The sequence below is a fragment of the Gopherus flavomarginatus genome, chromosome 1 (assembly GCF_025201925.1).
Source record: "Gopherus flavomarginatus isolate rGopFla2 chromosome 1, rGopFla2.mat.asm, whole genome shotgun sequence".
Classification (NCBI taxonomy): Eukaryota; Metazoa; Chordata; order Testudines; family Testudinidae; genus Gopherus; species Gopherus flavomarginatus.
The window spans coordinates 246,045,376-246,333,733 of record NC_066617.1 but is presented as its reverse complement, the minus strand read 5'-3'; the positions used below and the strand labels follow the sequence as shown (position 1 = coordinate 246,333,733).

General features: G+C 42.9%; 5 protein-coding genes across 21 annotated transcripts; 3 read left to right on the top strand and 2 right to left on the bottom strand.

Moving 5' to 3' along the window:
- Positions 1-23,524: 23,524 nt before the first annotated feature.
- NIPA1 (NIPA magnesium transporter 1) lies at positions 23,525-48,117 on the top strand. The gene is made up of 5 exons (XM_050919676.1): positions 23,525-23,753; positions 32,033-32,080; positions 39,632-39,722; positions 42,819-42,979; positions 44,906-48,117. The coding sequence occupies exons 1-5, from the start codon at positions 23,591-23,593 to the stop codon at positions 45,415-45,417; spliced, it is 975 nt and encodes a 324-aa protein (XP_050775633.1). The 5' UTR covers positions 23,525-23,590; the 3' UTR covers positions 45,418-48,117.
- An 11,695-nt stretch (positions 48,118-59,812) lies between these two features.
- NIPA2 (NIPA magnesium transporter 2) lies at positions 59,813-76,409 on the top strand. 3 transcript variants are annotated; one of them, XM_050919518.1, is made up of 6 exons: positions 59,813-59,947; positions 71,018-71,219; positions 71,813-71,869; positions 73,325-73,415; positions 74,262-74,422; positions 75,446-76,409. In XM_050919518.1, the coding sequence occupies exons 2-6, from the start codon at positions 71,039-71,041 to the stop codon at positions 76,081-76,083; spliced, it is 1,128 nt and encodes a 375-aa protein (XP_050775475.1). In that variant the 5' UTR covers positions 59,813-59,947; positions 71,018-71,038; the 3' UTR covers positions 76,084-76,409. The 3 variants fall into 3 exon arrangements, with proteins under 3 accessions (XP_050775475.1, XP_050775484.1, XP_050775492.1); XM_050919527.1 differs by lacking the exon at positions 59,813-59,947 and adding an exon at positions 60,148-60,218; XM_050919535.1 differs by lacking the exon at positions 59,813-59,947 and adding an exon at positions 66,666-66,754.
- Positions 76,410-81,624: 5,215 nt separating this feature from the next.
- CYFIP1 (cytoplasmic FMR1 interacting protein 1) lies at positions 81,625-225,563 on the bottom strand. 9 transcript variants are annotated; one of them, XM_050919307.1, is made up of 32 exons: positions 225,363-225,560; positions 196,799-196,893; positions 187,388-187,509; positions 186,059-186,148; positions 184,865-184,942; positions 183,582-183,683; positions 180,980-181,161; positions 179,455-179,551; positions 178,620-178,748; positions 176,561-176,665; positions 176,154-176,245; positions 175,381-175,498; positions 174,658-174,780; positions 170,606-170,731; positions 170,334-170,500; positions 168,818-168,965; positions 166,662-166,815; positions 165,346-165,502; positions 160,372-160,468; positions 159,898-159,974; positions 157,589-157,697; positions 150,431-150,550; positions 146,172-146,371; positions 134,182-134,269; positions 116,859-117,002; positions 108,141-108,231; positions 101,153-101,283; positions 95,069-95,141; positions 93,681-93,775; positions 91,792-92,030; positions 90,776-90,923; positions 81,625-82,276 (listed from the first exon to the last, which is right to left on the bottom strand). In XM_050919307.1, the coding sequence occupies exons 3-32, from the start codon at positions 187,502-187,504 to the stop codon at positions 82,112-82,114; spliced, it is 3,762 nt and encodes a 1,253-aa protein (XP_050775264.1). In that variant the 5' UTR covers positions 187,505-187,509; positions 196,799-196,893; positions 225,363-225,560; the 3' UTR covers positions 81,625-82,111. The 9 variants fall into 9 exon arrangements, 8 of the variants coding, with proteins under 8 accessions (XP_050775264.1, XP_050775254.1, XP_050775274.1 ...); XM_050919297.1 differs by having other exon boundaries at positions 187,388-187,511; positions 196,803-196,893; XM_050919317.1 differs by having other exon boundaries at positions 187,388-187,511; positions 196,803-196,893; positions 225,367-225,560.
- LOC127032393 (fibronectin type III domain-containing protein 9-like) lies at positions 125,270-127,571 on the top strand. The gene has a single exon (XM_050919650.1). The coding sequence runs from the start codon at positions 125,378-125,380 to the stop codon at positions 126,038-126,040; it is 663 nt and encodes a 220-aa protein (XP_050775607.1). The 5' UTR covers positions 125,270-125,377; the 3' UTR covers positions 126,041-127,571.
- Positions 225,564-238,767: 13,204 nt separating the features above from the next.
- TUBGCP5 (tubulin gamma complex associated protein 5) lies at positions 238,768-288,069 on the bottom strand. 7 transcript variants are annotated; one of them, XM_050919364.1, is made up of 23 exons: positions 287,741-288,065; positions 284,919-284,972; positions 284,726-284,834; positions 282,742-282,838; positions 280,466-280,545; positions 280,082-280,220; positions 278,909-279,026; positions 277,668-277,757; positions 274,370-274,463; positions 273,778-274,024; positions 273,400-273,611; positions 272,762-272,877; positions 269,759-270,027; positions 268,301-268,499; positions 264,686-264,874; positions 262,185-262,367; positions 261,103-261,187; positions 260,873-260,993; positions 258,949-259,127; positions 257,494-257,619; positions 243,271-243,359; positions 241,226-241,326; positions 238,768-239,677 (listed from the first exon to the last, which is right to left on the bottom strand). In XM_050919364.1, exons 1-23 carry the CDS (start codon positions 287,899-287,901, stop codon positions 239,631-239,633), a joined length of 3,105 nt encoding a protein of 1,034 aa, XP_050775321.1. In that variant the 5' UTR covers positions 287,902-288,065; the 3' UTR covers positions 238,768-239,630. The 7 variants fall into 7 exon arrangements, 5 of the variants coding, with proteins under 5 accessions (XP_050775321.1, XP_050775365.1, XP_050775337.1 ...); XM_050919408.1 differs by lacking the exon at positions 287,741-288,065 and adding an exon at positions 285,875-286,043; XR_007768727.1 differs by lacking the exon at positions 243,271-243,359 and having other exon boundaries at positions 287,741-288,069.
- Between the last annotated feature and the right edge of the window lie 289 nt (positions 288,070-288,358).

Below are 288,358 nucleotides of genomic sequence, written 5' to 3'. Positions count from 1 at the left end.
TAATGGCATAGAATACACTTATAAAGTTTCTGGATGATACCAAGCTGGGAGGGGTTGCAAGTGCTTTGGATGATAGGATTTAAATCAAAATAATCTGGACAACTGGAGAAATCGTCTGAAGTAAATAGAATTAAATTCAATAAGGACAAATGCAAAATTTTCACTTGGGAAGACACAATCAGTTGCACACGTGCAAAATGGGAAACAGCTGCCTAGGAAGGAGTACTGAGGAAAGGGATTGGGGGGTCATAGTGGATCACAAGCTAAATATGAGTCAACAGGGAAATTCTGTTGCAAAAATAGCAAACATCATTCTCGAATGTATTAGCAGGAATGTTGTAAGCAAGACACAACAAGTAATTCTACTGCTCTACACTGGTAAGGTCTCACCTAGAGTATTGTGTCCAGTTCTGAGTGCCACATTTCCAGAAAGATGTGGACAAACTGGAGAAAGTCCAGAGAAAAGCAACAAAAAAGGTCTAGAAAACATGACCTATGAGGGAAGATTGAAAAAATTGGGTTTGATCTTCTGGAGAAGAGACAACTGAGGGGAGGGGCATGATAACCATTTTCAAGTACATAAAAGGTTACAAGTAGGAGGGTGTAAAATTGTTCCCCTTAAATTAAAATTGTCCCCCTCCCCTTGGGGGGAGGGATAGCTCAGTGGTTTGAGGTAAACCCAGGATTATGAGTTCAATTCTTGAGGGAGCCATTTAAGGATCTGGGGCAAAATCAGTATTTGGTCCAGCTAGTGAAGGCAGGGGACTGGACTGGACCTGATGACCTTTCAAGGTCCCTTCCAGTTCTATGAGATAGGTATATCTCCATATATTTTTATATTTTATTTTAACCTTTGAGGATAGGACAAGAAGCAATGAGATTAAATTGCAGCAAGGGAGGTTTAGGTTGGACATTAGGAAGAACTTCCTAACTATCAGGGTGATTAGGCACTAGAATAAATTGCCTAGGGAGGTTGTGGAATCTCCATCATTGGAGATTTTTAAGAGCAGGTTAGACAAACACCTGTCAGGGATGGTCTAGATAATACTTAGTCCTTCCAGGAATGCAGGGGACTGGACTAGATGACCTCTCGAAGTCTCTTCCGGTCCTATGATTCCATTACGAAGAGACAGATAATAGTAGAGGTGGATTCGATAATAAAAATAGAGATAGTTGGGTTTGTGATGACCAAGAAAACCACATGGTGAATTGCCTGCCTGGTGCGAAGGTTGCAGACCTCTCAAGATATCTAGATAGACTTATGCACAGTGCTGGGGAGGAGCTGATAGTTATGGTAGATGTGGATACAAATGACTTAGGGAAAGTTAGGAGACTAAATGAAGGCCAAATTTAGGCTGCTAGGTAAGAGATTAAAGTCCAGGAACTCTATGTGGGCATTCTATGAAATGCTTCCAGTTCCAGTTCTAAGCACAGAGCCAGTTAGACAGGCAGAATTGCAGGGTCTTAATGTATGGCTGAGATGATGGTGTTCAGAGAAGGAATTTAGGAATGGGGGAGCCTTTTGGGAAAGGAGGAGCCTACACAGGAAGGATAGTCTCCACCTAAACCAAAATGGAACCAGACTGCTGGCATGTAATATTAAAAAGGTTGTAAATGAGTTTTTAAATTCAGGGCTATGGGAAAGCCGACAAGTGCAGAGGAGCACATGGTTCGGACAGAGACATCTCTTAGGGGAGGCTCTATTAATGGGGATTCTATATATCCTAATAAAGAGGAGAGGATAGAAATTGATAAAGTACAGGTAGAAAAGGAAGAGAAACAGTCGAACAAGAGTCCCATTCAACCATATCACATGAAGGCAGACAACTAAAGGCAGTGTAGGAAGCAGTATCTGACAAATGGTGTGTTGAAAGTGCATCTCTTCGAGCTCTCATTGTCCAAGGGGAACTGTCAGAAATCCTGCCAATGCAGGTAATTTGCTGAAGAATTTGGCTTCTGCCATCACTGACAGTAGTTCACTTCTTGTTGACAAGTGGGCATGTTCTCTTTATGATTTTGTTCAGCTCCATTGGGTCCATACAGAGCCTTAGTCCCCCTCCTTTTTTCTATACAATTACTAAGGAGTGAACCCAATCTGTTAATTCTTCTGTTCTACAAATGATACCATTTGCAGTCATGTTTTGCAACTCTTCTTCTAGCCTCTTTCTTAAGGCTTGTGGAACTTTTTGTGGTTCCACATCTTCTCTTAAGCTTATCTTGTATGTTATTGGCAGGCAACCATTTTCTGTGAATATATCTTCATAAGATGCTAATTAATATTTTCATGTGTGGTTCTCTGTCTTTCTGTCTCACTATGACATACATCCTCTTAATGAGACCAAGCACTTTACAGACGTGGAGGCACAAAACTGATTGCTTCCCTCTGTGTACCACCACAAACGAATGTTATTGTTTTCCCTTTGTATTTAAGTGTGCGCGCGTACTTTCCGAACTCAGGAATTATTCCTGCATTGTAGTCTTTCACAGACACTTCTGACTCTTCCACTTTTATGTGTTCCTTACTTCTCTCTATTTCAGTTTCTGTTATTACATTTACCGGTGGCCCAGTGTCTCTCATGTATGTCATATATGTGCACACTTTCATTAGCTGATCTTTTGAGACTTTCAGCTTCCTCCATTATTGTGCTTAAGAACAGCTCTTCCTCTTCACTTGAGGTTCCCTTTCTGCACGTAATCCATCTACTCTTCTGCTTTCTCTGCACATTTTAGCATAATAATTGGGTTTGTTACAGTTTCTACATATTTGCCTGAATGCTAGGCATTTCCTATACTCATTCTGGTTGCCACATCACTGGCATTGTTTCCTGCTTTCCATGTTTGTGTCTTTAGCCAATTTAATTTCTGTGAACTTTTCTTCTGATGGTTTAGCTTTAGTATTCACAGTCATGAGCCCTGTGCCTTTCTCTAGACTTTTTATTTGTGTTTGTTTGTCCTGCTGCTTGGCATATACATATTGTCCTTTATATTGCCAGATCCATCTCCGTTAGTAATTACACACAGACCTTTTTTTATACCCCAGGACAATCTGGTCTTTAATGAGAGAGTCTAAATATTCCATATTCCCAGGAATGACTTTTTAGTTTTAAGTCTGTGCTTAACTCCTCTACTGTTTCCCCTTCATTCTGTGTTCTAACCCTGAACATATCTTTCAAAAATAACACATTTTCTAAGGATGTAATAATCCCTAAATATTTTCATTATTTCTGTAATGCTTTCCTCTCTTTCCCTATCTGTATGGAATGCATTGCAGATATCCAGTGCATCTGTGCCTGCCACTGTTGAGAGCAGAACAATCTTTTCCTCAGCCTCCAGTTTGTTTGTCCCTGTGGCTTTCATATACAGCTTGAAATGCTGTCTGAACCATTTCCAGGCATGTTCAGCATTTCCTCTGATTTTCAGGGTGGTGGGGGAAGTTACTTAGAGTGGCACAGATTCTGTAGCAGGCATTTCACTGTTTTTCTTACTAAGTCTTCCTATTAGCAAGGCCTAAAAATAATAAATATATTTAATAAGTGTTATCCTCAAGAAAATCTCTCTTGTACCCTTGGCTCATGGATTTAGACTCACTGGGCCAAATTCTATTCTCAATTACACCAATGAATAATCAGACTCACTACACTGACTTCAATAGAATCAGAATTTGGCCCATTAGCTTCATACTGTGGTACTGGTGTCTCAGAGGGCTAACATTGCATGCTTCTTTTCCTGCTTGGTTTGTAAAATGCCTCTGTGTGACTGCTTAATCAGAACTTCATTGGCCACTTGCATGAAACCTCCACATTCTAAACCAGGGATCAGCAACCTTTGGCATGCGGCCAGTCAGGGAAATCTGCTGGCAGGCCAGGATGGTTTGTTTACCCGCAGCGTCCGCAGGTTCGGCCAATCACAGATCCAACTGGCCGTGGTTTGCCATTCCAGGCCAATGGGGGCTGCGGGAAGTGGCGGCCAGAACATAGAATCATAGAATATCAGGATTGGAAGGGACCTCAGGAGATCATTTATTCCAACTCCCTGCTCAAAGCAGGACCATCCCCAAATCCCTAGATGGCCCCCTCAAGGACTGAGCTCACAACCCTGGGTTTAGCAAGCCAATGCTCAAACCACTGAGCTATCCCTCAGCCTGCACCACTTCCCGCAGCCCCCATTGACCTGGAATGGTGAACCACGGCCAGTGGGAGCTGCGATCAGCCAAACCTGCGGATGTTGCAGGTAAACAAACCGTCCCAGCCCACCAGTAGATTTCCCTGATGGGCCGTGTGCCAACGGTTGCCAATCCCTGTTCTAAACAGACTTGTACTGTAGCCAGTAAAATCCTTTGTACTCTAAAAGATTAAAACCTCTCTTTTTTTATGCGACAAATCTTTCTCGAAGAAAATTGACATCCTGCTATCTGCTAGGTCACTAGATGGGAACTTTCACTTGCATTGCTGCTGCTGTTAGTACTTCTGTGTTGGAGCAGCTCCTGAGAGCGCTTGCTGGATATCAACACTTTATGCCATTAATGCGTTCTTCTCCCTTCTCGGAAGAAACCTCATCACCTGTTTCATCATGTGAGAAAATCTCATCACCAATACTTTCGTGGATGCAGTAATAATAGACATTGCAATAGAACAATTACATTTGGTGCATTATAGAAGATTCTCTCTGGGGTGGAAATAGATGTTCCTGCAATAGCTTTGCTTTCTAAAGATTAGTCACTTTCAAAATACAATCTCTTCTGGAATCTCTTGAGAATATAAAATAAGAGAATCTACAAGTTATGCTTTGGATGCTTTTTCTAACCAAGAAAAATATATACAAATAAATCTGACAACATCCCTTTAGCTATGGGTATCTTGGCATAGTGTTATTCATAATGTAATCTATGTTTTCATATAAAACTGAATTAATAGATCATTAAGGTTGCAGAATCAAGCACTCAAAAGTTAGGAAATGCCAGAATTCACTGTGCAATTTAATTTTACCCTTCTTCTGCATTCATATTATTAGATAGTCTTTGAATACAGGATCACATGCTATTTTTTTCCTCAGGGGGGAGTCTTGAGATTGGGGCCCGGGAACAAGGGCTAAAGAGACTGAGACAGAGTTGCTGATGTCTCTCAGGTGGGTGAGGTGGGAATGGTGACCTTTGAAAGGGATTCAAGAATGTTGTAACCTTGTTTTATTTTGGGAATTTGCTATGGACCGTGGGCCTTTATATTAATAAAAGGGTTTGAACTTTCCACCAAGAGAGACACTATCCCTTTGTATGGATGGATGAAAGGGAAACCGAGGTAGGTGTGTTGTAGCCTGTCACAGGAGGGCTCCCAGGAAGGGGCTGCTTTACACAATTATTCAGACTGGCATTGACAAGAGAAATGAAATAATATAGAATATATATTTAATTGCAATCCCCACAGACTAAACAGTCACAGATTAAATTTATTTAGTAATATACAGTAGACGATCTGTACCAGATTACTGAACTAACACAAATACTGTTTCACCATATATACCTGTTCATTTATTTTGACAATGTTAGCACAATTGCCAACCTTCTGAAATGTCAGGAGTTAAAATTAATTTGCATTGCCTAAGAGTTTTCGGCAGGCAACCTTTTAGCAAAAATGTGTCTTGTAGAACTAAGAGCGTATTATCCTATTATAACAAACGATAATTACAGGGAAACAGAGGTAAATGTTTTAGTCTGGATTAGGTTTAGGCTAAGATATGTATATGAGCCTGAACAAGGACTAGAGTTTGATTTCAGATTCATTGATATTGAAAAGTCTCTTCCTTTCAAGACTTAGGCCCCAGATGCTGGAAAATAGGGTGGTGACTCAGCTGGTCTTGTCATTGGTGCTGGAACTAAGGGTTCTGAGGGTGCTGTCACACCTTCTGGCTTGAAATGGTTTCCATTATATACAGGCGTTACAATTTGGTTCAGTGGCTCTCAACACCCACACTATACACATTGTTCTAGCACCCCGGGTCCATGATCTGTTAGAAGGCTTGCTCCCTTGTTAAGAATGGCTGTTCTCACATTATATCTGAACTATAACTGGAAAAGAGATCTCCAAATCCTGAACTAAAATTGTAGGGCAGGTTTGGATTTGTGGATTCAAATTCCACCCCTTTCTGCCTGAAATTTTAAGATGTTTGGATTTGAGATTCTAGTTTTGGTTCATCTCCAGGAGGAAGGCTAGAAAATTACAAATTTTCAATTTAATTTAATTCTTGGCAAAAGTGCTGAAGGGTCACGTGGTCCTGTTTACAATTCTTTAATTGTTCTAGTCCAAACTGTTATGAAACAGGCTATTTGGACAAGACAAAGGAGGGTGGCATAGAGCATGTCAGTAATTCGAGAATCAATAAAAAAAGATTAGCAAGAACATATAGTTTTAATTCATCAAAACAACAGCAGTAAGCAAATGTAAACAGTCAGAAAAATGTAAGCAAATCATTAAAGACTCAGAAAAGTGTTCTGGTTTTGTTTTTTTTCAAAGGAAATGAAGAACAAGAATAAAGAAGCCTACGCAATTCTGGAACACCAGCACCGAGAGAGAGACTATAACAACAGCCAAGTAGGCAACAAATAACAATCAGCATTCAAAATGACAGTTTTTCCAACTCTGACAATTGTATTGCAAGTGACACAATTTTGGCTCCTGCTGCATACAGTACTGGGATGACAAGAATTATCATGCAATTTTGGGATGCAAAATACAAGTACATGAGCCCCCCCCAATACACTCTTATATAGAGCAAGTTGCACCATTCTGCAAGTCTAGAGACATCAGTTCTAGTCCAGCTCTTCCACTGGCTATTGTTAATCCTTCTATATGCTTAAACCTGATTATTAAATAAGGATTAATACACCATATTTAGGGGTTAACTGTAATTCACCCATTTCACAGTTAAGGTAACAGTGATTGTACAAAGTCATGTAAGGCAGAGCTGGAAACAAAATCCAGGTTTCTAACATAACAGAGCCAACTCTCATCCACTTTGCCACAAACTAGGTGATCCAGTAATCCATCATGTGACTCCATGCCACCCTCTAGCAGCTAGACCACATATAGAGGTTTATTATTCTGCTTATATTTCCTTATCTGGTACTTTAGTTCAATGGTATCAACTATCAGAGGGGTAGCCGTGTTAGTCTGGATCTGTAAAAACAGCAAAGAATCCTGTGGCACCTTATAGACTAACAGACGTTTTGGAGCATGAGCTTTCGTGGGTGAATACCCTCTTCGTCAGATGCATGTAGTGGAAATTTCCAGGGGCAGGTATATACATGCAGGCAAGCTAGAGATAATGAGGTAGTTCAATCAGGGAGGATGAGGCCCTGTTCTAGCTGTTGAGGTGTGAAAACCAAGGGAGGAGAAACTGGTTTTGTAATTGGCAAGCCATTCACAGTCTTTGTTTAATCCTGAGCTGATGGTGTCAAATTTGCAGATGAACTGAAGCTCAGCAGTTTCTCTCTGAAGTCTGGTCCTGAAGTTTTTTGGCTGCACCATCAGGGATCTACAACCCATCCTGGACAATGATCCCACACTTTCACAGGCCTTGGGTGGCAGGCCAGTCCTCGCCCACAGGCAACCTGCCAACCTGAAACATATTCTCACCAGTAACTGCACACCGCACCATAGTAACTCTAGCTCAGGAACCAATCCATGCAACAAACCTCCATGCCAACTCTGCCCACATATCTACACCAGCGACACCATCACAGGACCTAACCAGATCAGCCACACCATCACCGGTTCATTCACCTGCACGTCCACCAATGTAATATATGCCAGCAATGCCCCTCTGCTATGTACATCGGCTAAACTGGACAGTCTCTATGGAAAAGGATAAATGGACACAAATCAGATATTAGGAATGGCAATATACAAAAACCTGCAGGAGAACACTTCAACCTCCCTGGCCACACTATAGCAGACCTTAAGGTGGCCATCCTGCAGCAAAAAAACTTCAGGACCAGACTTCAAAGAGAAACTGCTGAGCTTCAGTTCATCTGCAAATTTGACACCATCAGGTCAGGATTAAACAAAGACTGTGAATGGCTTGCCAATTACAAAACCAGTTTCTCCTCCCTTGGTTTTCACACTTCAACTGCTAGAACAGGGCCTTATCCTCCCTGATTGAACTACCTCATTATCTCTAGCTTGCCTGCATGTATATACCTGCCCCTGGAAATTTCCACTACATGCATCTGACGCAGTGGGTATTCACCCACGAAAGCTCGTGCTCCAAAACATCTGTTAGTCTATAAGGTGCCACAGGATTCTTTGCTAGTTCAATGGTAGAAATTCATGCTTTTACATCCAGAGGTCTAGTCCCCACAGATGACATTATTCAAAAAAAAAGCCAATTTATCTTAAACCTACAAAACAGGAGTTTTACAAACCAGGTGTGTTGGTTTAGGTTCTATTTGTGTCATCTGGCCATTGCTATAGTGGTATGGTCAGGGAAGAAGGAGTGAAGAGACTTAACGACACCAGAGAACCATCAACACGCATCCATAATTAAGGACAGGCAGACTGATGACCCTAAGTGGAGGCTGGCACCCCTAAAGACAGGACAATTGATTACATCAAAACCAGGAAAGAACGACCCTCTCGGAGGTGTTTTGGAATGTTGACATCAAAAGATAAGACCAATTAAAGAGTAACTGGTCACAAACTAACATAGCAAAATCAGCAAAAAAACTAACTTTGGGTTCGTTCTCCCACAACTCCGGAAGCATCGGATCACGACCGACAGAGCCCGGCTCCCCTCTGTGACCAATCTGGCTGGCTACTAGGTAGGGGTGTTTGTGTGTGAGAATGGGGATTTTATGTAAACAGGCACAAAAAAAACTGGTTTCCATCTACCTAAAATATCATTAAACAGACAAAGAATATATATAATAAAAATGGTTCAAATATACACATTATAAATTAGTACTAAGCATACTTAACTAAATACAACTCTAAATAAAGAAATGGATTTCTCTCTCTGTATGCATAGGCTATTTATTATCTGATAAGTTATTATTTCTTATTCGTTTTAGGTCAAGGTTCCCCTTTCCTCAAATCACTCACTGGGTACTGTCTAAGACCCATGTCAGTTTTTGAGCCTCAAGCACATCTTGTGACTTTCTGAAGAGATGTACTTGACTCCAGTGGTGCACATTAGACCAGAACATGTCTGAAGGACCTTTGGTTCCATGGTTCCAGATCTTCAGGCCAATATAAATCAATGACCGGAGATGACTGGAACTGATGCTCAGGAACAAACAAAAAGAGGTGCCCAGAAACACACCATCAAACATGGACTGACTTGATGACACAGCTTTAAACTGATGTCTGTCTGTCTATCTGTCAGTCCTGCTCAACTTCTCGCCACTCAATCCTGGTTTCTCACCGTACTGGTTTCCAGGCTGCCTCCTCCCCTCACCCTGTTTCTCTGTTTAGTAACAGACCCTCTGTTTCTTTCCATCTCTCTCCCCATCTCCCACAACCTGCTTCTGTCCCACAGCCATCCCCCTCTTCTTCTCCAGCTGTCATTTCCCCTCCCTCTCAAGGGAAGGGCCTCATCCTTGCTTTAGAACAATGACAGCAAATTCACCCTGAACACTCCCTAAATCAAATATCCCTGTACAGAGTTGAGTCTCTTTATCATATTTATATAACCCACTGGCAATGACTGTGTTATAGAGCTCTGTATAGGCTTATCCCAGAGGTGGGCAAACTATGGCCCTCGTGCCACATCCGGCCCATGGGACCGTCCTACCCAGCCCCCGAGCTCCTGCCCCTGGAGGCTAGCCCCCAGCTCTTCCTCCGCTGTCCTTCCTCCCCCGCAGCCTCAGTTCGCTCGCTCCACCTCCAGTGCAATGCTCTGGGCAGTGGAGCTGTGAGCTCCTGGGGCAGCGCAGCTGCAGACCCCAGCCTGACCCAGTGCTCTGTGCTGCGTGGCGGCAGCGGCAGCCACTGGTGCTCCAGGCAGCGCGGTAAGGGGACAGGGAGTGGATAGAGGGCAGGGGAGTTCATGGTCAGGGAGTAGGGGTGTGGATAGGGGTCGGGGTGGTCAGGGGAGGAACAGGGGGTTGATTGGGGACAGGTGTCCAGGGGGGCAGTCAGGAAGGAGGGGGTTTGGATGGGGCGGCAGGCGGCAATCAGGGGCAGCGGTTCCGGGGGCAGTCAGGGGATAGGGAAAAGGGGTGCTTGGATGAAGCAGGGGTCCAGGGGGGCAGTCAAGAAGGAAAGGAGGTTGGATGGGGCTGTGAGGGTCCAGGGGCTGTCAGGGGACGGGGGGGTGTGTGGATGAGGAAGGGGTCTCAGATGGGCCATCAGGGAACAGGGGGTTGAATGGGGCAGAAGTCCTTGGGTGGGAGACAGACCTCCTCCCCTAACCGGCCCTCTCTACAATTTACGAAACCCGATGCGGCTCTCAGGCCAAAAAGTTTGCCCACCCCTGTTCTAATCCACATAATGGGCAGTGGGTATAATAGGTCAGGGGAGGCTAAGCCTCCGGCAGGAGGCCGGCATGCCGCCTTCGGCCTGCCGCTGCTAAAAGTGCACTGAAACCGTGGCCTCACCCACGCTCCACCCTGTGGCCCTGCCCACACTCTGCCCCATGGCCCTGCCCATGTTCCACCCCAGGGCCATGGCTGCACTGCTCCTCTTCCTGCCCCTGCTCACCTCTTCCCCCCAAGACCTCACCCTTGCTTCCCCTCTTCCCATCCCAGCTCCTCCCCTTCCCTCAAGCTCCCCCACCAACTGCAGTGTTCTACTGGGAACCACAGTGGAAAAACAGCAGCACGTCAGGCCATTGCTCTCAGGAGCCAGTGCCCCTTGTTTGGCAGCTCATCTGGCATGGCTGTACTGCCCCCAGCACCACCCACTGAGGCCAGCACCAGGCTCACCAGCAGCTGTCCCTGGTCACACTGGTGTGTGCAAATGGCTTGCATGCTCCTGGACAGAAGACACATCACTGCAAGGACAGGACTCCTGTCCGAGAGTGTGCAAGCTACTTGCACACACTAGCGCAATCAGGGACAGTGTCTGGTGTCCACCCCAGTGGCTGAGGCTGGGGGCAGTACAGTCACACCAGAGGAGCAGCCCATGCGGGGCACTGGATCCTGGGAGTGGTAGCACCACATGCTCCTCCTTTTGCTACTGTGGTTCCCAATAGAGCCCTGCAGTTCCCTGGATATTCAAAAATATCTGCATGTGTGGATATAAATTTTGTATCTGTGCAGGGCTCTAGCGAAGAGGTGCAAGCAGGACAGGGGGAGGAGGGTTTGGGAGAGGGAGTGGAACGGGAGCAAGGGCCTGGGGCAGATTAGCAGTGGAGTATGGGCAGGGCCTCAGGGAGAGGTGACTGAGCAGGGGCGGGCTTTGGGGAGGAACAGGGGGTGTGGTCCCCCCACTTCTAGGGTGCTTCCAGGGCTCATGCCACACCTCCCCAAATGTGGGAGTCATGCGCCACCCATGTCTATATTGACAATAATAGGTTTTCCCTCTTCTTGGGTATTGAGGAAGTGCAAGAGGTCTGTACTTTGGCTCTGCCAAATGCTGATGATGACCTATGTGAGTGGGGAAAAATAAATGTGAAAGTTAGTGTAAGAACCGTGGAGTAATTATTGGAATGATTTTATCCTGCAACTCTTACTGGTGGCCACTCTGACAATTTTTCCTAAAATACTTTGGGGAAAACAAATAAATATGCACATATACATGTGCAAATCATTGTAATTTATTTATGTAGGTGGGGGGTTGTTGTTTTTTTGCTGACTCAATAATAAAAATAATGTAAAGTTGTCTCTATGCTTTACTGTACCTAAACAGAATAGAAACATAAGTAAGTGTGTCTTTTTTTTCTTGTTTCTTTTGCTTTTTTTGGTTGCTTTTTTTAGAGGACTTACTAGCTACTAAGTCTGCTGTGAAAAGTGATACTAATATGTAAACAAATATCACTTTTCACAGACTTACGCAGCCCCAGCAAGCCTGAGGACAAATTAACTCCTGAATTGGGAGATGAGTATGGAGGTAGTGGGGACCAGGGGGTGATGTGGCACTGGGAGTGATGGGATACTGGGAGAGGTAGTGGGGGCCAGCAGTGATGGGCGGGGGGGGGAGCGGTGAGCTCAGGGCCAGAGCCTGCCACCTCATGGCTGGGGAATGGAACCTGCCATCCGCCACCCCAGGGCTGAAGCCCGACCTCTTTGCCCCAGGGAAGGTGGGGAATTCACTGTCTGCCTGTTCCTCCAGCTTGTATGCCTCTGGATGAGGGGTGTGGGGGGAGGGGCAGGGCCCAACCATTGCTGACAACCATGAAGATGGGGTCACTGCTTCTCCAGCTCCCCCCCCCCCCGCTCCAATCATCTCCCAGGAGGCTGTGGCTGCAAGAAAAGCTCCTGGTGGCTGCATGTGGCCACAGTGCCCAGTTGAGAAACACTGGATTCTATGCCAATATATCCCAGATATGATGATATTGCTTTATTGCTCTTCTGATATGTTTCTGTGAGTTTGTGTCGTCTTTTGATCAATGTCTTGCAAGCCAGTTTTTCTACGTATGGTACTGGTTTGAAAGAATGAATAGAAGGTCCAAGCAAGCTAATGAATATCAACAGTGCAAGCCAAAGTATTTTGGTACTTTTGCATGGGGGGGAGAAGGGGGAGATACTGTTCATTGTGCTGGACCCTCTTTCTGTGTCAGCTGCCATGGGATTCGCTACAACAGCAAAGACCAGAGGTTTGAGATTCCCCCTGAACATCTTTGTCTTTACTGTTGATATAATCACAAAAGTGTTCTTTAACTGGTTCTAAACTCAGATGTAACTTTTCACATGCTGTTATTTCTTCAACTTTCTCTCCTCTCATACCAAGGACTCTCTGTATCTAGTGGTCACTTACACAGATCTAAGAGCATTGAAGTTGGCAACATTCTGTTGATTATGCTTGCCAAGAAGGATAGAGCAATTCCAGGCAACAGTGGTAAACAACAGAGATAAGGTTGTCGGCTAAGCTTTGGAGACACTGTTGCTGATTGATTGCTGATTGTTTGTTTATGGGTCGATGCACTATTCAACAGTGATACTGACTTGAAAACCTGATCAGCAACAGCTTGCTGTGTTTCTGATATATGTGGGGAGCATCTTGTTTCATCTTCTTAATTGCCCAAACCATCTTATTGAGGTCACCTTAGCTCAAGCATATCAGATGATCATTTTTTAAGGTGTTCTTACACTTTAGTTACCTCCTCTAGTGTATCCATCAAAAGTCCAAATCTGGGGTTCGGCATTGTAGGACTGATCTTCAGATGCAAATGTGAAATGCCTGTGAACAGCTACATAATTTTTCCACATAGCTGATACTGCTTTAAAACTAGTAACCCATCAACATACCAAAAGAATTTTTTGGATCATGTTACATTGTACACCAGGTTTTAAGGCACAAGCAAGTTTCAGCTTGTTTTGGGGAAATCAGATATAAACTGAATGTACTTTATCCATGAAAACTTTGAAGTGATTTTTTTTCCAACTTCCTCAGTGGTGGTATCCCCAACATTAAGTTTAATTCTGTGAAATACACAATGCCCTTTGGTAAGATCAGTGTCGTATTTGGTTAAACTAGTCAGCACTCCACTTTTTATCTTCACCATAATGCTAACATAGTCACTGAATACACCAATAAAGTTCTTAATCAAATATTCATTGCAGAATGCATGTTTTGCTAAACAAGCTTTGACCTCAACAATCATCCCTGCATCACTTCCTTCTAATTAAATTACGTCAAGAAAAAACTGAACTACATATATAGACAATCAACCCTGATTTCAAAGCTACTATTGTTGATTTGTCTATGAATACAGATATTTTGGCTACTGAAGCAATAATTTCATCACAAATTTTTTTTCTTGTTTCCTGTCAAATAAGGTCTGTGATTTCATAGGCTGACTCAGCATGCAAAATAACACCTATATCTAAAATGTTGCTTCACTGAAAATCAGTCAAATTGTCATTTTTTTCCACAAAATGTAAACACTAGTTGTAAATTCGCACAGATGTCTTCTTGGTTTGGCAACAGCATTCTCCAGAACGTTTTTCTGAGTATCATCTACAAACAAAGCAGTTACAAAGTGTATCGCAATTGTCATATATTCAAATATTTTCTTCCTCAGTGAGGAGTGCTGTAATTTTTTTTGTGGCACCATAAAATCCAACACTATCTGTGCTCCACTACTCTGATGTCTCTGATACTCCTTGTCTTGTGCTTGCTCCTAAGGGTTTAACTTCTTGGCAATGCAGTTTCCCAGTAGAAAGAAGCAGCCACAGATTAACCTTTGCAGAGTAAGTGGCCTGCTTTTTGTTCCAGCAAGAGGGAAATTCTGCTTTTTGTAGTCATAAGAGTTCATATGGAGATAAATATAAATCCATTCCACATTTCCTTCTTCTGTTGATTTATTGGAATGCAAACAAGAGGCAGGGTTGGAAGTTGGTGAAGATGGTGAGGCCATGGCCAAAGCTGCAGGTGTTGAGTCAGAGATGACGTTGCAGATAGTATTTCTGGTGATGCCAAACAAAATGGGGATGATGTCACCACTGAAGCTTCCAAGCCGAGCAAGAATTCACATTATTTTTTGTTCAAAATCTGGTGATTAGACAAATTGAATAAGTAATATGGCTCTCAACTCTGGAACCACTTTCAAAATGAACGAGGAGTACTTGTGGCACCTTAGAAACTAATAACTTTATTTGGGCATAAGCTTTCGTGGGCTAAAGCCCACTTCATCAGATGCATGCAGTGGAAAATACAGTAGGAAGATATATATATACACAGAGAACATGAAAAAATGAGTGTTGCCATACCAGCTCTAACGAGATTAATCAAAATGTTCTCCCTTTTGACTCCCCAGGACTTTCCCTCTTGCCTCCAACTCTTCCCTATCCACCCCTTGTTAACACTTATTTCTGAACTTCTAGTAGAGGTCTATACACCTTTCATTTTAATCCAACAAACTGTTTATGAGAATAAGCTGTTAAGAGGAAAATTTACACTAAATAAAAAATGACCAAAATCAAAAGATGGTTTCTACCACCTAAAAATATCAAACTTAGCTTTGAAGGTCGCTTTCCAGTTTCTTGTAAGTGACAGACAAAATATGACAAAATCCCTGTGTGTTTTTTATCATTCATAATGTCTCCTTTGCCCACAGAAACAAAACATTGATGGCTCATGCATGCTGTTTCTGATTAAAGGAGGTAGGCTGATTGTGTGCTGGAAGGAGGTGGGTAGAATGTGTGTGAGTTGTGAATGCATGTGTAAATGGGGGTTGTAAATGGATGGCAGTGTGATTGGGGAGGTGTGGCAGGTAGGGTAAACTGGAGATATGGTGAAGTGAGAATGTTTGTAGTGGATGGGCATCACTCTGGTGAGGGGGTACAGTGGGTGTATGTTTGATGGAGAGGGTATTGGGGGGAGTCTCTTATGGAGATGTATGACACACGGGGGTGCCAGCCATCCAGACCAGTGAGAGGCTGTGTCACCCCTGCCCTGAAACCTTGGGTGCCTTACAATTCCTTTTTGCAGTAGCTTCCAAACAGCCTTCCAGCATGCAAGCCATACCCTGACTGTCTGTATGTAACTACAGCCTGACAGCCATACTTGGGTTACACTCTGGTTTTTACTAGCCTTGGTTATACTGCAGGGTATCCCCAAAACATTCCAAGTCCCAGATTTTCCGCCAGAAATGTATGTCTTGTGCTGTCCAGCTCTTTCCTGGACAGTCCCAAATATATTGTTAGTTATTCCTTTAAGGGACTAATATTCAGCAGCTTATTACCTTAAATAGAATTTTCTGGATACTTAACTTAAACACACTGGATTAGATAAAACAATAACACAAGTTTATTAACGACAAAGAGAGATTTTAAATGAACACACTCAGTGAGGCATAAGAGTCAGAAATGGTTACAAGAAAAATAAAGATGAGGTGCTTTCTAGTGCCTAACTTAAACTATTTAGATTTAAAGCAAAGTTTCTAACCACATGCTTCCAACAGTATTACTGACCAAATTCTTTAGGTCAGCACTCCTCCCCTAGAGTCCAGTGGCTGCTTCTTTTGCCTTCTCAAGTGCAAAGAGTGAGATGAACAGGGAGAGAGAGGAAGGGTCTCTTAGGGGTGCTTGCTCCTCCTTTTTATAGTTTCAGTCCCCCTCTTGAAAAACATTTCCATCTGAGAACCAGGAGACAAAGAAACTGTGTGGAAGGATGTTCCCTGATGGTTCTTTTTTCACATACAGGTTTCCTTTTGTTTCCTCCCTTCCCCCTTTCTGCTTGATGACTCTGTTTGCTTAAATTCAAATTAAGGCAAACACACCCTTCTTTGTTCTGGACAGGTCTGTTTGACTAGCTTGGTGCTATGTGAGGCTGAACATGTATTTTTAACATCATACAGGGGGAGATTTATAATTTATGCCATAATGCTGCTACACACACATTACTGATCAGCAAGTTATGAGTTTTCAAATGACACCTCACAAGGCATACTGTAGCGCGCCTTCGGCCGCGGTTTGTCCCTCAGCAGGGCTGTGGGGTATCCCACCGCCTCGCTACCAATAGTCTTAAACCCGGCCCTAGGACAGGGCAGGGCAACAAACACTGAGTCCAAATGCTCAGGCCCTCAGCCAGGGAGGGCAGCAATAGTCCCAAGCCCAGCCTTAGGTCAGGGCGGGGCAACAAACACTGCGTCAATATGCTCAGGCCCCCAGGCAGGGCTGAGCAGCAATAGTCTTAAGCCCAGCCCTAGGTTAGGGTGAGGCAACAAACACTGAGTCAGTATGCTCAGGCCCTCAGGCAGGGTTGAGCAGCAATAGTAGGTTTCAGCCTCCTCAGGCCAGGGCAAGGGGGAGTCTGCCACCCCTGGAGGGGTGGCAGGGGGGACGCAGGCCCTCCCACTCCATTGCGTCCCAGACCAGGGCCCTAGCAGCGGCAGAAACTCACTGCTGTCAGTGGGGATCCTGGCCACAACACACTGACATTGGCTCTGGCAGTGCTGCAGCCAGACTGGGGTCGGCTGCCCCTGGGCCACTGGGCCACTCTCCCCCTCGTCGGGTACCTGAGCCGTCGTGGCATCACCAGCGGTCTCAACTACCATCGGCTCCTCTGGGTAAGTGTTTGAGGGTGGGCTCAGCGGCTCCTCGGGGTAGCTGGTGAGAGGCAGTCTCGGCCAGTCCTCCTTGGGGTAGCGGGCGCGGGGCAGGCTCGGCGGGCCAGGTGTTAACTCCACCTGGCAGCGGCCACAGGTGTCTGGTCCCAGCGGTGGCTGGGCTCCTACTGAGCTCTGCAGGTCAGCTTTTATACTTCCGGGTCTGTGCCGTGACCTCTGAGGGGGTGGGCGCAGGACCCAGCAGTGCTGCCCACAGCGGGGTTGGGGGACGTTTGTCCCTCAGCGGGGCTGTGGGGTATCCCACCGCCTCACTACACATACCTTGTACAAAGATTATTACAATAGTGTGTAGGGTGTTGTGATGGGGTGTACCAGCCCTGCACTGGTTCAGTAGGGGTTAATCACACTCTGTGGGCCTAAGAGGCCATGCTCCCTCCTCTCTGCTGGACATGCTTCAGCTGGAACCCATATATAAAAGGGAGCAACTCACTTCAGTTGAGGTTGACTGCTGAATGGAATGGAGGTGTGCTGCTGGTTTCTGCAGTGGGACTGCTGACACTCTAGGACACAGAGGCCAGCCAAACTCATAGGTGCTGACTCTGTGGGTGCTCTGGGACTGGAGCACACATGGGGAAAAATTAGTGGGTGCTTTGCACCCAGTGGTAGCCAAGCTCCCCATACCCCCTGCCCCACCTCACCTCTTCTCCTCCCCACTCAGCATGCTGCTTCCCCACTCCTCTTCCTACCTCCCAGTACTTCCTGCCACTAAACAGCTATTAGGTGGCACTTATCACTTTCCAGAAGGGAGTGGGGAGGAGTGGGGACCTGGTGTGCTCAGGAGAGGAGGTGGAGTAGAGGTGGGGCAGGACTGGGGACTTAGGAGAAGTGGATGGAAGGGACGGGAGATCTGTGGGGTAGGGGTTAGGAGTTACGAGTGGCCCACAGGTTGTCTACTTATGGCACATAATGGGATGTGTAATTGTCTGAGGAGGGAGTGTGGTGGATGGCTGGCTGAGAAAGGAAGGAATTATGATAGGGGAGCTGCCTGGAGCGAAGGGGATTGAAATGATGGTTTGCTTCTGAGAAGGGCTTGAACTGACAGGTCATCATCAATTTTAAATCATTGACCAGCTCCCACGGATGTGTCAGCCATGCATACTGCAAGGCTGGTGCGCCATCTCTTCTCACCATGTACACCTCTTCTGCTTCTGGGCCCACTCTGGAAGGAAAGATTGGCAGCTTGGTCATTGGGCTACCAAGCCACCATCTCTCCTTCCAAAGTAGGTGTCTCACTGGCCCATGCCCCCTGACCCAGCAGGACCCCTGAGAGTCCAAACCCAGCTTCCCACTCCAGAAGGAGAGATGGTGGCTTGTTAAGTCAGGACCCATCTCTCCTTCTGGAGCAGGGAGCTGGTCCGTGGGGCTCCCCTGGCTCGAGGTGTACTCCTGGAAGGAATGATGGTGGTTCGGTGAGCAGAAGTACCAGAATACTGTTACAGCTCCCCCCAAAAAGTCCCAGAACACCATTCTGGAGTGTTCTGGCACCACTCATGGACTGTAAACGTATCTTTCTAGAAAGCAAGCCTGATTCTCAACAGTGTAATATTAGTACTTATGTGGACTGGATGCTTCAGGGTGTTGTGAATGAGAGCACATGCTTTTCACCTATAGGATACCAGTCTGAATCCTGCCCAGTTCCACAGGAATTAAAGCTGGTTCTCATCTAATGGAAATTGGGTGTGTCCAAGTTCTAGCTCCTGTGTCACAAATTCCCCACTATGCTTTGCAATCGACAATAAACTCTTCAGGGCAGGGGCTGTCTCTTACTGTGTATGTAGAATGACTAGCCCAATGGAGACCTAATCTCAGTTGGGTCCTGTGAAATACCAGAGTACAATCCAGATTAATGAGCAGCTGTTTCACCCCTGCTCAGTAGCCTGGGGTGCCTTACTATTACTTGGTTCAGTGGTCCCCAACCTTTTTTGTCTGGCAGGTGCCACACGAAGGACCGTGGCGGCGGTCGAGCATTCGACGAAATGCCACTGAAATTCGGCGGCATTTCTGCGGCAATGTCTCTGGATGACGTCGCTTGTCGGCGGCAAACAGCATCATCCAGAGGTGTCGCTGCCGAAATGCAGCCAAATTTCGGCGGCATTTCAGTGGATGCTTGACCGCCAGCCAGGACGCGGGCACATTTAGAAGCCCCTGCGGGCGCCATGGCACCTGCAGGCACTGCATTGGGGATCCCTTCTTTGGTTGAAGCAGGTCCCACCTGACCACTCACAAACAGCATTCCAGCATACAAGTGTCTGTCAGTAACTGCAGCCTGCCAGTCACAGCTGGATTACATTCTGCCTCTCACCAGCCTTGGTTATACTGCAGAGTGACCCCCAACGCACACCCAGTCTTAGATTTCCCCCCAGAAATGTATGTCCAGTACTGCCCAGCCCTCTCCTGGACAGTACAGATTATATAAAGTCCATTATTTCTTTAATGGAAAAGATATGCAGACAACTTGTCACACCAAATGGAGTTTCCCTGACACTTCAGTTTAAACACACTGGATTAAACAACTTAATTATTTATAAAGAGATTGTCATAAACAGATGGTTAAGGGTTAATGCCTCTTTTACCTGTAAAGGGTTAAGAAGTTCACCTAGCCTAGCTAACACTTGACCAGAGGAACCAATGGGGGGAACAAGATGTTTCAAAAGGAAGGAGGGAAGTTTTTCCTTTGTTTAGAGTTTCAGTTTCAGCTGGAGTGAACAAGATCAAGGAACCAGCCTCTTATCAGAGTAGTAAGTTTTAGAAAGGAATAAATAGGTTTATGTTTATTTCTTTGTAACCTGTCTTATGCAATTAGAGGTAGAATCAAATTGGGTATTTTGTGTAACTAAATTTGTGCCCAGGGGAACATCCTCTGTGTTTTGAATCTGTTGTCTGTGAGAGTAGCTGGTATGCTAATCTCTCCAAGAGGGTTTTCTTTTACCTTTCTTTTCTTTAATTAAAAGCCTTTTTCTTAATACCTGATTGATTTTTCCTTGGTTTTAGATCCAAGGGGATTGGATCTGGACTCACCAGGGATTGGTGGGAGAAAGGAGGGGGGATGGTTAATTTCTCCTTGTTTTAAGATCTAAGGGATTGGATCTGGACTCACCAGGGAATTGGTGGAGTGTCTCAAGGCTACCCAGGGAGGGGAAGGTTTTGGGGGGAAAGGGAGTGATCCAGACACTGAAAATTCTGGATGGTGGCAGTGATACCAGATCTAAGCTAGTAATTAAGCATAGAAGTGTCCATGTAGGTCCCCACATCTGTACCCTAAAGTTCAGAGTGGGGAAGGAACCTTGACAGAGATAGATTTTGAGTACAAGTAATGAGGCATAAAAGTCAGAAATGATTACAAGAAAAATAAGATAAAACGCAACTGGAGCCTAATTTAACAAAGTGTTAAATTCAAAGCAAAGTTTTCTCACCACATGCGTTCAGCAGTCTTACTGACCAAACTTCTTAGGTCCAGTCCAATGGCTACTTCTTTTGTCCCTTCAGGTGCAGCGAATTGATGGACAGAGAGGAGGGGGGGGTGCCTTGGAGTGTTTGTTCCTTGTTTTTTTATTGTTTCAGTTCCACTCTTGAAAAAACATTTCCAGATGGTTATCAGGAGACCAAAGGTCTATGTGGAAAGATGTACTCTATTGCTTTTTTCTCACCTTTTTCAGATTCCTTTGTTTCCCTTCCTGCTTAATGATTCTGTTTATTGCTTAAATGCAAATTAAAAAGAGCACACATTTCTTTGTTTGAGACAGACCTGTTACCCAACCTCAGTTTGGAACAATAACACCATGCAGTGGAATCTTGTAACTTCACATACAATGTTGCCACACATTTTATCAGGATCATACAGATCATCAAATTATGAGTTTTCAAATGATATCTTAGAAGGCATATTTTGTACAATGATTATTTCAACAGTAGGGTGTGAGTACAGGGGTACATTCTGGCACAGGTCCTCTAGTGAGAGCTCCTGGGGTGTCAGCCAAAATCACCTTACTTTCTACGAAATTGAATGACACTGTCATTATAAAGAACATATTGGGGTCGGCAGAGAGAATTAAGAAAAAGCAGATGATAGGTCAAAACATATTATTTAATGTCATGATTTTGGGGACCAATCTCATGGTTGCAGTGGCCTGACTCATAATTTTCAAACTTGTGGAGTTGGTAAGACTGAAATTAGGCACAGAAAGTCCAAAAGAAAAGTTAAAATAGCAAATTATTATTTCTGTGATTTATAGAGAATGAGTCTCATAAAGAAGGAAGCTTTACGAAGCTTTCTTAAAGTTCTATTTCTAGACAGGCTGAAATAATTGTTATAGCATAGTGAAATATAGCTATTATGTATTAAATCTTATCTGAGAAGAAACTGTCTTGAGACAAAAAGGATTTTAAAATACTTCTAGCAATTTGTGTTTGGTTCTGTCAGATGCAGCTTTCTTTTGAGGTACTTGTTTGTCTGTTAGTATGTCCAGTCCTCTTGTGAAGTAAATGTAATAGTTGGTTCTTTATGAACTGTAGCCCAGGTGTGAGAAACACAAAACCTGACCTAGGAAATGGAGTAGCCAAAACAAGACCAGACCTGAGGAAGAAACCTGAGGATTCAGTCCATTATCACTCACAATATTGGGTCTACCTGGAATACTATGACCAGAAAATTCCAATTAAAGCCAAGGAATGTTAATTAGACATTTGATACATTGCACAAAATAAAGCCAAATTTAATCTGACAGTCTCAGTCATGTTACTAAAATATATCTGTAATGTTGAAATCCACGGCACACAAAAGGGGCATTTATTTACATGAAATTTGATCAAGACTGATGAATAACATATAAGCCATAGTGTAGTAAACATCCTGACTACTAAGAAAAATTTAACCTTGAAGTCTAGCCGTTTCATTCAACTTTTATACAGCTTTGCATTTTGTGACGTGATTTCTTGCAGTGTGACAATCTCTTTTAAAATAAATGTCATATTCATTGAAAAAATACTGTTGGTTTATTAAAATGTACAGAGTGCTATTATATGAATGATGAAACATAAAACATCAGACAACTGCACTGAAACAAAGGCATAGTATACACTGAACAGTAACCCCAGCTAAGCAATCGGTGGCCAACAACTGTTGTAACTGCCAGTGAGTTGACCTCTAAAGGTGATTTCTATGATTCTTTACCAGGGTCAGATGAGATGGTGTCAGAAGTTACTATTATTTGTATTACTGTAATACCTTCCAATAAAAGGAAATGCCAGACTTGAGCCTGCCACAAGATTGTCAATTTGGTAAAGCCAGGGATAGGCGTGAACAGAAGGAGTACTTCAACAATATTACAGGGAGTTATTTTCTATATAGATTCCCTTCCTTTCAAAAAGCTGCAGCACACTGAAATAAGCAAATGACTCTGCACCGCTTACATTAGAAAGGACCTGGGTGGAAGTGAGGAAGAGGGTTTATTAGAGTGGCACAACATAATTCTGAGATTCCCACTGCATAAATCAGGCTTCTCAGGTGCATCAATGTGTTGTGAAACTACCTCAAAATTACACTGTGCAAACAAAACTTTAACATCCTTAATTCTAGTCAAGCATTTTATGCCAATCCTCTGGGAAGGAGGAGAGGGACACAGCTGCCTTTTTTTAAGGAGGGAGAAGTGTTCAGGTGCTAAGGTGATTAGCACCAGCATAAGATGATAGATGCAGATTCAACTTGCTGACAATATTATGTCATTAACAGTGTTGTCACAGCCCTGATGGTCCCAGGATATGAGAGACACACGGTGGTTGAGGTAAGAGCTTATGTTGGACCAACTTGAGGCGGTGAGAGAGAAATGTTGGAGCGACACAGATCTCTTCTTTCAGACCTGAAAAGCTCCACGGAGCTCCAAAGCTGGTCTCTGGCACCAACAGAAGTGGGTCCAATACACCTAATTACCAGCCCACCCACCTTGTCTGCCTTCCTCAACCCTATGTCATGAGGGTTAGCGGCTGCATGACGTCGTGCCGCATTCCAGTGCTGTGTGACGCCATGACATGACAATAGGATGCAACCATGATGTCATAATGCTACTCCGCCGTGAGGCCGCGGCGCAATGCGGCGCCAGGGTACCAGAGCTTGTTCGAGCAGGACTTGCGGCGGCCAAGCAAAGCTGCTACCGGCGGGCGGGGGACATCTCGCCGCCGCGGGCAGGGTAGATGGCGTAAGGCGCTGCCGCTACTGCGGCGGCTCGGCTGCCAGAGGCTGCTGAGCTCCGCCCCCGGCAGCGGCGGCCGGGGGTGGGGCCTGTGCGGCTCGGGGCGGGTCCCGCAGAGTGGCGGCTGGCGCGGCCGGTTCCGGGCTGGCTGCAGGGGCGCCAGTACTGCGGTGCTGCCGGGCATGAGGATGCCGGTGGGTGCAGCTGCGGGGGAAGAAGGGGCCGCGCAGAGTCCTGGCCCCGCCGCCGTCTCCTTGGGCTTGAGCGTGGCCGTGGTCTCCAGCCTGGTGAACGGTTCCACCTTCGTGCTGCAGAAGAAAGGGATCGTGCGGGCGAGAGGACGAGGTACCGGGGCTGCGGCGCCGCCCGGCTCCCCCCTTGGCCTCTTCCCCCGCCCCGGGGAAAAGCCAGCCCCAGTCTTAACGCTTTGCAATCCCCCCCCCCCCCCGGCGCCCTGCCGCGACCCCCACCCCGAATGCCTCCTTCACAGCCCGGGGTGAGGATCAGCCCCTGCCCGGCTGGTGGCCACCCCATTGCAAATGGGGTGGCTCTAGCACACACCACCCACCCGTGGCGTACACGGTAGCCCTTGCAGCCTCATGCATTTCCCCTTTCTAGAGCGTCTCCCGCCGCCAGAGGCAGCCTTTGCTCCCTCAGAGGGAGGGGTCCTTTTCTGCTCCTTCCCTCTAGATAACCTATCGGGGGAGGCCCTCAGCCCCTTCGAATAGCTTGGGGGGCGGGCTGAGGTGCTCAGCGCATGGGGTCGGGGGGAAGGATGCTCTGTCTAATGCTGCCGCACTGCTTCAGAGAGGAGAGCAAGACAGTTTCAACCCGTGTGGCTACTGCAGAACAGGTCTGGCCTCACTGTTACTTAAACTCTTCACCAGGGTCCTTGCACTTCATGTTCTTTCCTTTCAACCTTCCCTGTCCGTTTCCCTTGTCTCTGCACTCCTCTTAAGCTGATTGCTCCAGTGAATTAATAAGAAACTTAATGTGTGTGTGTGTGTGTGTGTGTGTGTGTATATATATATTAGTTGGAGTGCAGGTCCTATGATCTGAGTTATTGCTGGCTGAAAAGGCCGAATAGATCTGCTGAGTACCTTGGCTGTACTATACCTACAGAACGATAGTAAAATCATGGCAATGGTGTGGGAGAGAAAGAGAAGTTTGGGTTCTTTTCTAGTCTGCCAAAACCAAATCTGTGAATTCTAGTTAGGTTCTGTTGGTACATGCAGTGTAGCTGTAGTCACCTTGGTCTTTGGATATTACAGAAACACGGTGGGTACTACAGAAACACGGTGGGTGAAGTAATATCTTTTATTGGACCAACTTCTACAACTTTTTGAGCCCCCTATAAAGCTCTTCTTCAGGTCTGGAAAGGTACTCCTGTGGCTAAATGCAAGTGGAACAGATTGTTTAGCGTAAGTAGTTAGTACCCCTTTTAAGGGAGAGTGGCCCATTAACACCTCTGCAGTCATAAAACAAAAAGAGAGGGTGAGTGGGTTACAGACTTCTGTAACAAGCCATAAATCCAGTGTCTCTATTCAGTCTGTAATTTTGAGTGTCTAGAAGAGTTTTGAATTTAAGCTCCTACGCTCATCTTTTGAATGTGCTGTATAGGTTTCCTTTGATGATGAAGACTGATAGGTCAGACAGAGTGATTGCTTTGTGCAGTTATGAACTCCACTGCTGTAATGAACACCCCCCTCCGCACAACACACCTTTCAAGAACCATGGATTTTCTGTATGTCTGTCACAACATGGTATACTCATCCTGTGCACTAAATTCCCCAATAACAACTATGTTAGTGAAACCAGACTATGCTCTCAAATGAACTTACACAGGAAAACAATAAAAGACAAAAACACCCTATGACCTTAAGATGAACACTTTTCACAAAGCAATGGCTCTGTATCGGTCCTCACAGACACTATGTACCTTGAATGGTCCCTTAGAACAGTGGTTTTCAAACTTTTTTTTTTCTGGCAATCCAGTTGAAGAAAATTGTTGATGCCCGTGACCCAACGGAGCTGGGGATGAGGGGTTTGGGGTGTGGGAGGGGCTCAGGGCTGGGGCAGAGGGTTGGAGTGCAGGCATGAGGGCTGGGGGGGGCAGGGAATGAGGGGTTTGGGGGCAGGAGGGGGCTTCAGGTTTGAGGAGGGCTCAATGCTGGGGATGGAGGTTAAGGTGCAGGGGGGTCAGGGCTATGGGCTGGGGGTGCAGGCTCTGGGGTGGGGCCAAGGATGAAGGGTTTGGGGTACAGGAGTGCAGGGCTCAGTTTGGGGGGGCTTGAGGCAGGGGGTGCAGGATCTGGGGTGTGGCCAGGGATGAGGGGTTTGGGGTGCAAGAGAGGGCTCAGTTGCGGGGGCTCAGGGCTGGGGCAGGGTGTACAGGAGGGGTCTGGGCTGGGGGTGCAGGATCTGGGGTGGGGCCAGGGATGAGGGGTTAGGGGTTCAGGATGGGGCTCCTAGTTTGGGCTCAGAGCTGGGGCAGGGAATTGGGGAACAGGGTTGGGGTGCAGGCTTACCTCGGACGGCTCCTGGTCAGCGGCGCAGTGGGAGTGCTAAGGCAGGCTTCCTGCCTGTCCTGGCACCGTGGACCACGTGGTGCAGCCAGCAGCAAGTCTGGCTCCTAGGTGGAGGTGTGCAAGCAGCTCTGCATGGCTCTTGCCCACAGGCACCGCCTCCCCTCAACTTCCATTGGCTAATGGTACTCGGGGCAGGGGCGGCACGCAGAGCCCCATGCCCCTCCCCTGCCTAGGAGCCAGACCTGCTGCTGGCCACTTCCGGGGCGGTGTTAGAACAGGTAGAGACTAATCTGCCGTAGCCAGGCAGCACTGCCAACGAGACTTCTAATGGCCCAGTCAGCTGTGCGGACCAGAGCCATCGCGACTCAGTGTCTTACATTCGTTACTGGGTTGAGACCTGCAGTTTGAAAACCACTGCTTAGCACATATTCTAATTACTCATGCTAAACAGTCCATTCCACCATATTTAGCTGCGATGCTCTGGGAGTACATTTCCCAGACCTGAAGAAGAGCTCTGTGTAGCTTGAAAGCTTGTCTGTTTCACCAACAGAAGTTGTACTGTAATGTGTTTTATTGGACCCTCGCCCACCTTCTGACTCTAGATAGGGGAAGAACTATAAACCCTCAGCCTTTTACTGAAAGTAATTAGGGAATCCATTCCTCTCTGTCATGACTTTAACTTTCCCCTGAACGTTAAATTACTGAGATTTTTCATCTCATATCAGCTTTCAAAGCAGAAAGAACCAGCAAGGGCTTTCATGCTCTTCCTTTAGGAGCAATTAGGGTGGATGGAGAAGGTACTCTACATGGAAAAAATCCATGCTCTAATATTAGGGAACTGACATCTTTGATTTGGATATCCAGTTATGGAAATTTATTCAGTCCTGCTGCCTGAGCAAACTTAAAATGCAGCACATGAAACTTCTCTGATTATGGATAGTCAAATGAGTTGGTTTCAATGTTCACCCATAAAGTTAAAATATTTTGATATCAGAAGTCAATGGTTGGAGTGAATAGCAAGAAATACACCTCTACCTTGATATAATGCCACCCGATAGAACACGAATTTGGATATAACACGGTAAAGCAGTGCTCCAGGTGTGGGGGCTGTGCACTCCGGTGGATCAAAGCAAGTTCAATATAACACAGTTTCACCTATAACGTGGCAGATTTTTTGGCTCCCAAGGATAGCGTTATATTGAGGTAGAGGTGTAATAATAACAAAACCCAGATATGAAGTCAAACTGAAACAGTCAAGGTGAGTTAAGCATAGTCATCAATGTACTTCTAAGTCTATGGATCAGTTGCTCACTTCATGAAATACTGCAGCACCACTGATGATCTTTGATTTAAAAACAAATATTTGTCTTGTAATATTTCATGTACATTTGATAACAGGGCTTTGTAGCGGAGCCCGGAGCTGGAGCGCGGAGCAGCTCCGGAGCAGTGGACCTGCAGGTTTTTGCCTGGAGCTGGAGTGGAACTGGAGCACAGCTCCAAAGCCCTGTTTGTTGCTGGCTAGAGAAAGATGTAAAAACTCTTTCCAAAGAGTTGTACCAATGAATCTCCATTTTGTTCTTTCATAGATTCCAGGACCAGAAGGGACCATGTGATCATCTAGTCTGACCTTCTGTGTAACACAGGCCATAGAATGTCCCTAAAATAATTCCTACAGCAGATCTCTTAAATCAAGATGGGATGTTTTCTAAAAATTGTCAGGGAGGGAGAATCCACCAGGACCCTAGATGGTTAATAACTCTCACCATTAAAAATTTGTTATATTTTCAGTCTTAATTTGTCTAGCTTCAACTTCCAGCTAACTTTCTTATTTGCACCCCCTCTTTGTTCTGGTTCTCTCATAAGCGCACACTGCCAGTTATGCGGAATTATGTGATTATCTTGTCTTGTGGAGAAATGCCCACCAAGTATTATAAAACCACCAGACTTTTTTTTCTTTATTATATAACTGTAAGCCTTAATGTGAAGTTGGGCTCCTAAGGGAAAAATGTAGAGCAATAGCTCATTGTGCTGCCCAGTTAAATGTTTCTGACAAATCAACATGATTATTACAAATTCACAATTTGTCAGTTTTTTGTGTATTCTGAAGTCACAGTTTTCTAAAGCATGAAATTATTTCCTAACAGAATTTTTATGCTTTGAATGTGTCTGTAAGAAATAGCAACATTTGTCTGTCCACGCCCCCAGATCCTTGCTTTGGAATGATTATAAGAGGAAACTCATAGACTGTGTGTTGCACTGTAATCAATTACATGTTGCTTGTAGCAGACATTCTGTTTGTATTTATATATATGTGTATATAAATAAATAAATAAATAAATAGGGAACTCTTATGGAATATCTATTCAAATTACCAGAACATGTTAGATATGACCTCCAGAATTTTTTTTTATATTACTGGTCTAGGACCAGCTCACATTTCAAGATCAGGCTGTGTCTGATATGTTTGTGATGGACTCATTCAAGCGTAACAAGCAACTTGCAACTGCATTACTACTAGCCGACAGCACGATCTAACAAGTTTATTTTGCCTTTTCCACAACTGCAGCATTGTGTGACATTTTAAGGCCCTGAACACACTGCTGCTTTTACTCCTGAGGACATTCTGTGCCAAAAAATGAAAAATACTGCACCTAATATTTTACAATTCTGCAAGTTTTATTTGTCAATAAATAAATGCAGAGGCTCCAGCATGGCAGTTGGGAGCACAGGCCACTGGCTATATGAAGGTGTAGATCACACTACAGCTTCCCCAACCCCGGGACATGGACTCAGTGGTGAGGCTACACCCAACCCTGACATAGCACAAGGCCTGGGCGTGCCCCAGAAACACCCTGGGGTCCTGCCCCTCTGCGGTAGGCACACCAGGTGTGGGGCTGGCAGGCTCAACCAGGCAGGATCCAAGTGTGGAGTGGCTCAGTGAGGGGGAGAGGATTCTGTGTGGGACAGTTTGAGTGCAGGCAACTCAGTGGGGGTCTAGGTGTGGGGGAATCTGGATGCACAGAGGCTCATTGGGGGGTTCCAGGTGCAGGGGCAATTGGATTCTGCAGGGGCTTCCAGGTGAAAGTGATTGGGGCTCAGTGGAGAGGCCTGGGTGTGTGTCTCAACAGGGGCATCTCAGTGCTGGAGGAGTAGGACATGGTGGGGTGGGGGTCTGGGTGCAGCTAATTGGGTCAGTGGTGTGGGAGTCTGGATGTGGGGGCTCAGGCTTGTCAGGGAGTGCAGGGAGCTCTGGTGGGGTGGTCTGGATGCAGAGGTGGGGGTCTGAGTGCAGGGGGCTCCAGATGCAAGGGATGAGATTCAGTGGGGTGGGGTTCAGGTATGGAGGGCTAGTGGGGTTCTGGGCATACAGGGTGAGGCTTGGCAGGGGTGTCTGGGTATGGGAGGTCCGGATGAATGGGGGTTGGGCAGATGCGGGAGCAGCTCCCTGTACAGTGACCCCTCCCACTGTAGCTGAGGAGCAATGAGGGCAGGTAGCAGGGGAGGATGCTGAGCTTCCTGCAGCTGGGGTAGGTTTCTGGGGCTGGGTCTGACACGGTCCCAGCCGCTCCCTACAGGGGAAGTGGAAGTCCTGCCCTCTCCTGCTTCTAGCCCAGCTGGGGCTAGCAGCTGATCCCGGCTCAGGGTAGGAGCCATTGACTGGTGTGTCCCCAGCCCTGCTGTGATTTACCTTTCTGCCAGGTGTTCGTGGTGCCTGAAAAAATGTACCTGCACTGCTAGGGAGTGATGTGTTACTGCTCTTGCAGCTTTCCTTTGCTTCTCTGTCAGAAAGTCATTTTTCTGTGGGGAAGTAAAGAAATCTGTGGGGGACATGAATTCTACACATGCGCAGTGGTGCAGAATTCCCCCAGGAATATGCTTTGTAAACACAAGTTTTATTTTTTGTTTGATTGTGTTTTATTTTTGTTTTTTTTCATTCACAAGTGATATTTACACAACAAACATTTTGGGAGTAATCTGGTTACAACATTGTCGTTCTCCACACAAGTAAATCAAATTTCCATTTTGCTGTGTAGCTGGAACCTAACCATATTTAAAGAATTATGCTAAAGTCGTGAACTCTCAAATTCACATAATGTAACTTTTTTTCAGTATTGGTAGTTGAATGTCAAATATATAAAATAACATTGTCACAACATATATTGAAAAGTTACTTGTATCTTCACTGTTTTTTTTTCTTGGCAAAATTTGAGTGCCAACCTACTGAGGACAGCATTTCCTAATTTCTGTATACAAGAGGGAGCTACAAAAGCCCAGCAAAATTAAGTAGCAAAAATATGAAGTGTGGAATCCTAAAAGATTGGAGGCCAGTGTTTTCTCCATTTTAATATATTGGGCCAGTATAGCTTGAATGTGGACCTCAGAACTAACGTAGGGCATGATTCAAAGCTCATTGAAGTCAGAAGGTGTCTTTCCACTGATTTCAGTAGGCTTTACATTAAGTCCATAATTGACAGCATGGTACTTGCCTCTTTGAGTTTTTGCTTCACTAGTAAACTGAATCAGTGAGATACTATCAAACTGTGCTTGGAGAGGAACAGCAGTAGGAGGACACATGTTTTGAGAAGTTAATTTACTAGTGTTGATATTTTGTGTAATTTGTACAACTACTGAGACATTTTTATTTTATATGCAGTAACAGAAATGTAAAACATTTGATAAATTAGACACCCACTCAAAAGCTGATCCTAGTGCTTCCTGTCATATTTTTTTCTCCCATTTCAATTCTGATGTGGTTTTAGCAGCCATCATTTTAGGAGCCCCTAGAGTTAAAGGTTATTGCTTTATGCCATTTGGGATTCTGAACTTTCAGCTGATGAGTACAACATTGCTAGAAATCGAACCAATTTGTAAAAGAGCATCTGCTAAAGTAAGAGCAGAACTAAAGTGTGGGCATATGGGCAGGAAATAATAACCAGAATAATGTGATGTTAATATCTGACACCTTGCAGACTACCCCAGATAAACACAAATGTTATGCTCCTTGAGAGTTTTCCTGGTGGTCTAGCCTTGATGGTCTGCAAGATATTAGACCTTAAAATATTTAGTAGTATTTAGACAGGCATTAATTTATTTTAACATGGTTTTCTATTTTTTTTTTGCTCTGGTCCAGGACTTATTGTAACTCATAAAGGACCTTGGACTCTTATAACTTTTTTTTTAATATTGATTTTCTTTAGGATTCTCCAATAGGAGAATAAAACTCATGATTTGTAAAGTGTGTCCTGAAAAATCATACCTTTCTTTTAGTCAAGTTTTAAGAATATCACAGCTCTCTAGTAAATTCCACGTTAAAAGTCTAAGGTAAAATAGTAGATGAAAAATCCATAACAATTGTCTGATGATATAATGAAAATATACAGTCTCAAGATTGGTAGGCAGGCAGTTAAGGAACAGTCTGGAGTTTTCATCCATGTCTTTTGAAATGTAACATGTTCAAATCCCAGAGAAGGCCTAGATCACGTAGCCACAGGAGACTAAGAGCTTGCCAAATGTCCACACCCAAACATCTTCTCTCACAGATTTCTCTGTAAGTATCTTAAATTTGTCCCAGTGAAATTGGCTTGTAGAAATTATTCTTTGCCTCTTAGGCCAGATTTTCTGAAAGATAACCCTATCTCCTGGTAATGGCATGTATGGTGAATAGAATCTTCAGAAACATTTGTGGATATTTCAAGGCTTCCTTTAATATAAGATGAAGATATTTCATAAGCACCTGAAACTGAATTTCTAATGATCAGATGTTCAAGAATGCATACCAGGATTAGTTAGGCCAGATTCATAGACTGTCAGGGTTGGACGGGACCTCAGGAGGTCATCCAGTCCAACCCCCTGCTCAAAGCAGGACCAATCCCCAGACAGATTTGTGCCCCAGATCCCTAAATGGCCCTCTCAAGGATTAAATTCACAACCCTGGGTTTATCAGGTCAATGCTCAAACCATTGAGCTACCATCATAGTTTTTGTCTAATGTCCTTACAACTGTGTGGAAATAATTTATTAGCCTAGCTTTAATGTTGCTCTTTTATATTTTTTCCAGTAGCACTCATCCACTCTCTTCCCATGTTGCCTCTTCTAGGTACTTCATATTTAACAGATATAGTATGGTGGTCTGGTACTATTGCAAGTAAGTATCTAATGTTGTAAGATAATGTAAAGAATGGAATAGCATAGATGATTGGATTTTAAATAGCCTATCATGTATTGTAGTGTTGATTTTAGCACATCTCATTAGCCTTCAGAGTTGTCTTTCTACCAAAATGTAAGAAACCTTTGATATGGAAATTATTAGCACTCACACAATAACTCTGCCTGTGATGCACCTGTGAATTGTGATAGTAAGGTCAATTTTTTTTAAAGGCAGTTTAATAAGAAATTGTAATTCCATACCATGAGGCTTGCTTATTATATGTTGTTTTTTAGATCAGAAAACACTTAGCCAACTTTCACCTTTAGTATTTTGTCATTTCTAGCTATAGTAAATTTTTGTCACTCTACTGCAAAAAGTAGCCTGCTGAATCCTTGGGCAGTGCTGGGTATGAGATGAATACAGATCTTACTCGCACAAATAGTCTCATTGATTACACTGAATGGATTGCTGATGTGGAGTCCAAGAAAAGATACAGAGTAGCTAGCATTTTCAATTCTCAGTTCAGTTAGTGGGAAAGATGGCGTCCTACCTTTGTACTCTAATCTAATCTGTTGGATAATTAGTATTGCTATGATACTGGTTCCTTCGGTGTATGTAAATCGCAAATAGTCATTAGACTTTCAGTTGTGTTCCTTGCACAATTCAAGTGGTGCAAAGGAAATGGAAACCACCAGGTTCCTCGATGAGAATTCTCTTCATGTGGGAAAGTCTTCTGCAGCAAGTATAAAGCCAGCAGAGTGCTCCTCTGTCTCCCGAGTACCCCCCATGCTTCTTGAACCTGGGTTGGGATGGAATTTGGGAGTCTGTAATCCGCTCCCTGACAGCCCTGCTACTCTGCTCAGACCACTGGAAGCTGGGTGCAGTAGCAGTTCTGTTCTATAGTGTTCAAAATGAGCCTATCTCCTCATTTGTTTTGAGACCTCTGTTTTGAATATCTGGACAGAAGGAGTGAGAAAAAGAGAGAGGGTTTTTTCAATGAGTCAGCATAACCCTGAGTAAGCCAACTGACTGAGTTTTGTGAAGCCAAAATTGCTCAAGAGAATGGTGTGTTGGCTACTATCCATCAGCTAACATGTCAAAACTAAGCATCTAGCAGCTTATAAAAGCACCATGGAAAGAGTTAACTAGAATGGTGGCTCTCAACCTTTCCAGACTACTGTTCCCTTTTCAGCAGTCTGATTTTTCTTGTGTACCTCAAAGTTTCACCTCACTTAAACGACTTGCTTACAGAATCAGACATAAAAATACAAAAGTGTCACAGCACACTATTACTGAAAAATTGCTTATGTTCTCATTTTCACCAGATAATTATAAAATAAACCAATTGGAATCTAAATATTGTGCTTGCGTTTCAATGTATAGTATATAGAACAGTATAAACAAGTCATTATCTGTATGAAATTTTAGTTTGTACAGATTTTGCTAGTGCTTTTTATGTAGCCTGTTGTAAAACTAGGCAAATATGTCTGAGTTTATGTACACCCTGGAAAACCTCTAAGTACTCCCAGGGGTATGTGTACCCCTGGCTGAGAATCACTGAACTAGAATGCTGTGGATTCAGAATTTCAATCCAGTCACAAACAGCAAGAGCCAGGTAGAGAATTGTGGAACCCAAGGAAGGGTGGATTCTTTGGAATCTAGTAAATATCCACAGTGCCTTGTGGAAACTACAGCTGCCATTTCAGTGCAAATATCTAAACCCAGAAAAACACCACCGGTGAGTTTTTTGGTGGTGGAACCTACAGGGTTACTGCAGACTTCAAAGAAGAAGAGCTCAAATACTACTGAGATGGATCCATATAAATAGAAGAACGGATAGTTCTGTAGTGCAAGGCTCTTAACAGCAGGCAAGTGGTAACAGCTATAAAAAGATGCCTTTGAGTGTGTTCAATAAATGGCATCTGCCACTGAGAGTTTTCCAAGAAAACCTGGTTTTCCAAGATAACACTCAAAGCGTTGCACACATTCCCAGTGTTTGCAATGTGAACGTTTCAGAGTGCTTTCCCCAGTAAAAGAAACCTTATTAAAAATAGCCTTGATGAGACTTCTGTATGTGTTCTGCCAGAAGATGGTCCACCATTCTAAACATGATGCTGCTGTTTCCAAAGTAAGAAGCATACTACAAGCAGATTGGCTGTAGTGGGACATAGGGCTTGTCTTCAGGATGGGGGTATGTCAACTTATGTTACGCTATTCCAGCTACGTGAATAACATAGTTGGAGTTGACATAGCTGCAGTGTCTTCGCTGCGCTGCGTCAATGGGAGATGCTCTCCAGTTGACTTACTTTACTCTTCTTGGAGAAGTGGAGTACTGGGGTCGACTGGAGATGACTCTGCAGTTGATTTAATGGGCCTTCACTAGTCCTGCTAAATTGACCCCTTCTGCATTGATTGCAGCACTGTAGTGAAGCCCGGCCCACAGTCACAAAGTGCCGCTCCTTGAATCAGATGTAGAAAATTAGCTGACTCATCATTTTCTGCTCAGAGGAAGCAAAGGCGTTGGCTCAGGCATACTGAAACACGGCCAAGATTATTACTGATTTTCTTGGGCTGTTTGAGGAGTTAATTCAACATAGATTATAAACTCTTCGGGGCAGAGACCATCTCTTTGTTCTGTATTTGTACAGTGACTAACAGTGGTTTCCAGCTCCATGACTAGGACTCACTACAATACAAATACTGAAGAATACTAACTTGAGTAGCATTTCAGAGATACTTATGTATTTGTCTTTGTACAGCTACTAGGGCTCTGGCAGTCCACCTCAACCATAAAGTCAGGGGATCTGAGCCATGAAAAAGCAAATTTTAATTTGAGCAACTGAGCAGTGGGGAGTCCAAAGGAGAATATTGTGTACCCAGCATACTCTCTCTAGTTCAAGGTCTTTCCCTTCAACTCTGAATATCTCCAAGCCAGAGCTGCCATATGTGCTTGCTTAAAAAACATGCACACAAACGAGAGAGCTCAATAAAGAGCAGATCTTAGTGGGACTATAATCCAGTCCTAGGTAAAGACAGCATGCAAAGATCATGACTGAGGCCACGTCCAGACTAGGAATTAAAATCGATTTTAGATACGCAACTTCAGCTACGAGAATAACGTAGCTGAAGTCGAATTTCTAAAATCGAGGTACTCACCAGTCTGGACGGCGCGGCATCGATGTCCGCGGCTCTCCGCGTCGATTCCGGAACTCCGTTCGGGTTGATGGAGTTCCGGAATCGATGTAAGCGCGCTCGGGGATCGATACACCGCGTCCAGACTAGACGCGATATATCGATCCCCGAGCAATCGATTTTAACCCGCCGATGCCGCGGGTTAGTCTGGACGAGGGCTGACTCTTGGGTTTTACAGATGTGGGCTGACTGACTGCTGGCTACCTCACTAGATTCAGTATTACATGCACAGGAAACACCAGTGAACTGAGTCAGCATAATGCCACCATACTCCATATCTTGTACATTTGTTTTCTTTCTTCAGTGTTCCTTATGAGGTACCTCAGCTTTACTGAGCTGTGAACTTATTTGGTGAATGAATAAATGTTTGTATAGTGCTTTGCAGATGTAAAACATTAGTTAAGTATAAAGAAGTAGTATAATGAGGATGGTATTTGACAGTAGAGTGCAGAAAGGCTTGGTTTCTTGAAATGATTTGATTTTAAGTGCTAGTAATGGCCACAACTTGAAATTCCATTTTTTTCTACTATATTGTACTGCACATTCAGTCTCAAAGATTTTGTTTATTATTATTGATAATAACTAATATGAAAGCTGGCTTATTGTAAGGTGGGCTGGCATTTCTAAACTAGCCAATATTTTTAGAACGCAGCACAGTTATTTTATGTAGTTATGTGGTCAATTTGGAATTCCGTTTTTTAATATCAGACTGTCAGGTGCAGATTCTCAGCTAGTGTAAATTTTCATAGCTCCATGGTGTGTTACGCTGGTTGAGGATCTGCCCCCTGAATATTGTATAGTGCACAGATTGTCACATGTCCTGTTATCTGTGTGTTAATTTAGTATCCACCAGCTTTTAACAAAGTATTTAATATTTGAATATTCTTCTCTCTCTGTACCCACTCAGTGGTTTCCTCACATCCCTCGGTGAGAGTGAGGGCTGTTGTGGGGCACTATAGCTAGCTATATGGGATTCCAAATATCTCCTGCTTTAGAACAGGGATGGGCAAACTATGGCCTGTGGGCTGGATCCGACCCCTCAGGGCTTTGGATCTGTCCAACGGTGCCGCTGGGACCATGTCCCTGCGGCCTCCAGGCAGGGGGGCAGAGGGCTCTGTGCGTTGCCTTCAGGCACCGCCCCCTGCAGCTCCCATTGGCCGGGAACAGGGAACCGCAGCCAATGGGAGCTTCGGGGGAGGTACCTGAAGGTGCGGCAAGGGCAGCACATGCAGAACCCTCTGCCTCCCCTTTCCTCAGGAGCCACAGCACTTCCAAGAGCGGCGTGGGGCCGGGGACAGGGCAGGTGTGCAGGAAGCCTGCACTGGCCATGGTGCGCACTGCTAACACCCCGGAGCTTCTTTAGGTAAGCGGTGCTGGGCCAGAGCCAGAAACCCTCCTGCACCCTGCCTCAACTCCCTGCCCTGAGCCCCCTGGCTGCACCTTGCAGCCCTCCTGCACCCCAGCTCCCTGCCCTGAGCCCCCTCATACACCCTGTACCTCACTCTGCCCTAATCCCTTGCCCTGAGCCCTTCCTGCACACCGCACCCCCTCCCACACCCAGCACTCCCTCACGCACTCCAACCCCCTGCCCTGGCCTTGCATACAATTTCCCCACCCAGATGTGGCCCTCGGCCCAAAAAGTTTGCCCACCCCTGCTCTAGAATCTAGATCAGGGGTCATCAACCTCAGCACGTGACCCATCAGGATAATCATCTGGTGGGGCCATGAGACATTTTGTTTACGTTGACAGTCCGCAGGCATGCCCCCCCCCCCCCGACAGCTCCTAGTAGTTGTGGTTCACTGTTCCCGGCCAACGAGAGCTGTGGGAAGCAGCAGGCCGCAGGGATGTGCTGGTAGCCACTTCCCACAGCTTCCATTGGCTGGGAACAGCAAACTGTGGCCACTGGGAGCTGTGGGCAACTGTGCCTGCAGATGGTCAACATAAACCAAATGTCTTTTGTTTATTATTATTGATAATAACTAATATGAAAGCTGGCTTACTGTAAGGTGGGCTGGCATTTCTAAAACTAGCCAATATTTTTAGAACGCAGCACAGTTATTTTATGTAGTTATGTGGTCAGTTTGGAAACTAGCTATGGGAGTAAAGGGAAACAAGAAGACTTTTTATCAATACATTATAAGCAAGAGGAAGACTAAGGACAGGGTAGGCCCACTGCTTTGTGAGGAGGGAGAAACAGTAACAGGAAACTTGGAAATGGCAGAGATGCTTAATGACTTTTTTGTTTCGGTCTTCACTGAGAAGTCTGAAGGAATGTCTGACATAGTGAATGCTTATGGGAAGGGGGTAGGTTTAGAAGATAAAATAAAAAAAGAGCAAGTTAAAAATCACTTAGAAAAGTTAGATGCCTGCAAGTCACCAGGGCCTGATGAAATGCATCCTAGAATACTCAAGGAGTTAAAGAGGTATCTGAGCCTCTAGCTATTATCTTCGGAAAGTCATGGGAGATGGGAGAGATTCCAGAAGACTGGAAAAGGGCAAATATAGTGCCCATCTATAAAAAGGGAAATAAAAACAACCCAGGAAAGTACAGACCAGTTAGTTTAACTTCTGTGCCAGGGAAGATAATGGAGCAAGTAATTAAAGAAATCATTTGCAAACACTTGGAAGGTGATAGGGAATAGCCAGCATGGATTTGTAAAGAACAAATTGTGTCAAACCAATCTGATAGCTTTTTGATAGGATAACGAGTCATGTGGATAAGGGAGAAGCGGTGGATGCGGTATACCTAGACTTTAGTAAGGCATTTGATACGATCTCGCATGATATCCTTATTGATAAACTAGGCAAATACAATTTAGATGGGGCTACTATAAGGTGGGTGCATAACTGGCTGGATAACCATACTCAGAGAAAGTAGTTGTTAATGGCTCCCAATCCTGCTGGAAAGGTATAACAAGTTGGGTTCCGCAGGGGTCTGTTTTGGGACTGGCTCTGTTCAATATCTTCATCAACGACTTAGATGTTGGCGTAGAAAGTACGCTTATTAAGTTTGCGGACGATACCAAACTGGGAGGGATTGCAACTGCTTTGGAGGACAGGGTCAAAATTCAAAATGATCTGGACAAATTGGAGAAATGGTCTGAGGTAAACTGGATGAAGTTCAATAAAGACAAATGCAAAGTGCTCTACTTAGGAAGGAACAATCAGTTTCACACGTACAGAATGGGAAGAGACTGTCTAGGAAGGGGTATGGCAGAAAGAGATCTAGAGGTCATAGTGGACTACAAGCTAAATATGAGTCAACAGTGTGATACTGTTGCAAAAAAAGCAAACATGATTCTGGGATGCATTAACAGGTGTGTTGTAAACAAGACACGAGAAGTCATTCTTCCGCTCTACTCTGTGCTGGTTAGGCCTCAACTGGAGTATTGTGTCCAGTTCTGGGCACCGCATTTCAAGAAAGATGTGGAGAAATTGGAGAGGGTCCAGAGAAGAGCAACAAGAATGATTAAAGGTCTTGAGAACATGACCTATGAAGGAAGGCTGAAAGAATTGGGTTTATTTAGTTTGGAAAAGAGAAGACTGAGAGGGGACATGATAGCAGTTTTCAGGTATCTAAAAGGGTGTCATCAGGAGGAGGGAGAAAACTTGTTCACCTTAGCCTCTAATGATAGAACAAGAAGCAATGGGCTTAAACTGCAGCAAGGGAGATTTAGGTTGGATATTAGGAAAAAGTTCCTAACTGTCAAGGTAGTTAAACACTAGAATAAATTGCCTAGGGAGGTTGTGGAATCTCCATCTCTGGAGATATTTAAGAGTAGGTTAGATAAATGTCTATCAGGGATGGTCTAGACAGTATTTGGTCCTGCCATGAGGGCAGGGGACTGGACTTGATGACCTCTCGAGGTCCCTTCCAGTCCTAGAGTCTATGAGTCTGAGTCTGAGTCTCATGACCCGCCAGTGGATTACCCTGATCGGCCGTGTGCCAAAGGTTGCTGACTCCTAATATAGAACATGGAATGCCTAAATTCAGACCTCCCTACATCAGGAAATTTGAGTGCAACCCATGACAGGGTTTCAAATTCTCAGTCTCTTGACTCTCTCCCCTATTTAATTATGAAAATTTTTTGAAGAGAACATTAATAAGCAGAATTATTGATGATGCTCTCTTGGTGCCTTCTCTTTTGCAAACAGAAAGCCTTTATTTAAAAAAAAATAAAAAATCAGCTGGAAAATTTAGTTTTTGTATAACTGAAAAGTTATGGGCAGAACTAAACAGTTCAGTAATGTTCATCTTCCAGTCAGGTCAGTAGTTATGAGCCAGCATTGAGTAGCTTTTCTTTATTCCTATTTACTAAGGGGTTTAAAAAACTCTTCTGTGGTTCTCTTAACAGTGGCACTTGGTCAAATTGGGAATTTCTTGGCCTACACTGCAGTTCCAACTGTGTTAGTGACTCCTCTAGGAGCTCTTGGCGTTCCATTTGGGTAAGAATTGTATTTATTTATTTATTTGAATGCTGCATTACTTACTAGCAAAATGTAGATTCTAAATAAAATCAGTGACCATTTGTGTTCCATCAGGAAAACATAATGCTTGTGGACATTAGTTTCCCTTCTCACATTTTAATGAAGTGTAATAAACATAGTTGATGGATTCTTTGCCCAGAAAGATGAATAGTGTTTAAATGTCAGCTATTATCAACAACTTAAACAGATTATCAAAATTGCACCACATGTCCCATTCAACATATTCATAAATGATCTAGAAAAAGGGGTAAACAGTGAGGTGGCAAAATTTGCAGATGATACAAAGCTATTCAAGAGAGTTAACTCCCAGGCAGATTGCGAAGAGCTACAAAAGGATCTCTCAGAACTGGGTGACTGGGCAACAAAATGGCAGATGAAATTCTATGTTGATAAATGCAAAGTAATGGACATTGGAAAACATAATCCCAACTATACATATAAAATGATGGGGTCTAAATTAGCTATAACCACTCAAGAAAGAGATCTTGGAGCCATTGTGTATAGTTCTCTGAAAACATCAACTCAATATGCAGTGGACGTCAAAAAAGTGAACAGAATGTTGGGAATTATCAAGAAAGGGATAGATAATAAGGCAGAAAATATCATGTTGCCTCTCTATAAATCAATGGTGCTCCCACATCTTGAAAACTGCATGCAGATGTGGTCACCCCATCTCACAAAAAATATATTGAACTTGGAAAAGGTTCAAAAAAGGGCAAAAAAAATGATTAGGCTATGGAATGACTGCCATAGGAGGAGAGATTAATAAGACTGGGACTTTTTAGCTTGGAAAAGAGATGACTAAGGGGAGATATGATTGCGGTCTACAAAATCATGACTCCTGTGGAGAAAGTAAATAAGGAAGTGTTATTTACTCCTTCTCATAATAAGAACAAATAAAATGAATAGGCAGTAGGTTTAAAACAAACAAAAGGTAGTATTTTTTCACACAATGCACAACCTGTGGAACTCTTTGCCAGAGGATGTTGTAAACGCCAAGACTATAACAAGTTCAAAAAAGAACTAGATAAATTGAGGGAGGATAGGTCCATCAAGGGCTATTAGCCATGGTGGGCAGGGATGGTATCCCTAGCCTCTGTTTGCCAGGAGCTGGGGATGGATCACTTGATTACCTGTTCTGTTCATTCCCTCTGGGGGACCTGGCATTGGCCACTGTTGGAAGACAGGATACTGGGCTAGATGGACCTTTGGTCTGACCCAGTATGGCAGTTCTTATGTTTCTACACGCTTAATCTCTTATCATTCATAGATCCCTTTCCTTTTTGCTGCTGCTTGGATTTCCTCTATTTTTGTTTATTTCATATTCTTTCTCTCCTTTACTGCCCCCACCTCAAATACACATTGTATTGCATCCTGTTGAATTTGGTCCGATTTTCTAAACAAAGATTTTTCCCTTGCCACGCCTTTCATTAGCATCAGTGCATGTGTGTGTGGAGAAAGATTCATAAAATTAATATAATATGCAGCTAAATATTTTGAGAGTATCCAGTGTGTAACTGTTAAACCACCATAAAAGAATAATAGTATTTAAAAATAAACAAAACTGTGCACTCCCTGGAGTTTTTCCCACCAGGTGGTGTTAATTGGTGTATTATTCAAAAGGCACTGTGTTTGTCACAGAAGTCACAGATTCTGTGACTTTCCAGGACCTCTGTGACTTCTGCAGCAGCTGGCCTGGGAGCAGTCACATCAGCTGCTGCTGGAGCTGTCTAAGACCCTGCTGCTCCCCAGCAGCAGGAGTTTGAGTTTGGGCGGGGGCTCAGAGCTGGGGATTGGGGTCTGGGGTGGTGCTTACCTGGGGGGAGAGGTGGCTCCCCGGAACGGTGACAGGCACTCCCGTCCCTCAGCTCCTAGCTTCACATGATGCCTCCACCCGCATGCATTGCCCTCGCAGCTCCTATTGGCTGCAGTTCCCAGCCAATGGGAGCTGCAGAACTGGGCCTTGAGGCAGAGCAGAGGCAGCATGTGAAGCTAGGAGCTGGAGGTTGCTGCTTCCCAGGAACCAGGTAGGGAAGCTGCCCCCGCCCCACCCAAGTGCCGATGGTGCGCAACACCCTTTCCCCCTCCAAGCATCCAAACCATGCATAGCTCTGCCCACCCCCCACCCCCCCGCAGTACCTGCAGTTACACCTCCAGGCTGCACACATCTCTTCTCCCCCCCCGCAGCTACCACGGCACCACACTCCTCCCCTCCGCCCTCCCGGGCCACACACATCCTGTCCCCCTGAGCACCCACGGCATTCCTTGGGCCACCCTACTCAGCCCTGCCTGCCCCCAAGTTTTAGTCATTTAGTCAGGGGTATATAGTAAAAGTCATGGATAGGTCACGGGACGTGAATTTTTGTTTACTGCCCATGACGTGTCCATGAGTTTTACTAGAAATACCTGTGACTAAAACCTAGCCTTAATTATGCATCTGAACTGCATTGATCATCTACTTCAAGCTGCAAAATGTTTGGGGTTGGTATCATGTCTTCCTTTGCCTTGAACAGTTATGATCACACGGAGTTAAACAAGCAGTATATTTTGTATGTTTGGGCCATTTACTTGGGGGTGTGCTGCCGGGGTAGCTGGGTGGGGGAGAAGAGACATGTACAGCCTGGAGATGTAGCTGCGGGTACTGCACGGGGGCACAGGTGTGCATGGCTTGGATGCTTGATGGGGGAGGAGTGTTTGAATCCAGCCTGTGGTGTTAGTGACCAAAAATCATTGCTACCTCTTTACTGCTTGTGGCCCATGTGAAATGGATTGGTAATCTCCCACCAGATTGCACTGGATAGGTGTCTGCCTCACAGTTGGCCTGGCCCCCTTGTACCCTCAGCTAAGAGGGGGAGGGTTCAGTGGACATAAAGACTGAATTTATTTTCTACTTTCCTCCCCTGTCTTGGGACAGGTCTGAAGCGTATAAATGGGCTACATGAAGACTATTTTTGGAATAAACGAAGGGCTGGCAAGTAATACCCTAGCTGAGAGATATGTATTAAGAGAATGAATAATTTAAATTAATTTTAATTTTCTTCCACTTTATGAAAGGTCCATTTTAGCTTCTTACTTACTGAAAGAAAAACTCAACATTCTCGGCAAGTTGGGATGTCTGCTGAGCTGTGCTGGGTCTGTTGTTCTCATAATCCATTCCCCAAAATCTGAGACTGTAACGACTCAGGCTGAGCTTGAAGAGAAGCTCACAAATCCAGGTACTTCATTCTCTTACAAAATTATGGTAGCACTGTCCAGGAACACCTATTTGAAGGGAACAGTTGTTTCCTCAAAGCAGCAATATTAGTGGTATTAAGGCTTCTGCATTCCTAGGCAAATATGGTATAAAGGAGACAAACCACCATGGTTTCCTTACATGAAAACCATCTCTTCAGTGTACTAGAATTCCCTGAGTGTGCCAACAACATAATGGATAAAGGAGAAATTATAGATATGATTTTTTTGAAAAGGGCCTGAGTGAATTAGGCTCCTAACTCCCTTTGATTTAGGCACTTCTGAAAATTACCTTTTGACAGCCTCTCTCATGAAGCTGTTTATTAAAAAAAACTAAATAGACATGGATTAAGTGGTAAACTGTCCTGAGTTAGAAACTGGCCAGCAGACAAATTCAAAGGCTCTGATCTTGGGTTGTCTGAGCTTGTAGTTTCCTGCTTTTCGTGCTGTCCAGGAGCCAGCCACTTATTGGCATAAGTTAGTCTGCTCTAATGTATTTAACTACCTTTGGCCACAAAGGACCATTCTATAAACTGGGGCTAAATGGAATATAGAGACATGCTGGTTATGCCCCCCTATGCCAAGGGGTTGAGAACACAGGGAGCGGTGGTATAGGAGCTACAGTAGTTTCTGCACCACCTAAGGATTCTCTCATGCAGGCGGAATCCTCTATTAACTGGTTAAAGTGATGTTGCAGTTGCTTAGTGTCACCAAGGAGGTGCAGAGTAGCCATAACAAGGACTAGGATCTGATCTAAAGAAGAAATAAAGCCTCAGTTTTCAAGTTTGCAACTTTGCAAAAGTGTGTTTTTTTTTCTTTTTTTTTCTTTTTTTTTAGTGCTTTGAAATAATTCTCCATTTTAGTTTTTCCTTACAATGAAAATCATTGCATTTTTGCATGGTAAATCAAGAACTGCAAATAAATTTTTTTTTTTTTTAAAGTGAAGAAACCAACTTGGCTGTAAGTTAGACTTGTAACCTGTTTCCTAGAAAGATGAAGAGGTGTTTTATGTAGTTTCCTCTTAAGGAAAGAATCAAAACTGTAATTCCAGGAGCTCACTTTAAGGGGTTCTAAACAAAAATTGAATCTTTGTGGGTAAAATCCTTGCACTTCTTCTTGCCCAACAGCTTTAAGATCTAATAGGATCTATTTGATGGTGCGCATATACATTACTTTTGTATCAAGTGGATGTTTGCTTTTGCACACTGGAGGCATATATGAATGCGCAAATAAAATACGTTGTGAAGTTCCTTTTCTTTACTGCTATTCACTGGACTGACTTGCTTGTAAACCCTTCCTTACCTGCTAGTTGTTTGGCATATTCTCTGTGCTTCATAGATGCTAAACTGGGAATTATTTAACATTTTCAGTTTCACTAAAACTCAAACCTAAAGTGTACCTAAAATTGTTAGTAAAGGAAATATTTTTGTGCCTTTAATAGTCCTACCAGACCAGAATTAACTAATTAAGTGTGTCCTATTCATCCCATTGACTTTAATGGGACTTAAGTATGTGCTTAGGTACTTCGTGGAATTCAGGTCAGAGTTATGAATGTGGTTATATCGCAACCATTCTTCATAGGGGACTTTAATAGGAATATAATGTCAGCTTTTAAAAAAACCTTTAAATCGAGTTACAGTGTGAAACAGTTGGTATTCACACATTATTTTTGATTTGCACAAAGAGGGTAAAAACAGCAACTGTCATTGTTGTACATTGATTTAACCAATTTCAAAAGCTTTTGTTCTTTAGTTGATAGGAAATCCTCAGCTTTGTGTACATATCCTTATATGTTACTATGTTTAGGGGTTCATGACTGAGCCTTTAAATATCTCTAATAAATTACCTGGGGCAAAAGTTTCTACCTTGCCATTAACAAGCCATTGCCTTGTTTTCTTTGTTTTTTTCAGTGTTTGTGGGCTACCTCTGCATAGTGCTTCTCATGCTTCTCCTGCTTATCTTCTGGATAGCACCAGCTCATGGACCCACTAATATTATGGTTTACATCAGTATTTGCTCACTGTTGGGCAGTTTCACTGTGCCCAGCACAAAAGGCATTGGGCTGGCTGCTCAAGATATCTTCCACAATAATCCATCAAGTCAAAGAGCCTTGTACCTCTGTTTGGTTCTTCTAGCAGTGTTAGGATGTAGCATCATCATTCAGTTCAAGTATATCAATAAGGCACTGGAATGTTTTGACTCATCTGTGTTTGGTGCCATCTACTACGTCGTGTTCACCACTTTAGTCCTGCTGGCCTCAGCCATCCTTTTTAGGGAGTGGAGTAATGTGGGTGTGGTAGATTTCTTGGGGATGGCTTGTGGATTCATCACTGTATCTATTGGAATTGTTCTTATACAAGTCTTCAAGGAATTCAACTTCAATATTGGGGATTTGAATAAACCTAATGTGAAGACAGATTAAAAACATATTTGAGGGGAACTGGATGGCTCAGGGAATGATACAGAGCCTTCCATTTCTAGGTCACTGATTCCAATATGACTGAGAGTGGTAGATGGTACCCTCAGAGAGTGGCTGCTTGCGTGAAATGATTTGGTGGCCTTCATCCAGTTTTAATGGACAGTTGCCCACATACCCAAAATCACCATAATAAGTTGCCATTAACTGGTATCATTGCTGACTGTCTCAACAGAAAGGCTAAGGAATGAATCAGCATAGAAACTGATGTATCTCCTTGCCCCTAAAAGTGGTCCATCCAGAAAAGGTTTGATGACATTCTGGCAGGCCAGTGTAGGAAATCTTTACAGTAGACTGCTTATGATGTACTTGTTCTGTGGACAGAGAACATCGGTTTCCAATGCACTCAGTCTGGCACCTTTCATGAATAGTTTATGCCCTAAAAAAAAAAATTGTAAGCAAATGGAACAATTCTATTAATTTCCTTAAAACAGCAATATGTTCACAGTCCAGGCTGTGAATTGTGAAACAAATGTTGATTTGAATTGTGGTCTACAGATTTGTCCTTTGTACAGTAACTGCCTCCGCAATTTGGACTGACACAGGTGAATGTACTGGAGGGTTCTAAATTAAGTCATTGGTATAGAGTAGTGCATCTAACCCTTAAAATCTTTCACTACGTACTTACCAACTGAAACTAGCTCACAGATCCAGCTGGAACTAGCATCCAGATTACAGGTATACATTTTATTCATAACTCTTTTTTAAGTGCATTAAGACATACAGCATTAATCCAAGAGCTTTTCACGGTTAATGGACAGGAAGAGCGTGAAGGACGTGGAAGTGATGCACAGTCTTGCTGTATATATGGTGGGTTATCCAGTGCCTTTGTAATCTAAAAATATCATTTAATTTGAATGTTTGTTTCTGAGAGCTTGTAACAGGTTAGAAAAATCCAGTTTTGTTGTCTGTAATATTTGACTGTACTCAAATTATAAGCATGTAAAGGAGACTGAACGGTCAAAATGTTTTTGGAAAGCTTTACAAGCCTGAAGTCAATGCTGAGATGCTTTGGTGGCTTCTGCAAACATCTATGATCATAATGAGAAGTAACTGGTAAGAGGTCTACTTACAACAATCCAGTATATGTAGAATCCAGTTATGCAACAGAATATAGGAATTTATTTAATAAAGTAGCTAATTGACAAAATTGTTCTTCAGAACAGGATAATGAGTAAATGGACTTATATGTCACTAGATTGCCGATTATGAAATCAGGCTATGAACTGGCACTGGTATGAGCAAAAAGTTTATGAGATGCACAGGTGTGAGATTTCTTGATTAACTCAGGAGGATGGGTAAGATTATGGTCTTTAGAAAGGTGGAGTTGAGTAACCCCAGTATACATGCATTCAGATCCAGTATTTCACAGTGTGTTGTAGTTCAGCAGCAGTATTTTAAAGAATTGTACAAGTGGCTCAAGCCATGGTACGAATGATTCTGAACTGATTGGTTTCGATTACCTGGATTACAGTACATTAATGTGTCAAAGAATATGAGAAATTACTGGTATTCACTAATATTTAGAAGGCTGGATTGATCTTGTCTTTGGAGTGAAAATAATTTTCATGGTATAATGTAATCAGTGATCATTATAAACAGAATGTCATTGGAAGAGTGTACCAAAGGCTTGAAAATAAGTGAGAGAAATTCTTTTGTTTTAAGTTTGGAGATAAAAGTAGATTTGCATAGCATATGACTACGGAACACCTGGCAGTCCAGAATGTCTCATGAGGCAAAACAGGGGATCATCAGACACCATTTGAGAAGGTTACAAATGTCAGTCTATAACAAGAGGTCAAGAACAGTATCATGTAGTTAAGTTTATGGGCTAGCTGTAGGTAATGCAAACCTTGGTTATTTAGAGGTGTTGCTAACTCTCAATAATTGGTGTTGTGTTTTAAAACCCCAGCTCACTGAAGTCATGTGACTACTTGAGACTCTCAGCTTTTGATTTAAAAGGAAAGTAAGTTGCTACCCCTCATAGTTACAGAGAAAATCGTGAAAATGCAACCTCAGGGAACACTAAAGGCTCAAAAACCGGAAGGCAAATAAAAAGAACCTCAAATATATTATTTTTAAGCCAGTGTCATGTTTTTTGGAGGCCTGACATGATTTTTGAACATACAGGGTTGACAACTAGGGTGGCCAGATGTCCCAATTTTATAGGGACAGTCCTGATTTTTGGGTCTTTTTCTTATATAGACTCCTATTACCCGCACCCCCTCTCCCAGTTTTTCACATTTGCTGTCCGGTCACTCTATTGACAACATTGGGGTTATCAAATCAAAGTATTTTATTTGATATATGGAGGAAAGAACAGACAGAATTTTATATCCAAAAATCTCAGCTGTTGTGATTTAGACCTGATAAATGATGGAAAGATATCTTATGATATTAGGCCAGGAAAAGAGAAAAAAGAACTAGCAAACAGGAAATTTTTGTGCATTTTAAAAACACTTTATGGGGTTATGTCACTTTTTCTAGGTAGGATTTTTCTAGATGAGGGAATCAGGTGTTGAATTTTAAATAAGATTTGACTGAGTTCTCTTTTTTACATTGTATTGATTGGAAGAAGGTATCTTGGTTACTCTAAAGCAATATTTCTCAAACTGGGGTCGCCGCTTGTGTAGAGAAAGCCCCGGCAGGCTGGGCCAGTTTGTTTACCTGCCCCGTCCACAGGTCTGGTCGATCACGGCTCCCACTGGCTACAGTTCGCCGCTGCAGGCCAATGGGGGCTGCTAGAAGAAGCAGCCACTAAGTCCCTCGGCCCACGCCGCTTCCAGCAGCTCCCATTGGCCTGGAGCAGCAAACTGCAGCAAGCGGGAGCCGCGATTGGCCGGACCTGCGGACGGGGCAGGTAAACAAACTGGCCTGGCCCATTTCCCTACACAAGCAGCGACCCCAGTTTGAGAAACACTGCTCTAAAGGGTGACTTTGTAAACGGTAGTAGTGTCCTTTTGTCTGTTTGAAAACTGAATCCTAAGTAAATAAAAATAAACAAGTAAGCTTGTAATTCACTTCTTAAAATGATAGCTGTTCTCTGAAGCAGACAAGCCATCTTTTCAAAGTATAAATTCAGGGTTTAAGGGTTGCACATTGGTTTGTTATATTAGCCATTAATCTCTGCAGACTCCTCCAAATTCTTTCTCAGTTCAAAGTGAACATGACTGTCATATCTCATCCTAGTCCTTACTTGGCCAAGTATGTTTGCTTATTTAAGTTTTTATTGATTAACAAGTCCCTATCCTTGTATGTTAGGTGCTTATGCAAATTTTAAAATTATACAATCCCAAACCAACAAGATTACCCTGTCCCGAAGCAATCTCTTTCCACATTTCAAAACCAAGTTATGATAAGCAGTCTTTATGCAGGGGAAGACTGAAATAGCAGATGTATTCTTTGGTCTTCCTCTCATCCTTGGAGCTGATACATTTCTGCAGGAATTCTCCTCTTCTCTCCAGCTCCTCCTCATCCATCGTCTGAACCTCTTGAAACAGAGATGCCAAAAGCCAGCACATATGGAGAAAAGCTTTTCAAGTGGCCTTGCACGTCATGTATACCTACAGCCTTTTACATCATGAATGATAAATAATGAAAAAAATTATTTTTGTTACTCTTTGTTCAGAAAATAGCAGTGTTTTTTTATTTCCTGTCTCTAACTGGATCTGTCTCAATTCTAACTTTAAAAGTGTATTGACATTGTGTGTATTGTCACTGTTGATGTGATTCTTTCTCCCCTTCCCCTCATCCCAGACCTCTTATCTTTTGTAGGTCTTTTCATGTTGCTTCTCTGGTTTAAAAAAAATTGCACTGTTGAAGTGAACTGTCAACTCTTCTCTCTTCCTCCCGCAGGCAGGGGAGCACCTTTGAATAATACTTCTGAGTTCCATCGTCTCAGGAAGAAAATAATTGTCTCCTGAGCTTTGGTCTTCCGCCCACTGGGTCCACCCTTTTCACGTTGCTTCATAAATTATTTATATCAATAGCCAAAAGCCAGCTTACTTACATTCTGATTCCAAAGCAGAAATGACAGAGGCTATACATAAAAAGTGTCGTAAAGTGGACTGATTATATTGATGGGATGCATTAAAATATATTTATTCCCACGGTGAAAGGAGTTTAATAGTTTCTGTGGCTTCTGTTAAATTTATCAGACATATGTACATATACAATGCTCTTAATCTGTTGAAGTAGATAGATTTTGAGAACTATTAGCCATTCAAAATATGGAGGATTGACATGTGTAGGCACCATTATCATTAGTAGGTGTTATCCATAAATCCCCCAAACATCCAACAGAAGAATAGAACCGTTTTTGATACAACCAAAAAATGTTTTTTCTTAAATCCCAAATATCTGTGTATAAAAAGCAAAATGTCTAAAGAAGATAGCTGTTCTACTAATTATCCAGGATACTGTATGTGTAAATAAAGCCTATTAATTAGTCACCTGAAACTAATATGAATAAGAATGTCATATACATCTTGACAAGTGATGCTTCCTAATAATAATTTGGGTTTATACTGACTGTATAGGTATTTTTCTGAAGTAACTAGCACTGACAGTGAAAGCACTGGATTTTGTTTGTTAAAATAATGGAAGCTGGAAGCTTTACTTTTCCTTTTTATTTTAAAATAAAGAGGCTTTTTTATTACAAGAATGATTTAAAGAAAATAAATACAGGGACCTCAAACTGCAATGCACTGAAAGTAGAAATGTACCACTCTCACCTTCTTACTTAAACATAGGACATTGTAATACTTCCTATACTGTCCTGAGAGAGTGTAATCTACAGAACTGCTGAAGTTTATTATTGAAACAAATTTATATCTAGTTATACTTAACTTCTTGCCTTCAAGGAGATTAGTCTTTGTAATTAACTCTTTTGGGCCAGGGAATATGGGGTTTAAGTGCTACAGAACATGTTAGTGCGTGTAGCATTTGCACTAATAATGTTAGGAGCTCCAGAACTCTTAGTGCCAAAGTATTTCATACAGCAGTGTTGATATTGAAAGATTGCAAAGAGTGAAAATTAGGAAATGGAAAGTCCAGAATACTTTTCAAAGTTGGGGAAATGTTTTTAAAGAATTAAGGTTTTTTTTATTTTTTCTGTTCAGATGGTTTGCACTTTGCAGGGGAAAAAATGTTATACAGAAGGGATAATCTTGAGCTATTTTTTAAATGAGGGAAACTTTTTTTTTGTTTTTTGTTTTTCTTTGTGTGTGTTTAATTTTCATGGAATGTGGAAAATAGGGATGGGAACAAATATACATTGTCAGAGGTTTGGTTACTTAAATACTACTGCAATATAGTTACTACAGGTGAAATGAAAATGGACTATTTTAGCTTCCAAATAACGTGTATATAGATTTGTTAATGGCTTACAAGTTTAGCTTATTATCTTTGCTTTTTAAAAATAGATATAGGCATGTTGTATTTACCTTGTGTAAATTATAAAAGGCTATTTATTAAGGTTTCTGATAACTAACCTATTTATTAATCTGTAATATTTTAAAATAAATGACTTATTTCTAGCTCAGTGCTTGTTTGTGACTTTTTCCTGCTCTGCTTTTTATCATAAAGAAAATATTCTGTGTTTCACACAGGTTTAGCCACCACAGGACCTAGTCCTGATGCATGTACCAAAATTATTTCGTTTGCTCATCCGCAGAACTTGGAGTCCTGCCTTGAATAGTGGTAGATGTGCTGTTCCCATGTACATATATAGAAGAAGAGTCATGCGAATGATGACTGAATTAAGCACACAGTGACAACAAGGGGTCAAAGCTTTATATGTTAATACCACTGCAGTTTGTTTACAGATGAACTGAGCATTTTTCTTAAGCTATAAATACCTGTCAGAGCTTGAAGTCCTTTGCAAACTCTGTATCTCAAATGTCATTACTTACTCTGTCCATACATTTCTATATTTTGGGTAGTTGTTTAGCAGATGTGATGGGGCAAAGCCAGTAAAGTATTGAGGAACACGTATGTTAGCTCCAGGCTAAACAAATCCCTAGGACCATGTTAACCAAATTGCAGTTGCTCCAGGTTAATCAAGGCACCTGGGGCCAATTAAGATCTTTCTAGAAGGCAGTGGAGATAGCTACATTGATTGGAACAGCTGCAGCAAATCAAGGCAGGCTAATCAGGGCACCTGGGTTTAAAAAGGAGCTCACTCTAGTCAGGCAGGGAGGAGCCAGAGGAGAGGAAGCAAGAGGCACAAGGAGCTGAGACGGAGAGGGTGTGCTACTGGAGGATTGAGGAATTATCAGACAATCAAGCATTATCAGACACCAGGAGGAAGGTCCTGTGGTGAGGATAAAGAAGGTGTTTGGAGGAGGCCATGGGGAAGTAGCTGAGGAAGTTGTAGCTGTCATGCAGCTGTTACAGGAGGCACTATAGACAGCTGCAATCCACAGGGCCCTGGACTAGAACCCGGAGTAGAGGGTGAGCCTGGGTTCCCCCCAAACCTCGCAACTCCTGATCTGACATAGGAGTTGACCCAGACTGTGGGTTCCACCAGAGGGGCAGATCACTGAGGTGAGCAAATCTGCCAATAAGTGCAGGACCCACCAAGGTAGAGGAGGAACTTTGTCACACAGAGTACACCTCTAACCCCATTGCTAAATGAGTCTCAACAAGTGAGAGTAGAAACCACTTGGAAAATTATGCAGGTTGCCCATCAAATTCTGCCTTCAGTTGGACCCAGTGCTATAGTGAAATTGGCAACATTTTGAGAGAAGCCATTATGCTATCATGTCTAACAGTGTAGGCTAACAGTGTGAATATTAAGAATGTCTTTCTGACTGCAGGATTTATGAGCAGGAATGATTAATGTTGTGTTAGCTTCTTTACCTGTGTTGAAGGGGTTATGCCATTGCTTCTGCAAATTGGAGTTGGATTAATTTTAAAAAGGAAAAAGGTGTCTGTCAAAGATATGTTGTGGGTTGTGAATTACAATTAGCGTCAATACACCCAGGCTCTATTTTATATTCAAAGGTAGCAGTGATAATTCAAATGTGATCAGATGTAAAGTCTAAACAATTATACAGGCTGACACTTCTCTTCCCACATGCAAGGTCACTGAACCTTTTGAATAGGAAGTAAGATGCAGGATATGTACTTTAGGGATGTTGATATTAGGAAAATTTAGACCTGAAGCAGCTCCACCAGTAGTGGAAGCTTTAATGTAGAAAGGAGAACACGTATTTTATGTAGCACTGTGTTAAAACCAGCTGTGTCCTGTCTACATTACAGCTTTGCTTTCATGATTGCTAAGACTAGCTGAGTTGCACTGGAGGCAAATTACCTCAGTTTTTAGACAAGTTCCTAGGACTTCTATCTACAAGGTTTAGAGGGGGACAGAGTTAACAAGCCCAAAAAATTGACAGTCAACTCCTCTTACCAAAAACAGTCCAAAATGAGAGCTACAACAATTTTAAAGTGGAGTTCCTGCTCTGGGTGAGAGAATGGTATTTGTCGGTGCTAATATCTTTCACTTTCTGCTTGAGAATTTTAAGGCTGTCAACCTTAACAATGTCCCTTTAACTCTTAGCTGAATGGCAACATTATGATAAAATGTCCATATTGACATGAATAAAGTAGGATGTGAGTGTTAGCAAGAAGTTGAAAGAATATAGAGACAGCAAGATAATTTACTTTCTGTTCTGTTGATATTAGTGAAGATAATCAGGAATTTGGTAACATCAAATAACCTGGGTAAGACAGGTTATTATTGTCTTAGTGAACTCAGAAATCCAGATTCTTTGCTGTGCTCCGTTTACTAAGTGCAGGAGAGGGAGGCTCCCTGATTCCAGGTTCCATTTTTTTTTTGCCAGCTAGAGCCCTTACTGAATTTAGAATATTTTAGATTGTTTTAAAACTGTTTCAGCTGGTAAGTCACCCAAGAGACTATGCACCACCTGAGGATATCTGCCCTCTCCTCACCACAGTACAATCCCTTTCCCAGGTTCTCTCTGAGTGGGAAGTATGACTTAATGAAACAGCTTATACGACTGTGTGAATGGGACTCTCAGCTTAAGGAGAGTACCCAGCTGCACAGATGTGAGCTGCTTCTACCTCTTTTGCACTGCCTGAACTGTGCAAAGGGACCAAAATAGGCCAGAGAATCGAACCTCAGAATTCATAAGGATTTTGGCCCCAGTCCTGTAAAGGAGTTGGCCCCTGCAGACCTTCAATGTGAAATTCAATGAGACACTTGAATCACTTTGCTGACTGGGTCTAAATGAGAAGTTACACTGCAAAAATGGATTAGATAAGATGGGTCACCATCATCCTAACATTTGGGATTCACTCCATGTGGCAGCTAGTATTTCTGAAACGTGGTTGAAATGTTATGTAACTAAATCGGTTATGAATTATTCAGAGATACTTTGAACACTTCATGTAACAGAGCAAAGTCTTGGGCTTTGAGATAATGATTCATGATGAAACGTGGGCTAGGCTAAACTTTCATGTGTTTGTCTGAAAAAAGGTTAAATTTTTTTTGGACAGAGGCAGCAATCAAGATTACATGAACAAAAGGAGCAGCTAAAAACTCACGAAGTTCCTTGAAGAAATTACAATACTTGAAGTAATCTATTTAATATTTTACATGTATTTACTCATTGTTCCCTTTAATAATGTTCGTAGAGGTTTCTTAAAAGGCTTTTTTTGGCGGGGGGGGGCTTGTATTTTTGTGGAGTGTGAGGAAAAGGTTGCTATAATGGGCACCTCTAGAGCTGAAATCTAGTGCTAAGTACACTATATGCATTTAATCAATCAGTCTTAAATTATACCGATTTTACTATCGTATTAAACTATATTTAATTTTTAAAATATATAATATATTCAGTATTTCCAAAGGGCATGATAATGAACAGGAATCGCAAACCTTTGCTCAAATAATAGTAAGTTTTTTAAATCATACATTTTTGAGGCTGGGGATGCAACTTCTGGTTTTGTACTTATTTCCCCATGTCTATCTAGTTTCTCTGCTGAACTGATTGAGGGTCAAAGAAAGATGTGCCCAAGATTAGACTAGCTCAATCAGTTTTAGGCTCCAGCATGCTCCAAATTTCTTTCTTTAACACTTAAAACTGTGAGCTTTCTCAGATGTTATGCATTTATACACATCATTCATATTGCACCATTTTGCACAGTATATTTTTGTTTAATCTATTTTAGCATTGGATGCAAGACTATTGAGGTATGAAAGTACTCCTTTAAAACAAAGTTGCACAAAATTCAGGCCTCTACATATTTACTTACTTGGGCGATAGTTCTTACAAGCACGTACATTTAATGTTATGATTTTTACATCAGTTTTAATCTTGTATCCACAAGATAAAATGCAATCGAGAGTAAAATAGGCCTAGAATTTAAAAACACCCCTTGATCCTCAGTATGCTATAGAGACTGTCTGGTACAGGGAGGGGCCATTTTTGTCTAGTAATGTTAAGATCGAATTAAATGAGCAGTCACTTGGTGAGGAAATACAGTGAGTTGCCTAAGAGAGATTCTCTGTTGTTTGAAAAATAAAAAAGCAAGCCAGATGCCACCATTCTTGAAGAGCAACAAGGAGCCAAGTTGACCTATGAGAGAGGTTGGAAAGACAAGACTGGCAGCAAGGCACAGAGGCTAAACAGAATCTACCCCCATCTGAAAAGGTAACAATCATGCACCCTGTTTTCTCCAATATGCACACTGTCCCCTTAAATTGCAGGACAGCCTCTGAATGTGTAAGTTTTAGAGCATCTCAGGAGGAATATTGTAGTCTTGTCCAAAAAAAACCAAAACACCCCTGGGTCCTAAGACTGAGCTGTTTAAAGTTGGGTATATCACTCTTGTGTCAGGTTGAGAAATCAGCTTAACTAGTCAGAGTATAAAATATACTCGAGACTTTAATCAAAAATAGTACTTGTAGTGTGTACGGGAAAATATATTTTGACCACAGGAAAGTATAAAGTAATAAGGAAAAAAGTGGGAAAAGGGAAGATAAGTTACAGAAAATATTTAACCTCCTATCTATTATTTGAAAAGTAAAATACTATGGGATAAATTGCATTGTCCAACACATTTTTTCCCTTAAAGTTTGAAAATCTTTCTTTGTTGTTTGTCAGATTTTTATGTTAAATTTTAAGAAAAGGGAGGCTGGGGCTGACATGAATAACTACTTTGGGACTGTGCCTGGACGGGAGAGGGTTTTGGGATAAATAGTTTGCCTGTCTGCCTGTTTTAAACAAACAAAAACAAAGGTTGGCTCGGGAAAGTGGGTGTGAGCTGGTCAGGAAAGGAACAGGTAGCTTCAATACAATAACTGGCCTCCCCACCTTGTGCTCCTTTCTGTCCAGTTCATGATAGCACTAACTGGTTCTTGGAGGAGGTGAGGTCATGCCCCAGCTCTGGTTCCTGGCACAGACTGGAGATCTAGCTCAGCTGGTGGCAGGAGATCAGGACCAGGCCCTCCCTTGCAGCTGGAGGTGACAAGGTGAGGGAGTCAGGAAGGGTGACCAGACAGCAAGTTGTGGAAAAATCGGGAGGAGGTGGGAGGTAATAGGAGCCTATATAAGAAAGACCCAAAAATCAGGACTGTGCCTATAAAATCAGGACATCCGGTCACCCTAGAGGCAGGTAGTATTGTTTATCATCCCCACAGCAGTCGGGAACAGAGACAAGGTTGCACAGAGCAATTCTTCCACTAGGGTGACCAGATGTCCTGATTTTATAGGGACAGTCCTGATTTTTGGGTCTTTTTCTTATATAGGCTCCTATTACACCCTACCCCCGTCCTGATTTTTCACACTAGCTGTCTGGTCACCCTATCTTCCATCCCTGGTGTGGCTGGAAAGTGCGTCTGGCTCTCACCTGCCGCAGTGGGTCCCCTAAGCTCTATTCCCTTCCCAACCTCGTCTCTCCCGCCTCGCAGCCTGGGCCCCACACAGGGTTAACCCTGGTCTCCCAGCCTGCAGACGGGCTTGGCCTCAGACAGTGCTTCTATATCGTGATGCCAACTTTTCCCAACCTAGCGCTAAAAATTTCCCAAATCTGGTGAAAGATTCCCAGATAGTTTTTTATATTTCAGAATCTCAGAGGAAGGTACTGTGTTTGTAATAACTATATATTATATCAAAATTATTCTTATTCATTCAAGATATTTCACATTATTTTTCTACGTATAGACTTTTTCAATTTTAAACTTGTTACTTATACAGTAAATAAAATATTTAACACGAGGAGTTGGACTGAAATGACAGGACAGTGTTTTACACAAATTTCACTATTTTAAAAACATAAGTATTAATAAGTACAGCATGTGCCCTGCAGTGTACTGTACAAAGTTACTTTGAAAAAATAAAAAAAGGTAAAAAAGCAAACAAAGAACAAATAACACTTTTCATATAATTTTCCTTAATCTCTGAGTTTTATCCATTTTCTAACTCATGGTCTGAGTCGTCACTAGAAACATCATTACCATCAATATTTTTACTAGTTTTATCACTCATTTTTACTGTGCATATTTTTACAATGTACATACAAGTGCTTAATAGTAACTACAAATTTGTAACATTTCTCTTGCTTTGCTTTCAAAGTTGACCTTGTAACTACACTAGAATTGAGTGTTTTGGTTGTCATACAGTTTCTTTTTATGGTTTTTAGGTCAGTTACCATGGAGAAAATTCTTTCACAAGCTGCATTTGAATGTGGTAATGTGAAAACATTTTTAGCCAGTTCAGATATATTTGCAAACATGAATTGACCTGAATAATCTAAATTCATTAACTTTGAATTTTTCTACAAGTTCCTCAGTCTCAGTTTGCACCAAAACATTGCTAATTATAGCAGTACATTTATCCTTCTTTAATGTTACAGCCTCAGCAATTTTGGAATCAGGGAAACATTTTTTAACTACTTCAGTTAAGTGTTCTACAGATTGAATACTGACATGTTCAGCAAAGTGACAAACCATTCTAATCTCTGCATTTTTAACTTGCTCTTCAAATGTTTGTGCTTTTGTAATTTTACAATCTTTATTAAACATATCAATTTTCTTTGTATTAGATACTGTCTCAAACTTTTGTTTTTGTTTTTTACCATTTGCATGCTTATCTAAGTCGCTAGTACCTTCCTGGATTTTTACATCACAACATTTGCAATAAGCTAAACAATTGTTTTCTACTTTCTGCAGCTAGTTTTTGTATTTACCTTCTTGAAGCCATGAGTCTTGAAAGGCTTTTTTGAAAGTAGATGGCTTCTCTTTTGGTGGAAGTTGTCATAAACAGATAGTTAATGGTTAATGTCTCTTTTACTTGTAAAGGGTTAACAAACAGGGACCCAAACACCTGACCAGAGGACCAATCAAGAAACAAGATACTTTCAAATCTAGGTGGAGGGAAGCCTTTGTTTGTGGGTTTTGGGTTTGTGCGTTGTTCTCTCTGGGTCCTGGACTGGACTAGAGGTGCAACCAGGTTTCTGCCAATCTCCCTGCTACAGTCTCTTATCTATTCAGAATAGTGAGTAAGAACAAAGGCGGTTATAGTCTTTTAACTTGTTTTTCTTTATTTGCAGATGTGTACTTGCTGGAAGTAGCTTAAATTGTGTTTCTGCTGGAGAAAGCTTCTTTCTATTGTCTATAAGCTAAAAACCCTGTATATTTACCATCTTGATTAGAGACAATTTTTATGTTTTTTCCTTCTTTATTAAAGTTTTCCTCCTTTTTTTTTTTAGAATCTAATTGATTTTTTGGTTATCTTTTGTAAGACTCCAGGGAAGGGAGTCTGCACTCACCAGGGAATTGGTGGGAGAAAGGAAAGGGAGGAGGGAAGAAAAACCTGCTCTCTGTGTTTATCTCTGTATCTCTCTCCAGGGAAGAAGGGAGGGGGAAGGTAACATTCCTCTCGGGGGGGGGGGTCTCCTAGTGTACCCAGGGCGGGAAAGAGCTGGGAGGAAGAAAGAAGGGGGAAGGGAAATGGTTTATTCCCCTTTGTGGTGAGACTCAAGGAATTTGGGTCTTGGGGGGGGTCCCCAGGGAAGGGTTTGGGGGGACCAGAGGGTAATCAGGCCCTGGAATTCCTGATTGGTGGCAGCGCTACAGAATCTAAGCTGGTAATTAAGTTTAGAGGACTTTAGGCTAGTACCCATAACCTGGACGCTAAAGTCCAGAGTTGGGAATTATACTATGACAGAAATACACCCTGAATCTTCAATACTGTCAGGGGTCTATCCCATTGGTTTCCTTTCAGTGTGGATGGATCTCTATCTACTCCTGCAGTCCTCTTCTCACCAGCCTTAGCAGTCTCTTTATTCATTTTTTATGTTAGATAAAAAATGTGAAGAGATTTCTGAAATAATGGAATGTGATAATTAGTATAATGTATATTTCAGTTTATATTTAAATCAAAGAAGGGAACATATTATATATTACTTAACACAGTAGGTGAAGATATTCAATATTTGCCTGAAGGAAGGTGCTGTTACAAGTTGATAAACAGCCAAATCCTCTGGTCCACATTCCCTGTGCATTTGCAAGCATGAAATACAAAATTTTAGAGATTGAATGACAGATCAAGAAACTAATCATAATCAGTAAGAATTGAAATATATTTAATTATTGGAAGAAAGCTTACCTAGAAGATAAATTTGATAACCATCTCCTCACTACCTGCCAGCCAGCTGTTGCTCAGATTGGTTTGTTGTGAGTGCATGTGCGTACTTGGAACTACTGTCTTTTTTTTTTTCTTTTCACAGACCATTACAGCTGGAACAGACCTCAGGAGGTCACCTAGTCCAACCCCCTGCTCAAAGCAGGACCAATTCCCAGACAGATTTTTTTACCCCCGTTCTCTCAGTGCCCCCCTCAACCTCACAACCCTGAGTTTAGCAGGCCAATGCTCAAACCACTGAGCTATCCCTATGTTGAAGCTCTATCAATAGGAGAACAGCACAGCCCAAAACCACGTGACAAATACTCACCAATTGAAGAAGCATTTTGCTAGCAATTTAAGAGAAGTGCAAATATTTCACTTGTTATGAAAAGTTCCCAGGATGTTTGAGCTTTGGAAAGTCTTTTACTTTTTATGAAATTTTCCCAGGATTATTTAGGTTTTGAATGAAAATTCCCACTTTGAAACATTTTACTCAAAAATTCCCAGATTTTGAAAATTTCCCAGCACTGGCCCCAGACGAGGCCGGGGGGCTGCTGCAGGGGGCGCGCGGCCACAGCCCCCGCCCCCCGTTCACGGAGTGGTCACGTGGGCGGGGCTCCTAGGGAGGGGCCGCTGCTGCCTCGTCCCCGTGCTGGCCCCGCCCCTTCCGCCGGCTGTGACGGCCAGCGAGGGCTGGAAGCGCAAGTAGCGATTGGGCGCCGGGTTCTCCATGGCGGCGGAGAGGGCAGGGACCAGCCCCACCTTCCCTCCTCCCGCGCCGGGCCAAGGCCGCCCCTCGGCGGGGATGTGAGGAGCCGCCGCCGCAGGTCAGGGGCACTCGCGGCCGGGGTGGGGGCCGCGCCCTTCTCTCAGCGCCTGGGCGGGGCCGCGGGCAGTTAATGTCCTCGGCTGGGAACGAGGCTGGTCCCCGAACCCGCGCCGCACATCGGTTATTATCGGAGGAGGCGGGGCGGGGGCACGCGCCGAGTGGCGCAGGGAGCCCCGGCCTGGGGCCTCCCACACCAACCCCCCCCCCCCCGTTCCCTCCTCGCTCGCGCGCTCACGGCTGGTACCGAGCGACCCGGAGCCGCTGTTCAGGTGACACGCGGGGGAGGCGCCGCTCCGCGGGTTTCCCCCCGCCCCCTTGCTGGGCCCCCCCCCCCGCGGCGGCGAGCGCGCTAATGCAGTCGGGCTGCTGGCGCGTAACCGGCCCAGCCGAGAGCCCCTTCTCCGGCCGGGCCCTGGCGAGAGCGCCCGTGGTCACCGCAACCCGCCCGCAGCGGCGCTGGTGCCGCGGAGCCCAGGGCGGCAGCTGTGGGACCCTTGTGGGCGACAAGCCGCCAGCGCAGGGGAGGTCACCAGGGGGGCTCGTCTGTGCCGCCGCCGGCCGCGCTGGTTCCCGTCGGCCCGAAATTGTGGCGCTGGAGGTGGTTCTCGGGGAGCGCCGGCAGCGGCCCTTGCTGCTCTGTCCGGCGGCTGGTGGTGGCAGCAGCCGAATTAGCACGTTCCGGGCCGGTCGTTCTGCCCGAGCCCTTTTCTCGCCACTTCGGGAAGCAGTTTCCTAAACTTCAGTGTGCGCTGAATCCTCAATGTTTACTGCCGGATTGCGCTTTGTAGTGCTGCAGCTCCTGCTTCCATTTACTCTTCTCCCTGTCCGTGTGACCCCATTGCTCCCCAGACATTATCCTAAAACCTTTTCCAGGTCCGTTTATACCTGTGGGTCTCAAATTTTTGTACTGGGGACCCCTTTCACATAGCAAGCCTCTGAGTGCAACCCTCCCTTGTATATTAAAAACACTTTTTTTAATGTGTTTAACACCATTATAAATGCTGGATGCAAAATGGGGTTTGTGGTGGATGGAGGCTGACAGCTCGTGACCCCCCCCCAATGTAATAACTTCACTACTCCCTGAGGGGTGCAGCTCCCCAGTTTGAGAACTCTTGGTTTATACTTCCTCATTTCCCCTCTTTATCTAAAACCATTTATCGAAATGTTTTAGCTGTGCATAAAGGCCTTACATTGTGCGTGTTAACTCACCCAAGTTAAGAACACACCTTTTATTCCTAGGGACAGTGCAGCCAGTGTGCTAGGCACTACACAAATATATAGGCAGATGTGAGACCTGCCCTGACTAACTTAATTTTATAGGATCTGAGTTACTGCAGAAAATTCTTTTCTGAGTGCTGGCTGGTGAGTCTTGCCCACATGCTCAGGGTTTAGCTGATAGCCATATTTGGGGTCGGGAAGGAATTTTCCTCCAGGGCAGATTGGCAGAGGCCCTGGAGGTTTTTTGCCTTCCCCTGCAGCGTGGGGCATGGGTTTCTTGCTGGTGGATTCTCTGCAGCTTGAGGTCTTCAAACCACAATTTGAAGACTTCAGTAACTCAGACATAGGTTAGGGGTTTGTTATAGAACTGGATGGGTAGGGTTCTGTGGCCTGCTTTGTGCAGGGGGTCGGGCTAAATGATCACATTGGTCCCTTCTGACCCTAGAATCTATGAATCTATAGTATACCGGTATTCCTATACTGTAAAGTTCTCCAGTGTAGATGTGGCTTCAAAAGTAGTAATATTTGACAGTTTAATAGCTTCTTTGTATGCTAGAGCTATATCACAACTCTTATAATTTAGTATTTTCAGCATAGATTATTTTAGAATAAAGGAGACCCTGTCTAATAATTAATGTGGCTTTGTTTACATTCAGTGGCAAAACTGGGTAAGTTGGAACAATTCATTCTGCTCACAAATGAAGAGTACAGTCATCTCCATAAGCAATGTTCCATTTGCAAACAGGTTATAAAACTTTTCATTTTGGCTAAGTAAGGATCCTCTTGGTATTGACTTACAACTGCCTAATTTTAAATGTAAAAAAGACTAGCTCTCTAATGTGCTTCATGAAATACCACCTTTATTTAGTGTTGAATGTGTAGAAAGTTTTAGTCACAATTGATTTTTAGCTGGTATTTCTATATTTAAAACAGTACAGCATTGCTGCTGCGGTGCTTCACCTTAGGCATTGCCTCTGATGATGGGAGGACTTCTGCCGTTGGCATAAGTAATCCACCTCCCCAACAGGTGGTAGCTAGGTCGACGGAAGAATTCTTCTGTCAGTCTAGGACTGCCTGCACTTAACGTCGGCTTAACTACATCTCTGAGGAGTGTGGATTTTTTACACCCCTGAGAACTAAAGCTAGGCTGATGTAACTTTTCAGTGTAGACCAGCCCCTTCATCTCTTTCTGAACAGGTAAGCTTTTACCAGGTAAGGCCACTTCCTCTTCTCATTGCTTAACAAAGGAAACTTTTATGGTGATATCTGTAGGTAAACGTGCACAAGGTGAAAGGTTACATTGTTTTTTATTGTTTCCACCTTCTTTGCATATATTTCAAGTGCTACGCTGTGCACATCGTTCTCACGAACTTATGTATTTTAATCAATATTGTCTCCACTTAACAATCAGTATCGTTATCACAAACTTATGTATTTTAATCAATATTGTTTAGTTTGAAAATAACTTTTTTTGCTATTTGGATGCTTGCTGCTATGGCCTAATGGAGTGGGAATGTGAAATTGAACCATTACTGTAAATGTTACTTAGTCACTTTGCTCATGTTGAAACAGGAAAGTGAAATTGGAATTTGGAAATATTACTTTGCTACTCTGTAGGCATGTTGAGAACAACTTGGAAGGCAAAGAACTTCCTCACGGTGTACGTTGTCAGGTGTGGCCTATTCCTGTATTAGATTTTGAAGACAAATGAGTTTCCTGTCAAGTGGCTGATTGGTGCTCTTTCCTACTTCACAGAAGTTTTCCACAACATTGTTTTCCCTCTGTCCCCTTGCTCCCAAAAGCAATATCTTATTGTCTTGCCTGTCAAGGCTCTTATTTTTATGAGGGAGAGCATAGCTCCATTCTTTAAATTGATGTGATTAGTTGCCTTCTGAAAGCTGTTTCTTTGACATCAGTTGACTAGGACAGACTATGAGTAGATGCCTCCTAAAGGGCAGTATACTGTTATGTGTGGGTGGCTGTGGTTCCAAGCTCTTTATTCTACAAAAGTAAACTGATCCCTGAGTCACAACTTTGAGTTCAGTGGCAAGCTGATTTTCCACAGTTGAGCAACGGCCAACTTTGTGAGAGTGAGTTAATTTCATGTTGAATTGGGCCATACACTTAGTAAGAGAACACTTAGCAAATTTACAGCATTTGTGACCAAAACAATAGTAGGGGCAAAAGACTTTCCTGGCTTTAAGACAAAGCTTTAAGACAAAGCTTGATAAGTATATGGAGGGGATGTTATGATAGGATCGTTAATTTGGGCAATTGATCTTGAATTACCACCAGACAGGTCTGCTCAATGGTCTGCGGCGAGATGTTGCATGCGATGGGTACTGAGTTGCTGCGGAGAATTCCTTCTTGGGTGCTAGCTGGTGACTCTTGCCCACATGCTCAGGGTTTAGCTGATCGCCATATTTGGGGTCGGGAAGGAATTTTCCTCCAGGGCGGATTGGCAGGTGCCCTGGAGGTTTTTCGCCTTCCCCTGCAGCGTGGGGCACGGGTCGCTTGCTGGTGGTGTCTCTGCAGCTTGAGGTCTTCAAACCATTTTTGAGGATTTCAATAACTCGGTCCTGGGATAGGGGTTGTTATAAAATTGGATGGGTGGGGTTCTGTGGCCTGCCTTGTGCAGGAGGTCAGACTAGATGATCAGATTGGTCCCTTCTGACCTATGAGTCTATGAGAATATCTTCTCCATTACAGTACAAGTCACTGGGAGAAGACAGCTTTGTCCATGCCCCTTTAACCAAGGCTGAGGGAGGTGTAGTTTCCAGAAGCTCTTTACTCTTCTCCTTTGAGGTTATGGGGATCTGTTTTTTCTGGGGATGCTGCATGAAATTACCCATAAACAGTAATCTTAGTAAAACCAAGATTTATTAAAAACAGAATGAAAATGAAGTTGAAACAAAAATATTGGTTTGCTTAATGTATCTAGACTCTCATTTTGAATAAGCTAAACTATTTGTAGTTATAGAGGAAAAAGGAAAAGTGAATAGCTTACATCCCTTGAAAGCAGTCCCCTCTTTCTGACTGCTCAACCTGCCAGCATCGTATTGCAGTCTACAGGGCAACTTCTCCTTTGTCCACCTAGACATATTTATTAAATCCCCTCCCCAACTTTCCCAGTTTTTTTTTTTTAAGACAAATATACAAAGAGGATTTGGCAACTTCTGGGAGATGGTCCATTGGAAAAGAAAAACCCTTCATGATGGTCAGAGTTCTTCAGAGATTTAACTGCCTAGCTCAGATATTGCCTTTCTTATCTTATGTCTTCACTGCAGAGTTAATTAAAGTTACCTACAGTCAGGTACTTCTCACAAGTTAGCCTAGCTCAAGTGAGAACCAGTCACAGTGTGAAATAACACTCCAGCTTCTGTGTCCACAGTGATGCTGCACTCACTCGTATGCAGCTAACACTGTTGGGGTATATCCCATAATTCTTTGCACTGGAATAAGCTGAACTGCTCTATGAATATTTTCCCAGTGGACTGTGGGAAAACCTGTCTGTCCTTTCTCGGCCTGTGGTGGTGGACAATTGGGGAAGGCACTGGAGGACTGTCGCCACTCAAGTGGCGTTCACTTGCATCCACAGTACAGAGTGGTCTTTTTTAGCAAAACTCAGCAGCTGCTAACTCAAGTTTTAACCTTTAAAACATGATGGGCCAGAAAACTGGAGAGAAAAGGACTGTCACACTTGCGGTTAAGGTGGTGCACAGGACTTGAGTTGTAACTCAAGTTAACTTTGCAGTGAAGACAAGCCAACATACCAGGCCTCTTGCTTAAACCTCTAAGTGTTTTTTCCCCCATTTCCATAAACTATAAACCATGGACAGAGGACTGCCATGCGAGTGTTTTAAAAACAGCCTTAGTATTACAAAATAACATTTAAAATGTATTGCACAATGTAATTTAGTCACATAGGTCACATCAGTTAATAGACAAACTAAAAGGAAGGTTACTCCAGGAATAAATATTTGTCACAAATTATTATTTGTATTACAGTTCTCAATACGCTTATCATGGTCAGGGTCCCCATTGTTCAGGGCACTGTACAGATATACAGTAAAAGACAGTCACTACCTTGAAAATTCTGTAATTGTAATCTGCAATTTGTATCTCAGCTCCACAGAACTGTCACAAAATATTACTATCCCATTCACAGAAAGTACTGGCCATCACCTACATGGTGATGAAAAATCTAAAGGGATTTTGCCTTGTTTCTTTTCCAAACTAAGCTTTTCTTCAAATCTGCTAGCAATTAGAGTTTGACCAGAAATTACAGATACCACTGTAAAATTGGAATTAGCCTTAGACAAACTGTGAAGGTTTCATAGTAAGAGCTAGAAATGGGTCGTGAAAATGTTCAAAAGAAAACAGGAACTGAGCGTTGTTTGCTAACCATTTATGCAATCTTGAATTGAGAGAGAAAATCTAAAGTGGATCATTATTCTTATTGATGGAATTTGAAAGAAACAGTGGACTCAAGCTGAACTTGCCCTAGGGTATTGCTAGTCTAAATTCAGAGAATTGCCTACTATATGCAACTCAGTGCCAGTGAGTCATAACATCAGTTTTCAAGTGGTACATGATGCAGTATCATGATCAGATATCTTTTTTTCCCTCTCCCAGAGCAGAGAAATCTTAGAGCCTGACTTCTCCTATCTCCTCATCTCCTTGTCTCCTAAAAAAGAAGGGGTGGAGAAAATGAGTTTGGCATAGTCTGTATTTAAAAGCTTTGCTGCTGTAGCTGTACTAGCAAAACCCTACTAGGTCAGGTCTACACTACAGACCTATATCGGCATAACTCTGTCACTCGGGTGTGAAAAATCCACACCCGTGAGCAACGTAGTTATACCCACCTAATCCCATGTGAAGACAGTGCTATGAGGAGGAGAGTTTCTCCTGCCAACATAGCTACCACTTCTCGAGGAGGTGGATTAACTGTGCCAAAGGGAAAGCGCTCTCCTATTGGCTTAGAGCATCTTCATTAAAGCGCTACAGCGGCACAGTGTTTAAAGTGTAAACTTGCCCCTAGTATCAATTAAGCTTATACTGGCAAAAAAGTGCCTTTGCTGATATAGTTTATATACCATTTGACCAATAGCTAAGCTAGCAAAAGCTCTTTTACGCCAGTATAACTTAATCTGTGCAAGGAGGGTTTTCCTGGCATAAAATACCATAAAAAATCACACCCCTACCTGATGTTGCTATGCTGGCAAGTTTCTAATGTAGTCCTGACCTTTGCTTTTAAGGGGTATATGATATGGATTGTTCTGACCTTATTCCTCACTTCCTCTCAGCTGATATTGAGGAGTGGGAGACAGCCATTTAGGATTATCTTTCTTCACTACATGAAATGAGCCTTTCTTCTGCAAGGGACTGAGTCTCATTTTGCTATTAAAGACTTGTACTGTCCTTTGTTTACAGCATCAAGGATTTGCATAAATGCTAGTCTTTAAAGTTATTCATTTTGATATTTATTTATAAAAGATGGAAGAACACATATTCATTTAGAAGAAAGTCAAAACCGATTCTGAGCTCTGTCAAGAGTATGACAAAGGCTCTGTTATGCTATAAACAGGTAAGTCAACAACTCAATAAACAAGCAATACCCCTAGTACAAGTCACTGGGATTGGGTTTCTCATTATAAAATCTATTTTTGTATGCAGTAAAACTATTTTTTTCCAAGGAAAGTGTTTATTTCTTTTGTATTTTGTAAACTGCTCACCTGACATTATTCTGAGCAATGCCAGTACCATGTGTGTGTTTTGTGAATGGAACAGTTACTCCTGCCGTTTTCCCAACCCAACAGCTGTTTGATCAGGAAAGAGCTGTGTTGAAAGTTCTTGTATGCTGGTATTTGCTGAAGCACTATTGCATGTTAAGAAACAGAGTGGCGCTTGAACTATGCGGGTGCATCCATGAAGATTAGACAGTGCACTAGGTTATTTCCAATAAAAATTTTTTTTTGCATCAGAATGGACTTGAAGCAAATAAACTCACTTTTCAGTTGCTCTGTTAATCAATTTTTAGATTGAACCATATAAGATAACCTACTCTAGTTAAAATTATTTGAATAACTTTTATCTTTCCTTGGTCTGTTCTATCAAAAATTAAGCCTTCCACAACTAAGCACTTGATTGAGGAGTCAAAAATATTTGTGTTCTGATTATGTTTGGAGGGTTGGGGCTATAGCTTTGTTTAAAATCTATAATTTGTGAATTGTTTTACCAGAGACACATGAGATGAATGACATAGTCAAGTTTTAGGGAGCGTAGTCATTACTCATACTCACTGTCACAGTTCAGAGTGACTGCATCTGTATTTCCCCCTTTAGTGGTCCGGCAGGGCACCCACTCTCACCTTGCAGCTCCCCTGCTGTTGCATTTCTGGTGGAGACCCTATTTCTCTCTTCTGATCAGAGTATTTTTAGGTACAGTTCCCTGCCTTCACTGTGCTGTTCCCACCATAGACAGATTGCACAATGACACCTGCTTGCTTTCTCTTCAGAGATGGTTACCAGGTATAATTACTACAGTTATAAGATACCACCCAGCACTTCCTGTGCAACCCTATTTTATTCTTAAGGTAAAAGGCATTACAGAGAAAACATACTAAAACAATAAAAGAACCTACGTGTGCAAATAAGCTTACCAAAGAATCCCCCAACACTAGCATGAGCTCTGGCAAGAGCAGCCCTTCAGTACCTCATCCACAGGGTTTCCTTTGTGGTGACAAGTTTATCATAGCTTCAGCTCAGAACAAACACACAATCCTATGGGGCCACTCCTTCTAATCTTTCACTAAGGTTTGAGGCCCTCCGTGAACCCTGGGTCCTATCTGTTTGTTGGATCAGGAAGAAGGCCCCAAGCCAGTTTAAAAACGGGCTATTTATCCAAAACCTCTTTCTTTGTTGTTCCCTGGAAAATCCAGTTTGAAGGGGTATGTGAACTTCTTGGGGGAGTCGTTTCAAAGGGCTTATAAAGGAGGAAGTATATGAGCATCCTCCTCCCTGCTGAAAAGGTACATACGGTGCCCAAATAACACACACACAATTGCACTTTTTATACAATGTGCCCCAAAAGGTATTTACACTAATTCAGTAAGGTTTAACTGTATGAAATTAAGTTTATTTTGGGTATAGTAGGATAACATGAGCTCTGTCAGTTTGTCACATCCACTTTGTAGAGATTGCTGAATTGGAAACCACCTGCTGCTCAGTATGAATGTGTCAGATTTCTAAAATGGAAAACATTGACCAAACATAATTATCCCAACAGGAAATGGAAGGGACCCTGCTTTCAGAAGTATTACCCCAACCTTCTCTCAAAAGTTGTCAGTAGGTAGACAAGGATAGGAATATTAGCTCGGTGGGGGTGATATTTTTTGTGTGGGGAGGGGGTTAGGGTAGGGATGGAGGATTGGGGTGCTATGCCAGGCTAAACTGCTGATTTCTTTTACAGTTTTGCATTAATGGGCTAGACAGTCTAGCAAAGTCAGAGAGGTCTTGTGTGGGAATTTCCCATTCTTTTTTAATGAGTAGAAACACTGAAAATCAATCATTACTGTGTATTTTCTTGCATGCTTTCCCTGCAGAGATTGAATGTCTCTTGTGACTGACTGACTGACTTCCCATCCTGGCCTACCACAGAGCTGCACTTCATCATACTCCCTGACTGAGTCCTATTTTCCCTTCATTCCACTTTTCCATGCACAAACTGCATTGCCCCCATGTTTCACTGTCCTACACAGCTCTGCTTCTGTCAGCCCCTTCCCCACTCATTGTTCCATCTCAGAACATTCTCTGACCATGCCCACCTACTGCCCTACCATATTCAACCTTGAAACACTGATATATATCAATGTTTAAAAACCTAATAGAATAGAGGAGTCAAGGGAGCATAGCAGAGGAGGGAGAACCATAGTCTTGCTTACTCATTCATATCGCTCCTTATATCCTTTAAGGTGTGTCAGGTGAATCAAGGGGGCAGTCAGGAGTGTGGGGTGATAGTATTTTAATGGGGGGTCTAGGGCTGTCCATATAACCTGCTGTGGATAAGAGCTTGGTGTGAGTGCCAAGACACTAGTGGATCAGGGGCTCCTCACAGCATGGTGTCCTCAGCCAAGGAAACAGTGTTGGGGCCTTGATGCGCCAGTGCCTTAGCCCCCTCAGACTGCCTGCAATATTTGAGAAATAGCAGTAGGTAGTGGTATGGGTTTACAGTGTTTGCACAGACTCTGAATTCATCTTGGCAATAAACATTGAAGTAGAAATATTTTATTACTGTCCTTTAGATCATATATATATGCTAAATTGACTTGCACTATATGCTAGTTTCTTTTATACCTGGAACATGTATTACGTAGGTGAACCAGTAATATTATGAAAATTTCATATATTCCTGTAAGTTTCAACACATTTTTGTTGACCTCTTCCCTCTGCAGTTCCAGTATATAGAAACTTGATGCTGTTTTTATCCAGAGTTGGGTTTTTTTGTGGCAATATATCAGGGTAGTGTTCTCTACTGGTCAGCTGTTTAAAAAAAATTCTATGCAACTTAAAAGTGGAAATGAGAGAAATGTTCATTCCCTTTCATATTTGACAGAAATTAGTAAACCACCTTGAAATATAATTAAGCAGAACATTTCAGTGTTTTAAGACAGCTTATGCGCATATCTTAAAAATCCAAAATCTGATGTCTCAGAAAGAAACTGTAATATCTTTATTGCACCATGTATCAGAAAAATAGTATAATTTAGAGCAAATAGACAGTTGTCATATCATGCCAGAAACAGGAGATCATTACTGAAGATTTTGACTCCTGTTCTAAAAGTTCTTTTTTAACACTTTCCCCAGGCCCTTGCTGCAGTTCTCCACATAACTAGGCTTGAGACTCTAATAGTCTGAGTGAAGGCTTTTCCATAGTAAATTCTTCCATCGCCATTATAGATAAGCATCAGGGATGCTTTGTTAAACTTGTACTGAGAAAAACAACCCTGCAAAATCTATTGGTAAACAGAGGATTGCTGGTTGTTATTGCAGTTCCTTAAAGGCACTATTTTTATTCATCCTGAAAAAGGGTCTGTGCTAACTGAACTACCATGATTTGAACAGTTCTTTGTAACCTTTTTCTTCCATTGTTCCCATAATCTTATGTGGCTGTTGGGATGGCGTGGCTGTTTTAACTCAAACCTGGATTGTAAATTAATTTTAACATAAATAGCAATACTTTGTGTGTGTTTTATGGAGTGGAACTACACCTCTACCTCGATATAACGTGACCCAATATAACACATGTTCGGATATAACGCGGTAAAGCAGTGCTCCAGGGGGGTGGGGCTGCGCACTCCAGCGGATCAAAGCAAGTTCAATATAACGTGGTTTCACCAATAACGCAGTAAGATTTTTTGGCTCCTGAGGACAGCGTTATATTGGGGTAGAGGTGTGTATGTGAATATGAAGAAAAAACACACACACTATATGTTTGAAAATACGTGGCTCTGCTTATGTTTGTCTTCAAGCGTCATTTCTTGTTGCTGCTTGTACTGTGAACTCTCATCTGGAGTGCTAGATGCTCTTCTGCACTTCTTCAAAATCTTTAATCCGTTATCTGTCCTGTTTCACCCCTGCCTCAAGTATGCACCTTCATCCAGTGTATTTTCTGATTTTTTTATTTGCCTTTAGAGTTCAGGTTCTTTGGAGCAGGCCCAGCCACACTGCCATTTTTGTTGGCTGCAAACAGTTTTTTTCCATAAGAAAGTAGACGTGATTTATTTGTATGAAAGCCTGTTGTGATAATATGCGTTTGTTCAGGTTTCAGCATTGCATCACACTATCTCCAGTGACCGCAGCTCTTCTGTTCCATGATCGATGTGGTGGTTTTGAACACTTCAGTAGTTTACGAAATGACCCAGAGTGGAGGAAAATATGATTTCTATATTGGTCTCGTGTTGGCTATGAGCTCCAGCATTTTCATTGGAGGGAGTTTCATCCTAAAAAAGAAGGGTCTCCTCCGACTGGCCAGGAAGGGCTCCATGAGAGCAGGTATGCTATGCACTTGAGAACTTTTGCCTGATTTTAATTTTATTTGAATGCTTAGTGAATGGCTACTGAATTTTCACTCTGATTTTTTTTGAGTATTGATTTACTTTGTTTCCTTGTTGAGAGATGAAACTATGGATATCCTCCTAATTTACTGTATAAAAGGAAGAACGTGTGTAGTCAACTGGGATTACAAACTGTGGAACTATTTAGGTCAACTGTAAGAATAGGGACTCTGTTAAATCCCCTTTTATTTAATTTTGTTTAACATTGTTATGAGTCTAGAACATTACCTCAGAATAGGCAAATATCATGCGATCTGTAATGCCATTTCTTGTCCCAAAGAAATATATATACGCTGCTAATCTTTAAAGCAAATTGCACAGGAATATCCGCACATTTTAAGAAGTTGAAAATATTTTGACTTTAGCCTCTGATTATGCATCAAATTCTGCAGGTGTTTGTTTAATGAGTGGTTGCATATATGATTATAACATGGGTTGAAAATAATTCTTTTTGGACTATAACTCTCAATCATAGTGATTGATGCTTGCCCCTATGTGTTGCTGATTAATTGCTCGTTCTTCCAATTCCAGGTCAAGGTGGTCATGCATATCTTAAAGAGTGGCTGTGGTGGGCTGGACTTCTGTCAAGTAAGTGCACCTCTACCTCACTATAACGCAACCTGATATAACACGAATTCGGGTATAACTTGGTAAAGCAGTGCTCGGGAGGAGGGGGGGCTGCGCACTCAGATGGATCAAAGCAAGTTTGATATAACGTGGTTTCATTTATAACATGGTAAGATTTTTCGGCTCCTGAGGACAGCGTGCGTTATGTTGAGGTAGAGGTGTATCAAAAAGAATAACCAGTGTTAAGATTTTAAATATCAAAATGTTCAAAAAAAATTGTTGAATACACAATAACCAAAGCTAGAAATGGTGCATACCTCTGTACACTGAGATAAAAATCCATATTTAAAAAATAAATTGTATTAGTAGTAATATCTTTGTAATTAAAATCAAATTAAAAAGAACATTCTTGAGTGTAAAAGGATATATCTCCAGTGGATGTTTTCAATAGTTTTTCTTGATCAGCAGAGAATTTCACCCCTTTTTAATTTTTGCCATTTATTTATTTTACTTTTTCATTTCACTAAGCTTGGGCAGTTTAAACTAGACCAGTGGTTCTTAAACTTGTTTGATCTGGCTCCCCTTTCTATGTGTGTTCCCTGGGACATATACCACCACCCAGCTCTGAATGCAGAGCGGAGAGTAGCAGCTGCTGGCCAGGTGCCCAGCTCTGAACGCAACATTGCACCCCCAGCAGCACAGACAGAAGTAAGGGTGGCTATGTGAAAAGTGATATTTGTCTATCACTTTTCACAGCAGACCTAGCACTCCATTGTCACCCTTACTTCTGCATTGCAGCAACTCAGGGCTGACGGCTGGAGCCCTGCTGCCTCCAGGTGAGGGATTGTATGCGCGCGCGCGGGGGTGGAGAGGCATGAGCCTGGGCTGCTTCCCTGTGAGGGACTGGGGTTGGGGGGGGGAACAGCCCCAAACCCTAGGTGGTGGAGTTTTGGCTGTCTCCTTTATCCCTGCCTCCTGGGTGTACGTGGCCCTTCTGCAGGAGCCCAGCCAATACAAAATACAAAACCATTCATTGAAAAAAGTTACTTTTAAAATATTTTGAAACCTTCTCTCTCTCCTTCTCTTTGGTTTTGTTTTATCTTTTTACATGTCTCCTACACTTTGGACTTAAATAGTGTGACTATGCGCATTTAGCTTGACTCATTGTAGTTTATGTACTGCTTCATAGAAGATACAATTGCAGATTATTTTGCTTATGTGAGAATTAAATGACCTGAGTTAGTAGGATGGGGAAATGCAGAGGCTGTTGCATAAAAATAGGTTAGCCTAAATTAGAGGTGAGATGTAGTTTTGTTTTATGGAATATCTATCTGCTAGCTTTGAGTTCTGCTGATATTAAACTGCCATGTCAGCTGAACATATTAGTTGAATTTCTTCTCTGTGGGAACACTTGTTCAGTTTCAGAGGTTTCTCTTACATGTGTTAAGACTTCCTCATTCTTTTTTTATTCTGCAGTGGGAGCTGGTGAAGTAGCTAACTTTGCTGCTTATGCATTTGCACCAGCTACATTAGTGACTCCATTGGGAGCTCTCAGTGTTCTTGTAAGGTAAGAACTGTTTAGAAAGAAGCACTATTTCAGAGAGGTAGAAGCAAAGTATGTATTTAGAAATATCTTTCTGCTTAACTCTGACTAAACTTTGTACTCATAAAAATGGAAGGAGTAGCACTGACTTAACCCAGGCATAAGATGAGTTGGCGCTCTACAAGCTTCCGTGCACAGCTCTAGCAGTGTACCTTTACCTTGACTTGCAACATCCTGCTATTCCTGTCTTCTGCATTTCTTGAGGGTGGAAGCCAGTTATGATGTGCACAAACAAAAGGAAGAAAAGACTAATAAATTAATTTTTATTCCTGACCAAAGTCAGGATCTTATTCGTCTTTGGAGAGTCAAGGATTTTGCACCAGTACTCCACATTGTCTTGGAGAGGGATTTCATAGAGAGGATGATGGATAACATTCTCCCTCACAATTTTGAGGAGGCAGCATAATTTAGAACAACTTCTGGGCCTCCAGACATTTACAGATAGTCTAGTGCATAGCACACATGTTAATATAGACAATTGTAATTATGCTTAGTGGATTTAGTCTAATAGAAATGTATGGACATGAGTAATGTTGCAGATGACTAGAGGTGGTGCACTATATTAGATATAGAAACAAGGGAGCAGTAGAGCTTTTATCTGCATAGTGAGGCAGTATGTACTTGATTCTGTATTCAGATTGTTTTCCCTCTTTGTTTATTTGGAGCCTTAACTTAGAATAACAATTAACAGCTCTTAATTACTTAAACTTCAGAAAACACTTTTCTCTAAGACACTAATGTTTTTTGATGTCTGCTGTGGGCAAATTAATCTCCTGATTCCTAATCTGTCAATGTATTTTTTCCTTTCAGTGCCATTCTTTCATCTTATTTTTTAAATGAAAAACTTAATCTGCATGGAAAAATTGGATGTTTGTTAAGTATACTGGGGTCAACTGTGATGGTCATTCATGCTCCACAAGAAGAGGAGGTAGAAACTTTGAATGAAATGTCCCACAAGCTAGGAGATCCAGGTGAGAGAAAATGTCAAGTTCATCTGTAAGTAGCAGGGTAGCTAATGAAGGAAGATAAGTATGTTTATCCTACTTTGCTAGAAGGACTGTGGTTCATTTATAGTTGCAACTGTTGCAAATTTCTAGTACCAAAAAGTTAGACCACCTCTCTTTTTTCTACATCTGTAAATAAAATGAGTTTGAATTCTACAATAGACTTAGCGGAAGCTTTGAAGGATACCAGTGAATTTATTTTGTACAGAATGCCAGGATTAAACTGAGGTCAGTTTTTGTCCAAGTAAAAGCATGTTCTGAAAGAATAATAAATTAGCAGTTTAATATGTTAACCTAAGAAGCAGACAGCTATTTTCCCCTTGTTACATTTTCTGCAAAGAAATGTCATCTGTAAGTCAATTTTGAGCTGATATTAAATAATGAAGCATAGACTGTGGGGAAAATGTACAATATCAAAGGTTTCCATTAGGACTAGTAGCTAAAATTTAGGTCAGAGAGTCATCTTTGTTTCACATTATATTATAATAAAAATAAGACCTGCTTCTTATATAACAGTTGATATCTGTAGATATCAAAGCACTTTACAAGGAAGGTAAAGCTCCATTTTACAGATGAAACTGAGGAGTGAAATGACTTATTCGAGGGCATTATGAGCATGTCCGATTGGTGACTTAAAATTCCTGTTGCTGAGTGAAGCACCCAAATCAAAACAAATCACAGACAGCATTTAGATACATGCATACACCTGATGGTCTCACTGTACCCCTGGTTCTGTGCTTTTGTAATAAGCCAAGGATTGCAGTAAAAGGGGAGGGGCCTGGGGTCATAAGAGTTGTTGTAGCCTCCATTTTGAATGACTGGTAGAAGAAAAATCATCATTTGAACATGTAATTAATAAAATGAAGGGGAGCAAAAAGCCTCTCAACCTTGACTTGTGGCCCTTAAAATATGCACTGTGTTTCTTGGTACCTAACTGGATGCTCTTGTGTACTGTATATAAATAAGTGATTTTTTTTCCCCCTACTGCAGGTTTTGTGGTTTTTGCAACACTTGTCGTCATTGTGTCCTTAATACTGATATTTGTGGTAGGACCTCGCCATGGACAGACCAACATTCTTGTGTACATAACAATCTGCTCTGTAATTGGAGCATTGTCAGTCTCCTGTGTGAAAGGCTTGGGCATCACTATCAAAGAACTTATTGCAGGAAAACCTGTGCTAAAACATCCTTTGTCCTGGATTCTGCTGCTAAGTCTTATCGTCTGTGTGAGCACACAGATCAACTATTTAAACAGAGCTCTGGATATATTCAACACTTCCATAGTGACTCCAATATATTATGTATTCTTTACAACATCTGTTTTAACTTGTTCTGCTATTCTTTTCAAGGAGTGGCAACATATGTCTGCTGCTGACATTATTGGCACCTTCAGTGGTTTTCTCACAATCATTGTGGGGATCTTTTTATTGCATGCCTTTAAAGATGTAAATTTCACTCTAGCAAATCTGCCTGTCTCCTTGCGGAAAGATGACAGAGCAGTCAATGGCACTCTGCCAACCACATATGAATGCTTTAATCATGATGAAGAAAGCTCAACCTGCGTAGGTGAAATACAATCCAGTGAGAATGTCCCGTCTAGGAGAAATGGAAGTCTGGCAGCATTCTGAAAATGTGTTAAGAACAATTCTGTAACTTTTTTTTGCTGTAAAATGTTTGAGTTTCGAAGCAGATGATGTACTTGAACAATATGTAAAGACAATCATAAATTTTTAGGTTTGATTAGTTTGGACCAAGAATAGTGATGGAGTTTTAATTTGCCTTATTTTTACTTTAAAAAGACACACTGCAGTGACCTCAGTACATGGTTTGGTTTTGTTGCTCTTAAGTTATCTGTGTAAACTTGTAAATATTTTTAATTTGAATTTTCCATTTTAAAGACTTATTGCACTAATAACAATTTTAACTATATTAAAAATAAATTGCTTTAATTTTGCATTGGTGGTAAGCACATTGACATGAACCTGAATCATTTGCATAATGAATATTCACCATGTCTGTTTCAGCATATGGAAGAGTAAGACTATTAATCTGGAAAACACTGAAAGGTGTAGGGAGCAATTTACAGTGGATGTCACTAAACTGGATAATTACAGCACTTCTGGAAAGCATATAACTAAACTAGTTACACTGTTGACGACTACTAATTAGTAAACTTGAAACAGTAAAGACTCAGGAAGCATACATTCAGAATGGTTTGTTTTTATTTAAACTGATTTTTTTAAAAGCGTTTGATAATACTTCAGAGGGAAAGGAAATTGTATAACCTAGCAAATCTTCAAGATCAATTGAATATCAAAAGTTAAGTAGAATGTAAAAGGTAAGTACTGACGAAAAAGGATATCCATCACTTATACACTGATAATCTAATTTTTCTTATTTGTCAGATGTGTATTCTCTCCCCCCAGACAAATCAAACTCTCTGTCTTGTAGTGGGTTTTTACTCTGTCAGCAACAACTGAACACTTGCTGGATGTCATTTTCTTGAGAAACAAATAAAACCCTAGACAGTTAGGAGTTGTCCTGCCAAGACCATTTGCAGGCTTGAACTACTGCTATGTTAAAGCTTACCATAGCTGCAATTCTACACAGAAGTGTATTTTATTTGTGGAAATGCAAAGCTAGCACTAGTAGTATTAGGTTAAATGGATGTAGTGTAGGGGGGAATAATTTATAAAGGGTTAATTACAGTGTTTGAATGCACTTGATATAATTTCTCAATCAGTGGGAATCAGTTCCCAAAAGTGAGAACCATCCAATTCAAAAGTCCTGCTGCAACTTTGGAAAGGTCATTGCCAACAATGAGCAAGGATATCAGATAATCTTACCTGTAAGTCATTGCACTAGTTAAGATGTGGTCCTCTCTCAGGTAACTGGTGCCCAGATCATTCACTAATTTTAGTGATAGCCACTTTCAAGACCTTTTCCAAGGAGTGTGCATTACTGTAGTTTTAGTGGGCAGGTAATAAAGATGAACAAACTTTGTTAAAAAATAGTTCCAACCTCTTGGGGAAACACCATGGACTTCCTAAGAATTCAGGGATGGTTCTGATAAGACACAAAGCTGCTTGCTACAAGGAACACATTTCCCATCATAGGCAATATCAATACTTGATTCTGTGTATATTTTGTTATGAAATAGTTTTGTTTTATAAAGTTATTCCATATCTAACTCTGGAATGCAGCATGTCCCTGTTTTCCCTATTTGGAGCTCTTGGTCCCTTGGAAATAACTTGCTAATCACTTAAATATTAATAGTGCTATAGAATATCAGGATTGGAAGGGACCTCAGGTCATCATCTAGTCCAACGCCCTGCTCCAAGCAGGACCAATCCCCAGACAGATTTTTGTCCCAGATCCCTAAGTGACCTCCTCAAGGATTGAACTCACAACCCTGGCTTTAGCAGGCCAATGCTCAAACTGCTATCAAGTGGGACACTCCTGATTAGGAGGAAAACAAGATCAAGTACTGCTGAATAACTCTCATTCAAAGTAGCTTAAATGGAAACTTACTTTACAGACCAAAACTGTGTCTACAAGTATGACAGTTGAAAAGTAGATTGTTTGTTTGGAGCCTATTACGTTCATGGAAAAAAAGTAAGATAATCAAATGCCTGTAGTAACCCCTTTAAAGTTTGAGCATTACTGGACAAGCAATAAACCAAGATAATATTTTCACCAATTGTAGCTGAATTGAAATGTTTGAAATATTTATCTACATAAGTATTAATAAATGGGGTACATTCAGTTAATTAATTAAAAATACCCACCAAAATGCACTTTGACAGCACCGTGGCTGGGTAGGGTTTTAGTTATTGACTGTATCCCTTTGTTTCCTACTTACAATTTAATGTGCAGTTTGAAGCCTTACAACCCTCACTTGCTATGACTCAAGAATGTGTACTACACTTTACAGATATTAAGTGCCTTGTTTGTAAGTCTCAGGGCATGTCTACCCTACAAATTTACAGCAGCAAAGCTTTGCCCCATAGCACTTCTGGTGAAGATGCTTTAAGCCAACAGGAGAGCACTCCTGTTGGCGTAATAACTCCACCTCCGAGAGAGGCAGTAGTTGTCAGCAGGAGAAGCTCTCTTGCCAACATAGTTATACTGACCTAAGCACTGCTGTAGACAATGCTATGTCGCTCAGGCAGTGTGGATTAGTTACACCCCTCAGTGATATAGTTACATCAAAGTAATTTTGTAGTTTAGAGCAGGGCTCAATTCTCATTGGGGCAGAGAGGAATGAACCAAATTCTATTCTTGTAATTTGCACATAGAGCGTGCAGCTAGGAACTTACCCCAGTCTCTGTGAAATGTAAATATTGTACATTCTTCTTCTGCCTTACAAATGGAAGGCTACACAGTAGGCTCCCTTTACAGATCTGATGGCTCCATGTCAGTCAAGTGCTGAATTAAAGACACTAGTCCTTTCCTCTAATTCACTGGCTCCTTTTTTCTGGAAGTGCTTAACCTGTGCCTCACTTCTTGTATCATATGCCTTTACATGATTTTTTTCTTCTCTCTTTCCAGATCTAAAGCACAACAAAAAATGAAGTAAAAGGTGGGAAATCATAGGATAAAGCCAAGATAAAAGGAGAGCAACAGCTGAAGGGCCTTATACTTAAGCTATGGGTGACAGAGCCTTGCTTTTTCTCTGGGTAGGTGAAACCATGAAAGGCCTCAAATGTTTTTGGCTGTTAAGGCATGGAAAAACTATAAGAGGAATTATAGATGAGTAAATGACGGTGGATTACTTGTAACAGGACTTCAAGATGAGACTGCATATTATGGGTATTGGTATTGCACTTGATGTCCCCCTTGATTCCTTCCCTCAGCATCTCTGAACAGATTGAGCGTGAGGCTCAGGATGTGTGAAAATATAAAAACCACTCAGGTTTGTGTCTGATAGAATTTGTCTGTCTTGAAAGTTGGTCAGCTCCTTCCTTTTAACAGCCTCGCAGGCTGCAGCAGGCCATCGAGAATTGGTAAGGATATCCTGCTCTTGAAGGTATCCCCAAGAATGTCAAACACAGGATGGGAGGTCTCCTCCACAGCTACTGAAGGTAAATTCAATATGGATGCTGTGTGACCCACCAGATCATGGAACTGTAGAGTGTCCTCGGAATGGGAAGAGGCAGACGCTAATCTGGTGATTAAATCAGGTTCAAAAACACCAGAGAGACTACAAACAAGACCATACAATCTCCTCATCTTCCTCTTCCGATAGAGTATCAGGTGCCACTGCCTGAGATGCAAATGGATCTAGTGGAACTGGGTCCAAGGATTTCTCAGCTGCCAGATTCAGTACAGCTGAAACATCCTCTTTCCATCTACAAGGATGACAACTTAAAAATTCCTGTAGCAGCACCCTATCATGGAGCTCAGGACTGCTACTCCCCAGCAACTTGGATCTGGGAACAAATCCACAGGAGGAGGAGGAGCAGCAGCAAAAGGAGGCATGAACTAGGAGAAAATAGGTTCTCTTCTTCTATCCTCCTCTAAACATGGATCCAGCCTCAGCTCTGCACTGGACCACACAGATGAGAGCAATGGTCCTGGAGGGTGGAGAGAAATAAACGGAGAAAACTTTTCATGGAGACTTTGGAGGACGAAGTCTAGACAGATCAGAGGAGAGACTAATAATCTCTTGCTCTTCTTTTTTCAGGTGAAGACAAACATTAGCCTCTTTTCCTCAAGATCCTCTATTTCTTATTCAGATCAGAAGACTGCTCAGAAGCCAAACAGTGAACATCTGCCACTAAAGTAAGGGTCTACATAAGATCTGAAGAGGGACCCAGAACCAGAGAAGAGGTTGGAGCTGAAGAGCAGGATAGTGCAAAATCCAATGAAATACCACTGATTCTCAAAGTTGAAGCTGAAACAGGCTCAGGTTTTGGAGCTGAGCCAGAGGGCCCATGACAGAGTTGGACGCATCCAACAAATCTGACGTGTGATCTGGGATTCTAATAGCATAACCCTGAAGAAGAGCTCTGTATAGCTTGAAAGCTTGTCTCTCTCTTTCTCACCAATAGAAGATGGTCCAACAAAAGATATCATATCCCTCACCTTGTCACATCTAACAATGTCTGTCTTCTCGTTGCCTTTTTTGGAACTGACACAGCTGGAGTAAACATGACTCAAGTTCAAAGGCAGGTGGTTTGGCCTTTCTCCACCAACCGTGCCTTCAAAATTGACTGCCTGAGCCACAGGATCTGGAGTAGTACTCAAGAAAGTTCCACTAGCCTTATCCCCCTGCCTAGCTCACTATCGCTTCCACACCATTTCTGGACTCATTCCTACTGGCTCCCAGCTTTTCACAGAAGTCAGGACTTGAAAGCAGGGGCATAGGTCATGCTGTGCAGGCAGTCCAGGCAGAGGATGCACTAGAATTTGACTTTGTCCCTTTGTTTTGCTCTCCTCCATCATTGGTGTAAAGGGTTGTATCCTCAGAAGATGTTCTTATAGCATGCTGGGTATGTACTGCAGATGTAACCTCTATCCAAGACATAGATCTTTAGCCATTCATGCCACTCTAGGAACATCTTACATGCTGTTACAGCTGTTGGAAGAGTATTTGTGGAGACCATAAAATGTGACAGACATAACACCCCTAAGTCTTGTATTGTTCACCAGTCAGACGGCAACAGGTCTTAACCACTTTCCGGGTGTGCTTAATCATGTTGCTTTAATTCAGATTGTACAATTGCCAAAAAAGTTTTACAAATGTTTACTAAGGCAGGGGTCACATAATATAATTTTTCTCCCCGACAGTAATGCTTTTCATTATTAAATCTAAGCGTGGTGATATAGGCTACAACAGTTCACTGTATGCAAGGATCCCTTTCAAAAGATCATTTTAAACAGGGATTGCTTATCAATTTGGAAAGACGACTTTTTGATTTTTAACAACCTCACACGAGAAAGTGAGTTCTGTATGATACAAGTTTTCAAAAGGAAGAGTGAACAGACCCCCCACCACCACCACTGTGCTACTGCATTAAACTGATTCCTGTAAGAGTTCTGAGTATCAACCACCTCCAAAGAGTCTTTGCTTAAAAAGTGAGAATTTTAATGAACTAGCCTTTATTTTCATAATCACTCAATGCAATTAATTTTGCTAGGAAAAAAAATCAAAACTGATTAAAAAATTATTCACAAAGCACCAGCAGGAACCTTCTTTTTATAAAGAATAAGCAAGCAATTAATGCTTTTCTAATACATAATTTTTTTAAAATGTTTCTACAAAAAAAATTTTTTTTTAACCACCCTAATATTTTGACAGATGAGGGAAAAACAGTTTGAATCAATCCAGTCTAAAATGATCACATCAGGCAAGGGATGCAGAGGGGTTTGTAAGACAATAAGCTTTTTTTTTTTTTTTTTTTTTTTTTTTACATTGCAGGCTTTTTATCAAGGTATATAAAAGTTTAGTCTAGAAAAATAAGTATGGACTGTATACAGTTATTGTGCTTGGAGACTGAAAATGTCAAAGCACCACCATTCAAAAGCACAGGAAATACTGAAATACAGATTAGGGTATATTCCTTACAAGGGTTTTTCTCCTCTTAAGCTTATAGCTTAACTAGGTGCAAAAGTACTGCCACTAAAGTAAAAAGCAAGGGTCTATCTCCACACTCAGTTGCTGGCCAGAGACTGATGGATAGGAGGTTGAAAGCAGCGCACGTGTTCCACTGGTGTACCTTCTCCATCACCAGACTTCATGTACTTGTCCAAAATAGTAATTATCTCATTGTTCAGGATCTGGAATTTGCGAATTCTCTCAACCATTTTCTTCAAAGGCTGCAATGTCAAAAACATACATTCAGAAAAGAAGTTTTGAGATTAAAATCAGAACCAGCCTTCGATAAAACCAATGAGAGCAACTGCCTCAACCCAGTAGTCTTCTGCCAATTCAGCACCCCATGAACCAGTCAGGTTGACTCTGGCTATAAGTATGAGACAAAGTTTCTTGACACCTTAAATGACTGCCAATTTTAATTAAAGGCTCCACAGGCGAGCCTGACATTTACAGGCCAATCAGCCTAACTTCAGTACCGGGCAAATTGGTTGAAACTAGAGTAAAGAACTGAATTGTCACTGTCACACAGAGATTAATACAAGTTGCTGAGAAAGAGTCAACATGGTTTTTGTAAAAGGAAATCAGGTCTCACCAATCTACTAGAATTCTTTGAGGGGATCAACAAGCAGGTGGACAAGGGGGAATCCAGTGGATATAGTGTACTTAGATTTTCAGGAAGCCTTTGATAAGGCCCGTCACCAAAGGCTCCTAAGCAAAGTAAGCTGTCATGGGATAAGAGGGAAGGTCCTCTCCTGGATCAGTAACTGGTTAAAAGGTAGAAAACAAAGGGTAGGAATAAATGGTCAGTTTCAGAATGGGGAGAGGTAAATAGTGGTGTCTCCCGGGGTCTGTACTGGGACCAGTGCTATTCAACAAAGTCATAAATGATCTGGAAAAAGGGGCAAACGGTGAGGTGGCAAAATTCATTGATGATTCAAAACTATTCAAGATAGGTAAGTCCACTGCAGACTGCGAAGAATTACAAAGGGATCTCACAAAACTAGGTGACTGGGCAACAAAATAGCAAATGAAATTCTGTGTTGATAAATGCAAAGTAATGCACATATATAGATATAGATATAGATATAAAACGATGGGGTCTAAATTAGCTGTTACTACACAAGAAAGAGATCTTGGAGTCATTGTGGATAGTTCTCCGAAAACATCCAAGCAATGTGCAGCGGCAGCAAAAAAGCAAGCAGAATGTTGGGAATCATTAAGGAAGGGATAGATAATAAGACAAACTATCATATTGCCTCTATATAAATCCATGGTATGCCCACATCTTCTATACTGCATGCAGATTGGGTTGCCCTATGTCAAAAATGATGTATTGGAACTGGAAAAAGCACAGAAAAGAGACAGCTTCCATATAAGGAGAGATTAATAAGACTGGGACTTTACAGCTTGGAAAAGAGATGACTGGGGTGGGGGGTGGATATGATAGAGGTCCATGAAACCATGACTGATGTGGAGAAAGTAAATAAAGTGTTATTTACTCATAATAAAAACTAGGGATCACTAAACTAATAGGCAGCAGATTTCAAACAAACGAACGGAAGTATTTCTTCACACAATGTACAGTCAACATCTGGAACTCTTTGCCAGAGGATGTTGTGAAGACCAAGATTATAACAGGGTTCAAAAAAGAACTAAAGTTCCTGGAGAATAGGTCCATCAATGGTTATTAGCCAGGATGGGCAGGGATGGTGGCCCTAGTCTCTGTTTGCCAGAAGCTTGAAATGGGTGATGGGATGTATCACTCAATGATTACCTGTTCTGTTCATCCCCTCTGGGACACCTGGCATTCGCCACTGCCAAAAGAAGGATACTGGGGGCTTGTGACATGATGCGGCCGCGGTTTGTCCTGCAGCGGGGCTGTGGGATATCCCACCGCCTCACTGTCAGTAGCCTTAAGCCCGGGCCCTGGTCAGGGCGGGGCAACAACCAACGTGAGCCACTATGCTCGGGCCCTTAGGCAGGGCTGAGCAGCAAGCACAGTAAGTCAATAGGCTCAGGCCCTTAGGCAGGGCTGAGCAGTAACAGTTCCAGGCCTGGCCCTTAGGTCAGGGTGGGGCAGCAAACACAGCAAGTCAATAGGTGGCTTTCGGCCTCCTCAAAGCAGGGGAAAAGGGGGAGCCTGCCACCCAAGAGTTGGGTGGCGGAGGGGACACAGGCCCTCCCACTCCACTGCGTCCCGGCCTGGGGCCCTAGCAGCGGTGTGGAGTCGCTGCTGTCAGTGGGGATCCAAGCCTCAACACACTGACACTGGTTCTGGCAGTGTTGCAGCCAGACTGGGGTCGGCTGCCCCCGGGCCACTTCCACTCTCCCCCTTATCGAGTACCTGAGTCGTCGTGTTAGCAGAGGGGTCAACCACCATCGGCTCCTCAGGGTAAGTGTTCATGGGTGGGCTCAGCGGGTCCTTGGGGTCGCTGGAGCGGGGCGGTCCTGGCCAGTTCTCCTCGAGGTTGCTGGCGTGGGCCAGACTCGGTTCTTCCTCCGGGTAGCTGGAGCAGGGTGGTCCCGGCCGGGCCGCCTCGGGGTAACTGGTGCAGGGCAGGCTCGGCCACTCCTCCTCAGGGTACTGAGCGTGGGGCAAGCTCAGCTGGCTGGGCGTGAGCATCAGCAAGCAGGGGCCGCAGGCCTCTGGCCGCTGCGGGAGCTGGGGGTCCACTGAGTTCTGCAGGTCAGCTTTTGTACTTCTGGGTCTGCACCGTGACCTCTGAGGGGCGGGTGCAGGCCCCGGTGGCCCCGCCCACAGTGGGGTTGGGAAAGGTTTGTCCTGCAGTGGGGCTGTGGGATATCCCACCGCCTTGCTACACACCCTCCTCCTCAAGACTGGCTCCTGGTCGTCAGGGCCAGCCCCATCCATGTCCCCCAGGCAGGACAGGAAGTCCGTGTTAGCATGGTCCTTTCCGGCGCTGCAGTGGACGGTAAACACATACGGCTGTAGGTCCATCGTGTGAGCCGCATAGAATTGTTCTTCATTTGAGCCAACCATCGAAGCGCGGCGTGGTGTGTGACAAGTACGAAGGGGGCCCCTAGTAAGTAATAATCCAGGGCGTCACAGGCCCACTTTACCACCAGGGCTTCCTTGATCACGGCGTAGTGTCGTTCAGGCGGAAACAATTTCCAGCTAAGGTATAAAACAGGGTGCTCCTCCCCATCCACCTCCTGGGACAGGACCGCTCCCAGGCCTACTTCTGAGGCCTCCATTTGGAGGACGAACCCTCGGGAAAAGTCCGGGCTGTATAAGATGGGTTCGTGGCAAAGGCAATCCTTGAGGGCCCGGAAGACTTGGTCGCACTCCAGGGTCCACTCCACCCGTTGGGGGCTGTTCTTAGTCAGGAGTCCTGTTAATGGGGCCGTGATGGAGGCAAAGGCGGGGATAAACCTCCGGTAGTAGCCCGCCAGTCCTAGTAATTGGCGCACCTGACGCTTCATAGTGGGGGGTGGGCAGGCGGCTAAGGCTTGGACCTTCCCCACAAGCAGCCTCACCTGTCCGTTCCCAATAGTATATCCTAGGTAGGTCGTCTCCTGCCACCCGATACGGCACTTCTTCGAGTTGGCAGTCAAGCTCGTGGTTCGTAGGGACCGCAGGACTGCTGCCACTTGCTCCAGGTGGTTCTCCGAGCGGTTGCTGTAGATGACAACATCGTCCAGATACGCGGCTGCGTACTCATGATGGGGGTGAAGGAGGCGATCCATGAGTCGCTGAAACGTGGCCAGGGCCCCATGGAGGCCGAAGGGCATCCGAGTGAACTGATAGAGGCCTGAGGCTGTGGCAAAGGCGGTCTTCTCCCAGGACGTGGGCTCAAGGGGGATTTGCCAGTATCCCTTGCTTAGGCCGAGGGTCGTAAGGAAGCGGGCCTTGCCTAAGCGATCTAGCAGCTTGTCTACGTGTCCAACTTCAAGATAGAGTTGACGCGGCGGAAGTTGATGCAGAAGCGCTAGGTGCCGTCTGGTTTAGGAACTAGGACTACGGGGCTGTGCCACTCACTCTGTGACGACTCAATAACGCCCAGCTCTAGCATCGCCCGAACTTCCTCCTCGATGACCTGGTGCATCCGATAAGGTAAGGGTCTAGCCGCCCCTCGGATTACGACTCCCGGTTCAGTCTGGATGGTATGATGTTCCAGGGTCGTGTAGCCCGGCTAGGCGGTAAATGTCTTACGGAAGGCGTGTAGGAGGCATCCGGTCTGTTTTCGTTGCTCGTCCGTGAGTGACTCCCCGAGCTGCAATGTTGTGGGGTCCTCGGGCGGGGCAGCCCGGGGTCCTAATTCCGGCTCGGGTGGGCAGGGGTCGATCAGGAGGCCTTCGCGCTCCTGCCAGGGTTTCAAGAGGTTAATATGATACCTCTGGGTCTTCCTCCGAGGGTCGGGCTGGTTAATCTCATAGGTGACCAGCCCGACCCTCCGAACTACCTCGTACGGCCCCTGCCACCGGGCCAGTAGCTTGTACTCGTTGGAGGGCAGGAGGAGCAACACCTGGTCCCCCGGTTGAAACTCGCGAGCCTGGGCCCCTCGGTTATAGGTCAAGGCCTGGGCTTCCTGTGCCGCCTCCAAGTTTTCCTGAGCGAGGGTTCCGGCTCGGGCCAGGCGGCCCTGAAGCTGAAGGACATATTGGAGAAGGCCTTGTGTGGGTGATGGGGTCTGCTCCCAGGTCTCCCTCATGAGGTCCAGGAGCCCCCTCGGTCGCCGACCATACAACAACTCAAGGGGAAGAATTTGGTGGAGGCTTGGGGTACCTCCCGGACGGCCAGGAGCAGCAGTGGGATCAACTGGTCCCACCGACGCAGGTCCTCGGGTGAGAACTTGCGCAGCATGTCTTTCAGGGTGCAGTTAAACTGCTCCACCAGGCCGTCGGTTGGTGGGTGGTACACTGAGGTGCGTAGCTGATTGATCCCGAGGAGTCCACAGATCTGCCGCAGCAGCTGGGAAGTAAAGTTGGTACCCTGGTCAGTAAGGATTTCCCGGGGCAGGCCTATCCGGGCAAAGACCTTGACCAGTTTGTCGGCAATGGCTCTCGCTGTGATGCTCCGGAGCGGGACAGCTTCAGGGAAGCGGGTGGCATAGTCCGTGATGACGAAGATGTAGAGAAACCCAGCCCGGCTTCTCGGGAGGGGTCCTACCAAGTCCATCTATCGCCACCCGCTCAAATGGCGTCTCCACGATGGGCATGGGTATGAGGGGGGGCTGGGGCCGTCCGGGAGCGGGCCACCAGCTGGCATGCCGGACAGGAGTTGCAATAGTTCTGCACCTCCTGATGCACCCCGGGTCAGAAAAACCGGGACAAGATCTGGGCAAGGGTCTTTTCCTGGCCTAGGTGCCCGGCTGCTGGGACGTTGTGGGCAAGCCTCATTACCACCCGTCGGTGGCACTGAGGCACCAACAGTTGAGTTTGTAGTTCCCCAGTGCAGGAGTCCTGATCCACCCGATAGAGATGGTCGTGCCGCAGCTCGAAGTGGGGCCAGCTTCTGGCCTGGGCGGGATCAAGAAGGGTGCCGTCGACCGCCACGAGCTGCTCATATGCCCGGCCCAGGGTGGGGTCCTCCCACTGGTCCCGGCAAAAATCTGTGTCGATCGCGGGGTTATCAACGGGCATCGGCAGGGGGTCCCCTGACGAGACGTCCTGGCTCTCTGGCCTTGCCTCTTCAGCCGGATCCTCGGGGCGGTCCCCTTCGAAGAAGGGGGTGACCTCAGGGTTCTTCCGGGTGTGGGCCCGCAGGATACCCACAAATTCCGGCCAGTCCCACCCGAGGATCACGGGGTAAGCGAGCCGTGGGGCCAGACGGACCACGAGGGTTCGTGTGAATCCCCCCACGGTAAGAGGAACCCGGGCGCTTGCGTGAAGTCGGACGTCGCCATGAATACACTGCAAGCGTACAGTTCCCAGGCGGGGTTCTTCAGGGACGCCGAGGTTCTGGCGGACAAGAGTCTGTCTGCAGCCCGAGTCAATCAGGGCTCGCGTCTGGCAGTCCCCGATGGTTACGGGCACAGTGATTTTAGTGGTCTGTGGCCCTTGGGTGCAGTTCTCGCCAGTGCAGACGTGCCCAAAGCTGCAATCCATCTCTGGGCAGTCCCGCTGAAGGTGCCCCTGCCTCCTGCAGGAGAAACAGGGCCCAATTTCGGGTCGTCCCGGTCAGTTCGCACCACCTTTCGGGCTCGCAGCAGGGCTCCGCAGGGCGCGGCCAGTTCCAGGTCCGGTGCCTGCAGGAGTTTGCCGAGGGGGGCCCATCGGGCCGCCGAGCCCGGGGTTCCTGACTCCACGGGGGTGTCCGCGGGTCAGTGCTGGTGTTCGCCTGTCGCTCGGAGTTGGGGCGCTCGAGCCCTGGAGGACGGTCTCGCGTCCCCGGTCCGGGTGGATTTTCCCTCGCAAGGAAGTTTTCCATGAGGGCGACGGCAGTGGCCACTGTTGGGGGGCTGGTGCCGGAGAACCCAGGCCCTTCCCCACGGCGGGAGGATGTGGAGGAACTGCTCCAAAATAACCTGTTCCAGGAACTCTTCGGGGCTCCGCCGGTCCAGCTGTAGCCATCTCTTGCATAGGTCTCAGCTGCTGCGCCACCAGCCGGGGCCAGGCGCCAGCGTTGTAGGCGAGACTCCGGAATGGCTGGTGAAAGGTTTCGGGGCTGACGTCCAGAGCGTCCAAAATTGCCACCTTCACCCAGGTATAGTTCCTGCTCTATCGATAAACCCTGATATGCGGATTGTGCCGTTCCAGTCAAGTAAGAGGCCAGGAGGGTGGCCCACTGGTCAGGGGCGCACCTGGCGACCTGGGCCACCCTTTCGAATTTCACGAGGAAGGCCTCGGGGTCGTCTAGTGGGCCCATCTTGGTTAGCCTTACAGGCAGGTTTAGCCAATGGGTCCCCTCCGGGCCTCCCGGCTGGGGGTCTCCAGGTCGGGACAGCGCCATCGCGAACTGCTGTAAGCATTTTCGCTGGAAGTCCTGGTGCTGGGTGGTCAAATCCTGGACCAGCTGTTGCTGCTGGGCTCCTAGCTGTTCGACCAGCTGTTGTTGCTGCTGGAGCTGGGCGGCCTGCTGCTCCTGCTGCTGCTGCAGCTTGGCCGCCTGCTGTCGCTCCTGGCTCTCTGTCAAAAAGGCCAAGAGCTGGGACAGATCCATGACTCGGGGGGGGCGTTCGCTTCCCCCCAGCCCCTTTCTCACAGGGGTCAAGGGCTTGTGCCCACATTCTGGGCAGAAGTCCCCACTTCTGGTACCATGTGTGACGCGGCATGGCTGCGGTTTGTCCCGCAGCGGGGCTGTGGGATATCCCAACGCCTCGCTGTCAGTAGCCTTAAGCCCGGGCCCTGGTCAGGGCGGGGCAACAACCAACGTGAGCCATTACGCTCGGGTCCTTAGGCAGGGCTGAGCAGCAAGCATAGTAAGTCAATAGGCCCTGGCCCTTAGACAGGGCTGAGCAGTAACAGTTCTAGGCCCGGCCCTTAGGTCAGGGCGGGGCAGCAAACACAGCAAGTCAATAGGTGGCTTTCGGCCTCAGAGCAGGGGAAAAGGGGAGCCTGCCACCCAAGAGTTGGGTGGCAGCGGGGGACACAGGCCCTCTCACTCCACTGCGTCCCGGCCCGGGGCCCTAGCAGCGGCGTGGAGTCGCTGCTGTCAGTGGGGATCCAAGCCTCAACACACTGACACTGGTTCTGGCAGTGTTGCAGCCAGACTGGGGTCGGCCGCCCCCGGGCCACTTCCACTCTCCCCCTTATCGAGTACCTGAGTCGTCGTGGTATCAGCAGAGGGTTCAGCCACCATCGGCTCCCCGGGGTAAGTGTTCATGGGTGGGCTCAGCGGGTCCTCGGGGTAGCTGGAGCGGGGCGGTCCCGGCCAGTCCTCCTCGGGGTCGCTGGCACGGGCCAGACTCGGCTCTTCCTCCGGGTAGCTGGAGTGGGGTGGTCCCGGCCAGGCCAGTTCGGGGTAACTGGCGCAGGGCAGGCTCGGCCACTCCTCCTCAGGGTAGCGAGCGCGGGGCAGGCTCAGCTGGCCGGGCGTAAGCGTCGGCGAGCAGGGGCCGAAGGCCTCTGGCCATTGCGGGAGCTGGGGGTCCACTGAGTTCTGCAGGTCAGCTTTTGTACTTCCGGGTCTGCGCCGTGACCTCTGAGGGGCAGGCGCAGGCCCCAGTGGCCCCGCCCACAGCGGGGTTGGGAAAGGTTCGTCCTGCAGTGGGGCTGTGGGATATCCCACCGCCTCGCTACAGGGCTGGATGGACCAGTGCTCTGACCCAGTATGGCCACCTTATGTAATGGAAGGAGGAAACAGTGCCAACTCTCTTAAGTCCACCCCAATGGTGGAGTCTGGTCTGGGTAAGTTATGAATGTTTCCCAACCAGTGGTAGATGCAAAAGTCCACTTAAAATTTTGTTTTTAAAGATCTACTTTGCTTATCAGAATTCCAGAAATAGGCCTTGGACATAGAGATTAGAACTTCAGTAGGACTAGCCCTGTTCTAAAGGTACGTATGTGCATCTAGATGGCACCATCTGTTTCATTAAATGTAAGAAAATCCCATGTCACAATGAAAGGTAAAGGTTGGTTCAATTAAAATCCTAACCCTAACATAGGGTGCTACTAGCAAATGCTGTACGGCATAATCTTGGGCTTTGACTCCACTTTAAACAGTGATGGTTACAGATACCATGCAGCCACAGGCAAATAATTCCAGTTTTTTCATACAAGTCATTGCAATGTGTACAAACCCAATGTTTTCAACATACCACATTCTTGATGACCTCATCTTTGCCATCATGCTTTTGTACTTTAAGTAAATGGTAGCAGAAATCCAACACATCAAAGCGACGCTGCTGTCCCAAAAGCACAATGATCATACAGCCAGCCCAGTGCAGCCCATCTCCAAAGCACTGTCTGTAATAGAATATGAAGTCTATGAAAATTGTGTATTTCACCTAAAACTCCTAAGAACCAGTTAGCATGAAATACTGAGTCACTAGACATTTTCTCTTCAAAAAATAGGAGTCTAAAAAACTATGCGTAAGGTGTTTTCCAGGCTGAGGTTTAAAACCCTGTCTTTTAGGATCATTTTCTATTTAATTAACAATGTTTAGAAACTGCAAGCACTAGAAATGCTAAAAATCTTTATCCAATTTTGAGTTCTTCCAAAAATATTACTCTGCAGCAGTGCTACTGTCACATTAATCAACAGAACAAACTGACAGTGCCACACCATCACATTTATTTGGTCTTTGTGGATTAAGGGAAGCAATGTCCTATGACTTGCCATCAACACCTGGCCAGTGACAGGCAAATTATAGCTCAATCTTTCCTTCTGAAAACTGAGAAACATAATGCTAAAAACTAAAGAACTGAAGATTGCAGGACACTAACTTCTGAATGCTCATTCCTGCTGCTAACCCACAGAAAATAAGCAAGTACCTGATAAATTATTTATAAAAGTTATTTTACTTAAATTCAGCAACTGTAGTGGGATAAGCATCACTGGTGTTGAGAGATGTATGCTAGGATCTCTTCCTTATGGGACCTTTTATTATGTACCAACGTATTTAAAAGACATGATTTTTAAAAGATACAATTAATATGTGTTCCTGTGCTAACAGGCACTCTCAGTCCCTTGTTCTTTGTTCTATGCTTGTCTCACTGAACTATCTCAGAAATAGGAACACCAGCATTATGTTTTGTATCCCCATTTCTAGCTGGGAAATACAATGAAGTACTGTTGCAAACAAGTGCATAATTGGCAGCCTACGATACATACTCCACAGTAAACTCATGTGTTCCCACAGGAATGCAGTACACAAACTGCATCGCACTCCAGAGACGGTGAAACTCCACACATTCATCCACATGCATCACGCCATTGCTGGGAAGGGGTCCACGCCAGATTGGGTCATCCAGGAAGGTCCGAATCCTGGTCAAGATGACCTCAAACATGGATAGGCCACAGCAGAGGCGTTCCTTGGTCAGCAAATCTCCTTCCCTTGCTATTGCAATTTGCTAAGATTGAGAGGAGGAAATAAAAAGTGAATGAAACAGCATTTCAGATTAGTTATGGGGGAGGTGTGGTTTCTGTCTGAAAGCCTTATATTAGTGCAGGACAAAGATGTATTAGGGTGATCTAAAAACATAGCAAAGAAAAACCCGTGGCTTGCCTGTGCCAGCCAGCTTGCGGGGCTCAGGCTGTAGGACAGTTTAATAGCTGTGTAGACTTCTGGGCTCAGGGTGGAGCCCAAGGTGGAGCCCAAGCTCTGGGACTCTCCCACCCAGAAGTCTACACAGCAGTGAAACAGCCCTGCAGCCCAAGCCCTGCGAGCCCGAGTCGGCTGGCATGGGCAAGCCGTGGGTTTTAATTTGCTGTGTGGACATAGTTTACCTGCGTGCCCCGATTCCAGTTCTGCACTTCGCCTTGGAGCAGATGCATTCGAGTGAACTCAGAATGGGTTGTTTAAACAAAAGTAGTATTACTAGCTGGGTCACTAGTTTTGACTTTTCTTTTTGAACCAGTGCTTTTAGGTTTTACTACGTTCATGAATTCTCTTGGTGTCAAGTGAAAGATGGAAGCCAGAAAATAACCACCATGAAATATCTGGGTTAATTTTTTCACCCACTCAACGGAAGAGAAGCTTTTAAAGGCTAGCTGAGTGGAAAGGTCAGCTGCTGCTGTACTGCGCCATGGTTTGCAAGGTTGTTTTTAACTTAAATGAGTCAGAAGATAAAAATTGGCGTGTTCAGTTGTCTGCTGGCAGCCCCAGATAATGGCCCCTCCCTCACTTACTACTGACTCCCTGGCCTGCTGCTATCAGAGGCTGATGTGCTTCAAAGAGAGCATGAAGTGATCTGTACACCTGTAGTAAACTGAGATTTATAATCAATACTTGCTCTATTGTACCAGCTTGTGCCCTCCCACTGTAAGCTCTCCACGGTAGGAACCGGGTTGCTTGCTCAGCACAGCTCACCTAACTTTACCCATGGTGCTAAAAGTAGTCTGAACTCTATACTTGACAACATTCCCTTTTGGCCCCCCAAATTCCTCTCTCTCAAGCACAGTTTATCAGCTGTTGAAGCAAATAGGGAATGAAACACACTCTTCAAGGACACAGAGGAGAACAGCCTCTGGACAGTAAGAGCAGCTCACTGACAAGGCATGGAGGAGGAAGAATGTTCTCTGTTGGTAATTCATTTTCCAGGAAAGCTCAGAGCAAATAGAACAGTTGGTTTCCAAAAAGGTTCTGATTTTATCCAATTTGTTCACTGAATCACAAGAGAACAAATGACTTTTTTAAAAGGTCACAGAGCAAATCAGTTGCTTTTGGTGGAATTTGAACTGGAAGCCCCTTGGCTGCAAATCCTTTGCTTTACACATTATATCACAATTGTGTACATGGAAATTAACACTTTAATCCTCTCCCAAAACCTAAAATGTCACTTCTGCACTGTCCCAAACATTCAGACAATAAGCCACCTGTGCACACAAGCTGCTGACCAACTTTACTGAATCCATGGATTTACTAGAGGCCCTGCTGTGTGAACAATTTTTGTGTGACATTTGTAATTCTGACATGGCTACTAATATTGTCAGGGTCTCAAGTTTCTTATGCACTTATATTTCTGCATAAAATGTATGGGGCAAAAAATGTAAGACATTACCTGGGGTGTTCCTAATCTTTCAATCAGAGGAACAAGATGGAGTGGAGCATATTTTGATTCTAGTCTTTTCATTTTAGCATCAAGTCTTTCACCCTCTGAAAGAAAAAAAACCCCACATTTCCTTTAAAGTTAGGTGACTTCACTTTATAAACAATGAAAATTGCGGTACAGAAATTTGTGTTTTTATTACAGTTTATTTTTGTCACAGTAGGAGTTGTGTATGTAAATTATTCCTTTGACAGGTAATTTCATTCAAAATGGCTTGCTTTTTCTTCAGTATGCATTTTATTCGATGCACAGTATCCATTGACAGGTTTATTCCTTTAACAATGTTACACTATACATTTGAGTTTAAAGAAATTAACTATACAGGCAAAAACTAGTAGTGAAACTCAGTTTGTTATTAACTAGTTTCTGCCCTCAAAATAAGGCTCTTACGCTGTCTCTAACATACTTTGACTCCCACACATACTAAGACTATTAAAATCACCCTTATCATATGCAAAATACTTGCCTCCAGAGGATGGGGTTATAATGAAGGTATTTTAGGTATGGAAAGGTTAAAAAACACAACCCCAAACCCTCACCACTGGTGAGTAGGAAATGTTCTCTGGTGAGTGGGTGAATAAAATTTGCAATAAACTGGTTAGTCTGGTGGCTGTCTACATGGATCTGTGTAACTGCAATAAATCTGATAAGGCTCTTTCACTTTGTTATTTATGTGAATCCTATGAGCAGAGGCACAGATAGATCTACTGCTGCTGGTAGTGGGGCAGAATTAGGAAAAGAGGAAGACCAAAAAAAAGGTGGTAGAAGGATAAAATGGAGGAACAGAAGCAGCTCACCTTCTAGCAGTCAGGAAGGGGAGGAGAGAAGTTAGACTGGAAGGAACAAATCCTGCAAGGCAATTCAGCAAAGCATTTAAGCATGTGAAAAGTCTGTGGCAACCATACGTGTGGTTGCGCTTTGCTGGATCAGAGAGACAGTACTCAGCACCTTGCAGGATCCAGCCCTAAACCTCCCCATCCCCAAGTTTATTGTGAACGCCTACAAGCCAAAGCTGATATGAAGGATGGGACCTCATAACAAGTCCAGCATTCTCCAACCTCATGACCAAGTGGGGATGAGGCAGCGGTGGGCATATCACCAGTGTGCTGCACAGGGCGTTCTTGATCACCTCACCCCAGGGAGCCCTGGTTAACAGGCGTAGGCCTCCTGCTATTCTGTGTACTGTAACATTTTCAGGCTTGCAGATACTCAGGAATTTGCGGTCGTTGCAAATGAATAGCGCTTGTGTAAAGAAAAAGTGTCACAATGATGAATTCACCAACAAGGAAGCAACATCAGGGGTAATACTGCTGGAGGAAAAATGCTTGTCCAGCCCATACCTTTGACATGAACCCTTGGCAATATATTCTGGAATGGTGCAGCATGCAATAGGTCACACACTTCTTCTAGCGACTAGAACAAAAAGAAACAAGAAGCGTTTAGGAGTTAAAAAACAACAGCATGTCAAGGGCACCAAAATCTGCTTCTAAAATCATGTGGACATTCTATAACAAATAGTGGCTGACACCAGAGGGCAGGAAGCACCTACAATTAGAACAAGTGCATGGTGCTTTTGGCTCCCTCTTCATAGAAGTACTTAGCAGCAATTTGGCTTCTGCAGGTTACCTTGGATTCACAAAGAGCCACAGCAACGCTACTCACACCCAGAGTTGGCAGTTCTTAAAAGACAGAGGCTATTTATTGAAAAGATGAATGCAGAATGACGAAGTTCTGTGTTAAAGTGGCAGACAGATCCTGTGCAGACACACACACAAATGTGAACAAAGCAGCAAGTCACGTTTTTGTTTTTACCAACACTGTTCCCATAACCCATTATCACCCAGAAACATGTCTCCCAGAAAGAAAGTCGCAGATGCAGGAGACTAATGGCAAGGAGGTGAGGTGGGCTGGGCTGGGGTGTGTGTCCCCCAGCATGGAACATTTCAAATCTTTAAAATATAAAGAATAAAAAAAAATTGTTTCACAAACGTTAAGAAATATCCATGAAGTTGGATGTGTTTGCTTCTGGAAATCCCTGTATGTTCTCAGTGTATGAAACAGACAAGAGCAGAAGCTGAGATAAGAGCTAGACTCATCTGAGGCCTCTTCAGAATAAAATTTGAAAAACAGCATGTTCTCATTTTTATATTTCATTGACTTTAATGATTTTAACAATCCCCAGAGAGGAGAGATGACTTCATATTCCATGACTTATTTCAGTCAAACACAAGGATCTGGCCCTTTTCCAAGGAACTTAAATAATTTACCCACAGTGAGTAAAATTCTATAACAGTCCATCTAATTAGATGCTGGTAGCAGCAGTACACATTTACACTGTGGTAGCACCCAAAGGCCTAACTGGGACTGGAGCCCCATGGTACTACTGGGCACTGTACACACATAGATAAGAGGCAATTCCTGACCCGAGGTCTTACAATCTGAGAAAGACACAAGCAGATGAAAGGTAGGGCTCTGGGACACTAAAGGGTGTCACACACACAGTTGTTGCTTCCGTAGGTCAAGTACATTACACAAACCAGGGGTGCCTTGGATCTCTCCTTGCCCTCCTTCCCTCACAAAAACCTACAAGCAAATACATTCGATGAAGAACTGGCTCAGCTTTGTTAGTGACAGGTTTTTGTGTTTTTAATGGGCAGAGAAGAATGGCAATAGTGGGGAAATTAGAGTAATGGAGCAGGAAAAAGGAGGAGGAGAGGGACAGTCATAACATCTTTGCCTGCTGATGGGCAGACAATAACACAGTCATCATGGCAAAGGTTAGCCTAAGGAGGGCTGTATGGATAGTGTCAGGGAGCTGTTCCTCCATGCATAAAGGGCAATGTGGGTAGCATAAAGGTGCTTACGGGGAAGGTTGACTGGTGGGTGGTAAAGGCTGGGAACGCGGCCAGGGCAATGGAAGGGGATGGTCAATCAGCTACGTAGGATGAGACTACATTGCAAAGGTAGACAAGAAGCTTATGTGAGTTGGAGAGGAGAAAAAGGAGCCAGAGGAGGGATTCAAGAGAGGGGTGCTGTGGTCAGAACAAAGAGTCAGGAAGATCTTAGCAGTAGCATTTTAAATGGACTATCTGAATGTTGCAGTAGTCAAGGCCAAATGAGTCTTTAGATCCGCTTTGGCTTTTGGAATTAGGAAGTAACAGGAACAGAACCCCTTTCCTCTCAAGTGAAAGGGAACCTCCTTCACAGCTCCCACCTGAAGAAGGGATTGGACTTCTTACTCCAACAGGCGCTCACGAGAAGGGTCTCTGAGGAAGGACGGGGAGGGAGGATGGAAAGACGGGATGGACAGGAACTGGATGGTGTAACCCAGTTCTATTGTGCTGAAAACCCAGCAGTCTTAGATGATCTGGGTCCAGGTATCCAGGAAATAAGAAAGGTGGTTGGAAAATGGGGGTAGCTGCATCTAGTGCAGGGGGGATTGCGATATTGATCTCGAGTGTCTAGTCAAAATGAGTGCTTTGATGACTCGGGCTGCCTGAGAGGCAACTGCGTAGGGCCCGCTGAGGAAGATTGTGGAGGGGACCTGCAATCTTCTTCCACTGTTCTCAGCCCCCAATGGTCTGATCTGATGAGGGACCACACTAGGCTGAAATAGGAGAGTCATCTGAAAACAAGGTGGGGGGTGGCAGGGGAGGGCAGGATCTGGTATGGGAACTGATAGAACACCCTCAAGTGCCCCTTCAAAAAAAATTCTGCTTGGGGCCTCCTGGATATCTGTGTGAGCCTGGTAACGAGGCTGAGGTGGAAGATGGCAGTTGCATGTGCTCGTAACCTCTGCCCATTTCTTAAACAGGCCTTGGCGAGGCGGTAGAGCCAAGAAGCAGACCAGGTGCAGAGGTCTTAAGTGCTTTCCCTAAGGTGCTGGGGCATAGAAGCCCAGGGACCTGATGGTGGCTCTAGAATCTTTCAGGCCACGGAAATTTGCATCTGTCTGCTCGAAGAGGGAAGTTCCCTCAAACGGAAGGTCCTCAATGGACTGCAGAACCTCTGGTGGTAGTCCTGAGGACTGGAGCCAAGAGCACCTTTGCGTGCTAGCAGCCATGTCAGCTGCACCTTCCCTTTCTCCACCAGAGCAGAGAATTCCTGTCCGGACTCCTGCAGCAGCAAGTCCTTGAATTTTGACATGGAGTCCCAGAAGTTATAGTTGTACCACCCAAGTAAGGCCTTTCTGGTTGGAGATGTGGAGTTGTAACCCACCAGTGGCATAAATCTTTTTACCAAACAGGTCCAGTTTCTTTGAGGCCTTTAGATTTTTTGGGGGGGAGGGAGGGGTCACGCCTTGCAGCCCTTTCCTTTCTCTTTCATTGGCCGCTGCAACCACAAGGGATCCGGGAGGGGGGTAGGAATATAGGTATCCATACTACTTGACGGGAACATAGTACTTTTCTCTACTCCTTTTGAAGTGGGGGAGCAGAGAGGATGGGGTCTGCCATAGGGACCTGACTGGACCCATAATAGCCTCATTGAGGGGTAGGGCCACCTTTGACGAGGCCGCTGCAGCCAAGATGTTGATCAGGCTGTGCGAGGACTCTTTAAGCACCTCCACTTCCAGCTTAGAAGCCACCCTTTCCAATAGCTCCTGGTAAGCTCTAAAATCATCCTGCAATGCCAAGCCACTTGGCCCCAACACAGCTTTGTCTGGGGAGGAGCGGCCTGCATTGGCAGTGGCCTTCTTCCTCTTCTTCTGCACCGACCACATCATGCAGCCCCAAGTCCTGAGTATTGGTACTAGGCTTGGTACTGGAGCCCAGGTTGGGTGCCAGATGGTAGGGCACAGGGGCCCTTCTCTCAGATGCCACTGAGTACAAATGACTGGAAAGCAGTCCCGATACCGGGGGGAAATCCAACAGATTCCTAAAAGGCCACTGCCCACTGGGCCAGGCACCTGGAGGAGCACCCCCACTGGGATACGATGGACTGTAGGTAGTGTACTGGTATTGGCCCCTAGGTTGAGTGCAGGACTCCACCTCTGACTCTGAGGACAAGGTGGCTTGAGGGGACCATGGAGGGATGGTACCCCTCCCTTCCGTCAGTCAGTGCCGAGGGAACGGTGCTGGAGAAAGGGAATCTTCACTAACATCAGCAGGTCGGTTTCCCTCTGGTCAGTACCAGTGCTGGATAGGAGCTCGGGGCAACATGCCTCCTTCTGCTTGATGACCTCACCGGTGCCAGAACTTGCCCAGCCAGAGGTGGCGGAACCAGGAGAGCCATCAATCAGGTCCCTGACTATTGCAAATGTCTCTGGGGCAGACAGCACCGCGATCCCGCTGGTGCCACAATGTCCACTTAGTGTCGGAGGATGGTGCTTCACTGGACTCAACGGCACTTGTGAGCAGAGGGGAGTCACTGGTGCTGCTTGCAGGCATAGGGGTCTGAGTGCAGCTTCCATTAGGATGGACCTTAGCTTAGCCTCCTTGTCCTTTTTCGTATGAGGCTTGAACTGGCAGCAGATCTGGTAACGCTCTCATATGTGAGCCTTCCCAAGAAACTTCAGACACCTGAAGTGCGGGTTGCTCACTGGCATGGGTGTGCATCCGTGCCCATCCCAGTAATAGCTATTGATGGATCTATCGTCCTTGAACTTATTTAGTTCTTTTTTGAATCCTATTATATAGTTATGGCCTTCACAACATCCTCTGGCAATTTAAAGTATAAAAATAAATAAGTGTTTGAGTTGCATTGCAGCCTTGGCAGATATACTGCCTGGCCCTCAGCTAGTACTTAATAGTGATGTTGTATTACATTGCATACTTAAAAACATCTAGGAGCTCAGTGATGAAGTCTTGTGCCAGTTCACTCTGTTCTTGAGTTAAATATAGAGCCACATAAATTCTTGATCTGCGAACGTTTGTGTTTCTAAAGAGCAAAAAACAGCTCTCTCATTTTCTTTGTCATCTAGCCATTTGTTACACAAACTCTGAGTTTAAAAAACAAATGGAATATTCCATACGTGATCCCCCCTTTCCCCTACCAATCTGTCCTGTCCACAAGGGGTATAGGAATTTAACAACAATCCCAAAAAAGTAGGATGTATCTATTTCAGGCTGTCAACAACCTCAAGACCACCTTATGTGCCACATTAGTTTCTATATGTGAATCACGGAATACAAACCCAACACATTGTAATTCCTCTTTTTAGCTACCTGAGAGGCACTCAGATTTTATGACAATAGGAGACCAGAAGTACTCACACACAGAGAGAACTAACTACCATCTTCCTCCAAAAAATACTAAGCAAAAGCTGGAGCACAGGATAAGAAGATTACTCCACGGTATAGAGAACAGCGTGTTGAAAATATTGCAACCACAAACAGCCAATTTAGTACATATGGGATTTGGAAGTTGTATCTGTTTTCACTGGTAAAATATTTTCAGATGCACAGTTCCATCAAATGAAGTTGCAAGAAGGCACGCACAAATTCATGGTTGGTGCAGTGCCATCTCACTGATATTCAATAACCTACATAGGAACAGCAAAGGCATTATCACCTGAGCTATGATTGACAGTATATGGAGAAACAAGGATTTAATTTTCTACTTTCCCTAAATGAATTTATTTCAAAATGTCCACTAGAATTGCAGATGTTAGAGATGGGAAAAACCTTTCAGGCCTAGTCCACTCCCACTGCTAATGAAGGATTGTGCACCGCAATAGGTTTTCTACATTTTTTTTTCAGTCAAGTGGTAAATGTCCCAAGCTGTGGGAACTACATACTCTCTTAGGCAAACTATGCCCTGATTCACAGCAAAAATGACGTACTAGCTCTAACAACAAAGCATGAGGCAAAGAGTTTTACCAAGTGTGTTCTTTTAGGCTCTTCGGCTTCAGTAGCCTGTGTGATTAGTGCTAGCAGAAGATAATAAAAACCATACAGTCATGATTCTATTTTAATTTTAAGTAGAGGGGCTTATACTGTGTAGACCAAGAGAGGGTACTCCCTGTCTGTGAGCCAAAGCTCTCTTCTGATTATTTCACACTTTTATTCTAGGACTGATTTTCCCTACCTTCTCTGTGTCCATCTGCTACCACAGTGGCAATTTACCTTTCCTTGTGAAGATAAGATGCACTGACCCACCCCAACGTTCAGGTGCACAGCCTGACCCCAACCACTCAAACTGGACAGTGAGGGGAGCTGAGAAAGAAGTGGAGCTGGCATAGTTGTCCTCAGCATTCAACCACGTCCACAGATTAGTAGCAAGTCTGAGCTTTGCAAGGCTGTAAGAGAGAACTCAAAAATGTTTCTGCACCCAAAAGATATTTTTTCTAAAGGGAGACTGTTTTACAATTGCAGAAAACTTTCCAATGTCATGTCTGTAGTTTTAGGTTAAGGCATCAATTACAGCGATTTTTGAAGAATGTTTTTGGATACACGTGGTGTAAGAGTAACTTCCCAAGCACCTACCAGACTCTGCTCGATGAGTAGACAGAAGAGCACAGCATTTCCCACTTCCCGCAAATTCTGGAAACACACAGTCTTCAGTTCTGCATATTCGACAATGTCCTTCAGCTGATGGTGGAAAAATTCCAGGATACCTGAGATGTGTGTGTACATATATATATATATATTTATTTAAAAAAAAAAGAAAAAAAGGTGAAAACCTTTGAGGAGTCAAGGCTAATTATTTCAATAGTTATCACATACACATCTATTAGCTTACTGAAATCGGCTGATAAAAAAATCTAGTTAAGTGGATAAAATCATACAGACCAGAAATAGTTTCCCCTTTACCAAAACAGCAGATAGTGGGGTGAGATGGGGAGTGGAACAAGAGGGAAAAGTTGATGAAAATATCAAGTCCCTCACTGGCTCACTGAGGATGAATATAATTGTAGAGCTTTGTACAAGTTTTTTTCTAGTAGCATCTTTCATGCAAGCTATGTCTACAGAAGGCAGGGGCGTGGGGGTCGGACAACACATGGAACTGTATCCGGGAAGGCAGAGACCCTGAAAAGGATTAGGGATCACAGTGGTCAAACAACTGAAGATAAGCTCCCAGTGCAATGCACCTTATATCTAATTTGAATTTATCTGACTTTAACTTCCAGCTATTGGTTCTTGTTATGCCTTTTTCCGCTAGGTTAAAGAGCCCTTTAGTACTTGGTATTTTCTCCTCACCAAGGTACTTACACACTATTATCAAGTTACTTTGATCTTCTTTTGATAAGGTTTATATTTTGTATAACAAAATAAAATAAAATAAAATACTAGGTATTATATTTCTACACCAAGTAATAGAGCTCCTTGCAGCCACCCTGAAAAAAAAAAATTTGCTTCCTTTGCATAGCCCCAGTCTCCATAAAGGATAAGCTGTTAAAGGAGTATGTGTTATAACAAGGCCTTCCTTTATAAACAAACATTTAGCTGGGTCCCATTTCACATACTGCTATCTTTCACCTGCACTTGAAATTATGGCTTAAGAGCTGCATATTACCTATTTTGGTTTATTCCAATAAACAACCTACAAGACACTAAAAAGGTTTTGCTGAAAATATTCCTAGTGTTCAGTTTTACATGCTAACTAATAATAAATCAGAGGGAGGGATAGCTCAGTGGTTTGAGCATTGGTCTGCTAAACCCAGGGTTGTGAGCTCAATCCTTGAGGGGGTTAGGGATCTGGGGCAAAAATCTGTCTGGGGACTGGTCCTGCCTTGAACAGCAGATTGGACTAGATGATCTCCTGAGGTCCCTTCCAACCCTAGTATTCTATGAAATCCCTGAAAGCTTATGATGATGTTTTGCCAAACAGTGAGCTTGTTTTAATCCATGCTCTGAATCTACAATTTAGAGTGACAACATGTCTCCAACCATCAGGAATGTCCTGCTTTTCAGGGTCTGGCCCAGCTGGTGTTACAAAAAAGGTTTTGCCCCAGATTTTTCTTTTTATAAATTCCTGCAACCTGAGACAGTCAAACTGTCAGCAGGATGGCTGAGGGCAAGGACTACCTCCAACTCTCCTGTCACACACTTCCACTCTGCTCTCTCATCACAGTCCCTGCCATAGGACTTCTCAGAGAAGTACCACACACATATCTGAGGCAGCCCTCCCCAGCCCTGAGTCAGACTCACCCTGCCTCGTGAGGTGGAGAAATTCAAGTCCTTGATTGATTCAAATTAGGTTGAGGCAATTTTAAATTAGAGTTCTTTATGAAATAAGTTATAAATGCCAGAATGAGCATGGGATGACACTACTGGTATTCCCCACATGCAATCACCACCTTACCCAGAAGGTGAACAAATTCCCCCTACAGGTCTAACTATACAAGTCAGATGCTATGGAACCCTAAACAACAGTTGTACAAACAGCAGTATCCACTTGAGATCAGAGCAGAAAATATCTTCAAGTTTTGGCCAGTGCTTTGGCTGCTGCTTCAGTGACACCAACCTTTATCTATATCTGACCACATCATAAGAAATACATATGTCACTTTTGGAAAAGATTAAGCAATTAATATACAACAAAAAAGGAGGAAACCTTTCTAGGAGCCTTTAAAAAAACTCAAATCACCAAAGAGTCCTGGCAACGACAGTCTTATTTCTTTGTCTGCAGCATTCCTTCTCCCCACTAAGTTGTGAACATAAATGCAATAGGCAAATTTGTAAGTTATTGAATCATCTGAATATACACAATATCCCCAAGATAAATACATTTAGGTTTTTTTCCAGGCTAAACAGTAATTTTAATTAAAGCCCTTCATTTGTACAAGGCTGGGGAGGGTAGGTATAACTAGGAAGTATTTAATGTTATTCATACATATAACATCTGCAGCTCTCTTACATCACTCTCATCAGAAACAAAGGTTGTTTGTTATAAAATGTATTTCGTAAATGCAGAGGATTAACAAAGGATTAGGCCCCATCTCTGCTTCCTAAATCCTACCTCAAAAGAGCCCACATGGCAGATGTCACATTTCAGTGATGTGGTCTGGCTTTCTAAATTAATTAGCACACAGATTAAGTCGACATAGGCAATTTAAAATGGGTTGGGTTTCTCCATTTAAGGTTACCTTTTCTATAAAACTATAGCTAAAAACTCTGATTAACCATGTCCCAAAGGTCTAAAAACACAAAATTTGCTACCTATAGTATGTGTAAAGTATGGACTAATGACATTTGTTCTTTCAAAGAACTGAGCTGGGCTCTATAATTTTCTGCACAGTGACTGTTGGGTTTATTATTATTAAATGAAACCTCTGCTACTGTTCATTATAAAATGCCTCCTAACAAGCAGTGTACTATGGCATAACCTTTAATTTTACATTCTCTCATAGAACTTTTAATACAAACTCTGGCCCTGACCATGCACGGAAATACACACACACTTAACTTTATGTGCTTTGTGACTCACTGACTTCAGTTGGATTCTGCTCTGCGCACATGCATTTGTTTTTGAATGATCAGGACCTGCACACATTACACCCATTCGTTATTATATTCACTGAACAAAAATTATGTTATTCTGTTTTTCATATTTAGTAGATTACTTATTGTCTAGCCAAGGCCATTTTGTTTTCATCTGATGAAAATGCGTTTTTCAATTTCTGCCTTGTTTTCTGACAATTAGCTAAAATATTTTTTCCCCCATCCAGTACATAATAGAGATTTGAAGGCCATCTCCAAGGCAATCAGCTTTCAAATGACCTCAGTGAAATTCTTTCATTTTCCCTTCTGTAATGAAATCTCAGATTCAGAATACTAAACCCTTGAAAGTAAAGTTTCATTTTGGTAAGTAAACTACTATCAGACCTTTCAAAGGGGCCTTCTCGTCCTTCTCCTTACCTCTTCAATAGTCCCTGCCTTCTCCTGCCTACCTCTGACATACATCCCCTCCCCAATACACTTCTGTGAGCCCTGCCTCCCTCCAAATTCCCTCCCCAAAGGAGAGTCTTCAGAGTAACCTACAACATACTTGCTTCCAGTCTCACCCCAGCAGGCTTCCAGTGAACCTCCTCCTCCCATCCACCTCCCGACAGATGAGCTTCTGTTCTCATAGCCCCCAGTTTGTTAAAAAAGCCCAAAGAATCAGTTACTGTCAAAGCTGTGTCCTGGAACTCCAGTTTTTGTGCACTCAGAAGAGGCAACTCCCCAAACTGCTGTGGGAGAGATTTCACCTGGAGTGAAACATTCCCAAATATTTTGAAGGATAGAAAAAACAGTTTCAGCGTGGTTCAGGGATTCTTTTGGGTTATACTTTGCCCTAAGCCAGTTTTTGCCTCCCTGACTCCATTTTTATATGTATTTTCAAATTTAGTCACAAAATTTGACATACACCTTTAAAAAAAAAAGTTTACTCCAATGCAATCTTCAGGTGGTAATTTAATTTACTTAATAATAATTTTTAAAAAGTCTATCCCCTCTCTCAGTTTATATTTTGGAAGGCTCCATCTTTAACACGCCCTCCCGCCCACCCCCGCTCCCTTTTTAAATCTTTCCCTCTGCAGGTTTTCCAGCAGTAGCACAAATCTAACCTTATCACTGCAGCAGCGCTGACATAAGCACGTTTTTTCTGATTCCCAAGGACATTTTAGTATGGCTAGATGATCAAAAACAACTGTAGTCATATTCAAACACTACAAGAAATTAGTAATAGAAAAGAAAAAGATAAATATGGAACAATTATATTTCTAAGATGACTTAAACATTAAATAAAATATGCTTAAATATGCAGGACAGTGTTCCTTTAAGAACTTGAGAGCTACTGCAATGTCGCCCTCTCACCTCCAAAATCCTTCAGTTTAATGTAGTCATAAAAATATTTATCTAAAATACTGGATGAGTAAGTTGCACACCACTTAAAGACCGTTTCTATGGAAACAAAATCTTTGGCAAGGAGGCCTCTTGAACTCAGCTGCCCGTATCTCCATCCTCTGTTCCTTTTAGCATGAATAAACAGTCATTAAAAATCCACAAGGACAGACATGATTGGAATTGCTCAAGATCTGTATAATTAATGGCGCCCAATAAACCATTCCAAATGAAAACCCTGAGCTGTGCAATGTAATTAGGGGCTAACTAAGTATACTTAGACAGAGAATGATGGCTATTCATATGTAGATGTGAACTGGGAAAAAGATTCTGAACTGATAAATGTGCAGTACATTAAGCCAGCCCAGAGCCTTAGGCATTAAAGCATTGGATCAGAGCAGTAGCTTTGGCCTTTGTGGCTAGGCAGCTGAGACAATGAGAGTGATGTGTGAATGAGTTTGTACCAGAGAACTAAAATAGCAGCTGAGTATCTTCAGTGATGCCCATGCGTATTGCTAGTATAGTTACCCATTTGTTTAAGGTACTTGTGCTGAGAGCTGTAGGAGATGAAGGAGTGGACAGCGCATAGAAGTTATGACCTATACGCTTCCCTCCACTAACATGAGCCAAGAGGAGCAAAACATGGAAGAAACTGGTGCAGGGAAGGGTGGGACAGAAGGGCGAGGACATAGTAGTGACTGTATGGCACACATCCCTCCTCTCTCAGTCTGCTGGATTAGGGCTGTGTAGGCCAGAGGGAGGAAGAAGTGAAGTTTTACAGGCTGGAGGGGGATGGCTACTGTCTGCAACATTTTCTCCCCACTGACAATGACACTGGTTCCCCCTTGTCACATTAAGCTTTCCCCTTCCCTCCCCCCCTGCCCTCACAGCAGGGAGGGTTGGAGTAAGCAGCCAAGAGAGATCATGAAAATACAGTATGGTTCCAGAGGGAACAATGCTCCTATTAAGGAGAGGGTCACACAGAATAATGTGGATACCCTGAGTCTCCAAACAGGTTTTCTATTCAGTTTCTTATACCACATCCATCACCTGTGGTTTCGAGCACCATCCTGTAGTGCACTGAGAAACATGACTAGCATCTGCTATGTGAGGTTTTGCCTTCTCTCCCCACAAAAGGGAAGACGACATGTTATTTTTTCTAAATGTATGCTATGCTATGCTTTTTTTTTTATTAGTGAAGACCAGGTCGAAGAAATGCAGATGGCACTTGGAAAGGAAAGTGCCGAGGTCTGAGAAAGTTTAGCTCCAAAACAAGGCATCTCTGTCTCCTACACAAATGAGTTTTACCCTTCCTGAAGTTTTATCCTTCCTGTAGAAAGAGTCCTCTGAGGAGTCTTGAGCAGATTTCTTTAAGGCAGTGTTTCCAAACTTGGGATGCCGCTTGTGTAGGGAAGCCCCTGGCAGGCCTGGTCGGTTTGTTTACCTGCCCCGTCTGCAGGTTCAGCCGATCGTGGCTCCCATTGGCCACAGTTCGCTGCTCCAGGCCAATGGGAGCTGCTGGAAGTGGCGGTCAGTAGGAGTCACGATCTGCCGGACCTGAGGACAAACCGGCCCAGCCCGCCAGGGGCTTTCCCTACACAAGTAGCATCTCAAGTTTGGGAAACAGCTCTAAGGAGCCAACGCAACTTCTTCCTTGCTGCTCATTCCTCAGGGCAGGAGGGACCCCATCCCCAAAAAGAATCTGCTGAAGGAATCTCACCAAGGTGAAATTCAGTTTCCTAATCCTTATTCAGGCTTTCCCCACATAGGGGCCTATGTGGCTCTATGTATGGTAGCACCTATTGCTTATTCCTAAATCCAGGCACAAAGGACATCTAAAAGCTTCATTTTTTTATAATAGTGAATTGATATGACTCATCCATTTCTATGCTCCAGAGAGAAAAACAGGAAGGAACACTTAGCAAATCTTTGATTTGGTTCAGCCTTTGCAATGAGAGTCAAATATGCTATGGGGAGCAATATCAACCTCATTCCAGTTTAAGAAACCTAAGTAACACTGGAAAAATGAAAGAATGCTCTAAAGATGGGTAGCAAACAGAAGGATTCATTTGTGTAGTTAGAAGTTGTGGAAAAGGGGTGTTTGGGGGTAGGAAAGCCGTTTCAAAATTGGAATCAACAGTATGACAAATACTAATTAGCAATTAATTCTCTCTTTTGTGGCATCCAGCTTCCACAGTAGCGTCTTCTCCTCCAACCACTGTGACTCATTAAATGGGAAGGACGCCCCCAGCAAACCTTAAGCGTAATTATTCTGCAGAACCATACCCCAATTTGCACTGAGTACTCCTTCAAAGATTATCTAATACACTGTATCTTACATCTGACAAGTACAAGAAATGAACAGGAAACTATTCCACAGAACTGGGAACTAGATTACAGAGATTTAAACAGAATTGCTATCTGAGATTGCCAGACAGGGAACCCTATGTAAGTATGAAAGACAGCAATAGAAAATTTGGAAACAATTCCTATTCTGCCTCAACACTCATTGCCCAATGGGTATTCAAGAGCAAATAATTTACAATGAGATGTACATACATGAATTGTTTATAAAAATATAAACTGGAAGCCAGGAATTAATATCCTCTTATTAATGCAATGGTGGTAACAACAAAGGTAAACCAACCTGGAGAGCCATATTCGTGTCTAGGTAACCTACAGATTTTAGGCATCACTTCCATCAAGGTCTTCACATACTGAAGAATCGTGCCCTGCAACTAAGAGAAGACAGATAGGCATAACCATTATTATTGTTGAACTAACAAAAATGACATTTATGCAGTTCATTCTACATACGAATTGAATATGCTCTAAAATCTTGTGTTCCTTAACTCTGTTATGTCCTACAGTTCTTCCTATAATTTTTGCATTCTTGAAGAAACAGCTTTTTAAAAGCAATTATTGTAGTTGCATCTTCTTTAAAATAAATAAATAAATAAATAAATAAATAAAAGCTTGTGAGGAAGCACAGCAGATCTCATGAACTCTTCATGTGACTAACACTATTACCATTTCACAGGTTTTGACCCAAAAGCCCAAACCGTGAAGAGCAAATGAACTGAGTGACAGTACAGAGCCCTGACCCTGCCACTGATCCTGATCCTTATGTACATAAATAACTTTACGCATGCAAGTAATCCCACTAACTTCAACGTGACTACTCGGGTATGTTAAATTACTCATGTGTGTGAAGGGTTGCAGGTTCGGGGTCTAAATGTCCAGGGCTGTACAAATGTGTTAAAACTGAATTGGTCACAGGTATCAAAGACAAACATATCACTTCCCCAACACACTTTTTTCCTTCACTGTATGGCTAATTTTTGACTTAGGAAGGCTTCAGTTAAAAAAAAATGTTGCTGGTTTAAGGATTCTATCATCAAATGATCAGAAGACTTCATATCTGAACACGTTATAAACAAATGTGCATTATTTACATATTATTAACCCTTCTCAGTGTGTGTCACAGTGGCAACAGCACAATAGCCAAGGCCAACAGAAAAATCTTATCTAGGAAACAAGGGTCCAAAACATACATAAAAAGATACATTATTCATTCATTTGTTTATTAAGGTTGCAAATCAAGCACTTGCGAGGAAATGCCAGAATTAAGGATGCCCAACATGAATTCAGACCTCTCTTCTGCATAGGTACTGTGGTGCTGTCTTTAATTACATTATCACATATCATTCAGTACACAGCTCTCTCCTCCCATCCAACCTCATATCCCAGCCCGTCTCTTAATATCTCCTCTTGGATATCTTCTAATTTGGCCAAAACCAAACTCTCTCATCTTCCCTCCCAAAGCTTCTCCACTTACCCACTCTCCATTGCTGTCAACACCATCACTGATTTGGTGGTTGTACTGGAGTTTCCTCTCCCTTTCCCTTACCCAACACCTCCAAGGCCATAACCAAATCCCACTGTTTCTTCGTCATCAACATCTCCAAGATCTATTCTTTCCTTTCCATCCTTGTAGCCAAATCCTTCATTCAGGCTCTCAGCAAAAGGAAGGATGGTCCAGTAGTTACAGCACCAGCCAAGGACTTGGGAGACTTGGGTACGTTTCCCTGCTCCACCACAGAATTCCCCTGTGAGCTTCAGCAGTCACTTAGCCTCTCTGTGCTTCAGTTCCCCCATCTACAAAGTGGGGATAACAATGCTTCCCTACCTCACAGAGGGCTTTTGTGAGAATAAATATATTAAAGATCGTGAAATGCTTTGCGATATAGAGATGAAAAGCACTATATAGGAGTGTAGAAGTATTACATCCCACCTTGCTTAGTGCAGCATTTTCAGCTTTGTCCCCTGTCATCCAAACAAAATGCAGCCACTATCATCATCTTCCTTAACTTACTAGATTACGTCACTCCCCTCGTCAAATCTTTCCATCTGCTAGTGCATCAAGTTTAAGCTTCTTGTCATCACCTTCAAAAGCCTATCCCACCCTACTTAGAGGTGCAGTGCCTGTGTGGTTAAGGCACTCACCTACATCTTGAAAGTCATGGGCTTGAGTCTCACCCACTCTCATACAGAAAGGCCACCTCCGGTTCACCCAGCTGAAAAATGGGTAACTGATCCATTGGATTAGGACAGTGGTTTTCAAACTTGTTTTCTGGGGACACAGTTGAAGAAAATTGTTGATACCCGTGACCCAACGGAGCTGGGGATGAGGGGCTTGGTGTGTGGAAGGGGCTCAGGGGTAAGGGTGTGAGGGCTGTGGGGTGGGGCCAGGAATGAGGGGTTCAGGGTGTGGGAAAGGACTCTGGGCTGGGGCAGAGGTTGGGGTGTGGGAGGGGGGTCAGGGCTCTCAGCTGGACTCAGGCTCTGGGGTGGGGTCAGGGATGAGAGGTTTGGGGGGGCTCAGAGCTGGGGTAGGGGCTTGGAGCACAGGGTTGGGGCACGGACTTACCTCCAGCTGCTCCCGGTCTGCAGTGCAGCTGGGGTGCAGAGGCAGGCTTTCCACCTGTCCTGGCACCGCAGACCGCACTGCACCCCAGAACTGGCCAGAAGCAGGTCTGGCTCCTAGGCAGAGGCATGCACACAGCTCCACATGGCTCTCGCATGCAGGCACCACCCCCCAGCCAGTGCTCGGGGTTGGGGCAGCACGCAGAGCCCCATGGCCCCCCGGCCTAAAAGCCAGACCTGCTGCTAGCTGCAGCACGTTGTCAGAACAGATAGGCACTACCCTGCCTTAGCTGGGCGGCACCGCTGATGGGACTTTTAACGGCCCGATCGGCGGTGCTGACCAGATCCGTTAGGGTCCCTGGGTGCTGAGCAAGGCGACCCAGTGCCATACATACCACGACTCATTACTGGGTCATGACCCACACCTTGAAAAACACTGGATTAGAATAGTCAAAGGCAGTCAACATGATGCTGGCCACATCACCATTGGCTATGAAACTGACACGCCTTAATTGCATCAGCCCAATAAGCCAGTGGCTCAGGGGAACTTTGACTCTATTTCTCCTGTGGTGAAAACTGGCCTTGTCCCAACATCCTTTATTCTACCTGTTTCCAGTCTTGTCTGCCTGCTTGTGAACTTCTCATACATTCCCTCCATGCCTTCTTCCATGTGGTCCTCTACATACTGGCGTGACCTGTCTGAGCTCAACCACGCCAACATGCTCCTTTTCACATTTAGGTCCCTCTTAGAGATCCATCACTAGCATGCTGCCTTCAATGAATAAAGCTGACTTGTCAAAAAACGGTTTCTTCCTTTGCCCTAACTTCTGTCTATCCTTCGACTGCCAGGTCCTCTAAGCAGGAGCCATCCTTGCTTAAATACCAGTAAGCGTCTCACATTTTGGGGAAATCTTATAAACAACAAATAATAGTAACAAAATGTTGATTATGAGGACAGATTCTTAATAATACAGTTATCCATGTAAATATCACTAGACTGGTCAGACTTGACATTTATCAGTGGAGCAGAAAGGTTGAGAGAGATCAAGACTTTTTTTTAAAAAAAGTTTAAAAATCCCCCACACATTCACAAACTTCTGTAAAAAAAAATGCCACAATATTTGTTATTTAAAATGCCATTACATTTCTACTTGAGTGGCCCCCTACTATCACTTCTACTGCACTCAAGCATCATGGGAAAAATTTTAGAACAAAAATCCTACTAAAGAATTAGTCAAATAAATGCAACCATAAACTAAATAAGAGTTCTTCTCCTAAAAGCATTTCCTCCTTTTCCCTTGGTTTGACATCCTACATCGATCACCTTGCTTGATTCCAATGACAGCAATAAAGTCATTGGGTTATTTTAGGTTGTAAGCTTGATGAGGCAGGAGGAAGAGACAGAAATACTTCTACATGCCCAATAGAAGGCAATCCCCTCCCAGTTACAGAAAGGGCTATCTACAAAGATAAAAAAGAAGGTTGTGTGGATAACTTCTCTGACATATGCTCTGACTAGTCTAAACAAGCTTGGTACTGGGCACTGCTAGATCAGTCTTAAAGATTAAACTTTCCTTGTTTTCTAATTCTGTACTTGGTCAGCTGGCAATAACAACATTACTGAAAACCCTGAAAAAAGGGAAGGCAGAAAAAACATTTCAGCTGCTGCTCAAATATGCAAAGAAATTTAGTAATCAGAACACAACTAATTTTGAGTGAATTTAGCTGGAACAGCTGTACTTCATTTTTCATACATGATTGTCCAGGCCCTACTAACACTCTCTCTCCACATATGACTGACTATCTAAAAACACTCCTCCTAAAGAGAGAAGTTGGGATATTTGAAGCAGTCTAGAGCATTTTAGAAACATACTTTCCACTGATTTCAATGGAAGATCTAGGGGATTTAGACACACAACTTCCATTGAAACTAATGCAAGATGTGTGTCTAAATTCCCTAGACTACATGGATAATCTCAAGCAGAGTTATCTTTCCACAAGAATTTCTAATTTCCCCAAAACAAAATGTTACAGTATGCATACAGCTGACGTTAAAGCAATTTTACTTCATCTTTTGAATCAAAGGCCTTATAACAGGAACTGTCTCTCATATTTCTGTATTATGTTTTTTTGGGGGGGGTGGAGTGGCTAATTTTTCACTTCAGTTTTAAAGAGCTGTATTTTTTCTTCCCTGGTTTTATCACCGATACTCAGGCACACTTCTGTAGCGGTAGAACAATATATATATATTTTTTAAACTGAACACTAATAACAAGTCTTAATATTTGAAGAAAACAGAATTCCACTATATCATCATAAAACAAACCAATAAGCAAAAAAGGACAAAAATCTTTATAAGTTATGAGGTAAAAATTATATGTAGCATACAATGAAGATTATTGCCTTGGTATTCTAAAAAAAACAACAGCAAATAGGTCCACTGCAGAAAAATGAAATATGGATATCTCCACTGATGTTTTAGGAAGCTCCTATCTTCCAAAAGTTGTTACTTCTCCATTCCTACTGTCATTAGAGGGTGATCCCAGCTCAATCAGCAGGGCATGTCTAAAAAGCTATGTGGTAGGCCTCTTTCTGCAACCTGTATTGTTTGAAATATCTAAAGAATTAACTTCAAAATTTACTCCCAAATCTCTCTCATGTGACTGAAGCAGAGACATGTTAAATATCTACGTTTGTTTATTTGTATGCTGGCAGCAATAACCAACAAGAAGTCTAATCCATCCTCTTCTAAGAGTTATTCATGAACAATTACAGCAGTTTGGAAGTAACTTTAAAAGTGATTTTCTTCTATTGGGGAATTATTCTTTCGGAGGTACTCAGATGGCCCTAATCATCCTAGTAATAGAGTGCCACATAATCTTTAATATGTGTGCTATTACCCACCTTTTACAGATGGGAAATAGGCACATGGGCACAGAGAGATGAAGTGACTTGCCCAAGTTCACACAGGAAGTCTAACAGAACACGGACTGGGAACCTAGTCATCCCAAATCCTATGCCTTCCTCTTTTTTATTCCTGGGGAATTCTGCACCACTGCACGTGTGCAAAATTCACGTGCCCCACAGAAAAATTATTTTCTAACGGGGAAGCAAAGGGAAGCTGCAAGAGCGGTAATGCAGCCCTCCCCAGCAGCATGGGCGAGTCATTATGGGCACCCAGCGGCGAGGTAAATCAGCTGTTAGTCCTGGCTGGGCTGGGGAGGACAGGTCTTCCTCTTCCCCTGCAAGGAGTGGCTGGGGCTGGGTCAGACCCAACCCCAGAAACCTCCCCTAGCTGCAGAAAGCTCCACATCTCCCACCCGTGTCTTGTCCCCATTGTTCCTCAGCTGCAGGGGGAAGAGTCACTGTATGGGGAACTGCTCACCTGTCCACCCAACCCATGTATATGCAAACCCACCCATACCCAGACTCCCTGCTGAGCCTCACCCACCCCCCTGCACTGAGCCCCCCCCACCCGCTGAGCCTCATTCCTCTGCATCAGGAGCCTGCCTGCATCCGGACCCCCACCCTGGCACTCAGACCACCTTCTGCTGAGCCCCCCCACTTGAACCCCCACCATGACAAGCCCAACTTCCCTGCACTTGGATCACCCTGTATCCAGACCCTCACACCACTGAGCCCCAACCAGCTGCCCCCGGATCCCCACCTCACCAAGCCCCACTCCCCCAGCACCCAGACCCACCCACTAAGCCCCCACACACCCAGAAGCCCATCCCCCCACACCCAGCCCCTCACTGCTGAGCCCCAACCATCTCCACTAGGACCCCCCTGCAGAGTCTCATTCCCCCTGCCTCTGGAACCCTCAAATGAGCCCCTGTGCATTCAGATCTCCCCTGCATCTGGACCCCCCACACTCAGACTGCCCCACACCTCACCCCACACAAGTATCCTGCTGGGCTAAGCCTGCCTGCCCCACTCCTGGATCAGAGGCCAGAGCTGGGCATGCATGCAAGACTCTGTCCCTCTTGCTTGCTATCTTCATGTGCCTGGCATGGAGGGGCAAGGTCCCTGGGTATTTTTGGGGCAGGCCCGGCCCTTGCACTGTGTCAGGGTCGGATGCAGCCTCATCATCAAGTCCGTGTCCCGTGGGTGGGATGGGGGTACTGCAGGGTGATCCCCCACCTCCATGCAGCCAGTGAACTGGGTTCCACCTGTGATAGTGGAGCCTCCAAGTTTATTTATTGACAAATAAAATATGAAGAATTTTATGGAATTTTAAAATATTGTGCACAGATTTTTTTTTTTGCACCAAATTCCCTCAGGAGTATCTTTTTTTGAGGTCCTTAACTGTAATTGAAAGTTAACAGCAATTTTTAGTTTAGTGAACTAATGGGAAGCTCATGAAAATCAGGGAAAAGTTAATAGTTTAGGCTTATGCTTCCATGCTAGCTATGGGAATAAAGGGAAACAAGAAGACTTTTTATCAATACATTAGAAGCAAGAGGAAGACCAAGGACAGGGTAGGCACACTGCTCAGTGAGGAGGGGGAAACAGTAACGGGAGACTTGGAAATGGCAGAGATGCTTAATGACTTCTTTGTTTCGGTCTTCACTGAGAAGTCTGAAGGAATGTCCAATATAGTGAATGCTTACGGGAAGAGGGTAGGTTTAGAACATAAAATAAAAAAAGAGCAAGTAAAAAATCACTTAGAAAAGTTAGATGCCTGCAAGTCACCAGAGCCTGATGAAATGCATCCTAGAATACTCAAGGAATTAATAGAGGAGGTATCTGAGCCTCTAGCTATTATCTTTGGGAAATCATGGGAGACGGGGGAGATTCCAGAAGACTGGAAAAGGGCAAATATAGTGCCCATCTATAAAAAGGGAAATAAAAACAACCCAGGAAACTACAGACCAGTTAGTTTAACTTCTGTGCCAGGGAAGATAATGGAGCAAGTAATTAAAGAAATCATCTGCAAACACTTGGAAGGTGGTAAGGTGATAGGGAATAGCCAGCATGGTTTTGTAAAGAACAAATCGTGTCAAACTAATCTGATAGCATTCTTTGATAGGATAACGAGCCTTGTGGATAAGGGAAAAGCGGTGGATGTGATATACCTAGACTTTAGGAAGGCATTTGATACGGTCTCGCATGATATTCTTATAGATAAACTAGGAAGGTACAATTTAGATGGGGCTACTATAAGATGGGTGCATAACTGGCTGGATAACCGTACTCAGAGAGTAGTTATTAATGGCTCCCAATCCTGCTGGAAAGGTATAACAAGTGGGGTTCCACAGGGGTCTGTTTTGGGACCGGCTCTGTTCAATATCTTCATCAACGATTTAGATGTTGGCACAGAAAGTACTCTTACTAAGTTTGCGGACGATACCAAACTGGGAGGGATTGCAACTGCTTTGGAGGACAGGGTCAAAATTCAAAATGATCTGGACATCTGATCTCCAGCACAAATTGGAGAAATGGTCTGAGGTAAACAGGATGAAGTTCAATAAAGATAAATGCAAAGTGCTCCACTTAGGAAGGAACAATCAGTTTCACACATACAGAATGGGAAGAGACTGTCTAGGAAGGAGTATGGCAGAAAGAGATCTAGGGGTCATAGTGGACCACAAGCTTAATATGAGTCAACAGTGTGATACTGTTGCAAAAAAAAGCAAACGTGATTCTGGGATGCATTAACAGGTGTGTTGTAAACAAGACACAAGAAGTCATTCTTCCGCTTTACTCTGCGCTGGTTAGGCCTCAACTGGAGTATTGTGTCCAGTTCTGGGCACCGCATTTCAAGAAAGATGCAGAGAAATTGGAGAGGGTCCAGAGAAGAGCAACGAGAATGATTAAAGGTCTTGAGAACATGACCTATGAAGGAAGGCTGAAGGAACTGGGTTTGTTTAGTTTGGAAAAGAGAAGACTGAGAGGGGACATGTTAGCAGTTTTCAGGTATCTAAAAGGGTGTCATCAGGAGGAGGGAGAAAACTTGTTCACCTTAGCCTCCAATGATAGAACAAGAAGCAATGGGCTTAAACTGCAGCAAGGGAGATTTAGGTTGGACATTAGGAAAAAGTTCCTAACTGTCAGGGTAGTTAAACACTGGAATAGATTGCCTAGGGAAGTTGTGGAATCTCCATCTCTGGAGATATTTAAGAGTAGGTTAGATAAATGTCTATTAGGGATGGTCTAGACAGTATTTGGTCCTGCCATGAGGGCAGGGGACTGGACTCGATGACCTCTCGAGGTCCCTTCCAGTCCTAGAGTCTATGGAGAACTTAGCTAATGCAGCTTCTTAAAAAGGTTTCCATTTCTTCCTCACACATTTTACAGTTGTCTGAACATTTTTAATAGGCTAAATGCATCATACGTATATTTAGATGTACTTTCCATTGCACATAAAACATTTCCCCTCCATTAGAAGCAATCTGGGAGAGAAAGAAAGAGAGAGAGAGAAAGTTTGTTAACATACCAGGCTTTTGACCACCTTCAGTAATTCCTCCATTACTACAGCAATGCCCTGGTACCCAAGGAGCCTGCAAATGACTTTAAAGTGAGGGGGACCAACAAAGTTCCTGTAGTTGCTATAAATGCTGGAATATGTCAAATTCAAAGCCTGATGGAAAAAAAAAAAGTATTAACAAAAATAATTCAATTCACTGCACTTTCATAGCAATCTCTCATTGGATACAATGTACATTACTTTTTATGCAATATTTTTAAGTAGGGCTGTCAATTAATCACAGTTAATTCATGCGACTAACACAAAACAAATAAACTAGACTAAAAAAACAGTCAAGATGAATCACAGTTTTAATCGCAGTTAAACAATAACAGAATACCAATGTATATTTATTATAAATATTTGTGAATGTTTTTCTATATTTTCAAATATAAGGATTTCAATTACAACACAGAATACAAAGTGTACCGTGCTCATTTTATATTATTTTTAATACTAATATTTGCTCTGTAAAAAAGATAAAAAGAAATAGTATTTTTCAATTCACCTCAGACAAGTACTGAAGTGCAACCTCCAAATGTAGAATTATTTTGTTTTACATAACTGCACTCAAAAACAAAACAATGTAAAATGTTAGAGCCTACAAGTCTACTCAGTCCTACATCCTGTTCAGTCAATCACTAAGGCAAACAAGCTTGTTTACATTTATGGAAGATAATGCTGCCTGCTTCTTATTTACAATGTCACCTAAAAGTGAGTGTTTGCATGGCACTGTTGTAGCTAGCGTGACGAGACAGCAAATGTGAAAAATCGGGATGGGGGAACACCCAAAGATCGGCACTGTCCCTATAAAATCGGGACATCTGGTCACCCTAGTTGTAGCCGGGGTTGCAAGGTATTTACATGCCAGATATTCTCAACAACGTTCGTATGCCCCATCATGTTTCAGTTACCATTCCAGGGGAGGTGCTTCCACGCTGAATTTAAATTGGTAGTCTATTATTATTTAATAGTGTGATTAAAACTGTAAATAATCACAACTATTTTTTAATCATTTGAAAGCGCTATTTTTAAGCATATTAAATTATACAGGATTAAAACAGACGTTTGCCTCTTTGGCGCCTATATATAAGATGAATTGCAAAGCTTCCTTTTAAAACAGAAGACACGACTAACTAAAATGTTCCTTAATATGCTGAATGTATTAAACACTAATTGTTGATGACTGGACATCTTCCAGTTACTATTTATACTACCACAATAATTCCTCCTTCAATTTTATGACTACACCATGTTAAAAGGGCACAAAAGTGGCCCAAGCCAATATTTCAGTGGTTCTCAACCAGGGGTACACGTAACCGTGGGGTATGTGGAGATCTTCCAGGGGGTACATCAATTCATCTAGATATTTGCCCAGTTTTACAACAGGCTACATAAAAAGCATTAGCGAAGACAGTACAAATTGAAATGTACACTGCTCCATATACTATACATTGAAATGTAAGTACAATATTTATATTCCAATTTATTTATTTTATAATTATCTAGTAAAAATGAGAACATAAGCAATTTTTCAGTAATAGTGTGGCTGTGAAAGTTCTGTAATTTTACTTCTGATTTTGTAAGCAAGTAGTTTTTAAGTGAGATGAAACTTGGGGTAGACAAGACAAATCAGACTCCCGAAAGGGGTACAGTAATCTCTAAAGGCTGAGAGCCACTGATCAAGATTACCAAACATAACTGGAGCATATCCAGGTATTGTAGTTTCACTTACAGAACATTTGGGGAAAAAATCAATAGAAACTGTTACGATTCCATTTTATGGTGTCTTATGTAATGTTCTGAAGGCTCGAGTAAGTAAAATCAGATTTCTAAACTTAGTGATCATTACAACTAATTGATAAAAATTCTCATTTGAGCTCATAATATCTATAAATGGACAAAAATAATCTGATATTGTGACACAGGCTGACAGAAATTATTTTGTCAATTAATATACAAGGCAAGATCCTTAGCTGTTCTCTATCAGTGTATTTTTCACCTCAGTCAACAGAACTATGTAGACTTATACCCTCTGAGAATCTGGAAGATGATTTCTAAGTCACATTGGGGCTCGGATGAGAGCTAGCTGTCAAACTCCACCTATATGAGAGGGGCAATATTTGTAGCATAGGGAAAAGCAATCACTGGAAGTGGCAGAGATTATCTTGATTCCTTCTTTCACAGGAGCTTGCCCATCTTTTGTTTCTGCAGGTTCTGTTGGATCCCCTTTGCTTCTTCTCAGTATTCACTGTTTGTAAGGGCAGGTCTTCACTACCCACCAGATCGGTGGGTAGGGATCGATCTATCGGGGATCGATTTATTGCATCTCGTCTAGATGCAGATAAATTGATCCCTAAACACACTCCCCATCAACTCCAGAACGCCAGCTCGCAAGAGGCGGAAGCAGAGTCGACGGGGAAGCGGCAGCAGTCGACTCGCTGCCATCCTCACGGCCAGTTAAATCGACCTAAGATATGCCGACTTCAGCTACGCGTATCTTAGGTCACACACACCCCGCCCCCAGTGTAGACCAGGGATAAGACATGAGTACAAGCTAGTTGTATTATTAAATCCTGGGCTGCTCAGAAAGCAGCTATGACCAAAGCCAGGTATACATTTATAATTTAGGTTGGAATAGCTATGTCGCTCCGGGGTGTGAAAAATACACGTCCATGAGCACAGTAGCTATGTGGCCCCACCTCGAGTATAGACGCTCTTATTACCTAGGGATGTAGTTTTGCTATAACAACAGACAACCCCTTCTTTTGGGCTAGGCTGCATCTACACTACGGGGTTATGTTGGCATAGCTACAACGCCATAGCTGTGCAGATATAGTCCTCATAATGCAGACATGTTCCAACAGTGCTCCTAGGGAGAAGAGCGTCACTTCTCTTCGATATGGATCCCACCACAGTTATTCATGCCTTTGCCTGTCAAAACTAGATTTTTGTAATATGCTCTCCATGGCTATACAGTGAGGCCACTTGGGAACTAAATTAATAAGCAGGCAGCTGCATTTCACCAACTTTTGAACAACTGTCTACTAAAGAAAAGGAGTTACTTGTAAGCATTTAAAAACTTGCAGCTGTTGTAAATGTATACACTATAAAACATACAAGACATAACATGGCCAATTTAAATGCTAGTGTTGGAACCTTAACTTAACCTCCCATTTTCAGACTCTGATTTTAACTGAGCTGCTTTGTATTTAATAGTATGAAATATGCACAGAAAATATCCAAAAAATTAACGTTATTTCAGCTAACTATTACAGAAAAGAAGTTACAAACAGCTAAGTATATTTGTACTCTGGAGATACAGAAGTTTCACTTCACCTTATTTTTAAGGTTATTACATTTCTTCTGTTCAGGGAGCCGTCTCCACTACAGTGAACAGACTACACAGTGAAATATGTCCTCCTATCATATTTTAAATTACAACTATTGACACCTGTTACAGATTGCATATTTATAACGATTGGAGGGGCATATTTTCTCAAATTATTTAGCCATTCTTTTTGTGAACTCAAACTGCAACAGATGTTTGGCAGATTATCAGAATCCATACAGGACATTGCTCTGGAAGAAGCTAAAAATCCTGTTATTAGATCACAGCTGATTGAAATACTGAATTCTAAATTAACACTGACCGGCAGAGAGCCCAAAACTACAACTGAGAATTAAATGCAAAACTGTACAAACACAGGCAGAAGTAGGGACTGGGAAATCAAATGGGAGTGGTACTGGTAAAGCTGGATGAATACTTACAAAAATATTTAATTTAACAAACTGTGCTACTCCTGATTTATGCTCTTATTTCAAGTGTATCTGGCTTGCAGCAGCAGCTTGGTTCCTGGGCTATTTTCTTAATTTGCTGCGTCTTTGCAAGAATAGGTACCCTATTTATGAATGCTAAAATAATGCATGACAGAAGATGACTCAACAAACTTTGAAGTAAGAGAGTAGCTGATGGAATATCCTTCATCTCTTTTCTATTTCAGTCTTTAACTGATAATAGACAGATCTGTAATGGAGCAACCTTGGTCTACAAGTTTGTTGCCTATTGATACTGATGACGTACAGAGTTAATTTTCCCAAATGTTTCATAAAACATTAAACAACAGACTTTAAAAACCAAACACAGCTGAATGCTTCAGTATACTGGATACTATAAAAAATTATCCCTAAAAGCAGAAGCTTTATATTTCACAGTAATGATTTTAATTGTAAAAGCCACAAAGAATCCTGTGGCACCTTATAAACTAACAGACGTTTTGGAGCATGAGCTTTCGTGGGTGAATACCCACTTCCTCAGATGCACGTCTTTGCGGCTTTTACAGATCCAGACTAACACGGCTACCCCTCTGATTTTAATTGTTGCATTCATTTGTTCTTGGGGTTTACACCTTCATAGACTTTGAGGAACAAAAATATCTGCACTACAGAATATCCCAGTGTAGAGACTATTTTACTTTATCCAGATATAGAGTATTTTATTACTCTACAAAATGTTTAGAGTGAGGAGAAAGGGTACAGCTGCATACTTCAAGAAAGAGAACAGTTATGGACAAGCAGGCTCTAAAACACCAGGCAAAAGAATCAGAAATAGCCAGGCTACAAAAATACCATATTTCCCCATGAATATTTAGACATTTTACATCAGACATGTAAAGCAGCTTGGAATAATCCACCGGTAAATGCTGGATTAGTGGCGCATTATAAAACTGTGACAAGGGATTATTAAAAAAAATAATAATAAAAAGTATTGCAGAGGAATACAAAAAGACTAAAGCAGAAACCTGAGACAGCAAAGTTCTCATTAATCACTGGAAGAAGCTTACCTTTTTTTTTTTTTTTTTTTTTTTTTTTTTTTTTTTTTTTAAAGCTATTGCTTCCTCCCCTTCCTTCCACTGGGAAAAAAAAAGCCACAACAAAAAATAAAAAAACTAAACAAACCTCCTGCTCTGCTGATGTCACAGAAGTGCTAGCCTTATTCACTCACAGCATCACTGAAGCAAATGTAGGTACATACAGAGCAGCATGTAACTGAAGTGCTCATGCAGAATACTGTCCAAGAGGAAGCAAGTGAGAGAATGAATGCCTTTTTTCCTGCACGTTCTTTGAAAACCTAGGCAACAGGCTACTTAGTCAAGATATTCTCATGTACGAATTTAAGTAGAAGAGAAAGAAACAGTGTCACCAGCATCCCTGGAGAACAGAATTGCAAGTGTCAAGCAACGAGAATTTAGTCCATAGAATCAGAGAGAAAACTGGAAAGTACAGCTCATGAAGGAAATCACCTACACAAAAGGACACAGAAAATCTAATTTTTCATTTTTGCAATCTCTCCATCTGAAAATCTTATTCTAAGGATTTATATCAGGAAGTGAAGGTCAGTAAGGATTTTATAATGAATAAAAGTCCAACTTAATTTTTCAAACATTAAGATGCCAGCAATGTTATGCATGTTACCTCTAAATAGTAAAATTTAATTAATGCTTGGTAACAAAACAAAACATTGTGATTACATTAAAAAAAATAAAACCCCAAAATTCTACTAAATTGCTCTCAGGATGAGATGATGGATTCTAAATATGATCAGGCAATATTTAAAAAAAAAACTTTTTACTTAAAATGTAATTAACTAGAATCTATTTAACTAAAACTTGATATGGGACTCTCAAGAGCAAATAGATGCTCTGATATTATAAGGTAGACCACTGTATAGATACCTAACAGACTTAGATGGATGGTCAAGTTTAGTATTATGAAAACCACGTTAGTCTGTTTATCCAATGAGTTTATTCAATGGCAAACTCATTTCTTTGAAATTGATGCAGCTGTTTCATTGCCTATATTTTATGGTGGTTAGAAAGAAGAGCACCTACATTCTTGAGGGGTGGGTTGTTTTGTTTTTGTTATTTTTTAGAACTGCCTGTATAATTTAGATGGGTGTGTTGGCATTTATATTTTAAAAATATGTTTATTGTTGTATTGTAGATGAGCATATGCCTTATATTCTTCCCAAATAAGCAAAATACACAAACTGCAACAGAGAATTCTGAGAAATATGCTCCCACGTATGAGTAGCAGTTTCTTTTTTTTTAAAAGGACTAGTGCTTCATTGAAAATAGTGCATAAGGTACAGTTATTTTAATGCGATTCTCAGATGTGTAATTTCTCCAGTGGTTTTTCCAACATAAAAAAAGAAAAAGAAAGAAAGAAGTCATATAAACTTCAGAATATGTACTATGTCAGAATTTTATAAGCTTCCATTCTCAGAAATTTTCCAATACTAAATTGTTATATAGTCAGGAGACAAAATACATTATATCCACAATATGAAATAACCTGTTCACACTGTAATGAAATCACTAATCATTTATTTCATAATCATCGCTATAGTCATTTATGCTAGTAATTTAGCACAAACATTTCAAAAACACTTAAGTGCTTAGTATATGTCGACACTGCAGCCAGGAGGTGTGATTCTCAGTCCAGGTAGACAAACCTGTGCTAGCTCAATTGAGCTAGTGCGCTAGAAAGAGCAGTGTACTCAAGTACTTAAGTCAATGGGAATAATTCTCAAATTGCCGAGATGCTTTTGGAAATTTTACCCTCAGAAAATATATGTCTGAAAAAAAACAAAGTTAAATTTCTTTACACAAACGTAAAATTCTGATGGTCTGCTAAGATGGGATGAACTAGCTAACTTTGAAAAGTAACATCACAATTTTCTCAACACTTTTTAACATATCTTATTAAAAAGTATTTGCTGGTGCTTATACTGCACAGTATTTTACTGTGGTCATGTTAAATTATTAATGGAACAGTTAGAATTTTTTTTTTTTTTTTAGTATGTAAAGTACAAGCCTGACAGATGATAATGTAAATACAGTTCAGGACAGACATTTCCATTAGTTACAACTTCTTCATTTAGAGCGTTACCAGGATTAATCATTTTTATTATACAAAGATTAATTGCCCCCAGCAAGTACGCATGATGTAACCTGTGCTTCACCTTTTGATGCTAGCTTCCATCTCTGGGCTGGCAGTTTGGCTATTCTAGCATGACTATAAAGGCAGCCTAAATGTTGCTTGTCATGATAGTTCTATCAAGCTTAGAATAGAGTACTAGGAACAAGTTAGCAGGGCTGTATAGAACCAAGATCACTAATTGTGTTTCAGATGTTACTTATATACCATTAATGCAGTCGTTTCTTAAGGAATGGACACAAATGTGAGCCCATGTCAGCAGGAAGGGGAGAGAATACAGGGAGTAGGGAAGTGCAACAGACAGGGAATTTTTAGAAAAAGGGGATCAGGAGAATGGATTACCTACTGACAGTCTCATGCTCTGTTCTGGTTTTTAATAATTTGATGACTAGTTAAAATCAAAATCTATGGGTGAACAAAGGAGGAAACATTTGGATAGTTTTGCCTGCCTCCATCTAATTAATAAAAGTAGCCCCCATTCTCAAAAACTGGTCTTTCTTAAGATTGGTTAGAATGCAGGAAAATACTAGATAGTTAATAGATAAGCCTAGCGGAAAAACATAAAAACAGATTTAAAAAACCCAAAACAAAACAAAACAAAGGCTCACTGAACTGCCAATAGATTGCTTGTGCATGTATTTTTTGGAATTGTGTGATGCAGATATCTATAGCTATATGGTTCTTCAAAGTGAAGCCTGATATTCTCTTAACATAAGCATCTATGATTCAAGAGAAGCATGAAGTTTTCGCTAGTTCTTCAATAGTGCTCAATATTTAAGCCTCTGTGACTCTATACTATCAAAGTGATAAGCCATGTTGTATATTGTGCTCCCTTTTCTGTTAAAGAAATTTAAAATTTATGCAGTTAAAAAAATTGTTCCATGATCTCATGTCAACAGACGTGTACTACCTCATGTGTCCATTAAAAATTCTGGCTGTTTAGTTTTTACACTACAACCGAGTTAGGAGAAGATTTTCAAAAGGCACAAAGGGGAGCTAGGCACCCAACTCCCACTGGAAGTCTATGGGAGTTTAGTGCTTTATGCTCATTATGCCTCTTTTGAAAGTTTCCCTCTTAATAAACAGAAGTTATAAAATGATGGGTAATTTCACTCCCACTGGTATATTGTCTGACTGCAGATTCCTTAGGATTGCAATATTCAGTGACTTACATAATAGTACCAAACATTTCTGTAACTGGAAAGGTTTGAAAATATGCTATGATTTATTTTTCAAGCAAATGCAAGTGCCAAAGATTCTCTTTGCTTATAGATTCAGATTATTTCATTTAAAAATGCCCATAGAAAAATAAAAAGCACTGTTTCCTAATAAATTACTTTTCTAAATTACAGAACACTAATGTTTAAGAGCCACATCATTCTCCTCTGTGGTGAAGTTTCTGGGACATCTCCTTATTTTTCTGGAACTGGAACTATAATCTCCCTTTCTTGAAAGGAGACAGTTGTGAAAAAATATTGAGTGGCATCACAATGGGAGTAACAATACAAAATGTAACAGGAAGCACAGCAGTGGTAATTTGGCCAACCATGGCCATTTGTGCTGACAGCTTTTACAGTATTATGTATCATCCCAACCGGAACAACATGCTGTCAGGTTATTCAAGAAAAAATTTTCAGAAAGAAGAGCGAGTGCCTGCTAGTCGATCTTCATTTGTCGTCGAAAACCTAACTCCACTAACCACCTACATATTGTGCGTAACCTGCCAATCTGCAAACCCCTCCAGTGACCAGTGCAGAATTTTTCACACATTAGAAGAAGAACCAGCATCTGCAAGCAACAAAATAAAAGATGTGGCCCTGGGTATCTGGCTAACTAGCAGTATTCTGCTTCTCATCATTGCCGGGATCCTCCTTTATGGCTGCCTGCATATATGGTATCGCAAGAGACGAGAACGTGTAGAAGGACAAAACATGACCTCAGACCCGGACAAGGGGGAGGCTTGGACAATAAACAAGTCACACACCCCAGAGCAGTTTAACAGGCAAGGCAGATTAGTCCAAAGTGTTGAGGGTAAGAATGCAGAAGGTATCCAACTGGCTACCATAATAGAAAATCCCTTAACTTCTAAGGAGCCTACCACGCAAACTTCCAAAAGCCAGGAATTAGTGCCGATGACAATTGGGCTATTTTAATTGGTAAACGCCACTGCACAGATTAACAGTGCACCATGTGTGAAATATTTTAACCCACCAAATTCTATACCTTTTACGGTTTGTATTTGCAGTGTTTAATTCTTGCTGATGCGCTCTCATCAGCATTCTTATCCACAATTGTCCCTCCCACCATCACACGTACAGCTGGAAGGTTCTCAGTATTAAGGTTTAGAACTAAATAGTCTCTTGATTTGATTAAGAAAATATTATCAAGCATACAGCATAGAAATCAAAGCGTATTCTTGGTTTTTGTTTTGGAGGGAGAGAATAAGGTTTATTCCAAAACAGTAAACCAAAATAAACACACGAATGAAAAGGACAAAGGGAGAATTATTATTCAATAATAAAACAAACTGAAAATTGCATATTGAGACCTGGTATTCTCATGCTGCAGGCAGCTCGAATGCCCTGTATTAAATGACTACATCTATAATGGTCTGTAACGTTTTTTGTCCACATCATTCAGAATCAGGTTATTTCTGAAACTGCACAGCTCATTGCTGTACACTGTACTTGACAGTTCCATTCAAAACAAGTTCCAGTTATAGGACACCAGCTAAATTCACTGATATTCGAAAAAAGGGATTCCTATTTCACCCAACTTAAAAATGCACTCAGGATGGTGACACCGGCAAGAGGCACTCTAGCTACACCACCATGAGAGGTTAAGGTGTTTAATGCCTAATGCTGCAGTTATAAGAGGGAAGTGCTCATTGCACAGCATGGAAAGGGGAGATCATGAGACCCAAAACTATGACTCATGATTGCTCTGTCCCTAAACTGAAGAGGGAGAACAAAATACAATGGGCAGGTTTTTATCCAGCCATCAATTTCTGTTAAGGTACCAAGAGTAAAAGCAACTAGACTATGACTGAGTACATGTATTTTTGAGATTATGGAAATGTACATGCAACTTTAGCTGTCCTGAAGATCTTGGCAAGTTGCCAACACTGTCCTTGAACTGGCAGCTTAGGTACTCTGGAAGAATGATATGTCCAGTCTGTTTTCACACATTCATATTCCATAGTTTTAAATCTATTAAGCACATATTTCTTCCTTTTATGTTGATATATTTTAGTGTTATTGTATAATACGCTGTGTGTGTGGCTGTACGATATACTGTGATTTTAAGCATTTATTTTAAACAGATATTAAAAGAATGTATATTTAAACTCAACATTCACTTAGCCAGCTTGATCTATTCCAGCAGCCAAAGAAGGGCAACTGTTAGCACAGCCAATGCCATCAATTCTAATGGCTTTCTGGAAGCCAAAGTGGTCTATTACAGACAAGTCTGATAATGTAGCACTCACCTAAACACTTCACAGCAGGCAGTGTGGCTTTTCCCGCTACTCCACTCCTGCAGTGTTTCAACCATTCTGTGACTGATACTTCAGTTTTTTTAGTGCTAAGGTAGTCATACACACGGAAATCACAGCTGGCACAACCCGAAAACAAATTTACTCCACTCGCATGCCGTTGGGAGATCCACAACATAATTGTGTGCCAAATGGATATGTTCAAAATTATATATCTGTACTAAATTAACCTTTATACCTGGTCTGTAAATGTTAAATAATATCACGTACATATTTTTTTCAGTTGATTGCGTTTTCCTGTTGTCTCTTAAATAAACTGTGTCTAATGTTGAAAATTTACTGTTGTTTCAAATGGAGATAATTACCCAAAACAGACACGAACAACTGAAATAAAGTCTGCTCAGAAACTGAAGTTCTCCCTGCAGTTTTACCTCCAAAACAAATGCAGAGAAATAAACTACTGCAAACTCTTTTTATCAACTATGATGAAATATTTGTCCTAGCTAAATTAATTCAAAGAAAAGAGACTCATATAAGGAGGAAAGATTATCCTGTAGTTATGACATAAGTCCATGAGACCAGAGACCTGGCTTTGTTCCCAGCTCTGCCAATGGCTTACAGCGTGACTTTGTAAAGTTACTAACTTCTCTGTATTTCAGTTTCCTAATTTGTGACATGGGGACTGTCATCATTCCAGGCTGACCTGGTGTGCCCCCTTGCAGGTAGGCATAGGGATACAGGTGAGCCCTTACTAGATTTTCCCATCCCCTAGGGTATCAACAAGATGAAACAGACCATTAGATGCTAAAGAGCACCTCCCTGGGGAGGGTCTCGTTTCTTAACAGAAAAGCCAAAACAGAATATAAACAAAACTTTCACTCCGGCATCTCATTTGGGTGACTAAGTCATTCCGAGCCCTTCTGTCTCCTCACCTAAGTCTAGGGCTTGTTTCCACCCATGCTCTTCCCCCAAGATTGTCTCTGCCCCTGCTGTTAGGCCTACTGCCCCTACTGGAGTAAGACCCTTCTCTGGATTCAGAGGTGCGGGGAGGCCCAACCACTGCAATCTTCTCTAGGACAGCCGCTGATCCTTGCCAGGGCAGCATTTGGGAGACCCCTGGCTGAGACCAGACCCTCTTATATGCCTGCTGACTGCAGCCCTCCTCTCCAGGAACACCTCTCCCAGACTCTCCACGCTGGTGGGTTCCCCAGAGAGCTCACCCTCTAGGCTCCCTGCCCAGCCCTCTGGCTCAGGCCTCTTCTGGGAGTTCCTCTCCACAGGAGCGTCCTGTCGCCCTTCAGAGTTTCCCTCTAACTGAGCTTTGATAACCTTTATTAGGTCCAGCTGCTGGGTTGCTAATTAGCCACCTGAGGCAGTTAATGACCCCGAGTAGGGACTTCACATAAGACAGTCTCAAGCAGACTAGGCCCTAATTCCCCATAAAAGGCAGCTTCCTCATGACAGGGACTCAACAAAATTCCCGAAGATTTAGAGAGGGTCAATTAATTGATGTTAGTATGCCACACTGAAATCCCTGATGGAAACTGCTATAGCACTATTATAATATTTACAATTTTCAGCTGTGATAAAATCTTTGTATTACTTCAGGCTTTTACTTATTACAGACCTGTGTACACAACAATGACAAAAATGTAGGCACTTAAGAGCCTAAGTCCCAACAACTTTCAACAGCAATTAAGTGCTTCAAGAGACAAGATGGATGAGGTATTGGATGAACTTCTGTTGGTAAAAGAGACAAGTTTTTGAGCTACACAGAGCAATTCTGATTTGGGAAAAGTACTCAGTGTCACAGCTAAATATGACATGGAACAGACTGTTAAGCCTAAATGCTTAAGTCAGTTTTGAAAGTGCGACATAGGAGCTTTTGAAAGTTTCACCCTAGGTCACCCTGTATAGAATTAGAACATTAATAATCTTCTGCTTTGAGCCATATTGATTGATTTGGCTTTCTAACCTGTGAGAATCTGCAGTCAGATAATCTCTCTACAATCTCAGGTTCACTGTGGTGGTCTTGTGTTTTGGCAGCTTGCTCTTTAATTAAATGAGAAGGTATATATTTAGAGTGACGACTGAGACTGCTAATAAGAACCAACCAGTGCAAATTAATATTGACCTAGGAACTGACCTGAAACTACTATTGATTTAACATAAACCACTGAACTGCCAGACAGCAAATCCTTTTTTTTTTTTTTTCTGTTAAGTGGTTTCAAGGTGAAAAGCTCAGTGTAATATCTCCACTCCCCTAAGACATCAAATCCTCCTATCAAACTGTTACCAAAATATGCTTCATGTTCATAACACATAACTGTCATTAACAAAAAACAAAAACAAAGAGGCGAGGTTACAGATGGAAGAAAAGACACTCAGAATGCTCTACTTGTCAATTAATAGTTTCTCATCAAAGACAAGCATACATCATGAGTGAAATCCTGCCTCTATTAAGTCAGTGGGAGTTTTGCCATTGACTTAAACGTGGCCAAGACTTCAACCTATGTCTTTAATTTGGATTATGGAATATTTTTCCTCTACCGAATAAATTAGATGATATACACACAGAGCTCTGAAGACCTAACTGTATATTAACTGTTTAAGTATTAGTAAATGCTCTTTAAGCCACAAGTAGCCTCTGTAGTGGCTGATCTACATATCCTCCATAAGAATTCTATGCTTCATAATCAGATAAAGCTAATCATGATTCTTAAGGTAATATTCTCCCATTTGGGAGTTATGCAATATTATATGGCCATCCAATATTTCCTCCTCCTCCAGAGCCATTTCTCCATAACCTGATGGCAGTATGTCCTATATGGCTATTTGACTCTTGAATGAAGTCAAGAGACATCATTCTGCATGCTCTCAAACATTCTGGCTGACATAAAGTCAGTCATTTTTTGCAGTTAGGTATTTTTCCAGCTGACTGTTCTATTCCCAGTGCCAGCCAGGAGGAGCCGTTTACAATATCCACTGACCTATATCTCGTTACTGATATGAAAACAGAGGTCTGTGGGTACATAAAATCAGATGTTCCTGATCCTGCTTTAGGAACTGACCAGTTAACTGGAAGAGCACAACAGGAGACCATACACAACCTGAAGAGTGTGTGTGTTTCATTACTTATCAGAAAATCTACCAAATCAAAAAAGGTGGAGAGTTTTGTTATGGATTTAAAAAATACTTTGCTGATTTATGGATGGGTTGGTAATCTTAACAGAAGTCACAGTGGGAGTTAATACCTGTTTTATTGCAGAGCTGTGAGAAGCTAAAGACGAGAATGTGGTTGGGCGTGCTGGATGATGAAAAGGGGAACTCAATGGCATGATCTGTCCTCACTTCTCAGTTGGCTCCATTACTTGCAGATAGAGAGCATTTTATTTTTAAAGGGTTCTGCAACAGGTCAATCTTCCAGGTAAACAAATTTAGCCTTGGAATATATGAATCTATGAAAGTTCATCTCCAGCAGAGCATTCAGAATCTTGCCTAATAATCCAAAGATGACAGATATTTTTTTGCTGGACGCCAAATGCCCTTCCACCATCATACATCAAATATTTTAAGTTCAATGCTGCAGGAAACACACACCACAGGCATACACATAGGGACCATCATTCAAAGTAGTAGTAAAGAATAGAATAAATCCAGGGTGATGTACAGTTCTGCTTTCCCCCACACACTATTCAATAACTGCTTGGAAGTGAATATTCTAATTAAAATCACTATTTGTGGCAACACTTTAACTTTTAAATTTTCCATATAAAGAAAGATTAATTCTCATTTTTCCTTTATGTTTTAGAAGCACACATTTTACAAATGCAATCATTACCTTGGGACCGAACGTGTAGCATTTCTGAGCTGTATTTTCTTTGTCTATAATTAGCTATATAAGCCTGGACAAATCACTTAAATCAATCTGTCTCAGTTTCCTCCATCTGTAAAAACTGATATAACAATACTTACAGCACCTAACAGTGGTGGTGTGATAATTAATTCATGTGTATACAGTACTTTGAAAATGAGATGTGCTAAGTATAATTAGATAATGAATAGTAACCATACAAGAATGAAACATACCTAGGTGGTTCACTGAATCAGTTATAATTCTAAATACAATACATAAGATTTGCAACCCCTTCTAGATTAATACCCATCTAATTGTACCATGAAATGAGAAATATTCTTCACATAAAGCTTGCACTTTGTCTCTCTTCTTACTTGAAAAATGCTGCAAAATTAGAGTGATAATTCATCTCCTCTATTTAAAATACTTTCTAGTGACTTGTTAAGGCACTGTTATTACAAAGCTATGGGCTGGGACAGGGTGTTCAGAAAAATTACCACCTATTCCTTCCCATGAACTTTTTAGGATATCAGTGTGACACTATGCCCCATATTCTTCACAGAGATATGGTTATGATAGGATTATGATATAACTAAGATGTGTTTTATGCAAGATGGGTCATTTGCGATATCATTGGAAAGGTTATGATTTACTGAATATGATGATCCTATTTGTATGCATGTATCATTTTTGTATCTGAAGTTAGGAATATCGTCTATGCATCTTTTACAAGTGTTTACACCTGGGAAATGCCCACTAGACAGAATGCAATCAGTCTACGTAGCCAGGTGGGAAGGGCCATTAGGGAGAACAATAGGTCTTTGAAGATGCTAAACTCGCACCAGGGAGCCTTCTTGGGGATACTGCAAAAAGCCTCGGAGTTATGGCTGCAGGGACATATGACCAAGACACCTGGTACTGGACTCCATGATGATACTAGTGTTTTTCCACTGACTGGATGTGGGAATGGGAATCACACTGCGAGACAAAGGATTCCCACCATATGCAAAAACTATTTAAGGCAGGGAAGTGACATCATCAAGGAGTGCTGGAAATACTTGAGAACAAAAAGACTGGACTAGGGGAAAAGGGCTGAGCCCAGGTAAGAGGGTTGTCTAGCCTGTGAAAGAAATATCTGGAGTTTTAAGCTGCAAGCAAATGCAGCTTGCCTTCAAGAATCTCTGCAAGCTGCCTAAAACATTTAGGATGAGAATTTGCTATTTATAACCAATTTCTTTAGTATATCAAGCTTAGATTGTATGTTTATTTTATCTGCTAGATAATCTGCTTTGATCTGTTTGCTATCCCTTATAATCGCTTAAAACTTATTTTTTGTAGTTAGTAAACTTGTGTTTGCTTTGTCTAAAATCAGTGGTGTGGAAATCATAACTTGGGATGGAAAGCTGTGTATATTCCCCTCCACAATGAAGGAAGGGGAGAATTTCATGAGCTTATGCTGTACCGTTCTCTGTGCAGCACAAGACAGTAAAATTTTGGGTTCACACTCCAGAGGGCGGGGTGTGCACTTGAGCACTGGACAGTTCCTTAGCTGAGCCTTCCCATGCAGAGCTTATCTCAGCATTTGTGTGTACAGCTGCAGCTGGGTGTGTCCCTACCAGTATATATGCTGGTAAAGTGCAGTCTGAAGCCTGGGAGAACGCTTGGCAGACTGCATAGCAATACAGTTAAAAGGCTGGTGAGTCAGGTGGGCTCAATGGTACCCCAGTTCCAGGCGGCACCTCAAAGGGGGGCAGGGGCGGGGCAAAGAAAATCTGTCACAGTCAGGATCTAGGAAGTGTAGTTTATTTTGTAAAGTGTTTTTTAAAAAGCTAGTGCTTCTGCTGCAATAAGAATATAGACTCCGTTATTTATTTATACTGCTAAATTTAGGAATTACTTCTTTCTTACTATCCATTTAATAAAAGCCTCTTATTAATTCCTATACACACACATTCCATAAGCAAAACACAAAAGGAGTGTCAGCCTAAAAATCAAAAAAACAAAAGGAAAGGGGACTTCATGGAGTTATAATGGAAGTGTCAACCTAGGAATTTACTGCTCTTGTGACAGGTTAAATTATTCTGGCTGGATATTAAAGAAGAAAGATAACTTTGTGACCAGTAATAAAATGTTTATTCCTAAGAACAGGTAATCAATTCCCACGCTAGCAAGGATGAGAAAGGATGTTATACCCCTAATATACAATATTACAAAGATCAGCATGTGCGTAGTTCTATTAAAGACAATAAAACTACTCACTTAAAAGTTATGTGCATACACATAAGCATTTGCAGAATGGGGCATTTTGGGTATCAGATGCTGTCTCACACATAAGGCACAGGATGAGGAGTCAGGAGTGCTACACACTCACTGTTGTAACCTTGCTTAAAGCCATCATCATCTACCTGTTTCTTTTAGCTGGTTTTTTTAAACAGTTTAATATCTGAGATTTTGAGAGAGAGTCCTTATGTTTATTTTAAAGTCTGATTACAGTCAAAGGGCAGCTTTTCCTACTTGTTTCATCTCATTCTGTAACCACCACCACAGGAATTGCAATGAAGGAGCAGCTGCTCTCAATGTGGGCTCATGTTCCCTCTCTCTGTGGTTGACAAAAATTCCACAGCTCATTTTCTGTTCAGTTCTCCTCTGCTGCTGTGGAGAACTGTGCAATCTAAGTTTGACACGAGAACTAATTTTGAACAACATTAGATACGGCCAAACACCAAACCACAAAGTTTACACTGTCTTGCATATATTACTGCACCTTCCAGTCAAAATCCAAGAGCAAATTAGATTTAAAATATTCTCAAGAAGCATATACGCTAAATACTTAAGCACATTAATGGTAAATTTCATAACCAATCATTTCTGTACTGTAACATTTTTCAAAAAAGTTCTGTCATCAAGTGTATAAAAACCATGAATATAAGGTAATAAAATCTAACCTTTGATCCATGGAGATATTGCGGCTGTGCATTAGGTTGCTTATCTCTTTGAAACTCCTGAGAAAAGGGTAACACAGTACGAACAAATCTACAAAAGCAAAATATAGACATAGTTAGTTACGCTGGCACATCTAATATACCTAAATCATGCTGCTTCTGTCCACACACAAAATCAAATCGCCATTCTAATCCTACAGTCCAAGTCAAGTAAGGGGCAGCACACAGTTGCACTGCCGCAGGAACAGGGCAGAAACCAGATTACAATCCACATCTTTTTGCTGCTGCATCTTACTTCCCATTTTGTGCGGCTCCATGGTGCCCATCAGCACACTGAAGGACATTTCTCTCGCACCTGCATTGGAGAAGAATTAGCAGCCCAACGTTAGCTGCTCTCCCTCTTTCTCCACGTAGGTGCTAATGATACAGGTAGCCCACAAAGGAGAGAAAGGGATTTCCTCCTACCCACCTTCCTTTATCCACAGGGAAAATCTGTGTGTGGAATAAAATATTTTTTTTTCAAATGTATGCACAGTGTGCTGAGGTACTGTGTTTTTATTAGTGAAGGCCAAATAGAAAAGTACTCCTTCCACTTGGAATGCAAAGTGGCAAAGTTTTTTTGGTGCTTTATAAATCCTGCAGGAGAAGATTTCACAATCTTGGACCAGCCCCAAGAAAGCTGCCTTCTGTACAAACAAGCTTTACCCTGGTGGCGGACAATTTCATTGCACAAGAAAAATGTATCCATAATAGATACACTCCTGTCAGAAAGTGCAGTGACACATTTGGTATGTTTGCCATACCAATTCTGTGTCAGTGCATAAATAACTCTTGTTCTCCATGTTCAAATCACCCACCTTACTTCTTTAAAATACTGCCACTCCCGTTTAATGTTTTTTTAAGATCTTCACCATCATGTTGGTGTCACTAAACATAACCCTAAGTAACTCAGGAGGGTGGAAGGCCACCAGGGTATGGAGCCTTCCTGGTTTTAGGCCTCAGCAGACAAGAGTCCCTCCATGTTTGAACTGTAATCGACCTAAAAGGCCAGGTGTAACAGCCGTTATCAGTTGCAACAGTTCTAACTGGTCTAAAGCAGAAATAATGAGGCCTGCGCACCTTTAGCAGAAGGACAAGATAACTTGCAGAAGGAAAACTTACTAATGAGCTGCCGCGGCCAAGATTACTTAATGCATCTGTGCTTACGTAATTGCTACAGGGGGAGGAAGAAGGGGGGGGGAAAGAAAAAAAAAACTTATAAAAAGGGAAAAGCCGCTTGTGTAGGGGTGCTGGATCTGAGGCATGCTAAGTCTCCCAGCACCGCTTTGAGATCTCAAATAAACTTTGCTTGCTTCTCCACCCTGGTGTGTTTATTGACGCTAAGCACTCTGGGCACGAACCATTGTTGCTTGCCTCCGGCATCCTCTGTGCCTGCAACAATCAGATGCAGCGTATGTTGCTACCAGAGAGTTTAAAACAGATTAGAATACTAATTCTGTCAAGATCAGTGTACAGCAAGTAACATCATAATTTTAATTCCAGTATTCACTGAAGTAAGTATTGCTTTGTACACCATTAAAAATGCATATGCGTGGGAAACAAGTGATCTGAACATGCCTCAAATTCTACACATAGCTAAAAAGTATAACTAAATGGATGTCTGCAAATCTGAATTCTCTACAATGCTATTTTTTTCCTGAATATAATGCTGGTACTAAATTCAGAAAAATAGTATTGGCAGAAAATTCAGATTTGCAGACATCCATTTAGTCACGCTTTTTAGACGGATATAGAATCTGATATGTGCTCAGGCCACTTGTTTCCCAGGCATATACAATTGTAATGGTACACAAAGGAAGCTATTTCCTTCAATGAACCTGATACAGTGGTCCAGGTATATATTGACCAGAAAAAAGTGTTTCCACATGTGAAGACAGAGTTGTCAGTTGTCCAGGTTTTCCAAAATGGTCCCTCTTTTGAGGTAGCTATCCTAGAAAATCTGAAAAGCACTCTGTACACACTGTCAACTATTCAGTTTTGTAGGCTCAGGATCATCCCGGATGTCCCAGGGTTTTCTGTACCTCAGAGGTGGCAATCCTATGCGAAGAACAGGGAAGCCACCGAGCAATTAACAGTACACAATCAAAACTTGTGAGGCCAAAGTTAAAAGAAAAAAAAAAAAGAGAAGAAAAAATGCAATAAGCAGAGGAAATCAAGAGGAACAAAGAAATATTTAAATATATTATGGGCAAAAGGAAAACCAGTGGAAGTAGTGTCCACAAGGAGCTATTTGTCACAGTAGTCTGTTGAATTTAAAGTGAGTAAGGCCCAGAATCTGTACATACTTGCTTAAAAGCAATCCTTACTCTGGTAAGAAATCTATGGTGGAGCCCTCAATAGAATTTTGCATAAGAGGACTTGTTTTCATGACCAACGGTTTGCAGAATTTGACTTTTGATATTTGCTGCAAGTTTACCTTTTATTTAACTTTTGCAAGATTTTAATTTTAGCAGCTACTGCAATTTTATTAATTTCTACTACTCTGCAATAACAATCCTGCAAATAGAAACGTATATATGTAACATGTAGCATGAGTACAGAGACAATTGTGTGTGTTTGAAGCAAAGTGGCTTAAATTTCTGAAGTTACCAAAGGGGATTTTGAAGAAACTAGGCAAATGGCACACAAACCTTTAAATATGTGAGGAAAGAAATACTGGCCATACTAACAATTCACTGGTTGGATAGTTGGCATATTCCATCCCATAACATTTTTTAAAATAAAAATTAACTAGGAAAATAAAGATTCAGAAAAGAATGTCCTTAAAATACACATTGTAAACCAAAATGAACGATGCTACAAATACAGTTAGAAATTGAATGTGCAAAAGAAATAACTTTTAGCCAAAATTTGTTTCTAGCCACAACTGAGGCATACATTAAAGATATTTATTATCCAGCTAAAGATAAAAACATCCATGCTGATAGAACAACAACAATGTGCATGAAAACTGTAGAATACAGAAAACCAACCTCAGTTTGCAATTACCGTATATACTTGATCATAAGCCAGTTCGTTTATAAGCCAACCTCACCCCCCGCCAAGATGGATAAGTAAAAATGGAAAATGTTTATAACCCAGGGGTCAGCAAACTTTGGCTCCCAGGCCATCAAGATAAGCCATTGGGGGGCCAAGATGGTTTGTTTAACTTGAGCATTCGTAGGCACAGAGGTAAACCTACGTAAACAAAGTGTCCCGGCGCGCCAGCTGCTTACCCTGACAGGCCGAGACAGTAACTGGTGGGGAAATGTTTTGGGGGGGAGAAGCTGGGGGTCAGGGGAGTAACCCCTGTGACCACCCTCCACGACCCTACCCCTAGCCCGGGGACCCTCACACTCTCCCCATCCATCCCTTCTCACCTTATCTGGGGAGGATGTCTCTGGCCTGGCTGGAGCTGCTCGGCAGGTGAGCTGGGCAGCGTGGCTGGAGCCTGGTCCGGTGAGCCAGACCGGGTGGCGCGGCCGCAGCATGTTCCAGCAGGCTGGGCCAAGTGGCACAGCCGCAGTGTGCTCCGGTGGTGTGGCCACAGCCTGCTCTGGAGGGTGGGTCCGAGAGGCACGGCTGCAGCCCCAGAGCTGCAGATGCTTCGGAGTCTGGGAGGGAGAGCAGCATGGCCAGAAGCAGAGAGACTTCCCTTCCAGCTCTGCTGCCTCTCCTTGCTCCCTCTGTTGGGGGTAGATGTTGTGTCCCACCTCTCCCTCTCTATACCTGTTCATAAGCCGACCCCCTTCTCTGGTCCTTCCCTTTTTTACTAAAAAAATCGGGCTTTTGAATGAGTATATTCGGTATTTCCTTTATGCTTAGCAGGTTAATTTTTTTTATAACTTGAACTCTCTTAGTGGATCTTATAACACCTTAGTTTTTTTGTATTTTATAAAACTGCACAAAAATAAGTATACTAAAAGTTTCAGTTGTTTGTTAAGATTTTAACATCTTTCCAAGCTATCTGCACTTGTTAAAATTCAGTAACTGCTTGCCTTTAGCTGCTTCCGAGGAAGAAAAGATCACTCAGGTATATGGCTTTTGATACAATATATCTATTATCTTATATAAAATAGCCTCTCATTTGGATTTCCCAGATTTATTAGTTTTTCCATTCTCTTGTATAACTGTAATGCACTTATTTAGAAACTTCCTCTTGAGATTATTTGTTCTTTACAGAGATTTTTCATTAATGGAGTTCATCAGGGATGTTGTAAACATTTGATGAGATCACTCAAAGTAATCCTAGACATATGACAGTGCTTGAGATTGCTCTTTTCTCCCCTCACCCTACCCCTGTTACCTTTAAACTGACACTCATTTTCATGCTCAGTGAAAACTTTTACAAGTGAAAGAAAGGAGAGGAGTAACACTTATACCCGGTCACTAAGGATAAAATGGATTTGCAGTGCATGGACATACTGTGCAAGATTTACTGGGCTATCAACAATTTCCTTGAGAATCTTAAATTACTTTTCATAAAACAGTCAATGCTCAGTCAAGGTCTATTCAGCTGTAAATGGACTTCAGAAGTCATAGTGAATAATTAGAGATGGCCCAGAGCTGCAGAGTTGTACCCGTTCACATGTTGATCCATGGTTTTTACTCAGACCCATCTCTATTGTTAATTTTAAGTGTTAGGGATAGAAGTAATTACAATGTCTTCAGGTGACTGAGGAAAGAAGAGACCCATTCAGACTTCCACTGTACTTGGAGCAGAGCACAGAGCAGGTAGGGCAGCACTTGCCTTAGAATTCAGTCAGAGCAGAAGTTCACATGAATCACAGTTGTTGAAATGAGCTAACATGCATCTTTGTTCAAGCTGTTCATTAGATACTGTCCTAAAGTTCTCTGACATTCAGCCCACTTGTTCAATTTCTCCCTTTCAGAAAAGTTAGCAAGGTGCTGCAGTGAAACGTCTGGAGCCAGAGACTTGTGTTGTATATGGTCCCAAGAGATGGGTGGGAAGAAGGTGGGGTGTGGGGGATTCTACTGGATCATCCTTGTTAATCTTTGTTACCTTCTGGCAAAGGAAGATTTGAAGAAGCCAGAAGGTAACAAAGATGAACAGATCTTCAGTATCCTTGACTGATTCATATTATCCACTTTGAGACTGTGCATTACAACTTCCATCCTTCAATCCCAAGGACTGCACTGAATTCTTTAGAACCTGCCAACATCATCTGTAATTCTTAAATATAAAGAAAAATCTTCTTTAAAAAATTCCTTGTAAGTGTTATGCTCTCAGTTTCCTTTTCAAATAGAAATGTTGAAATCTGAATAGTTTGAATAAAAGAGGTGGAAGAATGAGGCCTTTAAGACTGGCAATTATTTGGACAGATTCTCTTCCCCTCACTTTCTCTGATAAAGAGGAAAAGTTACTTTGGTGAATAACTGAGCTGCACTACTCTGTGTATGGTTTGGCATGCTCCAAGATAACAAGTTCTTGTTAGATTTATTCTGTGTTGATGACTGTCCAGAAATTTATCCATTTTCATCAGTACAGTTCTAAGCAATCACAACAAAGTTGATCACAGAGATCAAAAATCTGTTGGTTGGTTTACCAGTGCTTTTGAAATAATGACTGATAAATACAACACTGGTCTGGAAATAATCATATCACTTTCAAATAATCTCATACCAATGAGAGACCAATGTGAGGGAGTCTGCAACAGTCAACTCACAGGACAACAGGCACCACCTAAACTGATACCAATTTAACTAAAAACACACTATAGAAAAAAAGTCTCTATCAACCAGTGGTCAATTCCAGCTCTTTGCGGGTTTTACTGAACTGAAGGCTATACACTAAGGTTATGTCTACCCTATGGAGCCTATGCTAGCATAGATATATTGACATAGCCCTCTAGTGTAGATGCAGTTTAAGCTGACAGAAGAGGCTTTGTCGGTATGGGAACACCATCTCCCCGAACAATGGTAGCTATGTGGACAGAAGCCCTCTCATGTCGACATAGCTATGTTAATAAAATCCTGGCATAGATTCAGCTATGTCCATGTTTTTTTCATGCCACTGACCACTGCAGCTATACCAATGTAACTTTTAATTGTAGAGCAGGGGTTGGCAACCTTTCAGAAGTGCTGTGCCAAGTCTTCATTTATTCACTCTAATTTAAGGTTTTTAGAAGGCCTCTTTCTATAAGTCTATAATATATAACTAAACTATTGTTGTATGTAAAGTAAATAAGGTTTTCAAAATGTTTAAGAAGCTTCACTTAAAATTAAATTAAAATGCAGAGCCCCCCGGACCAGTGGCCAGACCCAGGCAGTGTGAGTGCCACTGAAAATCAGCTCGTGTGCCGCCTTTGGCACGCGTGACATAAGTTGCCTACCCCTGTTGTAGACCAAGCCCTTAAGATAGTCAAGTCTACAGTCACTGCAAAAATCTATGTCAGGGCCCACTCGGACAAGTGAGATTGCCTGAACATAAGGATCACGGCCTTAGTCTGTTCCTGTAAATTAGCATATGAAAGCTAAAGAATCATGCCTTGAATGAAATATTTAAAGTGACAAAAGTTATGAGTATTTTATTTTTAGACCTACATGAAACTTATATTTTGTTCCCTGTAGGGGTATGCTTACGGTGTGAGATCAAGTGGTTAGGGCATTACCTAGAGCTTGGAAGACCTGGGTTAATTTCTCTGCTCCACCACAAACATCCGTGTGACCTTGGGCAAGTCACTAAGCCTCTGTGCTTCACTTCCCCAACTATAAAGTGGGGATAACAGCACTTCTCTGCCTCCCAGTGGGGTTACAAGGATACACTCATTAAAGACTACGAAGCACTTTGAGATCTACTGATGAAAAGTGCCACATAAAAATAGGTGTTGTTACTACTATATATTTAGAATTTGGCTGAATACAGAGTAACTCAAAATAGGACCCCTCTGAAGTCAAATACAAAGCTGGAGAGTTGATGAAACAATAAACGATAGGCACAAGTAGCATGATTGGTTATTTAATCATTGCAGGATATATTAGTAACTGAACCCTGCAATAGCTTACCTCAAATCTCATCAAACCTGTCAATTAAATATGAGCTTTTCTATTAAATTGTGTTAACTTGTGCCACTGTACACAGTGTGGGGAGCACAGCAGACAGCATGCCAACTTTTGACTAAACAGATGCAGTGGTATTTCCATATTGAACTTCTAATCAATCTTTTTATAGTAAAAACATTTTAGCAATTTAGTTTGTTCTGAAAATATTTGGGTTTTATTAAACGTTTAATTTTTAAAAAAATATAAACTCCAGAAAGGACAAAGAACTTCCTCCACATGTCTTTCATTTACACTGCTAGCTTAGCTGATTAAGACAGTAAAGGGAAAGATACAAATATCAACACATAAACAAGGTTTATTGACATTGGCACAAAGCAGTTTCAAAGTATACATGGCAAAATGACAGATAGCCTCCTTGGAGATAAGGGCATATGTTAAACCTTCTAGAGAATTCCTCCTTCCACTGAACTGCAGAAGTCTGATGCCAGGAATGAGGGCAGGAAAAGAACAGCAGTGGAAGGGACTAACATTAGGAGAGAAGAAGTGGCCTTCCTCTCCTCTTCTGATGGTGGGCCAGCATGAAAGAAAGGAGATTAAGTAGCCAGTACGACACACCTCATGGATTGGTAGGGCCCTACCAATTTCCCAGTGAAAACCGATGTCCCCTTGTTCCTAGGAGCCCCCCAGCAAAGGAGACTCCTAGCTCCAGCTGGGCTGGGGATGGACAAGTCCTGTCCCTTCCCTGCATAACCTCTCTGGTGGTGGGGGTGGAAGTCGGGGGAGAAAACCAGACCCACCTCCGGGTGCCTCCCTCTGCTGCAGGATGCTCTGGGACTGGGCAGCAGCCCCAGAGGTTCCTGCAGCTGAAGGAGACTTATGGAGTTGGATCCAATATTTCCTGTGCTGCTGGAAGCGCCCAGCTGGGTTCGGGAGGGACAGTAGCTGTTCTTTCCCTGCAGGGTTGCTCTTGGGTATCTATTCCGGCTGCACATAGCTCTGCACCCCTCCTCCCCACTCGCTTCCTGTCCCTCTCCCTTTGCAGCTGCCTGGGGAGGGGACATTGTACAGAGAACTGTCCCCACTTCCAGGTGCAATTATTAGCTTATTTCAATAAAAACAAAAAGAAAGGTGAGGCACTTGACAGAATTTTTTGACTGACACTTTACAGCAGCAAATCATACTCAGGGCTGAACTCACCGATTGGTAGATATGGACATTAGGGAAGTTACGTACTGTACTGATCTCAATTGACCATCTACTAGAAGACGCATGCAATTACTGTAAAATGAGCGTCCAAAGTAAATCAAAAACCTCAAAAACTATTACTGCAGCAGATCGTGTGAAAGAATTTGGAAGCCAAATTCTACATGCCGATGGTGACAAACTATTTTGTACAAGCTGCAATTTTTCATTGGATCACACCTGTCGCCCACACCTGTCACCCCCGCAGTTCCCATTGGCCATGATTCCTGGTGCTCTGGGCAGAGGCAGCACACAGAGATGCCTGGCCACATCTCTGCCTAGCAGCTGAGCGAGGGGGATATCGCCCACTCCCAGGGAGCCCCCCAGGGAAGAGCTGCCCAGAGCCCAACTCACCCCATCCCATGCCCCAACCCCCTACCCCTTCCCACATCCAAACTCTGCTGCTACTGTGGGGTGAAGGGGGGGAGATGCAGAGCCAGCTAGGAAGCCTGCTGGCCCGCCAGCCCTCCACCCCTGGCACCAGCGGGGGTCCCAGGCCTTGCGCTGCCACCCAGCCCCAGCACCCGCACCACTCCCGGGCAGCCCTCTTCCCCTCCACCTCCCCCAGCACCCAAGTTTTAGTCAGGGGTATATAGTAAAAGTCATGGACAAGTAACAGGCTGTCAATTTTTGATTACTGTCCATGACTTGTCCGTGATTTTTACTAAAAATACCTGTAACTATAATGTAGCCTTAACCACAGTCAGTTCTGTTTCTTTTGCACTCTAATAGGGGTGAATTAAAAATCCCCTGGATCTCATGACTAACTTGAACCCAGGGCTAGTGGAGTTGAGCTGTTGCCACACATTTGACAGCCTATGTTTCCACAAATAACCAAGACTGCAGCCTCTTCTTGGACTTGAATGTACAGGAGGTTAACAAACTCATGTGACTAAAATTCTGAAAACCAGCAGCTGCAATTAGTAAATCTCTAAATCTTTTAATAGCAGTCCATCCTATTGTTTAATCTCAGTGCACTATCAAATGTAAAATAATTACAGATGATCAGGTAGTTCAACGTGCAGTTTGCTGTAATACTTCTGCAGAAACAACTTCAATGTTTGTGCCCCCAAGACTGAAGTCTTTGTAAATGCCTGAAGAGTTCCACAAAATGCTATGCACAAATTAGTTCTACTGTTAAGCATTTATATTAAATAATAACTAAAGATTAAAAAGAGAGTGACAAGTTAATTTGAAAAAAATTACACGTTCTACACCTGCCCTCGTACTCCCGCTAATTTTTGTAGTTTTACAATTCCTTTTTTTTTTTTTTTAAATAAATGTTTTTCTTTCCTCTGACGTTTGTGTGTGGCCTTCACACAAGGAATAGTCTATGGAAGGGGAAGAATGAAACTGCCGACGCACACAGAGCCGTCAAATACACATAATATATTAAAAACTTAATCACTGGGCTTACTTGTAATAATTTGTGTGACTAAAGTGTGACAAACTGATAATGTATTTCAGTCTGTACTTTGCACTTTAATGGCAGTCATGTCTGAATGTGTACAAACATGTTAAAAACTGCAAGATACCACAGAGTCCTGGGAGGAAAAAATTAACTGGCTCAATTGTGTGTATGTGCACACAATTCAAAAAAGCACATAGCTATGTGATCATACATGCTTAAAGCTTTCTGTATATATCAGAGCAATTCTGTGCACAATAATGAAATCAATCAAGCTGGATGACTAGCAAAGATGTTATCTAAGACCTCCTTCATTTTATCATCTTTCAAATTAATTATCCTGCTAGGCTGGAGCTCAGCCTAACCCAATTTGTGTACACACTTTCATATAAATAAGCAGCCGTACCACAGAACCCAATTTGATTTCCTCAATGATTCCACATTCACTTCCTAAACATTTTTAGAGGCATATACCAAATGCAGCCTCTGAGCTGATGACTGAACACAGACTAAATATATTCAGTAGATGTTTAAATTTCTTTGATTGGTGAAGCTTTCAGAATATAGGAAAGTCAAAGTTTAACTATGCAGTGTTATTCCAGGTAACTGTATTCCAGTTATTCCTAAAAAACCTCATCATATTGAATGAGTCTGGGGCTGAATTTGAGAATTTTGACAAGAATTAAACATTTGTAGTTACTCGTAAGAAATACATCCAGCTGTTCTCCACAGGAGGACTCAAGCAATAAAAGCTGTTTAGTAATGCCTCCAGAACAAAAAGGACACTGTGCCTTTCTGCATAGCCAGAAACTTTGACCCAAAATACAAGTATTATTGAAAGGGAAGACAGAGGAAGCTCTCTGGGGAGAATGGGAGGTGAAATGATGCTGTTCCACCTCTCCCCACCCCTGAATAACTCAACCTCATTTCATAGTCAGCAGGTTTCTCATTGTATTTCACTCCTGAAGGTAAATGTGCTTTAACCACAAACTGAAAAGAAAGTAAAGCAACACAAGTCCAAAAAAGCCTCAAATCCTCTTGTCCTGTTAGTGTCCTCAACTGACTCAAGCATTCTGTATTTTAAATTCCGCCCCCACATCTCTACCATTCTGTATCCTTAAAAGCAGGAATGCAAGACATGGAATAAATCTGCCATGGCAGCAGGAAATCACAGTATATGTTTGTGAACGTGTCAGCTATATAAAGCAATAGAAGCCCCCGATCAGAATACATAGGTAGGCAAAAGTGCCACTAACCTCCCGTGGGGGGGAAACAAAAAGACTGAATTATATGAATTTGGCTTACTTGCAAAATCCGCTCAGTTTTGATGGCTGGGAATTCTACATTGCTATATTAATAACCTTTGTGATTAAAAAAAGTGCATTTACACTTCAATCCATTGCACTGTGGTCAACTTCAAAAGGCACTTGCCCTCAATGACAAAAGAGGGGGTCAGTAATGCAATCAATAGAAACAGTGTATCCAAAACTGCCAGAGTGCAGAAGAGAGTGAGGACACATGTACAAAGATACTTGGCTACACACAACCACTGAACTCTGTCTCAAACCAGTAATTCATCCTCTTTTCTTTGCATTATCACAAAATCAAGGGATATAATTTTGCTTCCATTACGTATTGTTGTAAAATGTTTTACTACATGCTTTTTTTATGAAAATTTCCTCCTAACATGTACCTTTAACTATTTTTAGATATTCTTTATTTTACAGCATATTGTAGATAGAACATTAAAATTTCACTGAATTTGGCAACTCAGGTTAAGTTTGGCTTTTCTCCTATTGTGGACATATACTAGCACTGTCAAATGTATGAATGGATAAGTAGTCTGAATCACTTTGCTTTCTTACACATGTACATTTGTATGCCACATGAACTATTCCAAACATTTAAAAAGGAGATAGAGGCAAAACATGAGGCGAACAAAGACAGGATTCACCAACATTTGTTATGAAAGAGGTTATGGCAGAGACAAGCTGTTACAACCTTCACTTGTAATCAATTCTTCCTCTGACTATAAATAATGATAAAAGTTCAAGTTTTGTACAAACTAATTTTAAAAAAAGGAAACCAATGTACCCATTGGGACTCAATTAATTGATTTTTTTTTTAAATGAGAAATTGTATTTTTAAAAATACCGCCAAAATATAGACAGTTGTCAGCCCTCGCTTATACCAGGTAAACAGAATCTACTATACATTTCACCCTGCTGATACAACAAACTACACATGCAAAGACAATGATTTAAAAGGCCGCCATGCTAACCTGTTAGTGGACCCATTGTAGCAATAGTTTGGAAGGAAATCATAGTTGAGCTCCCAGAAGACATGAAGAGTGATTCTTCCATAGGGAGCCGACACGTTGTGATTGGCTTCTCTGAACATGGCATCAAAGCTGTCTAAGGTCATGTATCTGCTCAGTAGCTTGTGTGTCATTTTATTTATCTCTACCAAGCCATCTAGCTCCTGAGAACATTTAAAACAAGAAAGGGGGGGAGGGAGAAACGTGAGGAGAATTATCAAATTTCCTTATGAGCTGTACTATGGCGCTCGTCATTACGGCATCTGAGAGATTCACAAACATTAATCCAGCTTCAGAAACCCCGGTGAGGAGAAGGGGTGGTATTTTTCCGATCAGTAAAACAGGGATCTGAGGAACAGAGAGATTAAGGTAATAAGTTTATATTAATTTTGGGTGCCTGAGTTGAGGCACCCAGGACCTGATTTTTCAGAGCACTTAGCACTATGCACAACGCTTTATATATTCAGACAAGGCACCCAATGACTTCAGTCACACTTCCTCAATTTCTGTGTGCCCAACCTGAAGCCGGGGAGGGGGCTTGAATTTCAGAACACACCACTAATGACCACCAGTAAAAAGTCTGATTAAGTGACTTGCCAGCACCACATAGGAAATGCTGTGGCAGAGAAAGGGATAGAATCCAGGTTGCCAGGGCAGCATTCAACTGCCTTAACCATGAGACTGTCCTTGGACTGTCTTGCAATTCCCTGCCTCATTCACTGCACACCTTTCGACTCCTACAGCAAATGAGGCTGCGACCCTGATTCATCCCTAGAGCTGGTCCATCCTCTGCACTGAAAGAGGTAAGTGGGAAGAAAGGGGTCGGGAGAAAGGAAGTGATCATATAATTGAAGACTGTGGGCATGTCTACACAAAGAAAGACTGCTGAACTCAAATTAATATGCAAATTAGATACAATTAACTTAGGCCTGGTCCACACTACAGCGTTAAATCGATTTAAACAACGTTAAATCGATTTAACGCTGTACCCGTCCACACTACAAGGCACTTAAAATCGATTTTAAGGGGTCTTAAAATCGATTTCTGTACTCCTGCTCAACGAGAGGAGTTACCCTAAAATCAATATTACTATATCGATTTAGGGTTAGTGTGGACGGAAATCGAAGTTATTGGTCCCATTCTCTTACTGAGCTACCCACAGTGCACCGCTCCGGAAATCGATGGTAGCCTGGGACCATGGACGCACACCACCGAAGTAATGTGCCCTAGTGTGGATGCGTAAAATCGATTTTATAAAACCTGTTTTATAAAATCGATTTTATTAATTTCGATTTTACTCTGTAGTGTGGACGTGGTCTTAGGTTTAACAGAGACTGGGAATGGTTGGTCATGACACTAATTGAATCTATTTCCCCATGTTAAGTTCTCCTCACACCTTCTATGGGTCATCTCGATTATCACTTCAAAGGTTTTTTTTTCCTCCAGCTGATGATAGCTCATCTCAGTTGATTGGACACTTCCAGTTGGTATGCGTACTTCCACCTTTTCATGTTCTCTGTATGTATAAATATCTCCTGTCTGTGTGTTCCATTCTATGCATCCGAAGAAGTGAGCTGTAGCCCACAAAAGCTTACGCTGATATAAATTTGTTAGTCTCTAAGGTGCCACAAGTACTCCTCTTCTTTTTACAAATACTTAATGCGCAGCAAGCTAGGGTGTAAATCTATCCTACACTAGCCAGCCACCCACTAAGCGTTTGTGTGGACCTTGCTCCCATGCACTAGAAGTTCCCAAGTGCGCTTAAATCTACACTGCTTTGAACTTTTGGTGCGCAGCAGCAGGGTCCACACGAAAACTTAGCAGGCAGCAGGCTAGTGCAGAGTAGATTTACTTCCCAGCTTACCACGAAATAATTGTTTATGAAGACAGGCGCTGTATCAATAATGCATATGCACAAGGCACCTCTATTCAGTTATTCTGTATGTCTCTGTGCTGCCCTCTCTTTTTATGCCTCTTCTTTAAACTGAACAAACTTAGTCTTTTCTTGTATGGAAGTCTCACCATGTTTCATAATTTTCATTGTTGTGTAGCTCTGAAACCCGTCTGCCTATTGTATCTTTTTCGATATAGGGTGAACAGAACTGAACATAGTATTCCAGGTGAGGATGTTGCATATTAAACTTGCAAAGCAAGAACTGAAGTGACCAGAGTATTTTTCTCCTTCTCTCCCAGGTTAAACTAAGGGCGTAAGATTATGGCGAGATCTGGCATAAGCCTTCTTGCCTGTCAGCGGGGCTTTGGAAATAGAGTTTGTTCATTAACATTTTAATCTGGAAACTAACTAAACTGACACCGTGGTATTGTATATATGGGTTTCCTCCATGGCCATTCATCAGATCTGATTACTTTACTGATGAAAACAAGTTTTTCCTATTGGCAACTCTACAGAACCAGGCTGTCTAGAGAAAGAGACAGCTATTCCACTTCATGCATCTAATGAGACTGTATGCTAGACTCAGTCCCTGGATTATTTGTTTTTGGTCTGCAATTATGTATAGAGTGCAGAACAGCTGATCATATAAAAGTTGCTATTTCAAACTTAAATAATTAGAAAACCTTATCTCCCCCTGCTGCCCCAGTTCAATTTCCAAGCACATCATGCAGCCTGCCTTTTGCTTCCATTGCTCTCAAGGCCCTGCACTGTGAGAAATTTTCTTCTGGCCCAGCAAAGCAAAACACAGCTTCTTCCAACACCAATTAATGCTGCTCATGAGCTGACCAGGACAACTTCGAGAAGGGAAAAGGTGGGATCTCCCCCTCACTCTTCCCAAGCTTGCTGCCTGTGGAGTGCTCCCAGCCCCCAAGCACAGGAAAATGAACTAGACAGTCTCAAACACCACTGTAACACAAGCCAGTGCACCATGTTAGACTGCCCAGGCCTTTCATGATCTCATTTGACAGGAATACTAGTGAAGCAGCATGAGAGAGGAGAGAATGAAAGCTGAACAAGGGAGGAAAGAAGAGGTTTTCAGCTGGTCTGCTTAACTTCTTTTCTGTTTACACTTATTTAACTCATCTTTGGGACAAAGCAGATATCTTTGTTAGTCCGACAACACTCCCGCCCCTTCGGTAACATATGTGAGAGTTCCTGGCATATCAGGAGAAACCCAAGAAATACTCCAACAAAACCAAAGAAAATTTTCTATTTCTAAGGTAAAAAAGAAAAGAGTTTTATTTTGTATTTTGTAGAAATCTTTCAGGCTCTCTTTGTACACCAAGGGTGGGCAAACTTTTTGGCCCGAGGGCCACATTTGGGTGGGAAAGTTGTCTGCATGGCCATGAATGTAGGGCTGGGGTAGGAGTGTGGGAGGGAGTGCAGGGTATGGCAGGGGGTGCGGTGTGCAGGAAGGGGCTCAGGGCAAAGGGCTGTGGTACAGGAGGGATGCGGGGTGTAGGAGGGGACTAGGGCAGGAGGCTGTGGTACAGGAGGGGTGCCAGGTGTAGCGGGAACTCAGGAAAGGAGGTTGGGGTGCAGGAGGGGGCTCAGGGCAGGGGGTTGGGGTGGAGGAGGGGGCTCAGGTCAGGAGTTGGGGTGGAGGAGGGGTGCGTCAGGGGGCTCAAGGCACGGGGTTAGGGGGCTCAGGGCAGGGGATTGGGGTGCAGGGTAAAAGAGAGGTTCAGAGTGTGGGCTCCAGCCTGGCACCGCTTACCTTGAGCAACTCCAGGATGGCAGCAGTGTGCAGCAGTGTGTCTCTGCCCACTCTGGCCCCACGCTGCTCCCAGAAGTGTCCAGCATGTCCAGCAGTGGCTCCGGGGGGTGGGGGGGGTGGGAAGCGGCTCTGCCACACGCTGTCCTCACTTGCGGGTACCACCTCTGAAGCCCCCATTGGCCGCGGTGCCCCATTCCCAGCCAATGGGAGCTGCGGGGGGTGGTACCTGCAGGCAAGAGCAGCACACTGAGCACTCTGCCCCATCCCCTCCCCAGGGTTCATAGGGACATGGTGCCACCGCTTCCAGGAGTGGCGCGGGGCCAGGGCAGGCAGGGAGCCTGCCTTAGTCCTGCTGCGCCATGGGGCTGGGAATCCCATGGGCCAGATGGGCCAGATCCAGCCCGCGGGCTGTAGTTTGCCCTCCCCTGTAGTACATCATAAGGCTGAAAAACAAGAGTGCAGCTCTGAATGTAGACAAGGCCTGAGATACGTCACTAGTTTACCACACTTCCAATGAAAACCCTGTCGGTCAGCTTCAGTAACAATACTTACAACAATGGAGGTCAAGTCTTCACTTTCAAATCGACCAATTGCCAGTTCCATTGACTTATACATGGCTGCTGAAATCCGCTGAGTGATTAGGCGGTTCAGGTCTATTGACCTACCAAGAAGCTAAAAAAAAACAACCCCCAAAAATATATCAGACAAAATGGTATGAGACTAATCTTGATTAAGGTAAGAAAAAAGACGGTTACTCACCTTTGTAACTGTTGTTCTTCGAGATGTGTTGCTCATATCCATTCCAGTTAGGTGTACGCGCCGCGCGTGCACATTCGTCGGAAAACTTTTACCCTAGCAACTCAGTGGGCCGGCAGGTCGCCCCCTAGAGTGGCGCCACCATGGCGCTCGATATATACCTCTGCCGGCCCACCCGCTCCTCAGTTCCTTCTTGCCGGCTACTCCGACAGTGGGGAAGGAGGGCGGGTGTGGAATGGATATGAGCAACACATCTCGAAGAACAACAGTTACAAAGGTGAGTAACCGTCTTTTCTTCTTCGAGTGATTGCTCATATCCATTCCAGTTAGGTGAATCCCAAGCCTTACGTAGGCGGTGGGGTCGGAGTGAAATGCGGCAGAATGAAAACTGCCGAGTCAGAGGCCACAGCCTCTCTTGACTGTTGAACCAGGGCATACTGCGAAGCAAAGGTATGGACCGAGGACCAATGGAGCTTCGCGACAGATCTCGTGGGTAGGTACACGAGCCAGCAAGGCGGCAGACGAAGCCTGAGCCCTGGTAGAATGCATGGTGATGTGGCTTGGTGAAATATGAGCCAAATCATAACAAGTGGGGATGTCCGCCATCACCCAAGATGAGATCCTCTGAGAGGAAAACAAGCAAGCCCTTCCTTTGGCCCGCTACCGCGACAGAGCCGGGGCACCTTAGGAGATGGGTCTGTCAGCACAATATAAATGCGAGCCCTCCACAGATGCCCAAGGAGTGCAATGGTTATGCCCATTGCGTTGAGCTGTGGGTAACATGAAAGGCCGAAACCCCTTAGGGAGGAGACGTAACAGCTACGAGGAAAGTTGTCGTGCAGGACAGGCATAGCAGAGGGCCAGTCGTGAACGGCTCGACTGAGGGAGACATAAGTCTGGTTAAAACGAGGCTGAGCTCCCAGGTCGGGGCTGGGCGGTGCACCCGAGGGTGCGAGCGCTCCAAGCCCTTGAGGGACCTCGAACCCATAGATCGTGAGAACAGGGAACGGCCACCTTAGCCCGCTGGGAGGTAGAGAGGCTGCTAAGTGTATCCTCAGCAATGATACCGTCAGGCCCTGCCGCTGAAGGCCAGAGGCAGGCCAAATAGAGGGGATCGAGACCTCAGCAGGAGCAAGATCGAGCGTATTGCAGCCGTAGAAGAAACACTTCCACCTGGCCCTGACCGTTGACCAGGTGGAAGGCTGCCCGTCACCCCGACTCAGGTACGCAGCAGCCACACCGTGAGGTAAACCAGCTGCAGGACCGAGCGACAAAGCCCGTTGTCGCCCTGAGTGATGAGGTCTGGGTGGGGTGGAAGGGTAATTAGGTCTGTTACTGACAGGCCGAGCAACATGGTAAATCAGTGCTGCCTGGACCACTCTGGAGTGATCATGACGATGCACGCTCTGCCCCTGCGGAGTTTGAGCAGGACCTAGCGGACCAGTGGGAACAGTGGGAAGGCATAATGCAATTGGCCCCTCCACGGCATCAGGAATGCGTCCAAGATCGATCCTGCGGAGAGACCTCGGAAGGAGCAGAACATCTGACATTTCCTGCTCTCGCAGTGAGCGAACAGGTCTGTGTGAGGAAACATCTCAACTTCCGGAAAGCCGAACGCCTCACATGGGGCAGAGTGATCGCTCGTGAGACCAGAAAGACTTGCTGAGGCAAAGCGTTAAGACGTTCCAAACGCCTGGGAGAAAGGACGTCGCCAGCTCCATCGAATGGGCCATGCAAAAGACCCGGAAATGGATGGCCTCCTGACAAAAAAGGGGGGGGGGCAATGTCCCTCCCCGGACACTCATGAAGCACATGGCCGTTGTGTTGGCCGTAAACACCGAGATACAACGGCCTCGCAGCTGCCGCCGGAACCCCTGGCACGCCAGGCGGACTACTCTCATTTTTGGGGCATTGATGTGGAATGCCAGCTCCCAAGAAGACCAAAGGCCTTAAGCCCGGGGGTGACCATGAGCACTCGAGCAGAGAGATGACGCGTCCGTCGTCCGGGCAGTGAGGGCTGGGGCGGATGAAACCGCATCCCTGCCCACATCAGGGAGGGAGGTAGCCACCACTCTAGGGAGCCTATGGTGTTCGAGGGAACGGTGACCACCATGACCATTGGCTCCCTGTCCGGGCGGTACGCCGAGGTGGGCCGGACTTGGCGAGGACGGAGGCGGAACGTGGCGTGTTTGGATACAAACTTGCGGGCAACCATGGACCCAGGAGACTGAGACAAGAACAAGTCGAGGTCGTTGGGAAAGCCCTTCGACCTCCTATGATTGTTGCCATCGCCTAAAACCGCAGGTGTGATAAGCAGGCTCCAGCTGGGTAGGAGACCAGGATAGCCCCTTGGAAGCCCAACCTCTGCGTGGGAACCAGAGTGGATTGCTCTATAGGAACCATCAGGCCTTGGCCTGTGAATAAGACCGTGACGATGTCCACGCACTGAGCGGTTTGTGTCTCAGAGTCTCCTCGGATAAGCGAATCGATGGTAGGCGGCGACTATGGCCGTAAGCCAGGAGAGTGACCGTTGGCTATAAAGCGGAGGTACCTCCTGTGCGGAGGGAAGATGGCGTCACGAAAGTACGCGTCCCTCATATCCAGGGCGGCATAGTAGCCCCCAGGAGGTAAGGATGGAATAATGGTTCCCAGGGATACCATGCAGAACTTCAACCTCATTCTAAACCGGTTGAGTCCGTGCAGGACCAGGAAGGTCTGACCTGTGCCCGCGTGGGGGACTAGGGCATAACGGGAGTAAAACCCCTCGCCCCTTTCGCCCGCCGAAGGGGGACAGGGCTGGAGCAAATTAAAGGTGATACACTGTCCCCAGGTACACCTTGGAAGGTTCGTCTCCGGTCCCAGTGGTAATTACGAGGGACCTTGACCTTGGCTCTTTAGGGGGCCTGACGTTCGTTCGCGACCACCTTGGCCTTGCCGTTAGCCAAAGTTCTGCCTCTGGCTAGGCACAGAGTATGGCGGCTGGGGCCAGAAAGGCCTGCGTTTAATCGCCGGCGTATGCATGCTTAGAGAGCGCATTAGGAGCCCATTGACCACCAGGCTTCGCAGCCTGGGGCTGTCCCTGCCACGACGAGGCCTTTACCAACAAAGGGTAAATCCTGAATGGCAAACTGCAGCTCCCGTCGGAGGTTTGAAACCTGAAGCCATGCACCTCATGGCGACGCCCAAGGCCAGAGTCCTGGCCGCAGTGTCTGCTGCGTCCAACGAGGCCTGGAGGGACGCTCCGGGAACCTCCTTTCCTCTGTCCTCCGAGACGGCAGCGGACTCCTGGCGGGAGGTCTGAAGGAAAAAACTCCTTCACCCCGGTGCTATAAGTATTGCAGCTAAGCAAGGCTTGTTGCTTTGCTACCTAGAACTGTAGGGCCTCTGCAGAGTACCCTGGCGGCCAAGCAGGCCCATGCGCCAAGCCTCTTTCGGCATTGGGGCGGGCGCCCGCTGGCCATCATGTCAGGATCATGGTCCTGAGCATAGAATCTGCGCATATGGAATGACACAGATGCGTGTGCGGACTGCCACGGAGGTACTAAAGAAGGCACAGGCAGAGTCTCTGACTCACTCGGACCTTGCCCAACTCGGCACCGGGGACCGGCACCGGGAGGCGTACCGGTACCTGGAACGAGATCCAGACCCGCAACCAGAACGGTGCCGGGAGGTCAACCGAGATCTCGAGGCTCGGGGAGAGACTACAGGAGTCAAGGTATCCGCCGCGGCGCCGGGAGTCGGAACGGTGCCGACAGCGGGTCGGCGAACGGAATACCGGGCTTGCAGCGAGTGTGACCAGTACCGATGAGGAAACAGCATCGGGACTGCCGATGGTGCCGGGCGTGTCGACAGAACCTGGAGTGCCTGCGGGACCGTAATCATGAACGGTGCCGCTCTGCTGTGCTGACAGAGGACGGTCACCTGAAGAGACTGTATCAGGCAGCATCGACTCTGTCATGGCAATGAAATTCCTCGCCGTCGGTAACGTCTCCGGCGTGGAGGGAACAGCAGGCTCAACCACAGCGCATAGTGGGGAGCTGTCAGGCATCGGATTCGACGGCCCTTGTGGGACCGGGGTTGACGGTACCGAGGTTCGGTGCCGGGCGATCCGAGTTAGATAAGCTGGCTGGCTGCGGTGCCGTCGGCACGGAAGCAGCAGGAGCAATAAGCTCAACCACGGCGCGTGCCGGGGAGCCGTCAGGCACCGGATTCGATAGCCCTTGTGGGACCGGAATCGACGGTGCCGACATTGTCGGTGCCTCAGAGGTTGCACGGAAGCAGGAGCAGGGCTCTCAACCACGGCGCGTGCCGGGGAGCCCTCAGGCCCTGCATCCTAACGGCCCTCGTGGGACCGGGACCGACGGTGCCGACGTCATCGGTGCCGCAGCAGACGTCGGTGCCGGGCGATCCGACTCAGAGGAGCCCTCTGGCTGCGGTGCCGTTGGCACGGAAGCAGCATGAGCAGTAACTCGACCACGGCGCGTGCCGGGGAGCCGTCAGGCACCGGATCCTAACGGCCCTCGTAGGACCGGGATCGGCGGTGCCGACGTCATCGGTGCCGCAGCAGGCGTCGGTGCCGGGCGATCTGACTCAGACGAGCTCTCTGGCTGCGGTGCCGCTGGCACGGAAGCAGCAGGAGCAGTAGCTCAACCACGGCGCGTGCCGGGGAGCCGTCAGGCACCGGATTCTACGGCCCTTACGGGACCGGGATTGACGGTGCCGACGTCGTCGATGCCTCAGCAGGTGTCGGTGCCGGGCGATCCGACCTAGACAGGCTCACTGGCTGCAGTGCCGCTGGCACGGAAGCAGCAGGAGCAGTAGCTCAACCACGGCGCGTGCCGGGGAGCCGTCAGGCACCGGATTCTACGGCCCTTACGGGACCGGGATCGACGGTGCCGACGTCGTCGATGCCTCAGCAGGTGTTGGTGCCGGGCGATCCGACCTAGACGGGCTCACTGGCTGCAGTGCCGCTGGCACGGAAGCAACAGGAGCAGGAGCTCAACCACGGCGCGTGCCGGGGAGCCGTCAGGCACCGGATTCCACGGCCCTCGTGGGACCGGGATCGACGGTGCCGACGTCATCGGTGCCGGGTGATCCGTCTTAGATGAGCTCTCTGGCTGCGGTGCCGTTGGCACGGAAGCAGCAGGAGCAGTAAGCTCTACCACGGCGCGTGCCGGGGAGCTGCCAGGCACCGGATTCCGTGGCCCTGGGGGACTGGAAACGACGGTGTCGACGTCATCGGTGCCTCTGCAGGTGTCGGTGCCAGGTAATCCAACTTAGACGAGCTCCCTGGCTGCGATGCAGATGGCACGGAAGCAGCAGGAGCAGGGGGTCTCAACCACGGCGCGTGCCGGGGAGCCATCAGGCACCAGCAGGAATCGTAGGCTCTCTCGACCTCGGAAGAAGGGAGCGGTGCCGAGCCGATATCGGTGCCGGCGACGGCTGGTGCCGAAAGGCCTTGGTAGTATCGGCGGGGTCCGGTGCCAAGGAGGCGCTACTGCCCGCCGCTTGATCATCGCTCGGCGCCCCAGGTGGAGGGGTAAGTGAGAATCCCACACCGTTTTGTTCTCGGCTTAAAAGCCTTGCAAATGGGGCACTTAGCTGTCAAGTGTGATTCCCTGAGGCACTTGAAACAGGAGTCGTGTGGATCTCCCTTCGGCCGCGGCTTCTGGCACGCCGGCCCATTCGAAAAACCGGTGAGCCCCGCATGGGCTCCGGGACCGGGTTCATGGAAGGGGCTACTTCCCGAACCCCGCTAACTAAACTAACCATGTTAGCAAAGAAAACGTATAACTATACAAATATATAAATAAAAGGGTTATAACTGCGTAACTATATACGAGAAATACGAGTAGCTAGGGAAGTGGAGGTCAGCTAAGCCGCGCTCCACTGTTCCAACGACCGACACGGGCGGTAAGAAGGAACTGAGGAGCGGGTGGGCCGGCAGAGGTATATATCGAGCGCCATGGTGGCGCCACTCTAGGGGGCGACCTGCCGGCCCACTGAGTTGCTAGGGTAAAAGTTTTCCGACGAATGTGCACGCGCGGCGCGTACACCTAACTGGAATGGATATGAGCAATCACTCGAAGAAGAACCAATTTTTCTTAATTAACAGATAAAATGAAGAACTGCATGTGTATATTATATTCAGACATAATATACAGATAATACATATGAACACGTATGTTGTGTACACGTTACCCCATCTCACATTCTCACACAAAAAATACTATAGGTGGTGCATCAAAATCTAATCAAACACTGAGCTAATTATGAATATGTTTACAAAGAAGACGATGATAAACTTGTAGAAGACTGAAAAATTATTCAGTTTAGAGCAGGGGTCGGCAACCTTTCAGAAGTGGTGTGCCGAGTCTTCATTTATTCACTCTAATTTAAGGTTTCGCATGCCAGTAACACATTTTCACGTTCTTAGAAGGTCTCTTTCTATAAGTCTATAATATATAACTAAAATATTGTTGTACGTAAAGTAAATAAAGTTCTAAAATGTTTAAGCAGCTTTATTTAAAATTAAATTAAAATGCAGGGCCCCCTGACAGGTGGCCAGGACCTGCGCAGTGTGAGTGCCACTGAAAATCAGCTCGTGTGCCGCCTTCGGCACATGTGCCATAGGTTGCCTACCCCTGGTTTAGAGAGACAATTCCATCATGCCCCATATTTCTGTACTTTTAAAAACCATAAATATTTGCATTAAAACAGGATCTTTGCAGTTTTAGAGGTCATCTACCACTGTTGCTTGAAATGATAACGTTCTGTCTCTGATGGTCAGAGTCAAGCTGTTGTGGATAGGATGACAACAGAAACAGAATACTATGCCCTCAGGTGTGGAATACGCACTAGGTACATCAACAGTATTAAAAAAAAAAGTGGTAGAACAAGAGGGGAAAAAAGCAAGCAATTCAAATACGATACAGTAGCATCAGTTTTACTCACTTGTACATGTCTCTGTTTAAGCAGGGTCTCATACCGGTTGGATGGTGGTAAGTGAATTGTTGCCCCCTGATTCTTGCATTCGGAGCGCAACCGTTTATCCAGAAGCAGACTATTATGAGGAAAAAAAGTGGTTACTACTGTACATTACACAGCAAACTACTGCAGAAATCAAGGAATCATAGAATCATAGGACTGAAAGGGACCTTGAGGAGGTCATCTAGTCCAGTCCCCTGCACTCATGGCAGGACTAAGTTTTATCTAGACCAGGGGTTCCCAAACTTGGTTCACAGCTTGTTCAGGATAAGCCCCTGGCAGGCTGTGAGACGCTTTGTTTACCTGAGTGTCTGCAGGTAAGCAGCTGTACCTGCAGACACTCAGATAAACAAAGTATCTCGCGGCGTGCCAGGGAATTACTTTGAACAAGCTGAGAAGCAAGTTTGGGAACCCCTGATCTAGACTGTCCCTGGAAGGTGTTTGTCTAACCTGCTCTTTAAAATCTCCAATGACAGAGATTCCACAACCTCCAATGACAGAGATTCCGTATGCAATGTATTCCAGTGCTTACCTACCCTGACAATTAGGAAGGTTTTCCTAATGTCCAATATAACACGTCCTTGCTGCAATTTAAGCCCATTGCTTCTTATCCTATCCTCAAAGGTTAAAGGAAATAATTTTTCTCCCTCTTCTTTGTAACGATCTCTTATGTACTTGAAAACAGTTATGTCCCCACTCAGTCTTCTCTTCTCCAGACTAAACAAACCCAGGTTTTTTTCCAGTCTTCCCTCATAGGTCATGTTTTCTAGACCTTTAATAATTTTTATTGCTCTTCTCTGGATTTTCTTCCAATTTGTCCACATCTTTCTTGAAATATGGTGCCCAGAACTGGACACAGTACTCCATTTGAGGCTTAATAAGTGCGGAATAGAGCAGAAGAATTACTTCTCGTGTGTTGCTTACAACAGTCCTGCTAATATACCTCTACCCTGATATAACGCTGTCCTCGGGAGCCAAAAAAATCTTACTGCGTTTTAGGTGAAACCGCATTATATCGAACTTGCTATGATCCACCAGAGTGCGCAGCCTCCCCCGCCCCCCCCCCCCCCCCCCGAGTGCTGCTTTATTGTGTTACATCCAAATTCATGTTATATCGGGTCGCGTTATATCGGGGTAGAAGTGTACATCCCAGAATTCTGTTTGCTTTTTTTTGCAACAGTGTTAAACTAAATATGAGTCAACACTGTGTGATTCACTATGACACCCAAATCCCTTTCTTCAGTACTCCTTCCTAGGCAGTCATTTCCCATTTTGTATGTGTGCAACTGATTGTTCCTTCCTAAGTGGAGTACTTTGCATTTGTTCTTACTGAATTTCACCCTATTTACTTCAGGCCATTTCTCCAGTTTGTCCAGATCATTTTGAATTTTAATCCTATTCTCCAAAGCACTTGCAACCCCTCCCAGCTTGGTATCATCCACAAACTTTATAAGTGCATTCTCTATGCCATTGTCTACATCATTGGTGAAGACATTGAGGAGAGCTGGACCCAGAACTTATCCCTGTGGGACCCCACTTGATATGCCCTTCCAACTTGACTGTGAACCACTGATAACTACTCTCTGGGAATGGTTTTCCAACCAGTTATGTACTCACCTTGTAGTAGCTCATCTAGATTTTATTTCCCTAATTTGTTTATGAGGTCATGTGAAACAGTATCAAGAGCCTTATTAAACTCAAGATATACCACATCTACAGCTTCATCCCATCCACAAGGGTGTTACCCTTTCAAAAGAAAGCTATCAGGTTGATTTGACATGATTTGTTCTTGACAAATCCATGCGGTTACTTATCACCTTATTATCTTCTAGGTGTTTGCAAACTGATTGATTAATTATTTGCTTCATTATCTTCCCGGGTTCTGAAGTTAAGATGACTGGTCTGTAATTCCCCAGGTTGTCCTTATTTCCCTTTTTAAAGATTGGCACTATAATTTGACCTTTGCCAGTCCTCTGGAATCTCTCCCGTCTTCCAAGACTTTTCGAAGATAATCAGTAATGGCTCAGATATCTCCTCAGTCAGCTCCCTTAATATTCTAGGATGTATTTCATCAGGCCTTGGTGACTTGAAGACATCTAACTTGTCTAAATAATTTTTAACTTGTTCTTTCCCTCTTTTAGCCTCTGATCTTACCTCATTTTCACTGGCATTCACTATGTTAGCTGTCCAATCACTACTAACCTTTTTGGTGAAAACTGGAACAAACAAACAAACAAAAATACATGCATAAAAGATGTTACTATCAGAATAGTTACCTTCCCGCCATAATCTTGTAGTATGCAAATATCTGGTCTGCCAACTTGTAGACGAATTGGTCAAAACACAAGTTTACCTGGAAAATGGTAGAGACATTATTGATTAGTATTTGCACAGGTATAAAAAAGGGGCACATATCCTAGTCTCCCTTGTCATTACCTACAAAAACAAATCAAAAAGTGCTAGTCAGCACAAAATTCCTCTACTTCCCCTTGAAGAGCAGTTACTTCAATCTAAACAATGCCGAAACCAGACATATGCAGATATGTGTTTATTCAAAGTTTATCACCATGGAAGATTGCATCCTCCTCCCTTTGTTTCTTCTTTTGGCATTCTCACCACTTTCATTCTATAGCATCACCATCTGCTTTGAAGATATACATATTGCTGCATAATGTTCCTTCACCTTTAACAGATTCCATCTCCCTACTAGGATACATAACCGTTTTCTCCAATAGATGAGTTTACTTTACCTCTGCCTCAATTTCATCGTAGAGGAACTGCTTCTTAAATTTAGTAAGCGCATAATGAGCGCTATCATTGTAAAGATCCAAAGAATAGAGAACATACCTAAATGAAAAAGAAAAAAAGAACAGTTACTTACCCTACAGCAAATTTGATTCTTTGAGATGTTGTGGTCACTTTGGATCCCACTGAAGGTGCACATATGGCACATGGGCATGAAATCAGATTTTTTTGAATAGCAGAGTTGGGGCGGTGTACATACCTTGGGCCTCCTTGTGCTCCAGTGCGAAGGCATAAAGGGCAGTGTTGACATGGTGCTCCCTCAGTCCCCTTGAAATTCAAAGCCCATGGTAGGTAGGGACTTCTAAAAGAGATCGTAGGTCATAACATCTACACTAACTATAACACCTTGAAGAACCACAGTTACAATAGAGGAAGTAACTGTTCTTTCGCTGAGTATGTATCAGCATGTACGTGACTGGCGAGCAGTATCCTCTTGAGATAGTGGGAATAAGGTGTTTCAGTTGCACAAGTCAAACACTGATTGTAGTACTGATCACCCAAACTTGGCATCTGTTCTACCTGCCAAGTCCAAGACATAGTGTTTGACAAAGGGTTACTCCATGTTGGTGCCTTACAGGTTTCTCATATTGGCACATTTCTAAAGCAGGCAGAAGTCACCTGAGCTCTCATTAATTAAGCCTCGATGTCAAGTGGGAGAGGTAACCACCAGCTGATAACACAATGTATCTCCTTGTGTTATCTGTTCCAATATTCTTTAAGATCAGATAGGTTGGCCTTTGAATATCCTGTTTCAGCCAGAAACAGATGGGGCAACAATTTGAATTGTTTGGTCCTGTCAATATAATAAAAGGGGACCTCTAGATATGCCCAGTCTGTTTAACTTCTCTTCTCCCAGTGACAAAGACGACAGGTAAGTTGATGGATTGGTTCAGATGAGATTCTGATGTCATTCTGAGAATGAGTTTCAGGTGAGGTCTTAGCAACATCTTTTCCCTTTGAAATGTTGTGGGATGGGGGTTAGCTATAGTGTCTGAAGCTCACTCAAAGTGATAACAACTAGGAAGACCATCTTCAGAGTAAAGAGGTGTAAGGAGCATTCTGAGGGAGGCTCAGTGAGAGGCTCCATGCATCTCAGAAGGACTATATCGAGGTTCCAGGCAGGAGGGGGTTCTCTGACTGCTGGATAACTGTGTAATAGACCTTTAAAGCTCTTCTATACATGGGGTGAGAGAAGACCAAGCACGACTGTACAGATAATTGACAAGCTGAAATCACTCCAAGGTGGACTCCAACTGAGCTGAGCCAAAGACCGCCTGCCTGAAGTGTAGTAGGTCGTCAAGCATCTTCAGTACAGAGGCCTGTACTGGGCCCAGTCCTTTTTGGGCTTCCCATATTAAGAACCCCATCCATTTTGAAAAATTTTTCCAGTAAATTCTTCCTGCTTTGTATCTTGGAAAGGAGCAATACCTATCCATAGCATTCAGCCAGGCAAAACATGCACCGTAACGTTCAGTGACTTCAGATCTGTGTGGAGTATCTGGCTGTAATACTGCAAGATCTGATCCAAATGGTCTAGGAGCCATATCAAAAGGCTGAATGGACATCTGCAGAAGATCTGTCAGCCAGAACTGCCTTGGCCAGTACATAGCCACCAGGATGATCATGGCTTTGTCTCATTTGATCTTGGAAATCCCCCTGGAAATCTGGGGAACGGGTGGGAAGTTGTACAGCAACTCTTTGTTCTTCAGTAGGAGGAAGGTATCCAGCAGTGAACTTGGACTCAGGCATCCTCTAGAACAAAAGTTTTGCACTGTTCTTGGCAGTGCGCATGTGTACCATGGGGAATCCCCACTGATGGATTATTACCTCCGTGGTGGATCTGTGCAATGAGCATTTGTGGGTGGTCACTGACTGCCTCAGGAATTCTGCTAAGCTGTTGCCGGCTACCAGGAGGCTAAGGGCCTCTCAGAGGTACCCTGTTCTGATGGCACCAACTGCAGAAGTTGATGGCTTCAAGGGCAAAGGGCAAGGAGCAGACACCCACTTGCTTGTCTATGTAGTGCATAGCTGTCGTGCTGTCTGAAGCTCTACATTATTGAGTTTTGGAGGACCGGCAGGAAAGCCATGCAGGCTAGTCTGATGGCTCTGAGCATTAGGACCTTCACAGGTAGCCATATGTCACTTAGGGTCCAAGTTGCTTGGATCTATAGATGGTTCAAGTGAACTCCCCTACCTGTCCCTGACACACATTTAATTAGTGTCTTTGTTAGAGAGGGAACTGAAAAGGAGACACACACCCCTTTTCACATTTGTGGATTCTAACCACCAAGGAAGTTCAGCAGTGACATGATGAGGTACTATGACCTCCTTGTCTATTGGGTGTTTCCCCAGAGAAAAAACTGTCCTAAGTCAGAGCTGAAGAGGGCATAGGCGAAGTCTGGCAAGTGGCGTCATGTACATGCAAGCCAATGTGTGACCTAGCACTGTGAGGCATATTCATACTGTGCTGGTTCTGATGTCAGCTGGAGTTTGAGTCTCTGTAGAGGCTTTTCCTGATCTGTAGGCAACCAGGACTTCTTTGAACTTTATCATCTGAAGCGAGGTAAATGTCAGGTTTTTTACAGGTCACTAGGAGACCCAGCCAGGTGAATACAGATAGAGCACAGTCCCAGCCTGATGACTTCTTCTACTCTCACCTGCTTCTGATCAGCCAGTTGTCCAATTACGTGTAGATGCCACATCACCTTAGACATTCACAACACGTTCTGTGAAGACCCGTGGTATCATGAAGAGTCAAAATGGAAGACTTCATACTGGTAATGATTTGATCCCACCATGAATCTTGGGTACTTCCTGTGGGTGGACAGATAGCCGTACTGCCAACTCTAGCAATTTTATTGCAACTCTAGCAATTTTAGTTTTGGGGTTTTTTTTGGTCTGTCTCCTGAAAACACACTAAAAGCTGCCACCTCACAAATAATCCCTTATTCAAAATTCTATGAAGTGTAGTTGGAGCCATGTTAGTCCCAGGATATTAGAGAGATAAGGTGGATGAGGTAATATCTTTGATTGGACCAATTTCTGTTGATGAGAGAGACAAGCTTTTGAGCTTACAGAGAGCTCTTCTTCAGGTCTGTAAGCTCAAAAGTCTACTCAGAGGAGTTTTTACTGAGGGATGACCCCCTTGGGTTGTTTGGAGTTGGATGTCTCCTCTGGGTCTGAGGTGATGCACACTGATTACTCAAGCAGGTGGAGTTTTAGCTGCACATCCCTCGACTTGGGAGCACTCAGTCAGAAGGATTTACACACCACTCATTTGTGGTTTTCCCCAAAACAGAAAAGGCATTGGCGATGCCAGTCAACCAGCAGGACAAGTTCTTTGTTGGACAAATAGGGATTAAACCATAAGGTTTTGGCACCTGCCACGGTGGTTAGTGTCAAGTACCTGCCATGCTGTATAAGGGACTATGCGGGAGTGCCCTCTCTTTCGGAGGAGATGGCCAAAGAAAAAATTAACAAGGTAAGAGTTGAAGAAGGATTTTTTTTTCATAAAACTAGGTTAGAAACAGAGCTTGAAGTGAGTAGGAGATCGGACACTCCTCAGGTTCCATCTCACTTCCGTGGACAGTAAGAGAGAACTGAAGACACTCCCCTCTTTATTCTTTTATACCCTTGAATGGGGTCCTGGGAGGCACAGGGTGCAGACGCTGCCTTGAGGGGCACAGCTACTCAGAAAATTCTGATCTTGGGCCCATGCACGCCTACCGTGGGATCTGCACTGACACGTACTCGAAGAACAAATATTCATAGTTTATGAAATGCTTCTTTGTAAATATAACAACAAAAATACTTGATCATTGAAAAAATTATTTGTAGTTTAGACTGAGAAGATTAAAAATACAGAAGGCAAGCAGATCTATGACCTGCAATGTACCATGCCACAAAAAAATCTGACTACTAAATTCTCTAGAAAGGAATGACCAGTCAGGGCAACAGTGCCAAACATCCGGTCCAGAGGCCTGATCCAGGCATTTGTGTGACCTGCATGACAGACTCCAGAGAACGCTGGCCCTCTTGAACACAGTCAAGCAGATAGCAGCAGGAGACAGCAGAGACCACTACCATACAAACCTCAGAATTTAACACTTGGTATCCCACATCTCCAAAACATTTCCCAAGCTATTGTTTTTACTAAGCATGACAATTTAAATGTGTGGAGGGGAAGACCTTTCAGACCACACAAGATCAACTTTTCTGGCCATTGCACGATTGGCCCCCACAGGGAATAGGAGCAAATAGGAAGCCACAGAAATGAAAAGCATTAAAATACTGCTATCAGCTTTGTCTCAAAAAGAGATGGAAACAAATAAGATAATTTAGCTTCATTTTCTTTTTCCTTGCACATACACTCAGAATACTGAGAATAAATAATTGTTCATCTGCCATTCTATTTCTCTGAAGACACTGTATAGGCTGACTCCTACTGATCCACCTCAGAACAGGGTACATTTTCAATTACATTTTTTTCCGAAGATGTTGTCCTAACATTCTTTGGTGTTTGTTACGTTTCTAGTGCAGAGAGCTATTTGCTTTCCATTCATTAAGGAACAGAGTTAAATCCTGGCTGCTCTGAAGGCAATACAAGTGTTGCCATTAACTTTGATAGGGTTAGGATTTCACCTGGAAACTTTATGTTCTAGAGGGGGCAGAGAAGCACTGAGTGTGGCTCTCAGAATAAGGCTGGCCTGCCTGTGCCTCAAAGAACCAAAATCGTTGAGAGTCAGGGGAACTCACACTAGAGTGCAGAGATGAAAGTAGGAATCCAGGAAACAGTATCATTAAAGAATTACGTTTGCAATACTATCTTAGCAACAACTTGTTAACATCAGTGAAGGCACTAACTTTATAATACAATGGTATTTAAAATGACGCAAAAGAAGAGCACACATAGATCTTACTCCATCATTGATGCCTCTTTTGTCTCCAGAATGTGGTCGGTCAAAATCCAAGGCATAGACATCTCAATGGGGAACTGGATTCTTCTTCCCATCGTGAGTTCTAAGAAGAATTCTCTGAACCACAACTGGGACAGGTCACAGCATTGCTGCAAGGTTTCTTTCAGAATAAATGACAAGCCATTATTCTTCTCATATGAGAAGCATGTTAGGAACAAAACAAAAAAATGTGATTATGATGGTAAATGTGAAACTACGAAGCAGGTGAGTCACTAGAGCTACAGGTAAATCAAATTCAAATGTAAAACCTGTTAGGTTTTTAAAATAGTTATGAACACACACAAAAGCTCAAGTGTTTTATTACAGAAAATATTGCCAAAGTGGGCCAGCCCACTGGTTTAGTGGCAAAAGTATATTATACCACCCTGGAGGAGAGCTAAGTTTAATTCTCCAGCAGGGGCTCAAAGTGCTGTAAAATCAATGCTTTCAGCTCGGGGAGAAGGAAGGCTGGAGCATCTTGTGGCCATCATTTTTATTCCATCCATCTGATTAAGCAGTAGAATTGACTGGCCCCATATGATCCTTGCAGATTAGAAGGGCAGAGAATTATCTGAACTCTTGAGGGAGAGTCTGGAATAAGGGAAGATAATTTTGAGATGCTGAGAGATTCCTTAGTCTCTCCAAGTAACAGACACACCATAGGCAATGTTTTCAGAATGCTAGAGAACCAAAACAAGAATGAACTTTTTACTTTAACATTTTCTAATAAACACGGTGCTGTTTATGGAAAGCGTTAGTACTGGAACTAACAGGCGCCTCTCCTTTGAGAGCTAAGGGTTCCAGAAAAATAAAAAGATGAAAGACAACACAACATGGTGATGACAAAGACTAGATACAGTTAATGTCAGTAGGTGAATCCATTAGGATAACATGTTTCCGATTACAACTGACAGAATACAGAGGGGTAGCTAATCAATACCAGATTTACCACTACTAGGGACTTGGTGTGTCTTCTAAAAAAAATAAAGTTCTTAAATTTTTGCTATTTATTTAAACAGGTTTGATGTTGTGTCTTTATTATACAAAAATATAAAGTAACAATAAAAAAAATACAGCCCATTAAAACAAATGCATAAAAGGGAAAAAAACAAAAAGCATTTAGGTGAATCTTTCTTTTGTATCTCAAAAAGTTCTGACAGGGCAATGTTTTAGATAAACAAACCAGATCTAACTGGCTTAGGTAATCGGAAACATTTTCCAGGGCACGCTAAAGGTGTTAGGACATGCTAAGCTGGACACTGATCATCTACGTATCTTACCACTGAAATTTATCAAATGAGTGTAGAAGAAAGACTCGCGATGAAATTTTTCTATGTCCAATATGGTGGGCCCCTCAAGGCTACTTCTCAAGGTTTTCTTGGAACCACTTTTGTCAGCAATGAGAGACTCTAACATAGTTCTCACCATGTAAAGCTGTATCATTAAAGGAAACATTTGTGGTGGAAAGGAAAAAAGGAAAATACACATGGTACATTAGTTGAGCAACACTGAAAAATACTATCAAGAAAGTGACTGCTCCACTTCAAACTGAAACCTAGTAAAATTTCAGCAAGAGCCATGCCTTTCTCCTTTGGGAAAAAGATAAATGCTCCAACCAAAAGTTAATGCCAATATAAATGCCTAGCCAGAAAGCTTTCCACGTAAAGGGAGTCTGCATTAATATAAAGCAATAGATAATTTGCAGTGGAACAGTTCACTTGCCACAAATAAAAATAATACGTAATATCTTACCACCAAAGTTTAAAAGAGGCGGATAGATGTAGGACTGCCTCAGAAACTTGTTTATCACATGCAATAGCTTTTCCATTCCAAGAGACTTGAGCTGCTTCAACAGCTCAGCAGAGTTTAAGGACTCTGTCATAGTGCGAACCATGTAGAGCTAAAAACCAACAGACAAGGAGAGGCAGGGGGGAGAGAAACAGTTAATACAACATGTGGGTAAATAAGGAAGGGGAAACAGAAGCAGAAAAAGTGTGTGTTAGTGTGTTAAGGGATGAAAAACAATACAGTAAGCATGCAGAGGGAAACATCCACTTCTAAAGTAGGCAAGTTTCTTCATTTGGCCTCATTGTTCTGTGAGGGTCCAATACAATGCTCATTTAAGTCAATGGAAAGGCTCTCACTGACTTAAATGAGAGCTGAATCTGGTCATAAGAGACTAGCTGCTTCTCAGTTTTTTCACAAAAATTTCTAAGTAGTAAATCCAGTGAATTATTTTGAAATTACATAAAATTGACAGAACTGAAATCCAAGGAATTGCTGTAATTTGTTTCCCCACCTCAGCAAAGATAAACAGGTCACAATAGACAGCAGACAGAACAGTGTATTTTAATGATCTTGCCACAACCAGTGAAATAAAGCCCCCTAAACATACCAAGAGTAAGAAAAAACATTGGTGGTGATTTTAAAAAAAGAGAATTATTATTAGAATAAAGCATTGTACTGATTCCATTTACTGAAACAAAATTTTCATTAGATATTTAAACGTTTTTCCAGACAATTTTTTAAACCTAACTCAGTCACCCATGATTAATATAAAAGCACTCCCTAAACAGGCTCTTCCCCAACTTCACCCCAAGATTTTAGGAATCACAGTATTTCACTGATATACCATAATTCCACTCGTTTTCATGTCCCAGTTTGCTCAGAGCACTGTGCAGTAATGTATCAATCATAAACGCGCTACTATACAAACTTCCCTCAAAACGGCAAACAGAAAAGATAAAGAGGGATCCCATCTAGAAAACAGAGAAGGGACAAGCTTCTAAATATGGGATAACAGTGGTTATTATAAAGAACATCTTGGAAAAAATTATGCTGTTTAACAGCAGAGAGAGAAAGAAGATTAGATGGATTTCAAGGTGGAATTCTGCACTCTATGGACCACCATGGCAAAAGCACAAGACATTACGGACTTAAGACACAGTGCTGGAAAGAGAGGTGGGGTCAGCACAAATATCCACCAGGACGAAGTTCAAGAATGCAAGTCTAAAATATAGCAAGGACCTACACAGTTAAGGAGTTTAAAAAACAACAAGAACAATTTAGTCTGGAAGGAGGAGCCAGCCAGGAAAGGGTCCAGTCATTTCAAAAATAGAAGAAGTTTGAACATTTAAAAAGGCACAGCTTTAAAATGTGGCATTCCCTTGGAACAAGATCAAAAGTATGGAAGTGGAACCTTTGGGAAAAGAATACATTAGGGTACAAAATGAAAGTGAAAGCATCCCAGATAGAGAATTTTAACTAATTCAGATTTATAGTGGATTTATACTTTAAAATGTATATAATTTTTAAGTATAACTTGTGAGTAACCTAAATCCACTCCAGCTTTTAACAGGGCTCAGTAGTGAAGAGATTTCTATGTTAATCAGTGATGCTAATACTATGGCTATCATACAAGAAGAACAGAAAATACCTGGGTACTGGAGGGTCCCACTGCTCGCCTTGGAACTTTGATGTCAAAACCACTTTTGGGGTCTTTCTCTCCTCTTAGTGCCGGGTCATTAAATGGTTCATGTCCTGCTTCCCAGTCACAAACTGTCTTTCTGATGGCCTGAAGAACACTAGATACAATCCAAAATGCTTTAGCACCCAAACAAATATAAATGCTTATTTCAGAGCCACAAGCATGTTGAAGCAAAGTTTCTAGAGGGGTGATATTTTATCACTCAAATTTATATTTTCGAGTCATACTCTGACAGCATTTGTTTTTTCCATCATTGATAGATACCTTTAGCATGACATACATGTATATTATTGACTTTGGGATGTATAGCACAGATGCAAATTCAATATAACATTAGAATTTACCATCAAACGAATCAGATTTGAAGAACACCGATAATAAAGAAAGCTTCTGCTTATAAAATATTTTGGTAATGCACAATACTTTTTAAAATTCTAAGAAAAATTCTGAAAAAATAATCTCTTAAAGGTTTGCATAGGTGTGGCAGTGGTCATCCAATATTATGATGCTCTTCAGTTACAATTCTAAGTACTGAATTGGAATATGAGTACTTCTCAAAAACCATCTAAGCATTGCTCATAGTGTACTGAGTGATCAAGTGAACTCCACCTCCCACATTTAAACATTTCTGAAAAATGTTATTTTAATGGCTCGAGAAACACTTTTCTGTTTCCACACCCAGAAAACCTCAGACTACAACAGATTTACATAAGGAATATGAAAGTCACCAGAAAAAACCAGTGTAAGAATCTACTTGCAATCTTAAAATCTGGAATAATCTGAACATTTCATTCATTTGTTTGGGATGGTATTTTTGTGGATGTGGAGTTTAGCGGTAGCATGACCAGTCAAGGGTCTCACCCACAAGAATCTTGCAAGGCACTCAGCAATGGATGGGAGTAAATCAAAAAGGTACAACATGTCGTGAGGAAAGGCAACAGCTGGAGAGACAAAAACAAGGTTAAGGATGGCTCTGACCACAGTATAGAAGATTGAGCAGGGGGAGATGAAGAGAGCAGGAAAAGTTGAGGGGAAAGACAGACGGCTTTTTTTTCTTTTTCTTTTCTTTTTTTGTGGTGGTGGGGGTTAGGATGAAGAGACAGAGAAGAAGGACGAGCCATATAGAAGAACAAGTAGTAGTAGTACTGGAATCATCAGAAAGTTGCCCCCAGTTTCTCTTTAAAATAAAAAGCAAGACAACATATACCATTAATGGTAATGGTAGAATTAAAAGGTTTAAAGGTGACATGTTGTTAACCATTCTAGTTCTCTTATCTTAAAGTAATCAGCACCGAGCAGGTTGTTTTAGACTAACATGTAGTCAGCAAAGCTAATTTTTTGACATTCAAACTATGAGCAATGGTGGTGGTTGCCTTTGAAATACGAATGTTAGCATTAGACAATATTTAACTACTAAAATATGGGAGAAGGAATACAGGACATTGTGTGAAAATGTTAACACTACCTCTGAATTACGTTTTTCTTCTTTTTTATGGCCTGTCTTAATGGTTCTCTCAGTGTAACCTGGGAGAAGTCCTGAAGAGCAGCATAAATGGTATGACGTATGGCATGGTTAAAGACACTTTCCATTCTCCCCATCAGCACCTGAAGACCTTTGATCATGGCAATAACCTGTAGGGAGAAAATAGATAGATTTTTTTTAAAAAAATATAAATAAAGGGAAGGGAGAAGAATGAAAAAGGCCAAATCTCTATAAAGGGGAAAAGTTTTTTTTACCTCAACCAAGGCAAACTTCTCTTCACTAGTATAATTGTATCGTGTTGCTCTTTCATACTCTTCTGCATTGTCAGGGCAATCTTTATTGGAGTATTTGTCAGTTGGATGTACCAGTTTCCATGAATACTGCAATTCACACAGGTAGGTGAAGAAAGATATATGGAAGAAAAGAAAAGATTGAGAAATAACACAAAAAGACCACAGGACATCCTACCTGTAATGCAGGTTTTATTCTAATAAGACATTCCATCATTCTAAGTAATAGTTGATGATATGATACTGCATGGTTTTAGAAGAGTACTGTAAGTTCTAAAACTCCTGACAGAAATCACTTGCCATATTCACTACTTCCTAAAAGCTCTTTCGGACATATATCTCTACACTACATTAATTCAAAGAAAATAAGAAATTCTCAGCTTGTGATATGGTCTAACTTTTTAATGAAGATTAACGTAAGTAAAAACCTGTCTTCATTTCACCTACACAGAACCGAGAAAAACGCCTCAAATGCAAAAACAAGTGTAAAGAGAAGATTTTGAAATGACTGACTGTTTAGATTTTAAAGTCAGTTTGAAGCCAAAAAGACTTGCTGATTTCTATTAGCACTTAGAAAAGAGAGAGAGAAAAAAAAGACAGAGATTGATTTTGTCTGTGACTCTGAAAATGCAATATTTCAAGAGAAGCGTGTCCTGTTCAGGTGCCAGGATCAAAATAGCACACTAACATAGTGCAAGATGTTCCAATACTGAGTTTTAGCAGGAATTGATCATATCAATTAATTATGTTAACTGGAAAATTCTATTTACTTACTTATCCAGTTTTCCACAACTTTAATTTTAGCAACAAGAACTGAGTTGCAACACCTACTACAACTTGAGTGGTAGACAGATTATAGTGCTGTATAAGACATTATTATGGGTTAAAATACCAAGTGCCAAAGCAAAGTTTATTAATAGTAACTTAGCCTTAGGCCAATGCACAAAACACCAAAAAGTATTACAATAAAACTTAAAACTAAACCTAAAATTATAAAATGTTAAAATACTTAAAGATTTTTTTTAAAAGCCAGATACCATCAAACCATACATAATCAACATGCCACTTGCCTTCTCCTTATCTGAGTGGCTGCCCATGCAAACAGAACAAACACTTGGATCACAGGTACATTGTCAGTTCCTAAGAAACACTCTATTTCCTGAGAGGTCATAGAAAAAGACATCCAGGACAAAACACTGAAAATCATTTTGACCTCAAGTGACAATACAGATTACAATGTAACTGATCACGGAGTAGGTCTTCCAGCTACCCTAAACTGCAGGGACAGCGATGGTTACATTTCTCAGTGCCAGTATATTGGCTGTCTAAGTAAGCCATTTGCTTGGATTTAAAATGGAAAGCTGTAAAGGCCCTCCTTAGCATGCTATTTACATAAACTATCTAAATATCTGGCAAACCCATGAGTCTTTTTGACAGGGGGGTAATCAAGGTGATATTTGAAAGAGAAACAATTTCTATATCCATTTGCTTATTAACATCCTCTATTCTCAACTTGATTGTGGGTTTCACATTTTTAAACTTAAATCTAATCACTTCTGATTCTGAGAAGCCTAGAGAATGCAGTGAGTTTTGAATAAACTCTAATCAACGAAATGAGAAAGACCTAGTGAGCTGTTCCTCTAGGCATAACTTTGGCAAACACTGTACGGGCATACTGGGACTACAAAGCTGAATATAAATATTGCTATTTTGCACTTTGGACAGAATAGAGTTTATACTTGTCTCAGAACAGCTGGGGTATTATTTGGGAGACAAAAAAAATCTTTCCAAGAAATTTGTTTTGAATCACTCCCAGCCCCATGGGCTCATTCCAGCCCCATATTAAGTGCCATGGAGTCACGTTACATTTTTCACAGCAAGTTAAGAGAAACAATTCTTGTCGTGCAATTTAAGTTGGGTACAACAAAGAGGATCCCAGTAGAAAATAGTAGGCAAGAGGATGGAACACGCGTAAACTAGTTTGTGGTGTTAAGATGGCACAATATGCCTGTTTGGGACTTTTTTACTTATTTGTACTCTACTTACATAATAAGGGTTGGGGGTTGAGAATGTGGGTAAAGATTTTGAGGAGGGATTTGAAAAGGGAGTAGCAGGATAGATTGTATACAGGCTCAGAAAGAAATTCTCGGCATTGGAGAGGGTGAGGGTGAGGCATGGGAGGAAATAGTGAAGTGCTTGCACAAGTAAGAAATAAGGGGTTGAGAAATCAGAAAAGCACAGCACGGGATATAACCAGACAGAAGAGCAGTGAGCAACCAGTGACAAGATATGGGCAGGAGCAGAGCTGCATAGAACCCGAATAGAAAGTGTGAATTTGATCCAGAAGATAATGCAGAGCCAGAAAAGAGTCCCGTCGCAGAGATCTCACATAGCTGTTTTGCAGGAGAAAGAGATGATTTGGAAGCAGCAATTTGTAAAGACAGAAGCCAGGGAGGCAAGAGGGATTTTGGAGGACAGAGAAAAAGGGGTTGCTGTAGTCTAAGTGGGAGATCATCAAAGCATGAACTAAAGGTTTTCACAACAGAAAGTGGTGGATAGATTTTGTATACATTACATAGGAAGAAATGACACGATTTATCTGTCCTAATTCTCAAAAGGTGGTTAGGAACCAAGGATGTGTTTATCATAGTACCATTCATGGAAGCACTACATACGGCAGGCCACTGGCCTTGCACCGCCAATTAAATCTGAGCTAACAGTTGATTCTTTGGTTTGGTGATCAAAAATGAAAAACTGAAAAACAAATTATTTAGGATGGAACAAAATATTTCATTCAACCCAAAATGAAATTTTTAGGGATTTTTTTGGGCGTGTTCTTTACCTTTTGACAAATCTAGGTAAATTTTAAAACATGCCATTTTGAAACAAAAATTGAAACCTTTCATTTCAACTTTTTTGAAATTTTGTTTTTTTTATTCGGTCGAAACGATTGGCCAAATTCAACCATAATTCATGAATAGTTTTAGTCTCCCTGAATCTGCATTTTTCAGCTAATAAACTATTTGACTGAAAAATTTCACCCAGCTTGACTGCCACTACAGGATAGAAGTAGGCATAAGCACATGTTCCACCTACCACCACCTGCAGACTGTCTAGGCTCTTGGGTTAGGTTGTCTTGCTTAGACCATGGTACAGATAGGACACGCAGTGTTAATGTGAGCGCGCCAGGGACATTTTAAAAAAATAAATAAATAAAAGGAGTACTTCAGCATCCTCTTTTTAATTACCACCATTACAAATACCTTGTCTACATTTAAGTCAAAGTTGCAGATTTTTAATTCCTTTCCCCGCTGGCATCTACTTTCAGCAAGATTAGTTGTTTAAATAAAAACAGATCATTAGAGCTTTCCTATACCTCCTCTCTCATATTTCCCTCTCTTGCTCTCTGTAATGTTTTTCCTCCTTCTTCTCTGTGTTCACCAGCCTTATGACTAAAGGCCTGATCTGAAGCCAATAGGAATCTTTCCATTTACTTTCGTCGCCTTTGGATGAGGCCCTAAATGTTTTAATTTATTCACTAGAAAATGTCAAAATACAACTGCTTTCTGTTATTTATACCACATATCATCTGGTGTCTTTTTCGCTTTGGGAAGTGTGTTGGGATACAGTCTATGAAAGATAATTTAAAGTTGTATTGTAGAAAAATAAAGGAAGCTTTAAAACCACAAAACATATGTTCAAAAGCGGAATAAAAATAGCTAGTTCTGGCTTAAAGGGGACCACTATATCTTAAATTTAATAAGTTCAGCCTACTGAAAGAAGATGTGAGAGATATTGCATCTTGGACAGCTGATTAATACAGTTGTACTGCCACTATCTCAAGAAAAAAAACATTTTGTTTTCTTCCCTGGTTGAAAATAGAAGTACCACTAAACAAATGGCGATAGAGCATGTAAATATTTTTCATCAAAGCAAAAACCACCCAGCCTCACTATCTAGCTGTCTCGTCTCCCTAAACTTCCTCCTTTTCTGGTTTTGCTCCCCAGGTAACATACCACTTCCATAACATGTGCACTCCACTGAGATAGGAGCTGTAGTCCCTGGAGAGAGAGATCAAAGAGTTTTCGATACTCTGCGTCTGTTTTCTGAGCTTCTTGACGGCCAGACCCAGTCACTACCTAGAACAAAATAAAGTAAACACAAGTATTAAATGCATTGTGTGTGGCACTAAAAAAACATTTTTTATTGGAAATAAAAGATTGGTGCTGGTTAATATGCACTAGATCTTGCATTCAGTACATCAATTACTGCCTTTTCAGCCCACATATTTACTTACTTAAAAATTCACAAATTCTAGAGATAAAGTACTTGTATCCTTTATCATCAGAACATTACAGCAGACTAAGTGAAGCAGACAGCCCTCATACAGTATGAGGAAGATGTGCCTTTTTTGAAGAATGCACTCCTAACTTGTTTTTATTCATAAAGCTATGTATACGCTCTTAGACTATGAGTTTGACATGCAATTCCCAAGAAAATAACCCACCTGTTCTGGAATGTACTGGTATGCAAGAAGTGTGATGAAGTCTGCAAATACAGAATTAACGCTAACACAAACGTAGTTCACTCTTATAAGCTTGTGCAAAAACATCATTAGGAGATCTATGTGTTTAAGTAAGGTCATTTTAACACAGTCTGAGGTTTACTTACATCTCACGCTTCTAATTATAGCAATGTTCATTACTCAAGTGCAATTGGCACAGACAGCATTAACCTACCTCACTGTTGCTGTAACGAGCCAGTTCTGAAATGAAGCGCATATGATCTTCTCTGATCTGGATCATTTGCTCACAGATGTTGTACTGGGGACTGCTGCTGGAAGAGGTGCACGTCCATCTATTTCAGAACACGAGAAAAAATAAATCCTGACCTTACAGACATCACAAATTGGTATCACATAAGTGATACAACTGAGCCACTGTTTTCAGCTTTTACGTCTTCCTTCTCTTTTTTTTTTAGGCCTTGTGTTCATGGCTTCCCTCTCTCTGGCCTAGACGTTTTAGAGATGGGCTGTTTTTCTGAGCCCAAACAATGTTCCTTTTTAATAAGATGAAAGGGTTGCTGTTGCAATGCAGAACAATACCAATAGGTCAAGATCTATCCCTCACTCAACTACCTTAAAAAAAGGTCTTCTGTTTACTCCTGTTTAACTATAAAGCCTGTTAGTTACTGTGTGTTCCTGACTACAACATTTCATAATGGTATAACTTCAGAAAAGGACAAAAGGGCATGCTACTATTACCAAACATGCCAAATTAAACAACAGCCAAGAAAAAACACTAGCCTTATGCTTTTAGCATTTCAGAATGCTCCCCACCAAATGTATTACCCATATTATCACAAGCATACACCCAGCATAGCCCAAGACAGTGATCCAGGGACAGTTCCTCAACTGGGGTAAACTGCCATAGGTCCATTGATTTTACCAGGACAATGACAATTTGCACCATGAGGATCTGCCCCTCTCCCCAGTTCTGTGCTGCATTCATACCTGGATTTGTTTTCCTCGTAGTGGGCGCTAGTTTTAATGTATCTTGCCAGTTCAATCTGCATATCGCCAAACAGCGGGACCACTTGCAGCTGCTGTACTCAAGGAAAAAAGCAGATGAAGTCATTAAATGCAAATTTTTAAGTGTTTTTAAATTTTATTTGGTCATCCTAACAAATCACCCTCTTCAAGTTCAAAATTATCTGGCTTAGTTAACAGTGTTATTTTGTTAAAGATTATTTTTGTCATCCAACTAAACTATGTACAAATTTGAACAACTGAGAGTATCTACTCATGAAATATCACGTTATTTGGTTGAAGTATAATACTATGTATTTTAAATGGGAGAAAAATCACCATTAAAATAATACTTTAAAAATTCTAATTAAAACATTACTCTCTTAACCAACCTTAAAGAACTTGTCTATCTTGGTCAAGTTTATTCTTTTCTTTGCATCCAGTTTATAGATATTACTGACACTTCCATCCATCAGGTACAATCCAAAGCCCATTACCTGGAAATAGTACAAACCATATAACTTTTCCATAAGACAAGCTCATAGGTAGTGATTCAGCTGAAGATAAGGCCATGTTCCTTTATCATAATAATACACAACTGGTTAACACACCCACAACCACACACATATAAAGCACACCAGGCACTTTTCAGAACTCCTAGTGACAAAATATGAGACTCATGAGTATGTATTTAATTCTTCTATAATACTTTAAATTTACAGTGATATCAGTGTGTAGCATTTAAAATTAATATTAGCCTGATAAACAAGACTTACTGAAAGCAGCTTAGATGCATAAAGATTAGACATACAAAAATGTTATCCCATTTAAATTAGAATGTGGCTCTTTTTAGATATTTAATTTAAATTCCTATTTCTTATTAAAATGACGGATGCAGAGTTGGTTATATAACAGAAGTTTAGGTCAACCATTGTCAAGCTCCTTCTTTTTTATAGCCCTCTGTTTAGATTATAAATGGGAGAACTCCAGTGCATCAAAAAAAAAAGTGATTAAATTCTGGAATTAATAACAAAGTGTTATAATTCTACACAGGCAATAGGACTTACTTAGTACTAGAAATCCAGAACTACAGTCCATAATATATGTGCATGTTTCAGCACAGATGGGCTCTTTAGAGATCCTTACAGGTATAATATATTCAGTACATTCTATGGTTCTTTCAGGGTGCCAGCATATCTCATCCACATGACAAATACTGTACCTAGTTCTTTGGGGATTAAATACCCCAATTCCCTCAGAAGAGCTTGTCCTACTTGAAAGCATTTTAAGTGCTATTCCATATTTTTTTAATATAATTTCATCTATTGAGACTTTCAGCCGAAAATACCATACTTAAATGAAGTACATTTTACATTCCCCCTCATCCACCACAGTATTACACATGCAAGTTCCAAACTACTACATTTATCTACCAACTGTTCAGTTTAATCATAACTAAAGCCATCTGGTCCCTGGAAGTAATACAACTGGCAAATGAAGTTTCAATATGCAGAGCCACCTTCAAACACTCTTTTTGCCCAAACATGCTACATATCTAAAAATAAAACGTATTAGTTCAATTTTACCTTCCCTAAAACTCTATAGAAACATTTTTCCACACCAGGCTTCAGTTCAATTAGATCATCTCCAATATGTACAAAATAGCAGAGGTGAAAGTAAGCCGGTACGTCATGGCTTCCCCAGGGAGCAATTTCAAGGGCCTGGGGCTCCCAGCAGCAGCTGGAGCCACAGGCCTTTTAAATTGCTGCCAGAGCCCCACTGCTGGAGCCCTGGGGTAGCGGTGGCGGGGCTCTGGATGTTATTTAAAGTGCCAGGGCTCCAGCTGCCCTGGGTCCTTTAAATAGCCACCGGAGCCCTGCCACTGCTACCCTAGGGCTCCGGGGGCTATTTAAAGGGCCCAGGACAGTAGAGGCAGGGGGAAGCAGTGGCAGCCGGGGACTCTGGCAGTGGTTTAAAGGGCCCGGGGCGATAGCAGCAGCCAAGCCTTGGACTCTTTAAACTGCTGCCAGAGCCCCCGACTGCCGCTGCTACCCCAGTGGGGGAGAGCACTTACTGGTACAGGATGGACTGGGGCTGGCTCTGACCCCCACATCCCCGCCCCTTCCGCCCAAGGCCCCACTCCTTCTGGGGGCCAGAGCCAGCCACAACCTAGCCCCGTACCAGTAAGTCCCTATTTCTACTTTCATCTCTGCAAAATATAACTAGACACTTCCTAAAATCAAAGATTTGCAGTGTGTGATATATGTAGAAGAAAAGGAGGAGATATAGGAAAAAGGAAGTGGCAAAACATTATATAAACACATTAATCATTATGAGTTATTTGGCTGTCTGTTTCTGGCAAACAGAGGACTGGCTGAAGTGAAATTCACAAGTATTTGTGTCTTTCCCCATTATGGTTAAACTTTGCAACACTTTAAAAAAACACCTTACTTTTAAGAGCATGTGTTTCTCACTGGGTGTTAGATACATTTTATTTTCATAGTAGTCCACGCACAAATTCACAATATCAGCCAGCAGTTCTTCATAGCCAGAAATCACCTCAAGCTGTTGCTGTAAAGACTAGAAGACAAAATAAACAAAATAAAAACATTAAGTCTACTGCTTATACACACAAGATGTCAGCAGTTACTACAGAACTGCATTAAATATCCCAATAGCAACTGTGTGTGTGAAACCAGACAATCACTATGCTCTCCAATGAACTGAAACAGGAAAAAGATAAAAACACCACATCTCCTGTGAGTGAAGGTGAACACTTTTCACAAACCCATCCCTCTATATCTAACGTATCAGTTCTCATCCTCAAAGGAAACCTACAGAACACTTTCAAAAGACAAGCCTTGGATCTTAATTTTGCTAGACACTAAAAATCATGGACTGGATAGAGACACTGGATTTATGGCTTATTACAATAATCTATAACTCACTAACAACTCCCCCTCCCCACGTTGTATTTCCTCCCACTTTCTTTCCTCCCTATGACTGGAGAGGTGTTTACGGACCACTTCACCTTGAATGGTCCCTTGAAATGTGTGTTAACTACTTACACTAAACAATCTGTTCCATCATGTATTGAGCTATAACACTGAGTAAGTTTCCCAGACCTGAAGAAGAGCTCTGTGTAAACTCAGAAGCTTGTCTCTCACTAACAGAAGTGGTCCAATGAAAGATATTACCTCACCTACCTTGTTTCGCTACAGAACAGAGTGCATTTTTAATAGCTTATAAAATATTTGCCATTTAGTGTAAGATTATGAAAACTTACTTGTGTAATCTTGTTATGATTAGCAAGGAACATGGAGAGGTTCTGGGATTCCTGGATGGACTGAGGATCAGCCATTTTACGCAGAAACTGAGCAGCTCTTTGGAAAGAGAAAAAGAACCCAGTTAAAGGAAAAAAATCAACAACATTTCTCTATAGCAGAGCAGCTCACGAGCAAGTCCATCCACTTCTGATCAAAACTACATATACATCAACGCTACCTCTTGGTCAAAGGTAGATGACAGCTCTTAAAGAATCAATACGGATGCTTTATTCATTACTCAGACAAGATCATAGTAACTGCATCGGTGATGTTGATCTGACTGCAATTACTTGCGATCAGGCAAAAGAGAGGACACCAGACACTACTAGACTTGTTTTGTTACACTCTTCTGAGAACGTGAGATTCAAACATAGGTTTAAATTTTGTAAAACTGTCCATGTTAAAAGTTGGTTTCTTAAGAGGCCTCATCAGACCCTCTTTGAGAACACTGGCACACCATTCTTACAAAGGTGGTGACAATCTTCACTAACAGTAGTCTCACTGGCTCCCATGGGTCTTAACTAGCTGGGATAGCCATAGATACAATTCACAGTTTATGAATCAAAGCACCCTCAGCATCTCACGTACCAGTGAGTGACTCAAGGAGAGTTAGGACAAGATTCTCAACTGGTATGGGTTGACATAGCTCCACGGAATTCAGTGCCGACTTACACCAGCTGAACATCGAGCCTTTAGAGAATAGTGTCTGTCCCCTCAGGACATTGCTCTGGAAAAGAAGATCTATCAAAATCCAAGGGATTTCACCCACAGAACAAAAAAGAATTCCTCATAGGAAGAAAACCTCAGCCCTGAATGGAGGCTTTACAGTTAAACATGAGTAAAGCAAAGACCTTTGTTGAGTGAGGATAGGTCTTGATCTATTGGTATTGTTCTGTACAAGGCTTTGCAGATGCTGTTGTGGAAGCAAACACTCTCTTTGCTTCCTACATCTACCACAGCATAAGACTTTATCAATGTTACATGCTGCAGTGTCAGGATGAGAATGAGGTTTCATTCCTGATATTCTAACCTTCTCCCCATCTCATTTCATCTGTAAATCACAGGGGCCTGTCAGAGCAAAGCCAGAAGGCCTTAAGGGCAACAAGATCAAAGGCCATTGACAAAAGCTCAACCGTGAATGCTAAAAATGGGAATTCTGTAACTAGAAAGAAAGAATTTCTAAGTTAAAAGATTTATCAAACAATGTATTCTCATTAAATTTAAAACATAATGAAAGATAGGCTGACAGAGTCTACACCTGGAAATCTGTTCTGTTACTGTAGAAGAGCAGAAGGAAAACAGATTTGCTCAGATAGTTTTTTCTGTCAGTTCACCTTTAGTTTCATGGTATTTTTTTTAATGCAGATGGGATTACATTTAAATATTACCGGTGTTGTAAAAAGAGCTGCTACTGCCATCTCGTGCAGGTTCCTGTATTTCAACAACAGTAAGCTTGACAAATACTTTCTTATAACAACATCTTACCGCTTGTAGGCAGAGTGGTCATTCTTCACACTGCACTTCATATTTTTCAGCTCATCTAATACTGCAAACATGTTGATGAACTTGCCCAAAGTGATCAGATATGCTTCAGATACAAAATCCTTCCTCCTCTCTGCATGGCATAAGCGCTTCACCTCCCCACAGAATCGTTCAATTGCATTTCTCTAGTGAAGGGAAGGAGCAGAAATCCATAGTTTAGTAAAGAAACAGTTTCAATGTTTTACTTTCACTGCAATATCTAAGCCAATGGCTCTCAATCAGGGATATGTGTACCCCTGGGGGTAGGCAGAGGTCTTCCAGGGGGTACATCAACTCACCTAGACATTTGCCTAGTTTTACAACAGGCTACATAAAAAGCACTAGCAAAGATAGTACAAACTAAAATTTTATACAATGACTTGTTTATACTGCCCTATATACTATACACTGAAATGTAAGTACAATATTTATATCCCAATTGATTTATTTTATAATGATATGGTAAAAATGAGAAAGTGAGCAATTTTTCAGTACTAGTGTGCTGTGACACTAATATATTTTTGTGTCTGATTTTGTAAGCAAGTCATTTTTAGGTGAGGTGAAACTTGGGGGTACGCAAGACAAATCAGACACTTGAAAGGGGTACAGTAGTCTGGAAAGGTTGAGACACCCCGATGTAGGTTATCCCCTCTCTCTTCCTATAAAGTTCTTTAACAGTAAAATGCCACTAAAGTAACTCATCATCCAATTCCAAAGTTCACTTAAAAGACATCTGCAAGTAGGAGTGAGACAATTCCATTAAAACTTCAGAATATGTATGGGTAAGATGAGCATTCAGCATGGCCTCTCCAACTCCCCACATGTACAGCCATATGTTACTAATCGGTATGCTTAGGTGACATTACAACCACCATAGAATTTTGCTGGAGCATGAAGCACAGTGGCTGGGATCAAAATGTTTTGTTGGTTTTCCTTTCTTTATTGCTCTAGTTTGCAGTTTTCACATTCTTTTGCAAGGAAGTCTAATGGATGCTGTAAAAAGGATGTTCTCCACGATTTGTAGAGCATGTTAAGTTCCTTGAATGGAACAGCCTGATCTGGATTTAAATCAGGCCCATTTGTACTGGGCGGTGGTGGGAATGCTGCCTTTCTACTCACTCTTCACCTTCTCCCCCAGTAGGTGCCTCCTCTCTGAGCCCAGCCCACCATATGAGATATCAGGTTAGGGTGGAAGGAAAGAGAGTAGCAGACTGCCACTAAGCGTTCCTCTGCCAGACAGTGAGAGATTCAGGGATTCAAGAGAGGAAGCCCAAGAAGCACTCCATTAAGCTCTACCAGAGTCCCATAAGTGGAGCTGCTTTCACAGGTTCGTTTCTCTCCTCAGAAACGACCATACAAGTCCAAGTCCAGGGAGGAAAGTAAAGAGAACCATGCTGAACAAACAGGTCCCCCCTTCCCTTCCACTGATTTGACTGATGACGCAAGTTTACAGTATACATAGTTTTGAGTACCTTAAAGACCAAGGAAAGCGAGGAATCAGTGAGGACAACTCAAGGAGATGTAACTAGCAGAAAGCGTTAAGATTGCACAAAGGAATTATCTGGAAACATTTCTGGTATCTAACAGTAAAATAGGTCTATTAAGACTGTGAATTAGTTGTCTGAATACTAGCGTATTCACACAACTAGCTAGACAAAACGCAATAAGACAGTGTTTTTCAATTTTTCATTTGCAGACCCTTAAAAAAAAACTTTTAAATGGAGATGCGGACCCCTTTGGAAATCTAATCCTAATTCCAATTCCATGTCTACAGGCCACAAGTTGAAAACCACTGCAATAAAACACAAAAATACTATAGGGAGCAATCCTGCAATGGTCCTTACAGAAGGGTATGAACTAGATGACTTGATAGGTCTTTCTCCATGTCTGCAAGCTTCATATAAATAATAGAAATTTACAAAAATATCCCAGCTACCCTTCACTTATCTATCATTAACTGATATAAAGGAAATATCTTGTGCAGCCATATGCTACTAACCAGATAAAAACATATTAAGCATGCATAGTGTCCAATGGAGCAGCAATCATAGGCCCAGTCCTGTAATATATACATACGTAACTTTATTCATGCAAATAGTCCCATTGATTTCAACAGGAATGTTCACACATGTAAGGTTACTCAAGTGTTTACAGAACAGAATCAAAGGTCTTTGGGCAAGAAGAAAACTGATTCACTCTACAGCTTAAAAGAGATGTTGCAGTCACTTCCATGAAAAACAAATGGGCAAGTAAAAGTGAGCATAGATATGGGAAATAAAAAAGAAAGGAATTTAAAACTGTGCAAAAACAGCGTGCGGAACAAGAAGCTGAGCACAGGCGACAAGCTACATGCACAAATATGACTGCACTTAGAAGACACGCTAAGTTTAAGTCACATGTCAGGACCATGGTCTGTCTCTGTGGGCCAGGTAAAATCTTTACAATGTTTGGTTACAGTAATATAGTCTTTGAACCAAGACAGCTAAAGAAGAGTGTACAACACCACAGCACATAAGAAAACAAAACAAAACCTCTATTAAACAGCTATTGGTTTAACTCTTTTTACCTGAAAGTACATAAAATTCATCAGTTTTGTAACCTCAGGCTCCAGAACTTCGACAGTTTTTTCATAAATTTCTACTCGGTTAGGCTGTTCATTACATTTAACCTGAAGAGAATCAAAGAAATAGTGATACTGGAAAATCACTCCCAAATACAACTTCAGCAGAGACACAGCTTCAGAATGGCACATTGAACCAAGAAAATGTATTATAGTGCTGTTTATCCAAAGTTACGGCTAAATTGTTGTTTTTAACATCTCAAACACAGTTTTCAGGGACTAAAAAAAAAAAATTCTCAGAGCTATCTGGGTTCTTATATGGCATCCCTTACTGTAGTATCTGTGTCCATCAGATAATAATGAATTTAGCCTATAAACATCCCTGTGAGGTAGGGCAGCATCTTCCCCATTTTATAGCTAGGGAATCAAGGCACAGTGACATTAAGTTACTTTCCCAGGGTCACAAAGACTGTGACTGAGTGGAGAACTGAACCCAGATCTTCTGAGGTCCAGTAATTTAACCAAAAGATGATCCTCTTCCTTCCATGGCAGCACAGATTTTATTTATTTATTTATTTATTTATTGGAAAGTCCCTAAAATCAGAGAGCTGTCCAAAGAGGACTGTGATTTCATTTGCTTTTCCAGCTCATCTTAACTCTATTTTCAAAAACTTCAGTTTTTCAGGCACTTAAGTCCTAACTTTTGATTCCCATCACCTGTGCGCATTACATAAATAAGCACGTGTACCCGCATGCATGCGCACACAGAGAAAATCTGGACTGCCTCAAACATTTTTAAAGAGTGACCAGACCCAATATCCTATTTGACGATCCCCAGAGCAGTGTTTAATGTCTAGTTTACATCATCAAGTAACAATATGTTAAGTTGCTGATCACAATCACTTTGAATTTAAGCTTTAAATGCTTGCTGGCACCACCATCTCCATTTGTTTTCTGTTAAATGACATGGGAAATTTTGGTGTCAAATTAACACTACTATCAAAACTGCCCATTCAGTGCACATTATTGCTACTCTATTTGCAAATCAGCCAGGAAGCTTCATACAGAGTGACATGAAATGCTTCCTTAATTCCCTCACCATAAAAAACATCCAGTCCTCAGGAGCTGAAAGTTTTGCTTCAACAACATTCCCAGTCTTGCTGATTCAGGAGTAAATGCTCATTCTAGAGCTTTAAGGTTTATCCATAAAGCTATGTATCCACACAATCAGGAAAGAACGTGAGATGAGAGTTCAGGCACTGTCTGACAACTGAATTTTCCTCCTTTACCTGAGGAATGGCTCTTGAGCAGCTCCTCCATGTATACAGCATGACAGCATACTCTTGACCGTCTTCCAACATTTCATTCTAAAATAAATAAATTAATATCAATATGAGAAGGAGTGGTAAATACAGAAAAAAAATTTAAAACTGCCATTTCTCTCTCTATATATGACACCTACACACACACCCTGAGCCAAACAAACCTTTTTGTCTTACTAGGTTGTACACATAACCAGTCACAACACTGAATGTTAACTGATATATCTATCATCTTAAATAGTATGTTCAAATTGTCAGGTCATATTGTTTTTTTCAGTAAAGCAAGTTCTCTATGGCTAAGCACAACTCAACCTGATTCATCAATTATTGAAACAATTAGTTCAGCTACTGAACATGAAAAATTAATCCTAAAGCTAAAAATCGAGCTGTTCTTAATCATTCATTTCAATAATATTCTACCATGAATCAATATGGACTATTTACAACATTATTTAATGCAATTAATATGTATCAGATTACTAAATAACACTTTACATCCACTAAAATATGAAGTCCAAGAGGTCAAACTTCACTACTGACAAAACTAAACAACTATTAATCCTGAAGTATGTAATCTTTTAATCCATGAAGTATGTAATATTTTACAAATTTAAGACATTAAAAACCACAGACAACAGAAATGCTACACTGGGAATAGATTAGGATCCATTGGGTTTTATATGGAATACAAGAGAGAAATATTACTTTCAGGGACAGGGAAGAAAAGAATAGCATACAGCAACCCCTCAGGTACTGACCAAAATGCTAGAGGAGTAGTGGAAATTTCTAGCACAGAAGATAAATTTATTCTCTGACAGTCAGAGCCCGGCTGTTGATAATACAGTACTAGCCTAACTTGGAAAACTTAAAAATATAGAATCCCTTAAGGAAGGCTTGGGGACAGAAACTTCAGGCAATATTGGCTAACCCAGCCAAGAGGTTATTTGAGATGCACAAAAAAAGAGTGAGCTAGCTAAATGTTTTCTATGAGAGATCATTCCTGACAGCTATGGCCGTTTGAAATCTGGTTGCTAACTTGATTTCCTATTTTCTCCATGCATGTTCATCCCTCCATAAGAAAGTTTTGTCAAAGATATATGCCTCTTCTCTCACAATTTATTAAAAAAATAAAAAGAGTATATGTTGAAAATTTTTACTTACCATATTCGAATGAACAGTAGCTTGCTCAATGTATCTTGCAATGCCTGTGACAAATGCATTCCTGTCTTCAAAATTAGTGTTGAAGTTTGGCTGCATGAAAAAAAATAAACAAACATGTAACCCTTGGGGAAAAATTTCAGATGTGGTATTTATGACAACAACAACAAAAAGGACATATGCTTTTCCAGAAATTAATGGGAATCTGTGACCAGGGACCTCTTGGTGCCAGGAGGCAGAGGGCACAGAAAGGGTTTAAAGCGGTTACAGGGATCCCTTAGATCAAGAACATGCATATACACACCAAAAGGTGGCATGTAAGGTCTCTACTAAAAGTAAGTAGCCATTTAAAAAATGTATGTACGGATAATATTTCAGGAGTCATGCATGCATGTTGATAATTATGTCTTAAAATATGTGAGTTGGGGCTGGTCACCAGAAGGTGATAAACAAGTTCCTCCCAAAAAGGACCTAGTAAACAGTTATCTCCCTGTCTGGTCATGTATTGTGTCCCTCACAATGTAAATATATTTGCATACTGATCCACCAAGCTAATCAAAATTGCTAAAAAGAAAAAGCTGCTGGGGAAACAAAACGAAACAAAACCAAAACAGCCAGGGAAGGTATCCTGTTTGTGAATGTAGACCATGGATTTTTGGGATATACGTAGGGGGTACTAGCTCACCTTGGATCCTTCATCTAAGGGACAAGATACCAGCATGCATGTTTTATGAAAGAAGAATGACAGCTAACCAGGGCTGTTTAGCCCTGTGACAAAGACTTGGGTTGTGCTAAATTTTATTAGACAGGAAAGTATCTTATTAATTAAATGGAGGCTCTAGAATGTGTGTTATGCTTTTAATTTATTTGTATATAGTTGCTTGCAATACTTCTACGGACTTGTTATTACTTGAACCTCTGTTCTTTGTTAAATAAACTTATATTTGTTTTCACTATAAACAAATTTCAGTGCTGTGAGTTAAACAAAGCAGTAGCCTAAGGTGAAGTTGGTAAGCTGGGGGTACTGTTCCTTTGGGAACAGCAGACCCAGAAATTCTGTGAATGTCCAGAGGACCGGAGGCTGCATATTCCAGGGGAATGCTCAAAAAGTTTGGGGGTTGGCGTGTGCCCATCGCTAACATGCAGAGGAACAGCAAAGCCTGCATAGGTTGAGAGAGGAGTGCTTGCGTTGGCCATGATTGGTGGAATCAGGGAGCTGATCTCTGGCAGGTTCAGACAAGGCTTTCACACGAAGGGTAGATGGTACTGAGGGGCCGCACAATCCTGAGTACCTCTAAGGAGCATTACAGACTCATAATAGATACTCCTTACCTGGTAAAGTAGAGATGACGGAGGGGGTTCAATACATGGTTGTTGATCCGGCAATGGTAATTCTTCCAAGAGATCCACATTGGACAAGGCATCCTCTAAAGTAACCTGAGCGGTCATTTTGTCTCTGTGGGGGGGAAATTATGAAAAAAGGCTAATATGAAGAGCAAGGGAACAATTTATTTCTGGTGTGAGAAATGCACAACATCCCTGGCACAGGCCCACTTAGCTAGAGACCACTCTAGAAGAGACAGTATCAAACTGAAACCTCGTTAGTTTCAATACGACTTAAGAGGAGTTTCAGGTTTCACACCTGCCCTGCATACTCCTGTCAATTTCTGTGTTTTTAAAACATTTCTTTCTCCCCATCACAGTGTGACAGACCCACACAAACAACAGGTAAAACTAACTGACAATACAACAGAAAAATAGAAACTAATTGAACAGAGCGTTGTCAAGGCACGCAAACTAGAAAAATAGGGAAATCCTTTTTCCTGTAGTCTCTTTCAGTTATAGTAATTCGGGCAGAGTCTTGTAACTAGAGTAGGTATAAAATTTTTTAGTTGACGAAGCCCTCTTATGGCCTTTTCCATGATTTTCCACAGTTGCTACCACCAGCTCAACAATTGTGGGAGAATTAAACGTAGACATGGTGTCAGCAGCCACTAGCATTTTAAACACAATGGTATCTAGAGCTGCTCTGATTAGGATTAATGATGTTGGATTTAAAAACCTGAGGACCACATAGAGCCACGTGCACACTAGCCCTCCCACAGTTGCTACTGCAAATGAATCTGAATTGTCGATAGCTATAATAGGAAATTTTAAGGTGAAAAATGACAGAGCAACTGTAGCACAATTCCATCATTACAGCACTGTAGTATATTGGTTTAACTGGGTGTTTCTGTATATAACTTTCAGATCTCATGAATTCTTTAACCACTAAACAAAACTGCTTCCCTACTTTCCTTTGCATAAAACTGTACATTCCCCCAGCAGCTATGGGGAGATTTTCATCACAGCAAGCACTTCCCTTAAAAGAAAATAACTAGCGCAGGTGACACAATTAATCTACAGAGTAACCAGCTTTCTGTTTTCTGAGAGTGATCTGGTGTTCTGAACAACAATCTTGCAACCAGGGTTTTGCTCCACTGTGATTCCTTAGAATACTAGTGCACACCCCATTGCTGCTGTACAGTGAGCCAGGGGATGGATTCACAAATTCTAAGGCCAGAAAAGACCACTGTGATCACCTAATCTGACTTCCTGTATAACTAGGGTTGTCAACCCTCTCGGTTTCTCTGGGAGTCTCCTAGAATCGGGCCCTATCTCCCAGAGTCTACTGCAGCCAAACAGGGAGATCTTGGGTGCTCACAGTTCAGCAGCACAGTGGGCTAAGGCAGGCTTTGTGTCTGCCCTCATTCCATGCCACTCCCGAAAATGGCCGGCACCATCCCTGAGGCCTCTGTGGGGGTTGGGGGACAGAGAGTCTCTACATGCTGCCTGTAATAACCTTAGTCCCAGATTTGGACCTTAGCGTCCAAAATCTGGGGGTTAGCATGAAAACCTCCAAGCTTAGTTACCAGCTTGGACCTGGTACCTGCTGCCACCACCCAAAAAATTAGAGTGTTTTGGGGCACTCTGGTCCCTCTGAAAAACCTTCCCTGGGGACCCCAAGACCCAAATCCCTTGAGTCTCACAACAAAGGGAAATAATCCTTTTTCCCTTCCCCCCTCCAGGTGCTCCTGGAGAGATACACAGACACAAGCTCTGTGAATCCAAACAGAGTGAATCTCCCTCTCTGTTCCCAATCCTGGAAACAAAAAGTACTTTCCTATTCCCCCAGAGGGAATGCAAAATCAGGCTAGCGATCCAACACACAAATCTCCCCTTGATTTCTTCCTCCCACCAATTCCCTGGTGAGTACAGACTCAATTTCCCTGAAGTAAAGAAAAACTCCAACAGGTCTTAAAAGAAAGCTTTATATAAAAAGAAAGAAAAATAAGTACAAATGTTCTCTCTGTATTAGATGATACAACACAGGGTCAATTGCTTAAAAGAATATTGAATAAACAGCCTTATTCAAAAAGAATACAAATCAAAGCACTCCAGCACTTATATTCATGCAAATACCAAAGAAAAGAAACCATAGAACTTACTATCTGATCTCTTTGTCCTTACACTTAGAAACAGAAGACTAGAAAGTAGAACTACTTCTCCAAAGCTCAGAGCAAGCAGGCAGGCAGAAAACAAAGACAAAGACACTCAAATCCCTCCACCCAAAGTTGAAAAAATCCGGTTTCCCGATTGGTCCTCTGGTCAGGTGCTTCAGGTGAAAGAGACATTAACCCTTAGCTATCTGTTTATGACACGCCCCCCAAATTGCAGACAGTGGGGAAGCTCACTGGCGGCGATTTCCTTCTAGAACTTGAAAATAAACAGATTAATACAACACATACACCTTTACATATACTCCTAAGTATATAACTAACAGACTTCTACATTTTAAGAACACTTTTTAACTACTGAATTCTGGGAAACTCTCACGGGAGAGTGCATCAGCTACTTTATTAGAAGCTCCTGTGATGTGTTGAATTTCAAAATCAAAATCTTGGAGAGCCAAACTCCAACGAAGAAGTTTCTTGTTGTTCCCCTTGGCAGTATGAAGCCACTTTAGTGCAGCATGGTCAGTTTGTAGTTGGAACCGCCGTCCCCAAACATATGGGCGTAGCTTTTCCAGGGCGTACACAATGGCATAGCATTCCTTTTCACTGACTGACCAGTGACTTTCCCTCTCAGACAGTTTCTTGCTGAGAAACACGACAGGATGGAAGTTGTGATCTGTTGCTTCCTGCATGAGCACTGCTCCTATACCACGCTCAGATGCATCTGTGGTTACTAGGAATGGCTTGTCAAAATCCGGGGCCCTGAGCACAGGGTCAGACATGAGCGTTGCCTTAAGTTGGGTAAAGGCCTTTTGACACTCATCAGTCCACTTAACTGCATTTGGCTGGGTCTTCTTGGTCAGGTCGGTCAGTGGGGCAGCGATTTGGCTGTAGTGGGGTACAAATCGCCTGTAGTATCCGGCCAAGCCTAAGAAGGATTGGACCTGTTTCTTTGACCTTGGGACAGGCCACTTTTGGATAGCATCCACCTTGGCCTGTAGGGGGTTTATGGTTCCTCGACCCACCTGGTGCCCCAGGTAAGTCACTCTGTTTTGGCCTATTTGACACTTTTTGGCCTTAACAGTTAGTCCTGCCTGCCTGATGCGCTCAAAGACCTTTTCCAGGTGTAGTAGGTGTTCGGGCCAGGAGTCAGAAAAAATGGCCACATCATCGAGGTAGGCAACTGCAAATTCTCCCAGTCCAGCTAGTAGACCATCTACCAGCCTTTGGAAGGTGGCGGGTGCATTACGAAGGCCAAAAGGAAGGACATTGAATTCATACACCCCCGCATGGGTGACGAATGCTGACCTCTCCTTGGCAGGTTCATCTAGCGGTACTTGCCAGTACCCCTTGGTTAAGTCTATTGTAGAGATGAACTGGGCCCGTCCCAACTTCTCCAATAGCTCATCGGTGCGTGGCATTGGATAGTTGTCCGGACGAGTTACCGCATTTAGCTTACGGTAGTCCACGCAAAAGCGTATTTCCCCATCTGGTTTGGGTACCAGAACCACTGGAGATGCCCATGCACTGGTAGATGGGCGGATTATACCCATCTGTAGCATGTTCTGGATCTCCCGTTCTATAGCAGCTTGGGCATGAGGAGACACTCGGTAAGGTGGGGTTCTGATTGGGTGAGCATTACCTGTATCAATGGAGTGGTATGCCCGTTCAGTCCGTCCTGGGGTGGCTGAGAACAATGGGGCGAAGCTAGTGCACAGCTCCTTGATTTGTTGCCGCTGCAGACGTTCCAGGGTGGTTGAGAGGTTCACCTCTTCCACGCCACCGTCTTTTTTCCCGTCGTAGTAGACACCGTCAGGCCACTCAGCATCATCTCCCTGGACTGTAAACTGACAAACCTGTAAGTCTCTGGAATAGAAAGGCTTGAGAGAATTAACATGGTACACTTTAGGCTTTAGTGAGGAATTGGGAAATGCTATGAGGTAGTTTACAGCTCCCAGGCGCTCTTGGACCGTGAAGGGCCCTTCCCATGATGCTTCCATCTTATGGGCCTGTTGCGCCTTCAAGACCATAACCTGGTCTCCTACCTTGAAGGACCGATCTCTGGCATGTCTGTCATACCAGGCCTTTTGCTCTTCCTGAGCATCCTTTAGATTCTCTCTAGCAAGGGCTAAAGAGTGTCGGAGGGTGCTTTGTAGGTTGCTTACAAAGTCCAGAATGTTAGTTCCTGGAGAAGGCGTAAACCCCTCCCATTGCTGCTTCACCAACTGTAATGGCCCCTTAACCTCGTGACCATACACAAGTTCAAATGGTGAAAACCCTAAACTGGGATGTGGTACAGCCCTGTAGGCAAACAGCAACTGCTGCAACACTAGGTCCCAATTATTGGAGAATTCGTTGATGAATTTTCGTATCATGGCCCCCAAAGTTCCATTGAACCTTTCCACCAGGCCATTGGTTTGATGGTGGTACGGGGTGGCAACCAAGTGATTCACCCCATGAGTTTCCCACAGTTTTTCCATGGTCCCTGCCAGGAAATTAGACCCTGAATCTGTAAGGATGTCAGAGGGCCAACCTACCCTGGCAAAGATGTCTGTTAGGGCCAGGCACACAGTGTTAGCCCTGGTGTTGCCTAGAGCGACTGCTTCTGGCCATCGGGTAGCAAAGTCCACTAAAGTCAGTACGTACTGCTTTCCTCTGGGCGTCTTTTTTGGGAAAGGGCCCAGAATATCCACAGCTACTCGCTGAAATGGGACCTCAATTATGGGGAGTGGCTGGAGAGGGGCCTTGACCTGGTCTTGAGGCTTACCCACTCTTTGGCATACCTCACAAGACCGGACATACTTGGCAACGTCCTTGCCCATCCCCTCCCAGTGGAAGGACTTCCCCAACCGGTCCTTGGTTCTGTTCACCCCAGCATGGCCACTGGGATGATCATGGGCTAAGCTTAAGAGCTTCTCCCGGTACTTAGTTGGAACCACCAACTGTTTTTGCGGCTGCCATTCTTCCCGGTGTCCACCAGAAAGAATTTCCTTGTACAAAAGTCCTTGGTCTATAACAAACCGGGATCGATTAGAAGAGCTGAGAGGCGGTGGGGTGCTCCGTGCCGCTGCCCAAGCTTTCTGAAGGCTGTCATCCGCTTCCTGCTCAGCCTGGAACTGTTCCCTTGAGGCTGGGGTCACCAGTTCTTCCTCAGACTGTGGACTTGGGCTTGGTCCCTCTGGAAGCGATGTAGGTGATGGGGTTGTTTCCGTTGCTGGTGTACCGCTCTCCACTGGTGCACCTGAGGGTATTTCAGGCTCTGGCTGAGCCTTTTGGGTATGGCTGTCTTGTGCTTCTGCCAGTTCTGGCTCGCTGGCGCCCTCTGGCGTTGAGTTTGAAGATGGGGTTGCACTTGCTGGTGATGGTTGCTGTTCCAGTTCCGGGCCTGGGACTGGAGATGCTGTGGCTGTTTCAGTGGTAGGCATGGAATCCGGGTCCTCTACCTCTGTCTGGGTCTCTGGTAACACAGACGGGGCCTCTGTGGACGGTTCAGGAACAGGAATGGGTCTGGAAGCTTGCCTGGTTTGGCTACGTGTAACCATTCCCACTCTCTTGGCCCGCCTCACCTGGTTGGCCAAGTCTTCCCCCAGTAGCATGGGGATAGGATAATTGTCATAGACTGCAAAAGTCCACATTCCTGACCAGCCTTTGTACTGGACAGGCAGTTGAGCTGTAGGCAAGTCTACAGCTTGTGACATGAAGGGGTAAATTGTAACTTTGGCCTTTGGGTTGATGAATTTGGGGTCAACGAAGGATTGGTGGATAGCTGACACTTGTGCCCCCGTGTCTCTCCATGCAGTAACCTTCTTTCCGCCCACTCTCAAATTTTCCCTTCGCTCCAAGGGTATTTGAGAGGCATCCGGGCCTGGGGATCTTTGGTGTGATGGTGGTGTAATGAATTGCACTCGCATGGTGTTCTTGGGACACTTGGCCTTGATATGTCCCAGTTCATTACACTTAAAGCATCTTCCATCTGATGGGTCACTGGGCCGAGGTGAGTTACTGGAGACTGGTGAGGTTGAAGGGTAGGGTATGTGTGGCTTTACTTGGGTGGTATGTGGGGTCTTTGGCTGTCCTCGGTTGTAGGGTTTATGGTCTGTGTGCCCCCTGGGGTAATCGTTCCCCTTGACAGTAGCTTTCTTGCTTTCTGCCAGTTCCATCCATTTGGCTCCAATCTCCCCCGCCTCAGCGATATCTTTGGGATTTCCATCTTGTATGTACCGTGTGATGTCTTCAGGAACACCATCCAAGAACTGCTCCATTTGTATGAGGAGGTTCAGTTCTTCCAAGGTTTGAATGTTGTTTCCTGTTATCCAGGCCTCATAGTTTTTTGCAATGTAGTAGGCGTGTTTGGGAAATGACACCTCTGGTTTCCACTTTTGGGTTCTGAAGCGCCGACGGGCATGATCTGGGGTTATCCCCATCCTGTATCTGGCCTTGGTTTGAAAAAGTTTATAGTCATTCATTTGCTGCTTAGGCATTTCAGCTGCCACCTCTGCTAAAGGTCCACTGAGGTGTGGCCTTAATTCTACCATGTACTGGTCTTCGGGGATGCTGTACCCAAGACAGGCTCTTTCAAAGTTTTCCAAGAAGGCCTCGGTGTCATCACCTGCCTTGTAGGTGGGAAATTTCCTGTGCTGTGGAGCAATATTTGGCGCCGGGTTGTTAGGGTTGGCTGGCACAGGCAGCCCAGCTTTTGCCATCTCCAGTTCATGTTTTCTCTGTTTTTCCTTCTCTTCATTCTCTTTTTGTTGTTTTTTCCATTTCTTTTTGTTGTTTTTCCATTTCTTTTTGGTGTTTTTCCATGTCTCGGCGGTGGGCCGCCTCCTCTTCTTCTTGCTTCCTTCTGTGGGCCAACTCATCTTCTGCTTGTTTCCTTCGGTAGGCCATCTCTTCTTCTTCTAGTTTTCTTTTGTGTGCTGCCTCTTTGGCTGCCTCTTTGGCTGCCTGTTCTCTTTGGTAGGCTGCCTCTTTGGCTGCCTGTTCTCTTTGGCAGGCTGCCTCTTTGATCTGTTCTTCTCTTTCTTTCATCTCCATCTCTTTTTGTTTTATTTCCAGTTGTCGCCTGTGTTCAGCTTCTTTGATTTGTTCTTCGGCGTCAATTTTTGCCTTAGAAGTCATGGTTCCTGTTTTCTTGTGTTGGGGTGCCCTCCGGTGTTTATCTTCTGAACTGCAGGTTCTCTGTTGCCTCCTGAAGTCTGCCTAGCAACAGTGCCTTTAGCTAATTTTCCTTTTCTCTCTCTAGCTAATGTTCAATGAAGGGAAACCAGAAAAACCACTTTATTTGCATGCCTATAAGTGCTGGTACTTGACTCCTAATGGGAGGGCTATTGCATGACAAAAGACCCTTAACATGCAAGCCACAAACTGCGAGAGAGAGCAGAAAAAAAAATTCTCTCTGGTTCCCTTTTAAAACCAACTGTTTCTCTCTGCTAAAAAGCCCTTAGCAGAGAAAAGAAAAATATAATATTTCTACTGGCTTCTGGATTCTGTCTATCTCCCACCAGCTGCCACTCATGTAATAACCTTAGTCCCAGATTTGGACCTTAGCGTCCAAAATCTGGGGGTTAGCATGAAAACCTCCAAGCTTAGTTACCAGCTTGGACCTGGTACCTGCTGCCACCACCCAAAAAATTAGAGTGTTTTGGGGCACTCTGGTCCCTCTGAAAAACCTTCCCTGGGGACCCCAAGACCCAAATCCCTTGAGTCTCACAACAAAGGGAAATAATCCTTTTTCCCTTCCCCCCTCCAGGTGCTCCTGGAGAGATACACAGACACAAGCTCTGTGAATCCAAACAGAGTGAATCTCCCTCTCTGTTCCCAATCCTGGAAACAAAAAGTACTTTCCTATTCCCCCAGAGGGAATGCAAAATCAGGCTAGCGATCCAACACACAAATCTCCCCTTGATTTCTTCCTCCCACCAATTCCCTGGTGAGTACAGACTCAATTTCCCTGAAGTAAAGAAAAACTCCAACAGGTCTTAAAAGAAAGCTTTATATAAAAAGAAAGAAAAATAAGTACAAATGTTCTCTCTGTATTAGATGATACAACACAGGGTCAATTGCTTAAAAGAATATTGAATAAACAGCCTTATTCAAAAAGAATACAAATCAAAGCACTCCAGCACTTATATTCATGCAAATACCAAAGAAAAGAAACCATAGAACTTACTATCTGATCTCTTTGTCCTTACACTTAGAAACAGAAGACTAGAAAGTAGAACTACTTCTCCAAAGCTCAGAGCAAGCAGGCAGGCAGAAAACAAAGACAAAGACACTCAAATCCCTCCACCCAAAGTTGAAAAAATCCGGTTTCCCGATTGGTCCTCTGGTCAGGTGCTTCAGGTGAAAGAGACATTAACCCTTAGCTATCTGTTTATGACACTGCCCCTGCCCAAGTGCCAACTCCACAGCTCCCATTGGCTGGGAACTGCGGCCAATGGGAGCTCCAGGGGGCAGTGCCTGTGGGCAAGGTCTGTGTGCGGAGCTCCCTGGCTCCCTCCAGCCAGAAGTTGCTGCCAGAGGGATGTGCCAATTGCTTTTGGGAGTTGGCAGAGGTAAGCACCGTCCCCCTCACCCCTTCCTGCACTCCAATCCTCTCCCAGAGCCCGCATCCAAATTCCCTCCCAGAGCCCACACCCTGCGCCTTCTCCTGCACCCCAACCCCCTGACCCAGGCTCAGCCCAGAGCCCCCTCCCACACCCAAACTCCCTCCCAGAGCCCACACCTCTCCTGCACCCCAACCTCCTGCCTCAGGCTCAGCCCGGAGCCACTGCCTATACTCTGAACCCCTCGGCCTCACTCCCCAGCCCAAAGCCCGCACCTCAAGCCCCTGCCCCAGCCCAGTGAAAGTGAGTGAGAGCGAGCAACAGAGGGCGGGGGGCTGGAGTGAGCAGGGGTGGGGCCTTGGAAAAGGAAGGGAGGGGGTGGGGGAAGAATGTTTGTGCCATTGGACAGTTGGCACCCCTATGTATAACACTGGCCAAAGAACTTCCCCAGAATAATTCCTAGAGCATGTCTTTTAGAAAAATGCCCAATCTTGATTTAAAAAATTGTCAGTGATCCAGAAGCCACCACAACTCTTAGTAAATTGTTCCAATGGTTAATTAACTTCACTGTTAAAAAAAAACTATGCCTTATTTCTAGTCTGAATTTGTCTAGTGTCAACTTCCAGTCACTGCATGGTGTTATACCTTTCTCTGCTAGACTGAAGAGCTCAGCATCAAATATTTGTTCCCCATGTAGATACTTACCAATTAATCAAGAAAATATGCAGTAAAATAGTCGTGCATTCTGAAGCTACCATGCAACTGGCTCTCCCCCACCAGCCACCTTTAGACTGTTCTGTCAGGAGAAGAAAAACATCAAAAGTGATCTTGAACAAAACTCCTCCTTGGGCTGTCCCAGGTAAAAATTGCCCTGGCTCTACACTTTTGATCCAGTAGATCCCTGATCACCTGGTGAAAGATTCCTCATATGACTGGATCAGGTTTCTTTCCCCCCTCCACCCACTTTCTCTACTTTACATGAAGCCAGGAAAGAGAGTAATATAGTGAGAATTTTGTGGTGAAAGCTTAAAGGATGTGAAACAAATAGAAAAGGTAAAACAAAAAGAGTTGACTGGCAATCAACATGTAAATACTGCTTTAGTCTGGAAGCGGAAGAATGAGGATCAGATGAGAGACTGAAAAATGAAACAAATGTGTGTTACTCCTGTACCAAAAAATTAAAATATTCTGCACACAATATTTTTAAATTCTGCAAAATTTTGCATATTTTATTTGTCGAAACAACACAGTATAATCACACCAGTTTCAATTATTTTGGTAATAGATTTCAAAATACTTGTCAGAAAGTAGGTCTGTAACAATACAGACAACAAAAAAAGATTCAGGAAATGTTACACAGCTGTGCTCCAACTGACAGCCCCACGTTGTCTGCAGTCAGCCAGAGCCCCAGCCCTGAGCAGGGCTGAAATCTGTTACTTCCGCCAAAAGGAAGCGTTTTGGTGGAAATCACAAATTCTGCGGGAAACATTAATTCAGCACAAACTCTTCATTGTGCAGTGGCATAGAATTCCCCCAGGAATACATGTGTGCATAGAACTTAGCAGTGAACTCATAAATACCTACTACTATTGGGAAGCTACAGCATGGAGAACATGGGTCTTTCACCGCTTAGGAATCACATTGAAACCCTAACTTAGGCCCCAAAACAATTTATTTATTCACATCAAACTTACTGCACAATTTGCAGAGCCCTGCCCAAAAAAAGGTGTAGGACTGGAACAACAGGTGAGTGTTCCAGTTGGCAGAGCTGTGCTGAGAAACTTGCACAACACCTGCCTATACCTAACTCAAGCTATTTCACCAGCACTAGGTTCATCCACAGAATTAAAATCTAAGGTAAGGCTAGAGTCTTACAGTTCATTTAGCAACACTATCACTGAGTATACTAATGTAGCTGAACAGTCATAAAATGCCAATTACTCAAGCAAGTGAGAATGAAGATGTGCCGCGTAAGGAGATCAAAATATAATGAAGTCTCAAAATATACTTCCTGAAACTGCACGAAAAACAGTTTTGTCAGGTCTATACAGGAAACAAAACTGTTTTTGATATCTGTTTAAGGGGAAGCCATTGCTGGGAAAAATAAAATAAGGAAAGTGTTGAGAGTAACAGTTCAGTTTCCTAGTACAAACCACAGTCAGATAGCTCTGAACCAAGAAAGGGCAGGCTTTTGACACTTGTGGCCCAAGCACTCTAAAAAAACCCTCAAAAAAACCCACATAAGTCCCCTTGATCCCCCGATGTTCTGTTTCAAATAGAACAGTCACATTCTTTCCAGCACTAATGGATTAAATTCTATAAGAAGCTCTCCTCTTTACTTCAATCTTCAAAGTAAATATTTTAGACTGTTTGCTTTAATGAAATGTTCTCAAACTTTCATTTAAAAAAGTCCACCAAAGCACAAGCAAAGGAAAATCCCCCCCCTCCCCACTCATCTTTCCATTCACTTAAATAGTGCATTACAGAGAAAACTCTGCTTGGGGGATATGCTAGGTAAAAGAAAAGCTTCCTGTTGCCCATTCAGAGTTTTGCTACAGAAACACAGGAAAGCATGTTTTTCAAGACCTGCATTGCCTGATTCTACAACAGCCTGTGTCTGGTGACTTCAGTTCTCCTGTCTGTCGCATACTGCTGCAATTTCAAACATTCAACTGCTTTGGAGGTGACAAAATAAGAGTGCGAAATGGTATCGGAATGCTTTGTTCTGCTGATCTAGATACCTAATAGATTGTAATGCTACCATGAATTAAATACTTTTGTTCACCATTCTGTCTCAGGCTTTAACTCTCATTAAGAGAATAAGATGTGGAAGAGGAACAGGCATCTTCCTCTTTAGTTCTGACAAGTCTGCAGATTTTGTGAAGGAAGATTCTCACTTCCTTCCCATCAACAATTAACAAGCAAACTGAGCATCAGTATCTGGGTATGACATGTAAAACAGCTGACACAGGGCTCATCTACACAAATAATCTTACTTTATAGAAAACAGTCTACTGATCGGGTAAGTCCCCAATCATGTTACAACACGTTGGTTTTCCAAAAGGTAGATCATGCCAAAACAACCTGATCTCCTTCTTTGAGAAGGTAACAGATTTCTGAGACAAAAGAAACATAGTGGATCTAATTTACCTCGATTTCAGTAAGGCATTTGATACAGTTCCACATGGGGAATTACTAGCTAAATTGGAAAAGATGGGGATCAATATGAAAATTGAAAGATGGATAAGGAATTGATTAAAGGGGAAACTACAACGGGTCATACTGAAAGGCGAACTGTCAGGCTAGAGGGAGGTTACTAGTGGAGTTCCTCAGGGATCGGTTTTGGGACCAATCCTATTTAATCTTTTTATTACTGACCTTGGCACAAAAATTGGGAATGTGCTAATAAAGTTTACAAATGACACAAAGCTGGGAGGTATTGCCAATACAGAGAAGGACCAGGGTATCATACAGGAAGATCTGGATGACCTTGTAAACTGGAGTAATAGTAATAGGATGAAATTTAATAGTGAAAAGTGCAAGGTCATGCATTTAGGGATTAATAACAAGAATTTTTGTTATAAACTGGGGACTCGTCAGTTGGAAGTAACAGAGGAGGAGAAGGACCCTGGAGTATTGGTTGATCACAGGATGACTATGAGCCGCCAATGTGATATGGCTGTGAAAAAAGCTAATGTGGTCTTAGGATGCATCAGGCGAGGTATTTCTAGTAGAGATAAGGAGGTGTTAGTACCGTTATATAAGGCACTGGTGAGACCTCATCTGGAATACTGTGTGCAGTTCTGGTCTCCCATGTTTAAGAAGGATGAATTCAAACTGGAACAGGTACAAACAAGGGCTACTGGGATGATCTGAGGAATGGAAAACCTGTCTTATGAAAGGAGACTCAAAGAGATTGGCTTGTTTAGCCTAACCAAAAGAAGGCTGAAGGGAGCTATGATTGCTCTCTATAAATATATCAGAGGGATAAATACCAGGGAGGGAGAGGAATTATTTAAGCTTAGTACCAATGTGGACACAAGAACAAATGGATATAAACTGGCCATCAGGAAGTTTAGACTTGAAATTAGACGAAGGTTTCTAACCATCAGAGGAGTGAAGTTCTGGAACAGTCTTCCAAGGGAAGCAGTGGAGGCAAAAGACATATCTGGCTTTAAGACAAAGCTTGATAAGTTTATGGAGGGGATGGTATGATGGGATAGCCTAATTTTGGCAATTAATTGATCTTTGACTATTAGCGGTAAATATGTCCAATGGCCTGTGATGGGATGTTAGATGGGGTGGGATTGGAGTTACTACAGAGAATTCTTTCCTGGGTGTCTGGCTGGTGAGTCTTGCCCACATGTCAGGGTTTGGTTGATCGCCATATATGGCGTCAGGAAGGAATTTTCCTCCAGGGCAGATTGGCAGAGGCCTTGGAGGTTTTTCGCCTTCCTCTGCAGCATGGGGCATGGGTCACTTGATGGAGGATTCTCTGCACCTTGAAGTCTTTAAACCACGATTTGAGGACTTCAGTAGCTCAGGCATAGGTTAGGGGTTTGATCCAGGAGCGGGTGGGTGAGATTCTGCAGCCTGCGTTGTGCAGAAGGTCAGACTACACGATCTGTGACAAAGTTCCTCCTCTACCTTAGTGGGTCCTACGCTTATTGGCAGATTTGTTCACCTCAGTGATCTTCCCCTCTTGTGGAACCCACAGCCTGGGTCAGTTCCTCCTGTGTCTGATCAGGAGTTGGGAGGTTTGAGGGGAACCCAGGCCCGCCCTCTACTCCGGGTTCCAGCCCACAGCCCTGTGGATCGCAGCTGTCTATAGTGCCTCCTGTAACAGCTGCATGACAGCTACAATTCCCTGGGCTACTTCCCTATGGCCTCCTCCAAACACCTTCTTTATCCTCACCACAGGACCTTCCTCCTGGTGTCTGATAACCCTTGTCTTCCTCAATCCTCCAGCAGTACACTCTCTCACTCTCAGCTCCTTGCCTTCTTGCTCCCAGGTTGACTCGGGGAGTCATTCCTAGTCTTGCCTTTGCGCCCCCGGCCGACCTCAGCCAGGGGCACCCATGATAGCAGCAGACAGTACAGAAGGACAGATAACCGTCACCTCATTGCCAAATTACACTGGCAGCCGACGGTACAGAATGACTGGTAACCGTCTCTGCTATCATGCAAAAGCAAATGAATGCTGCTGTGTAGCGCTGGAGTATTGCCTCTGTCCGTGGCATCCAGTACACATACGGTGACCGTAAAAATAAAAGCTGAACGGGCTCCATGGTTGCCGTGCTATGGCGTCTGCCAGGGCAATCCAGGGAAAAAGGGCGCGAAATGATTGTCTGCCGTTGTTTTCCCGGAGGAAGGAAGGAATGATGACATTTACCCAGAACCACCTGCGACAATGATTTTTCCCCCATCAGCCACTGGGCTCTCAACCCAGAATTCTAAGGGGCGGGGGAGACTGCAGGAACTATGGGATAGCTACGGAATAGCTACCCACAGTGCAACGCTCCGGAAATCGACGCTAGCCTCGGACCATGGACGCACACCGCCGAATTAATGTGCTTAGTGTGGCCGCGTGCACTCGACTTTATACAAACTGTTTTATAAAACCAGTTTATCTAAAATCGGAATAATCTCGTAGTGTAGACGTACCCTTACTGAGTTGCACACACACTCTCTCTCACTTTCTCTCCCCTCCTGTTCTGAGGAAGGCGTAAACTACAACATGTATTGTATGCTCCCCCACATGCCAATATAATTGCTAGGCATATTGCAGGGGTAGGCAGGGAGAGTCCAGTCTGCCAAAATGCACAAGAGGGAACAGTAGTATTGCAAAGCTTGCTTCCTACCATGTGCAGGAAGTGGTGGCATGGTATAAGAATAGCAGCATACCCATCTACTACTTTGCATAGCCACACAGGACAGGGCATGAGCTGGCTCTTTATAAACAAGGCTTTAAAACTGACAGAGACCCAGAACGAAGAAATATGGATTGATAATGCACAAGGATGCGTGTGAACTCTGTCTCAGTAAACTTAAATATTTTGAGTTCCTTGAACACCACTTATACATATTACACTTTACATCAACCCAGAAGAGCCTCAACAATTTTGATTTGAAAATAAAAATTAATTTTGTAACCCAAACAAAAGTTTTATTGTATTAGGTCACCTGCAAATTTTCAACATGAGTTCCAAAAAATTCATCCAACATACTGTGCCTGAATATGAACTAATAATATATATTAAAAAATTTCTTTACAATATTACTTTCTATTTTGTGGAGGAGGAAAATGAGTGTTAGAGAGTTTAAATGTCATAAAATCAAAATTTTAAATGCCCAGACATTTCTTTCACCATTCTGCTACAAATTGGACAACATTTTTAAAACCAGCCTGCAAGCATTTATTCGTGTTCTTTTGTTCAAAATAATTTAAAGAGGAAGTCACTCTGCTTTTTAGAGAGTGTTTCCTCTAGGGTCAGTTTTCCTCTCTCCTGACATTGAGGAAAAGAGTCTCAATCTCACCTGAATCAGAGTAACTTCAGACTGAATGTATATACCAAAATTATAATGACGTAACATTCAATTAATTCAAATGTAAATCCGCAAGGTATTTTTTAAAACAGTAATATCAAAGCTCACCAAGTTCCGGGGTAGGATGTAAAATAAGGGAGGTGCTGATGAGACTGGAAGGGAAAAGGCAATAGCCTCTATACAGCTCTTAATCAGAACAGAGGAGATGCTTACTCTTTATGCCATTGCTAAGTAGATATGCACTGAAGCCAATGTTTAAATGCTCTGCTGAATTCTGGGGCCTAAAAGCCCAAGGGCCCAACCCTGCTCTCATTGAAGTCACTGGGAATGTTGCCATTAACTCCCCAGGAGCAGGCTCAGTCAAGGTAGCAGAGACATTTGAGTTTATAGGAAAGAATACATTTTAATTTTCTGCTAGCACAACAGTTTCAAACTTCTTCTATTCCATTTGCTCATTGTTTTTTGTTTATATTATATATATATATATATATATATATATATATATATATATATATATATATATATATATATATATATATTTTTTTTTTTAAACTGGCTTGTAAGAAACAAACCAGTTAAAGTACTTTCTATGAAGAATTAAAGGAACTTTGCATCATCCCACATGATGTTCTTTATCAGAGAAAATGGTTAAAAACCATAAGGCTTTGACTGATCACATAGGTCCTCGTAAGAGAACAGCTACCAAAAGTAAATTTTTCTTGCAGCAGAAGTGTAGTAGGGAGCTAATATTAACATCGAACGTTCTTCCATGCAGTGGATTCTAGGACAGGGATAGGCAACATATGCACGGGTGCCGAAGGTGGCACATGAGCTGATTTTCAGTGGCACTCACACTGCCTGTGTCCTGGCCAATGGTCTGGGGGGCTCTGCATTTTATTTAATTTTAAATTAAGCTTCTTAAACATTTTAAAAACCTTATTTACTTTACATACAACAATAGTTTAGTTATATATTATAGACTTATAGAAAGAGCCCTTCTAAGAACGTGAAAATGTGTTACTGGCATGCAAAACCTTAAATAAGAGTGAATAAATGAAGACTCGGCACACCACTTCTGAAAGGTTGCCGACCACTGTTCTAGGATTTCTCTCAATTTTTCCCCAATGAAAGAGGTTACTATAGCTGTATTTCAATTTAAAAGAAGCCAGTTTAATATGAACAAACATCTTACATATCAACTTAGATTAAACAGAATACGATTTAATAAAAAAAAAACCTCTCTCTCATTGGTTTCCAAAGTGTGTCACAGAACAGTAAAATATTTTTCTGGTTGTTCAGACATTGTAGGCCAAATCCTGCAGCCATTATGTTTTCATATACAATTCTCTCTCTCTCACACTACCTTGGATGACATCAAAATATTCCTCTTTCAATAAAACTTTCTGAATTCTTTTTGTGATTTGAGCCCTTCTTTCTTTCTGAGCAACAGATGTGCATAAATTGAAGCAGCAAGGAAAAAATGCTTTCATGTCATTCACCAGTTTAGCTGATTAAAAACAAAAAACTAGAGAGCAAGCTGCAGCTGACAGGGCCTTTATGCAGCAGACTTGATACACTGTCAAGCCTTTTAAAAAGATACGTTTACAATCATAGATCAAAACAAAAAAGACTGATTACGCCAGCCTGGTTGCATGGCAACAGCCAAAAGAACTGTCACATGATGGAAATAATTAGCATGGTATCAGGCTAGGGAGGGTGCCCTGTTCAACCTCTCTGGTTGCTGGTTGGAGCAGAATGACATCGCGCTGGAGGAAACTTGGGCAAGTGATGTAACAAGTAGGTACAAATCTGGGGGGAGAGTGAAGCACCTGTGAAAAATACTGGGCGGGCGGGGGGGGGGGGGGGGGGGGGGGGGGGAGGGAAGGGGCCCGGAGGAGTGGCCGCTCCAGAATGACATGCAAAAGAAAGTGCTGAGTGCCTAATCACACTTGATTTTGTTTTTAATGAAAAATGCTTCACCTGGCTGTCAATCAGCTTTCTATATATTGTGGGTAAAACCACATATCCTCTTACGAGTGTGTGTTACACTACTGAAAACAATGTGGTTACCACCACCAATAAACCCCCATTTGTTTTCAAACTCGTATTGGGTCAGAAGAATCTGCACAAGACTAACCACACATATCTGTTGACATTTTTATTATTAGCAACACATGGAACAGCCATACTGCCTTGGCTCTAAGGGCAAGGCAATGTCAGTTATTTTGGTGGGAGCCTAAAGGACCATTTAAGTGACCCAGAAGTGGTGTTAGCGATTCAATACTGCTCTTTTCTCTCCAGTCAGTATTGAGCCAATAACCCAGCATGGTATTAGGTGGCCACTGAGCTGCTAGAAATGATGTCACTTAGCTGAGGGGGCAAATTTATGGAACTGACCACTTGTGTGGTCCAAAGAGCCAATCAACACTTGTTGCAACAGTAATGGTGTTAAACTCTGTCTATCATTCTCCTTGCAGCTCCAACTGCATATAATATTCTTCTTCACTTCCTATCCAGAACTGTGGCCAACTGCTGAACAGCTATTTTCCACCCCACAGATGGCAGCATTTCAGTAAAGGATGAGTGAGCGCTATAAAACACTCTGGGATCCTTCAGGATGTAAAGTCCTCTAAAAAATGTAAATTTGTCCATGTTGGAAGCACTTTCTGGTAGGTAGAGAATAAGAGGTTTGGTTTTATTTAGAATAGTTGTCATTATAAATTGAGTAAAAAAATTAAAATGTCTATTTAACAATTAAAAATGAAGGTATGCACCACAGACTTACACTGCAGAAAATATAAAGGGACAAAGATTAAGATTTATCTTGCATAATCCAAAGGTGTAACCTGTAAATTCTTTATATAGCTTTATGTGCCAAAATATAAATCACAGTAATAGTGAAATTCTCAGCTGTTTTACACAACTCACTCTGAAATCAGCAGCTGTCTCCAGAATCAATATGGTCAGAAGTCAATTCTTATACAAATAATTCTATATTATTCAGAGAACTCCTAGGAGAAGTCTTAATCCCAGTGATCCCAAGCTTCCTTACTACCAAGTTAAGAAATTTTCACAGAAAGGCAATCTCAGTCTCACACTAACTCTTCACTGCAACCCCTGGACAAATCATGACCTCTGTGCCTCAGTTTTCCAGTATATGAAATGGGAATACCAATGCTTTTCTACCAGAAAGTGCTGCTGTGAGGATTACTATTTATAACACTCTGCAGCCAAAGCTGTCCTAAGTACAATTGCACAGCAATTTCTGTACTAAATTAGCTACAAGAAAGGTTCCAAACTTACGGGGAGCAGTCCCATAGGGGATACCAGACCACCTCTACAGGATCACATTGTTCTCCCTTGGGACGTTACTTATCTAGCTTCACCCTTATGTTCTCTGAAAACCACCGGTCTATAGCAACAGGCTGGGAGCAAAGCAAACAGAAAGAAGAACAGTCCCAAACAGAAGTAGTAGGGAAGAAACAGACCCAGCAGATTGTGAGGACAGTTGTGGGAGACACACAGCAGGAGAAAAGAGAAAGAGAGATTAAGAGGATGAAGAAGAGAGAAAGGATGAGACTAATGGGAGAAAATAGGGAAAAAAAAGAAGAGAGATGCAACATGTGTCAGGATATGACAAAAGCCGGTATTGGTAGTAAGGTGAAAGGGCTCTCAATAAGATGTGGAAACAACTAAACTAGAATGACGCAATTTATGGCTAAGTCTCTGTGTAGCTGTATCAATTAACTTTGTTCTGGCCTTTTCTCTCTCCCATTTTAACACCATGTGCATTTTATTGTAGACGTGCCAAATATTGTAGTGCTTTTGTCATGTGCATCAATGAGGACAAGGGAAAATGAATGTTAGTTTTCTCTCAGTGATCCATCTCAGAATATGAACCCAGGTCTCCAAGAATTAAAAACAGCTAGGGCATCAACTCAAGCCTACTCAGCCCTTTTTTCGAAATCAGAAAAATGAGACTTCACTTGAGCTATCAGCCTTAGATGGACACAAGGGAATCTGTCTCAGCTATAAGGAACATCAGTGCTACTCTATAAAACCTTGAAACAAAACACACCAACACCAGCACAAAGGGAGCTGTGTTTCTGAAAGCCAAGCTGTAGCGACAGGGCTTATCCTTCCTCAGTCATGTGCATGTGATTTCTTGGGACCCACTCAGTCTTTTCTGAGTTCAGATCCCAGCATTTCACTCAGATGGTTTTTTATTCACAGGGGAGGGCGGGAGGGGAAATAAATTTGTTTTCTATTTTAAAATAAAAATGCCATATTTAAAATTAAGACTCCTACTGGATACCAACTGGTCCCCTTGGTTTTAATCAATCAATCAATCAATCTGCTGCATTTTTCTCTCCAGCGTGAGCAGTCAGTCAGCATTAATTTCAAACTATAAAATTATGCCATGGCCATGTAGCATTAGGCCAGCAGCAAAGTCATTAAAATTCCCAGAAGCAGCTTGACACATTCTCCAGTTGGGAGAGTTAACCTCAACATGCTAGTAGCGCTTGGGGCTCATCAAAACAGGTATAACTGGGGGCTGCTAGCACAGTTGTTGGCCATAGTTAGGGCAATATCTAACTTCCAACATTTTAGTGTAGCTTCTAATAATATGTTATAAAGCCGCAGTGTTAGGTTATTACAATGTCCCTTAACCATATATTTTTATGGCTAGTTTATATGGGAGAATATTTTAAAACATGGACTCCAGTAAATGAGCAATACAGCCAGCATTATATTAGCAGCACAGCTAGGCTCTTAGCAGAGAAAGCTAATGGGAAAGTAGTCATCTTTGGTCCTTTTACCTTTATCCAAAAAAAAAAAAAAAAACGGTACAGACTCAGAGAACATTCCTAGTCAGTGGCTCTATTTATGGTAATATCTGATAGGCATAGTGCCCAGTACAGCTGTACAACATTACTGCAATTTGGCTGCATTTTACATAACGTTTTTAAAAAACTGGGTTCATCATACTTATCTTATTATTATTTAATGCATGCAAAAGTCTAGCTAAAACCCCTTACTACCCTTTTAGACATTGTAACTAAGGCTATGTCTACGCTAGTACTTTTGTCTGTAAAATTTCTGTCAGTCAGGGGTGTAAAAAAAACCTCATGCTCAACCCGACCAACATACGTTGTTTCACCAACAGAAGCACCAGTATGGAAAGTGCTATGTCAGGGGGAGACGTAGCTACCACCGCTCATTGGGGGCGGTTTAATTATGCAGACAGGAGAGCTCTCTCCCGTCGGTATAGAGTAGCTACACGGGAGACCTCACAGCAGCGCAGCTGCAGCGATACAGCTGTGCCACTGTAAGGTCTGTAGAGTAGACAGAGCCTTAAATTATGAAGAGATTATAGGAAAAACATAGATCAATTGTAGGTTTACAGCAGGGAACACCACTGTCAATAATGCAAAAAACTGCATGAAGTATCACTATCAAGACAAAAATGTTTTGAAGAAATATTTTCATGGTGTTATAAGCACAGTCTTAGGTTATTAAATATTTAGGACTAGAGCCTGGAAAGACTCACACATGCTTAACTTTATGTACTGTGAGTAATCCCACTGACTTCTTTGAAGGACTGGGGCCTCACTGTGTAACATTTATGCAGTTTAACTTTTGCACTTTATTTAACTTGGACACATCTATATTTAGTGACATTCAATTACTGAATGTGTGTACTAGCATAATGCTGCAATACTGGGTTTGCAAACCACAGGAAAACACAAAATATTTTTACTAAAAACTGACAGCATCATTTGAATATTATTTTTATTCACAAGAATATTCAGAGTGGTGATATTGCAATTGGTCCTAGAAAGGTGTTCAGTTAAATCAAATAGGATTTTTCCCCTTGATACTGGAGAGCTTAGTTGGAATGCATTCAATGCAACATTTCCTCATCCTTTCTACAATATTTTTGGTACCCTGCAAGACTGTCTATTCACACAGTGAAGCCAAGAAGATAGGAGCGCCATCACTGCCAGGAGGCATTGGAGATGGGTTGGCCATGTGCTTTGGATGGAAACTGATTCCATCACCAGAATAGCAATAAGATGGACACCTGAAGGCAAGCGAAAACATGGCGAAGAGCTGTGGAAACTGAGCTGAAAAACCTGGGGCACAGCTGGGGAACCACTGAAAGACTTGCCAGAGACAGACAGGAGTGGAGGAGCTTTGTCGCTGCCCTAAATGCCAGAGACATAATGGGAACGTGATGATGATGATGCACGATTGACAGTTTTGCTCTCTTTGATTTGACTATGAAAACCTTGGCAGTTTAATTGAAGAGACCCTGCAACATGAAACCCAGTTAATCACAAAAGACAAAAGTAGTTTCAAGTCTTACACTAGCTCCCTACAATTGTTCCCTGAACAATTTTTGTTGTTTTAATAAATGCATTTTCCTATTTTTAAGCGCCTCTCTCCCTGTTGCTGTGTGGAAGAGCCAAACAAATAGGGGAAAGTGACTAATAGGGAAACGTTCAAAGGTGCTGTCAAATGCACAAGTCAAAGTACAAAACAAAGAATTATTTTTGCTAGTCTCTTTCTAATATAGTCCCATAAGTGTCATTATCAACAAAAGCAAGTAAAAAAATTCAGAAAAATGATGTTTTAAGTTGATAGTATCCCTTTAATTGCTAATGCGTTTAGTCTTTATATTTTTTTTAGTATCATCAATACCATGTCAGGGACAAGATGATATATCTGAGAAACTCAGGTAAGTAGGTCCTTTCCTAAAGTCACTGTGAAAGGCTTTAGCTCATGAAGACTTCACAATAGCACAACATCTAGTTTACAGTTTATTAAGACAGGAAGAGAATCTTTTGCTGCTGCAGAAGGCAGTTGACTAATCAGAGCAAAGATCTAATGCAGCTCACGCATTTTAAGTTTCCATCCCTTATTGAAGCACCCAACAGATGGTATCTGAATAACACCCCCCATCACCACATATTTAACAGAATCATAAAAGTTAGAAATGGAAAAAGACCTATCAGATCAAGGCCTCATCAGAGCAGGATGATGGTCCTCTGACATTTCTGTGTTGATCTTTGGGGATAAATGCTTGAGCAGTCAAGTCTCAGTAATTAAATTACCAGTTTATTGAACAAACAACTAACCAATCCTAATAAAATAAAAACAAAAAACCCAAGCAATACATCAAAAAAAAAAAAAAACCCTTGCTAGGATACGTCTGAGACACACATGAGCAGAGAGCCTGGTTCAAGGAGTTTCAGGACTTTCTGAGCCCTAGTCAGACTATTGTAACACTTCATTACTCCCCTTTCTCCCTATCAGCTATTGCTTCTGTACAGAGAAAATAGTACATAAATATCCAGTGCACCTGTAGTGGTGCTGTTCTACATAACTTACCCTTTGCACAGAGAAACTTCCTTGGACTCTCGGGAATATACAGGAATAGCTATTGCACTTTGAATTCACACCCTACCTTAATCTGAATTAATTTTCAACAGTGGGCAGTTGGTTTGACCTTCAACAGGAAGGTTAGACCAAAGGTCCCGATATAGAAGAAGATGAACAGACACCTGGGAAGCTAGACATGTGTATAGCTTGTTTACTGTTTTAACATCCGGAGGAAACAGAACTGCAGGTACTGAACCTAAGGCTGACCTGCTGAGGTACATCATGGTTAGTACCAGGGGACGGCAGCCCAAGGCAGAGTTACATGATTCCAAGTTGAGAGAGGTGACAGCTTGAGACCTGAAAGGGGGGGTGGGGGAGGGGGAAGAACAGTTACCTATCTTTCTGTATCTGCTGTTCTTCGAGATGTGCTGCATCCATCCATTCCACTGTGAGTGTGTGTGTGCGTCTCATGCAGAGCACCTTTTCCCTCAGTATCATCCATCGCCACTTTACAAATGTCTATGATAGGTACTTGCACCAAGAAATGTGCCCATATTGCCTGTGCAGTAGTAGAATGCACCAATCCTCCAGCTGCTGAGGTTATATTAGCCAAATGGTAGTATAAAGGAATGCACAGAGAGATCTGTGATGAAATCCTCTGCATGGATACTGATTTGCCTTTACCTCTGTCCACAATCACAACAAACAACTGAGTTCAAGCTCTGAAGGGTTTGAAATGGTCCAGACAGAAAGTGAGACCCTTCTGAAATCCAGCGAATGTAGCCTCTCCTCATCCCTATGAGTATGAGGCTTTGAAAAGAAAGTTAGCAAATAGAGTGCCTGGTCAAGGTGAAAATTTGCAACTACCTTAGAGAGAAATTTGGATGAAGGTGGAGATAAACCTTATCCCTATGGAAAACTGTAAAGGGAGGGTCTGATAGTAGGGCTTTTAACTCTCCTACCCTTCTAGCAAAGGTAATGGCCACTAAAAATGCTCCTTTCATGGGGAGGTGCAGCAGAGAACAAGATGTAAGAGGTTCAAAGGGTGGACCCATCAATTTAGCTAGGACCAAGTTCAGATCCCAGGGAGGGATGAGATCAAGCACATGAAGATATAATCTGACCTAACCCTTCAGGAATCTGGTCACGATGGGGATGGGAAAAAAGGGATCTACTATCTACTGAAATGTGAAAGGCTGAAACAACTGCCCGATGCACTCTAATAGAGCTAATGAACAAACTCTGTTTTAGGTAAAGGAGATAGTTCAGTACAAGGCTCAGGGGTGCACACGGCGGAGATACCCCTTTTCAATGGGACCAAATGGAGAAGTGCTTCCACTTATCCAAGTAACTACTCCTAGCTGAGGGGTTTCTGTTCTTCAGAAGCACTTTTTAATGTCCTTTGAACAAGATCTCTCAAATGGTGACAACCATGAAGTATTCATGCTGTCAGAAGGGGGGCTCAGAGGTTGGGATGGAGCAGCCGACCATAGCCCTGGGAGATGTTATCTGGATCCAACAGGAGAGACAGTGGGGTCTTGATTGACAAGGCTAGTAGGGGTCGAGTACCAGTGTTGACGAGGCAATGCAGCTGCTATAAGGATGAGGTGAGCATTGACCTTGTCTGACCTTGAACAAAACCCTGAGTAGCAATGGGACTGGAGTCAAGGTGTACAGAAGGGAATTCTTCCAAGAGAAGAGAAAGGCATCTGTCAGTAAGCCTGGGCGGAGAGCTCTCCAGGAACAAAACAGAAAATCAGTTGGCTTTTGTTGCAAACAGATCCACCTGGGGAGTCCGCCAGAGTTGAAAGATAGATTTGGCCAGCTCTGGGCATAAAACGACCACTCGTGGTGATAGCAGAACAACCTGCTCAGTTGATCTGCTAACATGTTCTGTTTCCCTGGAAGGTAAGCAGATCTGAGATGAATTGTTTATCAAAAGTCTGAGAGGCAAATTGCCACCTGGCATAGTTGGGTCGACTGCACTCTTCCCTGTCTATGTACAACATAGTCACAGAGCTGCATGTTAGAATTAATAAATTCTTTCCTACTATTTGGGGGAGAGGTCAAGCAGGTGAAATGCACCACTGTTAACTCCCTGACATCTGTATGGCTCTTTAGCTCTTGAGATGACCTGATATCTTGAGTCAGCAGAGATCCCAAATGAGCTCCCCAATCCAGCCGATGATACATCTGTGACGAGCGTGAGGGGTGGTAGTGGAGGAACAAAGAGGACTCCCATGCAAACTTTCAGAGGATTCATCCACCAATGCAGAGATGACAAAACCAACACTGGCACTCACACTGTCCTGTCCACATAAAGACAACTTAGGACATACACCAAAGCTAGCCATGCCTGCAGCCTTCTGAGCTGCAACTTGGCATAATAGACTACATAGGTACACACTGCCATGTGACCAAGAAGCCTGAGGCAGCTGCGTGCCATGGTGAGAGGGTTTGCTTTCAAACTGCAGCACTATGTCCCATAATGTTTCGAATCTGGATTGAGATAGTAAGGCCTTGGCTTTCGAAGAGTCTAAGACTGCCCTAACGAATTCTACTCTCTATACTGTTTTTAGGATTGATTTGTCTTGATTTACTAGAAGTTCTACTGCCAAACATGGACCAGACTGTCGATACACTGGCTAATGCTTGGGCCTCAGACTGATCTCTGATCAAACAGTCATCCAGGTACGGGAACACATGGACTCTTGATTTTTGTAGATGCACTGCCAACACAGTCATGCATTTTGTGAACACCAAGGAGCGGCTGAAAGACTGAATCAAAGCACCACAAACTGGTGGGTAATGGCACCCATTCACCACAAATTGGAGAACCTTCCAATGGTTGTGGTGAATCACAACATGGACATGAGCATCCTTTATGTTGAGGACAGCATAACAGTCCCATGTTCCAAAGACAGATAGGGTAACCATGAGGAATTTTATTTTCTTCAGGAATTTGTTCAAACCTCTTAGATCTAAAATAGGCCTGAGACTCCATTATGCTTTGGAAATGAGGAAATAATGGAATAGAAGCCATTCCCTCCAAGGCACAATGAGATTTCCTCTACAGTGGCAAACTGAAGAAGAGACTGGACTTCCTGTTCGAGGAAAATTTCACAAGAATGGTCGCTGAACAGTGATGAGCGAGGAAGGCGGGGGGGCGGGGTGTCATAAACAGATAGTTAAGGGTTAATGTCTCTTTTACCTGTAAAGGGTTACAAGCAGTGAACCTGGAACACCTGACCAGAGGACCAATCAGAAGACAAGATACTTTCAAATCTCGGTGGAGGGAAGTCTTTGTTTTGTGGTGTTTGTTGGTCTGTTGTTCTCTCTGGGTTCTGAGAGTGACCAGACGTACCTACAGGCTCTCTAATTTTCTGTTCAAGTAGCAACTACAAGTAGAAAGGCGGTTTAGTCTTTTTGATTGTTTTCTTTTATTTGCAAATGTGTATTTTGTTGGAAGGATTTTAATTTGTATTTGTGCTGGGGGGAAGGCTTCTCTCTAGTGTCTATAAGCTGAAAGACCCTGTAACATTTACCATCTTGATTACAGAGACAACTTTTACTTTTTTCTTTCTTTTATTAAAAGCTTTTCTTTTTTAAGACCTGATTGATTTTTTCCCCTTGTTGAGGGTCAAGGGAATTGAGTCTGTACTCACCAGGGAATTGGTGGGAGAAAGGGAAAGAGAAGGGAGGGGGGAAGGTGGAATTCCTCTGTTTTAGATTCAAGGAGCTTGAATCTGTATTACCTCTTGGGGAGGGGAAAAGAGGAGGGGGGAAGGTGCATTCCTCTCTGTTTTAAGATTCAAGGAGTTTGAATCACAGTGATCTTCCAGGGTAACCCAGGGAGCGAAAGCCTGGGAGAGGCAACGGTGGCGGAAAGGGTTTACTGTCCTTGTGTAAGATCCAGGGGGTCTGGGTCTTGGGGTCCTCTAGGAAGGTTTTGGGGGGGACCAGAGTGTACCAGGCACTGCAAGCCCTGGTTGGTGGCAGCACTACAAGATCTAAATTGGTAATTAAGCTTAGGGGGATTCATGCTGGTACCCCATCTTTTGGACGCTAATGTTCAGAGTGGGGGGTTATACCATGACGGAGGGGAGGGTGAGAACTGAACTGGAGAGCATATCCCAGTTTCACAGTGCTTAAGGCCCAGTAGTCTGATGTTACATGGCCCCAAGCACTTAGGAAGTGGCATGAGAGAATAGTAAACAAATGCTGGGGAACCCATGGAACTACAGTAACTGTACACTGTCCTCAATAAACCCACCAAAATGTCTGTTTGGACACAGTGGCTGGACAGGATGAGCCCACTGATGCTGAAGAGGAAGATGGTGGCGATTGCCTCCCTGCCCTTTTTCCTTGGTGGATCTTGGGATCAGGGAGGTAATTCTTGGTGCCTGTATGGCTGCTAAAGATGAAACTGTTTTCTTTTCATTGCTGGGGTACAGATACCCAGGCTTTTGAGTGTCACCCTGGAATCCTTAAGATTGTGAACCGTCAACTGTCTTGTGTAAAAACAGAGTGGGAACTTCAAAAGGGAGGTCCTGGATAGTCCGTTGGACCTCTAAGGGCAGCCCAGACAACTGCAAACATGAACACCTCTTCATAGAAATACCTGACACCATCATTCAAGCAGCCAAGTCTACACTATACAAGCTGTCCTGACAACCAGCTTACTCTCTTCAGCCACCACCACAAACGTTTGTCTGCAGTCCTCTGGTAACTTGTCTTTAAATTGTATAATGTCTCCCAGAGGGTAAAGTCATATTGACTCAAGAGTGCCTGTTGGTTTGCAATCCTAAACTGCAGGCTTCCTGAAGAATAAAGCTTGCCTCCAAACAGATCTACCCTCTGAGTCTGCCTTTTGGCAAGGATACTTGTTGTCTCTGCCTCTCATACTCACTGGTAGCTGCCACCACCAGAGAAGAGGGGGAGGGGAGTAAAAATGTTGATACCTCTTAAAGGGGCAAAGTACCTCCTTTTAACTCATTTCACTGTGCATGGCAAGGAGGACAGTGTCAGCCACAGGGCCTTGACTGGCTCCATGAATTGACAGAGCTACCCTGGCCAGAGTGGCCAATACCAGGATGTCTACCAACTTGCGAGAACTCTCACACCTCCTCTGCCTTAATGTCAAGTATAGAGGCCACTTTTTTTTGAAAGATCTTGATGAGTTTTGTAGACCTCTGGTGGCGGTGAATCTTTTGATTGCTCAACAGCCTCGTCTGGTTACAAGGAGGAGGATGCAGTAGGCATCTGAGGTGGTGGCTGGTTTATATCTTGCAGCAGAGATGGTGCCTGAGTGGCTTCTGACTTACCCAGTACGGAGTCCAGTACTGTGATCTGTGAGTGATGCTCTTGGTGATGATAGCAGTGGTATGTTCTCCAGGACAGCGAGCAAGAGGGGTAAGGAAAGGTCCTAGCCAGACAGCGAACACCCCACGGAGCCCAGAACAGCCACCGGTATGGGCCACTACAATCCATCCTTGCCTGGACCATCGTCTCTTATACGAAAGCCAGCACTGAGGCTGCTGCATGGCCCATAGTCCTCAAGACTCTGAGGCATGTATGTTCCCCATCCTTGACAGGATACAACCTCACCTACGAATCTGATGAAGTCCAATGCCTCTGAAAATGGCAGGGCAGAACCAGCTGAGACTGAAGAGAGATAGCCAGATCTCGGAGATGGCAGAACCAGGGACATCATCAGCCTCTCGATTACACCAGTTTTTGTGGCCGTCTAGGGGGTAAAGATCCCGCAAGCTCTTGATGCAGTGAGATAGACACTGTAGGCATCGGTACCAGCTGTATACTTTCCCATACTGCTGGCAATACCAGTAACAAGAGGCTAAGCAAGCCTTTTTTGGCTGCATAAGCCTCCAGAGTGGTTGGGAGCGGCAGCAACAGAAGACTCAGTAAAGGTCTTTCAGGGGATGGCCTCGATGGACTTGGCACAGTTCCAGAGGCAGCGATCCCTTCTGGGGAGTGCGTGCTCTAGGGAGAGAGTGTCCCCTCGAACATTTCATAGAGTCTCCACCTCTACTACACAGTAGTACCAATATACTTGATTGAGGTACCAAACACGAGGCAGACCTAAGTCTTCTCTTTGATACCAGCAAATGGGACTGAAAAGCCACAAACATCTCTGGTGGGGCACTCCACACCAAAGCTGATGTGCTCAGGGTATTTTCCCTATGTGCTAACTCTAGTGGAAGACAAAAGGCTGCCTCCACAAGCAAGAACTTGAGACTCACCACTCTTTTTTTAAGCAGGGCTTGAATCCGTTACATATGTGACATTTCTCACTAATGTGAGATTCTCCTAGACCAGAGGCTCCCAAACTGGGGTTCGTGAACCACAGGGGGGTTGCAAAATGTTGCAGGGGGTTCATGGGAAAAAATTCCCTAATGGTGGACAGAGCTGTCCCTAGGGACCACAGGCAGCATGGGGCCAGCAGCACAAAGCCCCTGGTCTTCCAAGAGCTAAGGAGATCAAAGCAAGCATATCTATCACACTGAGGTCATTTAAACTTCAAGACTCCTTATAAGAAATGGAAAGGGAGGTGGATATTTTTTGCTGTTTTTAAAATTAAATAGGCAGTTAGTATTGTTTTTTAAATTATTATGAAGAACAAGTTTAAGCTTTGTTGTAACGTGCATTGTTTGCCTGGACTGCTCAAGACTTGAATGCTTGTGTAGGAGGAACTCTTTAAGTTGGTTTCTTAAATACCTTTATGCTGTTTCACATCTGATACTCCTTGATGAAACATAGGAGCCTTCTCTTATAACAGGCTTATTCAAAGTGATACAAGCTATGAAAGTGAGATCTTGGAAGAGTGTTGCCGTTTTCATAATGTAATAAAAATACTGTAAAGATAAATATTAATAATAAAGGTTTCAGAATAGCAGCCGTGTTAGTCTGTATCCGCAAAAAGAATAAGAGTACTTGTGGCACCTTAGAGACTTACAAATTTATTTGTGCATAAGCTTTCGTGGGCTACAGAATCCGAAGAAGTGGGCTGTAGCCCACAAAAGCTTATGCTCAAATAAATGTTAGTCTCTAAGGTGCCACAAGTACTCCTGTTCTTTTTATTAATAATAAAGTGTGTAATAAGCATATCATAAAAACAAATTTTATATTTCCAAGATCACTGCTTTTATAATTTATACTCAGGTAAAGGAGAAAATCCCTGGAAATATTCATTTTTAGGAGGGAGGGGTTCATGAGACTTGACATTTTAGTGAAAGGGGTTCATAGGTCGTTAAAGATTGGGAACCGCTGTCCTAGACATTTTAAGCAGGTTAGGCGTGGGTCAAGCATATGCTTAGTGCAAGCCTGGTAGGACTCAAATCCTGGCAAGCAAGCCATCATTTTGGTACTGATCTCCAGTACAAAAATGGGGAAAGACAGCCTAAAACAAAAACAATCACTAAAACTAGCTAAAATGGCTACAACTAACTGTTTAGAGTAACAGGATATATAAGCAATAGAGTGACCATACATCCCATTTTGGCTAGGACAGTCCTTTTTTTAATCCCTGTTCTGGCTGTCCCAATTTATTTATTTTTTTAGCAAAAGTGCTTTGTTAGCACTTTTGTCAAAGAAGTGGGGTGTGGAAGAACATGCAGGGGGGTGAGCAGCGATGCCACCCCCTGCAGAGAGGGAGGGCTCGGGCAGGGGGCAGGTCGGGGTCGGGCGAGCAGCGATGCCAGCCCTGCGCGGGGAGGGGGTCAGGGCTCAGGAGAGCAGAGACCGCCAGCCCTGCAGGGTGTTGAGGGGAAGCAGGACTCAGACAAGTAGCTCGGGCCAGCCCGGGGTGCGGGGGAAGCCCTCAGGCTAGCTCCACACAGTGTCCCATTTTGCCTTTGGGAAATATGGTCATGCTAATACACAAGGATTGAGGGAAGTACTTATCATAAGCCTGAAGTGGCTCTGACAAGCATCACTGGAGGTAAGAAGGAACTGAGGGGTGTCAGAGGCAGTGTGCACTGCCTGGTGGCAACAGTGGGCACCTGAGCCACCGTGATGGGCCTCGCTGAGGGAAAAAGTTCTGTCACCTGTGCCCGAGGCACGCACCCACCTAGAGTGGAACAGACTTCTTCAAGCTCTTGAAGAAGAACACTCAGAAATCAGGAGGAGTCAAAGGTGCAGGTAACCACTAGGACACTTGTATCCTTAGGGTTGCTTTATATTATTGGCCCATCCTCCTTTACAATTCCTCACAACTTAGTAGCATCTGATAATTTTATTAATGTACTGTTAACTCCCTCCTTTAAGTAATTAAAAATGCTAACATTTTTCTATTACCTTCTTCCTGTAGAGGGAAACCCTTCTCTCCTCCAAACAGAAATTGCATTATCTGAATTTATAGAAATATATCTATAGACGTCCATCCTATGGCCTGGGCATCTATCCCATAGGTTAAAATGCACACAATGATATAGAAGGACTGCCCCAGCCATGAATATAATCATACCAACCCTCAGTCCAGTCACTCCTGGACTGCAGAAAAGAGAAAATCTGGGCTTTATGGGCATGCCCAGAAGATTAACAAATCCATATCTGGCACGTAAGTTGGGTGAGCAACTTTCCAAAACAGACATGCATCCGACGAAGTGGGTATTCACCCACGAAAGCTCATGCTCCAATACGTCTGTTAGTCTGTAAGGTGCCACAGGACTCTTTGCTGCTTTTACAGATCCAGACTAACACGGCTACCCCTCTGATACTTTCCAAAACAGAGGATCTCTCACAGACTATGCCCAGGACAGCAGCCCACTCCTATACTGAGGGGTCTCCAGGTTGAGCATCTTTCCTCATCTCAACTGTTTCAGTATGTCACAGGGAGAGAGGAAATCTCTCCAGCCCCAAACCCTATTATCACATAAGAGAAGAAGCCAGCTGGGATCCCTCATGGTGACAGCAGCGGACAGAAAGAATGAAGCAACTCAAATCCAGGAGCAGTGGAAAAGAAGCTGCTGCTCTTGGGCTGCCTGCAGTTGAGGAATGTGGAAGAGTAAAGAAGCTTTTCCACCCCCAAAACCATTCATTTACAGCGGAAAATTAAGACAAGGAACCTCGCCCCAAAGATACTCCCCTATGATGAAAACACAAGCAACAGTGGCGATTTGATAAATGATGGATGGTGATACATGAACTCTATCCTTTTTTTATGGGTGGTGGGGGCTTCCAAGCAGAAACAACCCTCCTCCAAATATGCTGGACCACCAAGGATGTCCAGAAAGAGGAAACAAAACTATGAAGAATTTAATCTGCTTGATCTTTTTGCAGATATCTTTAAACATTCTCTCTGGGATGGTCTTTTCTTTTGCACACATAGCATTAACTTCACTTGTTACTCAACTCACTGGCTGGTCAAGAGTGGGGGGTGGGGAATACTAGTCCATTTTTTACTGAAATGACATAAATGAGTCATACTGGTTCGCTGCGTGCAACAGTTTCCAACATCCCACTTTTTCCAGTAAGCTGAGGTTTAGACAGTTCAGACTTCCCTTTAAAACACTGAGCTATCTGGAGACATGATCTTTTCTGCCATTTACAAATATTTCTGTAAACTCAATTTTTACAGACAGACAGACATAAAATCAATGGTAAAGAGCAAACAGCATAAAGAAAAGCCATAGATATTGAGAAAATCTTTAGATTTGTGTTAGCAAATACTTTTGTTTAGTAAAACAATGTAAGATATGACCATCAAAAATTAACTGCAATACTTTGTCATGCCTAAACATGATAAGAACTAGTGTTTCAGGTTCTGCGCCCTACTCTACAGGAAGTTGTAAAAGCGGTTCCTCAGTCTGAGTGAAGCTAGATATTTAATCCAGGTTAACACAAAGATTGGAGGATGGCAGAAACCTAATTTATCATCATGTAGAAATTAAGCTGTAGCATGAATATGGAAAAAATGAGTGATTTGGTTAATTTTTTAAAATGTAGAGGATGCCTTTGACTACAGTTAAATGACAGAGGCGATACACAGACAATACCCAAATTTGCTCATTGATAAAAAATTATAGTATGCGCCCATTCTTCTGTGTTATATGGAGCAAGGGCTTGAAATGTATTAAGTCCTGGATTCAGAGAGGTGCCTTTGGTTGTTGCTGTGAAAATTCACCCAGATATTGGCCATTTATAAGCCTCTGAAAATGACAACTTGCACTTGCCCTGTAAAGGTTGTCACAGACTTGATGCTAAAATCTCTGAACATTCCATCTGCACTGAGCACGTTCCCATGCTCACTGGCCCACTACCTGCACTGGGCACGTTCCCAGTCACCACCATATTTGAACTTTAGATCAGATATAGAGACAGGCCTAGCAGCAGCATTCCCACCTGCACCCATTTTGGCATAGAGGCTGTCATGCTGGAATGGAAGCCAGGAAGAAACTATGAGTTCTAGTCAGAGGTGGAAATAGAACGCAGTCTCTCTTATGGCAGACCCAAGTCCAATCAACCACTCCGTCTTTCTGAAAGAATGTTTCAAATTTATGTGCTTGGCTGTGCTGTCTGTCACCGCTAGACTCCCCTCCAGAATGAGGAACAAAACCCATGACTCTTGATTCCCACAACTCCCTAGCTGTTTTGCAAATAGCAATATAAGCCAAAGGTAATGTGTCTGTCACACAGACCTTCAGTGGATGGTCCACATAAAAAATGCAGTGGTGAAGGGTTGTGCCATGGATCTCATGGTCCCAGGTTCAAACCCTGATGATGACCCATGCACAGGGTCAGCATGGTTCCACATAAAGAAACTTTTGGTTTTTTCAGTTTGCTTTAATAAAACCTAGGAACTTACATACAAATACCTACACTGAAGGGCATTAAGGTTGCAAGGTCAACCACTCAAAAGTCAGAAAATGCAAGAATTAAGGTTACCCATGCAACCTTTAAAAAAAATCAACTCAAAGAGTGTTATGGTTTAGCCCAACTTAACAGGTACTGTCAGATAATATTTAGATAAAATCCTCATATTTCAATAAGGTCAATAGAAATGTTCAAAGAAGCTTTAGACAATTATATGGGGGAAATACCGGAAAATCATAATTAAGTCAGCAGGGCTCTCCACGGGCACAGGGGTTAATCCACACAGCTAGTAGGACCGTGGTCTTAGTTACCCTCAGTATAGTTCTCGGTACTTGTTTGTTTACATATCTGTTTTTATCTTGAATTGCATTTCAATTAATTTTTATTTAGTGTTTCTATATTTGTGAACCTTTGTATTTTTAGACTACAATAGAGAAGACTCTACAAGTCCAATCATATTACCCATTACAGCAACGTCTTTAACTTCTGTTTATTTTTATTTTTTTAAAACCACTTTCCTGCTACACTGTTCACTACAGATTTTTTTTTAACTTTAATTTGCAGTATTCATATCAGAATTCTCTCTTACTAAGAAAAAAAACCTGATCAGATTAACACAAAATCCTTCTGCCCTACTCCAGCATTTTACAATTTGCATTTTTTTTTTTAACAAATCCCACTCTCTGTGAACTGTATCAATATGAGTCTTTTTACACCAGCTAAACTTCACAGACAAATTACTCAAGGTAACACTTTTTAAAGAATCTGTTTAAAAGAGGCAAGCTGTAACACCATGTTTAGATGCCAAAACAGTTTTTGAAAAGTGACAAAATTTGAGTTAGACTAGTCCATGAGTTGGAATGCTGATGTAAGGCGTAAACAACTGTATAAATCATAGCTATTCGATCTGAGCACGACCATTTTTAAACATATGTAATAATATGGCACAGAAAGCATAAAGAAGTTTCAACAAAGTATTATTACAAATTCCAATTTCAGAAGTACATAAATTAACAATGGCACATGGATAAACTCTTTCAATATACAGTCTGTCGCATCTTACGTGCATTTAACATGTGCGATTTGAGCTTTACGCTGTCGGCAAAAACAAAACCAAAAACAGAGAAAAATAATGTTAATACTGTACCTGTAGCACTGGCGATTCCGCCCATCATTACACTCAATGTAATTTTGACTATAAGCGATTTTCGCTTTACGTGCTGACTGCGGAACGTAACCCCAGCGTAAGATACAACAGACCTGTATAGTTCATTACAATTATGCATTATGGCAAATAAATATTAGTATAAAGCAAGATAGGCAATAAGGACTAGACCCTCCAGTAGCAACTCCATTTCTTATATGAGATTACTGTGAGTATTTCCAAGGCTTCTAGTAAAAATTTGTTTGGCTTTATATTTAAATGCCAAGGCAATCATATTTTTTTTTTGGCCCTCTAGGTGGTCTCTTAAGACAGGTTCACTGTATGTCATAAAGTATGAACTGCTTATAGTATACTTCTATGATATAAAGTGCAACATATGTAGGGTGACCAGATGTCCCGATTTTATAGGGACAGTCCCAGTATTTGGGGCTTTGTCTTATATAGATGCCTATTACCCCTCATCCGCAGTCCAGATTCTTCACACTTGCTGTCTGGTCACCCTAAACATATCTGAATGCATTTTAAACCCATTAGCAAATACTGCAGGGCTAAAAACAAAGGCAATGAAATCCACTGTGTCTTACTAGGACATAACAGCTGTTGACAGACTTGTTGCAGCACTAGAAAGACTTTCCAATAGATTTAAGTCCATTTAAATTTTCAGAAAGTCATTCTGAACAAATAGATTAAATGCTGTCGGGTCACCACAATGTCCGCTGGTGGGTGATGTATTTATTTATATTCTCCATTACAACAGAGAGGCAACATTATTTTAATTGGAGAAGAATCAACTTCCTCAAAGGTCTAGCTCTGGATAATATTTTTATTTAAACACACATTGGCCTTTACCCCCTTTCATCTGAAAAGCCATGTAATTCTTCATAGGTTTTTTATGTTTAATCTAATTTTCTATTGTACTATAACACAAGCGGCACAGTCCTAACAACGCTTCAATGACAAACCAGCATATGCACTAGATATGGCAGGGGTTGGCAAACTTTTTGGCCCGTGGGCCACATCTTGATATGAAAATTGTATGGTGGGCCATGAATGCTCATGTAATTGGGGTTGGGGTGCAGGCTCTGGTGTGGGGCCAGAAATGAGCTCAAGCGCAGGAGGGGGCTCTGGGCTGGAGCAGGGGGTTGGGGTGCGGAGGCGAAAGCTCCGGCTGGAGGTGCGGGCTCTGGAGTGAGGCTGGCGATGAGGGATTTGGGGTGTAGGAGAGTGCTCCAGACTGGGATCGAGGGATTCAGAGAGCAAAAGAGGGATCAGGGCTGGGGCAGGAGGTTGGGGCACAGGGGTGGTGAGGGCTCTGGCTAGTGCGCGGGCTCTGAGGTGGGGCCAGAAATGAGGAGTTCAGGGTGCAGAAAGGGGTTCCAGCCTGGAGCAGGGGGTCAGGCTGTGGGCGGTGCTTACCTCAAGCAGCTCCTGGAAGCAGCAGCATGTCCCCCCTCTGGTTCCTACGCGGAGGTGCAGCCAGGCAGCTCTGCATACTGCCCTGTCCGCAGGCACTGCCCCTGCAGCTCCCATTAGCCGTAGTTCCCAACCAACGGAAACTGCAGGGGTGGCGGCTGGGGTGGAGGCAGCCCCCTGGCTGCCCCTAAGCATAGGAGCCGGAGTGAGAACAAGCTGCTGCTTCTTTAAGCCTCGGCATGCACGTGCAGTGACCTCAGACCCTGCTCCCTGGCTGCAGCATGGGAGCAGGAGCTCGAGGGCTGGTTTAAACAGGCTGGAGGGTCAGATGTGGCCCCCAGGCCATAGGTTGCCACCCCTCAAATATGGGGACAAGCGTTAAATACAAAATATACACGAGAGAATAGACTCGATTTCAAGCAGTAAAATAGAAGTATTTTCATATATATTCAGGCCCTGATCCTGTAATGGCCTGTATGCTACCAACTGCAGGATTGGGGCCTGAAATTGCTCATCATCTCCTCTCAAGTCTACAACACACACTTCTGTTATTTTTCCTCTATTCTATCTTCACACTACAGTTTATAAGCAAGGACCGTGATTACACAGTACAGAAGCACTTGATTAGAACACTTTGGGCATTACTGCAATATAATTAATAAAGAACAATATGGTATCTACTAAAACATTCAATAATTCAGGATAACAAGATTGAGCAATAACCATAACTCTCAATTTGTTGAGGTTAGCAGTGCATGCAAAGAAGTCATTGGAAATCCCTGTTTCCTTCACTTCCCCAGTGCTGGGACACAGCGATATACATTTAGTACAAAAGAGCCCAATTCTGACTGAGGCCCTTAGATCAGCTTTTTTCAAACTTCAGGTCCCGTTGGCGTTACTGCCCAGGTAAGGCAGGCTAGTGCCTACCTATCTTGACACCACCCTGCGCCCCAGAAGCAGCCAGCAGCGGGTCTGGCTCTTGATAGTGGATTGATGGGGCTCCGTGCACTGCCCCCACCCCAAGCACCAGCTCCGCACTTGGGGGAAAAGGCCTGGGGGCGAGAGTCATATGGCTCCACCTAGGAGCTGGACCTGTCACTGGCCGCTTCCAGGGCGCAGCGTAGTCCACGGTGCAAGGACAGGCGGGAAGCCTGCCTCTGCACGCTGCTGACCAGGAGCTGCCAGAGGTAAGTCCGTTCCCCAACACCAGCCCTGAGACCCCCCAAACCTGGAACCCCTTCCTGTACCCCAAATCCCTCACCCCCCCACCCCAGACCCCCTCCTACACCCAACCCCCTGCCCCATCCCAGAGCCTCCCTCCCTCCCAGCCCCTGAACCCCTCATTCCCAGCTCCGTTGGGTCATGAGTATCAACAATTTTCTTCAACTGGGTCCGCAGACAAAAAAGTTTGAAAACCACTGCCTTAGATGCTGTCATAATATAAAAAAATTGTGCTAGAGGCTTCAATTCTGCATCCCACCCAGCAATGCGCTACCCCCCCCCATCCCACTTGCCATCCGACTGGTCAAAGCACCCCCCCCCACACACACACACACACACACCTAGTTAGGAGTTCCTTGTTTAGCCCTCACATTGTGCTGGGCGCTGCACAAGACACTGAATCAAGCGAGTCCCGGCACGGAGATCCTCGCAGCGCTTGGGTAGCCGCTGGGCGGGGTGGGAAGCAGGCCAAGGCTGCGGCCAGACCTGGGCCCAACCCCAGAACAACCCCTCAGAGGCCAACCAAGCGTGAGCTCGGGGGAAGTCGGGCTCCGCGGGAGGCCGGCGCGGCTGGGCGGGAGGGAGAAGTGGAGAAGCCCCCCAGGACCTGCTGCGCGCCCCAGCGGGCCGGGAGCGGGCTCGGCACAGGCACAGCCCCAGCCCCAGCGCGGGGAAGGGGCAGGAACAAGGGAAGTTTCTCTCACCCACTTGCAGCAGGAGACTCTCGGGGTCGCCGCTTCTCTCCCTCCCCAGCTGCTCGGGCGGGATGTTGCCGGGGGCTCGGCGCCCTCCGGGGCTCGGCTCCGCGGGTTATTGTTGCCGGGCCGCCTTCTCCCCCTGGGCCGCGCTGGGCTTGGAGTTTCCTGCCTGAGTCACTCGCCCAGCAGGGAACCGCGCAAGGAAACACCCTTCCTGCCGCTCCAGCGGCTCCTCCTCCTCCCGCTGCCCCCGGCCCTGCCTCCCCGCACCCTGCAGGGCTCCTCCTACCCCGGCTGACCCGCAGGAGCCGCGGCTGGCTGCCCCTGCTGCGGGGCAATGGCACTGATGTGCCCGGCCCGGGGGCTGGATTCCCGGGAGAGGGGGCACGGGCCCTCGCTGCTTTGCTACAGCCAAAGTCTCGCACGGGGGGGAGCAGGAGGCGATACGAAAAATGGAGCTCTTACTCTACCACTGAGCTGGGCTGTTGGCAATACCTTGAGAGGGACTTATTAGAAATGCAAAAAAAAAAAACGAGGAGTCTGGTGGCACCTTAAAGACTAATAGATTTATTTGGGCGTAAGCTTTCCTGGGTTAAAAAAAAAAACACAAAAACCACTCCGTGCGTCTGCAAAAGTGTGGTTTTTAGCTCACGAAAGCTTATGCCCATATAAATCTGTTAGTCTTTAAGTGCGAGCGGACTCCTCGTTGTTTTTGTGGCTATACACTAACTCAGCTACCCCTCTGCTATTAGAAATGCAGATAATCAGTATCTAAACCCTAATAGAGGAACCGAATCTCGGACCATAGCTACACTGATGCAGTTGTGCCACTGTGAGCACTCTGGTGTAAGCAGCTCTATTCCCGCAGGAGATAGCTTTCCCATTGACATGATTTAACGACTCCCAAAGAGGAGCAGTACCTATGTCTTTCCCACCAACATAGCGCTGTCCACACCAGGGCTTCTGTTGGTGATTTCGTACAGAGGGGTGTTTTTCCACACCCCTGGGCGATATAATTGTGAGTGTAGACATAGCCTGAGGGCGTGTCTACACTGGCAGAGTTACCGCACTGGCAATTACAGCACCACTCGGATAGTGCTGAAGGGAAACCACTGTTGTGTGTTCATAGTGTCAGCTGCCTGCGCAATAACGTGTTCACACTTTCAGTGGTATTTGGAGTGGTGCACTCTGGGCATCTATCCCACAGAGCATCTCTTCCTCTTCTGGCACTACTGGGAAGGCAGAGGGGGTTGCAGGGCATCCTGAGTCCTGTCCCAATGCCCCGTGATGCATTGCTTCACATCTCAGCAATCTCTGTGCTTCCATCTGCATTTGGCACTATCTTTCAATGGTTTGTGTACTGCATGCCCTGCCTCTTTGGGCTGCAGGAATGGATCCCAAACTCCTGTCCAGTATGCTGCTCGCTCTGACCAACATGTTATGAGTGGCAATGGAGTTATTCCTTAAACTACAAAGACAAGAGGAGTGCAACATTGATCTCGCCACACGTACTAGCTACGACGTGAGATTGCTTGTGGCATTCAAGGAGGTGCTGACCATAGTGGAACGCCGCTTTTGGGCTCAGGAAACAAGCAGTGAGTGGTGGTATCACATAGTGATGCACGTCTGGGATGATTAGCAGTGGCTGCAGAACTTTCGGATGAGGAAAGCCATATTCATGGGACTGTGATGAGCTCGTCCCAGCCCTGCAGCACAAGGACATGAGAATGAGAGCTGCCCTGTCATTGGAGAAGTGTGTGGCGATTGCACTGTGGAAGCTGGCTACTCCAGACTGCTACTGATCAGTCACTAACCAGTTCACAGTGGAAAAGTTGATCACTGAACTCATGTTGATGTAAGTGTGCAGGGCCATTAATCACATCCTGCTCCAAAAGACCGTGACTCTGGCAACGGGTGAGATATTGTGAACGGCTTTGCACAAATGGACTTCCTTAACTGCGGAGGGGCTATAGATGGCACACATATTCCAATTCTGGCACCAGACCACCTAGCCACCAAGTACATTAATCGCAAGGGGTATTTCTGAATGGTTCTCCAGGTGCTTGTGAATCACCATGGGCATTTCACAGACATTAACGCAGGCTGGTCCGGAAAGGTGCATGATGCACACATCTTTCGGAACACTGGCTTGTTCAGGAAGCTGCAAGCAGGGACTTTCTTCCCGGACCAGATCACCATAGGGGAAGTCGAAATTCCCATTATCATCCTGTGAGACCCTGCCTACCCCTTAATGCCGTGGCTTATGAAGCCATACACAGGGCAACTTGACAGCAGCAAGGAGCGGTTCAACAACAGGCTAAGCAAGTGCAGAATGACTGTTGAGTGTGCATTTGGCTGTTTAAAAGCCTGCTGGTGATGCCTGTATTGGAAGCTGGACCTGGACAATGACAATATTCCTATGCTTATAACTGCGTGCTGTACGCTCCATAATATTTGTGAAAGGAAGGGTAAAATCTTCACTCAGGGCTGGACCGCAGAGGCTTAGCACCTGGAGGCTGAGTTTGAACAGCCAGAGACCAGGGCTATTAGAGGAGTGCAGCACAGTGCGGGGCCACAAGGATCAGGGATGCCTTGAGGCAGCAATTTGAAGCTGAAAGCCACTAATATTTGTTGTTATGCTCTGGAGTGCAGTGTTTGTAATGCTAGAAGGTGATTGGTGCAGATGATGCACTATGAAGGTTTAACATAATTGTCTGTTGCTCTGCAGGACTCTGTTTGCTTTCTTTTAATAAAGACTCCTTTCAAAGCAACACAATTATTTTATTGAAAAACAACAACCAGAGGAGAGAGTCAAACAAAAAAGAACATCAGCAGTGACAGGGATGGGGGAAGGGAAGGTCCCAGGAGGAGATGGCATCCAGGGCTGCCCAGAGGATTCAACGGGTCTGGGGCAAAGCAATTTGGGGGGCTCCTTCCATAGAAAAAGGTTGCGTTACTATAGATTACTATATTCTTGTGGGGGCCCCTGTGAGGCCCGGGGCCTGGGGCAAATTGCCCCACTTGCCCCTCCTCAGGCAGCCCTTGTGGGGTCCTGGGACGGCTAAAGATTTGTGTATGTCCAGGGATCATATCCAACCTTCTCCTCTGGAGTACAATTCAGTGTGTACTGTACTTCAGAAGAGCCAAACTGCAGAGGGATTGGTGTTGAGTGCAGTGGGTATTGGGAGTCCACAATGCTGGACTGTGAGGTGATAGGAGTGAAATGCCACAGGTATAGACTGGAGCCAGGAGGTTGATAAGAGTGCGTTGACAGTGTCTAGGGGGAGCATGGGAAAGAGTTTTGCAACAGCAGCTGCAGGGGAGGGTGGGTGCGGAGCTGCTCAGTTTGAAGAGCTAGTATCACCTGGAGCATGTCTGCTTGGCACTCCATAATGTTTAAGAGCCACTCCATGGCTTCATTCTGGTGTGCCGTGTTCTTATTTCGGTCCCTCTTCTCCCTGTCCCTCCACTCTTTCAATTCCTGCTTCTTGGCTATTGAGTGCATCATAACGTCACACAGAAAGTCCTCCTTAGTTCTTCTTGGCCACTTTCTAATTCTGAGCAACCATTCAGGCACTGATAACAAAGAGGGAGGCTGGGCTCCCATGGTCACCTCTGTGAAGTTTAAACACATTTTACAGAAGCAGCATCATTTGCAACACAGAGAACACTGATTCAGTGATTTAAAACACAGCCAGTACTCACACACCTGTCATTAACTGGCTGACCCCATGCAAGCACATGAGCCACAAGACCCCCAAAATGGTGAGTACCCACAGGGGCAGGGTAAATCACTCTTCCCAGACCCTGTTGTACACTGGGCACATGGGTCTTTGGGAGAGCCAGCACTGTAGGGGGGAGCCTGATAATCATTCCTGTCTCCACACTTTCCACAGGATGTGATCATTATGGAAGCTATCTTGCTGCTGAGGATGAGCAGGGAATCAAAGGAGGGCCTTCTCCAAGACTGTAGCTTCCATCCTGTCCCCTATGCGGCTCGCCTGTGTGCAGCAATGGTTCTCCCCAACCTCTTGACGGCAGAGAGGCTTGATAAAGTTACTGTTAATGGGGCAAGAAACAAAGCAGCTCTGCCAAAGAACCTGCGGAAGCGGATTGCCCAGTATCTCCATGAGAGTTTCCTGGAGATCTCTGAGGCAAATTCCCATGAAGTGAGGGAGTCTATCAACAGCCTGTTTCTCCGCTCAGACTAGGCATGCGATGAGAGAAAAGCCTGTTTCTCCAACCCTCCCGCCCCCAACAACTCACTTCAGCGATTCCCAAAATCAAATCTACTTACTAGGGGCCTCATCTCCTGGGGTAGAAAAGAACTCCTGGCTTCATGCGTCTCTGACCTCCAAGTCATCCTCTGCCTCTGGATCCTTTCTCCACCTCCACATCCTTATCCAAGATTTCCTCCTGGCTTGGTCCACTGTTGACTGGCACAGGAGTCAATGAAGTATCCACAGGGGCCTTCACAGTGGATGTGGGGTCACCACCAAGTATTACGTCCATCTCTTTGTAGAACCGGCAGCTCATGGGAACAGCACTGGAGTGGCGGTTTGCCTCCCACACCTTATGGTAAGCATTCTGAAGCTCCTTCACTTTGACCTTGCACTGCAGTGTATTCCAGTTCATGGCCCCTTTCTGTCATGCATCGTGATATCTGTCCATAGGTATCATAGTTCCTATGGCTGGAGCACAGCTGGGACTGGACAGTCTCCTCTCCCCAAATGCTGATGAGGTCCAGCAGCTCGGCATTGCTCCAAGTGGGGGATTGCCTGCTGTGAGGAGCAGGCATGGTCACCTGGAAAGATGCACTGAGGGATGCACGCATCACCGAGCAAACAGGAAGGGGACTTTCAAAATTCCAAAGGAATTTATGGGGTGGGGATGACGGTTGGTCACCTGAGGGCAGGGCAGTAGAGTTCAAACCGATAACCAGGGAGGCGAGAACAGGCATTGTGGGACACCTCCCAGAGGCTAATCGCAGCGCTGTGCTCAACCAGGATGTCTACACAGGCACAGCAGCGCTGTAGCCCTGGCACAGAAAGCTCTACGCCTCTCATCAGGGTGATTTTTTTACAGGGCTGCAACTGCGCAGTTTCTGCACACTAAGTGACTTGGCAGTGTGTATAACTCGGGAGTTACAGCACAGAAAGCTGCTTTACTTTGCAGAAACTTGCCAGTGTAGAGAGAGCCTAAATCTCTCCTGCGGACATAGCACTGTCCACACCAAGGCTTCTGTCAGTGAGGTTGTTCAGAGGGGTGTTTTTTCACACCCCTGAGCAACATACTTGTGAGTGTAAACATAGCCATTTCTCTATTTCCACTTCCATTTCTCTATTACGGTTTAGATATTGATTATCTGCATTTCTAATTAACTCATCCTGCTCACTCTGGGATCATAATGACATTGTAAAATAGGTAAATGTCATTCTGGGGTGTATTAACAGGAGTGGCAGATGTAAGATGTGGGATATAATTGTTCCACTCTACTGGGCACTGGTGAGGACTCAGCTGGAGTCCTGTGTCCAGTTCTGGGTGCCACACTTTAAAAAAGATGTGAATGAGCAGGAGAGAGTCCAGAAGAAAGCAACAAAAATGTCCAGCAGTCTAAAAAACATGACCTAAGAGGAAAGATCAACAGAATTGGGCATATGAGAAATTGACGCTTCAGACCCAAGCAGCAGGACTCAGGCTGTCAACCCGTTCTCCTGATTATCCAAATTTTTGATTAGCTGATCTGGCCCTGCTCCCAGTTAGATTGGATAAACAGGGTTCCACTGTACTTAAGGGCTTTGCTGGATCAGGACCTAAAATAACACACAATCCCATTCTATTTTTCTGAATTGTGTATAAATTCTAATAATATGTCCTGACATTTCTAGTCCAAGTAGAAAGTGACCCCCCCAAACAGACTCAGTCTGGATATACCTCTTTGGGGACTACAAACTATTGAAAGGCAGGACAAGAATCTTGAAAAACTCAGGGAAAGGCACAAAGGGGCACTTGCCTTAAATAGCTGGACATTCCCCTTGCATAGAGGAATCTCATGATTTGGGGGTGAGAAAAGGGTGTGGTTAATGCACCAGCAATCTGGGCAATTGCAAGCAGATCCTATTGGCACCAAGACCAGAAATGTAAAAAAATGGGCACCTCCATCCTCCACCTTGATCCTCGTTCCCTCTCTACACATGTACAGCTAGACTAGAATCAAGGATGTGGGCTAATATCTTTAAAGAATCATACTTTAAATAAAAACATTTAATATGCATTGCCTCTAGGTAGTGCTAATATATGTCTTTTTACTTCTGAACTATCACTGATTCTTTGGAAAGTATAAAAGTAAGTTCTGTATTCAATGTATGTTGGGAACCACTGATATTAAATATTTTATTTTTCTAAAAATCCAATATATACAGACAAATACATTCACCTGTTCATTTTAAAATGCTCTGATAATTAACCTTTTCTGACAACGCTTTTTCATACTTTGAGTGTTTATAATGAAGCTGATAACTAGGGTGACCAGATGTCCCAATTTTACAGGGACAGTCCTGATGTTTGGGTCTTTTTCTTATATATGCTCCTATTATCGCCCACCCACATCCCGATTTTTCACACTTGCTGTCTGGTCACCCTACTCAAAAGTCACCTAATGAACTAAGTTATGCAATATTGTAACATGAAGGGAAATTACTGTCTCTTTATAAATAAACCTATTTTAATTTATTTTTATCCACCATTGATCAGATGCTTTAATTGATCCATGTACCATATCTACACATTTTTCCTCAGAGGTTACACTTAATTCAGAATCCATCAGTGTACACACAATTTTTAATTATTCCTTCCAGTGCTTATTGTTATGTATTGGTCTATGTAAAGCATAATCTGAGATTTTATCTGCTTCTACTCATCCTCCTGGAATTCCTCAGCTCTAGTCTTTGGTCTTATGAGCCAGCATAATATTTTGTAGCAAGCAATTTTTAGTATCTCTGTTCCTAAGGCATCACCTACTAACCTCTTTTGCTGAGAACTGACCATTTATTCATATTCTTGACCAAGGTTTGTTGTTCCCCCCCAAACCAGATTTCCACTCTTCTAAGTTTCCTTAAACAACTCTTCTGTGAAAGACTTTGGAAAGTCTAAATTATCTATATATTAATCAGTTCTCCTCATTCTCAAATATTTCATTAATGGGGTCAAAGACGTCCAACAGCTTAAAGAGACATCTCCTTTCAGAAACCATGCTTGTTTCTCATATTACAGGCATATCTATATGCTTCTAAACTGTTTTTCTGGTGCTGAAATAAAATTTACAGGTCCACAATCTGTCAGGGACTGCCTCAGAAGAGCTTTTTTCCTAAGAAGCTACCAATATGGAAGTCTTTATAAGGCAGTTGTTGAGGCAAAGAAGACTTAGATCTTGTTTTTCATGAGGGCTTTTGCACAATCTCTATGTAGACTTAAAGGAAAACAGGAGCACTGGAAAGTTTTTATAGCTACTATCACCACACTGATGTTATTTCATTTTTAATTTATTTTATAGGTAACAACCAATTATTCTCTCAATTTAGGTTTATTATGGATCTTAGACATCCTGACTTCATTTACACTAAAATGCAAATATATTTTTATTTTATGATCTACTACCACAGGGCTCTCTGGTCCACCTGAATCTGATTTGGATGTAAGATCTAGATAACAGCTGTTTTTTCCTGGATATTAAAATACTGGGAATGTAACAATGGCAGGGGGGAATTACAGGCATCTCTGAAAATTCTATACATTAGCCTCTGTTTTTCTCAACTTTTCTATTGTTTCACCAATTGACCATCCTTTCTTTAATCTCTTGAATTGCTTCTTCAATGTCTTACTTCCTACTTCCACTTCTTGCTCCTTTTACTTTGGTCAGGGCATGGCTACACTGGAGAGTTGCAGTGCTGGTGATAGGATTACAGCGCTGCAACTCACTCTGTGTCCACACTTGCAAAGCACGGCCAGCGCTGCAACTCCCTGGTTGCAGCGCTGGCTGTACACCTGGTTTGCTTGGGGTGTAACGATTCCAGCACTGGTGATGCAGCGCTGGTCATCAAGTGTAGCCACCAACAGCGCTGTTATTGGCCTCCAGGGTATTAGGAGGTATCCCAGAATTCCTGTCCACAACAAACCGGAATGGCTGAACTCCGATCTCCCCGTAGCTACTTAGCTAAAAAACAAACACAGCTGCTCTTTGCTCCAGCGAGCGAGCGAGCGGAGGCAGGGGAATTGCTTTGGAATGTTCACAGCTGTTTGCTTGAGGAGAGTGGGGAGTCCGTGTTGAGCAGCTGCTTATATGGTCAAAAGACTATTTAGGAGTGCATAATTTGCATTTAGTGAATAAGAGACAGGTGGGGGAAAGGTCAAAATGATTGAAGGTAGGCACTGTGTATCTTCCAGTCCTTAGGACTTGCAAGGCAGGGAGCTGAGAACAGTGTCAGCTCCAAAAATCCATTCTCTCTGTCTCCCCCAAGCTCCCTGTCACACACCACACCACCCCCCTCTTTTGAAAAGCACGTTGCAGCCACTTGAATGCTGGGATAGCTGCCCACAATGCACCACTCCCAACAGCGCTGCAAATGTGGCCACACTGCAGCGCTGGTAGCTGTCAGTGTGGCCACACTGCAGCGCTTTCCCTACACAGCTGTACAAACAGCTGTAACTCCCAGCGCTGCACATCTCCAAGTGTAGCCATACCCTCAGTGTCCCACAGGGTTCCATCTTGGGGCCCTCCTTTCTTTCTATATCTTATCCCTGAGTGGCCTCATCCACTTTTCTGTCTTCAGTTATCTCTATGCTGACCTCTTCCCCTCTGTTCAATCTCACATTTAAATTACTTAAACTCAAGCTTAAACCCTTGTCTATCCAAAATCTGTCTGCCACCCCAACTATAGCAGTCCTCCTTTACAAGACCCTTTACTGCTTCATGCTTCTTTAAACCTGTGTCCAATACTTTGTCCTCATTTTCCAGGCCCCAGATAGTCCTACTTGTGCATACATCTTATTTCTGGGTGCCTGTCATTCTACTATTTTGAATCTATACTCAGCCAGTTCCCTCTCCTCTATAATCCTTTCCCCTCCCAATTCTCAGAACAACCTCTCTGGGCCTATAAATCTTCTTCTCAACTTACATTTCCTCAATCATTTACACCCTGATCTTTTCACTGTAAACTGTATGTAGTTTATCTTTTTAGAATGGAAGCTTTTCAGAAGGGAGATGTCTTTTCTCGTGTTTTTAAAACAGTAACCAAGGCATTATTAAAACAATAGCCTTGGACTACTCCTGAGAGGATTAACAGATCAGTAACAGCAAGTTCAGGAAATCTGAAATCCTTCCATCTAGTGGAATTTCCTGGAACAGACAGAGTTTCAAATCAGACATCACCTTGTGAAAGTTTGGAGTGTTCTGCAGAACTTTCCCTTCTCTAAACCAGACCTTTTATCAGATGGGGTGTGTCATAATAATTAGGCATCTGCATTTATCCCACTTCTGTGCTTAACGGTGATAAACTAAAAAGAAGTTTACGAAGTGTTTCAATAACCTATTAAAACAATAATTGTTGGTGGGAAAAGGTGCAAAAGAGAGACTAATTTAAATAAGACGACCTATTGATGTAACTCAAGAACTGCATTAATCTCATGACTGGTAAACAAGAGTAGGGCGAGAGAAACCAGTGAACCAAAACTAGTGTGTCACTAACTAGACTTATTTGTGGACAAAATAATGAGCTCATTATTGAGGTTTTTAAAAAGACAACTTTTGGTGGAGAATTAAAAGAAGCTGTCTGAGACACCAATGGGCCTTCATCAGCTGGATGGCAAAAGGTGTCCTGAACAGATTAGTCCAAAAAAAGGGGACCTACATGACATCACCATCTCCATTGACTGGCTGAAACCCAACGACCTGGGATGTGAGACTTTGACAAATCTTCCTCCGCTTGTGTATCCTTTTCCTGTCCCTCTCCTTTTGCCTTCTGTCTAATAATAGAAGGCAAAAGACTATATATTTTGGAACAGTGCCACAAGCCTGTAAGTAAAGAGGAAGTTAATAGCAATGTTCTAAACACACCAATGCTGGTACAAATTTGCCAGGTCTCTGAGTGGCCGATAAAATGGTGCATTGTGCCTTTGTTTCTCCAGCATGAGGCTGCAAGTTAGAGTTAACAGCAGAGATAGAAAATGCTGCTTCAATCTTTACTGATTTTTTTTCCTCTCCCCTCTTATACATGTTTATCTTTTTTTGTCTTCTTGGAAACTGGACTGGACTTTAACAGCAGCAATCACCAGTGCTCCAGCCTATCTCATCTAACTTCTTTGGGAAAAAGAGAAAGGACAGTTAACACCTTCTAAGAGACCATCAGACAGCAGGGTTTCATTCTAAAAACTCTACAGCAAAGGGAAAGGGGAAAAGAGTTATGGTTACAATGAAAGCCTTACTTAATATCTTGCATTTCAAATGCTTTAACTTTTTTCCCTCTTTTCTGTATCTTCAACAACAGGATACAGAGATTTTTAATAGTGTTTGGGCCCTGGTACTACACTGAGGTCGCACACCAAACCTGAACCTTTTTTAAAACTTTAGCGTTGGACAATAAAAGGGCTATGTAAATAGTTGACTCTGGGCCCATATATTCCAACTACATTAATACAACAGAAGCCAGCCTGAGACAGATCCCTTTTCATTATCAGAGAGAAAGCGAACACACATACGCATGCTCAACTACTCTCCCCCTTAAAAAATAATCAGCTCTAGTTTTTCCATGACTAGAGCTGTCCTGTCTGAAATCCTATTTGAAGGGGGCATGGAGGAACCCAGCATAACAAAAGGTCCTCATCCTGAAAGGGAGAAGGGCCACAGAGACAATAAATCAACTAAACCAGGGGGCAACAAATTATGACAGTGGGGCTTACAAGTGTAAATCCAATAGGGATAACGAGCAGAAGACCCTGCACAACACCCACCACTCTGCAAAGGAGTGGAGATTTTGGCAGGGGTAGGGTTCCACAAAGCAGTCTCTCCACCATGTGCTCCTAGGCTGCTCCCACAGAATTTCCAAGTGAAGTTAGCTTAGTGCTGACAGTAGCAGCTGGGGAGGGGACTAACAAGAAGTTAATGCTGCATCAAATGTGGCAGATATTTTGGTTTTGTTCAGCCACTTAGCTAAATGTGATACTGAAAGCCTGTTGAGAGAAAAGAAAGTTGGGTGGAGCTAGGAGTAACCAATGTATATAAAAAAACCACCACCAATCTTATCAGTCAAGTTTTTAAAGTACAGAAAGCAAAGTATACAACTACTTGGTATGTGGCCAAACAGCATATGAATATACCTGAACCAGTCCAAGCAACTCCTGGACCTTAGCTCCCAAGTACAACATGCTAAGGCTAGTGCTGTTAAACTGGACAAGCAACAAGTATTCATAGACACAGTATATCAAATATAGGTACACTATAGAGCATGGTATATCGTGATGGGAAGAGACCACGGTGGAATGAAGGTACAAATGACCTTTGATGACACTCCATTTTCAAAAGAGGTTCCCCCCAGGAATCTGAGACATAGTAGTAAAAGGGAAGCTGTGGTAATATGGTATAGATCAGGGGTTGGCAACCTTTCAGAAGTGGTGTGCCAAGTCTTCGTTTCTTCACTCTAATTTAAGGTTTCGCATGCCAGTAATACATTTTAATGTTTTTAGGTCTCTTTCTATAAGTCTATATTATATTACTTTACATACAATAGTTTAGTTAACAAGGTTTTCAAAACGTTTAAGAAGCATCATTTAAAATTAATTAAAGTGCTGAACTTATGCCGCCAGCCTGCTCAGCTCGCTACCAGCCTGGGGTTCTGTTCACCTAGGCCAGCAGCGGGCTGAGCAGGGCCTGCAGCTGGAAGCCCAGACCGCGGGGGGGGGGCGTTTCAGGGGTCAGGGCAGAAGGCGGGGGGGGCCTCAGGGCAGAGGGCTGGGGTGTGTGGGGGGTGTAGGGCAGAAGGCTGGGTGTCAGGGTGGTTCAAGGGTCAGGGCAAAGGGCTGGGTGTGTGGGGAGGTGTATGGCAGAAGGCTGAGTATGCGGGGGGGGTCAGGGGAGAGGGCTGGGTGGGGGGGTTCAGGGCAGAAGGTTGGGTGAGGGGGTTCAAGGGTCAGGGCAGAGGGCTGGGGTGTATAGGGGGTGTAGGGCAGAGGGCTGGGTGTGTGTGTGGGTCAAGGGTCAGGGCAGAGGACTGAGGGTGTGTTGGGGTGCAGGGCAGAAGGCTGGGTGTGTGGGGGGATGCACAGCAGAGGGCTCGGGGGTGTGGGGGGTGCAAGGCACAAGGCTGTGTGTGAGAGGGGGTTCAACGGTCAGGGCAGAGGGCAAGGGTGTGTGGGGGATGTAGGGCAGAAGGATGGGTGTGTGGGGGGGTCAAGGGTCAGGGCAGAGGGCTGGGGGATGCAGGGCAGAAGGCAGGGGGGTTGGGGGTTCAAGGGTCAGGGCAGAGGGCTGGGGGCATGGGAGGTGTAGGACAGAAGACTGGGTGTGTGGGGGGAGGTCAGGGCAGAGGGCTAGGGGTGCGGGAGGGTGCATGGCAGAATGCTGGGGGTGGGGTCAGGGAAGAGGGCTTGCGTGCTCGGCTCATAGAGGTGCTCCCAGCCCCCTTCCCTGAGCGTCTCATGGCAGGGGGCTGGAAGGAATATGCCCTGTTCCACCCTCTTCCCCATGGCTCCGTCCCTACCTCTGTCTCCTCTACGAGCTGAGCTGCGTGCACGCTGCCACTCTTCCCCCTCGCTAAGGCCATCAGCTGATTGGTGCAGGGACGGAGAGGGGGCATGGCAGGAAAGCACCACAGTGGGGGAAGAAGCAGGGGAGCGGGAAGCCTGGCTGCCATAGAACCAAGCTTCTGCCTCCTGCCCCTGCAGGGGAGAGCGGTGGGCAGGGGGGCTGGGAGCCGGAACCGCAGCAGGCGGCTGTGTGCTGCTCAAAATCGGCTCACGTGCCGTGTTTGACACGCGTGCCCGAGGTTGCCGCCTCCGGTACAGATTTTGCTTAGACAACATCCTAAAATAAGCTACAAACTGACATGGAACATACTAGAGGGCACCAGCAGTTTGCCTGTGTATGACACACCAGTGTTGCCAGTTTTCTCGTGATCTGGTATTGCTCTTAAAGCCCCTGCTCTTGGAGTCATGTGATTACATTAAAATCTCAGCTTTTATTAAAAAAAAATACTGAGTTTCTAGCCCCCATGGTTGCAGAGGGAAGCTTGGAAATATGAAGCCTAAAGACTTAGGGTTGGTAGACTGTTGACCTGAGCTCAGACAGCCAAAAAACTTTTAAAACTTACAAAGTTAGTGACTGTGTTTCAGCAGAAGTACAGATGCAAAAGTAGCATTTCAGTCATTCTCTACAGGCTCTTTTTATTATTTATTTAAAACAGATGACAGGACAAGTCCCAGGATTAGAGACTGTTTCTTTGCAGGTGGTAAGAAGGAACTGAGTGGCAGTTCAATATACGCCATCTTCTCTGCCCTTGAGGGAGAGTAACATAAGGATATGCAGGGCACGTGTGTGATCCCAAAGAACATAGCTGGTTAAAAGATTAAGATTTGTTGTTCATGCAACACACACACACACACACACACACACACACCAAGAATGAGATCCACATTTACAGACACTTGAAGAACGACCAATATTAGAGGCTGGGTTGCAAGAGACTAGGAAGCTGGAGAAGGGACAGATCACCTGTGCTGTGGATGGGACGAAGAACAAGGGAAGGGTAAGGAGCTGAGAACAAGTATTCTTGTACTCTGCATTTTTCACAGTTATAGTATATTCTACATATGTGCTTTTGATCCTAGTTAAAAATAGCAAGTATTTATCATTTCTTGCAAAATTAATGGAAACTATTTTAAAGACTTAGTCAGAAAATACTCTATTTCACAAAATAGTGAATAATTCCTTCACAAGAAGAAACATTTCATGTATCCTCAAATCAGCTACTTTTACAAGACAGTATGAATCTGATATTATAGCATACTAACATGCAGGAAAAAAATACAGCCACAACCAATACTCATTAAATACTGTACAACACCATTTACAGTTTCAAACAGTCAATGAAAGGAAATGATATCAACTGCCATTTATCTACATATCCATGGATTTCAGTATAAAATGCTCATTTTGAATAAATAATGTTGCAGATGAATGCTGCAGGAGTTCGGTTCTTGAATAGTTCAATGCACTCTGGTCTTTTGTTAACTTTGTTCCATGCCAGCCATGAGTGACACAGCTAAAGACTCCACTGTGAATCAAAACAGATTAAAAAAATTAAACATTTTAAATATTCTTGGTTACATCACTCTGCAAAGGTTTACTGAAACTGTTAGTTTTATCACTTACAAGGCAGATGAGATTTCTTATTATTCAAAGTACAAACAACAATATCTGAGGGTTTAAGTCCCTGCAACAGGCATTTTCAATTTTATCCATTTCATTACCTGAAATAATGAGGGGCCAACTGAGGAGAGTTAATTTACTTTCACATGTTGGTGTGGAACCTTATCCTTAGCAAAAGGTGCAAAACTGAATAAATGTATCTTTATCCTTTGTAAATAAACACTATTAATACATCTACACTGAAAATAACCCCACCAGCCAAAAGATATAATATAGGACAAAATCTGCTTTCATTTAGATCAGTGCAAATACAGAGAAAATTCTCTTGAAACAGTAGACCTAATCTATGTTCTGCTCTGCTCCCATATTTATGCTTTTGAAATTAAAACCATGGTTTACTTTTGTATGCCCTGTCACTGTGACAAGCCAGTATCATTTAAGATAAACAAATTGGTGTTATTTTTGCACCACTACCCACATCATCATGTTTATTCATCCAAAGAAGCACCTGTTACTTAGGCAAATATTTTATTGCTAACTTTAGAAATATTTAGTGGGTGTAACGTTTATACTGAAAAAGTAGGAGAGTCATAGTTAAAAGTTTGTGACACTGCTGCATAGAGATTATGTTCTCACAGTCAGTTGAAGGGTTTAAGAATAGTGAGGTTCTACCAATGTTTGTGGCATGTTAAAATTGTCAGGGCCAACATAAAATGGAACTTTTGACTCCTAACGTATGTAACCATTAAAATGTAAATTACTCAGGCAGGCACTGCCTTCATTTGCCAACTAAGCACCATACAGGACTCTAATGCTGCATAAAACATAAACCACCACTAAAAACCACTGAATTGTTAAAATAGAGCATGGCATGTCATGTCATCCATTTTAGGTTGTCCACTCTGATGTCATAAAAGAATAAATATAGCAATTCTGCTTGGCCTACACCAGGCAATACAACATCTGAATAAAAGAAAATAATATGTTTAACAGTGATTAGCTCTGACTGCAAAACATCTTTTCATCACATACTCAACACCAGCCATTTTAAGTCATGTGTAGTCAAATCACTGATCACCAAATACTTTAAGTGGCATGTGAATTCCTTTGGCAAAGTTAGGATTTATGATATACGCCAATCATCATTTGCATGTCCCTCCCTCAGGGAATTAGGCAAAATGAAGGAAGTTTTGCTGTTCATAAATGACGTGAGGCACAAATGCTTTACAATTTTTGTTAAATAGTTTTATTAAAAGGGAATAGAAAATGCTTTGCCAATCTCTCTCTATGGACACACAAAAGCTTGTTCTTAAATTCAATTTAAAACATATTAAACATTAAAACAGCCTCACGCCTACAAACCCAGAAAAGCCTACTTGCTGAAAGAAACTTATAAATTAGAAGTGTCAATATAGGAAAAGCCTATTGTTTTAAAATTGTTCTGTATACTCACAATGAGGAAAAGAGCCTCTACAGACTGCTTTGTTTAGAACTGTTACAAGAAACATGTGACAATTTTTAAAATCTGATTCCATCTTCTCTATGGATTCCATCCTAAGAAAGAAGTGCAGTTTAATTTAAACAAATATAAAACGGATAAATTACTACATGGCTAGTCCTATATAAGATGACATATCCTTTCTTTCTAATAATGAATAAAAAGAAGGCAGAGATCATCTTTCAGTTGTGTGTGTACAGAGTGCCTAGCACAACAGGGCCCCAATCCTTGACAGGGGTTTCTAGACACTATCACAACACAAATAATTAATAGTGAGCTAACTCCACCCTCTGGTATGCATCTAACAACTATTAGGAAGAGCTACTGATCCTATGTGGAGTAAAGCAACTGTTCCAGTCTAGGAAACCTATCTTATGTGATGTGCTCTAAAGCGCCATACTGCTTCAAAGCCTAGAGTGAGAGAGCTACCTGGTGACTTGCTCCTCTTTTTCCCTGACACGGGGGATGGGTTCCACAGGCAAAATCAGAAACACTTGTCCAGGAGATAGATACCTAGAGCAGAATAACTCATATACACACCAGTACCAAAACAGTCTTGAAAATTAGGGGGTGGATTGGGACTTCAATAGGAACAGTTAGGCCAGCACTGAGCACTCCTGAAAATCCTGCCTTAGAGAAATTTCTCATTTTGCGCCTGTTGTTGGTGTCACTAGGCATAAATCGAGGTAGCTCGGGAGGGTGGACAATCATGAGTGTCGATGAAGCCCTCCTGCTCAGGCCTCAATGAACCATTGTTCCTCCATGTTAAACACTTTGTGTAACCTAGTGTAACCTAATGTTCTAATAGCTGCAAAAACGTAATGTCAGCAGTTAGTTTTCTGATTGTAACAGCCAGTTCCCTGCTGTAACACACTGGAGCCAAATTGAAGCAAGTTTCAAGGCCGCTTTTAGATACAGCATACATGTCTCTGTAGCAGAAAGGGGGAGAGGGAGGGGGAAGACAAAGGAGCGTGTGAGAAGAGAATGCTGCAGCCGGACAGAAGAGGGAGGGGAAACGGGGGATTGTTAGTCAGCAAGAAAAGTTCTCATGGGATATAAAGGAACAGACTGCTTGTTTTAGCTGTGCTTGATTTGAGGCATCAGCCTCCCTGCACCGCTTTGAGATCTCAAATAAACTTTGCTTGCTTCTCCACCCTGGTGTGTTTATTGGTGCTATGCACTCTGGGCAACGAACCACTGTTGCTTGCCTCGGGCACCCTCTGTGCCTGCAACACTAAGAATACATAGGAGGTATAAAGGAAAAAACAACAGAATACAATAATTTTAGGTTAACCTCATGTAATGCAAGTACTCTGCTTAAAAGTTTATCAGACTTAATATTTTTGATACAATGTGGGTCCTGAACTTTCTGGGTGAAACCCAGGCTCCGCTGAACTCAAAGGCAAAACTTGCATTGACTTTAACAGAACCAGGATTTCACCTTCTGAGACACAAGACAAGGCTACTATCACTAGCAGTCTACATCAAAAAGGAAGATTTACCGAGGAGCAAATAACAACGTAAGTTTAACTTTTCCTCTCTTCTCCTGCCTTTTTACCAGACCAGAATGAGTCCTTATTGGTTAAGCCTACAGTTCTCATAAACCAAGTAAATGAATGTTAGTTTAAAATCACAGGCACTAGAAATTAAGTCTCAGAAAAAAATGTAAGTACAAGCATGACCACTGAGCCTTTCATTTTATTAGTTTATAAGAACACATGATGAGAAATAAAAAAGTACTTCCATTTGTTGTTACCAACTACAGTCTTACAATTTTTTTTTTTCAATGTACCGGCCACCTTTTTCACTGAGAAACACATTCTGATTATACAACTAACGGGTGCCTGCAGCTGATAAGCTTCAACTCAAATTTTATCTTCATTAACAAAAGGTCATATTAGTTTCCTATTAAACATGCAAAGCAGAAAGATATACACCTCAAATACAACACTGGAGCTGTGAAATGATCACATTATAAAACATTATGACATATTACTTACTTCCAAGCTCCCAAACCAGCCTGCCAACGATCTGCAAACATCAGCACTAAATTCAGCACTTTCATTATAGCTTCTTTCACAAAACTAACCTAAGATATTAATGGGGAAAAATATAAGTAGTCCAGTCAGGAATTTATTTTTAAATTCAATAAGTACTTTGGCAGGCAAGACTCCATGACATTTAAATTAAGATTTCAATTAAAACAACCTTCAGGATACACTGTAATTCTCCCAGCTACAATATGTGCTTTGTTTACTGGATTAACTGTTCAATTAATTCTATGGTTGGCTATTTTGACAATAACTAATGTATCTAGTATTTGGGACAAAGTACTACAGTCCTACCCCATATACCAAGTGTATCATCTCTGAAGTTCCAAAGTTTCAAACGAATGCTGACATTTAAAACATCACACAAATTGCAGATGATGAAATTTCTTGTCCCTATTTATATTTTGTATACATCAGTGCATCATCCTAGTTGCTTTCCCACCACTGGAGGAACTTTTAATTCAGGTTAATGTAGATTATACAATCTGGTATATTTTATCACTGCATTTAAACCTGAAATTACTATTTAAAATACACTACCAATATTAGCTAAAGCTATTGCAAACTGGTACAGCCAGGCTGCCTCTACAACAGGGTTTTCAACCTTTTTTTCATTTGTGGACCCCTAAAAAATTTCTAATTAAGGTGTGGACCCCTTCGGGAATCTTAGACATAGTCTGCAGACCCCTAGGGATCTGCAGACCACAAGCTGAAAATCACTGCTCTAAAATACAACAGTTCAACAACATGACAGAGCTCTAGAATGGGTGGCATCTTCCTTTACACCCCCCCCCCACTTCATGCTACCCCAATAGAAATAATCTTAAATACATTTTTAGACACATTTCAAACAGCTTGTTTGAATCCCCTAAAAAATTTGGGGAGGGGTGGGCGGGGGGGAAACAAACCCGAAAAAATGGTTACTCACCCTGTGCAGTAACTGTGGGTCTTTGAGATGTGTCTCCCTGAGTGCTCCACTCTAGGTGTACTTGCATCCTCTGCACCTTTGACTGGAGATTTCTCATAGCTGTGTCTGTTCAGCCTGTGCATGTGTGTTGCTCCCTGCTGTTATATATCAGCACACAGGTAAACCACAGTTTCTTCTCTACTGTGTAGCAGAGACCTCCAAACAGAGAAGGACAGTGAGCAGTGGAGAAACCATAGGGACCCACATCTTGAAGAATTACTGTTACTACACAGGGTGAGTGACCATGTCTTCTTCAAGTAGTGTCCCTATGGGTGCTCCACTGTAGGTGACTACTGAGCAGTTCCCTTTAAGGAGGAAGGGCCTTCAGAGCTGAGTCTGGTATTGAAGAAAGTATAGCTGAGCCACACACAGCATCAGAAGCCAAGTCATGAGTCATTGCACAGCACTTAGCAAAGGTACATACAGAGGTCCAAGTTGCAGCTCTACTTATTTCACTGATGGGAACATTTTTGCAAAAGGCTGTAGAAGTGAAAACTGATCTTGAAGAGTGAGTTCATATGCCTGAGGGTGCTTGGAGATTACAAGATTGCATTAGCTGTTGCTTCCCATCAGATATCAACTTGGGAAGTCTTTGTTTAGAGACTGCAGACCCTTCTGATGTACCTGCAATCGAGACAAATAATTTGGGAGTCTTTCTAAACGCTTTAGTCCTGTCAAGATAGAAGGCCAGGGCTCTTCTGACATCAAGTGGGTTTAACAACATCTCCTTTTTGTCTAGGTGAGGTTTAGGGTGGAAGATTGGGAGATGAATGGGTTAGTTAATATGGAACTTGGAAGATATTTTTGGTAAAAACTTGGGATGTGGTCTTAATGTTAACTTGTCTTTGAAAAGTTATGTGAAAGGGGGGTATGCCATAAGGGCCCCTATATTCCTAACTCTTCATGCTGATGTGATGGCTACCAGAAATGGCGTTTTCAATTGAGAAATGGAGGAGTGAGCAGGTAGTTATTGGTTCAAACAGAGAATCCTGTAAGACATTTAAGAACCAGATTTAGGTCTCAAACCAGAGTAAAATGTTTGACTGGTGGAAATAGATTTCCGAGACCCTTCAGGATCCTCCTCGTCACTGGCTGGGTGAATACAGAATAACACTCTATTGAAGAATGGAAAGAAATGGTTATTTATAACAACTGTGGTTCTTTGAAATATGATGCAGACATGTATTCCACCTAGGTGTGTACACACGCAGTACACCGAGCCAGATAATTTTGCTTAGCAGTATCCCTAGAGGGGTGGCAGTCACGCCTAATGACCAGCCCCATCTCTGGCAACATGAAGCAGAGTCTCCCTGACCCCCCATCAGTTCCTTTACACAGAGACTGGACTCCAATGCAGCGGATGGAGGTCAGGTCATGGAATACACATCTGCATCTCATCTCAAAGAACTACAGTTGAAGAAGAAATGGTTACTCACTGTAAGTAAATGCAGCCATGTATTCCAATTATATGACTCACAAGCAGTACCCACCCCAGGAGGTGGGGCTCAGAGTCTACCTAAACAAGGATTGCAAGACTGCCTACCAAAACTTGCATCCGCCCTAGAAGGTGCGGTTACTGCATAATGGTTCATAAATATATGTATGGACAACCATGTAGCAGCCCTGCAAATCTCCAATATTGAGACGTCACTAGGAAGACTATTGACATGGCTTGCACGCTCACAGAGTGAGCTCACACCTGATGAGGAGGCATAGACTAAGCTATTTCATATGAAGTCTTGATACAGGATGTTATTCATTTAGAAATCATCTGTGAAGAGACTACTTTCCCCTTCACATGATTTGCATATGACATGAACAGGTGAGGTGAGGCACAAAACAGTTTAGTCCTGTCCAGACAGAAGGCTAGACATTGCCTGACATCTAATGGATGGAGATGCTGCTCCTCCGGAGATGAATGCAGCTTAGGAAAGAACACAGATAAATATACCACCTGGTTCAAATAGAACCGAGAAACCACTTTAGACAAAAATTTGGTGTATGGTTGTAAATTCACTTTGGCCTTGGAGAATTGTATATAAAGGAGGCTCTGCCATTAGAGCATGCAACTCTCATTCTCTTCTTGCAGATGTTATCTGCTACGAGGAATGCAGTTCTCTGACACAAAAGTGGAACAGTACAACATGCCAGTGGTTTGAATGAAGGCCCCATTAAAACTGCTAGGATCATGGTAAGGTCCCAAAGAGGAACCAGCTCTTGGACCAGAGGATAGAGATGAAGACGCCCTGTCATAAACAGATAGCTAAGGGTTAATGTTCTTTTACCTATAAAGGGTTAACACAGGGAACCAAACACCTGACCAGAGGACCAATCAGGAAACAAGACTTTTTCAAATCTGGGTGGAGAAAAGTTTTGGGTGTGAGTCCTTTGTTCTTGGTCTCTCTCTCCTCTCGGCTTTGAGAGTGATTTTTCTATCTCCAGGCTTTCTAATCTTCTGTTTCCAAGTTGTAAGTACAAGGATAGTAAGACAATAGGTTTATATTGTTTTCTTTTGTATTTACATGTGTGTAGTTGCTAGAATGTGTTAAATCGTATTCTTTTTGGACAAGGCTGTTTATTCATTTTTTTTCCTTTAAGCAATTGACCCTGTATATTGTCACCTTATTACAGAGATCCTTTTATGTCCTTTTTTTCATTCTTTTTATATAAAGTTTTCTTTTTAAGACCTGTTGGAGTTTTTCTTTAGTGGGGACTCCAGGGAATTGAGTCTGCAGCTCACCAGGGAATTGGCGGGAGGAAGAAGTCAGGGGGAAAATCTCTTTGTGTTAGATTTACTAAGCCTGACTTTGCATACCCGCTGGGGGAGGGGGAAGAGAGATTAGCTCTCTCGGTACTTGTGTTTCCAGAACTGGAAACAGGGAGGGTAGAATCCCTTTGTTTAGATTCACGGAGCTTGCTTCTGTATATCTCTCCAGGAACCCAGGGAGGGAACACCTGGAGGGGAGGAGGGGGAAGGGAAATAGTTTATTCCCCTTTGTTGTGAGACTCAAGGAATCTGAGTCTTGGGGTCCCCCAGGGAAGGTTTTGGGGAGACCACAGTGAGCTAGGCACTGTATAATTCTTAGCTGGTGGCAGCGATACCAGGTCCAAGCTGGTAACTAAGCTTGGAGGTTTTCATGCTAACGCCCATATTTTGGACGCTAAGGTCCAGATCTGGGAAGAAATGTTATGACACACTCTTTTAAGAATTTTGCTACCACAGTATTGGAGAAGACTGATCTTCCCTTAATGGGGGATGAAATGCCATTATCACTGCCAAATACACCCTCAATGAGCTAAGTGCAATTCCCAGCAACTAAAGGTGCAGCAAGTACTCCAGGAGGTCCTGGAAGGAAGCCAGTGTTCGCTGAATTCTGTGGGCCAATCACCACACCAAAAACTGCTTCCATTTTGCTGAATAGGCTATACTGCTAGAGGGTTTTCTACTGCTGACTAGGACCTGTGGAACAGCTGCTGAACACTGCTCCTCATTTAGCCAAGCAGCAGCCATGCCACGAGATGCAGGGAACTGAGTATGGGATGGAAGGTGTGTCAGTGATTCTCTGCGAGTAGGTTGCAATGAAGAAGAAAGAGATATGGGATGCTGAATTGATAATGTGAGAAAGTTGGAGAACCAGCATTGCCTTGGCCATACTGCGGCAATGAGAATAATCTGTGGGATGGTCAGGATCAGGGGGAAGTGTACAGGAGAGCAGACTACTAGCTGAGATGGTAACCATTGGATAGGGATTCCGGACTGAGGATCCCTCTAGAGCAGAACAGATTTACATTTCCTGTTGTCCCTAATGGCAAACAGGTCAATCGTTGGAATGCCCCAAACTCCAAAGGTGACCCAGAGGACATTTGTTTTCAAAGACCACTCATGGCTCAGGGAAAAATTCCTGCTGAAAAGAGTCTGTGAGATGAGTCTAGATTCTGGGCAAGGGGCTGGCTATCAGACTGATACTCTCCTCAATGCAGAACTGCCACAACCTGATTGCCTCTTGGTAGAGCACCCTGGAGTGTTTTCCCCCTTGCCTGTTCACATAATACATCATGGTGATATTGTCGGTAAATATGTGAACCACTGAGCCCCCGATATGGTCCAGAAAAGTGTGATATACATTGTAGATGGCCCAAAACTCCAGCACTTCGATATGCAATGAAGGCTACAGCTCTGATCACAGTCCTTGAACTTTCAGCAACTCCAGATGGGCTCACCAGCCCATCTTGGAGGCATCAGAGACAAACCTGGATGGTATGAGCTGGATGAAGGGAGTACTCGGACAAATGTTCTCCAGGAGCATCCACTCCAGCAAGGAATCCTGGACCAGTGGAGGGAGATGGACCAATTTCTCCAAGGAGTGAAAAGTCAGATTGTAAACTGCCCTGAGCCACATCTGATGGAGGCAAAGACACAACCTTGCAAACTGGACCACCTGCATGCCAGCAGACATGTAGCCCAAGAGCCTGAGATACATCCAGTGCATCATGGAAAGCTGAGATTGCAGACTAAGGAAAAGGTAGCAAATGACTGAAAATGGTCTGTCAACAGAAATGCTTCAAACTCGGAGAGTCTGTTAGGGCCCCAATGAAATCCATTTTTTGAGTGGGAACCAAAATTGAATTTTCAGTGTTTAGAATGAAACCCAGATGGTTGAGCAGACACAGTGTAATATTGATGTCCCCCCTCTGGACTTGCCTCTCAGTATAGCCAGTCGTCCAATATAGGAAGATATTGATTCCTTTCTTCCTCAGTTATGCTGTCTCCAAGAACATGCATTTGGTAAAAACCCAAGGGGCAGAAGAGAGGCCGAAGGGCAATACCATATACTGAAGATGGAGCTCTGCTATGATGAATCAAAAGAACTTTCTGTGGCCTAACAGGTGTCCTGAAGGTCCAGGGCAGAAAACCAGTCATTCTGAGACAACGTGGGGAGGATAGTTAATAGAGTGACCATTTGGAACCTCTTGTATCAGATATATTTGTTAAGGCCTCGAAGGTCAAAAATGAGTCTTATCCTCCCTCGGATTTGGCAATAAAAACTATGACCCCAGTGTTCCAGCAAAACCTCCTCCACCACTCTCAAAGCCAGTAAAGAGTGAACCTGCTCAAGGAGCAGTACCTGGTGAGAGGGGTTCCTGAAGAGGGACAGGAAGGGATGGACAGGGACTGGATGGCATAGCCAGATTTGACAGTGCCTAGGACCCAGCTGTCATTGACGATTGAACCCCATGCATTGTGAAAGGCAGCCGTCCTGTCCCCAAATGGAAGGGACGAGGAGAAAGGAATGATGACTGGAACACTGCTCTGGACCAAGGAGTCGAAATGGATGCTTAACTGTGCCGGGGAGGGCACGTGCACTGGCCAAACCCCACACAAGACTGCCTCCCTCTATGGGATCCATGCCCCTTTCTGCCATAGTCCTGCTGTCTTGGGGGAGGGAACGGCTGCCCAAATGTGCGCTGTGGATACTGCTGCTGTTGACAACCACAGTGGTGCCTCTGCACTGTTGGTGTATATTCTCCCAAGGGCTGTTGGGTAGCGTCCTTGAAGAACTGCAAAGTCTCATTTGTCTTATCCCAAAGCTGTGTTTGGCCAAAGGGCAAATCCTCTATGGCCTGCTGCACATTGAGAGTTATACCCAAATTCTGCAGCCAGGAAGCCCTTCTCATAGCCACTGCAGTGGTCATCACTCTGACCGAAGATTCTAGCACAGACTGCAACAAAATCTTAGTCACCAAGCAGCCTTCAGTGACAAATGCCCGAAATGCCTCTCTCAAGGCTTTTGGCAGCTGGTCTGCAAACTTAGACATAGCCATCCAGTTCACAAAAGTCATACTTGAACAGCAGTGCTTGCTGGTTAGCAATCTGCATCTGCAAGGAAGAGGAGGTATAAATCTTCCTGTCCATCAGGTATATTCATTTAGAGTCCTTATCCTTGGGAGTGGGCGTGTACCTGCCCTGAAAGGCTCTATCATTCACCACAGTTACAACCAGGGAACGTGGGGCTTGATGGGAGTGAAAACCCTCACATCCCTCCACCAGAACAAAGTAGCACTTTTCCTTGTGCTTTGCTGCAGGCGGTACCAAAGCCAGCATGCTCCAGAGGACCGTAGCAAGCTCAAGGAGTGCATCGTTAACAGGGAGGGAGACTCTCCCAGGGATAGATGGCTGCAGATAAGCACTAACTTCTGGGTGTTCTCTTCAAAGAGCTCCGTTTGAATACCCTGCAAAGCAGCCACACACTGCAAAAGGTCCTAGTATGCCTTGAAATCCTCCAGTACTGAAGGGGAGGAAGAGCCAGGCACCGCTGAATCATCCAGGGATGAAGACGAAATGGTTAACTGTGCCAAAACTAGACCTTGCTCCAGGACTGATGAACCTGGATGGGACCACTATGGAGGCTCTGTGAGGGGAAGGCTTATTGGTGCCTGGGCCTGTAGTAGATCAATGATATCACCATAGACCTGGTCGGTTACCTCACCTTCAAGTGCGACAAGGAATGGGATCACCATGACTAAGTGTCTGACGGATTTCATGGAGGCCATTGGTATGGATAAGGCATGGTGGCCAGCAGATGCAAGGCCAGGTGGCCCTGTCCCAAATGTGAGATGAACACCAATCCCAGTACCCATAGCACTCCATAAATGGTCCCCCAGAGTGGGTCAGGTGATGGTCAGCGAGAGAAGGAAGAGCCTAACCTGGATGCTGAAGAGTAGTGGGCTTCAGGGGATAAAGGTGAAACCATCCATCAGGCTGCAAGCAACTGGTCTGACTAATCCATAGCTCAAAATGAAGGGAGCGAGCGCCAGCAGCAGAAATGGTACCAGCAGCACCAAGTATGCTTCCTTCATTTCTGGTGCAAGAAGTATTGTTGACGCCAAAGTTGGCAGCAGTACCAAGGTAACTGATGATGCTGAAGAGGAGGGCAATGAGTGCCGACAGGGTAACGCTGGCAGTGCCAGGTGCAGGGATGCTAAAGAAACTCCCGGTGCTGGAGAGGTCCTTCACACCAAGCCCAGGAGCAGCCCCCATTTCACTGACTGTGAAAGAGAAACAACAGAGTATGGTGCTGACAGACCCACAGGTTCAGCAGCCTACCCAGCCAATAGGAAGATGAAGGAAGCAGCCCTGGCAAAGTCCTGGACCACGGGCAAGGTCGGGACAGAAAAGCAGAAGTCCATTGCTACGAGATGCACCACCAGCGTGGAAAGAGACAGTGCCAGTATTGCCCTCATTAGTACCGGACTCAACGGATATCCTGGGGCTGGAACCGGAGACAACAGTACAAGGTCCCTGACCTCCTTGTGTGGTACCAGGGAGTGGTTGATGGGATGGGGCACTGGCATTCACCCAGGCCTAATCCATGCTCCTTCTGAAGGAGGGAGACGAGTCCCCATGCAACATGGAATGACCTGAGTCAGTCTTATGTGACCTTTTCCTCAGTGCACTTGATGGGGAAAAACTCCTTCATCTCTTTGGAGAGGCACCAGATCCAGGAAGCAAAGCAGAAGCATGCTCAGGACCGGAGAACAACATCCGATCTGACAAGGGCCTCAGTGCCGAAGCAAGCCGCATGGTCTGTTTGAGCACCTAGTGCTTCAAATGAAGATCCCTCACCCACCTGAGTCTATTTGGTGAACGATCTATAAATGCAGCAAAGAATCCTGTGGCACCTTATAGACTAACAGACGTTTTGGAGCATGAGCTTTCGTGGGTGAATACCCACTTCGTCAGATGCATGTAGTGGAAATTTCCAGGGGCAGGAATATATATGCAAGCAAGCTAGAGATAACGAGGTTAGTTCAGTCAGGGAGGATGAGGCCCTGTTCTAGCAGTTGAGGTGTGAAAACCAAGGGAGGAGAAACTGGTTTTGTAGTTAGTAAGCCATTCACAGTCTTTGTTTAATCCTGAGCTGATGGTGTCAAATTTGCAGATGAACTGAAGCTCAGCATCCTGTGGCACCTTATAGACTAACAGACGTTTTGGAGCATGAGCTTTCGTGGGTGCATTCCCACTTCCTCAGATGCATGTGTGCCATGCATCTGAGGAAGTGGGTATTCACCCACGAAAGCTCATGCTCCAAAACGTCTGTTAGTCTATAAGGTGCCACAGGATTCTTTGCTGCTTTTACAGATCCAGACTAACACGGCTACCCTCTGATACTTGAAGCTCAGCAGTTTCTCTTTGAAGTCTGGTCCTAAAGTTTTTTTTGCTACAGGATGGCCACCTTAAGGTCTGCTATAGTGCGGCCAGGGAGGCTGAAGTGTTCTCCTACAGGTTTTTGTATATTGCCATTCCTAATATCTGATTAGTGTCCATTTATCCTTTTCCATAGAGACTATCCAGTTTTGCTGATGTACATAGCAGAGGGGCATTGCTGGCATATGATGGCGTATATTACATTGGTGGACGTGCAGGTGAATGAACCGGTGATGATGTGGCTGGTCTGGTTAGGTCCTGTGATGGTGTCGCAGGTGTAGATGTGGGCAGAGTTGGCATCGAGGTTTGTTGCATGGATTGGTTCCTGAGCTAGAGTTACTATGGTGCGGTGTGCAGTTACTGGTGAGAATATGTTTCAGGTTGGCAGGTTGTCTGTGGGCGAGGACTGGCCTGCCACCCAAGGCCCTGTGAAAGTGTGGGATCATTGTCCAGGATGGGATGTAGATCCCTGATGATGCGTTGGAGGGGTTTTAGCTGGGGACTGTATGTGATGGCCAGTGGAGTCCTGTTGGTTCCTTTCTTGGGTTTGTCTTGCAGTAGGAGGCTTCTGGGTACACGTCTGGCTCTGATGATCTGTTTCCTTATTTCCTCGTGCGGGTACTGTAGTTGTGAGAATGCTTGGTGGAGATTTTGTAGGTGTTGGTCCCTGTCTGAAGGGTTAGAGCAGATGCGGTTGTACCTCAGTGCTTGGCTGTAGATAATGGATCGTGTGATGTGCCTGGGATGGAAGCTGGAGATAGGCACAGCGGTCGGTAGGTTTTCAGTATAGGGTGGTGTTAAAGTGACCATCACTTATTTGCACCGTGGTGTCTAGGAAGTGGACCTCCCGTGTAGATTGGTCCAGGCTGAGGCTGATGGTGGGGTGGAAGCTGTTGAAATCGTGGTGGAATTTTTCCAGAGTCTCCTTCCCATGGGTCCTGATGATGAAGATGTCATCAATGTAGCGCAGGTAGAGAAGGGGAGCGAGTGGACGAGAGCTGAGGAAGCGTTGTTCCAGGTCAGCCATAAAAATACTGGCATATTATGGGGCCATGCGGGTGCCCATAGCGGTGCCACTGATCTGGAGATATATATTGTCATCAAATTTGAAACAGTTGCGTGTGAGGATAAAGGCACAGAGCTCAGCAGCCAGTTGTGCTGTGGCATCATCAGGGATCCTGTTCCTGACAGCTTGTATTCCATCTGTGTGTGGCATGTTTGTGTAGAGAGCCTCTACATCCATGGTGGCTAGGATGGTGTTTTCTGGAAAGTCACCAATGCATTGTAGTTTCCTCAGGAAATCAGTGGTGTCACGGAGATAGCTGGGAGTGCTTTTACAGATCCAGACTAACACGGCTACCCCTCTGATACTTGACACCATGCAAGGCACTGCATTTAGCCGTATGGAGTGGAAATCCATCAACCTCATGAAGAAACTTGCACAAATACCAAACCAGTTTCTCCTCCCTTGGTTTTCACACCTCAACTCTAGAACAGGGCCTCATCCTCCCCGACTGAACTAACTTCGTTATCTCTAGCTTGCTTGCAAATATATACCTGCCCCTGGAAATTTCCATTACATGCATCTGATGAAGTGGGTATTCACCCACGAAAGCTCATGCTCCAAAACATCTGTTAGTCTGTAAGGTGCCACAGGATTCTCTGCTGCTTTTACAGATCCAGACTAACACGGCTACCCCTCTGATACTTGATCTATAAATGGGAAACCACTCCTTACTGGGGGCTTCGTGTAGGCACAGCAAGCATCTATGTGGGGATTTTTCTTGGGGATTGCTCCCCCTCATGACGGACAATTTTTAACCCCAGGTAAGGGCAATAATAGGGAAACAAAAATTATAACTAACTACAGCAACACTAACTAACTAACGCTATACTTAGCGTACTAATTTCTAGTTGTATTTAGTTAAAGTCACTAAAAATAGAGGGATTGTGAGGTGAAAACCATGCAGAGCTCCAACTCCAGGCACAGGTAGTAAGAAGAAACTGATGGATGTCATGGTGGCACTGCCTCATATAGCCAGAGGAGGGGCTATGAGCACAAGTGCCACCCCTCTACAGGTATTGCTTGGCAATATTCTCTGGCTCCTGTGTGTTAGGTGTGTACACACCTAAGTGGAATACACAGCTGCATCTACTCAAAGAAGCCGCCACGGTGGCTGTCAGGTGAACTCTAATGGAAATTAGTGACAGTTCCAAGTTTCTAAAATAGTAGAATGTAGTCCACCATATCTGACAGTGATGAGATTGTGAGTGGAAGGTGTTTGAGGCCACACCAGCAGGCAAATCTTGTCCATTTTTTCAAGTGTAGCATGTAGATGGTTTTCTGCTGGAGAACAGGCATATCTGACTGCTCTGAGTTCCATGGAGTTGATGTGCAGAGTGGTTTCCAGAGCTGTCCCTGTGTCCCAGGCCATGTGGGTGTCTAGATGTGCTCCCCACCCCAACAGGGATGCATCCATCGTTATGATAACTGCAGGGGGAGTGCAGCTGAAAGGGACTCCTGCACAAACTTTGTGAGGGTATTTCCACCAATTGAGAGATTCTTTTATGAAAGCAGGTATCAAAAGTAGTATAGTTAGACTGTGTCTGTTCAGGGAATTAACAGTCCTGAACCACTCTTGAAGGCATCCCATGCACAGTCTTGCATGGTATATAATGAAAGTATCAGCTGCCATAAGCCCCAACAGCTGAAAACAGTTCTTGACCAGGGTTTGAGGGCTGATCTGGACTGAACTGACTATGATGGATAGAGTCATGAATCTGTGAATTGAGAGGTAGGCTCTTGCCCCTATTAAATTGAGATGAACTCATATTCTAACTTTTGCACAGGGATTAAGGTGGATTTTTGCATGTTCAACTGCAGATCAAATTGGAGAAAGAGAGGTCTATGGCTTCACAAGTTGCTTCCTGAGCTTTCAGAAGCCAATTGTCTAGGTAAGGGAACACCATAATTCCCTTCTGTGGAGATGTCCTGCTATTACTGACATGGCCTTTGGGTGTAGTGGGGGGGGGAAAGAATCCTTCAACATTTGTAGAGATTGTGCTTTCAGCAAATAGTTTGGTGCAATCAAAAGGAAGGTCCTGGCCATATTCTGGACCTCTTTGGGAAACCCCTGAGAGCAGAAGCCAGAAGGCCCTTATAACTACAACCGTGGAAATCAAATGAGTGGCAGTATCACCAGAGCCAAAAGAGGCCTACAAAAATATGTTCAGGTGAGCAGTTGGCCTTCTGCAATAATTGCCTGGAATTGCTCTCTATGTTCTGCTGGTAGATACTCAATAAAGGAGTTCAGCTTGGTATAATTTATATAGTTATACTTCACCATTAATGCCTGGTAGTTGGCGATTCTCAATTGTAAATGGCTGACAAATATCCTTTTCTACCAAACACGTCGAGGCGTTTATGCTCTGTATCACTGCATCTGCATGGTGCTGACTTCACTGTTTATTAAACCCCTTGACCATTAAGGAGTTAGGAAAGGAATTGGGAAAATAAAAATGGAGTCCTCAGAGGTGACAAGATATTTTTGTCTGCACTCTTACACATGGGCAGAATTGACGGTGGAGTACGCCAAATAACCTTTGCAGGATCTAGAAGGGCCTCGTTAACAGTTAGGGTAATTCAGGCAGATGAAACTGTCTGAAGGATGCCAAGTAGCTTATGATGTGGTTCTTTAATCTCCTCAAGATAGATCTGCAAACAATCTACAACCTTCTTGATAAGGTCCTGCCACTTTATAATTCGGAATTGCCAACTCTCAGGCATTAATTATACCAAGCTCAACTCCTTTATTGAGCATGTACCAGCAGAACTTGATAGTCTTTAGTTTTAACCATATTCTGAGTACCTGAGGAACCAGTAGCCTGATGGGTTGAAGAGAAGTAGAGGCTGAAGTCATTGGAGACTGCGACTTCTTTGAGGTAGGTTCCCTACCTGGAAAACTCGAGGGATGGTCTCTGGGAATCTTATGAAAGGAATCATGCCCTCAAGGAGTATGGTTTGGAGACAGTGGAGGCAGAGGACTTACTCAGAGGCCAACATACAGAGGAGGTCCCCTGATCACTGTCAGAGGCTGGGCATAGTGAGCTCTCTATTGTGAGCAGTCAGTTAGAGCTCCCTGTTTTTTGATGGCTCCAGATTTTAATGCCAGACAGAAGCTGCACTTTTAGAAAATATGAGACTCCCTGGGGCAACAAATGCACGAGGAGTGTCAGTCAGTCTCTGGGAATGCCTGCTGGCATAACAGACAGCGTCTGAAACCAGGAGAACTTAGCATGTCCTCCCAATAAAGTAAAAGCTCCCAGAAAAGGAGAAATTATCGATCTAAAAGCCAAATATATATATGAAAAAATTAAAAATCTTTTCAAAAAAGCCAGAACAGCTAAAACTACTACTAAGTACTAACTACTAACTATACTAAGAACAACTATAAAAAACTAAGTTCTAAAAGAGCTAAGGCGACACAGTTGGGGTAAAACAATGCAGACAACTGATAAGGCTTTGTCCCAGGCCAATTCGGGTTAGAAAGAACTTAGGGTTGTTTTCCCACGCAGTGCTATCTAACAGCACAAACCATGAGACTGAGTAACACACTTGCACGGGCCAAATGGACACTGCTCTGAGAAATCTCCAATCAAAGGCACAGAGGGCACAAGAGCACCTGGAGAGGAGCACCTATAGGGACAGTACTCAAAGAATCAGCATAAATTCCCACATCTTCTAGCCACAGGTGACCCATGTACAATCTGAAGAAGAACTGAACTGTATAATTAAGGAAATGATTCTGAGTGGGAAGTAACTCCAGGTTTACAAGGAAAATGAGTCTCAATTGTGACTCTGGAAAGGCTACTGCCTCTCCACAATATCTATAATTACCATATGTAAAAATCCAATATATACTGGATGATTTGTAATGACAAACATTTTCTCCCTTGTTGAGTTGAAAATACCACGTATTCAGTTTTACTTAACACATACCTTTTCTCTCAGCAGGCAGCGATCATGGATTGTAGACAAATATCTATAATGAATTTTAATCAGTTGATCTAAATCTTTGGCTTCTTCTACCTGATGCTGAAACTCCAAACCTGTACTGTGAAGAATCTTTGAGAGAGAAAGCAAGGAGTATTAACATGAATACCACCTCTATGACTGGAATCCCCATAGTTCTTTTCTCTACACTTCTCTGGGGAGTTCTTTTTATCAGAGATTTGGAGCAATCAAATTTTTGAATTGCTCCGCTCCAGCTCTGCTCCAGCTTCGGGCTAAAACCTACTGGTCCGCGCTCCAGCTCCACTCCAAAGTCCTGCTTTTTATAGTCTGAACCTCATTATTCCCTCACTCCTCCCCTCTTCTATCACTACCTTTGAGGTTCAGTCTTATGGCCACCATCCATATAACCAAAACCTGAACTCTCTCCAACTTGTCAACGATATTCTTTAATTTGACAGAGCAGCAGTTCTCAAACTTCATTGCACTAAGACTTCCTTCCGATGACAAAAATTACTAAGCAACCCTGGGCGAGGGCCGGAGCCCAAGACATGCTGCCCCAGGGCCAAAGCCCTCAGACTTCAGATTCAGCCCTGAGCCCTAGCAAATCTAACACTGGCCTTGGGCCTTGGTGACCCAAACACGAGTCACTTTGGGATCACAACCCACAGTTTGAGAACCACAGCGATAGAGGCTGCTCTTGTACCATGGACTGAATATGCCATTTCTGTAGGTGTTGATTCAGGGCATGCTACCATCATTAGAAATATCAGATCCTGAAGGCCTAAGAATCAAGAGACTGGGACTGGAAATAGAACTCAGAACCTCTTGCATAACACAAAACATCATCATTAAGAAAGTGGGCCAGCTTCCATCTGTTCTCCTTTCAAAAAGAGTGTATTAACACAGAATGGCAATTCATATACAGTAGTAGGGTAAGTGTAAATCTACACAAGTTCCTGCTTCATTTAAGAGAATATAAACTTTTGGAAATGGACATTAGTTAACTCCCAGAGGCACACATGTAAAGACACAACTTTTTCAGTAATGCTATTAGGAGTGCAGAATAACAGCAGCTTACTGAAATCTATTGTTTCTTTTGACATTAACGTCCTTTCTTTGTAAACCTTTGGGGTGAAAAGTTAGTCTGAAGAAAAAAGTTTTACTAATATCAAAGAATTATGTACATTAAAAATTCCTAAAAGTCTATTTAATATTTACTGATTTAAGATTTCTTAAATAAAATTCAAACAAACAACCAGCATGAATATTTTCAATATATATTCCTTTTTAGTTCAGGACTTAAAAACTGAACAAAACAGACATTACGTGAAGACATTACTTATTTGCACGTTTAGTCACAAGTTGTTTTGAATTATTAGCTATATTATGACTACTGTTAGAAATTCCTACAATACTTAAGATTATTGTAAAAGGACGAACCCTGGTCATGATGTAGTTGTGCAAGCTGTTAACAAAATGCATGAGTTTCACTCTTAAGAGGAACATGCGGTGAATTTGTTGTTTTATAAGTTCTGTTTGTGATCCAAACTGAGGAACTGTCTCTTGTTCTAACTGAGGTCCTTCTTTAAGCTGTGGTTTTTCGGTAGCATTTACCAGTTCTAAAAATGGAGAGGAAAATGTTTGGGTGAATATTTATAATATAAATAGGTATTAACTGCATTTAAATATTAATTAAAACTAAAATGCATCCTTTTTATTAAAGTTATCAGAACAATAATATACTGAAATAGCTTTTGTTCTTTAATTCAGATACTTACCAGTATCTGCATAACAATCAGATATTAAAATAGTAACTGGGAGGGGATATTATGATGCAATTAATTGTTTGCTACATATTAAAGTGCCAAGGTTGATATATTACAATATTAAAAAAATTACACGAACATAAACTGTTATCTCCACAAAGTGGAGAACACTTCAAAGGCCAGTTATACTCTTACAAATTAAAACTCATTTTAGCAAATTAGAAAGTATAGTTCTCAATACCTTCAGTGACACAACGATCCAATAGAGTTTTAAAAGCCTTTAGGTGAAACCTCAGCCCAACCACTCAAATAACTGTGTCATCCAGAGAGTTTATTTTCAAAAGTTAACCAGGGTGGACTACTTCATATAAAACTCTTAATAATATGAACACCAAAAGACCACTGAAGTGGAATATTGGAAAAATCCCTGACCCTCCTCCACAACAGTCCCACACGCCCTACTGATCTTGACCACACAATTAAAGAGCCCATAGACTTCCTGCCAGCACAGGAAAATTAAACTCCCAAGTACACATTCTGACCTATATAAATTTACTTTGTAGTTTATAAAGGGTAAGTAACTATTTTCACAATCACTTAGGACAGGAAGTAATGTTACTGGTAAAATCATGGCTGTATTTGCATTAGGATATGATGCACAGGACTTCCTTCAGTAGCTATGGTTGAAGAATGACCTAGTAACAAATCTCAGAGATTTGAAAAAACAAACAAATCAAACAAAAAAAACTAACTATAGCTGAATTAAGGTATGGTAGGGGTCCATTGCAGACAAAGTAGGACTCATCAATTCTGTACTTGGTGCCTAGATACCATACCACAGTGATTATTGCAAAAGAAATGCCTCAATAAATATAGCTGGCTATATTTAATAGGTGTGTTAAATGAGACACAGATATGATGAATTCTGTAAAGCCATCAAGGATCCAACTAGTTTATAATCTCTTATCCTGGATGCTTATACATCCATTACCACAAATGAGAAAAATTTGCCATCAAGATGGATGGATATTGCCCCCAGCAATGTCAATTTTACTTCAAAACTTGACTTCCAAAATCATATAACTGCATACATATCAGGAAAGGATTCTCATCATGGGCCTTATTTGAACACCAATGAAGTCAATGGAAAGACTCCAATTCATTTCAGTGGGTTTAGATGAGGTTCCATGTGACTTTCACACTGCTCTGCTGAGCAAAATTAATTTAGCAACTATCTTCCCCAGCACCTTGTAAATGCTATGAACAGGAGCTATTATGCTGCAACACTGACTATTCAAAAAGGTTACTGTAATACTGGGTGTATTCAAACAACTGTCACTAGCATGGCTACCAATATGCCATAAAACAAGACCTTATACAGTCCTCGGGAGCCAAAAAAATCTTACCGCGTTATAGGTGAAACCGCGTTATATTGAACTTGATTTGATCTGTCGGAGTGTGCAGCCCCGCCCAGAGCGCTGCTTTACGGCATTATATACGAATTCGTGTCATAGTGGGTGGCGTTATAATGGGGTAGAGGTGTATTTTCAGTGATATAGATTTAAGATTAACAAGAAATATTTCAAGAAATTACTTACCATCAAATCGTAAAACATCTAAGCTATACTTGGCCCACTTTATTTGTAATAAGAGAAGAAACACCTGATTGTAAATTTTTTGACATTCTAAACTTATAACTATATCCACAGGCCAAGGGACCTAAAGAGGAAAAAACACAAAAAAACCACCCCTTAATTTGATGGAGCAATTTGCTGTTACTTCAGATGTTTTTTAAAATTAAAGCAAAAGAAACATTATTATATTTTACCTTATAGCTCAATGTTAAGCCATCTAAGGTATGGACAGGGAGTTTCTTCTTTGCTGTATCGATACTTTCAAAAGATATTGACAGCCTACAAAAAGAAATAAATACCCTAGTTGCCAGTGGTTTGCACTAAGCCGGTGGTTATCTTAAAATGTTTTGTTTTAATCTGTCATTACTAAATATTAAGGATCAGATTTAACCTGGTAGGGAAAGATTTGTAAAAATACCTCTGTTCCGAGCTTTGTAAAAAGACTATATAACATAGGGGTGGCCAACCTATGGCTCCGGAGCCTCATGCGGCTCTTCAGAAGTTAAGATGCAGTTCCTTGTATAGGCACCGACTCCAGGGCTGGAGCTACAGGTGCCAACTTTCCAACGTGCCGGGGGGTGCTCACTGCTCAACCCCTGGCTTTACCATAGGTCCATCCCCCACTCCACTCCTTTCCGACCCCTCCCCTGAGCCTGCCCTGCCCTTCCTCCTCCCCATCCCAGAGCCTCCTGCATGCCACGAAACAGCTGATCAGGATATGTGGGGAGGGAGGGGGAGGCATTGATTGGCAGGGCTGCCGGTGGACAGGAGGCGCTGGGAGCGGGGGGCAGGAGGGAGGGGAGCTGATGGGGGGCTGCTGACATATTACTGTGGCTCTTTGGCAATGTACATTGGTAAATTCTGGCTCCTTCTCACTCAGGCTGGCCACCCTGGTATAACAGAATTACTAATGAAGACACTATTGCAAGTGAATATATAAGGGAACTTATTGTGGAAGAACACAAAAACAAATGTCTACAGGTAAAATGTAGTTCTAGTGAACAGATTAATTAATGCTCTCATATTTTAAGTAGATAACAATCATATATTTATTTCCACCATACTGCATTCTATCAATGCACACAATAGTTTCTAACACAAAACACAGTGACAGAATGACTCAAAGCAGTTGAACTTACAGCTATACTGATGACTAAGACCACAACAGAGCCTAATATTTATGTATTTCATAAATCTATCATTTCAACAGGAAGAGAGAAGGAAATTGAAAGGAAAAAAGTCATGTTTACTCTAAACTTAATTCCATGCATTTTACCTTGAACTGTCCTCTGGGTAACGTTGTCCAACTGCTTCCTGGAGTTGGACATTTAGGAATGATACATTCTGCCAAGTTTCCTTTTCTCTTATTTTATCAAAAATAGATGTGTAGAAATCATACATAGTATCCCCAGCTTCAAGCAAAAAAAAGTTTCGCATTGCCTGCAAGTACTCTACCAGCCTGAACAGAGAATACAAATATACAAACATCTCTTCAATCTGCATTATATTCCTTTATCATAAAATGTCACATTATGTAATGCAAACCTTTAAGTCTCATCATCACAAGAACTCTCAACTGAATCCTATACTTCAGTGAAGTCTACTATACATTATTTTTTCACATAAACATCACTTAGGCCCAGATGTAGCAAAATACTTAACCACATGCATAGCTCAAAGCATTGAAAGTAGTCCCACCGACTTCAGTAGGACTAGTCATGTACTCAAGCAGTTTTCTGGATCAGGCCCTCAGTTCAAGAACAGCTTTATGGGGAGAAATAGTGCATCTTGGGACCGACTGGCTAAGCAGCAGTTCTGCAGAAAAGGACCTGGGGATCACAGTGGATGAGAAGCTGGATATGAGTCAGCAGTGTGCCTTCGTTGCCAAGAAGGCCAATGGCATATGGGGCTGAATTAGTAGGAGCACTGCCAGCAGATCGAAGGAAGTGATTATTCCCCTCTATTCGGCCCTGGTGAGGCCACACCTGGAGTATTGTGTCCAGTTTTGGTCCCGCCACTACAGAAGGGATGTGGACAAATTGGAGAGTCTCCAGCAGAGGGCAACGAAAATGATTAGGGGCTGGGGCACATGACTTACGAGGAGAGGCTGAGGGAACTGGGGTTATGTAGTCTGCAGAAGAGAAGAGTGAGGGGGGATTTGATAGCAGCCTTCAACTACCTGAAAGAGGTTTCCCAAAGAGGATGGATCTAAACTGTTCTCAATGGTAGCAGATGACAGAACAAGAAGCAATGGTCTCAAGTTGCAGTAGGGTACGTCTAGGTTGGATATTAGGAAACACTATTTCACTAGGAGGGTGGTAAAGCACTGGAATGGGTTACCGAGGGAGGTGATGGAATCTCCATCCTTAGAGATTTTTAAAGCCCAGCTTGACAAAGCCCTGGCTGGGATGATTTAGTTGGTGTTGGTCCTGCTTTGAGCAGGGGATTGGACTAAATGATCTCCTGAGGTCTCTTCCAACCCTAATATTCTATGATCTATCTAACTGCAGAACCTGAAAAAATTCCAACGTCACTGAGAGTTTCACCTAAGTAAGGGCTCCAATATCAGTTCCTTATCTGTTAAAAAGGGGGAAGAAGGGGTAGTAGTACTTCCTTATTTCACAGAGGTGCTGTGAGGATGGATACATTTAAAGACTGTAAGGCAATTAGATACTATGGTGATGGGGGCCACATTAGTACCTTAAATAGAAACACTGTGACTTAGGACCAGGTTAGAGGTCATGAGATCAGGTCACTTTACTCAACTCAGCATGACAATATCACATAATTAGTGGCAGTATAATGGCCAAATTCTAATTGATAATCATATTCTGTCTTCCTAAAATTTCTGCTATATTTTCAGCTGACTGTGTGAAAGCCTGGTTCCACTGAAGTCAATAATAGCTTTGACATTGACTTAACTGGGGCCAGGATTTTATGCACTGTTCTTTCTAGGAATATTCATATTTGTCAATTTTTAACTGTTTTCATACTTCCCTACCCCAAAAGTACTTAATACTATAATCTAGTGTATGTATTAAGACGTGTGTTTACCTTTAAACATTATTTAACTAAAGCAAATGTAGTAAAATACTACGTTTTTATCAAGCTGCTTACACTTTACTTTTTCTTTGCTTATCATTATTTGTATTACAATACTCCTTAGAGACCCAGTCTGAAACTGGACACCCACTGTGCTTCATGCTGTATATTTATACAGCAAGAAAAAGTTCCTTCAAAAAAAGACCTTACAAACTAAGGGCTTGTCTACATTTAAAATGCTACAGCGGCACCATAGTGCAGCTGCACTTCAGTGTAGGTAGCACCTACACTGATGGGAGAATTTCTCCCGCCAGTGCACGTGATCCACTTCACCGAAAGGCGATAGCTAGGTCTTCCATTGACCTAGTGCTGCCTACATGGAGACTTAGATCAGCTTGACTATGCCACTCAGGGATGTGAATTTATAATACACAAATGATGCAGTTATGCCAACATAATTTTCTATTGTAGACTAGGCGTAAGTAGGTAATACAGACAAAGGGATAGAACACAAAAGAACAATGAATAGAGTGATGGTTGGAAAATATTATGTTAATTCCGCATATTATTAGTGCTTTTGTTATTATCACAGCAAAATTAGAAGAGAAGATTAAACAGTTTGTAAAAGATTTCAACTACAAATCAATTTTCTTAAAATAATTGGTGCTTTTACAGTATGATATACCAATGATAATGGAATATGCTTTTTAAGTAGAACCTAATTTCATTTCTTACCTGTAATCCTTCTTTAAAGTTTGCATTAGGTTGCCACAGCATTCCAGATATTGCTTATCTATGTGAGGATAAAGGCAAGACCTCAGTGTCAGTTCAAATGTCTGGCATGTCACTGATTCAGACGATCTATCCACGCAAACATCACCACCAGTAAATTTCTCATGAAAGTCACTTTGCTCCAAATACAGCCTTCAAAATTAAAAAAACACATTGCTTAGCTGGAAAGGAATTGATCCATATACCACCTAACAGAATGTGTCATATATTTAAAACTTTGTGGTCTCATTTAGCTTTCTGCTTAAAAAAAAAAAATATGGCATTGAAAAAGTAGTAAAAAGTTCATTCCAGTACTGGTAACTCAATGGATATTAGTGCTTTAACTCAGACAAGCCCATTATTTTGAGGGACTATTCATACAACCTTTGTATAACAAGGTAGAAGAGTACTAGTTTGGATGATGTGCTATACCACCTAATCACTCACTGTGTTTATGCCAGTTCTTGTTGTAGTTGTGAGAAGCAATACCAGTACAAATACTGTGGACCTCAATAAATAAGAAAAAATATTTGTTTTATATGATCTTTTAGGGCTAGACTGTAATGTAAGGCCTAAACAAGCGGTTATCAGTTTTCATATATTCCAAGCCAGAAAGGACCACTGTGGTTGTCTAGTCTGTCCTCCTGTATAACACGTCACAGAATTTCCCCAAAATAATTTCTACAGAATATGTTGTAGAAAAACATCAACCTTGATTTAAAAATTGCCAGTAATGGAAAATCCACTCTGACCCTCAGTAAATTGTTCAATTGGTTAGTTACCATCACTTAAATATTTACACCTTAGTTCCAGTCTAAATTTATCTAGCTTCAACTTTCAGCCACAGGATGTAGCTATACCTTTCTCTACTAGACTGAAGAGTCCATTATCAAGTACTTGCTCCCCCTGTAGGTACTCAGATGGTAATCAAGTCATCCCTTAACACTCTCTTTGTTAAGCCAAATAGATGGAGCTTCCTGAGTCTACCATTACTAAAGCATGTTTTCTAATCCTTTAATCATTCTTGTGGCTCTTTTCTGAACACACTTCAATTTATCAACATCCTTCCTGAACTGTGAACACCAGAACTGGACACAGCATTCCAGTAGAAGTTGCAAAAGTGCCAAATATAGATTTGGGTAGCCTGCGTATGGCTATAAGAGGGGGATCTTACTTCAATGCACAGTCACGTAGCTCAACTCATAATCTCTCTCTTAATGAGATAAGACAAACCTTGGAAGTCAGGAGAACTCCAGCCCTAGGTAGGGGTAGAAATACATTACTGGAGCCAGCTATTGGACCTCTAGAAGACAGGTAATAACGTGTGTTGGGGGACGAGGGGAAAACACAGCCACTCTCCCTCCCAACCCTCACCAGAAGGTGGGTGTTTCCTTGGTCCATATGGTGTCCTCCAGTGGAGGACATGGGTCACTGGGACGACCGGAGAGAATCACAGATTATTAGGGTTGGAAGGGACCTCAAGAGATCATCTAGTCCAACCCCCTGCTCAAAGCAGGACCAATCCCCAAATGGCCCCCTCAAGGACTGAACTCACAACCCTGGGTTTAGCAGGCCAATGCGCAAATCACTGAGCTATCCCTCCCTCCACAAGGGGGAGCCCAATGTCTTTCTTCTCTTCCCTTTCCCACCACCCTGCTACAGCAGCTCTAGCAGCAACCTGGGGTTCCTAATGAACCACATGCTGCTGCCTGCTGTTGTGGCAGCAATGGCAGCTTGGCCTTAAAATTTTCCTGTCCAATTATTACTTTGGCACTCTGTCAACATTTCCCAGATAAACTAGTAAGAGAAGGTTAATGGCAATTTGTAACAGTATATATCTCAGCAAAAGCTGGACAGAACTTAATCGGACAAAGAAAAGGTGCTCTGGTAGCCTGAAGGCTTCCTCCACTGAATACCCAAGGCCCACTGCAAACAATAAAGGGATAAGAGTCTCAAAAATAAGATTGTAAAAAAATTTTTTTAGAATGAAAAAAAAAAGTGTTAGGCAACATAAATATAGTGGTCACTACTAAGGGCTGCTCTACGCTAGAAAATTAGATCAACCCATCTCCTTCCCTATTTAGATAGTACTAGGTTCACCTAAGAATTCCAGACTCTTGAGGTGGTGGATTAACTACGCCAAAGGGAGAGCCCTTCCCACTGGCATAGGTAGTGTCTGTTGTGCTGAAGTGCTACAGTGGTGCACTAACTATCCTTATAATATTATACTGTTGGAAAATCTTTGGGTCAGACATTTAACACTTAGGGTATGTCTATATGTACAGAACTGCAGTGGCTTAGCTGTACTGATACACCTGCACCGCTGCAGTGTGTCTGATGAAGACACTCTATGCTGACAGGAGAGAGCTCTCCTGTCAGCATAAAAAAAAACCACCTCTGCAAGCAGCATAAGCTATGTCAATGGGAAAAGCTCTCCCACTGACACAATGCTGTGCACACCAACACTTATGTTGCTGTAACCTATGTCACTCGGGGGTGGAATATTCACATCCCTGCGCAACATAAATTTTGCAGACATAGGCTATAGTGTCGACATAGCACTAGTAAGCCAAAGCTAATTAGTTTATCAGAGTAGGGTCAAAATCATCATTACAATACAGCAAAAGCTATCAACAACAGGTAAAATCATTGTAGTGCAAGTCTGGTTTCCACCACTTCAGAGCAGAGAGAGTGTCTTGATTGACAAAAGGACTGAGTTAACCAGCCTATCAACTTTTAAGAGAATATTCTCATCCACTGAGAGAGATTATGTACACAGCTCAACTATTAATTACAATATTCTTATAATACACTGTATTACCTGTTAAACTGTAAGGTTAACTTCACAATGAAGGCTTTTAAATACAACCAAGAACTAAAGGCACCATTGGTACATTAGAACTCTTTTTGAGAAGACGGAACACCGATCTACCGACTGGTATGCAAGAGAAATAAATAGCTAACATTCTCACCACTAATTATTACGACTCATGTAAGACTGTTAAAATCAACATGTTGCTGCTCTGCTAGTTTCCTCACATTATCCTATCACAAAGGAACAATTATTTTTGTGGCAATTAGCCTTATTCCTGAAATGTTTGTTTTAAACTACTATAAGTACCACAGTAGAATTTTGCAAGATACATCTCTGTGATGATCAGCCAAAGAGAAACATGTCGATTCAAATGAAAGACATTTTACATAATGTGCCACACACACACACACGTTAAAAATATTACATTTTGCTACAGCTATCATAATTCATTTGAGAAATTATATCTAATTTTTTGTAATAAAATTTTCTATGCTAGAGACAGTTCCTATTTTCTATACTAAAAACATTTAAGTCCTGCTAGATGTAGCAGGCATATACAGAATCGTTCTGGAACACTCATTTAATAATTTATATTTTTAATGAACCTTTGGCTAGTCATAAGCTGCCTGGGACAATTCTAAGCCATGTTCCCCTTTAGGCTTGTTCCTGAGCTTGTCTGTTTTAAGCAGCAAGAGCAAAAGTTTATGCCTTGTGGCTTCTGACAACACAGTGGTGACATTGGTATCTTTCAGGTGTTCAATTACCTAGCAAAGTTAATAGCCAGCAATGGATCATGAACATCATCCAGTTCTAAGTGTCTCTCTGCTATAGACTGCATCTTTATCAAACTCTGCTTTGTAGCTTGTTGTTCTGTAATAATATCTGGAACAGATTCTTCCCCATGCCGCAGACGGGACTGCACAGACTCCAGAAATAGTGTGTACAAACTCTTTCTTTCTGCATCTGAAGTGCATAGTAAAATATATGGTAAATATTATTCTAAGAAACAGTGTTGATTACAGGTCTGTCGCCTCTTATGCGCATTTAACATGTGCGATTTCAGCTTTACGCGGTCAGCAAAAACAAAAACAAAAAAAAGAAGAACAATTTTAATACTATACCTGTAGTGCAGGCGATTCCGCCTGCCATTCAACTCAATGTAATTTTGACTATACGAAGTTTTCGCTTTACGTGCTAACCGCGGAATGGAACCCCCATGTAAGACGAGACTTGCCTGTATACTAGAACAACTAAGTTAAGGAGGTTAACATAAACCCAGTTTTGCTTGCTATATTTCCATATGCAGCATCAACAGTATCTAGGCTGTGATTCACAAGGTACATAAGCACATATCTTAACTTTAAATATTTATATTAATAGATCTATTTATATGCTTAATGTTGGGCACATACTGAAATATCTTGCTGAACTGAGATCTAAAATATGAAATTAATATTTCTGAAAATATTAAACCCTTAAAGACAGTGGGCATAAAGTAACTGTCAGCCATTAATACAAAACTTGTTTTCAATGAGTTTATCCTCCCATGTCAAAAGGGATAACACAGATATAAAAAAGCGGTCACAAAACAGTTCAAAGCCACCTCACTCTACATTTAAATAGAAAGGGACTTGTATAACTTACAAATAGCTAATTTATATTGACCCATGTGAAGACAACAGACATCACAGCTCCCACTACTGTCCTTTGTGTATCATAATTCATGCTGGTTACTCCAAATATTCAGCATGCTTATAGTTGTATCAAGCTCTTTGGGCAGATCACCAACAGGCTTTCCTCAAATCAGGAATCTTATTTATTATTTATCATCCCTAAACCAATGAACTACTCAGTAATGGGAACCAAGTGATTAATCAAATAATAAGAAAATAGTTTTATGGTTTGAATAAAGATCTTAAATAGTACAAACTAACAAGAGAATGTAAAATAATATTTAAGAGCAACTTAAAACTGAGAAAAGCAAAGAAATTCTGAATTAGGGTAAAAATTCAGTTCTCACATTGTTGTGTGTGTTGCATGTGTCAGGGGTCTTGGAACAGAACCAGTTTCAAATCAGATGTGAAGTTACAAATCACACAGTGCAAGCATAACAAGGAGAGTTATATACTAAACAGTGGATTATAACAGAAACACTAAATACACCCTAAATACACAAATGCTGTTAAATACAGAGAAGAATATTTTACACAACTTATTTTCACCTCTTGATGCAGCTTGCCGTGGAGAATCATCTTTGGATTGTAGGTTCTTCAACAATTGCATGGACTTTCCAGCCATGATGATTTGTTTTAGTACTGGTTTCAGAAAGGAGACCATTGTGTGCTGCCTGCTTGAGGGAGCCTGATCACTGCCAGAGCTGGCACTTGCATTATCACTCATTTTCTCTTCATTCTCCATCTTTTCTGACACACTATATAATGTGTAGGTAGCATACCAAAAATCCCTGTGATTAACTGGGACATTTTTGTTTCTACAATGGAGAGAGAAAATCGTTACACTTTATCTTTTTAAAAAAAGATAAATCTTGCCTATTGAATAATAATATAAATCTTTCATTTATATTTCACCTTCTATTTGGAATGATTCCAATGCACTACAGAAATGATAGAATCACAGAAATGTAGAACTGGAAGGGACCTCGAGAAGTTACCAAGTCTAGCCCCTGCACTGAGGCAAGATGAAGTCAACCTACAGTCTAGACCATCCCTGAGAGGTGTTTGTCCAACCTGTTCTTTAAAACCTCCAATGATGGGGATTCCACAACCTCACTTGGAAGCCTATTCTAGAGCTAAATGACCCTTATAATTAGAAAAGTTTCCTAACAGCTAACGTAAATCTCTCTTGCTGCACATTAAGCCCATTACTTCTTGTCCTATATTCTGCAGACTCGGAGAACAACTGACAAGTCTTCTTTGTAACAGCCCTTAACATATTTGAAGAATCATCAGATCTCCACTCAGTCTTCTTTTCTGAAGACTAAACATGCCAAATTTTAAATCTTCCATCATGGAAGGGATAGAAAACCTGGCCTATCATTTTCTATACTCTCCTCTGGGCTCTCTAATTTGTCCACATCTTTCTGAAGTATGACATCCAGAACTGAACACAGTACTCCAGATGAGGCCTCACAAACACCAAGTAGAGCAGTAGAATTAGCTTCTGAATCTTGCATACAATGCTCCAGTTCAGCCACTCCAGAATGTTATTAGCCTTTTCCGCAACTGTGTCATGTTGCTGACTCAGTCAATTTTCAGCAGTACTACCACCTAGCCAATTACTCCCCATTTTGTATTTGGGTATTTGTGACAAGGTGGATTAGCGTCCTGACACACCCATCCCAAGAAAAGAGCAGAACAGTAGTCCTTTAAGCAGCCTAGAGTAACTGTAGAGGAAGCAGACAATCAGGGCCCAGGAGGGCCGTATAAATGGAGTAGCAGAGCCAGAGACAGACAGTTCCTTCCTGGAGCTGGAGGAGTACATATAGTGCTCCTGGCTGGTCAAAGGGAACTGCAGCACCATGGACAGCTCAGAGCCTGAGCTCCTGAGCCTGAACTTAGATGAACCCTGAGGTAAGGGTGAAGCTTTAGTGAAAGTGGGGCCATGGGGTAGTGGCCCTTGGAATTGAAGGCAGTTTTGCTAAAGGGATATGGTGGCACATGGCTGCTATTCTTAGGGTCCCTGGGCTGAGACCCAGAGTAGTGGGTGGGCCTGGGTCCACTGCATAGGCCACTGGGGAACTGGCCTAAAATCAGACAGTGATAAACCCCCAGGAGGGGAACTGAACTACTTAGTGGCCCAGCTGGAGAGCTGAGACCAAGATAGACCAAGAGGATAAAACCATTGCTTCCAGAGAGAAAGCCCTGGTGGTACAGCCCAATACCAGGGCTCAAACTATTTAAAGATCAGAGACCCACCAGCCCAGAAGGGGTGCTTGTGGTAGATGGGTGCCGTGCCATTACACTACTATATACAACTGAAATCCAGGAGAAATGTAGGTAACCAGACCAAAACCTCAAACTGGAATTTATCCAGGAGGTTAATTATTCAAAGTGCCATGGATCTTTAATTACAAAATGATTGATGCTTTTAGGTTTATTTAATAAATAAAATAGAAAAACCTACATCACTATGTAGGAGTCTCCATACAAATAACTAAAGTGAAACTGAATACCACACAATGCACACGTCTGAAATACCTCAAAATTTAATACCCAACAGATGCACTACAATACTTTAATAGCTTCTGTTTTAGCACTTCCTAGTAAAAAAATAGGTAAAACAATTCTCCTGAGAAGTTAAATTTATAGATAAGGCTTCCTACTCAACTACTGTTAGTGAACTGCTAAAAATAATCTAACTGTACATTAATGCCATCCCAAATAGGTGAGAGCCCTGTTTTAATCGAAAGTCTTAGACCCAAAGGAAAAGAAATGCAATAGGACACAACAACATTATTAAGGTAAAAATTCTGGTGCCAGCAGTTAATCTTCTTCCACAGTAAACAAAATCTGTTTCCCCACAGGTCATTCAAAGTGCTTAGTTTTTGTAACCAATTTCCATTACTTGTTGAACAGCTAGAAAAAAGCTTGTGTAATATTACACAACGCAAAAAAGCTTAATAGCTATAGACAGCTATAACACAAAATTTTAGTATTTCTGCATTTTTCTATTTTAAACTACTACACTGTAAAAAAGTGATCACGAAAACGTAATGTGCAAACAGAACGAATTCTTCTAACTGATGCTGAAAGGAGCACGCAAATAACTCAAGACAATGTTTTATCTTATGTTTCTATTCCAAATAGCAATAAGTTTATATCACTATCTTGCGATGCATTAGGGAAAATCAATTTTATTTTATTATGGGTATATTAATTTAGGAAAATTGATTAAATTTTTTAAAAAACTGAGTATTTGTGGTTTGATGGCTAACTTCATATTTTTAATTTTGCATTTTTCCAAATTAACTCATTTCTATGCCATATCAACAACTACTGGGGTCACTGTCTCACTACCTCATGTTACTTCTCCCATGTAGACTAGAAACGGATAAAACAGTAGGATTTTTTTAAAAACAGATTATTTCTAGCTGTTTTATCGAATGAAATTATTGTCATGCCACCATCCAGTTTGTCTCTTCTTCAACAGCTATAATGTTTATGTAGGCCACAATGTTTTGACCTGTTCATCATCATCATCCATACCTCTGAATGATAAATTCCTTAGCAGGATCAAACAAGTTACCATGGACAATCCACTCATCCACTGTCTGCAAATACGGCCTTACTGTTTCAACCCAGAGAGAGAAGAGGAGGGATACCTGAAATGAACAGTAAACACCAGTTGCTGTGGGATTTTATAAATGTTGGACAAAATTACACATACTATCTCAAATAAAATAGCTACTATACACTGCAGAGAAGACAATCCAAAGAATTGTGCAAATATATATTTACAGTATGCACATGTACATACAATTTTTTAAAAAAACTTGACCAGGAATTATGTTGAACTAAAAAGCAATGTTGTGCAGTTAAATGTAAGTAGACCCCTGCAACCTTCTCCACATTGCTTTCTCAATGCCCTTCAGTCCTAACCAGCAACCTTCATTATTTCCAGTTCTAAGTCTCTTTTGAGCACAAAGTGCCAGCCATAGCAGATTGTGTGATTTATAATGTAGATAACTGGAGAATTAGGATGAGACCATAACATGTACTTCATTTGTGACCTAACAGACTTATAAATCAATTCTTCAGTGGTAAAAAGCTTCACATAAAAACTTGTTAAACAATATTCTAGTTACTGTGTTTCATAATAAAGTAAAAAGTTAGATTTCACATACAGTTTGCTCAGATGCTTCTCCAACGTTGTCATATTCAAGAATAGCTTTGTAGAGTGTATTAAGCAAATGAGACGCTCTTACAACATTTCGAGTATCAGGTGGTACTTGTGGTACTTCTGCTATCCCTGTGCTGAAAACTTTGTGAAGTACCTTAAGCTGTGCCAGTCGAGGTGACAACTTATCTACTACTATTGAAAGAGTGACTGTTTTGTCTGCAAAATCAAAAATATACAAAGATAACCATTTTAGCAAGTTTATATATTTTTTAAATACTGTATAGTATTTTATACAACAATTTTCATAGTTTAAACTTATTTGTACAATAGTATATTATTCTCACATTTTCCTATTATAAATTAAATATCCCCTATACTGTACCTTTGTTGATTACGCATTTCTCAATTTCAGTAAGCTCTTCTTTGAAACTAATGAAGTACTTGTACAAGGCCCACATAAAAGCTTGGTAGGTTCTAAATGGGGGTTCTGTAGTTTTCTTGGGAGTGGAAATGGTTCCAGGTATTACACTTTCTGAGCTGTGCCCCATCACTTCATCAATGAACTTCTGCAGCCTAAACACAACTTGTCCATATGCTGCTATCTGCTCCAACACTGATCTTAAGCAGTTCTACAAAGTAAGGTTTTCCAGAATTATCTCATGAATATTAATCCTTTTAGACAACCAGAAATCACAAGATATATAAAAGGTAAAATGAAAGTGACTGTTGAATTTAAGAGATAAACATTACAATTTCACTGTCACTGAATTATAATCTCTTATGGCATCTGCCCACTCAGTTTTATTTTATTAAATCCAAATATGTGTTGCTTAAGTTAAAAACAGATGTGGAAGCATTATTATTTTTCCATAGGAAGTTCAGTTTCCTATCCCCCAAATATTCAAGCCCTCTAAATACAGGCATATTAAATTATGATCTGAATAAAATCAACTCAGGTTGATCAAATAACTTACATGGGTCAAATGAGTTACAATAATGTCATTTCTCACAGTCACCTTTCCCTCATTCAGCTGGAATATAAAGAGCTTTTTCACCCCTGAAAGAAGCCTGGAAAGCAAGAAAAGGTGACCATTCTTAAAAACAAATTCATCATAATTAAATGGATTAGAAAATATAGATGTCAAATCATTAAGAGGAAAATTTAGTCTTGCTTATCTGAAAATTTCCTCTCTTAGGGTAGGTCTACACTTTTGAGCTGGATGTGTGATTCCCAGCTCCAGCAGACAAACGCATGTTAGCTCTGATCAAATTAGTGTGCTAAAAACAGAATATAGTCGCAGTGGTATGAGCAGCCCGAAGTCCATGTCTAGTATCTTGAATGGGATCATCCTAAGGGCAGCTAACACTTCCCGCTGCTCATATCAGTGTGGCTACACACTATTTTTAATGTGATAGTTCAGTCAGAGCTAGCATGGGTATGTCTCCTCAAGCTGGGAATCATCCCCCACTCAAAGTGTAGACATACTCTTAGAGTCAGAGTTTAAGGCAAGAGGGAAACAGCAGATCATCCAGTCTTAACTCCTGTAAAATCACAGGCCACTAAACACCACCCAGCCTCTGCCAAGCTCAACAACCAGAATTAGACCAAAGTACTATAGCCTTCAGGAAACAACAATTGTGTGCCACAAGTAGAGAACAGGATAGACCAAGGTGCCCCAATAACTGAGGCTCTTGCACTGGCAAAGAAATGATGCTAGGATCATCTGGACTTATGTCACTACAAGTGACCCATGTCGCAAAGGAACGTGAAAACCCTCCTCGCAGTGTCCCTCCCTATCTACTCTGGGGGGAAATCCCTTTCTGATCCCACATATAGTGATCAGTTAGACCCTGAGCATGTGAGCAACACCCACCAGTCAGGCACCCTAAGAAAGAGAATTCCCCATACCACCTCAGAGCATCAGTCCCCCCCAATCCAGTGTTCCATCTCCAGCAATGGACATTTTTCTTCAAAGTAATAAGATCCACAGATTCATTCAATGGTACTTCCGCCTGCTTGCAGTCTGGGAACAGAACTAGACCTGTCAGACACTGGCAGCATGGGAATACCCAAGTATACTTTGAGGAAAAAACAGAACATTTTAAATTCCACATAATGAAAAAAACCCCAAATCCTTGGATGACAATTTCCATCTCTAATCTGGATGATCCATTTGTCTCCATGGTCAGCCAGATCTGTGAATCATATTATATTCTCAAAAAAAGGATATTTTCAGCTAAGCAAGCGTAAATTTTCCTGTTCTTCATGCTAAAATCCACAGATACGTTACAATGGGATTTTCATAGCCGTGTTCTTCCAGAATGGAAAGTAGGATCATCCTTTAAATATGGACACCCAAAACTAGGTAGATAATACATAAATATCTCCTCCGCCTTCTCTTGGGTACTAGGGTATATAGAATGGTACTGGCCAAGATTCAATGACCAATAAGCAGATTTTGGTGAACTAATGGCTGTCCAACAGATTTTAATGCAGGAGAAATAACTACTATGCCTTGAGATTGCTAATGCTCCTAAAGACAGGACCTTTGATGCTCAACAAGAGAAGGAATATTTCTTGAACTTACCTAGGGAATGACAATTTGAGGACTATCTGGCTAAATTAAAAGTACATTACTGTTCTCATTAGAGAAATCTCCTAACTTCAAATAAAATAAATCCCCATCTGATTGGAGATTGTAAGCTGAAACCAGGTTAAATTTTGATTGGGAAAACTGAGGAACCTTCCAGCAACATAAAATGAATGACAGAAAAGGTTCTGCCCCCAAGTTGCAAGCATGTTGAAGTACCACTGTAAGAGACCTGTGGACCTTATTACAAAGAATGGGACATCACGTTAAATTTTTGTCTTAACAAGTATAATGTTGGGAACTACTTTCTGTAAGACTTAAAATTCTAAAATTCATTTAAGATAACTTATATTATAATACATATTTATAAATTGGATTTCCAGCCTCACAACTGAGTCCCTAACAACAATTATAGCAAAAAAATTGAATTACAAATCATTAAAACATCCTCAAATCCTGTCAGTGGCAAAGCTATAGGATAAGAAAAAACCTGGACCAAAAAAACAAAACAAAAAAAAAAACAAAAACCTCTTCAACTTCTCAACAAACCTACGTCTGATATCAAGTATCAGAGAGGTAGCCATGTTAGTCTGGATCTGTAAAAAGCAACAAAGACTCCTGTGGCACCTTATAGACTAACAGACATATTGGAGCATAAGCTTTCGTGGGTGAATACTCACTTCGTCAGATGCAACACCACATCTGGTAGATTGTTAAAGGAAGAAAGTTTCAAAGATGTGCGCCCTCCAGTGCACATCACGTCAGCCATATCTTAAGCATTTAACAGCAAGAACCGATGGACTGTTACTGCTGTGTTAAGATACCACATGAGAGGGGCAAACCCTCAGCTGGCCATATAAAGTTTACTAAATTGTAACCTATATCTTAAATTGCACTTGGAAGCCGACAAAGTTCTGAAGCAGCAACTAGTCATACGCAAAAGATGCCAGCATTTTTTATTAGCTGAAACTTCCAGTACCTTTAAAAGGTGGCACTCAGTAGAGCGTAATGTAGAAATCTAGCACTGATACTGAAAAGGGATGGATCACTGTGACAATGTAAACATCAGAGAAAAATGGCTGCAACCACTAGGCCAGCTTTCGATGAATAGAGGGCATGTAGCATGACTATGTGGCACTACTGTCACCTGGGAATCAGAGAGCAATAATGGGTCCATTGTGACCCAGAGACTGTAAACGATTTTGCTCAAGATCAGAAATACATTTCAACAGAACACATAGTCATGGTCTCAGCTCTTTCTTTTAGAAGTTTCCTCCCATCTCTCAACTGAATTGAGCTTAAAAGTATTTTTAATAGTAAGAAAAATAAAATGACTGACTTTTCACTCAACAAATCTGCTCATTGTGCATTAAGTCCTTTCACTTTAAGTGACAAAACTAAGTTTTTTGTACTGCACAGGCAATACAGTTATGAAAGAGTGAGATGGCTTATTTTCTGGCTTGTGCATTAAGACTATTAAGAATGTTGCAATTACAGAATCTTCACTACTGGTGATGGTGCACAGATTAGAAAGAAAGGACATATCGATATTTCTTTTCCGACACTGAAAGCCAACTGCAAATCTGTCTCCGAGGACCAATAACACTATGATGCAATATTCTTTTATCATTTTAATATTAAATAAATTTCATATACAAATATTTTAGGGATTCCCGCTTACCAGAGAGTTTCCCGGATAATCTGTGTTTCAGTTACAAGAGTTCTTTCTTCTGGCATATATAAGGGATCACTGCTGTACAAGTGTTGGTCCCTAAAAGAAGAAAATGTACTATTAATTAAAAACAACTGAAATCACAGCTGAAGAGTTTATAAATAAGAATCAAGCAATAATCTTAACGCTCATTTCTCCCCTAATTTACACTTTTGACTTCAAAAACTTCCATGAAGCTCTACAGGCTGTAAACAAGAACAGAGTTTGACTCTAAACCTTTTTAAAGGCAAAAAAATATGAAAAGCCACCAAAATATTATCCAGTCAAAGCCCAACAACCATTAACTAGCAAATATTTGAAGTATTAGTTTTAGTATTCCAACTCTCAAATGTTTAATTACTTAATATCCAATAACATACATAGTAACGTGATGAATCCACTTTTTTGACTCAATGATTATAAATAGAACATGTAACTGTTTTAAATACATTAAAGTCAAGAGTAAACATAAATTTGGATCACAAATAACCCCTAAATTCCATCCCACCTCAAAGTAACACATGCCATCTCGAAAACTTGCAAAAGAAATGGAAATTCCTTCACCTCTAAATATGAACACAAGATCATAGGAAAAAGTTCTACAATTATTCATAGACCTTCCATGATTTCTTTATTGGTAGACTAAAAGATTTTAGTGTAGTATGTTAGGATTACTGAAGTTTTTAGTATTTTAATTCATTTTTATCACTGATAGTACTAGTTATTTATACAATTTCTTAGCTCAAAATTCAACCAAGCCAAATATGTTCACTGACAGTGAATGTGTGCACAAACCAAATCACAATTTGGTATTGCCCTACACATGCTAAATTTGTCAAACTGAGATTTGGAATTTGTGATGGACACAACAGTACTTGCTTTGTTTTAAATTCTGACATTGGGAAGGACAGTAACACAGAAGACATTTTATGCATTTTTACCGGGGTGGGAGAACGACGACTGTTCAGCACAATAAGCAAAAATTAAAATTATACTGGCTCATTTTGTTCAATTTGCACTTACTTAGTTTGCAATATATAAATATATTTTAAACTAAATCAGTAACAAATGCTAACTACATATTTTGGAAGAGCACACACATTTTACACTTTAACAGTATCACAGCTTAATGTAAATCATTAATAGTTCATTAAACCATTATCTGGCTTTATTTATCAGCAGTGAACATGTAAGTCATCTTTTTTTCTTACCAGACAGCAGCTAAATTGGAATGTAGGTGAAAACTGTGAGAAAAACGAGGAGCTCTTCCTGTCCAATATTGAGGAACCACATGCTGTTCCAGCCAGCTGCGTGCATCAGGTTCACCCACTGGTAAGACATTTGATAGTCAGTTAAGGATTTTCATTGACATAGGGAAGACTTATAAAAGACAAAAAGAAGTCTCACCAATAAGCAACCCAATAATGAATTAGTTTCAGGATACAGCTGTATTCAATTAACTGGCTAATTACGCCCGTCTGTTTGCACTTTATTGCATGTACAATCATGGTGATTGCATGTATAAGTTAGTTTACACACAAAGGTGCCTGACCTTTTGAAAAATCAGGCCCTAAAAATAAGGCAGATATATATTAATATTTATATATCTTTCCATCTTAAGGAAATGTACTTTATTTTAGACATTTGTTGAAACAATACATACAAAACCTATATTAAAGGTAACTTAAAAAAGTAAGATGCCAAATACCAGTAAGCTCACCCTACAGTCAGAGTGTCCCTAATACTAGGCACTCAGTACATTACCTAAAATTTTTTTCTCCTAGTTCTAACCCTCATGACACCTACCCTCACAGATAACCAGCTTCTATTCTAGGTGCAATATCCTATTGTGCACGCTCCTATAATTTCACAGCTGTCAGGGAAACTGACTGAAACCAATCTGAAGGAGAGCCATTAGTGTCACATTTATTACAAGCGTTTTCATTCATTGAAGTATACTATACTCAAGCGCACACAAATGTTTTTCTTCATACCTGCTTTTATTTCAGTGTTAACATTTAATAACAAGCTTTGTATTATGTCTAGATATATTTACGTTGTGTTTATCTGATGTACAATTATCCCTAGAGCAGCATCGGTGTGCATACTCCCATAGGAATAAATGGAAGTCTTTCCCTTGACTTTAATGGAAATTAGATCAAACCTTCATTACACACAAATGAGGCACTACCATTTTACTCTGTTAAACAGTAACTATAACACATAACCAAACTCACAACCTTAACTATAGTGACAATACCAGAGTACTTTAATATAGAACAATAACTATGGAAGACTTAGGTAGCTACATACGAGTGAGAATCATTTATTAGAAATCCATTTGTTATGAGATCCCTCCATGAAGAGAATTTTGAATAACCAACCTTTCCATGTGACCTGAGACACTGTTTTCTTGTTTTGATCTTGTTCTTCTTGTGGTGTCCTGTCTACTTGAATGCCTGAATCTTCCCTGCTCAGAGGTTGTTGAGCATCCTCCTCCCCTTCACTTTCTTCAGACCAATCCTGTCAAATATGACAAGACCAAGTAAATTTTTAGTGCAATGTACATGAGTGAAGGAAGTATACTCAGTACTTCTTGGCAGGGAAAGTCAGTGTAACATGTCTACTTTGTTTTCTACTGGAAAAAAAAAAGGCATGAGGGAAACTAAAAGGAACTCTGAAAATCATTTGATTTTTTCCCCCGAATTTTTCTTTCAATAAATATTGTCTGTAAGAATGCAGTCAGTCACTTCTAAGATATTACTTACTGGTGTGTCTATGTCAGGACCAAAATAAATTTCTTCCCCTTCCATCAAGTACTTTCCCCAGTCAAATTCTTCTTCCTTTTCTAAAAGGAATACAAATGAGACTCAATATTTTTGTGCTTATTTCCAACTTCCTCTCTAACAAGACTTGGAAATGTTTCTAAAGGTGCAGATTGATAAGAGATACTCTCTTCCATTCAAAACTGTCACTTTCTTTAGCAATGATACAAAATTTTCACTGAAGATTTAAGTGGTCTGATGAATTATCTTCCTGTTTCCTTCTCTACCTATATACATTTCTTCTGAAGTGCTTCTCTGATTCTGAGTTTTAGACTCACACAAATTTGCAATATGGTGTACTGTCATCCCATTTGCCTGGTTTCACTTCTTCCTGCATCATGTCATATCTATTTTAGGCCTCAATCCTGCAGAAGATTTGCAAGAGTGCGCATCTTTATGCACTGTGAGTAATCTCATTTGCTTCAACGGAACTACTCCCAGTGCATAAAAATGGTCTACATTCCAAAGAAAAACCTGCAGCACTGAGTGTCAGAGGCTGGGTGAACTGACTTGGGTTGATGGGGCTTGGGGCTAGCCATTCCCGCTTTGACTGGAGTTTGGGCTCTGAAACCTGGTGAGGGTCTCAGAACCCAGACTCCAGTCTAAGACAGGATGTCTGCACTGTTATCTTTAAGTACCACTAGCCCAAATGACCTGGGCTCTGTGACTCAGTGCCATGGGTTTTTCTTTGGGGCGTAGACTTACCAAAAGTAACACATGGACAAGTCTTTGCAGGATCAGGAACCCAGACTGTAAATTACTGAGAACAGGGAACTTGTCTTTCCTTCTGTGTAGAAGAATATGTACAACCATAGTGCTATAGATAAATATTTTTAAATAAAATAATAAATCACACAAACAATATAAAATAATATACTTTAATCCAGTAGGAAGGTTACTCACCTGTAACTGGAATCTTCTGAGATAACCTCTGCATGTTTACACTTTTGGAATGTGCTGACAATGCAGTCCAAGCTGCGTCACCAGTGCATTCCAAGAGTGGAAATGTGCAGAGGCCACTCTAAAAAGAATTTTAAGATACGAGGCTTCTTCCCCCACCCACCGCCCAGTTTCTAGACTAAAATGTTGTTTCAAATCATTTTTTTTTAATGGCTATTTTTCAGCATTGCAAATGAATATCACAAGGATGTGTGGTATCCCAAACACATTTTTCTCAGATGTTCCACTCTTCTCATCCTTTTATTCTCGATCCATTGGGGACTGTCAATTTAACGCCATTTGTCAGTAATCAGAAACAAAGGGAAATTGTACGATACACCTCTACCACGATATAACGCTGTCCTCGAGAGCCAAAAAATCTTACCTCGTTATAGGTGAAACTGCGTTATATCAAACCTGCTTTGATCCACCAGCGTGCGCAGCACCACCACCCCCTGTGCACTGCTTTACCGCGTTATATCCGAATTTGTGCTATATTGGGTCGCGTTATATTGGCACAGAAGTGTACTACTACAAAACCAGGAGACTATGTAAAATTAACTCTTGGTAAGTTAAGGTGGATAACTAGATGTTGCCAAGTTAAAACTGGTTAGAACAGAAAAGCAATATTTTTAATAACCAAATAACCAAACTCCATTATGTTAAGTTACTGCATAACTTACCTATGTGAAATTACATGTGAAGTTACTAGTTTTAGATAGATTTTATTTGTGTTTTTGGCTCAGTTTGGTGTAATGAAATGGTCAAGATAGACATTGTTAGAAAGTGAAGTCCTTTATTTACTCATGCAGCAATACAGCAGTAATGCAAACTTCCTCTAGGCTTACCAATATACATCAAACCTCACGTGGCGGTTCCACAAGTGACATAATATTTCACTCACTGGCCCCTCTGCTGAGAGGGTATTAACTGTGACAGTCATTTAACACTTGTTCCCACTTACAGGAACAGAACAGAGCTCACAGGCTCATTTAAACACAACATACCAAATGGCCCTCAGATAGCAACCAACGGGGGTGGATTTGAATGAGCAACCCGGATGAGAAAGTCATAATATTAACCTTGTCCCCCACCCACAAACCTTCTAAATGTATAGGTTAATTATATACAAGATTAAAAACCCACAAAAGATAACCAGGAGAGGATCTTGAAATGAAATAAGACATGATGTTATAAGACTGCAAAGGGGAAAAAAGTCCTATCATATTGTCACTTGTCTGTGTGTTTTTCATTTCAAATATAAAGATCTTGAAACCTACCCACTTCTTTATCTCTTGGCTTTTCCACATAGTTGGTGTTGGAAGGAGAATCGGACAAGCACAGTAGGAGAGATAGTATGCCGTAATGAGCATCTGTCTTTAAAAATACACAAAAGAAAAAATCAATTAAATGGAATAAAATGGTTTAAAAGACTTTAGAAAATGAACAGACAAGAATGTTGTATGCCAGAGTGTGTAGTATTAGCCCCCTCAGCTCATCTCAAGTAATGGATATCCTAATTTACTTATTTTTTTCCAATACAAACCGAAAATATAGTCATCTAAAATTCTTGTTTAAATTATGTGAAATGTGACAAAGCACATCAACTAAAAGTCTACATGAGGGTTTAAGGACTCATCCATTTATTCTGCAAAGTCATTTATTCTATAAAGCCAACGGTTACAGTTATGCAGGACTATTAACAGGTCACTCGCCCTTCATGAATGGAACCATTTAATGATTCTGACATCTACATATTTTGACCTTTTTATTTTAAAAAATACATTTTAAAAGGTGTTCCAGGGCTAGAAGGAAACCATGCATTTCTATTAAAGTCAAAGTTTAAGGCCAGAAGAAACCACTGGACCATTTAGTTTGACCTCCTATGCATCACAGGCCACCAGCACCATCCAGATATCTGCACAATAAACCCAGCAACTAAAATTAGACCGAAATACTACAACCCTCAGGAGACTAAACTATTGCGTGACACAGGCAAAGAATAAAAGGGAAAAAATAATATAATCAAATTAGTAGAAAAGCAGTCTGGCACTCATCAGGCTGTACTACAACATCATAGCCCTTTTTAAAGCTAACACCATCCTCCTTACAAGGATCTGCTAAAGTACTTTATTTACAGAATCATCTTTGAGACGGACAAGTTCCACAGAGCCAGGCAGCAAGACACCCAAGTTCACTCATCAACAAGAGAAACTGCTAAAGGTCACTGCAATTACCTTATACAACACTGCTGAGTGCTAAATACAACCTGACATTTCTGAGCATGTAGACTGGCTCACACTTTAAATCACAAAAAACAACATAGCTAAAAGTAGATATATGTTGACTATCTTGGGGAGGGGGGTGAAGGGGAGTATAGCAATTCAGGATGCATTTGCATTGCTACTTTATAGTCACGGTTCTGTTAAATTAGAAACGAAATTAAGGTTCTAAGCACAGTCATTAGGAAAAGAAAAGAACACACAGCCCTACTAAATAGCATGACATCATAGAGAGTGCCTCTACCCAGCTCAGGGGCCTGCATTTCACAACAGCAGCAGCAGCTTTCAGTCTTCAAAGGTCAGCTAGAACAGGTTCAGAACAACCACACTGGAACCAAAGTGACATGGTTCAAGTGAGAGCACAGAGTTTTAATCCATCAGAAGCCTTAAACACAACACAGTTTTCCAACTGAAAACTATGAAACCCTATTTTCTTAAGATGACCAGCTAGAATCCCCCTGTCCTACCAAAAATGTTAATGCAACAAAGAATGTGGAGCTCTATGCCTCTCATCTGCAATGTTAAGGATATAATTTAAGCCATGAAAAGTGCACCCAGAGACCATGGTGATGGATGCCCAATAAATACATATTTTAATAATAGGGTGATGGCAGGTTATAATTTAAAAAAATCAGCTCACAGAGTAGCAATCATGTAGCTTAGGCCTTGGCTACACTGGAGCTTTACAGCGCTCCAACTTTCTTGCTCAGGGGTGTGAAAAAACACACCCCTGAGCGCAGCAAGTTACAACGCTGTAAAGCGCCAGTGTAAACAGTGCCCTAGTGCTGGCGCTGCGACCACACTTGCACTTCAAAGTGCTGCCGCGGGAGCGCTCCCGCGGCAGCGCTGTGCGGCTGCAAGTGTAGCCATGCCCTTAGTAGTAATGTAACTCATTTGTACTTTCTGGTCTAAAACTCTTACAAAGTGACCGGCATCAGGATAAATGCAAAGACATTAGAACAAAGAAGAAAATGTTACACACCTTTGTTTCTTCAGTGCTCGGAAGTGGTGAGTTCAGAAACTTTTCTATTAGTCTTTTCCAGCTTGCGGCTTTACTGAGGTCTGAATGAACAATCAGTTTTTCATAAATTCTGATTTAAAAATAAATAAATCTTATCAATGAATGCTTCAAATTAACAGACTTAATCAACATAGTAAAAATAAGACAAACTTACCCCTCTATTGTCCTCTCTACTTTGTGACTGCTTACATCAAGAAACCGATGAAATCTAGATGAGAAATTAAAACAGAATACAGTTTTTGCAATGTGCAAGGAAATGTTTGGGATCAGCAGGGATCAGCAACCTTTGGTACGCAGCCCATTAGGGAAATCCACTGGCGAGCCGGGACAGTTTATTTACCTGTAGCAACAGTCAGGAGGCTGGAGAAAAGGTTGAGTGGCACCCATCCGTACTATTCACATTACACATGCTAAACAAGAGGCTCTGAGGTGGGCATGGAGCAAGAGAAAGCAGAGATCCACAAACATAATCCAGGAACAGTATCCTATTAAGAATACTAGCACCCTACCCAGCAGCTGGGGATAGGCTGGGCTTCTTACCAGGAGCATAGTACCTAAACCATGTTGATACACCCCGCTGCCACATTTATTTTTGCCTCAGACTAGTAGATGTTTGAAAACTATTTGAAGAGACATATTATTTTAGCAGATAAAGTACTGTGCTTGCAGTCTGAATCTGCAATGCACAGCTAATGCTTACTTACAAATATTAGATTTATACAAACAATAAGAAGCCTCACTTGTAAACATCTACACTACACAGCAGTTGCTACATGACAAACATTTTGGCAGGTATCATCTCATTTGAGATCATATATTTAATAATGGCAACTGTTAACTTTTAAATAAGCCCGTTAAATTGTTTCTTACATCACTACCACCAAAGACATTATCACAAGAACTGCCTATCAGTTTGATAATGAACATATTGTAAGAAGTTCATATGTAAGATAAAAAGTTAACTCGGGGTGGCCAACCTGAGCTTGAGAAGGAGCCAGAATCTACCAATGTACATTGCCAAAGAGCCATAGTAATATGTCGGCAGCCCCCCCATTAGCTCCCCCCACACCTCCAACCCATCAATCACCACCTCTCTCTCCCTCCTCATACCTCACAATCTGCTGTTTTATGGCATGCAGGAGGCTCTCGGGGGAGAAGAGCAAGGGCACAGCAGGCTCAGGGGAGGGGTCGGGAAGGGGTGGAGTGGGGGCAGAGCCACGGGCTGAGTAGTGAGCACACCCCAGCACATTGGAACGCTGGCACCTGTAGCTCCAGCTTCGGAGTCAGTGCCTATACAAAGAGCCACATATTAACTTCTGAAGAGCCGCATGTGGCTCCGGAGACACAGGTTGGCCACCCCTGAGTTAACTTCAGTACACTCCCAAAAAAGCTGAACAAATTTTAGGTTTCAATCCATAGCTATGTATGATTACTATGGTTTTCATCCTTAAAATACATATCTACTTCATTAGACAGATGATAGACTCATACTAAAGTTCCTAGTAATGCTGAAATTTTATTTTTTTAGAAGTCTACTCACTGATGTTTATAGAATCTTTTCAACAAGGGAGAAACTGAGCTGCTCCAAATTCTACAAGGACTTAGACATGTGCTTAATTTTATGAACTGTATGTACTCCCAGTGACTTCAAATGGAGCTACTCAGAGTGCATTCAATTACGCACATGCATAAATCTTTGCAGAATCAAGGACTAGTTGACAATGCGGGGGAAAAGAGTGAAATTGACTACATAAAAGTGCTGTCAATTGGGGGTGGGGGAAATCCCTGTTAAGATTACAGTAATTTGAAGAGGTTACATGCCATTTGTAATAATTTGTAAAACACTTCAGATGGAAAAATCGACTATGCCTTTATAATTTTTTTTAATGACAGATTAATAAAGATTATGTTGAACTCATTTCACATGCATTAAGGTCAAAAGCATGTCTATCTTTTGGAGAGAAATGTACACTTATTGAGGCAGATCTTGACTGGTTATTTTTGTGCCATTGCTCAATTTGAAAGACTTGCTCATTTCAATAGCTGTTTTATTCCCTCTCTTTCCTAACGTGATGCCTTGAACATCACACTGAGAGTTCTCTCCAAAATCACTAAAAAACAGTTTATTTTATGCCAACAGACTAATATTGTAACACAGCAGACAGCAAGAAATTTATAGCTGCCAGGATGGCAGCCACTGCTCCTCTGATAAGCACCTGTAACTAAGTCCCTGATGGCAATGCTGAGCCCGGATCTTTTTTAATGGAGAAAACGCTGATGTTCTTACTGGCGTGTGCCATGTTGCAACAGACAGCGGGTGTGTGTGTGTGTGTAAGGCTGCAGCTCAGACAGGCCTGGCCGGGGTGTGTGCGTGCACAGCTCAGACAGGGCTGGCCAGGGTGGGTGGGTGCGCACGCACAGCTCAGGCAGGCCTGGCCTGGCCTGGTGGGGTGTGTGTGCGTGCACACAGCTCAGACAGGCCTGGCCTGGCCTGGTGGGGTGTGTGTGCATGCACACAGCTCAGACAGGCCTGGCCTGGCCTGGTGGGGTGTGTGTGCGTGCACACAGCTCAGACAGGCCTGGCCTGGCCTGGCCTGGCCTGGCAGGGTGGGTGGGTGGGTGGAGGTGTGTGTGTGTGTACACGCAGCTCAGACAGGCCTGGCCTGGCAGGGTGGGTGGGTGGAGGTGTGTGTGTGTGTGTACACGCAGCTCAAACAGGCCTGGCCTGGGGGTGTGTGTGCAGCTCAGACAGGCCTGGCCAGGGTGGGTGTGGGTAGCTCAGACAGGCCTGGCACGTGCCAGTGTGTGAAGGCAGCAGCGCAGGCGCGTTGGACCCCCCCCCGGACAGCCGCAGCCCCCGTGATTTGAGGCCTGTGCCCGCTGCCAGGCCAGGCCCCAGGCGCGGTGCACTGAGGGAAGCCGCCCAGCTCCTGGCTGTCCCGGGGGCAGCGAGACCCGGAGCGCGCGGCCTCTGACCTGAAGTTGGACCAGGCGAAGATTAGCGCCGTCTGGAAGCGGCCGCCGGGCTCCTCCCCGCCCTGCGCCTCGCGGAGGCCGGTCAGGCGCCGGATCAGCGCCCGGACGTCGCGGTCCTGCGCCTGCTCGAGGGGGCTCCAGCGCGCGGGCTGACCGGCCATTGCCCGAGAGCGCGCGCCGGGGGGGGAGGGGGGATCGAAGGAGGGGAGAAGCAGCGGCGCGCCTGAACCGCCGCACGTTGTTTCTGTCACCGCCGCGCCGTCCCGCAGCACGTCTCGCGACACTTTCCCTCCTAGTCTCACGAGATTCCCCACAGTAGTAAAACCCGCCAGACTCTAAAGGAAGGGCTGCGGCGCTTGAGCTGTGCGCATGCGCGAGTTGGAAGTGTTACTATAAGTAGAAAGCAGCCTGCGCTGGTGGGTGGGGTTAAATATCATGTGACTCCGTAGCGAGCCTCGATTGGCCACAGTGCTGGGCAGAGGGGAGTGAGGACAGAGGGAGCCGGTTTGGGAATTGGGAGACCCAGCTCCTGGCTCCATTATAAGTGCTCAGTGTGACGGTGAGCGTGTTCTTCAGCCGGCTTCTGTCTCCCCAGCCACCTTTCCAGTGGGGCAGTGA

What these genes read in the sequence shown, in the direction of transcription:
- NIPA1 (XM_050919676.1), top strand. Translation starts at nt 23,591, where the DNA reads ATGAGGATGCCGGTGGGTGCAGCTGCGGGGGAAGAAGGGGCCGCGCAG. An exon ending in CGTGCGGGCGAGAGGACGAG is followed by an intron (nt 23,754 to 32,032) that starts GTACCGGGGCTG and finishes TGCCTCTTCTAG; the next exon opens with GTACTTCATATTTAACAGAT. An exon ending in GCTCTTGGCGTTCCATTTGG is followed by an intron (nt 39,723 to 42,818) that starts GTAAGAATTGTA and finishes ACTTTATGAAAG; the next exon opens with GTCCATTTTAGCTTCTTACT.
- NIPA2 (XM_050919518.1), top strand. Translation starts at nt 71,039, where the DNA reads ATGATCGATGTGGTGGTTTTGAACACTTCAGTAGTTTACGAAATGACC. An exon ending in GAAGGGCTCCATGAGAGCAG is followed by an intron (nt 71,220 to 71,812) that starts GTATGCTATGCA and finishes TTCCAATTCCAG; the next exon opens with GTCAAGGTGGTCATGCATAT. An exon ending in GTGGGCTGGACTTCTGTCAA is followed by an intron (nt 71,870 to 73,324) that starts GTAAGTGCACCT and finishes TTTATTCTGCAG; the next exon opens with TGGGAGCTGGTGAAGTAGCT.
- LOC127032393 (XM_050919650.1), top strand. Translation starts at nt 125,378, where the DNA reads ATGGGAGTAACAATACAAAATGTAACAGGAAGCACAGCAGTGGTAATT.
- CYFIP1 (XM_050919307.1), bottom strand. Translation starts at nt 187,504, where the DNA reads ATGACCGCTCAGGTTACTTTAGAGGATGCCTTGTCCAATGTGGATCTC. An exon ending in CTCGTTACAGCAACAGTGAG is followed by an intron (nt 174,781 to 175,380) that starts GTAGGTTAATGC and finishes ATTTTGTTCTAG; the next exon opens with GTAGTGACTGGGTCTGGCCG. An exon ending in AAAGATTAGGAACACCCCAG is followed by an intron (nt 92,031 to 93,680) that starts GTAATGTCTTAC and finishes TCTCAATCTTAG; the next exon opens with CAAATTGCAATAGCAAGGGA.
- TUBGCP5 (XM_050919364.1), bottom strand. Translation starts at nt 287,901, where the DNA reads ATGGCCGGTCAGCCCGCGCGCTGGAGCCCCCTCGAGCAGGCGCAGGAC. An exon ending in CGAGCACTGAAGAAACAAAG is followed by an intron (nt 282,839 to 284,725) that starts GTGTGTAACATT and finishes GTATTTTTAAAG; the next exon opens with ACAGATGCTCATTACGGCAT. An exon ending in ATTATCCGGGAAACTCTCTG is followed by an intron (nt 274,464 to 277,667) that starts GTAAGCGGGAAT and finishes CTTGCTTTCCAG; the next exon opens with GCTTCTTTCAGGGGTGAAAA.